This window comes from Patiria miniata, unplaced genomic scaffold, assembly GCF_015706575.1.
Source record: "Patiria miniata isolate m_02_andy unplaced genomic scaffold, ASM1570657v1 HiC_scaffold_5, whole genome shotgun sequence".
NCBI lineage: Eukaryota > Metazoa > Echinodermata > Asteroidea > Valvatida > Asterinidae > Patiria > Patiria miniata.
The window spans coordinates 25226877-25452597 of NW_024037072.1; the positions used below are offsets into that span (position 1 = coordinate 25226877).

The following is a 225721-nucleotide window of genomic DNA, read 5'->3' on the forward strand; positions in this document are numbered from 1 at the left end:
CTAATTCAATCACAATAACCATCACTGCCCTCATAGGTGGGTACTCCCCACTCCTGGGTGGAGAGAAGCAATGAGTGACAAAGTGCCTTGCTCAAGGGCGCACGCACCTTGACCCCGCCAGGACTCGAACCCACGACCTGCAGCTTTACCCACAGACCACGAATCAGTGCCCTTAACCACGAAGCCACAGCACTCCACTTACAAGTGCAAAGAATATCTGGCTGGTAATGTAAGATAAAATAATAATGTGCGGGCATCGGCAGCAATGCGTTTCAGTGTTTCCACTAGCGGTCCCTCCCACTTCTCCCTTTTTAACCGTTGAGGGGGTACTTGTGCATAGAGTATATACATGTAGATGTTGTATACAATGTAGTGTTTTTGTTATTATACTTTCAATTTAAAACCACAATAAGATTGTCTTATATAATTTTTAAAAAATCCTTTTGAAGGAAATTAATACACACTCAATACACAGCATAATTATCATAAATTATTTTACATTGCCAAAGACAAAATTAGTTGAAATGAAAACACAAATGTAAAGATAAGCATTCAGTTTACAGCGTAGAAATACTCATACCCGATAAACCTGTATACGGACAAATAAAAGGCGTTAGTATAATTAAATTCCCAATGAACCTTTTTCAATGCATGTTATTTTTTTGATCAAATGTCCCCACCACCACCACCATGTGCCATCATGTTGATGTAAGTGACAAGCATGGTTTTACAAATGAAATGGTTCAATTATGGGTTGTTATATTTTTTTCATTTTTTTTGTGGTGGCCGGGGGGAGGGTCATTGAAAACAACAAATCGTGGGAGGGGGATGCAAAATTGCTTTGAGATAACACATCAATCTTTTATCCAGCTCACTGATAAAAAAAAAGTGATTTGAATTTGTTATGTATCTTCAACTTGGTGCGCAACAAATCACGTCATGTGTCTCTGTGTCTTTGCTACAAAAACTGTACAGGTGTTTGCCATCTTGCACAAATGTGACCTGGCCTTTGACGGAAAAGGAAAACAGTTGATCAATAACAACATTTTCAATCCACTGGTTAAAAGTCAGACAAACTGATCGATAACATGGGCCTTTGGATAATCTGGTTTAACAGCAAACGAACCCCACAGTTTTTCTCAAATTTTTCTCCTTGGGTTTGACCAACAGCTATAATTTGTCCATTATTTGATTATTTCCCTGTTATTCTAAACCAGAAAAAAAAGGATCAAACTGATGTTGAAATCAAGGCGTGTTTTTGTGAAAATGGTCATGAAATAGCTTGCTAGTGCGAGTGTGTTGTGGGAGTGGCGGTGGGGCAAAAACTGATGACCAGATTGATAAAGGGTGGGGGAGGGGAGGATGGATATTAAGTTTTTTTAAGTTTCAGATGGCTAAAATGAATATCTAAAAAGTCTCTAGAATAAGGTCAAAAGTTACTACTTCAAGGACCCTATAGACATGTATTCAAGGTTTTGAATAAAACGATTGTCCAAGATAAATATCTCCAACTTAACACACACACACACATACACGTTTGTTTATGGTGTAAATCAAGGATTTTTGTGTGTTCCTCTTCCCTTTCTCTTTGTTTGTACTTCTTTTTCGCAAGAGCTCTCATTGGTTTTGTACACGTTTTCAACCCAGGAGTCCTCGATTCGGTTTCTGTCCTCGATTTATCGATGGTGATGCACGTGTGTATCCTGGATTAACACCATAAACAAACGCAAAATACTCAGTTAGTCAGTTCTGATGTTCCAGTCTATTAAAGTGAATGCCGTTTTCACTTTGAAGACCCTAACGTTTGCTCAAACATAAAAAGTCCCTTTTTGTTTAGGGTTTGTTCAGCTTTCTTAGATACACTAATATCTGCTACCGGTATGTCAGTAACTTTGCTATCATTCCCTGTGCTAAAATTATTGGTCCACTTAAAACTGAGTGATATTAAAAATTAATTTAAACACATAAAAAAATTAACATATTTAATCACTATAATTTCAGTTCATGCTTTTCGTGCGTTAACGGGAATACAAATTTACAATGATCACACAGCATTATTTAGTTTTAAACAGAAATCTTAAAGTTGCTCTACTTTTGCTGTTTGTTATCTCAAATGATTTTCTTCTGATGAGTTTTCAATTCGCACGAGAATTATTTACTATTTTGGACATTTTTTAACCCTCTGAAAATTTTACCTTATACCTTATCTAAAGGTATTATTGTTGGTTGCTTTTGCAACCATTACGCAAAAAAAGATGCGCCTAAATAATTGTCGGTCTGCAAATAGTTTGAAAGTTGTAAACTAATTATTCCCTACCTAAACGTTTTGTTTGACGTCTCATTCACAAGTGCATAACTTTTGTATTGCTAAAAAAAATAGCTATTCAAAAAGAAACTCCACTTTAAGGTCTCAAGTGCCAAATTCAGAGTCTCCAGTTCTCCTTGTGAATCCTGACAGAAATGTGGAATTGCTTGGTACGTTTGGATATTTCTTGAAGATTTTTATACTTACAACACTGATCTAAAACTAATACAAAACACGTTCCAACTGAAAATACTGATTGTTAAATTGTTGCAATAATTAATTGGCTTTGCCTTTCAAAAGAAAAGAAAATGTAAAAAAAAAATTATCGAATGTAAAAACAGAACAGAACAAACAGCAAAAACATGTTTGTTATAATTCATTTTAGTTTTTTCCCCCACTTTTACCATCATACAAGTTATCGAGATCCTCCAAGAACATGATGTTTGTAGCCACATGGCTACAACTTCCAACAGGTTAGTTGTTACATGCACCCCACAAAATTTTTGAGAACTTTTGTAGTTTCAAACGGGGGGAAAAGAATTTGCAAAAAGCAGATGATCATATGTACCTTTAACTGAATGATGAAAGTGTTAACTGACCAATTAGATCACGATTTTTGGTTAGGTGACCAGGGTAGTGTAATCAAACCCGGTCATAAAACACCGTAAGAGATGAATACAAACCAAAGGTGGGCGGAGCTTCAAACCAAAGGTGGGCGGGGCTTAAAGCCAAATCCGGAGGAGGTCGTCCGTTCTCGCGATGGGCTGAAGAAGTGTCAAAGTTGGTGGAAGTAGCAAAGCAGCAGTGTGAGCCTTGGATGTGGATGAACAGAGGAGCGAGTTGGAAGATGATGATGATAAGGATGATGATGGTGGTAAAAGTCGAGAGAAGCGTTGTGGTTGTAGAATTGCATTTGCTATAGAGAACCTTTTTACCACTGGCTTCCCCCTATAACTACACTTGGCAAGCTTTACACGCTGTTATCCGCAAGGAGTCCCTACGACAAACAAACCAAATCAAGACCAATTTAAAAAAAAAAAAAAACGCATTGTAAAGAAGGACTACAACAGAAGTCCATTTGTTTCAAATGTGTTGATCCACAAGTGTAATAAAAAGGTGAAAATTACTGGCATTTGATCTCTGTCACAATAAAAACTTGTCCTACATCCCATAAAGCTGATGATAAAAGCTGCTTTTTTGCAGCTTTTTCGAGAACCACTCGCCCAAACAACTTCAAACTTGGCACAAACTTTGACGCGAGTGTGCGTTCAACCTGTGAAAACAACACCATTGAATCGCGTGCGTTGTTTGCACGAGCACTTCTCAAAACATTATGCAAGCATGCAACCAATACCAGCGGCAAAGCAATTTGCGCTTCCCGAACATGCACATTTTAGACGGGCACTGTGCACTAGTTTATAAAATGAGAGCAAATCCAAAATAATTTACCTACCGGTACATACAAGGCTACGGTCATACAGGGTTATTACTTCATAAGGATCTACGGGTCTACGATCATACAGAATTTAGGACTGGTTAGCGTCTCGCAAAACTTTGATTAGGCGACACCAAAAGCACTAAATGTAGGTTAGTAACTACAGAAGTGCACTACTTCTAAGAACTGAGCAAGTCACTCACTGTACAGTGGAAATGCAACGGGACTGCAGCTCAGTACAATATCGTTCTCTCTCCTCACACGTTTATCTTGGCTGCCTAGGACCCTACAACAGGATCACTTCACAATCCAGAGGCACCTGGATTTTAGTCACATTTTATTTAGCTACGTGTATGTCCATACATGCCAGACTAATCCACACACGGATTAACTGTGTGCTCACGAAGCCTCCACTCATGGCTGAGGCATTGTGTTGCTGTTACAAAAGCCACTGTATCATATAACGGCTGCTCTAAATAACAGCTGGCACAATGCATCCGCCATTAATAGGGGCCTCCCTAAGTGATTCTGATTTGCTTCGGTCCACAGGGTGCAATGAGGTCAGATTGTAAACATGAAAATGGGGTGAAATGCTGTCTGAACCCAGTGATAAAATTGTAAAAGTTTGACACAAAACAGTTTTACTTGTCTACTCCACAGGTGGCTGCAACTTATTCTAGAAATTATGAGTGGCACTGTCTGCATCACCGTATGATATCCTATGACAGATGACACAAACCCTAAACTATAAGAGAGTCAGGTCTGCGTATAGCGGTACTTTCCTCGTTGTCCACCGCTGTGACCCTGGTTCGAATCCCGCCTAGGCCAATAGGTGGCTTGGCTTTTCAGTCCCTACCTGATTCCGTGGGTTTTCCCCCCAGAATATTCTTCTAGGGTTTTCCTCTCACATCAAAAACTGTCATTTCTTCTCAGTGTCTTCTCTCTACAGGTTTCTTCTGGCTTGCGAGCTACAGTGCACAGGGCACTTTTGAGGAATCCTTGGTTTCATTACCAGAAATTATTAATAATAACAAGTTGTTTATGGGTAGTTTTCACGTCCAATGCCACAGGTTGGGAGTTTTACATGGCTTACGGACTTTTGTTATAATAAATACACGTCTGGTTCTGTTTTGTAGATTTTGTTTAAAAGAAGATTACTTTACACAATATTGTAGCTTAGGTTCAATTTTTAAACGTCTTTTTTAAACCCCTATCTCAACTCCCACTGATTTAAGTGTATAATATGACCGACGAAAAATGGCCGATATAGATATAAATAAAGATAAAGGTATCATGATTAAAAATCCTTAACCATCTTGAAATCACAGTGTACACAGATCGATTCTAGTCTCACTTCAAAGTCTGTGCAAAATATTACTGAACAACTACTAATATAGGTGTCGAATGTACTTTAATCCAACATTTGGGGGGCTCATAATGCAGTGCTCTGTATCAAAGCTTCTGTCTCAAAGCAGCCACTTCTTCATGGTCCATTCCCTGCATATATTGTCCTGAAGTTGATCACGTATCATTTTATTATTTGGGTGTGGTACAACAGAAAGACAAACGTCTTTAATGGTGCACATGCTTTAAGAGTAAAAGCTTTTAAGTGTTTTTGCTTTTGTGCCAAGTACAACAGAATTTGCATCTCTAACTCAGGCTCGTACTGTACAGTGAATCTCTCAAATATTGAACGCCTTAACTATCCACAATATACCGGTATTTACACTTTTTCCAAACTTTCGATTGCACGATTGCCCCCCAACATTGTCCAAACGCGCTGAAAAAAGAATGGATCCGCTGCTGCCCTTGAGAGACAACAAGGCCAGACCTGTTCTGTCAAAAGCAGACGCTTCTGGGCAGAGGTTGAAATTAAGATAGGGCCAAAAAAACGCAGTGGGGGTGATTTTTTTCAATTTTCTAATGTTTGCATATTTGTAATCCTGAACATGTCTAAAATATACTATAAAAGTTTGAAACCCTAATTTGAACTCTAAATATAGTATTTTTGATGATTTGTTAAGGTATATCAGTTAAAGAAATTACTGTTTTGTGACGTTTGTGGCCATTTTCTCCGTTTTCTACTTTTCGACACAATGAACTTAAAAATAGTATGACTCTGCCCAGGAATGACCAATTTCCAAAAATTAAACCACCTATTATTATTAAATAAGGAAAAAAACATATTTTAACAGCTATGCAACGATATCATTTTTGACCTTATGCCCAGAAAAGTCTGATTTGGACAGAACGGGTCACAGTTGTGGTTGCAACTTACTGCATGAATTCTTTGATACCATTCAAAACAAAACTGACTGTGATTCTGGTTTGTATGAATGTCATAGGCAGGGTGTTCCCCCAAAAAGCATCCTCCTTTTTTTTTAAAATACATCACAAATATTGATGCATATTTAAAAAGTTTAGTTAAGCTTTTCAGCAACGAAAAGGTCTTTCTAATCAGAAAAATGATAATGGCCAATTAATATTTGAGAAGAAAATGCTGCTTTTTCATTTTGTCCACAGTCTTAATTGTCCCTCATTAGGAATGCAATGCTTCTCCTTTTTAATTATGCAACAAGGGTCATTTCTCTGTTTAGAAGAAGTTGCAGTATCGAAAAGGGCAGTTTTGCTTAAGTTCTTAAATGTTTACTGTTCTGTTCTGCCCTCTACTGGCTACCTCTCTCACAGATGCAAGTTTCAAATATCAGTCGCCGTGGGCAAAATGAGAAAGTGGAGCTTGTTTTCGATTGGCCATAACTCAACGATATTTTTTTTCAACTGGAAAGATGTTTTCGTTTTTGTAAAGCTCATGAACTGTGCTTGTCAAATATGTATTGACATTTGCGATGTAATTTTAGAGTGCTTCGACACTCCCCTAACTGCCATACGTGGGACAATCACCTTCGGAATCCCATGATGGCCACTCCCCAATGTGTGAATGTAATTGACATGGGGTAAAACCATAATGCAGATATTGGATGCTGCTATGGAAAGGTACTAGGGAAATATAATGAGGTATATACATGTATTCTGAAACAAGCCATGGGAAAAATCTCATGGTGAAAATTCCATGAGAAAAATCCCATGTGATACATGGGGTTAATTCCATGGGAAAAGTCCCATGGGAAAAATCCCATGGGTACATGGGGTCCAAAACCCTATGTACCACATGGGAAATCACCATGGGAAATCGCCATGGCGATCCCATGGGAAATCGCCATGGGACATTTTTGTAAGGGACATGACTGGTACAGGTAGGGGTAAAGACAACTTAGCTAGTATCTATCGTATATGCAGTAGAATAGCTAAATCCCGTTAAAGTTTTGTTCATGATAAAACTGATCACTATATTTTACAACTCTGTAAATTGTGGACTCTTTCGCTACATTGGACTACAAAGGGAAATAGAGAAAACAATAAACACCCTTCCACCAGAGCTTAAAATGATTCTGGGGTATTTACTCCTTTTTCTGCTGTTTCGACGCTCATGGCCGCATCGTAGGATGGAGGCTCCTCCCCATTGGCCATCCTCGTCGCTGGTGCAGAGGGAATTGTAGTCATCATCTGCTGCTCTGGCACGTCTTCATCAAAGTACCCTGCTACCTGATGCGCCTGCACTTTGGCAGTGGTCAGGTAGTTCCAACGCTATAGAGACAATGGCCAAAGAAAAAGAGCTTTTGAAGTCAGCAGCTACAAGATAAAAATTACACTTGGCTTATATTCAATGGCTCTGCCAACCACGAAACGCTGCACTTACAATAAGCCAGTTGGGTATCTCGATGAAGTAGTCCAGGTCAAAGGTTACGTGACATGATGTTACGCAAGGTTACGCGAATGCCCTTTCTGCTCGTAATTAACACGCGAGCAAAGTGCACTCGTCTCCTTGCTCGTTCATGCACCTTTGATGAGCGTTCGATTACCCTGAATGACTCGTGACCCATATCACTGTGCGCATGCGCAGTTGAAATACTAAACTGGCTTATTACCATTACATGTATAAAAGCGTCAACTAAAACAAATTCAACACTTTTCTTGCAAGCACAGAACCTGTTTTGGGCAGCACAGTGAATAAAGGGTTATATCGTCCCAAACCGCCTGATATATGGATCCATCACAAGTAAATACAGGGAGGTAGTGCAATGTAGCACAAGTGCAACTCCGAATCCGAACCGAAACCGATCCGAACTTCCTAAAACCAATCCGACCCGACCCGACCTGACCCAACCCGACAAAAATTCAAGAACAACCAACCCGAACCAACCCGACGTCGAACCGACCTTACAAACCGAATATCTGGCTTGGGCAATTGTGTTCGCTTTTTGTGCCTGGACTTAGCCGCGTCACATAAAAATCCTCGTCTCTCAGTAACTGAATCATAGTATGGCAGTAACAATATGACCCACTGGTGGGCCTAAACTGTTATAAACCGTGCATGATAGACCGCAAATCATTTAATGGTCATATACCTGGCACTGTGACTCTGCCATAAATATTAGACCGTGTGAGTTCCTAACTGTTTCGCTTTTTGGGGGGGTTTATTTCGGGTTTTCCCAATAATGGCTTAACCGACACGATCCGACCGGAAAATCGCAAACACAAAATCGAAACCAAACCGACCCGACTGAAATGACGGACAAACTGACCCAACCCGGATCGGTTTTGGTTTCGGGCTGGGTTTGCACAACACTACTGGGTTAAAGGAATTCTCATTTGTTTTTTACACAACCACAAGTCAATCACAGTAAAGACTGGACAAGCCCCCCCCCCCCCCCTCCCTCAAGGGATATCCAAGGTCATGTTCCTACCTCCCGGAGTGATCCTTTACTTGTCAGCATCTTATAGATGAAGAAGATGGGGATTTGCACCATGGAGGCAGTAGCCATTATCCAACCCAATGCCTGGCCCCATGGTGGATACTGGTAATCGTTGTAGACCAAAGGTTTATAGCTCACACAGCTGAAGATGAAAACTCCCTGCACATGACAAGACACGGCAATTTTAAAGGTAATATACAACATTTGCAAGACAAAACTACTGAACTAATCATGAAATACCTTACTTGGCTTTAAGTGAATAATATATAGTCTCAGCATCCTGCAGAAATCGCATGGCACCGAGTGTGCTGTCATTTTCAAGAAAATTGGAAATTTTTGTATCAATTTCCAACAATGGTCGGCCGACCTTTTTTTTCAAATATTGCCCCCAATTAACCAAATTTAGTTAGTTCGCAGTTTTATTTGCAATCGGTCAACACATCCGTGAACAGGGTGCAAGCAAGCTTGTCTGGTTCCCTGACTATTAATGGCAATTCCCCGATCTGGTCAGGCAACCAGACTACAAGAAAACCACGTTTTTCTTGGATTTCCAGCATCTATGAACCAAAAATTTAAAGGTATAGTCCATCATTTGATATTTGTGCATTTTGTTCGTTTGAAGCAACAAAAGTGCTCAAAATCTAAAGCAGGGTGCTGAACAACTAACCTGATGAAGTTTCAGCTCAGCTTCAGCTGTATATTTCGAGAAAAACAACATTCTAGGATCTCGATTTCAAATCAAAAGTTGCTGAATCATGTTTTGAATTGGGCCTGAATTCAGCGTCAGAGACACGGTCTTACTAGCCGATTACAGCTACGCGATGTCGCGCACCGATCCGATGAATTATAGCAACTGCGCGTGCGCGTGCATCGTGCCAACGCTTGCGCGCGCTTCGCCGAATAAAAAACCGAACTACTAACAGAAATTTCCAACGGTGCTTCTTAAGACGCACCGTTGGAAAGGCCTTCTTTCGTTGATTTCTTCAAAAAGACAGCTTGCTAGAAAGAATAATTTCACAGGGAGTTTAGTCCCCTTACTATCTTTCAACCAAGTATGTTTTTCAACAATAATTATGCCAGTTACTTTTTGGATAGCTGCAAATGATGGACTATAGCTTTAAACAGGTCAGTATAACAATATTTGCTATAAAACACTAATCCCCAAATCCATTCATTTTTGAAAATTACAGCAAAAGTAAATGTTGTACATTACTTTTACAGTTAAATTGTAGACACATCAATGCTGAGATGTACAGTTAAAGTTTACAGTATTTTATAGGTTTTTTTTCAACGATTAATCCTTTAGACAACAGCTGGTCCGGCCTAAGACTAGGTTTACACTATGTTCCCGGCGGTCACGGCAGCCCCATTTGCCCGAAACGTAGTGCGGCGTGGGATTTTGGCAATTTTTTTTTCTCCGTAGTCAAGTTTTTTTAGGTCCTGCTAAGTTTTCCCACGGTCTATCACGGTATCTGTGATGGGCCGTGGGGGGAAAGAGGCTGCTGAGTCCCGGAGGCTCATAGGCGCACTACGGTTCGGCCCGCGGTCTACCACGAATGCCAGTACGTTCCCTCCCGGCCTGTCACGTTCTGATGGGTCCCTCTGGGGTCCCTCACGTTCTAATCAAAGTCTGACACGTTTTTCGCATTCTGTCAAGGCTTTCTATGGATGAAACGTGTACGCCGGGCAGCTTCGGAGCAAGTTTATGCCCACGGTATGAAAAGAAAGCCTCCCAAGCAACTCCCTCCCAGACCGCTCGCCGTATCAGACCGTAGTAGAACGCAACTCGCCGCATCGCACCTGGCCTATAAACCGTGACACATCTGGACACGCCGTGATTGAACGCGACAAAGCGGCTACCGTACACCCTAGCTTGCCGTGAGCAACGAAGCAAAACGCGACAAAACGCGCAGCAACCGTGACAAAACGCCCGCTAAACGCGGCAGAACGTGACAAAACTTGACAAAACTTGAAAGGACCGGTAAGATGCCGGGGAATGCACATGCAAATTTTTTGACAGTTTAAAAATCTGTCCACGGTGGCCAGAAACGTGATTGCCGTGGCCGCCTGGAACATAGTGTAAACCTAGCCTTAGTTTGTAACCAAGTTCAGTTTTTAATTGGGAATATTTTTATTGTTTCTTGTTCTATTGTTAAACGCTTTGAGGAATCTTTGATTCATATTGCACTATATAAATGCTGTTTTATTCGCTGTTTCAGTGTACACAGAAACAGCTCTTGTTTTCGTTAAGATTTCTTTCTTTCTTTTTCTTTTTTTTCTCTACTCCTTTTCAGATTTTTTTCTCCATAGGTTTTGTACACGTTTCTTCTACCAGTCCACTTTGGCACTTTGGTAAATCGATGGGTTTCAAGGACTAAAAAGTTTATATTTTTGCCTCCCCAAAATTCTGAAGTGGGGCACATGGGAACACAAGTCTTGCGGAAGGGGGGGGGGAAGTTGCATATTAAGATTTTTAATTTTTAATTTTTTTTTCCTTCTCCTAAATTCCAGACTTTTTCTCCATAGGTTTTGTACACGTTTCTTCTACCAGTTTTCAAAGACTTAACAAGTTTGTATTTTTGCCTCCCCAAAATTCTGAGCTGGGGCACATGGGGAACACAAGTCTTGCGGAAGGGGGCGGGGGGAAGGACTTGCATGTGCTCCCTGATGGGGGCTCTTGAAGGCACAAGATGAACTGGGTATGGCAAGACAGGGGATAGCACATTGGATGGGCAACATGAAAAAATGAATGACTTCTCTCACCAAGGTGAATAGTGGAGTGAGGAACATCCAGCAGACTTTCAGGTAAGGATTCGGACGAAAATTCAGCATCTTGTTGAAATCATTGTAATAATTGTCGGCCCCTTTACACAGACAAAGAGAGAGAGAGATCAGACAAAGATTTCTTATCAAACTTTGTGCCCTATTTAGTACAACTGGATCTAATACTTTTTTTTAAAGTTTACTGCACTGCTGTCCGTTTTTGACTTTTTAAATTTTTCTTCATACAGCAAAGTCTGTCATGTGCCAATGTGGCCCATCAGGCCGGTGTTTATCTCCAGGTTCAGTGGCATGAAACGACTGAGAATATTTCTATTCCCCCTGGATGGGATGCCATTGCAGGTTTCTCCCCAGCTAATGCCAGTACCCATGCTCCAAGGTGGAGAGAGGCAAGTGGGGTGAAGTGGCTAGCCCAAGGACACAATGGGTAGCAGCAGGATTCAAACCCCAGACCCTCTGATCATGAGATGTGAATCCCAGCCACTAGGCCACACTCCAGACTTCCTTCATATACTGTTGGATTAAAAGGTGATTATGAGGGTAGCGACCAGCAGTTGAGGATTTTTGGGTTGGAATAAAATAAAATAATAAAATTGCATTTATTATGCGCATATACCATAAAATGTTCAAATGCGCATTACAAAATCTGAACAGTAGCTAAAATATTAAAAGTACAAATTCGAATTAAACATTAGCCTTAAATGTAAAAAAAAACACTAGATATTTTAGAAAACAATGTCAAAACCATGAAACTTAAAATTACAAAAACAAGACATACATTTAAAATAGATAATAGTAAAACCTTATACGAATGCCTTTGTAAAAAGAAAAGTCTTACGCTTAGTCTTAAAAACTGTTAGAGACTGAACAGACTGAATTTCAGGCGGTGGCTGGTTCCATAAGCTGGGAGCGGCTTGTGCAAATGCACGATCCCCCATAGCCTTTTGCATTCTCCCAGATGGATAATCTAAAAGCAAGCGCCCATTGGATCGCAGGGGATAGTTGGAATGGACCTTCACTTTCAACATATATGTATCTGGGAGCAAGATCATGAAGAGCCTGGAAGGTCAACAGAAGGATTTTAAAGTGTATACGAGATTGTATAGGCAACCAATGTAACTGATCAAGTAGAGGAGTAACATGGTTCCACGATGGTTTGCCACAAACAAGCAACATACAAGTTGAAAAAAACAAATACTGAATTTGTTGAAGAGTACTTGTTTGATCCTTACCGTATACCCAGCCTATGACCACCGCCTCAAAGAAAGCTACCCACAGAAGTGCAAAACCGCTTGCTGCATAGGCGTCAAACAACTGGAATACGTACATACCACCCTAAGTGTAGAGGAAATACAAAGAGAGGAAGAAAAAGGTCAAAATATGCAGTGAAAGGGGTGGAGGCAGTGTTGTAGGACTAGGACTCAAGTCCAGGACTCAGACTTTGAGTCTGTCTCAAGTTGCAATATCAGTGACTTGGAGTTGACTTGAGTCACAAGGGCAGAAGTCAAACTCATAGACTTGAACCAAATGACTCATGACTTCGACTTGGCCTCGGACTTGAACCAAATGACTCACGACTTGGACTCGGACTTGAACCAAATGACTCACGACTTAATTAGACTTGGACATGAACCAAATGATTCACGACTTGGACTCGGAGTTGGACTTGAACCAAATTGCCCAATGACTCATACAGGCTCGGACTCAGACTTGAACCAAATGACTCACGACTTAATTGGACTTGGACTTGAACCAAATGACTCTTGACTTGGATTTGAACCAAATGACTCATACAGACTCCAACTCGGATTTGAACCAAATGACTCACGACTTAATATTGGACTCGGACTTGAACCAAATGACTCACGACTTGAACTTGAACCAAATGACTCATACAGGCTTGGACTCAGACTTGAACCAAATGACTCACAACTTAATTGGACTTGGACTTGAACCAAATGACTCACGACTTGAACTTGAACCAAATGACTCATACAGGCTCGAACTCGGACTTGAACCAAATGACTCGCGACTTAATTGGACTTAGACTTGAACCAAATGACTCACGACTTGAACTTGAACCAAATGACTCATACAGGCTCGGACTCGGACTTGAACCAAATGACTCACGACTTGGACTTGAACCAAATGACTCATACAGGCTTGGACTCAGACTTGAACCAAATGACTCACAACTTAATTGGACTTGGACTTGAACCAAATGACTCACGACTTGAACTTGAACCAAATGACTCATACAGGCTCGAACTCGGACTTGAACCAAATGACTCGCGACTTAATTGGACTTAGACTTGAACCAAATGACTCACGACTTGAACTTGAACCAAATGACTCATACAGGCTCGGACTCGGACTTGAACCAAATGACTCACGACTTGGACTTGAACCAAATGACTCATACAGACTCCAACTCCAATTTGAACCAAATGACTCACGACTTAATATTGGACTCGGACTTGATCCAAATGACTCACGACTTGAACTTGAACCAAATGACTCATACAGGCTTGGACTCAGACTTGAACCAAATGACTCACGACTTAATTGGACTTGGACTTGAACCAAATGACTCATACAGGCTCGGACTCGGACTTGATCCAAATGACTCACGACTTGAACTTGAACCAAATGACTCATACAGGCTTGGACTCAGACTTGAACCAAATGACTCACGACTTAATTGGACTTGGACTTGAACCAAATGACTCACAACTTGAACTTGAACCAAATGACTCATACAGGCTCGAACTCGGACTTGAACCAAACGACTCACGACTTAATTTGACTTGGACTTGAACCAAATGACTCACGACTTGAACTTGAACCAAATAACTCATACAGGCTCGAACTCGGACTTGAACCAAATGACTCACGACTTGGACTTGAACCAAATGACTCATACAGACTCGGACTTGGACTTAAACCAAATGACGCCGACTTGAGACTCGGACTGTAATTGACAGCACTCGGTGCAAGGTGAAGAAAATTAACTTCTTTTATGGGAACCGAGGAAATCCAGCACTCTATCCTGAAGAATGGTGGTAAGAAGTGACATTGGAAAGGAATCTTACATAACAAGTCATCGGGATGCCAGCCAGGAACAGCACACAGCACAGGGCCAATACAAACAGCGGACGTCGCTTGCCCTTACGAAGACTTGGGAAGGAGTCCACTATGGCAGTCACCAAGCCCTCAACACCAACAAACTGCATTTCGGCAAAGACAGATCCATAACATTTTAGCATGGCAAATTGAACAATTTTGTTACCGGGTAAAACAGTTCTGGTACTGCATAGCTCTCAAAGGGTGGAGGAAGGCATAGAGATCAAATTGGCCAGTATTGACAAAATATCACAAGCGTGGCCAACATTTGCCCATTCTCACTCAGTTTTGAAAGCTATGTTGTTACAGGACTGCTGGCTTCATACTCTTTTTAGATTAACATACGACAACCCCTACTTGAGACTTGCTTGTTACATCAGACAGAGTTGGGTAGCAACATCATAAAAGTTCATTCATGAATAGATCGTTTGCACTCAGCAGCCATCTTGGAGGTAAATTTGGTTATAAATGTCTTTTCAATTGGCAACGAATTGCACAAGAGGTCTATTCATGCGCATCCCTGTTACACAAAAGTACACCTTCAAGATGGCGGCAGTGCAAGCCATCTACAGAGGATGGTTGATCACACCTTTTCCAGCTCCTGCATTAGTTAGAAATTGTGCTGAATGCTGATTCTGCTTGACCCCGCTGCTGGACCTCGATCCCCCTCCCCCCCCTCCCCCACCCCAACATACTTGATCAAGCTCCCTAAATATTTCTCAAGTGAACGACCAATTAAACAAGAAAATATTGTAATTACACTATTTTCTTAATCTCATTCAATATAAGTACCTAACACTTTCAAAATTTTTGTAACATTTTTGCTCCTTTGAATACACAAAACTATCCAACAAAATTTAAAAAAAAAAAACAATAATTGTTGAACACCCCAGCCCCCAGAAATAAAATCTCAAACAGATAGTTATTAGCAGATCCACTTCATTCACGTTAACTTTTCAAAGCTAATGTATATCTGAACTTTCTCCCACTTCTGTCTGATGCTAACACAGCACGTCATTAAAAATTGGGGGCAAAAAACTTAAGCCTCACATTTTGGGGTTTTACATTCAAGACCTCTTGGCCAAGTAGACTTGTGGGGGGAAAATGGTACGGGACATAAATGAGAATTAACAGAAATGACATTTTTATCAGCCTAACAGCATGGTTATTTGTCATCATCCCTGAAGGGTTACAGTTAGATTATTAAAAGAGTGTTCTATATGCAGTAACATTTTATTTATACTTAAGAATTCATATATGATGACTGAGAATTTAAGAACCAACTTCATTATAAAAAAATCATGTTATTTGTCTGTACTTACCTGTTAAAAAAAACATTATATTTATTCGTGATTAAGACAGTTTGCTTGAGTGAAAAATTCCCGAGTTAATTTATTGATTGCAGATGAATCTGATCACATGACCACCGTCATGTGACACTGCTTTCCCACAACTAAGCTGGTTCCAGGTGGAGGGCGACATACGTGACTCCATCACCACTTCCTAGACAACAATGGGAGGCAACTCAATTAAATATTCATGAGGTGGGAGGGGCTTGGAGTTTAGTAATAATCATATCAGTTAATGCTGGAACAGATTATGCCAAGTTAGTGGTCAGGGGATTAGGGTGTTTCTCGTGCTTTAGGCTAAACTGCAATCTGTCACTAGATGTGGGAAAATCTGGATGCAAAAAAAAAAAAATGAAATAAAAAACGGGACTCAGCTCCGTCTGTGTGATCAAGTCGATCGTTTGGGTCGAATGATGTGATGGCTGCCCCACGCTAACTTCTGAAAATGCGAAAGCGTGAGGTATATAAAAGATCTTTCCGTTAAATTTGTTCAGTTCAGGATGGCCTGGCACGTCTCATTTCAGGACCTGCAAATTCACCAGGTACCTGTCGGCTAAGATTAGAGCGACACTCAAGTGTCACATGGAAAAAAAAAAAATTAAGTGATGTTGCGTTACATATGGTTATTACACCAACATAATGATAAAATTCAAACCCAACACTTCCAAAACCATCAACATTCATAGTTTAAACTGTAACAAAACCGAACACCTTACTCAAGCATCTGTATATGCTCAAATGAACCCAAGTGCAAAGAAAATGTACAAATCATATCATCAGCCATGCAAACTTTACAAATGAAATGTATCGGACAGAATTCTCGTTAACACTGTGGGTTTTATAGACCTTTCTTTTGTTTGTAAACATTGACGCCATTTTATATGGACTGCCACAAGGCACATAAATTGAAGCCGGGGTTGGCCTTATTTTTCCAGAAAATGTCCGCATTACGCTTTCAATACATAGTCAAAAGGCATGTGTAGTTATGATGGTGTATGTTTGTAGACAATGTTATATTTCCAACAATCAAATAATGTTTTAGTTTTCTTTAATACCGGTAACTCTTCTTCATTTTTGTAGTGTTGGACCTTCCATAGTTTTGCAACCCATGGTTGGCAAAAATGTAGTTTGCCAACCGAGCTTAGAAAGGTCTATAGTGCTCCTTTGGCAACGACTGAAACAGAAATAAAAGTCTTCAGTGTCAGACTTAGAACTGAGATTTCGTCTCGTTTGCTAATTGTTGAGTTGTCAATCCTACGTTAGATATATATTTACTTGAAATGCATTTATAAACTAATGCTAAGAAATATGAAATATAGTTTACTTGAAATTCATTTATAAAGTAATGCTGAGAAATAGGATAGGTCTTTCCATTATACAAGCACCAGGATTAAGCTAAAAACAAACAAACACTTATGGGACAATGGCTCTGGCCATATTTGTATCCCGGACCAAGTAAACTGTAATCAATCCAGATAAGAATTATCACTTTATAGCCACTGATAAGGCTCCGCTCATATTGCACAAGGTAAAGTAGGCCTACATGCACATGCACTTGACATTTGCCATATAACTCGTACACAGATCACCATTGCCCAGTTTGTCTGAGATACAAGCCAGTGATGCTTTGTGCTGAAACTATCAAATTTTCTTGTCAAAGTTATGCATCAGGAAACAAATAACAAAAAATCTCTTTTGGTTGAAGCCTCCCGCCACTAATTAGGTTTAAAGCTCTTAACCCATTAGCACCTCAACTACATTGTATTACATTGTGTTTACTCACTGAAGAATACATTTTCCATAGAGGACTCCGGGTTCTGGACGCTATATACAGTGAGTGATAGGCGTGGCGGTTTCGGGTGCAATTAACAGTGACTAAAGGCTTAATTACTCATTTTGTTATTGGTTTTTCTGCTCAATTAAAGATTTCGAAGAAATTTCAGGAAGGTTCTCAGCGGTTGATCAAGCAAAAGCAATCTGTGTACGAGTTGCAACAGCATTTCCTTTTTTGAATCTGACCATCTCTGCACACTGTTGCGCATCTGAGCTCAAGTAAAAGCACAGTAAGTAAAAAAAAAAAAATGATTCAGCGAAACGCTTTAAAATTTCTGAAATTTTACTGGTATACACTTCCTGCCACTTAAAGGGAATATACATCATTTGCTTTTGCTGTAATGGTGCAGTGCGGGATATGCACGTCACAATGCTGTTTTTTTTTTGCCAGTCATGACTGCTCATGCACAGCTGGCATGCTCGCAAGCAGGCTATGTGCACACTGAGTCATGCAAAGCATCATTTTAAAAATAATGCACGTATGTATGGGTTCAAACCTTCTATAGCATCCATGCATGCAGGCCTGATGTAGTTTAGTCTTTTTTTTGTGAGCGGGGGTTGGGTTGGGGGGGGGGGGGTTGGTAGGGTTACTAAGGGAAGCAAAGATGTTGCCCTCACGCATGCTGGGTGCTACATGTATTTTATGGAGACGATCATCTAGCCACACTACAGGATGTTTAATGACAAAACAACAACAAAACAAAAGCACTAAGCAAAACTACTGCCTGAAATATGATACTACATGTATTAGCCTTATTGGTTGCCCCCATTAGGTTCAATAATCAAAAGGTCAGGGTTCGCGACCGTTGACCTTTGTTGAGATGACAGGTTAAACCGATTCTTGTGTATGAGCACCACATCTGAGACCTTTGGTTGGAAACAAATTAAATAAGAGGTATTCAAACGAATACATCATATCAAATCGAACTCTCCATGTTTGAAATGTTCCCGGCAGGACCACAGATGTTTCTAGTTCCAACCCTGTGCAGTTTCTTGTTTGGGTAATTTGCTTGGCGAGACCTCGTCCTGAATTCTTGTCGGCGAAAAACACTACACACGCTATGTCTCCTTGAGCTTTGACTTCTCCCCCTTCATCAGGTTGCCCTAATGAGCTCTAAAATGTCCATTTCGCAAGGGCATGACTTTGGGGCAGGACTACCAACTGATTTTCACCGGCGCACCGTTGGCATTCCGGATCCCTCGACAATCAGGACTGGATAAATACCGAGTTATCTCTGTTGTTGTTGTCATGGTAATTCCCAGCGGGTAGTTTGGAAGTCCGGACCGCAAACAAATCTGCTTCTGACCTTCAGAACTTCTGAACCCGACCTATATCTTATAACTCCACTCCTGGGCAGCTTTCCAAAAGCAACTGTGTGAACCTCGCATCCAAACATTACACACAACACTTCAATTGCCTCTGTATGTGTAGTTGATTCAACATGTCCGAGACGGGCGACGTGTACTCTCTTCAAGCTTGTCACAGTGGTGGCATTTTGACGACAAACAATCCGACATCTGCCACTAATATTGATCAGACTACGCTGAATACGAACAGATATAAAATATAAATAGCTCAGAAAATGGAACTGAAAAAAACATAGTTAATTAAAACAAAAGGTGCAAAACTCAAAACATGATTCAGAGAAACGAAAATGAGTTTAAAAGTAAGAGGATTAAACAAGAATGAATTGCAAAAAGTCCTCCATCAAGTCTTTGAATTTTCAATTCATCTTCAATAAGAAATGGGGCCTGCAGCTTCTTGTTGATATGCTGAAGGAGATTTGGAGTGAATTTCTTCTTTTCTTTTCCTGTTGATTTTGAGAGGGGGTTGGTCTTTCGTCATGAACTTGAAACACAATAAAGGAAGTGGTTTCCATAATCCGAGTGGCGCTCCAACAAAGCAGATCCGAGCTGACTTTTGACACCCAAACTGAGAGCAAATCTTGTAGTGAGATGATCACAAAACAAAGGCCGACTGCTAAGTGGTGTGAATACCCTGTCGCCATGCATCCAGAAAATGATATTTAACGTCCGCAATGAATTCTTTTGAGTTGGGCTGAGAACTGATGTCGCAACTGTTTACAGGAGTTTGAATTGCTGCCAATGAAATGAACACCCAGGGTCACAGCAACATTGTTGAAAGCTGGCCACACTGACAACAAATTCAGGCAAAAAGTGCTACTTCCTTGGAAATGACAGATGACAAAAGCAGGCATTTGTCTTCTGTCTATTACTGCCATCCGCTTACAACCAGGCAAGATTTGAAAGCACCCTTGACGCACCAAGGGGGAAAAAAAAAACAGTTGAAGTCCTCGCTGGTTTTATTTGATGATGAAGTTAGAATTTGGGGCAGCCATGAATGTAGCTGGCAGCCCGAGCCTCAATGCAAACCAGTCATCATGATGAGGTTGAATTGGACAGTCTCTACAATGACAATGAAGTAAAACGTGGCCTAAGGGGGCTTCGAGAAATACAATTTATGGTGCATGGACTGAATTCAGCACTCTGTCAATTGAAATGATTGTGCATATCCATCAGGATGAACCAAACTAACCCAACAAAAAGGTCTAAAGAAAAGATTTAAAAGAAAGGGGGGGTGAGAGTTGCGGCGTGGTGAATATTTTTCATTTCTGTGAATATTTTGGGTCATGATGCAAGCCAATTAAAAAAAGCTAACAGCAAAAGAAAACCAACGGATGACAATAATTTTTTTTAAATGATCCACAAATAAGACAAAAACAGCAATGGCCTGCCACAGTCTAGTCTAAAAAAAGGAAGAAGCAGCAGCTAATTAAACAGGTGTTTAATTTGAGTCATTTTCTTTGTCTTTGTTTTATTGAACCAAGTTGATTAAACAAGATGCCACTTGGAAGATACACTGGGAGAACCTCTTCAATTGAAGGTGTTTGTGAATATTGCTGTTATAGCTTTGTGTTGACAACAAGGCTGCCCACAGAAGCATAACATGAAGCACTGATTTTTATGATGTGAGTAAATATATAAACAAAAAACCAATAGATATATATGAACCACACTTATGCCTGCAAATAAACAAGCATGGTACAAAAGCAAAAAGGGGAAGTGTAGAAATTACCGTTAAGCAAATATGACACTTAACTTGCAGAAGGCACCTGGGCTATTCGCCTTGAAAATATGGTTCTGGATCCCCCCTTAATATCCTGATTGCCCACCTCGCCGCCCCCCTTCCCCCTCTCCATAGCTAAGCCGACTAGTTCACGTTGGATGAGGTGTATACACGCAAAGGTTTTGCGGTATTCGGAACGGATGACGGATAAACACGCGCGAGGCCGGAAATATCTGTCTGCGACCCGCTTGCAACAAGCGAGGCCGGAAATATCAGGGTGTGCTACACGCGGATGACGGCCTGAACCCGTCTGCCATCGAGGTTCGTGAAAAAAACAATCCCGCGCCTGGGTTCCGGTCAATGTCAAAATAATCCCGGCGCGAAGTGGTTAAAGTTCAGTGAAATAAGGCCGATCCATGCAGGTGGATGAAAATGCAGAAAATAAATTTTAAAATTAAAGTTGCAGCCTCTCAATTCCCATTATTTGCCACAAATTCATCCACCTGGGCTCTCTTGAATTATGCAAGCAGTCCCTCATAACTGAGGCACCTTTTAAAACAGAGAGTCACAAAATTGATTATGTTAATTACTGCCTAGTTTTAATGGCCCTTGTCTGGTTTCAAAAGAAGCAGTCTCTGCCTAGAAATGTATAGCCACAGCTGGCTGAAAATATGCGTGGAAAATATGGAGGTGACACATTCAAACACAGAGCTATAATATTGAATTACCAGAGCAAACATGAAGCGTAATTTCCCTCATGCACAATGCTTTTGAATAGATGTCAAGAGCATTTTAGGCATTTTTCATCCATGTGCGTGTTTTTGCAGAACAATCGGATATTCAATTCTACTAAAAGCTGATATATTAGATGGGATGGTATTTTGAATGCAGTGCACAAACGTAAAAGGAAAATATGCGTGCAAAATTTATCCACTGTGCACATGTGTGAACATGTGGGTTATATGTGTAAAGCAAAATAAAATGCTTTTCTTTTTCTATTATCTTTTATATTAATAATGAAATTTTTGTGAAAATCCTGAGACTTGCCAGTCATACTGCATGCCCTGAAAGTGCCAAATTCACCATAATAAAATATAGGCCTAGTCAACGAGACAGCTGCTAACTTACTTAAAACCAGGAAGGTACATGGTTAAACATTCCCATACTCAATTAATGTACTTAGAAACATATGCGTGGGATGAAAGGGAAATGACCTCAGTCCATCGATCAGCTGAACCAAGGACAAAAAAACCCACCAAACCTGCCATTTGTGTTGCTTGCTTAAGCCACACAAAAAAAAGGCTCTGGTTTCTGGTATGCTCGCACGTCACCTTAGCCATGCGCATCGGCAAAATTTAAAAAGTTTTTTTTTTCCAATGTAAGATACGTCTCAAAACCGCCAAACCCACTGGTTTGACTGGAATCCTGCTGCTGCACAATTTTAAAATTTTTTTAGATGGGGATACGATCGAGTAGCTTTATGTGGCCTCTTGGCTCCCATATATTTTGCACTAAATTTAGTCGGGCACCATTTGCAGACGGTGTTGTAATTTTGTAAATGTGCGTTTGGCAGCCAGACTGAGGGAGCGATGCTCGTGTATCTGGAACATGTAAACGCTTTTTAATTAGCGCAATATGTAAGTGAGCAGACTAATGACCAGCCTGGCAGCTCATGCACGATGTCGATGGCACTGTAGTGTTTTCTCTGATTTTTGTCTTGACTATCCAAATTTCCCAAATAATGTTCGTGTCGGTCGAGATCGTAAGTGGGTGCAGAATTCTCAAGCCTTATGGGCTTACTGAGGTCACCTCAAGCTCCACTCTGAAGGATATTTTTGAGAGTTTTAAGGGTATCGAAGCGTCACCTGCAACATCGTAGTCTGCTGATATTGGAAGAAAAAAAAATTAAGGAAAAAAAATAAAATAAGGAAAACAAAAAACCCGTGCCACCGTACCACTTTTGAGGCAAGCTCCATACCAGAAACCGGAGACTTTTTTTTGGGGGGGGGGGGGGCCTTAGTTTAAAGCTGACAACATCAAATTATGCTCTTTCGGATACTTCAAGTACCAAATGGGATTACAAATTTCATTGAAACAACACTTATCTCCAATTTGGAGAAGCTGACTATTAAAACACAGCTTACATGGACACAGAGAACTGCAACTGTTTGAAATAAAACAATGGCCATTCACATGCAAGAGCAATATTGGACTGAATTAGCCTACTGTTAGGCCTGGAGATAGCAACATTATAGATCTTGCGTGGATACTGCCAAGTCATTCTGAAGTATACTCGTCTCTTACATGTAATTAATTAATCCCACCAGATAAGTGTCCCTTGTTGGAATAGCAATATTCGTTGCACAGGCGGGTCGTGTCAAAAGAAAGGAGTAAACCTCATGCTGATGAGCTAACCACAGAATAAACATGTTTCTCTTTTCTTTTATCGCTTTTGGAGAATGTGCCAAGGTTTTTATCAAGTGAGTGATTCACGCCACTGACAGGTTGCAGGCCTTTTCCGGTTTGGGGCAGCAACTGTCACTTACCAGAAAAAGAAATTAAGCCTTTGCCGGTCCTTGCTCTAGGCTTAAATGATACTAAATGCCAGACTTCCTGAGGGGTTGTTTCTGTCGGATTTCAATCCCTCTGGGAGTCATAAATAACTATGCCATTTAACTTTAATTCCGATAAACCAGTTTAGTTTCAACTTAAATGCATGTTTTGAAGGGGGCATACACGTAATTATTGATTATCAAAGGCAGCTTAGATCTTGAGAGGAAAACTAGAGAGGATATCAAGCTATAGATACTATGTTTAGGGCTGTGCAGTGTATACCGAATACTCAAATAATTCATCATCAACCAAATATCCGAAACAACCATTCGAAACGTGGAGGTGATATTTTAATCATATAAGTTTGTCAAATGCCACACTTGTGTTGAAAGCCACTTTCGCGAATGATTTGAGAGCTTCCATGAAGAACATTAACTCAGATTTCTTCGTTAAAAATCGGTTACAAATCGGTCGAATATCGGGAACTCCGCCCCCTGTTCTTTATATTTTAATAAGCTCTTTGTCGGTCGCATGCAAATCCCAATAGGTGGCCAGTTGCGGTCTGCCCATGTCTAACTTGATCAGTGCATTTCAAAATTGAAGTTTTAAACACCATTATGTGATCAGCTGTCCAAGTTGGAATAACCGAATACTAAATTATTCGAAAATGCACGGCCTCAACTAGGCTTTCGTTACTGTTATTGTAAACAAGTATCTCAGGGTTTTATGGATATGATTTTGGAATGTTTAATCCAGCACACGATTGAAACTTAACACAAGCTACCATGATTACCAAGTTATTGTGTGAATACGAAAGCATTGTTTGTCGCCAAGTTTACTGAAGACTGAAGGAGCATGTAACACGCATACTCGAAAACAGTGTTGTACACAACTTACATGTAGGTTGAAGTTAACTGAATGGATCATTCCGGTAGGAGAACAAGTAATAGTTAAATAGAGGAATGTATCTTGTTATAAGAAGTTTGGCTGAGGCTGAATCCAGAACTTGTTTTAAGGCGAGTGCTTTGTTGAGACGAAAACTACTTCTTGGTGCGAAAGAGTTATCATAGGCTGAATCTAAATTACTTGGCTTGGCTGCAACAATAATTACGCCAGTTACTTTTCGGATAGCTGCAAATGATGGACTATAGCTTTAACAACTCCTTTCCTGATCTGGTGACAGACAAATGGCGAGTGTGTAGGGTAGGGTAGTCGACGTCCATCATTGTAAAAAAAATAGGTTAAAGGCATGGCACAGGGGGCAATTTATGTGGGCGGGAAGGGGGCAAACCTTCCCAAGCTATGTGATGACATATTGATGTGATGACGAGTGGCCGTTCTTAGCTAATACTTCTTAAGCATATAGCCATTCCACAAATTGTGCAACACCGCAAAATCTGAGTAATTGGACAAAGCAAGCGAGTATTGAATGCTCTGAAAAAAGCTGGTCGCGCTCAGTGGAAAACTAGGTTAAAATAGAACACCCGTTCAGTCCCCACCAAAAGCAAACATTATTTTTGAAGTAATGACAGAAATATACAAAAGCTGTGTCATAACATTTATGGGATTTGGAAGCCTAAATTAAAACATCCGGACGTTCATACGTGTACACCTCGATCTTGGATGATTGCCAACAGGCAAGCTGGATCGGCGTTGGCCACAGGAATATGAGTTGCAGTATAAAAACAAAGGGGCACTACGGCAATGGCATCAACGGCAACAATGCGTTAGTGACATTTCTGCCCTGAAAGTTTCTTATGATACAGATTCGCGTAATTGCCAGCATTCCCCTTGTTGCACGAACTTTGGTTCAGAATTCTGCTTCATTTTTCTGTGCTGACCGACAAATCCTGCGCCCCCTGGTGTTTGGAAAGGTATCGATTAATTAGACTCCGTGGTGGGTGAATGGGCGGTTAAAAACTAAGCAATCTTGGCATGCAATGACCGCGATGGTGTTTTGGTGGATGGACACGTGTGAAGCATTCAGTGCGACTGTCTGCTCCTGGCTCCAGCGGCCGGTACTGTCAGAAATCTCATCGGATGGGATGGAGCTTGCAGCCCGCTGAGCGGGGAAAAAACAAAAATTAAATAAAATGACCAGTGGACTCCCGATGATAACGGTACAGGCTGAGGTTGCCTAGGTAGTGTAGCATCATCTCTCAATCACCAAAGACTCTTTTCTCAAGCTATCTACATTTTATAATGTGCTCCAACACGCTCCGTCCAATACAGTCGTCAGGACAATCCAAACAGCTCAACACCTCAGCTCCAGCCCTTTGAAATTAAAATAAAGAAATAATGACCCAAAAAACAAAAACAAAAAAATCCCGGAACTTCTCAGCCTCCTCAGAAACGGTGTCAGAAGTGGGATTCTCCAGAAGCCGGTCTGAAGGAGTGCATTCGGTTGGTTGTTTTGTTGGTCACCAGAGTAAAGGAGTCTACTTGCCTTCATCTGGACGGATCTGCCCTTTTATAACCAACATCCAGCCTAGATTACTCCGTTGTGAATGTTGGTTTCAGACTGGTTCCGGCTGTCTAGCTCCCAAAGCTAGACCACCTCTTAAAACCTGCCACCAAGGAGGTTACAGAGAGAAAAAAGAGACCGGTAAAATATGGAAACTGAAAACACGCTAAAAAAAAAATGAAAGAGAAAGAGAGAGACAGAAGAAAAAAGCAATGTTAGACATTTTACTGGCTTTTAACAAACACACTTTTTCAACCAACTGTTTGCAATTTCATCAATTGATTAATCAATGCTGAGGAGAAATAGGAATAAGTGCAAGTTATCATACAGTGAATATTCTTTCCTAAATAAACACACATTCGTTCCTAAGGAAAATATGTAATAAGGTAGAACTGTGCAGTTCTCAGCAGTTAGTAATTATATACCACAGCTAATTCTAGCTAAAATGTTAATAGACAACAAAGCCCGTTTTAGTACATAACTCCTCCTTCGGCATATTTTTACCAAGAAAGACATGTACATGTATACAATAGAACACCGTGGAGATATAGCTCCATGAGTACACGTACAGTTTAGAAATGTTTTAACAGATGGTCAAGGCAATTTCTATTTCTATGAATTTGCACACAAACCTACGTGTACTTATGCTGCAGTGACATTTTATGTGGCTTACATACAGTGTGTATTCGATGGTATTTTTCAGAGAAAGATGGCAATAGAAAACACATGGTATATGTATGTTTTAAGAATTTTAAACAAAAGTTCAAGACCAATACCAACATTTGTGCCTTCTACCGTACGTTGATATGAAAAAAAAACACAAATCGCTGTAAGTTAGGGCTTACCGGTATGTGGGGTACTTGTATATCTTAAATATAATGCACAGGGAATCAAAAGAAAAGAATATGTAATCACTGAAACCTTTTTTTTTTCAGCTACATGTACGGTACATGGTCATGTAAGGATAACAAAAGCAAAACCTTCTTTACTGCCTCCACATTTTGAGGTTTTATCAAAGCCTTGCTGTTAATCTGTCTGCCCCTGAGATTTCATCATACTTTTGAGAACAGAATGGAATTATTACGCTATAATTGAACTGAACATTAATTCCTTGATTTCTTCAAAGAATTTTCAAATAAGCCACCTTGTTTGTGGTTCATTTCAAAATTCTTTTATTTCATTACCAAAAAAAAAACCACGTATACTTTCCCCCCCTTTTTTTCTACACGTTAATTAAGATTGCATATACACCTGGAAAAATAAGGTCTACAACAACAACCTTGGAGATTTAGGTTTTTTTATCTCATTTTGTTTGTTGTCTTGTTTGACGTTTAAACCGATATGATCAAAACACAACTGCCCAACAACTATCAGTTACCCTTCAAAATGTCCTTGTTTAATAAATAAAAACAGGATTACCTACTCAACCGGTTATTACGGCAACTTTGAAGTCCTTCATGAGGGTTGGGGACATGCTTTTTGTGCCATTGTTGGTCTTTCATATTTAACTTCAAACACGAATTCGGGACTGCAGCAAAAAGTGGGAGGGTCTTTTATTAGTCAATATTGGAGCTTCAGTGTCTCAAAGGTACTATGGGGTCCTTTATTTTCAATTCTGTTGACATGTCTAGGACTCAATATTTCATCTGTATATTTAAATAAGGGGAGGGCAGGGGGTTATGGACTCCCGATCCTGCTTTTCTAATACTCATTCCAATACCCTGCCCAAATTTGTTCAAGGACAGATTTTCAGCTTAACAACAAATTATAATAAGAACAGAAAGGAAAAAAACAGCGAAGGACTAAATTCAGTGTTCGGCCTTTGGGGCATGTACAATGTAAGTGTGTTGGTGCGTAAATATTGAGTATTTAGTACGTTACTATTGAATAACAGTACTTTAAAGGTATATATAGTCCATCATCTGTAATTTGTGCATTTTGTTCGTTTGAAGCAACAAAAGTGCTCAAAATCTAAAGAAGGGAGCTGAATAACTAATATTATGAAGTTTCAGCTCAGCTTTAGCTGTACATTTCGAGAAAAATACATTCTGTAGGATCTCGATTTCAAATCAAAAGTTGGTGAATCATGTTTTGAATTGGGCCTGAATTCAGCGTCCGAGACACGTTCTCAATGAGCCGATTGCAGCTACACGATGTCGCGCACTGATCTGACGAATTATAGCAGCTGCGCGCGTGTGCGTCCTGCCAATGCTTGCGCGCGTTTCGCCAAATAAAACGAACTACTTATTTGAATTTCCTACGGTGCTTCTTAAGGAAGGGCCTTAATGCTTTTGTTGATTTCTTCAAAATGACAGCCTGCCAGAAAGAATAATTTCATAGGGAGTTTAGTCCTCTTACTATCTTTCAACCAAGTATTTTTTTCAACAATAATTACGCCAGTTACTTTTTGGATAGCTGCAAATGATGGACTCTGGCTTTAAGCATGGGAGTTGTGCCTGTCGCAAGCTTTAACAAGTGAACCATGAAATCAAAAAATTGCCTTTTCACTATATTTCCGCGACGATCAGAGCAGATATTTGCAGCTCTTATAAAACTCATCAGAATCTGTTTAACAGGGAAGAAATATTTCAGCTCACTCAATGCATTCCATTCCATGAAGGTACCAGTATTTTAACAATGTCCTATTCATACAGTTCAAATGGTAAAGTTGTTAAAAAGGTCTGTTTGGTTTCAACTTTTAAGCATGACTTAACTGCCAATGCATTGAAACAGGATAAAAAGATACAAAGATATTTCCATACTGTCAGCCCTTTTTACTCAGAGAGTAAGACAAAACAGTGCATTTATTTTTCATCCTGAAATTGAAAAATATAACGGGGTGCATGTTTTGCCAACTTCTTATCTGACATTGTCTTCCAGAGCCACATTGCTATAATCAGATTACTACATATTGGAGGATTACTTGCCATTTCATTTCATAAAGCTGTACTGACATTATATTTGGAAACTGTGTGAGCCGCTGTAACATTGAGTGCATAAAGTATAGCACCGTCACGGTGTTACATGTAGATAAGGGATATTATATCAGCTACAGGTCAGCCATTTGACCTTTGGCGTCAAACAAACTCAACTCTACAAGTGGAAAGCCGCAAGCGAAATCCTCATAAATTTGTTTGTATACAAAGCAAGTACTATGATCGATAGTGATCATCATTTTGGTAAATTTCCACTGGCGGAAATATAAAAAACATGCATTCAAAGAGGTTTCTGAAACTAAAAAGTGGTTTCCTTTTGCCGTTTTCGTACATGTACATGTTGCATTTCATGGATTTTCAAATCATACCGGTATATACATGTACTGATGTTTATGAACATTCTACATTATGTACTGGTATGTGCATAAGGGCATAGTCACATGAAAAAATTGAATTGCCCGGGAAGGTAGCTTTTCCCGGGCAATCTGCCAAGGAGAAAATGACAGACAAAAGTTCATTCCTGATAATGTTTTTATACTTCTTCATATTATGAGGAATTGTCTAGAAACTGTTGGGGGGGGGGGGGGGGAATGTACTCGTTCTGCTGGTGTGTTCATGCAGATTGCAGTACATGTATACATTGTACATATTAATTCACATGACTTGGCACGAGCATGGAGAAATAAAACACATGTGTGTTTTATATTTCTCCATGGCACGAGAGAGTGCCATTCGTCATGTGAATACTGTGCTTCTGTAATCACACGCTCAATTTGAGGGTATCAAATGACTTTTTAAAATAATTTTTCTGATATGTGTTTGGCAATGGGAATAAGTAAATGATCAGCCTGCCTCGTATACAGTACACTAAGCCTCTCAGTTCACCGCACCTATACATTTGTATGCACTTTGACTAATGCTGGTAATATTGTAGTTTGACCCCACGTGTCCTGACTAGTGATACACACCATACCAATATGGATTTATGGTAATGCAAAAGGGGGAAAATATTCTGAAAGAGAAATGAATTGTGGACTTAACAATCACTGACTGCTGTGATGTGGGAAATGCTGTTTTTAACACCCAAGGGGCGCTTAAGCACTCGGGTTTGCTATTGCACTCCTCGGATGTTAAAAACAGCATATCCCACATCGCAGGCTATGCGCCCCTTGGGTGTTAAAAGCAGCATATCTCACGTCACAGCAGTCAACAATTGTTTTGTTATATCGTGCCAATATAAGTCAAAATGATAAATTGTTGTAACGTACTAGTTTTTTACACAAGAAATAAATTCCACTAGTGCAATGTAACCTTTGATAACTGCAGGCCAAACATAAGACTGAGCGGTGATTGCATGCAGTTCTCAGACGAATTGCGCGCGCAGGTTCTACATGCGCACGCGCAATGCGCAACGTACTTGTATACGAGGTTAACCATGCACTTTTACAGACTAGACACGTGGCCGTTCGCGACAAATGAAACAGTATCCATGCACACGATAGAACAATAACATTTATTCACGTAATGCCACACATTACGCTTTTACACCGCTGTATTTTCTGAGTTTTAGGATGGGTGGGTTTGTGAGATTTAGTTTATTTAACAGGGCAAAAGACGTCATGAAGAAAGTTAAATGGGTTCTCCTCTTGCATTTCTGTTCTTTTCTTGTTTAATAATAGTTTTTATTCAAGTGCTTAACACATGGGCAATTCCACACCAAAGTGGACATGACACCAAAAAATTCAAATGCATGTGACTTTCACTTTGTTCATTTCACATAGTTACACATTTCAGCAATTTGTTTCACTTGTTTAATTAGTGTAAATTCACATTTTGTTCATGCTATAATTGAGTAAACCTTTTGTCCTTCCGTTACCGTCCTTCCGTAACCAAATTACAATCCACTTTGTTGGATTGTAATTATATACGTTGTAATTATATTATCGAAAGACTAAAATTCAAATGAAAGGTGGCATAGTATAGTTAAAGCTTCAGGGATTCCATTTCCTACCTTTAAAATATAATTGCCCCATAAAATTCACAGAGTTTATGCAAAACACATAAAGTTGGAAAGCCCTTGTCCGTTTTACTGTCCTTCCATTACCGACCTCATTATTAATATTCATAATTCATGAACGAGAGGTATTCATGCCCCCCAAAAGTGTGGAAATTGAAGGTAGCATTACAGCAATACAATTGTGCCATTTGTTTGCTGTAACTATAACTGTGTGTGTGTGATACACACATTTGAAATTTTGTATAATGAGTGAAAACGTCCTTCCGTTACCGTGGAATTGCCCACATTGTAAAATGAAAATGTGTTACAGTGTGAATGTATGTAGATGCTGAAAACACAGACTTCAGTTGAAATATTGATTTTATGCATGTTGTATGTGACAGAACTGTTTTAATTTACAATGAAATTTAAAACAGTTCCGTCTCTCGAAATGTATCTCGAACCAAGGAAAAGCTTTAACATGAATTCTGTTTGCACGCTGGCTGGAATTCAAAATTGTGCTGTAGTAAGATCCCCAAATCCATAGCCTCTGCTCTGTGCTGGTGAAATCAAACGTTAGGAGTCCTTAAGAGAACTCTTTGTTCGCCTATGTACATGTATGTTGTCTAGGTTTTTGTTGAAGTTCAAGGCTGAGAAGCAGAAGGTCCCTGGTCTGCATCTTGTCACGGAATAGCACACAGACAGACTACCGGTAGCTTGAATCGCACATGGAAACCACACACAGACAATTAAGCCTAGGAATTACACAGCATGCCCTAAAGTACGGGAGGAAACCTTGTAATTATATGACTCAATTACAGCAATGTCGCCTGCCACTTGCTTGCAACATTTATGTTGACCCCCAAAAAAGTACAAACTCATGTTTATACAATGAAGCCTCTTGCATACAGGCGTCGCGTGTCTAAATGAGTTAGTGAGTAATGGTAAGACTAGTTAAATTTTAACCGATAATCGCAGGGCAGCATAACATCCAAAATTGGAAAGATGATTACGATGACGTCCCAAGGTTTCATATGAAGATGTGCGTGCATGGTGCATTGAGATCATTTTCAGCGCAGACAAAAATCGATAGGATCTATACTCCCAGTGGAAGAACTCCCCTCGTAATGTCACTACTCTCATGGGACTGACTTGATGTTGATGCCAGATCGTAAAGAATGGAATAAATAGGTATTAAAAACAAAAAATTAATATATACCGGTACCACTCTGTGGAACAGAGAGAATTCAAGTCTGAATGAAAATATCTTCTTCTGTTTTAGATGACTAAGATTCTGCTTTAAGCACTAGAATTTAGCTAACTGTATTTTGTGACTTTTCTTACATTTTGATTTAAAATCCACATTTTTTAGAGTGTGTGTTGTTTCTTTAGCTTCAAACAGCTATTTTTTATTCGGTACATGTACATGTACCGGATAAAATGAAAGAAGCAGGACCAAACACCAAATTATTCTGGAAACAGAAAGGGAAAGTTGAGTATAAAAGGGAGAAGGAATGTTTCAGTTTTTTTTATCACTTGCTCATTGGCTAGGGCACTGGTCTGTATGGACATTTTTTTCAGCTCAATCGGGACTACACATTATTTAAATACATCAAAATTTATTTACTATCGGCTGACGTTTTTCTGACGCCTGCGTGGGAGGACAAAAAAAATTCCAGAGTTACTGGATAAAATCCAAAAAAAAAAATTATAATTGTAAAACCTGAATCCTCCATAATGGAACAAGCCACATGTAGGGATATGATATGCCACTTTCATTGCCCCTCGTAATGGACCAAACATATTTCTTCTGTAGCTGGAGGCTTTAAACATGCATTTGCCTTGCCAACCTTAAGCTGACCATTTTAAATCACCTTGTTAGGCACATGTGTCATTAATACCCATCACAGCAGGTACATGTAATGCAACAAATTGTAATTTGAAAACTTCAGTACTTTTCAAATCAATACCATCTGGGCACGTGAAGTTTTTTTTTTAACTGGGAAGAAACTTAAAACCACTCAACTATTTTGATGAGATCTTTAAAAAAAACAAAGGAGAGGCTTCATTTTTGTGTGTTTGTGGCTTAGTGCATTTTGTAATGTACGTAGATTTTTTTTTTAAAGCTATGGTCCATCATTTGTAGCTATCCAAAAAGTGACTGACGTAATTATTGTTGAAAAACATACTTGGTTGAAATATAGCAAGGGGACTAAACTCTCTGTGAAATTATTCTTTCTGGCAAGCTGTCATTTTGAAGAAACAACGAAAGAAGGCTTTTCCAACGGTGCTTCTTAAGACGCACCGTTGGAAATTTTTGTTTTTTTATTCAGCGAAACGCGCGCAAGCGTTGACACGACGCACACGCGGTTGCTATAATTTGTCGGATCAGTGCGCGACATCGCGTAAGCTGCATTCGGCTCAGTAAGAACGTGTCTCAGACGCTGAATTCAGGCCCAATTCAAAACATGATTCAGCAACTTTTGATTTGAAATCGAGATCCTAGAATGTTGTTTTTCTCAAAATACCGTATACAGCTGAAGCTGAAAGTTCATCAGGTTACTTGTTCAGAACCCTACTTTAGATTTTGAGCACTTTTGTTGCTTCAAACGAACAAAATGCACAAGTTACAAATGATGGACTATACCTTTAAGTGCAAGGTCACTGGCCACCGGATATAATAATTCCTCCTTAAAGACTCTTGTGGTTGACTGCAAGTTCTGCTACAAACTGCCCATACGCGCTGCCAAGCAACCCACACATTTCTTAGAAAGTGTATGACCTTATTCTGAGGGAATCAGGATTTCAAACAAAAAAGGGGGGGCCCCACAAAATTTACACATTTGTTTATTGCATGTTCTGAGAAGATAGCAACGATTTAAAGTGTCACAAAGTTAGTTGGGTGTCATAATCGTCTTTCTTTAACATAATGAAAGGTTTGCGGAAACACCATGTGCGAATAATTTCTCAACTAAGAGAATGGTTCTGAAAAGAACCAGAGGTATACACTCGACGTTCCGGTCGGTATGCTCTGACCGTCTTCAGGAGAATGCCTAAACTCTAAGAAGGTAAACACTTATGTAGCAGAAGCGAAAGCGATGAAGTGTAAAGTTGCATCCTGTGTGGATGCCAAGTAGCTGGGATCCTAGAGCAAGCTTACTGCCCACTGAAGTGGCCCAGTAGTTGCAGTCTCAGTAGAGGGTGGACCTAGGGTATAGGAGCCTGAGACCCATCAGTCTCAGGTGAAAAACTTGATGTGATTGTTAATCACATTCCCAATTTACCGGGGAGTTCGACAGCGCACCTGTCAGCTAGCTATCAAATTATCCATGACATTGCAAAAAGGGTAAATCAGCTAATCAGTCTACACGAATTGGTTCAAAAAGTGAGATTTAGTAACATTTTCATTACTAGGGGCCAATTTACTGCCACTACTTTAGTGCTAGTAGTGGAAAGTTGATAACTGTTTGTCGGTTCGTTTGTTTGTTTGTTGTTTTTAACCCTTGTTTTATTGTTTTTTGTCTTGTCTGTTTCCTTTCAGAGGTTGTGTTTTTCTGTCTGTGGAGTCATTTGTCTCTTGTTGGATTGTCTCATTGGAGTCTGTTTTTGGTTTTTTTTTTGTCAAGTTGCACATCTTATGTTTGTCGGGTGGGGGTCTGTTTGTCGGTCGTTCGATTTTTTGTCTGTCTTCCATGGTCTGTCTTCCACGTTGGAAAAATTTCACAACGTGGATGCACAGGATGCATACTACTGACGTTTGTTGAAAACGGTCCCCGAATGTATGTGTGTGATTAATTAGTCAATGTGTTGTATTATTAAAGCGACAAAGAAAAACACAGTGCCTCACCCTGCAACGTAATGGAAAAGTTTTACCAAGTCAACCGAGACGAGCACGCGCTGCATGTATGACATTCATTGGCTGTTATGAGTACGCCACACAGCATCATGTACCGTACCATTCCCGCATTTGATCAACGCAGCTACCGGTATCTAATTATCCATGACACCGCAAAAAGGGCAAATCAGCGATCAACAAAATCTCTACAGACTTTGGTTCAAAAAGTGAGATTTGATATCATATTCATTACTAGGGGCCAATTTACTGCCACTATTTAGTGTTAGCAGGGAAGTTGGTAACTAAAGCAGAGACATTTTGGAAAAATTTCACACATGGATGCACTGATGCATACCAGTGACGTTTGTTGAGAACGGTCCCCGAATGTGTGTGTGTGATTAGTCAATGAGAGAGTGTATATTTCTAAAGCAACAAAGGAAAACACAGTGCCTCACCCTGCGACGTAATGGAAAAGTTTTACCGAGTCAACCGAGACGAGCACGCGCTGCATGTATGACATTCATTGGCTGATATGAATACGCCACACCGCATCACCTACATGTACATAAGTATGCATGTACCGTACCATTCCCGCATTTGATCAACAGCTATCTAATTATTCATGACATCGCAAAAAGGGCAAATCAGCGATCAACAAAATCTCTACGGGCTTTGGTTCAAAAAGTGAGATTTGATAACACATTCATTACTAGGGGCCAATTTACTGCCACTATACTTTAGTTTTAGCAGGAAAGTTGGTAACTAAAGCAAAGACATTTTGGAAAAATTTCACAACGTAAATGCACTGATGCATACCACTGATGTTTGTTGAGAACGGTCCCCAAATGTATGTGTGTGTTACTCAATGAGAGAGTGTTATATAAAAGCAACAAAGGAAAACACAGTGCCTCACCCTGCGACGTAATGGAAAAGTTTTACCAAGTCAACCGGGACGAGCACGCGCTGCATGTATGACATTCATTTTACCGCCACACAGCATCATCTATGGGCTTTGGTTCAAAAACTGAGATTTGATAACATTTTCATTACTAGGGGCCAATTTACTGCCACTATTTGGTGTTAGCAGGAAAGTTGGTAACTAAAGCAGAGACATTCGGAAAAATTTCACAACGTGGATGCACACCAATGGCGTTTGTTGAGAACGGTCCCTGATTATACACGTGTGTGTGTGTGTGATTAGTCTGTGAGAGAATGTTTATTATTAAAGCAATCAAAGGAAAACACAGTCCCTCACCCTGCGACATAATGGAAAAGTTTTACCAAGTCAACTGAGACGAGCACGCGCTGCTTGTATGACATTCATTGGCTGATATGAATACGCCACACAGCATCATCTACATACATGTACATGCATGTACCGTACCATTCCCGCAATCGATCAACAGCTACCGTATCTAATTATTCATGACATCGCAAAAAGGGCAAATCAGCGATCAACAAAATCTCTACGGGCTTTGGTTCAAAAAGTGAGATTTGATAACATATTCATTACAAGGGGCCAATTTACTGCCACTATACTTTAGTTTTAGCAGGAGAGTTGGTAACTAAAGCAAAGACATTTTGAAAAAATTTCACAACGTGGATGCACTGATGCATACCACTGACGTTTGTTGAGAACGGTCCCCGAATGTATGTGTATGATTAGTCTACTATTGAGAGAGTGTTATATTATTAAAGCAACAAAGGAAAACACAGTGCCTCACCCTGAGACGTAATGGAAAAGTTTTACCAAGTCAACCGGGACGAGCACGCGCTGCTTGTATGACCTATATTTTCTGTTACAAGTGCCACACAGCATTATCTACACTGTCCATGTACCGTACAGTTCCCACAATTGGTCGACAAAAAAAGTGCCGACATGGATTTCTGCATGTTCGGTTTCTATTGCATATAACTATATACCTGTAAGTGCTCCCAACATCACACTAATACACAAACTCTAAATCAAGCGCATTTACACATTTTCTAATACTACTTTACAGAACCATTACCTTTATACCAGTATGTAGTCAATAAGCTTGACATTCAGGTTTGACTTAAAGTCTGTGCAAAAGCCATAATCCAATCCCTTTGTCGGAATTTATACAAAACCAAAACCACTACATACGAAATCTACCTTTGTTCTTTAAATTAATTAAGAACACCTTTAAAATAGACAAAAATTGTGGACTTACCATCCGCGTTCTGCGACTTACTGGCAGAATGAATACCACCGATGCCTTGCACCAGCCCTCCAGTGGAACATTTAAAGCAAACCCAGAGGTCCTAAATAGTCTGTAATAAATGTACATATTCGGGTTTGTCATGTGCGGGGGGAAAAAAGTATGGTTGGTAGCTTACCTGGCTGTCAATTCCAAGGAGGAGAAGCATGAAGAAGAACAGAATGGCCCAGAGTGTGGGGAGGGGCATCTGAACCACGGCTTCTGGATACGCAATGAATGCCAGGCCAGGACCTGTGGAAATAAGGAGGGAAACGAATCTAGATAAATAAATCTGAAATCGGACAGTGGGGCTCTCCATTAGCTCCGATCATTTGGCGAATTGACAAAAATCAATTGTTGTCTCAGTATACATTTTGATCAGGGCCTGTCTCAATTCATATCTGGGACGAGTTTCGGACAAGTTGCGGACACTGTATTGGGTATAAGTTGCAGGATTCTGAACAACTTGCCCCCAATCTTCCCGCAATAAACTTATCAGTATTGGTGAGTCAAGCAGTGGCTAATGAAAATTTTCCCGGAACATGTCCAGAGCTAATTCTTCCGGACATAGCGAATGATTCTACCCGCAAACTTGTCCGGAAGTCATCCTGGATATGAATTTGAGACCTAAGATGTATTGGAAGCCAATTTTTGAACATGAAGGTTCTCTTTTCAGAGGCACAATCAGGCATGTAGTCGAGTCCATCACAAGTCCAGTCACAAGTGGTTTTCTTTTAGTCAAACTGTGAATGGGATTATGTAAGTTCAAGAGAAAAAAAAAATGGTCTGACTGTGTCAAATTTTTGTTTTTGTTCTTGTGATTCCGTTGTAAGGCCAAGAAAAAAAAAACATTTCTGCTTCCGATTACCCGGTACATGGCATTTGAAAATAGGGTAGGTACATGTAGGTAGGGAATTTTTTTTTTTTTGCCAATTTTTTTTGTGTACGATCATATGGAGGTGTCTGCATGTAGTCAAGGGTAAAAGGTAGAAATAGATGGTTTGGGGTGTTTTTTCTCTCATTTTTCCCTTAAAAAAATTAGGGTAGAAACCGGAAGCAGAACTATTATTTTTTAAGCCTAATGTGTCCAGGCTGTTTCACAGGCTTATGAGAACAGCCTTTTACCGGTACTCTCCTATTTTACTCTTTTTTATTACCCTTTTTATTAACCTTACTTTAATTAGTTAGCTCCCACGTATTATTTTGTTACTGGTGGTACTAATTACCTTCATGTTTTTCCTTTACTTAAATATCACTGTATTGTACTTATATTATCCAACTTTGTATTGGTTAATTGCAGAGTTTAAAATAAATGTCTACTGAATTGAATTGAAAAGTCAGATCATATTTCAAGCATAGAACAAGGAACAGAAGCAAGCAAAGTGACTAGTCATATTCAGTCAACAGACGAAAGCAGGCAAGTTGTACGCACAGTTGTCTTATCAATCACCTACAGTGAAAGCATAGTTGTATCAAGTTACTGAACCGGTACCTGTACATAAACAGTCACAGCCAGTCAGTTCTGCTTTTCGAAGGATGTTAAAAACAGTCACTTTATTGATTTTGACTGAAAGGACAATTCTGTACAGAACACAGCTGCTCGCATAGTTACTCTAGAACTAGTTGTAAAACTCACATAACGCCAGTTCTGCGTTCCCTCCATTGGCTGCCTGTACAGTTTCGAATAGTTTTAAAATTACTTTTGCTTGTTTTTCATTGCTTACATGGTTCTGCCCCTGGATATTATTCTGATTTGCTCATTTCTTACAAGTTACAACCCTGCTAGGTACCTTAGGTCTGCAAATTCGTCCCTGCTTGTTGTGCCTAAAACTATTAAATCTTGGGGGGACCGTTCATTTTCTCACCTATGTTATGGAACAAACGTCCTCAAAATATTCGTGATAGTGCTACCTCCCATGAGTTTAAATGTGCTCTGAAGACCCACCTATTCAAGGCAGCATTTCATTAATCGTCCAGTTTTTGATTTCACTCTCGTGTGTACTGTTTCATATTCATGTATTTTCATTTTTGCGTACTTTTGCTCCCTACTGTTTTTGCTGTTCATGTTTATTTGATTGTTTTTCTGCGCCTTGAGTATCTAATCAAGATGGATTTGGCGCATTATAAATGCTCTTTATTATTATTATAGGAGGGTTAATGAATACAAATTGCAAAATACACTTCTAAGATGGCTGGTGATTGCAATCAATCTATTGGACATATCATCCATACTACAACTAGCCTAGAAGCTGTCTGTGCAATGGAATCACAAAGGATAGGATAACAAAATTCACTTAATAAGATGTCTACAGAAAAAGAAAAAAAGGAAATAGGTCATGCACGTATCAGCCTCAGGTACCGGTAAATGTGGGGTCTGTGAAAAGGGAAAAACATTTCCTGAAAGATGAGTGGATTGTTTCTTGACATATTGATGGCATTAGTGAAGGGAAACTTCTGACAAAAGCAATTTTCTTTCTTTCCTATTTATTTAAAGATTGGCTCGTAAATATCTCAGATTAAAGTGGCCAGACCAGGCCCGTAGGAAGCTCAAAAACACTGGTCCAGCTCATCTCAGAGGCAGGGAGCTTGATCGGAAAGTAATGCGAGCGCGTAGCGCGAAGCCCAAACGACGTGGGGTACGGGGCCCGCTTTATAAGGGACCCGAAAAATTCTGAATTCTAGATGCTCTATGGTGCGATCTCAGGCAATTTCTGACCACTTTGACCATTTTTTTTTTAGCTATCATCATTTAAACATCATTTTCGAGTTTGGAGTCAATTATTTTGTTAATATTTTTCTTAGCGTGAGAACTCCCATGTTGGCATGAGAACAACCTGAAATGTGCGAGTCTTATATGCTCAATGCGTGAGAGTTGGCAGGTCTGCAGAGGCGGATCCAGGATTTGACCCAATCCCTCCCAAATTAAACGTAACCAAAAGCCGATAATTATCGTCGTAGTATGTAGTCTTGTGTGTACAATAAACAAACACTGCGCCGGCCTTTATCAAATGGTTTAATGACTATATCTTGTCTTTTCTTTAGGCCGATCAAAGCGATACGTTCTGCTTTTGTTATGTTAGATTTGACTTTTTTTATTTCCAATCTGGTTAAATAGTACTTCAATATATGATTCTAGATTTAAGTTGAAGGTAGGTTGGGGATTCCAGAAGGAGGGCAGTTTGAATGGATGCGAATTTGAAGGTCTCTCCCTGCCATTTTCAAACGTACTCTAATTTTTCTGTAGAATGATTTGGAATGGCGAAGGATAGTCGACCTTTTGGTTTTCTAGGGGTGGGAATACAATTCAGCCTTTGCCCAGAGCCATCAGTTTAATGTTTGAGAGCTGATTGTCCAATAGATTTTTTTTTTACATAAGGCAAACTTTTTCAGCTTTCAGCTCAAGAGTAATCGTCTTCGACCATTTTTTTTTTGCTTTTAGCTAATTTGATGGGATTGGCTGCTTTAGTTTTGTTATTAGCTGTTTCGGAGTACATGCTCCAAAATAGCTCTTGTTGTCGTTAGAATAATATTAGATGGAAATAAACTGATTGGTTTTTTTTTCATTTCACTCATTTATTCATTTAGTATCCTATACAAAATTAACTTTATACTCTGCCAAAAATTACATGTTAAAAAAAAAGGAAACAAAAGGCCTATTATTGGTACGGCTATAGCCGTGCCTGTCATACCGCTTCCTACGGCCTTGGCCAGACGTAACGTTAATTACGATTTCCCCTTGATCATCTACATGTACATGTAGACAGTCACAAATTCTGTTCAATTCACTGAAGCTTATAGCAGTTATCCAATTAATCAGTGGTTTCTAGCATGGAGGAATATAGCCGAGTTTGCATTGGACTTATTTCGGTTAAACTAACGGAGACTGTTGTCGACTTAACCAAATAAAATCCACTGTGGACAGCCGGCAAACTTCCCAAATTGTAAAGCGTCGACTGTCGGTTGTAAGTTTTACGGTCCACACTAGCCAGTACATTTTAAAGGGTCACGGGAAAATGTCATTGTTTTATCATAGAGATACCGGTAGGAATGTCCTTTCTCTCTGGTTTCATGTAACGAAGGACTTTCCATTGGCCAAAATTAACCAAAGTGCAGCCACATGGTAGAATAACCACAATGGAATGTTAACATAATCCCTCACAGTAACCTTTTTACCAAATGAAGTAAAATGCGAATGTGGCTTAAGGATGGCAATTCCATCTAAGTTCAAGGTTGTAAAGATTAAGGAAGCCATGTGCATGTACTGGCAATGGGATAGGAGCATACAAGTGCAAGTTCAAAACATCCATCTCAACGAAATATACATGTACACATACACACAGTGTTATTCGGTTGTCACAATACACACTACACAGTATACATACATGTACCTTTCTTTCGTTTGTAAACAGTGACCCCAATTTTGTATGGGCTGACAAAAGGGCATAAATGTAGGCCATGGTTGGCAACAGATTTCGATTTTTGGAAAAGGCAAAATATAGCAGCCAACTTTTGATTTACAGACAAACACCACTAATTCTGATTCGCAAGAGTCATGTCAACAGTATTTGTATGATATTTCTTACAGCAGCCTCATATTTTTCGACACTCTGGGGTGTTCAACACTCACTCCGCCTCGGACTTCTCGGACTTTGTGCGTGGGATGTGTACAAAACAAATGGAGGATTAGCGTGTTTAGACGTCATCCGGAAGGGAGTCGAGGCATGCTTGACGTTTTTAACCCGTCAGCCATGCCTGGGTATAAGAACGACAGATAGTGATATTTTCAAGTTTTTACCTGCCCCCCACAGAGTAGATTTGTAAGTTGCAATTATTCTAGCAATACGCAAGTTGTTCATGAGACATTGGGCCAAAAAATCCTTGCATGTTTAGTTATATGCAATAATTAATAATGTTGCCAAAGCAACACAAAATAAAAGCATATTTTCAGAGGGCTAAACACGTCCAAAATACCCCCTGCCCACTCCTGATCCCCCCCCCCAAATTTTTTTTCCAAACTTCAGTAGAAGAAACAAATTGAATGCATAAACGTGCATGTTGAATAGAGTATGCTATAAACTTTCAAGTACCGCAAGGACTGCAAAATGCTTTCAGAAAAAAACGGACCCAATTTCATTCCATTGTTATTTTTTTACTGATTTAATTTTTCTTATCGCCATGATCACCGTATGTTTATCTATAAACATAGACCCCCTGGAGTAGAAACTGCCACAGTTCATGGATAACGGATCATAAACTCACCCAAATTATTAGTAACGCGGTAAAACGAGAAAGGGCTTTCTTACTGAAAGGACAACAGAGAAACCATTTTTCAAGGTACATGTACATACATATGCCCTATTACGCATCATAAAATGAAGCTCAAGTTCAACACTCAGTCCGCCTCGGACTTCTCGGACTTTGTGCGTTTGTTCAAAACAAATGGAGGATTAGTGTGTTTAGACATCATTCGGAAGCGAGTCGAGGCGCAGTTGACGTTTTAACCCGTCAGCCATGCCTGGGTCCAAGGCACTCGCTTCCAAATGATGTCTAAAAGGCCCTGGGTACAAGAACGCCAGATCGTGTTAACACGTCATCCGACATGAACTGGCTAACATCCTCCAAAGAGGCATATTAATTGACTCTTTAAGAACTTTTGTTGGTCATTTTGTATTTTCAACAATCTAATGATACCGGTACATGTATGTTTGGAAACATGAATAACTATTCTTTACTTTAGTAACGTTGACTTAATTGCCAACCCGTGCTTGGGTTAAATCCAGGTCTATTTGGATACAATGTACCAGAACATTTACATGTAGGTACTTGCTGTTCATTGAAAAATGTACTAAATTGTTTTTATAATGCTTTGTACATCTTTATGAGTTATCCAAAACCCATGAAATTTAACACAAATTAAGTAATTCCCCACATATCTGGTAAACTCTGTATATTCTTCACCATTTTGGTGACAAATGAAAAGGAGAATTTTTTTTTCTTTTTTTTGTGAATATATGACTGTCTGCTCTTAAAAAAAGCAGTTAAAAGCTAAAAAGAGATAACAGTGATTTAAATCAAACAACTGTAGTCACAGTTATTGTATTGGAGAATAAACAGATTTTGAACTTTGTTTTGACGAAGTGCAAGTGTCAATAGTTTCTACATGTTAGTTAGTGTTGCTACCACTATAAAGATTAATTCTATAACAGGCACATCTTTTACTGCTTAACTTTGCTCTCCCAGTGATATTTTCAAGTTTTTACCCCCATAAATTAGATTTGTAATTTGCAAATACTAGCAATACATACGGTACATGCAAGTTACTCATGAGACATTGGGCCAAAAAATCCTCGCATGTTTAGTTATAAATGCAATAATTACTTTACGAATTTTGAGCTATTTGCGCCAGACATTAATTCAGGCGTATCTTTTGTGCGCTGTGCATGAGTGCCAAAGCAACACAAAACAAAAACATATTTTCAGAGGGCTAAAAACATCAAAAATACACCCCCCCCCCCCCCATTTTTTTTCAAACTTCAGTAGAAGAAACAAATTGAATGCATAAACGTGCATGTTGAATAGAGTATGATATAAACTTTCAAGTACCGCAAGGGACTGCAAAATGCTTTCAGAAAAAAACGGATCCAATTTCATTCCATTGTTATGTTTTTACTGATTTGACTTTCCTTATCGCCATGATCACCGTATGTTTTTCTGTAAACATAGACCCCCTGGAGTAGAAAATGGTATAGTTCATGGTTAACGGATCATGAACTCACCCAAATCATTAGTAACGCGGTAAAGTGAAAAAAGGGCTTTCTTAATGAAACGACAACAAAGAAACCATTTTTCAAGGTACATACATGCCCTATTGCGCATTATGAAATGAATCAACGCATTTTTTTCTCAGTGCAGCCTGACAGTCCAATGTTTCTTTGCATATTTAATCTCTCATAGATGTTCATTCACAAGGCACGTACTACCTGGGTGGGTTGGAAAGCCAATGTCGTACAAGAGAACTGCAGGTGTTCTGGCAGAATCAGACACAGCTGGGCAGAGGTCAAAATGAGGCTTTGCGGATATTAGGAAAGGGAATAAAATCATTCTGAGAATACTGTTTGTTGCACTTCAATCGATCATTCTGTTGACAAGTTATGGCTGTTTACAGTGTGCACTTACATGTACATGTATAGACATGTTTTAAAGTTAAATACTGAGAAGGCCCTTAAAGGGAATATACAACATTTGCTTTTGCTGCAATTTTCAGAAATAAATGGATTTGGAGGATTATTATGTTATAAAATATTGTTAAACTGACTTGTTTCATGTTTTGGGCTTGTAGATGCTGGAAAAACCAAAAAAACCTATCATGTTCTTGTAGTCTGATTCCCTGACCCCACTTAAGATACAATAAAACGAAGCAATTAATACACTTTGGGGAATTGTAAGGTCAGAGAATCAGTCTAGCAGGCTTGTACCCCTACACAGGTGTGTGATCAATTGCAAAGAAAAGTCAGAATAACTAACTATGAAAAATTAAGAACAGTTTTTGAAAAAAAAGCCAGTTTTCTCCAACGCTGGTCGGCCGACCAGCGTTGGAAAAATACAGTTTTTCTTGACAATGTCAGCCCACCAGGAGCCACGATTTTAAAGGATGCTTTAGACTTTCAGTCCCTAACAATTCAGTAAGGTATTTCGTGGTAATTTGATCATTTCATTTTTTGATGTTTGCAAATGTTGTATTTTCCCTTTAAAGTTATGTTTTGTAGTCAGGCAAAGGAAAGGTGCCAATTGGTTTTCCTTAAAAACACTTTTATTCCACGATTTTTACACTATTCCTTTTACAAAATGTGTAGTTGAGACATACACATCGTACAATGTAGGTTATAAATAGGCCTATAGTACATGTATTAAAGGGAAGATACAACATTTGCATACATCAAAAAACGAAATGATCAAATTATCATGAAAAACCTTATTGGATTGTTAAGGAATGACAGTCTAAAGCATCCTGTAAAATTGTGGCTCCTGGTGTGCTGACATTTTCAAGAAAAATTGTATTTTTCCAACGCTGGTCGGCCGACCAGCGTTGGAGAAAACTGGCTCATTTTCAAAAACTGCTCCTAAGTTTTCATATTTAGTTATTCCGCATTTTCTTTGCAATTGATTACACACATGTGAGGAGGTACAAGCCTGCCAGACTGATTCTCTGACCTTACAATTCCCCAAAGTCTATAAATTGCTCTGTTTCATCTTAAGTGGGGTCAGGGAACCAGACTACAAGAACATGATTGGTTTTCCAGCATCTACGAGTTCAAAACGTGAAACAAATCAGTTTAACATAATTTCCTATAACATTCTAATTCTCCAAATCAATTTATTTCTGAAAATTGCAGCAAAAGCAAATGTTGTACATTCCCTTTAAAATGAATCTAAAAATAAAAAAATTAAAAACATTCGGTTTTGTGTGTGCTTTTTTCTCCACTATGGCCTTTGCCCAGTTCCGTCTCATTTTGCCAGAACGCCTTACATTTAATTATGTTTGAAGGTAGTATAAAATGTACGCGAAATTCCATACTCAGACAATATTCATATTCCATTATCATAAAATATTTCAATTTTCCGACATACCTGTACACGTACATGCATGTAATTCAACAATCTCAAAAGACTGTACCGGGGTACTTGTATCTATTTTCAATTCTAGAATATCTGGGACAGACGGAGTTCTTTTTCAATTTTACTTGACATTAGTACCATAAATGTCAATTTCTAAGTGATTTTGGTTTTACATATTTGGACAGTATTGATGTACATGCACATTCACTCAGAATACACACAACTATAAATTTGGATTTTTGTCACAATTGTGTAAATGTACAAACCCCAATTAGTAACTTTGCCCTCAGAAATTCATGAAATTATCGATGTGTAAATAACCACTGCTTCCTGATCAGATCACACACAAAATATATACACAGCCTCAAGCTTTTCTTTGGTAAATTTGTCATCCATAATGTCACTCGCAAATCAATCGTTAAAAAAAAAAAAAATCACAAAAGACCCATGCCTTAGACCTGCGGCAATTCCTTGCTCGTGATGTCAGGACAGTCGGGAAGACAGATTTTAAGGAGTTATATTGCCCTCTGCTGACGTGAGTATTATCCGCGCTGTATGCTAAGTGATTCGGCCGCTTAAGCATTCAGGGTTCAGAAAAACCACGCGGGGACATGGGGGAATGCCCAAGCTGTGTAGGGGATGGATGTGCACTGCGACGGTTCGCCGATAGCATAAGAGGGCTTTAACTGCTTCATCGGAAATGCATGATTGGACTCTCTGGGAATGCAGACACAGCCCCGGCCCTGCGCCTCTAGATCGGGGGAACGGAGACCAATAGACTTGTAAATTCCCTGTCTTGACAAATACGTAAGCTCATTTTAACATTGAGCTGAAATTGAACATGAAGGCTATATTTTGTGGGGGATTACATACCGGAGCTTCATGATAGTAGGCTTAATGGCATGTTAAAGATTGAGTTTCTTGCAACGATAATCATGTATAATAAAATACAGCACGTGCATTTTAAATGTACATGTACCGTATGTGTACGCAATTTAGTGTTTTCTTTATCTTGCCTAAAAATTACATTCGGATGACTTTGTACAGATTCATGACAGTGAACTTAATGGGATGAAAAGTGATCTTTATGGAATTATAAAAGATTGATTTTCTTGAAACGATTTGCACATAACACAGTATGTACAATATGTGCACGTTCCGGTACATGTATGTAGCATGTCGATGTTTAAATGTTCTTGTGCACAACCGTGATACATTAAAGTGACACGTGTTTTTCAAATGAGGAAACTGCAACAACAAATTAAACCCGGGATTCCTTAAACGCACACAAGATTGAAAATACATACGAAAATGTAGTACTATGAATGTAGTACTATTGCCAATGGACAACATGTTGTTCAAGAATTCTGAAATTAATATTAAAAAGCTTTCAGACCGCGCTGCAAATAATAAACTGTTTCACATATATATGCCGGTATGATGTTTTGTTGTTGGGTGGGTTAATAAAAATGACTGAAATCACCAAACATCTGTCTTTAGAGAGACCTTCGGACTTTGAATAATTTGGCATACATGTAAAATATTAATGCTTTCTGTGAATTTATTCAGACAGAATGACATGCATGGTAATAAACAATAACTCTCTTTACAATCCAGTGTAAGTACTACTACATGTGCAATTGTGTGTAGCTGATAATTTTATTGATTATTTGGGGGAATTTGGGGAGAATTATTGTGCTAATTTGGGCGGTTCTTTTGCAGCAGGAACTGAAATCAAGAATCTCAGTACAAAGGAGATGTTCAAATGTACAGGTGGATGTCTTGTTTTATTCTCAAAAACATCCAAAAGTATTGCCATTTGGAGAAAAAATTGCTTGATATCTCGTAATAAAATATGGTCAAATTTGTTAATTTTATGGACAAATTTCGTGTTACCCTTTTTAAGTTTTGCAGTGAGTACTGCACATTGTAGAAACGCTTTGAAGACTGCTTAACAGCATTTTGGATAGACTTAGGAAATTGTTGGGAAAATGTCTGTCCTGACTATAAGTGTCTCAAATAATATTCTTCAAATAAATTGTTAAATACAGGTGGCTTTTGAAGGTTTAATATCTACTGTTCTGACACAATTGTTTTGATGACATCTTATTCCTTGACAAACATGTCAAAAAGTGAAAAACAATTTCTTTTTTTAATATTCTATAAATGCATATATTAGGTTTGTCTCACAAAAAAAGTAAAAACTTAATGAGCGTTTTGAAAACAGAAACATTCATGCTTCTACACACAGTCCCCAGCTTTTAATGATCATTCTGTAAGTGAAATCACACAGCTCTTGATCTTTTTTCCTACTGAAATGAAAGTTGTGCCAGCTAAGGCCAAAAAAAAAAAGTCTCCGGTTTCTGGTATGGAGCTTGCCCAAAAAGTGGTGCGGCGACGCGGCTTATTTTTTTTTTTTGACCTGATTTTTTGGCTTCAAATGTCGGCTGATGACTGCAAATGGTGCCCGACTAAACTTAGTGCAAATATATGGGAGTCCAGAGAGGCCACATAAAGCTTATTCTCGACCATAACCCAATCTAAAAACACGTTAAAATTGTGCAGCAGCAGGATTCCAGTCAAACCAGTGAGTTTGGCGGTTTTGAGACATCATCTTTCATTGAAAAAAAAACTTTTTCATTTTGCCGACGCGCGCGCATACCAGAAACCGGAGATTTTTTTTTTTGGCCTAACGTGAATGAAAATATTGGCTTTTTGCAGTTGATGGAGCTTGACTGCAAGAGCTTTTGTGGCCACACATGAACAAAAAGGAGTGCTATATATGGCCATCGAGTCTAGACACATTTTATATCCACCAGCGTGCCCTCAATGAATGAAACTTTGATAAACCCTTTATATTATCACTTTTCTAAGAGCTGATCCAAGCGACTGCTTTTGTCTGTTTTCTTTTGACGCATGTGTGAGCCAAAGGATATGATGGATACTGGTATTTACACATGAAACGAAAACGAAAGCGTACGCAATTTTTTAGTCAGTTGAAGGTCACTTAATATTCTTGCTACATACGTGTGTAGTTGCTATTTTCCAGACTCAGGTCAATTGATACAAATTATGCGTAGAGAGTCTCTTTTGCTTTCAAGGGACGGTCTGTGCAGTGCGATTAGGCACTTGTAATATATCAAAAATAAGAAAGTTGGGGGAGGGACAGAGCAAAAGCGGAATGTAAACTCCAAGCACAAGTTTGAAGTGCTCACTGAATCTCTAAAACCACAGATTAGCATCCCGGTTGGGGGTGGCTGGGGCTGGGTTAAAAAGGAACATATGCTGTATCAACATTTCACTTACTGAAATTATTTATGAGTATATTATTTTGAGCGAGAAACAATTTTTTTTTTATATATTTCTGGGAGAATACATGTTTTGCTGAAAATTGGGGGGAAATCTCAGAAAGCACCATGGCGACACCAAAATTGATAAGTTTGGGTGGGGGGGGGGGGGGTGTATGTACATACTTGAACATGTACGTCTTTATTCTTCTAGACCCCTGTGGATCAAGGACTCTGAGCAACATCGGCCTAGATATGCGACATATGACATCAAGTGGTTAAAGCACATGTACGGTACAATTGTAATCCTGAAATTGCAGGATGGACCGTTTTAATGGATACCACCGCCATATGTGTTAATCTCGGGGGAAATTGAAGTGAAAATACGTCCCATCATGCCATTGTAACCTAATGATTGGGGTTGAGATTGGGGGCAACACGAAAAAAAAAAATGATTGGCAGACGGTTTTGGAGCCGCTATAAGGGTTTATATACATGTAACTGACATACATGTATATCCCTGTCATTTGATTGGTGGAACTCACATCACATGACATTTGTTATTACTCCCATTCACGCCAGGTCTCAAAAAGTACTATCCGCCCATGGGGAATGGGAAATACTATTGAACAGTTAGGATCATTCTTGTTCCAAGACGCAGTATTTGTGTGCAAACTGCAAAGGCACGCTGGTGTGCGCGTTCAGTGTTGCGCGTAGCGCGTACTGTTCCAAAGAACCAGCGCTACGGAGTGGGGTTCAAACATTTTCGTGAAGGGGTGGTTGAAAGAGAGAAATACATTTCCCATCAATTTTGTAGTGAAATAAAAGTTCTAATATATCAAATGACAAGGAGCAATATGTCAGTTATATAAAACAAATATTGAGTGGATTTAAATTGTGAAATGGGAGGAATATTATCGCTCGGTGAAATCTGGACTTTTCCAGTTCATTAACTCGGCTTCGCCTCGTGAAATGAAAAAGTCCAGATTTTACCTTGCAATAATATTCCTCCCATTTCACTCTAAGCCACTCAATATTTGTATACTATGATCTGCCTAAAGGCAGCCATTAAAATACTCATTACTTTTGTTCTATATATCTATAGACCTTCACAGGTACAGACACCTTTATGGTAAAATCTCACAAATTCCAGATTTCAAAATGAATTTTTTTTTTTTAACTCCTGAATTCAGAAACAAATCTTGACAAATCTCAACCCTGCCTGTGATGTGAGTGATGAGATAACCATGTAACCACAGAAATGGCTGTATTTTATCCTGAAACGGTCTGCGGATTGGATGCATCCTAATAAAGTAAGGCACTTCCGACTGCTTTTACAACTTTTTGATTCTGGGGATCGATGAGGCTCTCTATGGAACCAATGTATGGTTATTATCCAACAAAAAAACATACGTAACGTGTATGAACTTTGGCAGCAGTGCCCCCACAATGGTTACAAAAGGAAAGTTGGAGGAGACCACTGAAAAGGACATAGAACGCATGCTGACACCGCGTGACGCTCACGTGAACATGCCATGGGCTTTGTGCACATTCAGAAACAAACAAGTTGTGCATGTCACACCACATGAGCGCGAACCAGTACAAATAGGGAGTGTATACCTCCCACTGAGGCTTTCAAATTTGATCAGAGTGTACCATTTTAGCTCAAATTAGGTTTTTTCCCTTCACCGACGTTTAAGCACTGTATACTCAGTGTGTTACCTCCCGAGTGAAAGCTGGAAAAAATCACTCGGGTGGGACTCGAACCCACGACCTCCTGCTTTCTAGTGCAGATGTCTTACCACTCGACCACCGAGCTAACAGGATCGGTTGGCTGGTTCGAATCTGATGTACATAGCAGCGGATACCGCATAAACTATTATAAGATGGAATCTTGCGTCGGGGTGATATAAATCAAATTAGGTTTTTCCCCTTCACCGACGTTTAAACACTGTATACTCAGTGTAGGTTACCTTCCGAGTGAAAGTTGGACAAAAAAGTTGGAAAAAATCACTCAGGTGGGACTCGAACCCACGACCTCCTGCTTTCTAGTGCAGATGTCTTACCACTCGACCACCGAGCTAACGGGATCGGTTGGCTGGTTCGAATCTGATGTACGTAGCAGCGGGTACCGAATAAACTATTATAAGATGGAATTTAGCGTCGGGGTGATATAAATTAGCTGTTTGTGCACGGAGTCCCATAATGCATGGGACCAACTTCATGAGGCTGCTAGTGGAAAGACAAATTTGCTTCAAGGCACATGCCATCAGCTGAGGTTTGGGACTCACCGGATTTGACTACCTTAGACACGTCAACGCTCTGTTTGCCCGCCATGAACCCCAGCACGGAGAAAATGACGACTCCTGAGTAAATACTCGTGAAGCTGTTGACGACTGCGAAGATGATGCCATCCCTGTCAATAGGGCAAATAAAACGACAAACGGCAAACAATCAGACGACTTTCCCCTCATCCTGTTACATTTCAACTGTAGAGTGGGGTATACATGTATGTATGTATCTGGCAATCAAACTGAGGCAAATGTTCAAACCAAACTGCTGATTAAATCTCCATCTGCAAAGGAGCTAGGTCCAGCTGCCCCCTCCCTCCCCCCCACCCCAACTGGGCTTATCATAGACAACCCATTTCCACAAAATGCATATATATGGGCACTCTCGCAGTTAGTTTCGTTACATTTTAAGCAATGTAGCACTGCTCTTTGGGCTCTTATAATAATACAAGGTGCCAAAATGCACGACTATACCGGTACCACAAATCCACGATTTTACAGGTTTTTGGACAAAAAGACACACTTAAAGGTACAGTCCATCATTTGTTATTTGTGCATTTTGTTCATTTGAAGCAACAAACATGCTCAAAATCTAAAGAAGGGTTCTGAACAACTAACCTTATGAACTTTCAGCTCAGTTTTTGCTGTATATTTCGAGAAAAACATTCTAGGATTTCAATTTCAAATCAAAAGTTGCTGAATCATGTTTTGAATTGGGCCTGAATTCAGTGTCCGAGACACATTCTCACTGAGCCGATTGCAGCTACACAATGTCTCGCACTGATCCGACAAATTAAAGCAACCGTGCACGTGCGTGCGTTGTGTCAACGCTTGTGTGTGCTTCGCCGAATAAAAAAAAAAAACTACTAACGGAATTTCCCAACGATGCGTCTTTAGACCCATCATTGGAACGATGCGTCTTTAGACCCATTGATATTGGAAAGGCCTTCTTTCGTTGATTTCTTCAAAATGACAGCTTGCCAGAAAGAATAATTTCACAGGGAATTTAGTCCCCTTAGGCCTACTATCTTTCAACCAAGTATGTTTTTCAACGCTAATTACGTCAGTAATTTTTTATAGCAAATGATGGACTGTACTTTTTAAGTTCTATCCCACTGGCACATCACTCAAATGAAAGGTCCTGTTGTCCCTTTTAACTTGATACCGCATTTGTTGTGCTACTAGCTCTGAAGATATAATCAATTTTCATTTTTCAACTCAGTCTATGCACTTCACCATGCAATTGCCCAAATACATGACCTTCATATTTGATCACCTTCAGTCAAATAGTCTGTGGTATATGAACATGTTTAGTGTTTGTTAGTTGACCTTTAACTTCAGAAGAATTTAAATGTACAGATGGAAAAACTAACAACTACATGTATTACACATGGGCATTACAAGTGTTCAAGCTGGGTCTCAGAATAGGCCAAAATTCCGCATAAAACACAAACTTCTCAAGAAAACAGAATAAGGAGGATATTTTTTTTTTAAATTGTGAACAGGAAAGCTTGCAGAATTCACATTTGGAACAAGATACAATGTATGTTCCCCGGAGTTTGTTTTTCAACAATTGATAGTTTGAATGGTAACCCAAGTACTCTGACATTTCCTCAGAATTCAGAATGTTCAGCATTCATGAAATACCGGTACCCGGTAGTTCCACATACTGGTTTCACATCTGTGTTTTATTAAAGCATGATAAATTTGAACTAGTAACACACGTGTATGTACACGGTATAATATATCTCAAAAACATATTTGTACCCATTGGCTTAAAGCTATAGTCCATCATTTGCAGCCATCCGAAAAAGTCACTGGCGTATTATTGTTGAAAAACATACTTGGTTGAAAGATAGTAAGTGGACTAAACTCCCTGTGAAATTAATCTTTCTGGCAAGCTATCATGTTGAAGTAATCAACGAAAGAAGGCCTTTCCAACGGTGCGTCTTAAGACGCACCGTAGGAAAATTTAAATTAGTAGTTTGTTTTGTTATTCGGCGCAGTGCGCGCAAACATTGGCACGACGCACAGGCATGCGCGGTTGCTATAATTCGTCGGATCTCTGCGCGACATCGCATATGGCTGCAATTCAAAACAATTCAAAACATGATTCAGCAACTTTTGATTTGAAATTGAGATCCTAGAATGCTGTTTTTCTCGGAATATACAGCTGAAGCTGAGCTGAAACTTCATCAGGTTAGTTTTTCAGTATCCTTCATTAGATTTTGAGCACTTCTGTTGCTTCAAACGAACAAAATGCACAAATTACATTACAAAATGATGGACTATATCTTTAATTTTGTCCAAAATGTCCAAACCATAAACATAAAGAGTCTATTTATAATCCTCAAGTTGCATTAGAATATTCTCCAGAATGCAAAAGAACTCATCAATGTCAATTTTTTCGGGGGGGGGGGGGGGTTAGCATGGTAACATCTTTAGTGGCATGCATTTACGGATAGAACAGGAACCATTGAAATAAAACACTGGTACCCAGGTACCATAATAGAAACCCAACCTCAAAATTAAAATCCCAGAAGTTGTCTAAAGAGCTTTAGCTTGACAGTGTCAACTGCAACTTTCGCAAGCGTCATCTGTCATGTGTTAGAATGCATTGAATATTATTATTACTATTATTTATTCGGCCAACAAATGAACAAAAGTACAATGACAAAGCAAAGATATATCAAAAAGTAAACAAAATTGGAAATTGCAAAAGTATGACCAGACAAGACTGAAGGATAATAATAATAATAATAATAATAACGGAGTCTTATATAGCGCACGTATCTACCAACAATTAGGTAGTGAAGGCGCTGGAAATTATGTCAATTATTAAAGAAAGGTAAATAAAGTTTATGAGAAGGAATGGGTCGAGGGGGGAGGGAAGGGAGGGTGGACAGTTTGACAGGGGAGAGGAGATAGAGGGACAGGAAACAAAGACAATATAACATTCCAAACCGGCCAGGGTAAACAAAAGTGTACTTAAACACTGTAGCCCTTCGTTCTGAGGATGACTAGTGAAACTAGTTGAAACGTAAACGAAACTACGTAAGTAATTGGCTGTGTTTATAGAAAATTCATTTACTAAGTTGTAGCCCTAAGGCCTGCCTACCCATGCTCGAAATGTCTACACAAAAATTAAATAGATCTTAAACAAAATGTATGCAATATAAATAAAAATATGTGAACAGGAAATACATGTATGTTTTGGTTATCCTGGTTTTCATTTTGAAGTTTTCCCACAGATGGCATTCAAACATTTTGTCAAATCTTTCTTTTCCTTGTCCGAGAAGTTATAAGTAATGTTTGTCATGGGTATCTGAAACCGGTTCCTGACATCAGTCCAACCAGCGGTCGGGTAATCGGATACCTGGTTGCAATGCACACCACTGAATCCCTTTGGCAAGTTATATATTAAATTCAGTTTCCCGTAAACCCGGATATCGCTGTTTACAATGAATTAATTGTCCCACGAGGCCCAATTTCTATTTTTAATATCAATTTGTAATGATTAATAGGTATTCAGAGTCCGTCTGTCATAAGTATGGTTATGCTAATTGTCACCACTAACTATAAAACCCAATTCTTTAGGTGATGACCATGGTCAAAATAAAACATAAAGTACAAAGAAAGAACTGACAACGAGATTGGCCAAAGAAGGAAATAATTTACGAATTAGTGATATCCACCAAATCAGACTATTTACAATATTTACAAAAATCTGGGAACTTGCACCAAATTACTCATAATGAATCCTATTTAGGAGTTTCACATATTACTCCAGTAATTCTATGTCCACAAATTTAATTTACGAAGCTCCATTAGAAAATTCACAAGTCTCTGTAAGCGCAAAACAATCCAAAAGTAAATCCAACAAATCTCTTTATAGCAAATGGATCTCAAACTCAACCGCAAATTTCAGTTCAATATTCAATTCATTCGGAAATTACAAATGTTGTTCTCTGTTGACTGGTTAAATCAAATTAAACTAAATCAACCTTTCAAACTGCAATTACAATTTTATTCACTCTAATTACTCCATCGCTAGTCCAGATTTGATTAAATCAAAATAAATACATCAGATATTTTGTGGTAAGAATTCTCTTAAATCAGCTTAAATTCATAAAAAAATAACTTACTGTACCGGTACCTTTCCACATTTTAAGTTTATTTATTTATTTATTTATTTATTTATTTATTTATTTCTGATCTTTTACCAGGGTAGCCCGTTCACAAAATAATGTGGTCTTCCACGGGGCCCTGAGCATATAATCTAACAATTTATAAAAACAAAAACTAACAATTTAAAGGATTAAATGGGTATAAAATTATCAAAACAGATAGACTTATTAGTTTAAGCCAATATTGTTAAGTTTAAACCAATATTGAGGCACTTTCCTTTACTGTGTTTCGTCTCCGTGGCAGTTCTAGCTGACTAAACAAAGTGAATTGGAATGGAACGGACTACTGTCAGACATCGTGGTCTATTTACAGTCGTTACAAATACATGAACCAAACTTGTACTTTGAGTTTTCATTCCGAGACTTGGAAGGCTTTGTGCCGCTATCGTGCATGGTCTACTGGACTGGGAAGGTGTTTTTTGCATTATCGAGAAAACATTTTGGCACTGAATTTGCCACACGGGTGGATCAGGCACGATCGGTTGCAAATCTCACTGATTTGCCGCCAAAGACTGCTGTATCAGGCATCCTCCATGCAAGTTGAGACCGGTCTCTGTCACACTTAGCTCGCTCACTCAACCTATAATTTGTGTGTTTCTTTCTTGATTAGAGAAAGCTCTCATTAGAAGACGTGTACACACAACCTTTCTTGACTACTATCAGTGCTAGCATTCTTTCACACAATGTTCACATTAACAGAAACAAACGGACATCAATAACCGTGCATGATGACCATATACAGACAATAAATTTACGTATTAATGTGATGCATGGCGTTTTGGCAGGTTGACCGCAACCAACGCCCTAATTTTGAGTGGCTGGAAAAGAAACTAGTGGGAAATCTATGTAGGCGATTAGCGAAAAAACATTTGGCCTGTTCTAATTTTAAATACGGGGGCGCAAATACGGAGGCGTGATTACCGTAGCGTGCATAATGAATACAGCTCTACATAACAGGAAACAAAAAAAATTGGACAACTGTGACAGTACTCAGTGACGCAATAAATCGTGTAATCCTTGATCAACACCATAGTTGGTATTCACTCACCTGAAGAAGTTATGGTTGTATGCATTGTAGCTTCCCAAGGCAGCCATGTTGCCCAATCCCAGCGAGTAGGAAAAGAAAATTTGCGTGGCAGCGTCCAGCCATGTCTGCAAGGGGGGGGGGGGGTAAAAACAAGCCAAAAAACAAATTAAACCACTTGTGGGGTGATCGGTGTCCTACATGTACATGTACGGTATATGTGAGTTACATTTAAACTGGAAAAAAACCCACAATTGAACTACATGTAATTGTTCAATTTTAACACATTTTAGCCTTGGATCCTCCTACACATAACTGATGCCACTGCATATTTGGAAAGCACCTGATTAAGGGCAAGATTCTTACACATTTAAATATGTCCACACTTGCAGGGTCGCTGCCAGACTAATATTAATCGGGTGTTTAGTGACAATAATTTGCCGACAGGCCACCCGTGCTGCAAGGTAGCTTGAAATTTTGTTTCCGGTCACCCAGCCGTAGAAGAATCAAAAAGTGGGGTTGTGGAGAGGGGGGTGGGTGGGGTTGGACACCGTTTGTCCTTTAGAGGTGCTGTTCAAAGCGGATGATCATGAACACTATCAGTCAATAGGTGGCACTATTTGTCGTGACATATTTGCCGAAAAACACATGATTTTGCTGACCAGACGCAGATTTTGCCAACAAAAACTATTAATGGGGGTTGTCACACCCCCGACATCCCCCTTCCCCCTCCCCCTAGTGACACCCGTGCACATGCACAGTATTGTGACATTTTCTTTTGCATTCATACCAAACATGAAAAGTGAAAATGGAACCAAATGTACTTCCTTTTTACTTGTCTCATGTGAGACTGCCACGGCAATGGATATTGTCACTGCAACCAGTTTATCAAATGAGACTTTAATCCCGTCGAATCAAGAACTATGGTTTACTATACGGTAGGTCAACTGTGCTGCATCAAACACATGCCAGTCAACGTTGGTTGGACTAGCTATGTGTTGTTGGCAATTTGGAAACAGTCTCTTGGACATTTTGGTCACATGGCTTGAGGGTATCATAAGGGAGCAAAACCCTTCAGGTACCAGTACTGTGATAGTGTTTGCATTAGTCAAGAGATTATTTGATCAATGGTTCATGATCACAACTTGTTCTCCTTTGGGGGGGAGAGGGGGGCAGGGCAAAAGGAGAAAGCACCAAGTGACTCACTTCACCATCTGCGAGTCGTGCCAGATCCGGCTTCACGTAATACAGCAATCCCTCTGCTGCGTTTGGCAGTGTCACTGCCCTGATGAGGAGAATGGTGATCAAGATGTAAGGAAACGTAGCTGTGAAATACACCACCTGTGAGGCAAAAGACAAAGGAAGAATACAGGGCGAGTCAAAAAAAGCAGAACCCAAAACCCCAAAATTATATTTCATACTTAAAAAATATGTAGCACCAAAAATAATAATAATGACTGGAAAGCCAATTTCATAAGCTACGCTTAGCTGAAAAAATACTAAAATTGGTCAATCCGTTCAAGGAATATCACCATTTAAACACAATGACCCTAAAACCTGTCTCGTCCAAAAAAAAGGCGATTTCAACAATCGTCGTCACAATTGTCTTCAAACACCGCCAGCGATGAAATCTTAGTTGAAACGTTAACAATATGCAACAAAGTCCTTGTGAAGGCCCGTCTTCTAAAAAAGTAGATTTTATAAATCATATTGTTTGCCTAACCAGGGTTATTGATCAAAATATTGTGCTCTACAGTTGGTGACAGTTGTTGAAACAAATATTCTGTTGCATTTCCTTTGTTGTTCCAAACAGTCAAAACACACAATAAATTGCTTTATTTTGGACGAAAGAGGTTTTAGTTTCATTGCGTTTAAATGGTGATAATCTTTGAACGGATTGAGCAATTTCAGTACTTTTTTCATCTAAAAGTAGCTTTTGAAATTGGCTTTCCAGTCATTATTATTTTCAGTGATAAATATTTTTTTAAATATAAAATATATTTTGGGGGTTTGGGTTCCGCATCTGTGCTTCTGTGCGTGCTTCAACCACCACAGTAGGCCAGCAAGAAAAGTTGAGTTTAAGTAAAAGATGCTACGAAGAATGCAGCTTTTGTACACCCATGAACTAAAACCTTGGTGTGAGGGAAAGTTTATTCAGCAATAATTTTTTATTGGTTTTTTTTATTGATTTTTTATTTATTGATTTAGGGGGGGGGGGGGGGGGGGGGTGGCGGCTGTTATATTCTTTTCTAAGTGGATCACTCCCCCCCCCCCGATCCATCATAAAAATTGTCCTGATGCAAATTCAGTGGCTGAATGATAATATTTTATTCATGGATATTACTGGTCTTGGTTGAATTATCAACAACACAATTGTAACAATACTCGAAACCGGCAGACTGTGTCCACTGTATAAAAGGTAAAAATAACTATGTATACCCATATCACAATCAACTGCAGCCTGTTGGGGTAGTTGAGTTTGTACGGAATATCTGGAAATTTGGTTTCAAATGTAGTAAACTTTGCACAGCCAAAAAATACACTCCTGGGAAAAAAACAAAGCGGACATGGGAAATCCAAAGTCAAGTCACTTATATATGTGGCCAACAAAATAAATGTTGTGTTGCCCTCACCCTCAAAATAATTGTTGTGTTGCCCTCACCCTCACCCGACCGACCCAAAAATCTGGAAATCTCCGGTCGGTTTTACCTTGCCGCTACTGTTTCTTTGTAATGCCATAATTTTGCATTTCGATACAAAACATACATATATGGTAGTACAGTTCAAATTTACCGTATTTTGTACTAAGGCCAAGGCCTGGAGCATGTGATGTGATGTACTGCATGCATCATATACATGTGTACATTGCATGACACACAGCAGTGACCTTTCCCCTTCATTAAATAAGTGCACACCATGCATTACTGCCGATAACGGCGCCATTGCAATTTTAAAGATTAACTCTAAACAATCATGGAAAATTCCATGTACTTTTCCAAGGACGGGCTGAACGTGAAGCCCCGGTACAAACATACGATACATAGATTTGCTCGCATACAATCAAACATTAAAAATGTGCTTGGGCCAGCAAAAAAAAAAAATAGTTCTGCTTCCGATTACGTGGCATTTGATAATAAGGTACCGGTAGGTACATGTAGGTAGGTAGGGAAAGTTTTTGTTTAAGGCAATTTTTTTGTTAACAATCATATGGAGGTGTCTGCGTGTTGTCAAGGGTAAAAGGTAGTAATTGATGGTTTTGGGGTTTTTTTTCTCATTCCCCCCCCCCCCAAAAAAAAAAATTAGGGTAGGGGCTGTCAAAATAGGGTAGGTAGGGTAACCGGAAGCAGAACTATTTTTTTGTGTTGCCTTAACAGTATACGCACAACAGGAAATAGTCATTTGAGTAGAAACACCAGCAGAGCCACAATTTTTTTTTTCAAATGTGGAAGATTTAATGGGGATTGTTTTGAACTACGGTACAATGTATATTGGTACATGTACAGAGTGAGTCAGAAAGATGGGTACACGATTTCAACAAAATATTTTAAATATTTTTTAAAGACAGGGGTTACAAATAGTACATCATTGGAAACCCCTGTTAGTAAGCTGTCATCTGATGAAATGGGCAAGACGATACGACGACGTTTCTGAAAGTTACAATGTTTCACAAAATATAAGGGGAAAACAAAGTTGTCCATGGAATATACCCAATCTGCAAAAAAACTTGTCCGTTTTACTACAGGCTAGAAAAGAATGACACACGCACATAAATGGAATCCTTAATCATTCTCAGTCACGTAAAAGGAATTTAACAAAATGAGACAGAAATGGTTTCAGAAAACTGTATTCATGTCAACTGTTTGTTATCTATCAGCTCTGCAATTATCAGACGCACTGTTGAATAAACAATACGATAAGTAAAAAAACAAATGCTGACACGTTTTAGGTTCGAAGTGCACGGGTGTGTTTTAGCCTGATTCAACGATCCGTGGACAAAATAGATTTTCATAAATTTTGAGGGAAAACTCTGTACAGTATCTCCCGAACCACAAAAGCAAAATTGATGAAACAAAAATTAGGTGATTGCTAAAATCCTTGTCGTTTGTGTTTCTTTCTGTCAATACTTGTTTTTAAGTCTACGGGGGAAAAATTTCCTTTTTACAGGGTACCCATCTTTCTGACTCACCATATGTTATGACGAGTCTGTTACTCTAGGGCAACTGATTGAAAGATTTTCATTAACTGAATCTGAAAAGATTTGTGGGATTTGAAATGCTGCGGTTTGTGCCCAGGTATTAAAATTGATTTTTGCCCATAACTGATGAAATGTTAAGATGACTGATCAGCACTTTCTCACCCATACAAGTAAGTTCACAGTGAGTTAGGTACGAATTTCAGTGTGAAGCGAATTTGTTTTGGGTAAAGACAAACGCCACGTGCAATGAAACAAGACAACAAAAAGAAAATTTGGTAAGGCTTTGAAGTTATGTATAGCTGCATATTTGTGCTGCCAACAGACATACAAATGTACTTGCAACAAATGGTAACAAGAGCTACCGTACATGTAGGGGAAATTTGTTGGGAAAGAAAAGAATCAGTACAAGTGTTTAGGAATAAACTGTATACTTAGAGACTCTACTACAGAGTGTGCAAAAAAAAAGTGCAACATCCAGAAATTAATTAAAACCATTGAATGTTTTTTTTTCTTCTTCAATGAAAGTATGCATTACATTAACCCTTACCCTACTAGACCCTCCAACGCATGCCAATGTGTGCCTCAAGAAAATCTCCTATGTTTTTTGCATGGCCCTCCAATATCTGCCATGTCATGTCAAGGGTAACTGGACAGGCACTCCAATACATGCCACAGAGAACAATGAGAGTCCTCTGATAACAAAGTGAGTGCCCCCAGCTGGTCAGTATCAGGCACCCTCCAGGGCCTCCAACTCCTGCCAATTGGAGCCTTCACTGTCAAGATAGTTTATCTGCCAAAAAACTGCAGCTGGAGGGCATTGGCATAACCAACTGACATGCAGTAAACTACCCTCAGAGAGTAAGGGTTAAAGCCTGACTATTTCTCATTCCACTCCTTTTTACCCCATTCCATTTGGGTCCCTAGATCCAGAAATACAATCAATTAAAGGGAATATACAACATTTGCAAACAACGAAAAATAAAACTATCAAGTTTTTGCGAAATACCTTAACAGGATGTTGGTAAATGACAGTCTAAAGCATCCTGTAAAATTATGGCACCTGGTATACTGTCATTTTCAAGAAAAGTGGTATTTTTGTATCAATTTCCAACGCTGATCGGCCGATCAGCGTTGGAAACAACTGGCTTTTTATCAAATACTGGCCCCAATTGACCATTGCACTAGTTTGCAATCGATTACAAACCTATAAACGGGTACGAGCCAGCTAGACTGGTTCCCTGACCTTACAATTCCCCCAATGTATGTAAACTGCTCTGTTTCTTCTTATATGGAGTCAGGGAACCAGACTACAGGAAAATGATCGTTTTTCTTGGTTTTTATAGCATTTTCGAACCCAAAACCTCCAAAAAGTTAGTGTAACTATATTTGCTTTATATTTCCGACCCCCCAATTCCACCCATTTCTGAAAATTACAGCAAAATAAGCAAATGATGTATATTCCCTTTAAGTGAAAGGGTGTAAATTTTACTTGGGTCACTCTCGCCTGGACATGCTGAATCTGGGTTAAGCATTGAATAGGCATTGAAGTTGGTGACATCACAGGTGAGAGTGGCCCAAGTAGAATTTACACCCTTTCACTTCATTAATTGTATTTTCTGGATCTAGGGACCCAAATGGAATGGTGTAAAAAGGAGTGCATTGAGAAATAGTCAGGCTTTAATGTAATATATAATTTCATTGAAGAAAAAAACATAAAAAAGTTTTATTTATTTGTTTACTGAATGTTGCACTTTTTTTTTTTAGCACACTCTGTATATGAGACCCTCCAGCACAAAACCAGCTTGGACCAACTTTGGAAAGTGAGATTTTGGGCTAATTGGAAATGACATTGAATAATATTTCCAAAAGATTATATAGGTCTCGTTCAAATGACGTCATTTCCTACAGACCATCCACGTGCATCGGCATTTTGAGATTCAACTTGCATAACGCGCATCGGCTGCATCATATTTCGAACACATTTCAAGCAACAAGCGCGCGTGTTTGGAACATTTTCAACACTGCGCAATGCGTGCTTGATTGTGTAAAATACGCAGATTCTGCAGCTCTCCTACAGAAATGGCCGTCACTGAGCGAATATGGGAATCTGACAAAATCTGACGGAGTTACAGGTATTTTTAGTTCCCAATTTTCAAGTCTGAGATAGTTTAACGAACTCCTTAGGAAATGTACAAATTAACTTTATTGAAAGTGAAATACGTTCATTTTCTAGCCTCTCACACCTAAATCTGAATTTTGTTAATTTTTGCCTACAGGTGGTACAAAGTACCTTGTAGGGGGAGTTTTTTATTAAGTGCAACTTCCAAACTTCTTTGTTGGAGGGTCACACTTAAGAGAGAATAGTAAGACTAATTTAGAGATGCAGCTTCAAACTGTTTTCTCTAGTTGGGTACCAAGGTGGATACAATGGTACAAGCATCCTAGGGAGAGTTTGTTAAGACTTTGGTCACGTATCATACATGTGAATATTTAAATGGACAATACTATTGTATTTGGGGAAGGGTCACTTTAAGAGGGAGGGGGTCACTGGAAATTTAGGGGTGGGTACATCCTTCAAACTCCCCCATAGCACTAGCTTGCACATATAGATAGCTTCCGAGGGGGGGGGGGGGGGGTTGGAGGCAGAGTTGTAATGACTTGAGTCAATGACTCGACTTCGGTCCAATTTGAGTCACAATTTCTAGTAACTCGAGTCGACTCGAGTCCCTGTGGGTAAATGACTTGACCCGACTCGAGTCACTGCAAGCAAATAATTCGGGTCCCTCATCAGAATACTCCACTTGACTAATAAGACTAATAATAATAATAATAAGGCTAATAAGACTCGAGTCCCAAAAATAAAAGCAAAACTTTGGGAAAACTATTGGCAATGACTAACAGTGCAAAGTTTATGTTCACGTCACTTTTTTAATACAGTACGGTACAGCGGCCGCTTGTCATGCATAAACATACAACGTGTCACAGACTTCCACCTTATGGTTCTGGAACGCACAATTTTGAATACTCTCCAGGAACCGGATTTTAAACACATTTTCCAATTCGTTGTTTCATCATTGGCTTTGGGTGATTTCTTATAAAGCTCTTGGATTCAAACGCTAAATTTATGCCCTCCTTTTAAAAATTAAATAGATACATGCCCACTTTTGAATAATCAGAAACAGTTTTGCATAATGCAATTAGGGTAGATTTTGATGTTGTCAGCGATCAGCAACAAAAAATTCTAGACACGAAGCCAAACCAGATAGTGTTTACATAAGATTGAAGTTTCACTTCTTGTTGACAGTATATTAGTGATACAAATGACTTTCTCTCTTGTCTTTATCATAGTGTTCAAATATTTGTGACTTGAATTGACTCGAGCTAAATATCTGACTCAACTCGACTCGACTCGACCCTCTTGACCTAATGACTCGACTCAACTCGAGTCACTTCTTTAATGACTCGACTCAACTGAGTCACAAAAATCAGTGACTCATTACAACCCTGGTTGGAGGACAGGAGGTAAAACCTCATGACCTAAGTAAGAAACAATCTACACCAATTGATGAGTAAATGGAGCATGTGCAATGAATATTGTACCAAATGAAACACAGTTGAGTAAGGGTGGCAACCAATAACAATGAAAGAAAGAATCTGACTCTCTTTTCACTAACAGTTTCAGCTTACCTTTCCAGAGCTTTTCACACCTTTGAAAACGCACAAGTACACCAGTGCCCAGGCCAGGAGGAGGCTCAGTGTCAACTGCCAATTGGGGGCTCCGATATCTTCGAGCCCTTCGGAAAGATGTATCTGAAGGATCTTGCGCCTGAAAGATACAAACCGACCGTTAGGCTATAACAGACCTCATACTTTAATATCTCAGCTTCCATCTCTGTGACCCCTGGTTTGTCTCACATCCAGGCCAAGAACACATGCAGAGTATTACCATGGGCGTAATTGAAGAACTTTTTTTTGGGGGGGGGGAGGTAGGGGGGTCCTCCCACCTCCAAAACCAAAACAGTATTCACTGTCTTCTCCCCCAAGATTTCTCCTGGCTTGTGACCTGCTGTGATATTTAAAGCTATAGTCCATCATTTGCAGCCATCCGAAAAAGTAACTATACATACTTGGTTGAAAGATAGTAAGTGGACTAAACTCCCTGTGAAATTAATCTTTCTGGCAAGCTATCATTTTGAAGTAATCAACGAAAGAAGGCCTTTCCAACGGTGCGTCTTAAGACGCACCGTAGGAAAATTTAAATTAGTAGTTCGTTTTGTTATTCGGCGCAGCGCGCGCAAGCATTGGCACGACGCACGCAGTTGCTATAATTCGTCGGATCAGTGCGCGACATCGCATATAGCTGCAATTCAAAACAATTCAAAACATGATTCAGCAACTTTTGATTTGAAATTGAGATCCTAGAATGTTGTTTTTCTCGGAATATACAGCTGAAGCTGAGCTGAAACTTCATCAGGTTAGTTGTTCAGTATCCTTCATTAGATTTTGAACACTTTTGTTGCTTCAAACGAACAAAATGCACAAATTACAAATGATGGACTATATCTTTAAGTACTTTTGTGGTATCCTTTGTTTCAGCTGAGATTTGAATGTTTGCATGGTGAAAGGGTAATAATAAGATGAGTTGTTGTGGTAGCACCATGTGGCAAAATCTCTTTTGTGAGTATGTGTGGTTCTGAAAAGAACCGGAGGGTCCTCAACGTTTCGGACAGTATGCTCTGCCCGTCCTCAGGAGACTGAGGGATTCCAACGGTGAAGTGGCTTATTATATCCTTTGTTTCATTACCGTACATGCAAGTAACAACATGCAAATAAAAACCTTTGGTCATTATAACAATTCCTTTCCCTTTACTTTATCTCCATCTCAAGGCACAACAAAATAAACACCATATATTCAAGCATAGTCTGAACAGTCACAGGCAGTCAAAATATCAATCACCTTCCCCTGCAATGCCTTTTACACAGGTACGTCACCAACAGTCAGATAATATTTCAGGCAAGCACTGTGACTAGTCAAATTCAGTCAACAGACAAAAACAGGCAAGAGGTAGGCACAGCTGGCTTATCATTCACCTACAGTACATATGCACAGTCACAACACAGCTGAATAAAAATGCACAGACAGTCACAGCCAGTCAAAATCCTGCTTTATGTAGGCCGGGAGCTCTTAACTGTTGATTGATTTTGACTGAAAGGGCAACTTTGCACAGAATGTATGTTTGCATCTCATAGGGGGGGGGGGGTTAAAGGAATAAAAAAAATCTAACAATGCCACTGGGCATTCTGTCACTCTTTAAAATGCTTGTCATTTCTTTGGCCACTTTGTCTGATATGTCCTCCATGCAGGCTTTATTGCCTTCAGCATGTCCTTGCTTATTGTCTGGCAAGGCCAATACTCTTCCTTTGGTTAAAAAACCCTTTTACAAGCACAGAACGTGTTGTCAATGTCACGAGGACATCTGCAGCAGTACAACGGGAGGTAGGCCAGGTCATTCCTTTTCGGTCTTTATCCTCATTTTCCACTGCAAGGACTTTTCAGGCGCCGATTGGCCTACAAGCTATCAGAAAGCTGTAAACATTCATTGCCCCGCTTATAGGCTGCTATGAAGTAGGTATTTTGTTTCCAGCAAGCCATGCATACAGCCAACTTTACATACATAGGAAGTAAAAAAGTAAGTAAAGTCTGTCCCGAGCCAATGTGGCTCATCAGGCCGGCGTTTATCTCTGGTTTCAGTAGCATGAAATATATTTCTACTCCCCCTGGATGGGATGCTAGTCCATCGCAGGTTACTCCCCAGCTAATGCCGGTACCAATTTATACTCCTGGGTGGAGAGGGGCAAGTGGGGGTGAAGTGCCTTGCCCAAGGACACAATATATGACCAGCGGCTGGATTCGAACCCCGGACCCTCTGATCACGAGTCACGAACCCTAACCACTAGGCCACACACTCCCCCACATACATAGGAAACACCTCCTTAAAGACACAAAAACATGTAAAAAAAACTACATGTGCCTGCACACATACATGTGTATGCCAAGTACAAAGTTTAGACAACGAAAAAGAAAGGCTTCACAACATTTTTCCAAGTAATTTTTTTTTTAATGGCGAAGTACATCAGCATCAGGGAAGCTACACTCTTGAAGAACAAGAAGTGATAGAGTCTTTTCACTTTTATGGCTTTCTTAAATTCTACAAAATGTATTAAAAGAGAAGCTTTATTTCACACAAAACTTAAGAAAATGTCAACACACACACACAAGTAGTGAGTACAGTTATTCTTTGCTCAATATGTGATGAAATATTTCAAGCTTTGTCCCAAATATTCCTTTAGTGCAATACTTACTCCCAAAACTCGGTGACTGAACTTGTTCGGTTGATGCCCTCCAGATCCGTGCAGTTGTCCAAGGCCTCCGTGATGTTCACCAAGGTGTCGGGTACTGGCGGGATGGTCTTGTTCAACCAGAAGTGGTCGCATACCCAAAACGTGGAACCGGGGACCCCCAGCAAAGTCGGGTCCCTGCAGGTGGCGGTGTTGAAGATGTTGTTGCAGTGGGACCAGGGGAGGACGGAGGTGAAGGACATGAACATGTAATACAGCGACCAGGCCAGGATGACTATGTAGTAGATATCCAACAGCACCAGTATAACCACGCTACCGAGACCAATACCTAGACAGGGCGAAATCAGGAACAAGAGAGTGCAGTTGGAAGATACAAATCTACACAGACTTCACTTAACCTTCCTGGACCCTTTGAACTCCACAGAGAGAGTGTGGACTGAAAGATTTGGCAGGACCGAGGAAGGAAGGCACGTAGAACCATGGAGCACTGACCCCTGAAAACAATCCAGCCTTAATTATCACACTGGGCTTGAAGCTGTTTTAAAGTTAAAAATAATGTTTCACTGGGACGTTTCTGGCATTTTGGTAGATTTTGTAGGACTCGGGAAGTTTTCAAGCAAAATGCAATGCAGTTTTGGGGAAACAAATCCTAACCGCTCTCTCAAAATTCGACTGTGGCAGTTCACAACTTCCAGAATTCAAACAGGTTACACTATGAAAATGTACACGGTTAAAAATGCAGTTTGACGGTTAAAAATGGAAACCACACATTTTAACCGTGCCGGCACACGATTGAAACACGGTTAAATAATGGGACCAAAAAGTACACGGTTAAAACAGGTGTCTTTTCGGGACTTGGCTTCCAGAGTTGCTCATTAACTCTGCGGTCAGTTTCGCGGATTTAATCCCTCACATCCAGTCTTGCTTCTCGGTTAAAATGGGGTCGTTTTCGGGCGCTTTGCCTTTGCGGTTTTTAATCCCGCACGGTCAGGCTAAGTGCTTTGTGTAATGTGATAATCCTGTAATAAATAGGTGGCTAATGGCTCATCAAGTAATGGTGCATAACGGTTTGTGATTGACAAGTTTGTTGCCTTAGTCGGCTGCAAGTGATGTGGCGCAAGCTAGCAACAGGCACATTGATTCCCGCATTCATTTCCGATATAAACGGCTCATCCCCCTCCAATCGAGGTCGGACGCAGAGTATAGATTGGCGGCAGCCGTCAGCATGCTGTAGTCGTCCGTACGACGGAACAGTTTTATTACTATTAGGCCCACCCTATTTATTTAAGCCGCTACCCTAAACATTGTTTCGGCAAGTTAAAAAAAATAATACTAATAAATGAACGAATAAATTAAAAAAATTATGTTGTCTTTTCTGTCTTCACAAAACATGTGTCAAAATGGTGGTATTAATTTGTTCGCCTACTTACTAACTTGTTTTCAGCCTAACCTCCGTTATTTTCGGTTCGCTTTGCATTAGGCCTAACGGTACGAGTTCGCAATTCGATGTCGCGGTGACGATAAGAACACGTGCGATGACCGTGTTCCCGCCGCACCGCCGGGCCAAGGAAGGCATGATGAAAATGCGGTAACCAGTTTATGCACGCTATGCCAGCCGCGCGGTGTATTGCAGGTACGGCGGACTGAAATGCCAAGAAAACACGGAATTGTTTGCAAGTTAATTCACGGAACTTGATCAATCTTGTCTTTGTATGTATTCTCCGTGTTCGTGAATTTATTTCGAGGTCGTACTGGTCGTATATTTGTCATGACAGTGTTGGCCAGTTTCCCGTACTTGACTTGCGGGGTGTATCATGGTGTGCACATGTGTTTTATTTCTCCATGGTGTGCACAACCTGATTTTTCCATTATTTTTTTAGAAATTATCGAACGTAAATACTTTAAGGTAAGCTTTAATCACTAGCGTCAAGTTTCGTGACATTTGACGCATCGGTTCTCATTTTAGGTCAAAAAAGCAAAATTTCAATATTATGCTTTGGCGATGTGTCCAATGCCCTCATTCATCATTTTTGCACATAAAATTTTATTTTTTCAAACAAGGACCTTTTTCTTAATATATGTTGTTTGGGAGGTGGTTGCGATATTAAGCGTCAAGTTTCGTGACATTTGACGCATCGGTTCTCATTTAAGGTCAAAAAAGCAAAATTTCAATATTATGCTTTGGCGATGTGTCCAATGCCCTCATTCATCATTTTTGCACATTTTTGCATATTTATTCAAACAAGGACCTTTTTCTTAATATATGTTGTTTGGGAGGTGGTTGCGACATCTAGCGTCAAGTTTCATGACATATGACGCATCGGTTCTCATTTTAGGTCCAAAAAGCAAAATTTCAATATTATGCTTTGGCGATGGGTCCAATGCCCTCATTTATCATTTTTGCACATACAATTTTATTTTTTCAAACAAGGACCTTTTTCTTAATACATGTATATGTTGTTTGGGAGGTCGTTACGACATCAAGCGTCAAGTTTCGTGACATTTGACGCATCGGTTCTCATTTTAGGTCAAAAAAGCAAAATTTCTATAATATGCTTTGGCGATGGGTCCAATGCCCTCATTTATCATTTTTGCACATAAAATTTTATTTTTTCAAACAAGGACCTTTTTCTTAATATATGTTGTTTGGGAGGTGGTTACGACATCAAGCGTCAAGTTTCGTGACATTTGACGCATCGGTTCTCATTTTAGGTCAAAAAAGCAAAATTTCAATATTATGCTGTGGCGATGGGTCCAATGCCCTTATTTATCATTTTGCACATAAAATTTTATTTTTTTAAACAAGGACCTTTTTCTTAATATATGTTGTTTGAGAGGTGGTTGCGACATCAAGCGTCAAGTTTCGTGACATTTGACGCATCGGTTCTCATTTTAGGTCAAAAAAGCAAAATTTCAATATTATGCTGTGGCGATGGGTCCAATGCCCTTATTTATCATTTTTGCACATAAAATTTTATTTTTTCAAACAAGGACCTTTTTCTTAATATATGTTGTTTGGGAGGTGGTTGCGACATCTAGCGTCAAGTTTCGTGACATTTGACGCATCGGTTCTCATTTTAGGTCCAAAAAGCAAAATTTCAATATTATGCTTTGGCGATGGGTCCAATGCCCTCATTTATCATTTTTGCACATAAAATTTTATTTTTTTAAACAAGGACCTTTTTCTTAATATATGTTGTTTGGGAGGTGGTTGCGACATCTAGCGTCAAGTTTCGTGACATTTGACGCATCGGTTCTCATTTTAGGTCAAAAAAGCAAAATTTCAATATTATGCTGTGGCGATGGGTCCAATGCCCTCATTTATCATTTTTGCACATAAGTAGAAATAGTAACTGTTAAAATATATACATGTATGTATTACTGACAGTTTTCAAACACTCCCTGACCATGCACAAAAACATGTACAGGCATCAAACAACACACGAATATTATGCAGAACTATACCAGTATACACACTTGTTGTTGATACACCCATGAGTACACCTCAGTGACTTTTTTGAAATCACAGCACAATAGGATTTCTTCAGACTGGCTTTATGTTATGTGTGCGGTTAAGCCAGGGATTAACCCATCATAAACTGGATGACTAGATACATGTACTGTGCAACCCATGGGCAGATGATAATGGGCCTCATTAGCTATGCAAATCCTCTAGCATGTCAGGATAATAAACTGGTAAATTCTGAGGGTAAAGGGACAAAGGACTTATTAAAGGCAGTGACCAGTACTCTTCATTATCACATGTGGATAGTCAACAACTGCACATTCCCACTGACCGGGGAAAACATTTGGTCAAAGAGTCTCTATTAAGAATGATGTTCTAACTTCAATGAGATTTAACAGTTAAATTGTGACATCCTGGTTTATGTCGAGGGAATTTCATTTTAAACACGCTCTTGTTTAGTGCTGCATCAAGGAAAAGCGTTTGATATCAACAAAAACTCTATATAGAAACAATTCCCCCAAAATTTGCAAACCGGTCTTGGCATAATGATGTAAATACTATGACTAGTCTAGGCCTACAGACAACTGACCAAATGTCATGCATGTACCCAACCTTCCAACAATGTTTACCGCTTAGCACCAGTAATACAGAACTGTTAGTGTGCTGCGCTTATCTGCTAATGCGCCAGCCTCAGAACCATGGACCATGGTGAACAAAACACAGTACACGTAGGCCTACATCGCCGGTGTTGCACTGCAACAGTGCATGCAATACATGCATGTACACCATTCATCGCGATCGGCATCGTGATGGACACCACGATCCCAATAAAATTAGATTCTGAAATCTTACACAACTATCCCGACGTGTAACCATGTACTTATTTTTTTTCTTTCCATAAACTCTCTAACACCATGCTAAAACTATATCGATAAGTACTAAACGTAGCCAAATCGACCGACTCCGTTTCCAAAGTCTCTAAAAAAGGAGCTTTAGCCATATCGCCTGGAGCCTGAACTTAAGTCCCTACTATGATATGCCATGGAACAAAAGGAACCACACTACTTTGCATGTGGGCTTTTCGACTAGCTCCCAGTCCATCCGGCAGGGTTTTTTTTCGCTAGTGCGCACAAGGTTCTCGGACTTTATTTTCCCATCCCTTGTCATTTTAAATACAAGTCAGACTATGACGAAACTTCTAGCAAAACAAGCTTTAGTTTTCAAAGATTGCTTCAGTTATTAATCGGATAGAAATACACTTAAAAGGTAAAAGAGAGAAAATACAATAGGAGTTTATTCTGAATTAACAAAAGGAGCTTATCGCCCGCGAACTTCACAAATACTTCAACAAAAACTTCTTGGCAAAACATCATGGCAGAACAAAAGCAAACAGTTTCTTTAACGAATACTGGGGGCGAATATGACAATATAATGAATTAAGTCAGTGTAAATCTTTTTTTCAAATGGAAGCTAAACAAATTTGAATTAATTAATCAAGTTTCCAAAACGATTTTTTTTCTTTAAAATGTCACAATTATTTATCATCGATATGAACTTTTTGCAATAACAAACGTAATTTCTTTTACAAATGATTGGGTGCGAATATAAATATATCATTAATAAATTTCAGTTTAAATCTTTGAAAAAGTTCCCAAACGAATTTCTAAATTAACGTTATTAAAGGGAAAATACAACATTTGCAAACATCAAAAAATAAAACTACCAAATCATTTTGAAATACCTTGCTGGACTGTTAGTGAATGACAGTGTAAAGCATCCTGTAAAATCTTGGCACCTGGTATACTGTCATTTTCAAGAAAAGTGGTATTTTTGTATCAATTTCCAACGCTGATCGGCCGATCAGCGTTGGAAACAACTGGCTTTTTTTTCTCAAATACTGGCCCCAATTGACCATCGCACTTGTTTGCAATCGATTACAAACCTATGAACGGGTACGAGCCAGCTAGACTGGTTCCCTGACCTTACAATTCCCCAATGTATGTAAACTGTTCTGTTTCTTCTTATATGGAGTCAGGGAACCAGACTACAGGAAAATGATCGTTTTTCTTGGTTTTTATAGCATTTTCGAACCCAAAACCTTAAAAAAGTCAGTGTAACTATATTTGCTATATATTTCTAACCCCCCAATTCCATTCATTTCTGAAAATTACAGCAAAAGCAAATGATGTATATTCCCTTTAATATCTGCAAACATCTTCATATGCCACTTGTCCTTGCCAAATCCTAGATGCATGACAAATAAAACAGCAACTCCCAATCACTGGATGTCCGATGAGAAATTATTCGTACGTACAATTAATGCGAACAGCGAACCGCACGTGCCGCCCAACCAGTGCACGTACGGACAGCTTGACCGGCCGGCCTCTAAACGCAGAGGCCCGGCGCGGGAGGCTCACTACGCTGTCGTGTCGTCGCCTTCCTTGCTCTATGCCCAAACGCACTCACAGTCTGAACCTCTACCTCTGACTTTTATAAAGTATTTCTAACCCAAACTTTTATAAAAAAGAAGAAGCTAGTTTCTTGTATTTGTGCCGGTGTCATGTGAAAATCCGACTGCTGTGAAAATCGGAACCCTATTATTGGTTAATCCTTCACACGTGACAGGTCACTCTCTCTTCTCAAACAAGGACCTTTTTTCTTAATAAAGAGTCCACATTTCATGGAGTCGGATATTCACGCTACACCGGGAGTCCTTCCAAATGTAGTCTGAAAATATTGGCTACCTGCGGAATCTCGCAAAAAAACTTGGAGTTCGCAAAACTTGCGTAGGCCTACGGTTGTAACGAAAAGTTCACGTCAAAAGATTTCCAATGCTTGCAAAAAAATAATAAAATAGTGTTCTCTGGGATATCGTGTCATTGAACCACAGATGTACATAAAAAAAAACACGTGCACATACCTTATATGGGAATATTTTGCAAAAAAACCCACATAGTACCACTTGCGCCGACGAAAGGTCTAGTCGCGATCATGACGTGCGGAAGGCGCCTGGGGTGCATGAATTGAAGACCGCTGCACGCCGCCGCAACGCGGAGATACACGAGAGCCGGAGTAGCACGATCGGAACGATATACAGTGTAGTTCCAGAACGACCAAAATAATGCCCACAAGTTTTCCATCTGTGATCCTGAGTGGAAACGTAGAGAGACTTCAAACAATGTGCGTACTCCTGTCACAAAATCGTAAACCCTGCGACTATTGAGTCGTCGGTTGGCATGACATTTTATTTAATTTTTTTTCTCGGGAGCCAATACATGTATGTTTAATTGGTCCATAATCTATGTATTTTGAGATGAGTTTGGAGACAGGTTTTATCGTAAGACGTTCGGAAGTTCATCAACCACGGAGCAAGGGACAATTTTCAACCACTGTCGTGCCGACGTTCTCTAGACTACGCTTGCGCTTCTCCATGGTTCGTCAGGTTGGACTCTTGCGGCGATATCAATTGAAAAATCGTCGTCAACTTAGGCCAAAAAAAGTCTCCGGTTTCTGGTATGGAGCTTGCCCAAAAAGTGGTACGGCGACGGGGCTTTTTTTTCTTCTTTTTTTTACCTGATTTGTTTGCTTCAAATGTCGGCTGATGACTGCAAATGGTGCCCGACTAAACTTAGTGCAAAAATATGGGAGTCCAGAGAGGCCACATAAAGCTTATTCTCGATCATAACCCTATCTAAAAACACGTTAGAATTGTGCAGCAGCAGGATTCCAGTCAAACCAGTGAGTTTGGCGGTTTGGGACATCATTTTTCATTGAAAAAAAAAACTTTTTGATTTTGCCGACGCGCATGGCCGGCCACGGCAACGCGCGCGCATACCAGAAACCGGAGACTTTTTGGGGGGGGGGGGCCTGATGGATTTTCACAAAGAATTCCTTGAATGTCATTTTAAGATTCCACTGAAAGAAATTTCCTTTTTTTTTTTTTTTTGGAAAATGTTCACATTCTCCGATGTGTAGAGCAAATATTGCAGTCTTGCGTGCACGTGCACGAGAGCCGTATACGTACGCCGCAGTGAAGTCCTAACCACGTGGCCATTGTAGAATGATATAGCATAACGAATTTTTCTATTGGCTAACGCGATGTCAACAAAGACTTGCTTTCAGCAACCTGAAAGCGTTTAGTTTTTAAAAAAATGATCTTTAGGACACTTTGTTTCCATGATTTCTTCCACAATTTCAAACAACAATTTCATCGAAAATCGGTTTCCATGATGCATGACGTCCCTAGGCTCGAAAGTCTGTGCGGCCGTGTAACTCGCGGTCAACCAATAGAATTGCTTGTATAGGCACGGACATTTCCGTGGGAATTTCCCCTATCACGCAATACCTCACTGCTGTACAGCTAGCTAGCTCAGAACTTCGCTCCGGCGTAACCCCCGCCCTGCATGGCGCACGCACAGGAACATGAGACATACACACGACCAGACTTTTGGGACTGCATTGACGAAGTTAATTTTTGAAGTACATGCAAACTATAACACGATGTTTTCTTTTGGATAATAAGACAGAAAACAAATTCACTTGCTGATAATGACTATAAATCATTTTGGCGGTCGGCGATTTTGACCAATTTTGATCGGAAGTCGATATAGTAATGGTTTTGTTCTCCAATAAACCAATACAATTGTGTGGGGTCGCATTTATCGCTTTCAAAAATGGGGTCGGTCGGGTGGTTTTTTTTTTGGCCTAAAGGATCGCCGTATGCCAGTGCGGCCCATTGGCGCAACAATTCGCGTCTGTTTAAAAAAAACAAACATGCCATTCAATCATTCATAAATTACAACTAAGCCTTTCTAAGATAATCTGGCCATCTACTTACCCCTGGACGCGCGGTTTAGTAGCGGTCTCATACCCTTCAAATTATGTGGACCATCAACACAGTCGTTGTTCAAGACCAACAATTGCAACAAAAGACCGTTTAGCACGTAGCGAACACGCAGACTTTACCAGGTGATTGACATAATTACAATTGACACGCTTTAATTGGATATAATAAAGGCGTCAAGAAGTCTTACCTAACGGTACGTTGCGGTTGACAGAGCATGGTTTTACACACGGTTAAAATGAGTGACCCTTTGCTTGGCCAGAGCGCGGGCGGCGAGAGGATTAGTACTGCATAACAATGAAGTGGTATGGGTGTGAGGGATCGGTGGAAACACGGTTAAAATGGGGTTAAGGATTAAGACTCAATGCACACGGTTAAATTGTGGTTGAAACGCGGTGGTTTGCTTTTTAACCGTCAAACTGCATTTTTAACCGTGTACATTTTCATAGTGTTAGGGTCTCAAAACTGATCACTCACCTCTAAACAGCGGAGAAATTTTCCAGACACCGATGCCTCCCTGGGCCATATACTGGCCCAGTCCTAGCTCCAGCAGCAGGAGTGGTACCCCGCCTACCACCAGGCAGATCAGGTAGGGGATGAGAAAGGCACCTGGTGGGTTCAATTACGAGAAGAAATGAAATTTCATGTGTACATTAATTTAACCCTCCTGCTGTTTGAACAGTCACAGACAGTAAAAAAACAAACAAACAAACAAAACAATCCGCTTCCCCGCCCATGCCTTTTACACAGGCTAGTCACCATCAGTCAGATAATATTTCAAGCAAGCACTGTGACTAGTCAAATTCAGTCAACAGACAAAAGCAGGCAAGAAGTAGGCACTGCTTATCAATTATCACCTGCAGTCAAATCATAGCTGTATCAAGTTACATTATAAACAGTCACAGCCAAACAATCCTGCTTTATTTGGGCTGGGAGTGGGAGCTCTTAACTGTTGAAAAGAGTCACTTGATTGATTTTTACTGAAAGAGTTTTGGTACATATGTGCTCCCTAGTCCAAAACTTTGAATTCCATTTAAAAAAAAAAATTAGGCCCATCTTAATGTTTATTTACCGTTAATCATACCATCATATGAAACTCAAATGATGAAGAGTATACTGCCAGGTTGCAGTGTAGAAACACTTGAATTTGTAGCGTTCTTAGATAATCATAGTCTTAATTCATCCTTAGTCAATTGGCATTCTGTAAACATCAGTGTTACTTTTTTAGTTATTTAGCATTGACAGTTCCTGCATATTTGTATTTTAATCCTGCTAATTGTTCAACCGTGCTAGAATGCATTTTACATGTACGTGTAGATGTATTCTTTTTCCATACGCATGTGTACCAGGGTACATACAAACACCCTGTCATTGATGAGAGGTGGTTCCCCCCCCCCCCCCCCCCCCCCGAAACAGAAATCAGTTGGGAAGACCGAAGAAGACAATAGCAGGGAAGAGGCTCGTATTAGTACAAATCTAGTAATTATGCAGAAAGTTGGGGGGGGGGTTCAACCCCCTCAGCCCCCCCCCCCAACATTCCATTCAAACTAGCCTAGGATAAACTAATTAGTCTGATAAGTTTATTTATTTATAAAATAACGTGAAGCACATGTGAAGAATGTTTCTCTGAAGTAGGTTTACAGTTGTGGGTTTAAAGTACATGCATGATTGTCATTTCAGTGGTAGCCGTAAGTACACTGTAATAAGGGAATAACAGTGTGAGGAGCCGGTCTTCACTGCGTGATAATGACCGGGTGTGGGGGTGACCGCTGTTAATGGACCGAGACGAAGTTGGGTTGTGTTGTACAAAGTCTATGGAGAGTCAAGAACATTTTCAAAGCATTTCCTAACAAAATTGGAGTGTTTCTCAGTCCCAGATTCATGTCTTTTCAACATTTTTGCAATATGCGATGAAAAAAGTGCTGTCAGGATGCAACCTAGTAGTAAGTCTGTCACTTTTTGTGCTTGGAATCACCTAAATAGTTTGCTAAGCTTAGATACCATTAGTGACCATGTTGAATATTATCAGCTAGCTTAATTGTGGAAAGAGGGCAGCGGTTTTACGCTCCACTCAGTAGAGCTAAGGCCTACCCTAATTTTTTAATTTTTTATTAATTACTAGGCCATTATTAATTATCTCCGCTAATTAGACAAACTTGGCTCAGTTTATTATCATCTCCGCTAACAAGACAAACTTGGCTTTATGATCATATTTTTACATTAAATTCTATACCATCTGAAGATAAAGAGCTAGACAATTCAACCACAAATGCCCAGACCTACCTCCTCCATTTTTGAAGCAGAGATACGGGAACCGCCACACGTTTCCAAGCCCGACCGAGAAGCCAATCAGTGCCAGCAGGAAGTCCAACTTGCTGCCCCACTGCTCTCTTGCCTCCGGCACCTTCTTCTCGGTACCATCCCCCTCCAGATCGCCCAAATCCTTGGTCGTCATTTTGCGATCGGCCTGGCTCACCAACTCCAAGCCATTTTCGTGCTTGTGGTTCAAACCTGCTTCTGATGCGTCGCCCATTTTGGATTTTTTTTCCGCTTCAAGTTCAACGTCAATACGTACGTTTGAACCTGTGCTATGCACGTGCACTTGTACTTGTACGATGTCCACCGGCGGCACCGCGCGTTATGTGTACGGCCGTGTGTGATGTGATGTGATACGTGCGCGCGAGATGAAAAGCATGATGGCTCGAAGTCATGAATTATGTAGTACTGCTCACGCGTCACGTCGCCACGTGACTAGGGGGCTGAGCTAACCATAGAAGCACCGCCCCCATGAACCCGTACCGTACAACCACTAGATGGGAGGATCAGGTCATTCGATTCCAACTTCGCCATGCCGCGCGGAGAGCTGTCGCCGAAAAAAGGGGCGGGGGGGGAGTCCCGTGCATGTGCCGAGAGACGCAAAAAATAAGTTTTATTGTTTTTGAAAGGGACCCATCTCATATGCTTAGCAAGCGGGGGGGGGGGGGGGGGAGGGGGGGGGGTAGGGGGGGGGGTATTTACTCCCCCCCCCTCCAATATTTTGTGAGGACTGCCCTTTTCCATTCAAATGCCCTTTTTTTCACCAGCGCTTACCCCCCCCCCCCATATATTTGTAAAGAGTGCCCTTCTATTGTTAACAAGTGCACTTTTTATCTGGACAAGTGCCCTTTTTTAAATAAAAGATGTGCCCTTTGATGCCATCGGCCGTTCGGGTGCCTTTTTTGAATTTCGCGAATGTATCGCCCTGAAAAGCACCATATATTGCCCGCTACAGTGTGCAAGTATAATCGTCGGTTTTGAACAGCCCGGCGCACCAGCCCCCCCCCCCCCCCCCCCGGCCCCCAACCCCAACACACACACACACACACCTTCACTATTGGATTTTACGGAGGCGGGAGGCCAAGTGTCCGGAGAAAAAAAATGTCTACATTTCAGCGCAGCAGTGCCCTTTTCAAGAACCCCCCCCCCCCCCCCCATAAAAAAATACCTTAGCTACGCCCCTGCATGATCTAGGACCTCCCTTCAGAAAATTAGACCGGAATCTAATAGATAATTGAACGTTATGCCTTATGCCCACTCCTGTTGGTGGGTTGACGCTCCCAGATCAATTCAAAACGGCGAATCACAGAAGTCTTTTCTTCGTGTATTATGCGTGATCTATGTACCCTGTACGTGCACAATGGGCCGGATTAGCCACTATTCATTGGTGTTTATGTCTAATCCGGTAATCAGGATAAGCAGTGAGCGCTGTCCGGCTCACGAGTTGCTGTGATTGTAAGGTACAAAGGGGACTGTAGACTGGCCCTCTCTGATCAGCAAACAGCCTAAAACTGTTTTTAAAAGAAAAGATAAAATAATACCACTCTACCACTCCGATCCCCCATATCTCTCTCTTTCACGTAATGGTCTATCATTTGTTTGTGTCTTAAATGATAGACCTTGAAGATAGACATTGGCCTTGAAGTTCAAGCGTTTCCAAGTATAGCCATCGATCAACTTACGAAGAGCCTTCAAATTTAGATGCAAACATGCCTAGATTGATCATAAAAATGTACATTGTAGGAGTAATCATTAATTTTATTGATAGTTTTAAGTCTTGATATGATCAGGGCGTTTGCCTCAACAAAAACAATAATCCCTAAAACTTGAAAAAACAACCCAAGTCTTTCAGGTGATAAAACTTGCATCAATCACAGAACAAGTTTTGTTGGACCACCCCAGTTGTAATAACTCGACTCAAGTCAATACAGGCAAATGCATCGACTTGACTCGAGTCGAGGACATTTTCAAAGCACTTTTCCTATTACAAAATTGGAAATGTTTCTCAGTCCCAGATTCATGTCTTTTCAACATTTCTGCAATGACTGACCTCCATTGAGATGATATACGAAGAAGAAAAAAAGTGACGTCACTACCAGTAAATAAGAGGAATGAAGCTGATCAGGACTTTCGATGGAGAAAAGCACGCACCTCCTTCCTCCCCCCCCCCCCCCCAAAATGAATAAAATTTCAGCAAAGGGCTTAATGACTCGATTGACCTACCTGGCAATACACAACAACAACAAACAATAGACGGCCTAACGTTTCGACTCCTGCAGAATATTTGTCAAGGGAAAACTCCCGGGATGCAGAAACAGCAAGCAAGGGCACGTAATTAAATACGCATGGCAGGAAAATAAACACCAAGGGATTGGATTACAGGTAGACAATAAAGGAAGTCAACAACAAAGGGAATAGGGTAGGGCGCGATGCCAGGGATTTTAGGTAGGAGAAAGGAACAAAGGAGTAGCAGCGGGTCAAAAAAAGAAGGAAATTGCAGGGCCCAATTCACAAATTTTATTTCTTATTCAAAAGCAATTAACTACGAAAGCCCATTAGCGCCACTGCAAGTATATATGTTACAGATTATGTAATTCGTTATAACGGATTACTTATTCGTTATTACGGATTATTAATTCGTTATTACGGATTACTAATTCGTTATTACGGATTATTTAATTCGTTATTACGGATTATTAATTCGTTATTACGAATTAAGTCTGATGTTCTCACACGTGGAGAGCACGTGACCAGGGTCCTATGTATATAGCGCCGCTAGGCGGCGCTATCTTTGCATACAACGTTTACCACTCCTGTGCCATACTTGCCGAGTAATGACTCAGAACGTATGAGTAATTCGTAATAACGAGTTAATAATCCGTAATAACGAATTAAATAATCCGTAATAACGAATTAATAATCCGTAATAACGAATTAAATAATCCGTAATAACGAATTAATAATCCGTAATAACGAATTAAATAATCCGTTATAACGAATTAGTAATCCGTAATAACGAATTAAATAATCTGTAATAACGAATTAATAATCCGTAATAACGAATTAAATAATCCGTTATAACGAATTAGTAATCCGTAATAACGAATTAAATAATCCGTAATAACGAATTAATAATCCGTTATAACGAATTAGTAATCCGTAATAACGAATTAATAATCCGTAATAACGAATGAAATAATCCGGTATAACGAATTAGTAATCCGTAATAACGAATTAAATAATCCGTAATAACGAATTAATAATCCGTTATAACGAATTAGTAATCCGTAATAACGAATTAATAATCCGTAATAACGAATTAAATAATCCGCAACATATATACTTGCAGTGGCGCTAATGGGCTTTCGTAATTAACCAGACCGGTTACACTTGACTCAATTTAGTGAACTCTGTAGCCAGAGGTATTATACTGTAGGCTACTCAACCACTCATGTCATGTACAGGCGAATCTAAAAGAAAGTTACCCAGTGTGGAGAGCAAAAATATTAAAAAGATATGTGGCTCGCTCCATTTAATAATTAAAAAAATAGGAATAAAGTACATGTTATTGACTTGTAACTGTAAAATTCACGTCATTTGCCGCATACTCCATTCATAACTTATCTCTATTTTAAAAGGAAAAAAACCCGAAAAATTCAGCTGTCCACCACTGATCAATAATTTTTTACTGATACGCATAATTTGTGAATACCCTTTTAATCAAATACAATGAACGAAAACTTGCAAAGGAAAACAGACAAAATCACCATTCTCGTTTTGTTCCTGGTGTAGAAAAAACAAATCTGACAGTAAAAACAAAGTTTAAGTGTCTTGGTTCATATCAAATCTTATTTGACTGTCTGTGCGTAATCTCTGGTTCTCACACAGCTAAATGACTTTGAATCATTTCGCATTGCATGGACAGCTGTAAAATTGGGTTCTTTCAGTAAAACATGCATAACCTCTGATAGCAAGGATAAATTTCAGTAATTCTTTTTTTTTTCCGGACGAGTGGAAGAACATGCTCGTTTTATACGTGCTTCATTGGTGTATCAAATTTAATTGGTTTTAAGGGAAACAAAATAATTAATCCCTGTCACTTTTTTTTTTACTTGCCCTGTATATATAGCGCTTGCTTAGTTAATGGGCAGGCAACTGGAAAGTCACACACAAAATAATTCATTACAGACCCTGCTGCAGTGCTTTTTTATTGCATACAAGTTAAACAAAAAGCGTGTGTTGCCTTTTTCTGCGGTCGATCCCTATGTTTTGTGTTCTTAAAATAAGTCAAATTTTGTGCATTTTGAAACGACCTCAAATGACCCCTATATGACCAATGAACCCCAACCCAAGGATCACTCCGTGCAAGTTACATTAAAATCCATCAAATTCTGTACACAAAGAAACATTCGAAGCGTATTTAAACAATGACCTCTAATGACCCCTACATGACCTTTGACCTCAGTAATCTGATGAAGAATTGTGTCTTCCCACTCAGGGGTCACTGCATCCAACTTTCGTCAAAATCTATGAAAGCATGCAGAAGTTATACATTGTTTTCTAAACTACGGGTCAAACTGGTTAGTGTCTCCCAAAATTTAGTGTCTCCAAAAACTGTTTAGGCCACACAATTAAAAAAGGAAATCAGCTGATACAAGGAAGGGGTGCATTTTTTAAGAGGGGTGGGGAGGGGAGACGCCCTTTTTAAACACTGCTGTAGCAATATGAGATCTCATCACCATTAATGATGTGCATCGGGTCAGGTTGACCAGGCCAAACCGGCCCGAAACATTACAGATATAAACCGAATCCGAACCGAAACCGATCTTAACTCCCTCAAACCGACCCGACCCGACCCGACAAAAAATAAGGTAAAACCGACCCGACCTGACCTGAAAAAAAAAAAAAAAAAACCCTGAATACCTGGCTTGGACAAAGTGATCACTTTTTTGTGCCTGCCCTTACTCAAGTGGCATGAATTCTTTTGCAAAACCATCGTCTTTTGCGCGCTCTGTCATACTCAGTGGGTTGATCGAGAGTAACTCGGCTTATTGAACAAACGCATGGTCACCACGCGGTATCATGAAAACTCAAGTTACAATCTATCTATTTCACCGTCAGTCCCGATCCCACTGGAGAAATTAATACCTTTGGAACTTGATAGTACGCTCAGTGGCCACACCGCAATGGGCTGCGGTCACAGTGACTGTCAATAATATTGCACCACCTGAATTTCTCAACTGTTTCGGTTTATTTTGGTTTATTTCGATTTATTTCGTTTTTTTCAAAAGATGGCTAAACCGACCCGAAAATGAAAATGCGAAACCGAAACCGAAACCGACCCGACCCGACTGAAAAGATGGACTAACCGACCCGACCCGACCCAAAGTCGGTTTCGGGTCGGGTCGGTTTCTGTTCTGGTTTGCACATCATTAATCACCATATCTATTGAACACATTCGAGTGAGGGATTGGGATATATTGAATTCACTGGCCAATGGAAATTTAAAACCATTTTTGTATTCTTGACATGTTTCAAATTACCATTCTAATGCTTCTGTAAACCTCATCATGAATACTCACTTGCCTTATTGAGTTTCACCACTAAATAAGCAAAACCGTGCACGATGGCGGTTTCAGATTTCACAGCAGTTATAAAGCGTTTTATTTTTACCATGTCAAGTTGGTGCATTTCTGGTCACTTATATCAAAGCTAACCAGTCCTTGAAGAATGTAGTTACAAACACCAATAAAAAGTTGAATTTAAAAAAACCCATTCCACATTGAAGTAAGCAAATCACCTTATGGCCAAAAAAAGTCTCCGGTTTCTGGCATGGAGCTTGCCCAAAAAGTGGTGCAGCGACGCGGCTTTTTTTTTTTTTACCTGTTTTTTTTTTTTGCTTCAAATGTCGGCGGATGACTGCAAAATGGTGCCCGACTAAACTTAGTGCAAATATATGGGAGTCCAGAGAGGCCACATAAAGCTTATTCTCGATCATAACCCCAACTAAAAACACGTTAAAATTGTGCAGAAGCAGGATTCCAGTCAAACCAGTGAGTTTGGTGGTTTTGAGACATCATCTTTCATTGAAAAAAAACTTTTTCATTTTGCCGACGCGCATGGCTACGGCGACGCGCGCGCATACCAGAAAACCGGAGACTTTTTTTTTTTGGCCTATTGTAAAGCAATTCCCAAAATCAATACCTAATGTACCCTCTGGTGTCAGTGAAAATAGTGAATAGTTTCACGGCCAGTGAGAATACAGGTAGTTATAAATAGTTAAAATTTCAATTTAAAATAGTTTACAATTATATTCATAGGCCAAAAAAAGGCCCCGGTTTCTGGTATGGCGCTTGCCCCAAAAGTGGTGCGGCAAAGCGGCTTTTTTTTTTTTTTTTTCCCTTCAAATGTCAGCTGATGACTGCAAATAGTGCCCAACTAAATTTAGTGCAAAATGTATTGGAGCCCAGAGAGGCCACATAAAGCTTATACTCGATTGTAACCTCATCTTAAAACACGTTAAAATTGTGCAGCAGCAGGATTCCAGTCAAACCAGTGAGTTTGGAGGTTTTGAGACATCATCTTACATTGAAAAAAAAAACCTTTTTAATTTTGCCGACGCGCATGGCTACGGCGACGCGCGCGCATACCAGAAACCGGAGACTTTTTTTTTGGCCATAGATATAAAACTATCAATTTTAAATAGTTTCAATATATTTTTAGAGATACAGATATTTACTCGTACTCCAGTTGTAAAGCAGATTATTATTTCGTGTAGTGCCCCTCACGCCACCACAAAAAAAAGGAGGGAGTTGCAAAAACCAATGGCAAATGAAGTAGCTAGTCCTTTGAAGTTAAGTTTGAGTTAGGCGTTGCCAAAAAGCTTCTGAACCGTGCAAAAAAACTGAGAATCAGATGATAAACCATTGTGTGCTGCCTTTTGAGAAGTCCTTTTCCCAACCGAAAATACAAAAATAATTAAATGTACACTTTTGGGCAATGAAACAAGTTTGCAAACTTCTGCATATACCCTTTGGCATTTATCACTCGGATCTGTCTCATATACTTGTGGGTAAACCATCATCTAAGGCCAAGTTCGGGCAAGGACCATTAGTCGACTAGTGGTTGATTTGTGACGTACCTTACGCCTGCGCACTGATAGCATCGTGCGAACGTCTCTAGTCAAACGCTGGTCAAAATGTCATCGCAAAACTTCTGGATCCTGGCTCTCTGCTTGCGTTATGAATGCGCGCGGCTATTGGTTACCAGCGAAGCAACCAACCCCAGTAGGCTGGTTCCAAATAGTCGACTAGCGTAGTCAACCACCGACGACTAGACAGAGTTCGGGCAAACGTTAGTTAACCATTGGTCAACTATAGTCCATGCGCGAACTTGGCCCAAATTGCTTGTCTAGAGCCATTGTCTAGGTCTCTTCACCCATTCTGTGGGAAAATGCTGCTAACAGACGTGACCATAGCTCTGGAAGACTGTTCTGGTCACAGCCTAAGATTTCTAGCTGATTCCAGATTCCGATGTTGTTATGTGAACGTCTGGTACCCCTTTTCCATTGTGTGGCCGTAACATTATACAAATATAACATGGTTTGAGGGTGGATAGTCAATATTAGCTCCCCGAGGCATTGGAAGTTAATCTAGTTTGTCAAATTCCAAAACCGAGGGGAGCTAATATTGACTATTCACCCGAAATGAAATAAACCATATTATATATGTTTTACCATCCCTTATACAGATTCAGTTGCCAAATTTTCCCTTTGCAGTACACACCACGGCGCAAAAGTTGTCCAGCTGACAAGAAGAATATTGCTCAACCTCAGAAAAGTTTTAGTAAAGGAGGCATCATTGTTGTCCATGATATTGTCCAGTTCGGCATCACTGAGCTTGGGAGAACGCTGATTAACATTTACGTGAGCCACTTTCTTTGCATGTGTAGCTTGGACAAGGGCGGATCCAGAACACAATTTTTGGGGGGGGCCAAAAAAAAAATTTGGTCCCCCAAAAAAGTGGGTGAAACAAATTACGGCGTGGGGTTCGGGGCCCCGAAAAATTTTTGGATTCTAGATGCTCTGTGGTGCGAGGCAATTTCTAACCACTTTAACCAATGTTTTTTTTTAGGAAAAGATGGTGGTGTACTCATTGCCTGCCTTTATTGCGATGTCACATAAAAAAAAAAAGAGCTTGAGCTTGGACGATGTGTAGCTTGGATGATGTGCGTACAACACCTGTGCAATTGTTCCACGATTGCTTCATCAAGCTCATGAGTAGTGGACCATCGCACAGGTAACCCGTTCGATAGTCCACTACATATGCGTATTTACACTGAACACATTCGCCCTTGGTAAATGGACCAGTGGTGAATGGACCAGTGAGAATTCGCCCGTCGATCATATGTATGAGGTATAGTATAAATCATCAGCTTTCGCTCGGTACCCGTTTCTTTATCCAGTCTGTGAGCATATGGAGCTCTTTGGCATTCATCTCATGGTAAAGTTCTGGGAAGGTGTGAAATTCACACCCTACCCCGCAGTCAGAGAGCTGCTTGACCGTCTCTTTGCTCCAGTCGCTCAAAACCAATGGGTCCCTCAGGCCCTGGCAGGCAAACAGAGGTGGCAGGCTCGGCTTGGAGCTCACAACCTGCACAACGAACAGCAAGAGGGAGAATGCAATATTTAACAGGCAGTAACTCAATGTTTACCTTAGGGGAATTACAAGGTTTACACAAGGTTTAACAGGGTACCTTGGGGTTCAACATATGGATTCCTTTGAGGAACTAACCCAACGGGCAGGTTTTTTATGTGCAACCTCTATGAGAGAACACGGCAAAAACAGGCCTTTTTTCGCATCTATCGCCGCCACTTCATTATTCGACAGAGTATACCTTAGTTCTTACTACAGTATGACCCTAACAATATATAGTTTCAGAAAGTGAAAGAAAAACTGAATAAAACACTGATTTTCCCTCGCCAAAATTATGTTGAACACTGCATTTTTAGTCAAAAATCTCCCAGTTTTGTGTGTAAACCATGCGTTCAGCCAAGAACTGGTCCATTTATATCATCACAACGTTCAATAGCGCCACCTGGGAGCTTAGTTCTCTCGAGCCATTTTTCTTCGTCTCGTCAGCTTTCTTACAATATAACCCTTATTGTGATTGGTTGAGGTTAAGGCTCGCCCGTATTCATTTACAAAAGAATTGTTCATCTAAACTCCAATAAAATTTGCCGTTGCTCATGGCTGTGTGCGTAGGGTCTGTTTATTGTACACGTGCATGCATGTACACAGAGCCCGGGAGCTGTTATCTCTATGTCCAAGGTCATCTGGCTGTGCGCTTTCGGCCGGACATGGGGTCCTTTTGACCACAAAGGATTTGATATGGCTCCAGTTATTGCTCATTTATTTGCGCATTCTTCTTTATACAACACCTGAATAAATCCCCATCATCTGATTGGTCGATCGTTGATCACATGTCTTGAATTATTCGTACCAATGCACGGCGCGCGTGGCGCGCAGCGCACAGTGCAATGGAAGTACTATTGCACTGTGATTAGAAGTACCATTGCACTGTCACTGCACATGTTGCCGAAGGTGGCGCTGTGGTGGTTAAATTGGCAATAAAAGTTATGGACTTATTAAACTGTTTAAGTTCTAAACTTATGGAAAAGTTTTACATTGAGAAAATTGAATATGACAGTTCTCAACCTGTTGGAACAGTTTGCATAAATTAAATATGATAACTCTGAACTTGTCAAACTTGTAAACATTTTTTAACTTGAATGAATTAGCTATTAAAAGTCAACCAATCAGATGACGAGGATTTATTCAGGCGTTATATAAAACAAATATTGAATGTTTCACGTTCGTGTAATAGAAAGAATAATTTCATTCGGTGACAGATGAAATGTTCCATTCCACTCGGCTTCGCCTCGTGGAATGGAACATTTCATCTGTCACTTCATGAAATTATTCTTACCATTGCACTCACAAACATTCATTATTTGTATACTAACAGATTCCATCCAATACTTCACAAAGGAAAACTGACTTGGCTCACTTTTAAAGGTAATAATAATACAACATTTGCTTTTGCTGTAATTTTTAGGAACACTTTCTTGCTATCAACTCATACTAAAAACGTTTAGCATGTAAACATGTTTACAAGCTGAAAGCAAGAAAGTGTTTAGAATTGTGTTTACTCGCTCAACACATTCTTTTTGTAGGCCAGGCAATTATCCACACAGAGGCAATTAGGCTACCGTTGTCCGAACGGCTAAAATTGAAAACTTGGTCCCATGGTCAATTGGACCTCTCTTGGAAAATTACTCATAACTAACTCTGTCAAAAGTTTCGCATTTGAACATTTGATGTCTCATTTAAAGTAAAAGGGTGCATTTCTCAAACCATACCTATAATTATGTATGTTGGTTACACATTCGACATCTGGCAATGTTCCGTTATATTTTGTACGATGTTTCGACCACAGAAGAGTCTTTTAGACGGGGGAAGAAATGAATTCTTTTACTCACTTTGTAAACAACAGAGTCCTGGTTGAGAAAACTGGATAGAGCAAACACACCCGCCACATCATGATGGAAGCGGTAGGCTAAATGCATGGCCATCCCTCCACCCATGGAAAAGCCCCCTATACAACAGAAAAGTGTATCATTGTAAATTGTAGGATTGGTGACTGCTCTATGTTCCGACACCCCTATGTTCCGACAACCTAGATTGTGTTACTCCCGGTTAGGGTTAGGGTTAGGGTTAGGGTTAGGGTTAGGGTTAGGAATAGGAATATGTGCAGTCGGAACATAGGGGTGTCGGAACATAGAGGTGTAACCGTAGGATTGCAAGCAAACATTGTGTCACCAAAACTTTCAATTTTTTTTTTAGGGGGGGGGGGGGGTTGGGGGGGGGGGGGAATGGGGGTGGTGGGAGGGGTAGTCTGAGTATCACCTGTTATCTACGGAGCCAAGCCTCCTGTATAACGTCTGATATGTCAAAGCATGCAGATTTATGGGATCTCGCGCCTCAGCCAATGGGAGTCAACTTTACTAAACCGTGACATCATTTCTTTCCCAAATCAGGACTAAATGGTTTGATTGGTCAATTCGAATGCAGTGTTTCGTCATACAACAGCCGGGCGCATATCGTGTAAAATGATACAGAGCACGTGACACAGGTTTATTTTTAATCCATTGTCTATGACATGCAATGGGTGAATGACCGAAGACCCGATACAGAAAGTGCTCGCTGATTGGGCAAAATGTAGAGGTCAAGAGGTGTTTGTCTTGCATAAATAATCAGCAAATCTGCTCACATATCACTGTAGACCATAGCATTCACCAAAGTCTATTACATGGGCGGGGAAAGGGGGGGGGGAAAGAACCCACTTGTCAGGCAAAAAGAACAATACAACATTGACTTTACCTTTTTTTCTATTTTCCTTTTGTTTATTTTTTTTTGGCTTGCACCTCTTTCAGACACCATGAACGCAAATAAGACGAATACTGCCCCCCAAAATACATTCAGGTAAAATAACTTGCTCATTCACATGTGAACCTTTTATTTTTAAACAACATCATTAAGCCGGAAACACAAGTTATTTAAGTTTTACAAGTTCCTCAGTATCACATTCCCTTTCTTACTATTTGGTTCCTCCACAAATTGTCTACTTCAATTTCTTTCAACTACAAAAAATTTGATTAAATACATTTATTTGCAAGCTGATATATCCACTTGCTATATATCCAGCAGGCACAGTTATGAGTCGATATTCTCCATAACAATTAACGCCCTCCTGAATTGAACAAGATATACTCGACAGCCAGCAAGTTGTTGAACCCTGTTGATTGGGGAAGAAAAATAAGACTCTGTTGGATGATGCAGTTTGCTATTGTTGGTATTCCTTGGACTGAGCAGATCCTGTTCATAGCTGAGTGCCCCCTCCCCCCTAGTCTATGTAATAGACCATTGCAAAAGCCATGGTCTATAACATTTGAGCAGATTCGCTGATTAATTATGCAGGACAACAGCATCTTGACCTCTAGATTTTGACCAATCAGCGGGTGCTTTCTATAACGGGTCTTCGATCATTCACCCGTTGTCACGTCATATACATGAATTTAAAAAAAAAGATTTGAGGCTTTGCATGGTGGAGATACTAAATAATGAAAGGTTTGCGGAAACACCATGTGCGAATAATTTCTCAACTAAGAGAATGGTTCTGAAAAGAACCAGAGGTATAAACTCGACGTTCCGGTCAGTATGCTCTGACCGCGATTTAGTAAAGTCGACTCTGATTGGCTGAAGCACGAGATCACATAAATCTGCATGCTTTGACATATCAGATGTTATACAGGAGACCTGGCTCCGTGGATAACAGGCGATACTCCGACTACCTCCCCCCACCCCCACCCCCACCCCAAATGAGGATCCCCTATCATGCACTCCCTTGCATAATAAAACCTTAGTTTACACCTCTGCACAAATTCTGACCTACCAATGACGATTCGATTTTTTGGGATTCCCCTGGCCACTTCATCGTCTATCAGTCGTCCCAACTGCTCGCAGACAGGATCGATGGTCTCCAACAGCTCAGGGACGTTTGGGGCGATCCGCGTTCTGTCATACCATACGGTACTCAGCGCACCCCCGGCTGGCGTGTAGCGCCTGTCAGAATGCAAACATAGAAACGGCTTTTTAAAATCTCACAATCATCCTCTCAAATCTGCCCAAAATCTAACACCTCAGTTTCCTTGATTTTGATGGATGTTGAATAACATTAAGACCAGTTCGTACTTCATGCCCAAGTTAAGGCGAAGCAGATTTCTTGACGTCAACAGTGATAGCTTCACTGTAATATTCACTGTTTTCCAAACGAATTTGCTTCACACTACAATTTGTGAGGTATAATTATAGAGTATGGACCGGCATTTACTTTGCATGGAACCTTGCTAGTCTAATACGTTCTAATTACATTGTGTACTTTTATTTTTTTTTATCACTCAGACTGAAAACAAAATAGAAAATACAGCCTCAACATAAATGCAATTTGGAACTCCAAGAATAAATATTTCTTTTCTTTAGAGATCTGTAAACTGTCACACTGAATGTTTGTATACACCGAAGAGTGTCGGCAACATTTTTCGTCCCGGCAAAAAAATAAATAGATCTTGTGAAATTAAGTCAATGGTTTTATAAAGATACATTGTACAGCAAATGTCAACAATGACCATTTTTTTATTTTGCCTGAAACACAATCCTGATGTCACCGGGCCATGTTTTTTTTTTTTCAAACGAGATCGGACAATATCAAAAGAGCTGGCACTCTCACTGCTTATGCATATTCATGATTGTTCAGGGCTTTAGAGAATAAGTTACATGTATATACCAAGGAATAATAGTGTTTAAAATCACCGACGATTGGCAGCTGATTCGTGGACTGGTTGGAAGTAGTCCTGACTTCTAAGCAGGTCAACCGCATTCGAATCTCAGTGAGCATTTTTCACTTCTACTCATTTTACCTTTTAAATAACTAAAGCGAGGAAGAAACATTTCTCACAAGACGCTAAGCCTATCTTGGGTTTGTGTTTTGGAGAACAAGGCATTAGATATGCATGCAATGGACCAATCAGAAGATGGGAAACGGATGTCGTTTTGGGGAAAAAAGATTTGCAACCAGGCCACCCGAAAGAACTTAATTACTGCATCTGACACTTTCAGAAGAAATAGCTGCCGGACAAAGATGAATAAAGTAAATTGAATACATATGGGTGTAAGAGTAGAACGTATACATGTATGTAGGCATGTACAGTTTGCAATTTCACCATAATAAGAGACTGATACATCAGCATAAATGTGATAATGTGACAAATTAACCCCTTCATAATTAAATTTATGTTTTAAGAAGTTAAAATACATAAATGTTTCCAATTTCACGGTGATCGAAATTGTAGTGTTGGTCCAATACGATTTGAATGGAGTTCCCCACGACACACAGATGTTCTCTAGCAACAAAGTTACATCAGCAGCAGAGAGCTTAAAGCTATAGTTCATCATTTGCAGCTCTCCGAAAAGTACCTGGCTATTATTGTTGAAAAACATGCTTGGTTGAAAGATAGTAAGGGGACTAAACTCCCTGTGAAATTATTCTCTCTGACAAGCTGTCATTTTGAAGTAATCAATGAAAGAAGACCTTTCCAACGGTGCTTCTTAAGACGCACCGTAGGAAATTTGAATGAGTAGTTCGTTTTGTTATTCGGCGAAGCGTGCGCAAGCATTGGCATGACGCCAACGCGGTTGCTATAATTCGTTGGATCAGTGCATGACATCGCGTAGCTCAGAACGTGTCTCGGACGCTGAATTCAGGCCCAATTCAAAACATGATTCAGCAACTTTTGATTTGAAATTGAGATCCTAGAATGCTGTTTTTCTCGGAATATACAGCTGAAGCTGAGCTGAAACTTCATCAGGTTAGTTGTTCAGTACCCTTCTTCAGATTCTGAGCACTTTTGTTGCTTCAAACAAACAAAATGCACAAATTACAAATGGAGACAACAAGACAAATAAGAATAGTTTAATGGATTTCAGTATCAGTATGGTTCCGCGCATCTAAACAGACAGTGGTGGCAGGAGGAGTGCAAAAAACTCTATTCGGAGGTTGACACGAACCTCTGGCAACTGCGTTTGTGACTGATGCGGCCAATGTTCGAGCCACGCATGCGATCACAGAAACCGAAAGTAAGCCTATAGTTTCTTAAAGATGGAGCATCAGATGCCTTCTGCCTTTGCCTCTTCTTCATCTGAATGGCGGTAGGCCTACAGTGGCACCATTCAGACAAAGATTCTTTCGGATTTGATTTGATCTAAAATGCGCTAATACAGTCAGAGTGCAACTGATATACCTCGCACCTTGCTGGAGCAGTAGGGAAGATGGTTTTAACGTGCGGGATCCTGAAGTCGTCTTGAACCAGCGACCTGATCCATCCCAGCACACCCTCGGCTGTATCTCCTGAAGCCAAGAAAAAGAAGAGAGCACCAAATAAATGACACACCATGACAGTACGGCAGTTTCACACGGTGTCGGGCATACATTTAGGACAAGTTAACAGTGTGCATAATAAAAGTCATAATCATAAAGTGGATTTAATTCCGATATTCAATTAGTACAATGATTTTCAAAAAAGCAATTATTCATCCAACTATTTTGCTGAAGTAGAAATCGGCTAGGAAGACCATGGTGTCGGAGGTACCAATAAAAATTGATTTTTTTTTGAGGGATTATTAGTGTATTTTTCAGCTGGTTCCAAGGTTTTTTTGTTCATTATGCATCTGGTCTACACAATTGGCGTATAGTCGTGTTCCCTAACGTGGCGCACTTCGAAGCTTACCCAACTTTCCTCGTGTAGTGTTGCCAAACCTCTTTGTTGACAAACCTCAAATTCATGCGGTGAAATACTGGTACTTTTACCTTATTAATGCTTGCTATTTAACCTCCGTGAACAATTTCGGTTTCATAAAATTTAAGCCGAAATTAAAAAAAAGGTGGTGTCTGGAAATTGGGCACAAATTGGCAGAGTGTTCCCCAACGTGGCGCACTTAAATAAATCTCGGAAAATTCCAAATTAACATTTAAGAATTTCTGTAAACTTGACAAATTCTGATAAATCATTATTATTTCTACTTACATACCCAGCCAGATGTTTGTCAGAAAATTATTTTCTTATTTTTCGGGGCATTTTCAAAGGTTTCACTTTGCACTTGAAAATAAAATCGGAAAATCACGCCAAAATAATTTTTTCTTTTAACTTTGTAGGCCTAGCGGGTAAATAAACTCGCAATTTATGAACGGGAGTGTTTAGAACTTGATGAAATTTTTATTTCTGTGAAATTTCAGTTAAAACTTTTGCTCTAGCTAGGCGCTACAGGCGAAAAATCAAAGTGCGCCACGTTAGGGGCCGCGCCACGTTAGGGTACATCAACAATATATCACTGCCCAGCCGGCTCACAACTAACACTACAGTCAAGTCTGTCAGTCAGTCAATGAGATAGGCCTAGGTACAACATGTGTACAAAGAGGACAAAAACAATGTGCATTGCCATTGACAAGTGTTATCCCTGACAAGATGACGTCAAATGTGACGTCATCATATGCCAAATCCGAAGTGACGTAAACATGACGCCATCAACTAATTTTTTATTTTTATTTTATATATGTTGGTTATACAAGCTCAATATAGGCCCTATCACTTTTTAGGCAGTGTATATTTTGCCGGAGACGGCAAACCTTTAGTAAACGTTAGTTTGCCGGATATGCACTGAACATGCGCAGTTACTGTTTTTTTGTACTAAAACATTTTCCGGTGACAAGTTTTAGTCTGGCTCCATGCCAAAATTATCGTTGTTACCTCGTATTCACAAGATGGGATTCAGACCATTTTATAATTTCAGACTTTATTTCCCTTTTAAAAAAAATCCTCCATCCAGAGCCACAAATCTGAAAAAGAAAATGTAATACTCTGCAAAAAATGTTTGAGACATGTTAAAATAATAAAAGAAGAATATTCTTATTTATTTGGGGATGAGAAAAAAAACCTTTAAAATGTGGTGCGGTCGGAATCGAACGCGAGTCATCATCATCATCACTTGGTACACGGCAACAGAACTAAAAGTTCCATGACGCCGGAACTAAAAGTTCCATGACGCAATTTAATACATCCCGCCTACTAGAGCCTTGGCTTAACCATTACACCAAACGTGCTACAACTTTTGGTGGGAATTTAATACATCTTATAATTCAGCCCTATTTTAAAGAGTACAGCGCCCTCTGTTGATATGGATTGCCGCCGGCAAACCTTTAGTAATCGTTAGTTTGCCGTCATTACCTCCGGCAAAATATCCACTATCCACTTTTTATGGACTTTGAACACAAACATGACATTGACAAAATATAATTTACATTTTTAATAATATATTAATACTAGGCCTACTGCACATTGGCAAAAAAATAGGCTAAGCGGAAAAGCCCTATCCGTTGCGCTATAAATGCATAGATAGGTTTCTGTATATGCTGCATACCTGAACCGTGGAGAAAAATTACACTTGCACTGTGCCTCCGTAAAGGGTTAAGTATTACAGTTTTCAAATTTGCCGCAGTCGCTACCGCCATTTCTTGTGCAAATTCTCGACATCAGTGGATGTGAGCGATCAGACAATCGCGCCAAGTTAACACGTGAAATATTGTTGATGTACCCTAACGTGGCGCGCCCCCTAACGTGGCGCACTTTGATTTTTCGCCTGTAGCGCCTAGCTAGAGCAAAAGTTTTAACTGAAATTTCACAGAAAGTGAAATTTCATCAAGTTATAAACACTCCCGTTCATAAATCGCGAATTTATTTACCCGCTACAAAGTTAAAAGAAAAACTTATTTTGGCGTGATTTTCCGATTTTATTTTCAAGTGCAAAGTGAACCCTTTGAAAATGCCCCGAAAAATAAGAAAATAATTTTGTGACAAACATCTGGCTGGGTATGTAAGTAGAGATAATAATGATTTATCAGAATTTATCAAGTTTTCAGAAATTCTTAAATGTTAATTTGGAATTTCCCGAGATTTATTTAAGTGCGCCACGTTAGGGAACACTCCGCCAAATTGTGCCCAATTTCCGGACGCCACCGTTTTTTAATTTCGGCTTAAATTTTATGAAACCGAAATTGTTCACAGAGGTTAAACAGCAAGCATTAATAAGGTAAAAGTACCAGTATTTCACTGCATGAATTTGAGGTTTGTCAACAAAGAGGTTTGGCAACACTACACGAGGAAATTTGGGTATGCTTCGAAGTGCGCCACGTTAGGGTACACCACCATAGTCTAAGCAAGCATCGCTAGATCGCGCGCCGCCGCGCCAGACATCAACACCTGGCAGAGTTTGCGCCATCTATCAATCGCGCAGCCAATGAATGGATTAGCGCGATTGATTGATCGCGCAGATTCACTGATCGCGCCCAACCTCGCAATATTGAGGGCGCTGTGCATGTTCGCGCTCGTACGACGATCATCCAAAATTACTTGTCAATAAAAAAAAGGTCACACTGATGAGCCTCTAGGGATATGGAGGAAGGTTTGTGTTTCTTCCTCCATGCTCAAGGCTTGTAAATGATTTTAAAAAAACACATTAAAACCTGAACGATCAAATAAAAAAATCCGCGGGCCATAAATATAAAGGCCCCTTGACTTGGCTGAATTATGTCGCTGGCCACTGCAGCAGCCTCGGTTGAGAGCCGTCTTTTGGTATCAAGCTGTTATGTCCCGAGACGCTCGCCTTGTGCAAAGCTCAGTTCCTGTCCATTCTTTGATGTTGTCAAACGATGACAAAACCGTCGTTTCTTTTAACGACCCCAGCTCCTTTTTGTTCCCTCTGCCATTTCTTGTATGAGCTGGAGAGTCAATAAACCGTCCGCTGCCTCTGATGATTATGACCGAAGCGGTACGGTGAGGAGCTGAATCCCCGGTCATGCTGGTGAGTTTCCTTTTCACAAGTAGCTGCACACCACTCGTAGTTCCTGCATGTATTCTGCTTGCCCCTTCTCTTTCCATTTGATGCCAAGCGTTCTCAAAATCCACATTTTAGCAACCATCACCCGGTTTTCATCCGCTCTTGTCAGAGTCCACCCCTCATAACAAGACCATACAGAAAACACTCCACACAAGTGTTAGTGACAGTTGTTGTCAAACTCCGATCATTCCATATTCCCTGGAAGTATATCGTCCTTCCCTTGGCCATTGCAATCTTACTTTGGTGGCAGCTGTACAGGATGTTGTGGAGGTTTTCGTGGAGCCAAGATTACTTGAGATGGTTGACTGCTTCACCGTCTACATTGTATTCTGATGTTCTTCTGCCTTTCTGCACTGAGTTTTGTTTTCTTTACATTCAGCCTCAGGTAGATCTCTGGTTCACTTATTGATAATGTCAGCTGTCTATGTCATTTTCAGTGGTTTCAAGGAGAGCCGTGCTTTGGTCATACATAACTTTTGACTTTACAGATATACCAAGCTCTGTATTCCCAGTAAGGTTTGGAACTTCTATGCTGATCCAAGGCTATTTGGGTGTTCTCTTAACTACATGTGTATTCCACGTGTCTGTTCAGCTGTTTCATACAAGATGTGACTCTTGTAAGCCATAAAGATGCTGAACACTCTGTTGGTTTTGTCTTGAGTGACAAACTTTGCCTTGAATCTGTCCTCCGCCTCACATGTAAACCTAGCTTTGATTGCTGGATCCTTTATCAGCTTCACATTCAGTTTACCTGTTCTCCGTTTAGGTGTTACATGGGGTTTTGCCCGTATCTTTGCTGCCACTATAGTATGTGGTCCTGCTCACTGTCGGCGCCAGGCAGGGTGTGACTTTGCATCTACAATGCTTGACTTCCATCTTTTGTTGATCATGATGTCTGGTTTCTGTAACAGTTTCCAGGAGATTTCCATGTATATCTCTTTGCGTGTCCCCGCTCTCATTTCTGTCTCCGACGCCTTGAACTCTCTCCAGTCTTGGCATTATGTAATGCCAAGACTGGAGAAGGCATGCAGAACACCAAGTTTTGAATGGGAGAGTTTGCGAAGGGGATCGCCCATGACCACACATTGATACATGTATCTCCTTTCTTGATGTTATCTATGACTGCTTGCATTTGATCATGGAATTCTTCTGTGACTACATTGTCTTGCATGGTAGTGGGGTCAATACACCTGCAAAATACTTATTGGTCTGGGCTTGGCAAGCAATCTCATATAGAAGCGGTCTGAGATAGCTGCTGAGTGCCTTCTGAGCAGCTCCTTTCAGTATTATGGCCACTCCATTTTCTCTCTTTCGGCCAGTTTCTTTGCCCAAGTATAGGATCGTTGTGCTTGTGTTTGGCTTGTAAGACCCCTCTCCTTTCCATATAGTTTCGCAGAGGCCAAGTAAATCCAGCCTCTGCATGTCCTTTTTTTTTCGAGTCAAAGCTCCAACATTCCAGTTTTATGATAGTTTTCACGTATATTCCTAGTTCGAAACATATCCCCGGGCCTAATTCACATCAAGTTAACGTGAGTCGGGTTGGTGGTACGGTACTGCCATCAAACCGGTATCCTTTCCGACCAGGAGTTTGGGGTATTGTCATCCCTGATATCCTTGCAGACTCCGCCTCCTCTTCCTCAGTAGCATCTCGAATGGGTGCCCTGAGGGTCCAAGCAGGTCATCTTAGGTATTCTCGGCAAAAAGTTCAAGGCAGTGGGTTACCGTTACCTTCTGCCTCAGTGCTATTTCGCTCATTTGGGATGCCTGGGGTTAGTTGGTAGAGAGCAAGTCATCCAGGTAAGGCAACATGGCACTGTCAGGCGTGACTGATGGCCGTCGTTGGCTCTTATTCCTCCATGGTAGAACCGACGCCCTTCAAGTATATTTTCATTCTAATGTCCGAGTGACCCTCCTCACCAGTACATGGGTTTTCCGGCTTAGTGGCTGGAGGCTCGACCTAGTGAACGGGTTGCACTGGATTAACAAGATCAGTGACAGATCTCCTGATGTGACCTGTCCACAATAATCAGCAGCAATACTTTCGTTTGTAGAGGGTGACTACATATTATATCATAGGGTTGAGTCGATTAATTCCATTGTTTTAATTCAAAATCAATTCCATTCGAAAGCGTTCTTTTTATTTTTTTAAATAAAAAATACAAAAAGCATTTACCCGTTTTTGGAAGAAAGTACTCATTTTTTCTTCCAAGTTTTGTTTAATTTATTTATCAGGTTCGTATCTGTTCGAATGCAGTTCTATAGTTTCTTATAGAATGGGGGGGGGGGGTTTCTCAGTATTTTTTTTCGGGGAAAATGTGCTTAAGTATGGTCGGGTTTGATTTTTTAAGTGAGGGTGAAAATTATGAATTGCGGATGCGGCATTACGTTAAAAAATTGTAATAACAAGATTACGCCTTATTTTTTTTGAAAAACCCACACCATCCCGAAACCACATAGGCCCGTCGAAAATATGGCGTTTTCTTCCATTTAGGCCAAAAAAAACAGCAACAAAAACAACCTCTATCATTTGTAAAAATTCAGGAAAGTTGGAAAAAAATTTGACTTCAAGAATTGAACTTCTTCTAAAAAGCCTTATGCAAAGAATAACCCCATTATATTGCGGGGGGGGGGGGGGGGGCGGAGGTACGGTGGCCCACAACTGTCACGGCAAAAGCAAAAGCGCCACGGCAAGCGCAAAAGCGCCGCGGCAAGTGTAACAGCGCCGCGGCAAGCGCAAAAGCGTCACGGCAAGCGCAAAAGCGCCACGGCAAGCGCAAAAGCGCCACGGCGAAAGCAAAAGCGCCACGGCGAAAGCAAAAGCGCCACGGGTTTATTGGGAAGGGGCGTAATCAAACATGCCGCTACTACATCAAAAATAAAATGGGAAGGAGAATGGCCGCCACCAGGAATTCTTATTAAGCACAGAATTTAATTCTTTAAGAAGTGATTTTATGGCTGAGAAAATAGCAAGGCCAAGGAAAACCGGTCAGGAAATAAATCGTCGATATTAATTTGTTGTAGGATAATTATTATTCCAAGAGAGTTGCTGCCGTGAATCAGAGTTTATAAAGGAGTGGGACTCACTATCAGCACCATCAGGGCCGTTCCTCATTTCTTTACATTTCGTGGGATGCAAACAATTACGAGGACGGGAGGTTCTGTGAGCTGATGCATTGTTTTGAAGAGTTTTTTTTCCTTCCGACTAGCATGCAGAGAAGAGTTCCGTTAATTTGAGACTTAGTTCACCCATGGGCGTCGCGAGGGGGGCAAGGGGGCGCTCCCCCCCCGAATAGCACACAAAAAAGGAAGGGGAAAAAAAGAGAAAAAAAGAAAAGAAAAAGAGGCGCGAAGTCATAGTGGTGTAAATTGAATGAGTTGGGGGGGAGCAAAATGTCCCTGCCCCCGTCTAAAACTGAGAAATCGAGAATTTGTTCAGAAATACAACAATTTTTTGGGGAAAATATGTTTTGCCCCCTCTAGAAAAAAATCCTGGCGACGCCCATGAGTTCACCGGTGTGTATACCAGTGTAGGCACACAATTGAGCTGCCCAGAGTTTGGATATAGAATAAGAAAGAAAGAAATTAACTCAGAACCTAGAACTCATTGGCCCACCCACCCCCGGCTCAAGAAACCAACAAGCCGAGCAAGACCTCATGATGCTTTAGCGATAGCGATGATGAGTTGCCCTGTGGACAGTCTTCCACATCCTCGCAGAATCAGCCTGCAGGGCAGAAAGAGGGCTTGTTTCCGGCATCAAAGAGTTCCGTATTCACTCGAAACAAAGCAAACGGCTCTTTTCAGAGCCACCAAATTTTCATAGAAGAGCTTAGAACTGTGCATCTCAACGATAACACTTCTCCTTTGTTTAGTGTCTCTCCCTTACCCCCCCCCCCTTTTTAAGTTAATTTATTTCTTTCTTATTCTATATCCAAAGTCTTCGCCTGTGTTACGTTCCTTACATGAAATCCACGACCTAACCTCCTCTGTCGAAAGCGTTGCAACTGTCTAATAGAACGATCCATTTCTCGATTTGTGAGTTATCTTCAACTCAGTCATGTTTATTGGGAAGGGGCGTAATCATACATGCCGCCACTACATCTAAAATTAAATGGAAAGGAGTATGGCCGCCACCATGAATTGAGAAGTGATTTTATGGCTGAGAAAATAGCAAGGAAAACCGGTCAGTGCAAGCAACGTTCAGCGAAGAGTTTTGAAATTCCCGCTCTCTGGGAATTTCTAACCTAATGGGCCCGCGGGCGAGTTACGTGTTGACAAGCCTTACCCACCCACTGCCGCAGCCCTGCAGGAGAGCTTTAATCGACTTCCTAGATGTGTATGATATACTGAAAAAGAAAAAAAATTAACTCATACACTCTGGGCAGCTCACTTGCGTGCCTACACTGGTATACACACCTGTGAAAAAAAGGCTTAAATTAACGGAACTCTTCTCTGCATGCTAGTTGGAAGGGGAAAAAAATGTCTTCAAAAATGCATCAGCTCATAGAGCCTCCCGTCCTCGTAATTGTTTGCATCCCACGAAATGTAAAGAAATGAGGAACGGCTCTGATGGTGCTGATATAGCGAGTCCTACTTTCCCTCTCCTTTATAAACTCTGATTCACGGCAGGAACTCTCTTGGAATAATCTTGGAATCATCCTACAACACGACGATTTATCAGTCCCTGAACGTTGCTTCACTGACCGGTTTTCCTTGCTATTTTCTCAGCCATAAAATCACTTCTCAAAGAATTAAATTCTGTGCTTAATAAGAATTCCTGGTGGCGGCCATTCTCCTTCCCATTTTATTTTTGGTGTAGTAGCGGCATGTATGATTACGCCCCTTCCCAATAAACCCGTGGCGCTAGTTTGCTTTCGCCGTGGCGCTTTTGCTTTCGCCGTGGCGCTTTTGCTTTCGCCGTGGCGCTTTTGCGCTTGCCGTGGCGCTTTTGCGCTTGCCGTGACGCTTTTGCGCTTGCCGCGGCGCTTTTTGTTTTGCCGTTGCGCTTTTTCTTTTGCCGCGGCGCTTTTTGTTTTGCCGTGGCGCTTTTTCTTTTGCCGTGGCGCTTTTGCGCTTGCCGTGGCGCTGTTGCGCTTGCCGCGGCGCTGTTGCGCTTGCCGCGGCGCTTTTGCGCTTGCCGTGGCGCTTTTGCTTTTGCCGTGACAGTTGTGGGCCACCGTACGGAGGACAGTAGGCTTTCATTGAAGAGGACGTCGATCGCATATCGCCGCGAGCGCGCGAGTTCGAGACCGCCTTTTGCTTTTGACCCATTGAACTTACTTGTCATCGACGTTGTGCGCATGCCCACAGCGTTAGAATTGTCCTGACAACGTTCAACCGGGTGTCGGACGCTTCGCCCCATTTCCACGTCGCCCCATGTCACTTCGCCCCTAACCACTTCGCCCAATCCCCACTTCGCCCCATCCCCACATCGCCCCATCTCCGCTTCGCCCCATCCCCACTTCGCCCCATTCCCGCTTCGCCCCATCCCCACTTCGCCCCATCCCCACTTCGCCCCATGTAGTATGAAAAAGGGGTGCAGACCAAATAACTGCCAAAGACCCCAGATAATAAATGCTCCCAATTCTAGAAACTTAAGAAAAAAAAAAAAACTCTTTGATGAGGTGCTCGAGACACAGATGAGAGAAATGATGGCTCTATCCCATTCAGTGACACCTCTCCTATTGGCTTGTGAATAAAATCATCAGCCGCTGGATTCAAAAGAATCCGTAGGTATGGGCCAGTGAGTTAAAAGGAACTCACTGCCTTGACAAAAATGTTCCGTCAAAATTTGTCTGATATGTGACACTTACAACTTCATTTAGATGAGATTGGTTCCTCCAACAGTGAAATTAGGATGTCAAAGGTATTGTCGTTCTCAGATAAGTGGGAGGCGGGTTGGTATAGCCGGGTTGGGAACAAAGTTGGATCTTTTACAAAGCTTTTTACTCGGTAGGGGAGAGCCTAGCTTGAGAGGTTGGTTATGCATTGTCCATTTGGTGATGGGCTAATTCTTTCCATTGGTTGGCAATTAGTGAATCTGTTGAAATTGTTTTTTTTTAAGCCAAAAAAATAGATGAGATTTTTTTTTTTGCATGTAACGGCTGGGGCGAAGTGGGGATGGGGCGAAGTGGGGATGGGGCGAAGTGGGAATGGGGCGAAGTGGGGATGGGGCGAAGGGGGGATGGGGCGATGTGAAAATGGGGCGAAGTGGGGATGGGGGCGAAGTGGTTAGGGGCGAAGTGACATGGGGCGACGTGGAAATGGGGCGAAGTGTCCGACATTCGTTCAACCGATGGAAGCCAGTGAGTGAAGGAATGCGACCAGAAATCGTGTGTTTTTAACCACAACATCGTTTTCTTTTGGTAATTGTTTGATATTTCGAATTTAGTTTATATTGAGTGCAACTTCACTTCATTTTAACTGATTTTATCTACACATAAATGTAAAAAGGCAACAGAAACGGGAAGGTGGAAGTTACCTCTCCTCAGTTTTAATCAAACCGTGTTGACTTGCCTTAACCAGTTGCGGTATGGCCCTTGTAAGCGACGTTGCACTTCTCCATCAGTTTTAGTGTTTGCAACATATTGATACAGGTAGAGCTGAAATCATGGGTACAAACACAGTATCAGCATTCCACTGTTTTGAGTATAACCTCATTCATATTTTTTTTGTTTGATTGTCACTCACTGAATTTCATGGAATTTGAGATTGATTGAAAAATAACTTGAAAAATAATAATACACCAGCACTGCAGCCGATTTCACAAAAAGTGCGTAAATTACGCCATGCGTAAGACTTACGAAAAACATTTGTTGCGCAGCTGCGCAATAAACATAGGCCTACCATTGATTTCACGAAACTTGGCGTAGCTGCTCAACCATTGTCAACGTTTAAACATAATTTAAACATCTTGGAAGAGGATATTAACAGCAATTACGACGGCTGTTTGTGTGTGAATTTTTTCTTTTGCAAAACAGTCGTTGGATCACCTCAGCCCGCCATTTTGAAAATTATTTTGTCTGACTTTCTTCGAAATTGTTCGGCAACTCTAAAAATTATGTTACGATTAAGATAGAAATTCATTTACTACCAAACAAAGTTGTGACTGCCTTGTAATTGTATCAACCTTGATATAGTTGTGCAATATCGGCTCCACTACAGTCCCGATTTGCTGGTAAAATGTGTCATTTTCAGTTGCTACACCACAACTTATGCCACCTAAAATGATTGCGCAAGTTATGCCATGTAACTATGTCTTCATAAAATGAGTGTGACGAAATAGAACGATCCTGTTTTGTGTAGCTCTGCTTGACTTAGTTACAAAATGTCCAAAGTTATAAATCTGGATTCCCTCACAATCTCTGCCTGTAGCATTTGACCATGGCCTCCAGTGTAACCGATGATGATTACGATTCCGATGATTCATGTGGAAGCAGTGACACAGGAGCCATCAATGACTCCGACACGGACAGCGGCAATTCTTCAGATGCAGACACCCGAACCACTGAGGCCACAGATCAGTCATCAGATGTCGGGAGTGAGGAGGAAGATGACGAAGAAGAGACAGAGTAAGTGAACTCCCAACATCCTCCTCCCACCCCCTCCCCTCTCCCTCCCCCCCATATATTTTTTTTCCAATATCATAAGCCACTCAATATTTTTCCTACCAAGCTTTCATGACGAAAGACTGATGTCTTGTCGATGTTTTGACAGTAATTTCACTAGTTCGCAAATAAGCTGCCCTCAGGGCAACCTTGCGAAACCTTTTCAAATTCTTTGGGATGGGCTGAACATGTTGATTACTGTGTGAAAAAGGCTCAGCAGCGGTTGTATTTTCTTTGCCGTTTGAGAAGTTTTCGTGTAAGCACTGCCACTGATGTTCTTATTATGTTTTATCGTGCTGTCATCGAGAGTGTTTTCACTCTCTCTATCACTGTTTGGTACGGGAACATTACTGTTGACTGCAAAAGGAAAAAAAGTTGTGTAGTTGATACAGTGTCGCAGATTATTGGTGTTCAAATGACTTCGACTGAGGAGATCTACCAACAGCGAACTTTGACATGACCTCGTTCAATAACTGCAGATGAATCTCATCCTGCTATTAAATGGGCTCTTCCAGATGATGAGACACAAAAACAGATCTCTCGAGGGATGGACAAAGTGATCAAATCGCCCTTTTTACAATATTGCAGTTAGATACTTAAATGGGAATTTTAAATGACTGTAATTTCCACCTTGTTTTTAACTCAAGTTATATAATGTTGTAACTTGTAAACGATGTTTGTAGTGCTATTTTTTTAAAAACAATTTTTCTTTGAGATTTTAAATGTTTTTACATGTGAAATTGGTGTATATTTAATATTCATAAATACCTCAGACAGTTTAGCTATTCCAATTGGTCGAGAGCCCGTCACGTGGCCGGTCTTAAACGGATGATAAAGACATGGCTAGCTGGTCTTAAACACTTTTCCAGTGTCACAATAAAATGTGGACTCCTAAAAATCCGGTGCCTCTTACCGTTTTATTGGTTGAACGTTCACAATCCTCACGTAGGCATGCGCAACACTACCAGCGAGTCAGAATTTTATAGTTCTAAATTCAACACGCAACGCCCCAGGTGCGTTCTGCGCGACATCGCGCAGAACATGCTACGCGGGCGTCAATCTCCATAAAAGGGTTGTTTACATCTTACTCGCCAGCTGAACACTCCATTATTTTGCTAGAGGGATGTTTCAAAAAGCATGAAGTGAACTTGTTGAACAAAATCGGGATTTTTTGAACGAATTATTTGATATTTTTTTACGGATTAGGTATTTATGAATGGGAATAAATATGGGCTCGGGATAAAAACCTCCGGAGCACACATTTATTCCCTTAATAATTTTATGTTTAATTCTTAATTCGTCGTACGTTTTTAGCGAGCAATCAAGTGAATTTCTACTACATGTATCAGGGGTGTGAAATCTCAGCTTTAAAGCTGATTTCAGCTTTTTTTGTTTTGGATTTCAGCTTTTTTCCCTCACTTGCTGTGTACAAAAGTATAGGAGATTTCCAAAGTTCAGCTTTTTTTACACATTTTTTAGCTGTTTTCAGCTATTTTTATCAGTGGTCACTCACACCCCTGATGTATGTTGTATTTTTGTATGTAGCAGCAAATCCATCAATCAAGCAATCAGTCGTATCTGATACAGAAAAATGGCTTTTAAGCTTTAACTCCAGTAAAGAGTTGTGAGGCAAGCTACCATGAATAACTGGTGGCGTACCTTACAGGGATTTATATCATGTGACTGTGATAAAAAAAAGCCTTTATTTTTTCCTGGGCGGAAATATGTTATCTTAATAGTTTATGTTGGTTGCTATTTTACCAACTGATTAGATGAGTTATGCACCAACAAATACCTACAGGTTGTATCAATACAGTGTACAGTATATCATCATGCAGCGATTTTCACATCAGTGGTTTGTTATTTTTCACTGCACATACATGTGCATGACATAGAAATGTGGTATGGTATTTTGAGACCTGATATTTTTATTGCTTTAACTGTTAAGTTTTGATTGTGTTTTGTATGGTTTAATTATTGTATTTCTGCAATTCATAATTCTCTTGTCAACATTGCTGTACATCAAATTTTGATATCAGTGACAAAAATTCCCACATCAAATTTGTGGCTGAAATTTCTGTGTGCATTGCCACCATTACAATCAGACTTTCAATTTTTTTGTTTATTTTTAAAATGTGATTTTGTTGCAGTGATCAGATAAACATTGTGTGGAGCGGTGTGCGCAAAAACATCCCTATTGTGATTTTTCGGCCGGAAAGCATCTACACTAAAGTCAGGAGACTGTATGCGACAGGAGGTAAGTTATTTATAAATAAGTTGCAGCTTTCTCTTTTACCCTAACCATACTAAATCCAGCAATATACCCCTGTTTTGGAGTATTTCAGCGGATTCAGGATACCTCTATTTTGAAAACGGGGGTATTTTGATGGATTGAGGATTGTAAGCCTAGCGGTACTGCAGGATTTTGATGGATTCAGGATACCTCCATACTGAGCAGTCACCAACACCAACATTTTTGTGTATGACACAATAGGTGGATTTTGGCAGATTCGGGATACTTTCTAGTAAAAGTGCTCAAGTGGTTAGGGTTAATTGAGCCCAAAACTTTTGAAGAATTAAGGATTTTGTTTTTGTGTCAGGTCTGAACATCTATTTGATACATGTATTAACACGAAATCCAAGACATTGTCTTTAAAAAGTAGTGCAATTTTGTGACGTACACAAATGTATGTATGTTAGATAAGTTGTCATTATTCTTATTGGCACATCGGCAACAAGGCTGTTTTTATGCCCCGCGGCGAAGCCGAAGGGGCATACTGTTTCCGCCTTGTCCTTCCGTGGGTGGGTGTGTGGGTGGGTGTGTGGGTGGGTGTGTGGGTGGGTGTGTGGGTGGGTGAGTTTGTCTTACATACGCAGTGTGGACTTCCGAACAAAAGACGTCCACATAATGTAGGTAGCACCGACGTTGTGTGGACTTACCCCACGTCCACACAGTGTTTCCCCATTTCTGGAAAACAGGTTTAGAGGCATTTTTGGGTTAGGTTTATCTGTAGCAGAATGAAGAGAAACACTAAAGGGAATCATAGAAAAAAAATTGGGTTGAAAGAGTTTTCACAGTTTGAGAAAAATGAGTTTTTTCACTGGTTTTTCTTAACTACACGAAAGCAATGGAAAGTCCACACTAGTCATGTGAAACAAGTATGGGTGGGTGGGTGTGTGTGTGTGTCCGGATAAATCTTGTCAGCGCGATAACTTGAGAAATACTTAACATATGAACTTCAAATTTGGTTTGTGGATTGTTCTTGGTAATCCTAAGAAGCCTTTTGCATTTGGGGCCAAAAGGCCAAAGGTCAAGTTCACAGTGGCTAAAACAATAGAAATCTTGTCAGCGCGATAACTTGAGAAATAATTAACATATGAACTTCAAATTTGGTTTGTGGATTGTTCTTGGTAATCCTAAGAAGCCTTTTGCATTTGGGGCCAAAAGGCCAAAGGTCAAGTTCACAGTGGCTAAAACAATGGAAATCTTGTCAGCGTGATAACTTGAGAAATACTTTACATGTGAACTTCAAATTTGGTTTGTGGATTGTTTTTGGCAATCCTAAGAAGCCTTTTGCATTTGGGGCCAAAAGGCCAAAGGTCAAGTTCACAGTGGCTAAAACAATGGAAATCTTGTCAGCATGATAACTTGAGAAATACTTTACATGTGAACTTCAAATTTGGTTTGTGGATTGCTCTTGGCAATCCTAAGAAGCCTATTGCATTTGGGGCCAAAAGGTCAAGGGTCAAGTTCACAGTGGCTAAAACAATAGAAATCTTGTCAGCGCGATAACTTGAGAAATACTTAACATATGAACTTCAAATTTGGTTTGTGGATTGTTCTTGGTAATCCTAAGAAGCCTATTGAATTTGGGGCCAAAAGGTCAATGGTCAAGTTCACAGTGGCTAAAACAATAGAAATCATGTATTTATTCTGAGATTATAGGGATTAGGGATTAATTCATATAACACCTACAGAAGACACTAATGCTGTCAATGAATGTTCCATGTGACCAAGGTACATGTAAGTTGATGTTAAAAGAGTGGTGTTATGTCATGGGAACTGTCACGGTTGCGGGGCATTTGTGTTTGTAAACACACCTGACTTGTTTCCATTTATGTCAAACCTTCAATCCCTTTTGGTGCTAGTAATAGGTGTGAATGATTATTCAAATCACTGTTGTCTTTTCAAGTAACTTGAGCTTTTCTCATATTTTTGCAGAAAAATATCACTTAGCTTACAAGATGGTGCGGACAGAATGCAAAGTGGTCCATCAGATTCTCCGCAAACATGGATTCCATGATGTGAGTAACTGTGTGATGGTCAATACATGTACTTCTCATTTCGGTGTTATAGATGCATTATTTTTCTGACTCCCAAGCAGGAACAGGAGAAAGTCTGTTTGAGTCCAAAACTTGAAAAAAAATCCTATGTTCAGACTAAGTTTGATTCTGGGTCCAAAATTTCATTGGGAGCTGCATATCACAGCAATTCGCTAGGCAGAAAATTCACTTCTATCAGCCAAACTTTTGTGCAATTTAGCATTGCTTATGACCGTTTCTAAGCTGATCAATACTTACCATATCAATTTGCTAAGCAATGTTTCCTACTTGGGAAATGCTCTGGACCAAATTTCATGGCACTACTTATCAGTTCGCAGAAACGTTGTGCTGACTGTAGCAGAAAATTGTGCCAACCTTAAGCAGTATTTCATGGCGTGGATGTGCATACGGTTGCACGCACATCGACACTGTTTTCACTGAGGTTAGCTTGCCTATTGCTGTGCTTACAGCTTACGGTCTCCATGAAATAGACAGAGGTTCTGTTAGCAGAAAATCGTGTACTTACCAGTGCTATGAAATTAAGACCTTATGTATACTGTGTTTGACTGTGGACTCCTAGTAGTTGGAGTCACATATGGACAAGGCCAGTTTCAGACATAATTCAACCCCAGCTCTTTCCCTACCCCGTACCCTTTCCCTCCCCTTTCCCAACCCTCCCCTTTCCCCCACACCTCCCCACCCCCTTCCCAAACCCTCTCCTCTTCCCCCGACCCCTGCCCTTTCCCCCATCCTCTTCCCTCACCCCCTCCCCTACCCCTCCTTTTTCCCCCAAATTGTTTTTATTTTACTTGAAGTACGCAAACCTTGCTTTTCATTTTAAAAGGTTCACCCCAATAGTTCCGATTTCAACCTAATGTGGACTGGATCCCACGTCAAGCCATACACGCTGCGGACCTTTACGGAATTCCAGAAGATTAACCATTTCCCAAGGTGACAAGCTTTCTCAAATTGAAACCAATTAAATTCATGGAAAATAGGGATTTTAATGTAACATGAGCTGTCTGTTGCAGTGGTGGTTAAGGCTGATGATTTTGTGGCTCATTGGAAACAGACAGAATTGATAGAATTCAGCTTTTGATGTAAACACAGGTAATGTGTCGTAAAAAGATTCAAAACATTTTGAATTTTAAATCGAAATATTTGAACCAAAAACCTCTATTTAATGACGGTTTGAAATTCTGATGCAAGTTGGGTTGATGGTGAATCTGTTAAGCATTTTTTTAACTTTACAACTAATCTGTAATATACATGATGTTCAAAACAAGAAACAGAATTTGTGACCCTGAATTGGTGGGTGAAATTTTGGATTATCTCATGAAATGTAGACATAAATTTAGAAAATAGGTCTGAGGTATTTAAACATAATTTTGCTGTGAAGTCTCCTTTGTGGGGTTGATTAAAAAAAAGAGTGAAGTCTTACACATGTTTTCACAATTTTCCATTATTTTGAGTTGACCTTTTGTCATGTTTGTCTTCCAATACAAATTGCAGATTGTGGTTTCTAGAGTCCCCCAAAACATTTGATTTGGATCATGAATTTAAAGTGAAGAAGTTGAACATGAAATAACTATGGAAATGGGAAATTGTCGGTGCAGCCCTTGCAATGGTCACTTTGAAGATGTATCATTCAAGTCTGTTTGCATCACACTAGGTCCTATGAAATCACACGGAAGGACAGACTTTACAAGAACTTTCAGCGGATGCAGCAGTCCAAGGTGAGTTTTGTTGAAAGTATTTTAGTGTGTTATTCTGATAACACTGATTCTTTACATGGGGCGCTGTGGTCCAATGGTTACGGTGTTCGACTCGTGTGCCGTGGTCCATGGGTTCGAATCCTGACCGTGGGAACCGTGGGGCTTGTGCTCTTGAGCAAGGCACTTTACCATTATTGCTTCGTCCTTCGGATGGGACGTAAAGCCGTAGGTCCCGTGTGTTGTGTAATGCATGTTATAGACCCAGTAACACTTGTCCCTAAGAGAAGGGGTTTTGCCCCGGTGTTTCTGGCAGCGGCAGCAATATGTAGCAAAAAGGTACATGTAGCAAAAAGGTGCTACATAACGGGTCTCATATTATGTTCATATACTTCATTTACCTGTCTTTGGTTGCATTCTCCCCCAGTGCTTTGTATCCTTTGGAAAAGGCGCTATATAAATACGGTTATTATTATTATTATTATTTATTATAAAGAAAAATTGAAAGTTTATTTTTTTCCACTGATGAGTTCCTTTCTTTAGTGTGATAGCCGGTCACAATTCCACAAATGGGGAAACTACTAGGCCTCTTATAAAAATTTAACCTGTTCAACCCTTTAGTCACTGCAGTGCCCGAAACTGCCCTGCCTATTATTCAATATTAGGTTTTGCCCTTCACCGACGTATGAACGCTGTATACTCAGTGTGAAACCTCCCGAGTGAAAGTTGGAAAAAATCACTCGGGTGGGACTCGAACCCACGACCTCCTGCTTTCTAGTGCAGATGTCTTACCACTCGACCACCGAGCTTGCTGGGATCGGTTGGCTGATTCGAATCTGATGTAGCAGCGGGTACCGCAATGAAACTATTCATAAGAATTTGCATCGGGGTGATATAAATTCAATATAAGGTTTTGCCCTTCATCGACTATAAACACTGTATACTCAGTGTGTAACCTCATTGTAGCACCTGAAACTACATGAGCACATACATTGTTTTATTGATTTTTTGTGAATAAACACAATGTAATACAATGAAGTCCAGGGCCCAATTTCACAGCGCTGCTAAGCACATGATTTTATGCTAACAGAGCCTCCGTCTATTTCATGGAGACTGTAAGCATAAGCACAGCAAAAGGCACGCTTACTTTAGAGGAAAAAAATTGCTTAACTTAGTGACGTAACAATAGAAATCTCCGTGCACGCGCGACCGTTAGCACGTCCACGCCGTGAAATAGTGCTGTGGGTTAGCAAATTTTTCTGCTATGCTAAACACACCTTTTCTGCTAAGTTCTGTTAAGCAGCGCCGTGAAATTGGGCCCAGGTGTTAATGGGTTAATAAACTGTACTTGAGGAAAATTTGTAACGCTTTGGAAAAATATGTTTCTAAAATTTTTCTTAAAAGTTTCCCATCATTAAAAAAATGCATGTGAGTAAAAAAATTTTTCCCATTTTTAGGTATAGAACTACACTGGTTGATGTTGCATGTAAAACAGTCTTGAGTGATGTGTACATGTATTGTATCTTGACTCAGCTGAGCTTTCTATTAAACAAAATTGTGAACACGTCAATGATTGTGTATTTTGTGCCATTGTCACATCGCACAGCGTGACCAAGGAAGAGTAAATTTCACACCTGTGTTCTGCATTCTCGAGGGGTTACTTCTGGTTTTGAAGCAAATATTATCAGAGGGTCCATATTGCGTTCTGGTGGGATAAGAGTCTTTAGAAGTCAAATGGAAATTCTGGACAAAATGTACCAGCTTGTCTTGGTTTCTGTAGTCATTTTCTTCAGCAGAATTTTTTGACAGCAAAATCTGGGTACATTATGACACCCAATTAAAAATATAAAAGTAAGATAATGGGTTATATGTATAAAAACTAGCAAATATAAAAAGCTTATATTTTGCATACTAGTAGTTGCTTAGATCTCCCTTTTCAAGGTTGCCCCAACCAGCCTTGAAAAGTGTCTAGTAAATATTCCCAATCTGAAGCATTCCTTTTTATTCATACCATTCCAATGCTAATACCGGTAGTCTAGCAAAAACTACAAAAGTAAAAAGTAACTAATTTTAGTTTATAGCAAATGCTTTCCAGTAAAAGTATTTGCTTCATATTTATTCATACCATGGAGGAAGGAATGCAAGTACATTGTGCATGTAATGCTGAAAAATTGGTAGTAAAAGCAAAAGCTAGTTTTCATATACGACCGAATGTTGTGGAAGTGTTCTGGTTTGAAATGGAATTTACAAATAGGATTATCTGAGACAGAAGATTGACGCCCTTGAAATGCAAACATCATTGACACTAAGAGTCCATACCCAATTCTGTAATTGTATTGTGTATGATTCCAATAAGGTCTAGACATGCCAGCATACCTACATGTAGTAGCCTTCCAAACGATAATCAGATTAATAGATTAGATTGCGATTAATCTGGATAGTAGCTTTTCCAAAATTCCTCTCAAGGACAGACCATGGACAGACATATAAGGCCAAAAAAATAAATAATTCTGCTTCCGGTTTCCCTACCTACCGTACTCTGACAGCCCCTACCCAGATTTTTTCATTGGAAAAATGAGAAAATAACACCCAAAACCATCAATTTCTACCTTTTACCATTGACTACACGCAGAAGCCTCCATATGATTGTACACACAAAAAAAAATTTGCAAAAAAAATGAGGAAGTTCCCTACCTACCTTTCATTTTTAAATAAAGGTTAAGTTATCTTAATATATTTATTTGTTGGGTTAAACTAAGGAGATGCATACTTATCTTGGCCTGCGTCATAGATAGACTTTTCTGAAAAGTTTCCTAATTACTGAATTTTTTGATGAATTTAATGATGTTCTGAGGATTTTGATTCACTTCTTTTGTTTTTTCTCACAGGCGTAGAAATTCATTGTAGATCGTAATATGTGACCTGTCATGTCTTAAAAAGTCTGACTTCAAGCTCATTTTACCATAGTACCATAATTCGTATTTGTTTTCTGTACTGCAGGGTACCCGACATTTTGATTTCCTTCCCCAGACGTTTGTAACGCCAGCAGAGTATGAGGATCTAACAAGTAAGTAGTATCTTAATATTTAAAAGTAAACAGTTTCTCCTTCAGAGGTATTTGGTCAGTAAAAGGGAGAGATTTCTCAAGCCAACCTACAGTCCTCTTTGTAGGCCTACCTGACTGACTGACTGACAGAAAGTGCTGCCTTTTTCAGATGTCTAATTTTCGTGAAATTTCATGTTGAAATTTTGATACGCAAACGTGTGCAAACGATTCTGGAAATTTCACAAAAACAAGACATCTGAAAAAGGCAGCACTTTCTGATTAGCCTATAAAGAGGGTGACTATGCTTCTAAAGCAAAAATAAACTACAAACTACCGGTAAGCCTAAATGTGAAAATCAAAAATCGACAAAGTTAGACATGTTTTTGTACATGGTGGAAGTGTGGCCTTTATTTACGGAAATAGTTAAGTAAATTGGCCACATTTATGGGGCTACACTAGTTCATACCACCACCATGCAAAGTTTCAAATTTTACTCATGTATATCTTGTAAAGAATTTGAGTGGTTAGCATTTAAAATAAAGGTCTTCTCCATGAAACCCACATGAACCACTAGGCCCTTACTACTGTAAAGCAGTTTTGCACACACAGTTGTTTGCCTGTACCAGATCATAACCACACGAACCTCCCTAGTTTTACATGTAAATATTTACCAAGAAATCATTGCACTTAGTAATGTACACCATGCCCTATGTTTGCTATTGGCACAGGCAAGGTGTGTATTGCCTTGTAGTTGATAGAAACTTGAGTAGGAGGATGCCTGGTTACCAGGCAGAGTCTCTGTTGTGTGTGTGCTTCGACAGCAAACAAATTACCCTGATGTACTTCATGTTGACATGACAGTGTATGGAGTGTTTTCTTTCTATTTTACCTTATCGTCTGGGTCATTGTTATTGGCCATTTACATGTTGAGCATGGCTACAAAAGTGCATGGCATTTTCCCCTGATAGACATTTATGTTTAGTGTGCTTATTGGCCCCAGTTTTTGGCCCCAGTAGTATAGTTGTAATATGTGTGTGTGTTTTTTGTTTTAATTATACAAGAAATTTGGCCATTTTTCAAACTTCGGGCTTAACTTTTAGCTTTGGCTTCAGGCTCCAGGTTTATGCATTTTGTAGGTTGGAACCACAGGATATTCCGGTTCAATATTTGTCACTCTGCTCAAATGGGAGCATTAAATCCCTTAGTACATGTATTTAACTGACATACAGATCCTTGTCATTTCATTGGTGGAACTCACGTCACGTGACATTTAGTATTCCTCCCATTCACGCCGGGGCTCAAAAAGTCCCATTCGCCCATGGTGAATGAGATTTACTATTCAACAGTTACGATTATCCTTGTTCCGTGGCGTGGTATTTGTGTGAAAATGCATGCTGGTGTGCGTGTTGAGCATTGCGCGTAGCGCGTATTGTTCCCCAGAGCCAGCGCTACAGAGTTGGGTTTAACCATTTCATGAAGGAGTGATTTGGAAGAGAGAGATACATTTTCCACTAATTTTGTATTGAAATAGAAGTTCATTTTAACTGTATTTAGATTTAAATAATTTTGATAGATTAAACTAAGCAGAATCTGCTGGTGAGGTGTTATAAAACAATTAATGGCCCTAACAGTCCTGAATCCTCCAATTTCAATATGATTTTGCACACCCCCTAGGGAGTTGGGGTGAAATGCTTTATCTCATGGTGTAGTAAAATGATTTGAAATCGTTTAAAATGTATTTAAAAATAAATTAAATGACAAGGATCTTATGTCAATTACGTGTATATAAAACAATTGAGTGGCTTTAAATTGTGAAATGGGAGGGACATGATCACTTGGTAGAGTCTGGACTTTTCCATTTCACTCGGCTTCGCCTTGTGAAATGGAAAAGTCCAGATTTTACCTTGCGATAATATTCCTCCCATTTCACTCTGAGCCACTCAGTATTTGTATAATATAAGGCATGGCCCGGTAGGACATTTGCATTTATCCCAAAATGAAATACAGAATTATTATCAAAAATCTTACTTGGAATTAAAGATTGTTCTGACACTAAACACTGCATGAAATTATTCCGTCTGGCTTGCTATCATTTTATAGAAGAAATCAAGAAATGTAGGTGATTTCCAACAATCAGTCAACTGACTGATTGTTGGAAATAAAGAGTTCTGTTGACTAAATTGTGCTTTGTGATCAAAGGTTGTGCGTGGCTTTTCACCGTTTTCTCAAAAAGTGTAATATCCAATGAGCTGAAACTCCAACAGGTTAGATTGTTAATATTCTTCTTTGGAATGTAAGTGGTGTTATTGGAAACAAGCCAAATGCACAAAAAGCAAATGATCCTATATGCCTTTAAAGCAATTTTTCGAAGTCTTTCCATTTAGTTGAATGGTATCAAATGTCCACAAATTGTTTGACGGGCTATAGAACAAGCCGAACCTGAAGACAGAACCATGGTTTGATAAATGGCCTGATTATTCCAATACTGAATGTGTTTTTTTCTTTGACATCTTCTGCTTTGTAGCTGCTCATATGAAGGAGAGAGGTACATGGATAGTCAAACCAGTCGCCTCATCAAGAGGAAGAGGCATCTCTCTCATTAATAATGTAAGCCTTTCTCAGGGAAAAAAATAGGCAGATGTATTCAGAGTCCAAAACATAGGATTTGAGTGTCTCAAAAACTTAACATTGACATGTTGTCGTTGGAGTTGGTCTTTAAATGTTTGTATTGTATTCTGTGTCTATGTGTGTTCTCACCTGAGAAATAATAACTGAAATTTACTAAAGACAGAGTGCATTGAGTGCTCTCACTGTTAAACTTGGCTGATACTGAGGACCTCAGTTTAAAACAAAAAAAACCACCAATGTTCATTAAAAAAAATGAGGACAGTTGATCTGATTTTCTTGTGCATTTTTTCCTGCACTTGAAAGTGGAAAGAGCACAACCACAAAGGCACCTTTGAAAGTAGCAACAGGGATGAGGGTACATACTTCCCCTCCTTCATTTAGGCTCCGCCCCCCCCCCCCAAAATGAGAAAAAAAATTGTCAGTTTTGAATTTGGTTGATGTTCAAATTCCATAGTTCAACAAGTTGTCAAAAGGGGTATGGTTTTTGTGCCCTCTTCATCAGAAGTGTTGTGATGTATGAGAATAATTGCATAAATAGTATAGTAGATGTGAATTCAATTTGACACTATATCATATTTTTCATTTTTGTCCCCCAGCCTCAGCATGTACCTATGGATGGTAACCATGTGGTGTCACGGTACATCAGTAACCCACTACTAATAGATGGTATGTACCAAAGAATACAAATTGAGCAGCCCAAATAAGACAACAACAGAAAGATGCCTGTCTCATTCAGTGACCCAGAGAATCAATGAAACACTAAACCCAAAACACAAAACACAAAAAAAAATTCAAAAAAAATTCCATCTTATGAATAGTAAATGCGGTACCCGCTGCTATGTACATCAGATTCGAACCAGCCAACCGATCTGGTTAGCTCGGTGGTCGAGTGGTAAGACATCTGCACTAGAAAGCAGGAGGTCGTGGGTTCAAGTCCCACCCGAGTGATTTCTTCCAACTTTCACTCAGAAGGTAACACACTGAGTATACAGTGTTTATACGTCGGTGAAGGGCAAAACCTAATTTGATTTATATCACCTCAACGCAAAAATTCCATCTTATAAACACTAAAAATGTTGCATTTTAAATACATATTTCAAAACCACTAAGGAAAACATGCTTCTGCTACAAATTCCAAGTTCCTGCAAATACTGCCTGAAATGATTCTTAATGTCAGCTTTTCCTTGCTTTCATTTGTGCTGAGTATCAACTTTCCTTCACAGTTAGTCTTGGCCCAGACTGAGTATTGGATTTTATTTCCCTATTTAGCACGATGAAGCTGCCACAGTGATAACGTTAGCTGTCAACAAAATGAGTCAAATCCAGTTTTGGAAACTTTGGCAGCACTACCCAGGAAACTCTGAGCATTCTTCACGCGCGTGCATTAGCTTCAAGACAGTACGCGTGATGTATGCTCAGAATAGTGAGCATATTCCTCAGAGTTCCCCAGAGTGCCGAAGTTTCCCAGAGTGGATTTGATTCATCTTGTGGATAGCGACCTCTATCACTGCAGCGGCTTCACGTCAGGGACCGGCTGTTTAATGGGGATAAAACCAAATCAAATTTTGGACAACTTGAGAGAATATTTTATTGAGTAACAGGAAACCGATATTGATATTCAAACATGCAAATCCGCTAATGACCAATCACTGTAAGTAATTGAACCAAGGATCAAAATGATATTATTTTTTCTCAATTATTTTTGAAGTTGAACACAGCAATTGACTGGAGCAGGTTTTGAACCCCGAAACTCCAGAACACCGTACCAGTGATCTACTAACTGAGCTATCCAGTTTGTCACTATCTTTGTTGGTTTCTCTCTGTGGTTGATTTGATGATTCTCAATTATTTGACAGGTTTCAAGTTTGACTGCAGATTGTACGTAGCTGTGACCTCATTCGATCCACTCAGGGCATACTTGTATGAAGAGGGACTAGCGAGGTATACCGAAAACACTGTCGATTTTCATGACTGTTTTCCTCTGCTTAAAGTTTCAAAGTAGATTTCAGAGGATGAAAGTGTAAGCTATTTCTTGCCATTGAAGCATACAGTGTAAGGAGTAAATAAGAGAAGAACGCAAAACTAAACAAGCAGTAACTTGAGGTTGAACCTGAAGGTAACCTGTAAGACCCTTTATAAATTTGTAAAACGTTGAGGTATACATCAGGTTACTGCCTGATTAATTACCTAAAATTATGGTAACTATTATCATTGTAAAGTACTTACCCACTTGTTTTCTCTAAATCAATTTCTTAAACCCCCCCCCCCCAAAGTACTTAAACATTATCTTGAGATACGCACTACTTGAAATTTGTTTGGTGTTGGAGATTACAATATTTTCTGTTGTTACTATTTGCATAATTTTTGTCAGCATTTGGAGGGATTTAAATTATGTTTTTTTTTTTAAATTTAAATGGTCATTTGTAAGAGTAGCAAGTAGACTGTGAGTAAACTAATCCTGGTGCTTATTCTAATTTATAGATTTATCTTAAAGAAACATACTTTGCTTTTTTCTGCCATTGTCGTGCCCCAAGATGTTGTCTTATTGTATCCACAGATTTGCAACAGTCCAGTACAACCATACCAACAAGACAATCAAGAACGTCATGATGCATCTCACAAACTACAGTCTCAACAAGCGGAGCAATGATTACGTCAGGTGATGAAAAGTCCCCTGGTCTAAATATTAGAATTAAGCTACCACTACGTTGTAACTTTTGCTCAATTTTGTGAAATAATTTTTACAATTCAGTTGCTTTTAATACTTCAGTAGCCACTGCTTTGAACAATCCATTGGGTAAGAAATTTAAAGGCATATAGGATCATTTGCTTTTCATGCATTTTGTTCGTTCCAATAATAACACCACTCAAAATTCAAAGAAGAACGTTCAAAACCTAACCTTTTGGAGGTTCGGCTCAGAAGACATTACATTTGTTATAAAGAAAACAGTAAAAACCATGCACAACATTTTGCTTACGAAACACGATTTCGTCTATATCGCTCTTTATTTCCAAAAATCAGTCAATTGACTGATCGTTAGAAATCAGCTTTGAAATTGATTTCTTCTAAATGACAGCAAGCCAGACAGAATAATTTCACCCGGGGTGTTTAGTACCGGTTCGATCTTTACTCCAAGTAAGCCATTAGATGATAATTTGGTAGGTTACTTTTGGGATAAATGCAAATGATCCTATATGACTTTAAAGGTGGGACTCTTTTGAAAGTATCAGCATGCATTTTGCATTTTTGTGATGTTGGAATTGGCCTTCAGAGGAATTTGGCACTTTGTGGGGATGATTCAAACTTGATTGGACTGGTTCATTTGGTCGAAGCATTTGTTGTGTCTGGCACTTTGTGGGGATGCTTGAAACTTGATTGGACTGATTCATTTGGTCGAAGCATTTGTTGTGTCTTGTTTTTTCCCCCACAAACGTTTGAAACCTCAGAGCTTTACACCTTACAGGTTTGAAATTTGAAATTTTTCCTTAATCAGTGCCATTTGACATTCTTTTCATTTGCTGAAATGTGTCATAATTTATTTGCTTTCTTGTACCTATTCCACACTGATTGAAAAGGTTGTTGAACATCTCTTTGAAAACATAAAGGTTCTGAATGTAAAGTAAAACTTGCCACATTTTATGAAATTTCAACATATTTTGTTACAGGTGCAACGATCTGAACATTGAAGACTACGGCAATAAGTGGAGCTTTGGTGCTATGGTCAGATACCTCCAAAAGAAAGGGAAGGATGTCAAAGGTAACTAAACCTTCCCAATTCCTCAAAAATCCTCTTTGCGTAATGGAAGATTGATGGCCTTTGAAAAGAATCAAAGCCCTGGTTGATTTTGCAGAATTTAGGGCATAATAGGATTTTGCCTCTGGAGGACAATGGAGGATCAAGATTAGCAGACTGAGGCTGGATGAAATTGGAAGATTGAGGCTGTAGCTGGTTTTGCAAAATAAAAAAAACAAGTTTAGAGGATTCAGGCTGTTACTTGTTTTATGCATGTATACTTGAGCAGGCATCCAGCATATACCACTGTTTATTGTATAACCTCTTTACACCAGTTATTTAGGGCCTTGGCATTGCCAATCCACAATACAGGATAACAATGGAGGATTTCAATAAGTTACTCAGCATTGAAATCCGATTATGTGATATCATGCCAGCAAACCCAGTAGAGGATTTTGAAGAATCCAGGCAGAGGCCTCTAAGCGACAAAAAGTGGATGACTTTGAAGGATTCAGGTGCTTAGAGTTTTTATCTCTGTGCCATTGGAGGATATTGGAGAAATCAGGCTGCTTCTGGGCAAGAGAACTTACTGGAGTTAGAGTTAATGGCAATGTGGATCACTGTGAAATCCTTGATTCAACTGTAAATCCAACCGTATGGTGAAATTAAGCAATTTTGAAAAAGGAGAAGCTAACATTTTGCTGGGAACCTGTTTTTTCCTTGGGGGAGAGCTTTAAGAAATGCTGGCTCTTATTCCATCACGGAAAATAATGCTATTGTCCTTGGGCAAGTCACTTTAACATGTTCATCTCCCCTACGCAGTTGGTTATCGTGTGAATTTGAACCCTAATGGCACTTTTTCTGTAGTGACAAATGCTCGAATCCCAAATCCTACCTGACACCAGATTGTTTCTCCCCCGGATCTTCTGTTTGCAGGTATGCTGGGTCGTATTGAGGACGTCATCAATAAGACGTTACTGTGTGCTGAGCTGCCGGTAGCCACGGCCTGTAAGATGTTTATGCCGCACCGTGGAAACTGCTTTGGTAAATTTTTCCATTCACCTCTGTGATTTGATAAGAGTGTTGTAAAAAATGTGACCTGTCACCGCAACATGAGCTTAAAGTCAGAAACTGTCATTTTGCAGTACAGTGGGGCAAAGCAAAGATTCAAATGGGTGGTTGATTTTTTTTCAGGTGAATCTAAAATCTCTACGTCCTGTTTCACCTTTCTCCAGCTTGTTGTTCTATCAAACTTCTTACAAAAACCTATTTTCGTCCCATTTTATTAGATGACTGTTCATTCCCTGTAAAGCCCTCCGCACACCTTTCTGATTTTACCGGTTCACCTGATCACTGAATCACCAGTACATGTTTTTCACCGTTGCAGTCAGACCTCAACGTTACACGCACACATTTCCGATTCCGTTCTATAGGCCTAATCAGTCACATGAAGATCAGTCACAGAGTGACCAGTCACATGATGACAAAATGGCAGCCGTCAATTTTGAATCATTGCGACTTCCTTTGTGAATCTGATTGGTTAACATAAATATCGTGTCTGGTGAAATCGGGGTGCTACCCGCACACCTTTCCAGTGATATCTGATCCGGTAATATCGGATGCTAAAATATCAGATATGTTCGATTTCATCTGGGCGCCTAGTATACGCCTAGTATACTAGTCTGATCTGTCCGAATTTTAAGCGTACACCTTTGTACAATGGCCTGAAGAACCGGTAAAGTCGAAAAGGTGTGGCCAGGCTTTACGCAAAAGCAGGATTTTTATTAAAAGGCAGTTTTCTCAAATTTTGGTTTTACAACTTCAATGATTAAAGTTGGTGGTCTCTATTTCGGTTACTAAACTCAGTGCCCCTAAATGTTATTGACCATTTAAAAGCTACTTTTCTGCAGAATTCAGATTTATCAATTCTTAAAAAAGTCTGACTTCATGCTAATTTTGTGATGACAGGTCACAAATCTAGCATGAAGTCAGACTTTTTAAGAATTGATAAATTTTGACAATAATGATATCTGTCAGGTCTACAGACAACTGATATAAAACAATATATAAATCTGGTCCTCACAATTCACTTACATACTGATGATACTTACATAATGATACTTACATAATAAGTAGTGTGTTAAATTATATAATCTGAATTGCTTGATTTGGCTCAACTCGTACTTGTCTGAGGACAATATTTTGTTTGTTTTTTGTTTTGAAACATAATGCATCCTTTCAGAATAAAAGTCATCGTCGTCTTGTACTCACATTTGATTTTACCTCTGTCTACACTGTACAGAGATGGATCATTTTCGATTTTATCGGTAAACTGAATTTTGGACTTTTCCAAGGAAATTTCCATTTTTTTACGGTTTGTCCAACAAAATTAGATTTTTGAAAGATTTTTTCCACAATATGTGATATTTATTTAAATTATAATTTCGAAGAAAAGTTGATGAAAAAGTCGCTGAAAACGGCTGTAAAAATTATCACAAGCGTAGTTTTAATCTATTTCTCCGGTAGTAAACGGAGTGTTTCTATGGTAGAAACACATAGGCTAAGGCCAAAAAAAAAAAGTCTCCGGTTTCTGGTATGGAGCTTGCCCAAAAAGTGGTGCGGCGACGCGGCTTTGTTTTTTTTTTACCTGATTTTTTTGCTTCAAATGTCGGCTGATGACTGCAAATGGTGCCCGACTAAACATAGTGCAAATATATGGGAGTCCAGAGAGGCCACATAAAGTTTATTCTCGACCATATACCAATCTAAAAACACGTTAAAATTGTGCAGCAGCAGGATTCCAGTCAAACCAGTGAGTTTGGCGGTTTTGAGACATCATCTTTCATTGAAAAAAAAACTTTTTTATTTTGCCGACGCGCATGGCTACGGCGACGCGCACGCATACCAGAAACCGGAGACTTTTTTTTGGGGGCCTAACACTGATTGGACCTTTTTCCGGCTGGATTAAAGGTTAAACATTGACCAGTGACATGGAAAAATCATTGTGTAACATGTAATACATTGTGTGGTGCATGCGTGCACAGCACGTGATATCATCTGACTGTGATATATGATTTCATCTCTGACTGTAAGCCAGAAGTCATAGCTGCATCAAAATAATGTGTGAACATAAATAGCATGAATACTAATGAAATCTTAGAATTAAACAGTGCCTGAGATACCTCTAGCTACAATGCATAGCATGCATGTCATTATTGTGGACATCCTTGTGACGTTGTTGGCACTGTCTGTGTTTTTTCTTTCCCATTTCTCTCCACCGTCCAGAGTTGTATGGCTTTGATATTCTAATTGATGAGAACTTGAAACCCTGGGTGCTTGAGGTCAACCTCTCTCCTTCCCTCGCTTGGTGAGTCTTCCCCCTAGATTTGTAGGCAAGGTACTTGTGATGGGTCACAAGTCATCACAAGTCCATCACAGTCCATCTGAATTCATCATGAGTCTTCACAAGTCCATCACAAGTCATCATAAGTCCATCACAAGTCATCATAAGTCCATCACAGGTCCATCACAGTCCGTTTGAATTCATCATAAGTTCATCACAGTCCATCTGAATTCATCATAAGTTCATCACAAGTCAATTACAAGTCATCATAAGTCCATCACAAGTCATTATAAGTCCATCACAGGTCCATCACAGTCCGTTTGAATTCATCATAAGTTCATCACAGTCCATCTGGATTCATCATAAATTCATCACAAGTCAATTACAAGTCATCATAAGTCCATCACAAGTCCATCACAGTCCATCACAGGTCATCACAAGTCATTCACAAGTCATCATAAATCCGTTCACAAGTCAATCACAGGTCATAATAAGTCCATCACAAGTCATCATAAGTCCATCACAAGTCAATCACAGGTCATCATAAGTCCATCACAAGTCAAGAACAAGTCATCGTAAGTCCATCACAAGTCTCCATAAGTCCTCATAAGTCTATCACAGGGCAATCACAGGTCATCATAAGTCCATCACAAGTCAAGAACAAGTCATCATTAGTCCATCACAAGTCATCATAAGTCGTCATTAGTCCATCACAGGATAATCACAAGTCATCATAAGTCCATCGCAAGTCAATCACAGGTCATCATAAGTCCATCACAACTCAATTACAATATTGCTACTTTGACCTTTTTTTTTTAAGCGGAACAAATATGCTGAACAATATTGTTTGCGTACATTTTTTGCGTTGTAGCTTTAAAGGGAATATACATCATTTGCTTTTGCTGTAATTTTCAGAAATGGATGGAATTGGGGGTTGGAAATATATAGCAAATATAGTTACACTGACTTTATTGAGGTTTTGGGTTCGAAAATGCTACAAAAACCAAGAAAAACAATCATTTTCCTGTAGTCTGGTTCCCTGACTCCATTTAAGAAGAAACAGAGCAGTTTACATATATTGGGGAATTGTAAGGTCAGGGAACCAGTCTAGCTGGCTTGTACCCGTTCATAGGTGTGTAATCGATTGCAAACAAGTGCGATGGTCAACTGGGGCCAGTATTTGAAAAAAATCCAGTTTTTTCCAACGCTGATCGGCCGATCAGCGTTGGAAATTGATACAAAAATACCACTTTTCTTGAAAATGACAGTATACCAGGTGCCATGATTTTACAGGATGCTTTACACTGTCATTCACTAACAGTCCAGCAAGGTATTTCAAAATGATTTGGTAGTTTTATTTTTTGATGTTTGCAAATGTTGTATTTTCCCTTTAAGGAATTGGTCCCTGGTTTTGGAAAAACCTTTATGACTAGCATTTCACACGTGTGTGGGTTTTACAAATATTTAAATATCAATTTCTGCAAATGCTGAACATGTTTTTGTTTACCTTGTTCCGTTGTAGCAACTGCATGCACACACATGTATTTACATCGCACGAATACATATTTATCAGATACGCTTAGGATCTCAGTGAATAACATAAATGAGTAAAATAGTGATTGTTTGTTTCTTTTCTCATTGGATTCTTGTTCAGTGATGCTCCCATTGACTTGAAGATCAAATCCAACATGGTGTCGGATATCTTCAGTCTCATTGGTAAGTGCAACCTTCATATACCTGTTATGATAACAGGCCTCTCTCAATGACGGCCATCTCTGTAGGAGAACTGCAGCTGCATATTTTACGCAATTAAGCACGCATTGGGCAGTGTTGAAAATGTTCCAAACACGCGCTTGTTGCTCAAGATGTGTTCGAAATACGACGCAGCCGATGCGCGTTATGCAAGTTGACGCTCAAAATGTGGATGCACGTGGCTGGTCTGTAGGAAATGGTGTCATTTGAGAGAGACCTTTATATTTCCAGTACCAGAGGTTTTTTTTAGAGTTTTTTTCTATCACAAGTCAATCACGAGTCAAATCCTGAGTCAATTTACAGTCAGGCCACAAGTAATAATGACGATGACAAAGGAGTGTCTCGGTCACATCTCATTTGAATAGCTTGTGACTTGACTCGAGACGGGATGACTTATGGTGGCTTGTGAATAGAAAGTAAAGTAAAGTCTGTCATGAACCAATGTGGCCCATCAGGCCGGCGTTTATCTCCATTTTCCCTTCGCATTAAACGACTGAGAATATGTCTATTCCCGGCCTGGATGGGATGCCAGCCCATCACAGGTTACTCTTTAGCTAATGCCAGTACCCAATTATACTCCTGAGTAGAGAGAGACAAGTGGGGGTAAAGTGGCTTGCCCAAGGACACCACATGTGACCAGCAGCTGGATTTGAACCCCTGACCCTCTGATCATGAGTCAAAAACATTAAACATTAGGCCAAGCTCCCCCTATGTCTATCTAGAGCAAGTTAACATTTCCTTCCAACTGATTATTTTTAAGTTGGGGGAGGGTGTGGGGGACGGGGGGGGGGGGGGGGGGGGGGGGGGGGGGGGGGGGGGGGGGTGGGTAGCAGAAAACGTTCAATCAGCAGCACTAAATCCTGCTTTATCCACAGTTCATTATGGGAGAGGTTGATATAAGGGTCATTCTATGAGATTATTTTTTATCTTCTACTAGGTTTCATAGCTCAGGATCCCATGATGCGCAGGGTAACTCAGAGCAAACGCAACCAGGAACTAGCTGCCAGCAGTGTGCTTCGACAACAAGTAAGTCTCGTTTGCCTCTCTGTAATTCATCAATAAGAACATCCATCGACATACGCTCATAATTCAGCATCTATGCTTTCCATGGTCCTTCACCATTCTGAGTCCCTTAGTCACCATTGTTGTCGAAAGCAGTCAGAAATGAAATCTCTGTATACAATACTGGAGTCTTATATAGCGCACGTATCTACCAACAATTAGGTACTCAAGGCGCTGGGAATTATGTCTATTATTAGAGACAGATGAATGAAGTACATGAGAAATATGAGACTCTTTATGTAGCACCTTTATAATGGTTTACAAGGTGCTGCGGCGCATATTGCAGCTACTGCAAGAAACATCAGGGCAAACCCCTTCTCTAAGCGATAAGTGTTACTGGGTTCTTTAACAAGCATTACACAACACACGGGACCTACGGCTTTACGTCCCATCCGAAGGACGGATCAATCTTGGTAAAGTGCCTTGCTCAAGAGCACAAGCACCATGTTCCCACGGTCAGGATTCGAACCCCCGTACCACGACACACAAGTCGAACGCCGTAACCATTGGACCACAACACCCCATGTATGGCCATGAATCGCCAGCATTTCCAATGTTTTCAACATTTCATGCGTGTCGTTTTTGCACAATATTCCAACTTCAACAGTCACAGAATGTTGCATGTGGACAATGTCTTTGCCATACATCTTTGAACACTGAGAAAAATGTGGGTTTACTGCTGTGTGTTTATTGATCTATTTTTTTCGTCCACGTTCCACTGTCTCATTCTTCTTCACGTCATCTCATCTGCTGTGCTGTGCACATCCCCTCCACCATCTATCACCATGTGTGTCACTCCTTCTTTGCTCCACTGTGTGCCGTTTATTCACTGTGGGGTGCCATGTGCAGAAGGCTCGCATTGGCTCACAGTTCTTGGTAAGTTGTGTGAGGACAAGTTTGTATGGTCATCATTTTCGATCACATATTCAATTCATGTATACAATATGTGTTCTTTGCCTCATGATGTCAGTGAAATAGTATACAAATATTGAGTGGCTCTGAGTGGAATGGGAGGAATATCCAGGGGTGTGAAATCTCAGCTTTAAAGCTGATTTCAGCTTTTTTGTTTTGGATTTCAGCTTTTTTCCTCTCTTGCTGTGTACAAAAGTAAAGAGATTTCCAAAGTTCAGCTTTTTTACACCTTTTTCAGCTGTTTTTAGCTATTTTTATCAGTGGTCACTCACACCCCTGAATATCGCAAGGTAAAGTCTGGACTTTTGTATCTCACGAGGTGAAGTCGGATGAAATGGAAAAGTCCAGATTTTACTGAGCGATAATATTCCTCCCATTTCACAATTTAAAGCCACTCAATATTTGTTTTATATAACTGACATCTAGATCCTTGCCATTTGATTTACATGTACAGTTAAAATGAACTTCTGTTTCAATACAAAATTGGTGGAAAATGTAGTTCCTCTCTTCCAAACCACCCCTTCACGAAATGTTTGAACCCAACTCTGTAGCTACTGGCTCTTGGGAACAATACGTGCTAGCGCAATGCGCACACCAGCATGCGTTTGCACATAAATACCGCGTCATGGACCAAGGATGCTCCTAACTGTTGAAGAGTGAATCCCATTCACCCATATGCAAATGGGACTTTTTGAGCCCCGGCGTGAATGGGAGCAATAATGAATGTCACGTGATTTGAGTTCCACCAATCAAATGACAAAGATCTGTATGTCCGTTGTATAATTGTGAATGCCCGTAAGCACCACCAGGCATGCAACTTTTCCTCGGATCAGCTGATTTCCTCTTTTTTTATTCCCATTTCATCCATTCAAAATAGAAAAACACTGTACAAAGTCTTCTGAATTTTGGAATTTCCTCTTTTTGTGAATGTACAGTTTCATGCCTGACCACCCACTTCACATGGGGGAAGCGACAAAATGTCTGCACACTGCAAGTTTGAGTGGCATGTAGCTTGTGGCAATGCGTGCAAGTCACACTTTTGGCAGACATTTGGTTAAACAGTTATGGCTGTGATTGGCAGAGGAAACTCATGGGATAGGGCTTAAAGAGGTTGTGGAATGCTCGAAGACATTTCCGTCATTTTTCGGGTATATGTAGCCTAAGGTGTGATGAAATAAAAACGACTATTGTGTCTGTCATGAAATGAGTACAAAAGGTACTTTTGCGAGCTGTTTTTCAGGTCCTGTTTCGACCCGACCTCGCAATTTGTGTAAAAGTCGTCGTTGGGGGCAGCAAACAAAACATAGTAAATCGTGACGTAATAAACAGGACTCTTTTATACTACGCTGCATTGGGAGTCCTGTTTATTACGTCACGATTTACTATGTTTTGTTTGCTGCCCCCAACGACGACTTTTACACAAATTGCACGTTCGGGTCGAAACAGGACCTGAAAAACAGCACTCAAAAGTACCTTTTGTACTCATTTCATGACAGACACAATAGTCGTTTTTATTTCATCACACCTTAGGCTACATGTACATAAACCCGAAAAATGACGGAAATGTCTTTGAGCATTCCACAACCTCTTTAATGAATAACTTGCTCTACCCACGGTTGTAATATAGAGATGGGGGTGAGTTGGAAGGGGTGGGTGTCATTGCAGAGGCAGGTTCTTGTCCACAAGAAATAGCAACCTGAAATTTGTCATCTCTATTCCTCTTCTTGATTAATCATTAAAAATTTTTTAAAAATTAACAAAGAAATTTATTGGAGCGGGGTTGGAACCTGCAACCTCTGGATTGCCGTTCCGGTGCTTTACCAACTAAGCTATCCAGTCCTATGTTGATGGTTCCCCATTTTTTCAATGTCTTTATAAGGGGTGCTAGCCAGAAGCCAGATACTTGTTCATGGCATATACTTGGCAGGATGTCAAAAATGTGCATCCTTGTTTTTACCGCCCATGTTGCTTCCAGAATGACTCAAATTTGTATTCCTTTTTGGGTTTGCATGGAGCTCGACAGATCGATACAGTCTTGATACACTGCCATAAATGAATAAATATGGAATGAATGATTTTTTTTTTGTAATTTGGCTTTCTTTTGGGTATTTTTTACAGCGCCAGAGACCCTACTCTGCCGGGGCCTCCAGCCGGCCTGCCTCTGCCAAGAAATCCAAGGACGTCGGGAGTCAGGGAGAAAAGGGGCTCACTGCAGAGGAGAGGAGGGTGGTAACCGAGAGCAAAGACGAGTACCAGCGGCGTGGAGGATGGCTCAGGATCTTTCCCTCGCCGCTGAGTTGGGACAAGTACAAGTAAGTGATATTTGAATTCTTTCTAGGAATAGACTGGAGCATTGAATTCGTGGTCTGCTGGTAATTTTTGCAGGTTGTTTCCAGCCTGGGGTTATGGTGCGTGTGCCCTTGGGCAAGGCACTTTGTCACTCATTGCTTCTCCCCACCCAGGAGTAAATGGGTACCTGTGAGGGCACAGATGGTTATTGTTGTTGATTTTAGCTGCTTTGTGCTGAAATGGGTTATTTCATTAAACCATTTTTTTTCACATTTGTGTGATTGTGTTGTGACTTTTTTTTTCTGTGAATGCAGGAATTTCTTGGAGAGTCGTACCAACCTAAACCAAGTGGTGCACAGTCGTCTGTATCCAGACAAGTAAGTCAGTTTGCTGTGCAATTAGAAACATCTGAATTATTCAACGAGCTTAACTGCAATAGCATCAATGCATGTGTGTGTGTGTGTGTGTGAATACCGTCACTCACAACTGACAAGATTTTATGCCATTAACAGTTGAATTTGAACGAGGGGTAACTTTATTGAAATGGGACCAATTGCCGTTCGAACACCTTGAACCCCTTGACGCCGGTATTGTTAGGCCACGGACAGCTGCACTTTGGGTGGAATGTGTACATGCAGGCATTCGGCCATTGTCTATGAATGGATGTGCTGTGCATTAGGAATGTGGCAATAGCAGTCCCCCAGCTTATCGGCTTTTGTCGAGTTGCGTCTATCACCGTCAACCGGCATTAAGACGTTAACAAACTTTGTCAAAAATATTTCAAAACGATTTTATTTACCATTTCTGCTGTTGCACCAATTCCAGCTATTATATTTCCTGTTACCAACCCTTCTGCAACACTTTTCAGGGCTGCCATGCGACTATATTTATTAAGCATGGAAAAAGAAATAATTTTCCCCCCATTTTTTCAAAGTGTGTTATAAAATCACATCCTTTGCCTATCCCCTCACATCCTCCATTTTCACAGTTTCATAGTCTGGAGCAGTGCTAACGTTTGCCAACGTTGGCAGTGTTTGCGCAAGTGGGACCGACTGCTTGTCATTTTGAACATGCACACATTGGCTTAAGCACAACGTAAACATGACGAAAAGGACCGCGACTGGTGTGTTTGCTGCCACCAAGCATCTCAAAAGTCTCCCATTTGGAAGCAGAGATACATGTATTTTTTTATTTTTTTGTATAAAAAACTAATAAAAATCTCTCTTTGAGTTTGGTCAAGCCTACTCTACACTCTCATTAGTGACTGAGATAATACGACATACATTTCATTGCCTCTGCTACCAGTAGCAGAGTAATTTAGTTTTTAATAACTGTCTATATATTTGTTTCTGGATCATTCTATAAATTTAGGGTCCAAAGTGTGACATTTTTTTGGTCCCTGTTACCTTGGTTCTTGGAGTTTGCCATTCAAGTGTCATTGAATGACTTCAAACAATTGTTTGTTTGTTAGGTAGGTAGGTGGAGGACGACAGCTTTAAGGAGTACATCGGAATTATAAAATCATAGATGTCAGATGTAACAGGGACAGGAAATAAAAGAAGACCCTAAATGTATAGAAAGACGCTTTTGTGAATTTGCCATGCAAAGTTTCCATCAACATTCATGTATTTGCTACATTTGAGTGAACATGTCTCATGTTTATGCATGGTTGTAAGATTTCAGTAGCTTCATATGTGAATTAAAGAGGTTGTGGAATGCTCGAAGACATTTCCGTCATTCTTCGGGTATATGTAGCCTAAGGTGTGATGAAATAAAAAAGACTATTGTTTCTGTCATAAAATGAGTACAAAAGGTACTTTTGAGAGCTGTTTTTCAAGTCCTGTCATGCCTGTTTCGACCCGAACGTGCAATTTGTGTAAAAGTCGTCGTTGCAGGCAGCAAACAAAACACAGTAAATCGTGACGTAATAAACAGGACTCCCGATGCAGAGTTGCATAAACGAGTCCTGTTTATTACGTCACGATTTACTGTGTTTTGTTTGCTGCCCGCAACGACGACTTTTACACAAATTGCACGTTCGGGTCGAAACAGGACCTGAAAAATAGCTCTCAAAAGTACCTTTTGTACTCATTTCATGACAGAAACAATAGTCATTTTTATTTCATCACACCTTAGGCTACATATACCCAAAAAATGACGGAAATGTTTTCGAGCATTCCACAACCTCTTTAAATGGTGCTGCACGTTTTGATTCATCAGAGCATAAAGTGTTTTGACACAGAGCATAAAATTCCACGCTAAAAGTGCTTCATGACATTTTCTCTGCGTTTTGTCAGCTTGAATCATGCAGTGATGCTCCATTGTGGTTTGCTGGGGTTGTACAGGCCTGATGTTCCAATCAAGATTGCCTCTCGAGTCTCAGGCTATTTATTCCTCACCCTCCCTCCTTGATCCTTCAAAATCCCTGAGGATATAATTTCGAGGATTTTGAGCATTGAGGAAGGCAGAGTCCAACCACTGTTACTTTTCTGTAGGCTTGCATGCTCCTTGCCGGTTTCAGGATTAAAGAGCATACATTACGGTTCTTACATGTACATAGTGGTTGGTTATTGGGCACTTTAGAAAGGTTCCTAGTACGCATCATTTTGAAGAAAAAAAGTTTGTTGATCAATTGCTGTTTTTCTAGCAGCGCAAAAGGTTTCCACTTTTGAATGAGACATCAGATGAAAAAAGTTCACCTTTAAAATTTTAGTTATGGAATATTTACTTTACAAATTTCGAATTATTTGAGGCCCAACAATAATTCAGACAAATCTTTTTTGTGCATTATGGGCGCAAAACCAACCCGAAATAAAGCGAATTTCCAGAGGGTTGAAAACATGCAAACTACAAAAAAAATGAAAGAAGTTTAAATAAAACATACATATTGACAATTGGAGAAAAAAATCAAGCATGTGGAAGAGCATGGGTAGAGAAACTGCAAGGTCATAAATTAATTTTAGTTTCCATTATAAGGGTAATCCAAGGTTTACTCGAGATTCAGTTGATTTTTCTCTGTACCTAAATTCACCCGGAACCAATTTACTAGCATGCTTATTTACATGTTTTAGAAATGATATTCACCGTTTTACTTACCCTCAGAGGAGTTCGGGGCCAGAATCTGTCGGCGACTCTGTGGAGACGACAATTTTAAGGCATTCAATATTTGATTTTGCCCTTCATGATGTTTTTTTTTTATTAACACTGTATGCTCAGTGTTCCGAGTGATTGTGAAAACAATATTACTCGGGTGGGACTCGATCCCAAGACCTCCTGCTTAGTAGTGCAGACGTCTTACCACTCGACCATCGAGCTTGCGGGGGTTGGCTGGCTGGTTCGAATCTGATAAAGCAGCAGGTACTGCAACCAAACTATTCATAAGATGGATTTTTTTGGCATAAGGGTGATGTAAATCAGTGTTATCCCGAGTAAATTTTAAGGCATGTACTGGTACTGCCCTCTGTGTAAAGCCTAGGCAATCTTTGAAGCTGTGTAATGTGTTTTAGTTTTTAGTAGAACAGCAAAATCGTATTCACCAGCGTATCATGCGTGAATCCTCAACTTAGAAATGAAATCGTCTTTTTGGGTACTATTTTGAATTTTGTTCTTGAATATTGAATTACATATATATGAAGATTCAACGCATTGACGCTACAACGTCTCCTTTTTTCCCAGATAGTTATCAGTACAGCTGTCAATATCGATATGCAGTGCACATCGGAAGAAAATGAAAAATGGTGTCAACCAACATAAAGTTTCATAAAACTAAAAACAAATCATAAATTGAAATCAGTTTTTAGTCCTGTCACCTTTGTAACATGCTTTCAGAATCGTAATGTTAGTAACGTTTTCCGTAATGTTAGTCACAGCAACCATAGTTGTGAGGCGTTCTGGCAAAATGAGACAGAACTGTGCAGAGGTTGAAATGAGGGTTTGCGGGTAATAGGAAAGAGAATCAAATTCTCCCTACAATACTGTTTGTTGCACTTCAATCGGACATTCCGTTGACAAGTTATGGCTGTTTAAAGTTTGCATTTATCGACATGCCAAAAAAGTAAGGTACTGAGAGAAAGGCCTTTAAAGTTTCGAGTTTTGTAGAATGAAAGAAGCCAATTGTTTTTCCTTAAAAACACTTTTATTCCAAGTTTTTTTCTATTATTTCTTTAGAATATGTGTAGTAGACTTCAAAATTACAAATATCAATAAATCTGAAAAACAAATAAGAAAATCACCCCCATGTGGTTTTTTGCTTTTTTCTTTGCTACGGGCATGTGCCCAGTTCCGTCTCATTTTGCTGGAATGCCTCACATTTGTTTGCGACCCACTGTACATTTTCAGAGGTCATTTTCATCATTGCAATTCTGTAAATCATATGAAGTTTATCATTTTTGTGTTCCCAAAGCTTAGTTGTAGAGTGCAGGCTACCCAGTAGAGCAAAGGGTAGTGAAGAAAATTGTGTGCGATCGAAAAAATGTGCTCATTGCCATTATGAAGCTGTAGAGAGAACGTGAACATTACATTCCGGGCAGTTTGTTCAAAATGATCCACACAACACTGACTATGATGGTATTGATAAAACTCTCTTTGCAGCGTGTTTGATTTGTCGTCAGGCACTGGCCTATTCACTAGGGCAAAGTAAGTTACAAAACACTAACCTTTTTTATTTCATTTTAAGTCTGCATGCAATTAATACATACATGAATCTGGGTTTTTTTTAACATTGCATGTACTTAATGTAACACTATTCAGATTATTTAACACTGCATGTGATACCCTTAAAACTGCATGAGATATTTTTAGTAGATTTTTTTTTATTTCAATCTTTTGAGAGTGTAGTTTTTTGAAAGACTCTTCTATTCAACTTTTGAAACTTTTGATGTGTCTCAACATGTTGGGGTAAATGTTATGTCAAGTTTTGTATGTTCTTCCTACCTGGTGGGTAGATGTTAAATCTTGTCCCATGATCAGTGCATGTGCACCTGTATATTTTTGAGATGCCTACATTTCTCCTTAGTCGTGTTAGTACATGTGCATCGAGTTTCAAGTTGACCACTTGGCTACAGCTTGAAATTGCACACGGGTCTATGAGAAGTGGCTGCAGCCGCTGCCGTAGGCATGTGCGTAATATCAAGCCGTAGGCAAGTATTACAGACATGGCCTTACATTGTTAAGTTTTTTGGGTACCCATCCAAAAAAAGAGAGAATATTTGAAAAAAAATTTAAGGGACTAGTTTGTGCTAAATTTTTGAAACATGTACATTTACTTCAATCTTTTGGTTTATGAATCAAGCCTATTGATTTTGTTGCTAATGGGTTATATGTTGCGGTCAAAGCGGCAAAAAGGGAAAAGAAATCTGTGAGCTTGACACTTTGTCATCTTGCCACCCCTAAAATCACAAGGTGGTATTTTGTTTTGTTTTGCTCTCTCTTGGGAAGAATTCAAGTTCTGTTCATCATTGTACATCTATGTTGCTTTTTCAGAGTTGATTCGTGATATTAACACTGCATGCCTTACCTCTGGCTTTTTTCCTCTTTATTCACTTCCAACTTGTCTTGACTCGTAAAATGATAAATTTCTCGTCACGGTTGAGAAAATTCTGAGGTAATTTGCTGATCCACATTTTACCCATTACTGTATGTTGTTTTGGTCATAAAACCAATATCCATTGCTTCAACTGATTCGTATTTATGGATCAGATCAGGTTTATTGAGTTTATGGGATCGGAAGAGTGTTCTTTTTATTGTGAAATCAAGGAATTCTTTATAAAAGAAACACACTGTTTTAAAGTTGTAACCTTAAACAACCTATCGAGAGAAGAAAATGGAGGAATGTTTGGTTGAGTAGTGGGAGAAAAAACCAAGTCAGGAAATGGGTAGGGACTGAAACCCAAGTTAACATGCATGCCTCGGAAGAATGCAAACCTGGGTCATACAGGTTGAATGTGAGAAAAATACCACTATGCCAACGTCCAAACCTGGCTCAAGAAAAAAAAACCAATTATCAAAACGTCCAAATAAAAATAAATTAAAACAGTACTCAGCCTCTCAGAATATCAAAATGTAGAATAAATTATCTTGCCCCCCCCCCTTCCCCCCCCCCCAAATTCTCAATCTGATAACTTAGCACTTCGGACCTTTACCTATTGACAGGAAAGTGACGGGTGCCGTTTTGCAGGAGTTAGCGGACCGTGAGCTACAGGAGCATCTCTGCCAGTTCATGCGCAAGCTGGTCACCTCGGAAAACGTGACAGGCCGCAAGCAAGTACGCAATAAAATACGCCAGCGCTACCCGACTATCAAGAGGATGTTTAGTGGTGAGTTTTGGTGATGACTTTGATAATTTGCCTCAATGGGTTCAGTTGCCTGAAGCACATGGGAACTAGTAATTTTATTTTGCGGGACCTCTAGCTACATTATAACGGTTAACCACAGCCCAAAGAATGGCGATGAAAAAGGCTGCTGGTTACAACAGATAACAAATGAATGGTTGATGTGAGAAGCGCGTCAAAGAGCACACTGACTATAAAAGTTGCTGAAATTGATAATGGTGATGTAGCAAATGGAAATTTTGATTCAGAAGTACGTGTTAGCACATCCAAGACTTTGAAGCACGTTTCTAATGTAACTGGAGAAACTTGGCTCATAAGTGTTGTTTGACTCTATGAAATGGCTCCTGGATATACAGTGAACAGTTTTGTAATTTGTGTGATTTTTCCTTTTTAACTCCTCAATGAAACTAATATCTGTAGCTGGTGTGATGCGCAGTGCTGTCAAAAGTGACCGGCAAGACAGGGAGCCGCTAGTCCAAGGCAAGCTGGAGGATGCACAATCTAGCGCCCAGGCTTCCAAAAATGAACAAACAAGTCAGAAACAGGGCTCCTCCTCTGTCACCTCCAGCCAGAGCTCCCTGGCAAGTGGGAAGGCCCAGCCGGACGGTGGCAGAAGTGGGATAAACCAGGATGGTGGCAGAAGTGGGATACAACAGGACGGTGGCAGAAGCGGGATTCAACAGGATGGTGGCAGGAGTGGGAGCAATCCCTCAGGGAAGCCTCCTGTGGCCCCGGCTGCCGGCAGCAAGGACAACAAGGGAGCCAGGATGGTGTTGGAGGTCCCAAAACAGCCCTCAGCCAAAGAGATCAGGGAGAGCATCAACGTGCCTGAGATCATGAGTAGCGGGGGAGACATCACGTATGTTGTGCTCAACATGAAACTAAGTTTAATGTTTTCTCACTCATTTCTGGATGATTTGCTTAGCCTACCTTACATCAGGGAAAACAGATTTTAGATTTCATCTAAGCGCATTGAACAGATGTTGTTATAGAGTAGAAATGTCTGGTTGTGTGGGGAAAAATATTTTGCATTCCCCCCCCCCCCATTTGCACCAGAAATGTATGAAGACTATTACTGTGCTCTTGATATGTTAACTGTAAGGGTTAACCCTTACTCTCATGTATATTCAAAACTCCCTGGAACCACAGTAAACCTTTTTGATGGTAGCTTTTTGCATTGAAATACCATTTTTTTTGTGTGTTTGAATACCATGTTACTATCACTGAAATCTGAAACTACAGAACATTGGAACCACCACCATACTTTGTTATATTGCTACAACAATAATGTGTTTAAGGGTCCTTACAATTAAACAAATGTCTGGAGTAATGTGGTGTGTATTTGTTTACAGTGCGAGTTTGACATACAAAACAGTCTGATGTTGTGGGGTAACTAAAATGGATTTGGGTTAAAATTATATCGGTTATATTTTTATTTTGGATAATGATACATGTAATTTGCATTTTTGTTCCAGGAAGCTGCAAGCGAGGCTAGCATTTGCCACTTACCTCCTTCGGGTGCAACAGAGATTACTGGAGGAAACAAACAAACCGCCAGAGGTCCTTGAGGAGTCTGCCCAGAATGATGAACAAATGGTGAGAGTTGAGAAGAGTTTACAAAGTTGTATGTACCCCTAATCCCAAGTGCCAGATTTGTAGTTTTTTGCAGTCCTCGCAAGTCCATCGCAAGTCCATCACAAGTCCTCACAAGTCCTCACAAGTCCTCGCAAGTCCTCGCAAGTCCTCACAAGTTGTCACAAGACCTCATAAGTCCTCGCAAGTCCTTGCATGACCTCACAAGTCCTCGCAAGTCCTGTAAGTCCCCGCAAGTCCTCACAAGTCATCACAAGCAGGCCTCGAAATAGTACTAGCCCGGCGTACAAATTCTAGCGAAAAATGCTCCGGGCTACCTAAACTTGGTTTCTTGGTTGCCCAGTGGGCTAGTGAAAAATTCAGTATTAAACCTACCTGTTAAAATTTTGATCAAACTATATAATGCTTTCGGTGATAATAAATACACGATCGCAAAAACTGAGTCGTTGTGGATGTTTTTATTTGTGTTTTCAAAACGTGATACTCGCGCGATAGGGCGATATAAGCGACCGGACCGCGAATGCCACGAACAGAGTAGACTGGTGGGTTGTAATATATAGCATAGCACACGGTACGGCGCGGTACCGCACGTGCACACTTTTCTCGTTCACATCGTTTATCAAGTTTTCTAACCTTGACTGGCCACAGCTAGCTGTACTGGGCGTTGCAGGAGTCCTTGAAAGCGTTTGATACGAAGTCTACACAAAGCCGCGTGCAAACAGCGCCCTCTGTGATCGGAAAAAGTTTTTTCTCGTCCACCGCGCACATTCGGAGGTCCAAAAGCAAGCAAAATGTGGCGATTTTTGCCAAACGTAAGTACCGGTAACCCAATGAGGGGAAAGACAGAGCAAAGAGAGCGTATGATCAATCATATATGACAAAAATAAAAGGCGACGAGTTTACAGGCAGGAGTGGGAACGGCAATTTCAGTGGCTGGAATAGGCCTAGAGTGAAAAGGAAAAAGTGATGTTCTGCAAGATCTGTCGCGAATCGGGAACCGGGCCGGGATCGGGAAGAAAACTCAACTTATTTATACGGGCTAGTAAAACTCTAAACGGGCTAGTAAAATATCCAGTTAACTAGCCCAGTGGGCTAGCCAGGAAAAAAAGGTAGCACAAGGCCTGACAAGTCATCACAAGTCAATCACAAATCCATTACAAGTCCATTACAAGTCAATCAAAAATGAAACCCAGTGATTCTAATTTTGCCTTGTACTGATGTCCCAGCCTTGTAAGCTAAAAATACACAAAACGTGCCTTTGAGTGACACAGCAGTGGATTTTGGAGGATTCAGAAAGATTCTAAGGTAAACAATTATCAAGGGATTAAGGTTAGACATTGTTGTTCTCTGATTTTTTTTTTTCTTGTCAGGACCTGGTTTTACGATTCCTGAAGAGGGCCGCCAGTAACCTGCAGCAACCGTTCAAAGTCATTGTGCCCAGCCGCAAGCTGCCGGCCCACGACAGGAGAAGGATCCTGGCCAAACAGCTGGTGGACTTTGTCCAAATTTATAACAAGGTACATGTCTGTTGCTCTGAAACACTGCATTGCAAAATGGCTGGTTGTTTTTTTTGGTTGGTTTGGTCCCTTTATATAAGTTTAAGTATTAACCTGTGACATGTCTGAAACTACCAGAGCTTCAAAGCTGTTGTAGGTGGAGTTCATCTGCAGTAATATCCATGTGTTGCATGATTTTCGGAGGTTTCAGATTTAAGTTGTACAAAATCCAAGCTTTCAAATGATGATGATGATCTTGAGGATGGGGAAAAGAGCATAAAAGATAAATTTCACTAATGGTTGTTGGAAGAAAGAGACAATAGTGCCAATTTGTTTTCACGTATGTTAGTGGAGTTGTTTGGTTGAATGGTGCTCTTGTCTTGTCAAGTAAGAAATGAACTTCTTTGTTGACGAGTTAGTTACTATAAACTTAGTTCAGGATTTATCATTTTATGCAAACATTGAATATTTTTCACATTGTACAATTGTGTTTGGATCTAGAAAACAGGAGGCAGTGTCCGGAAATTGGGCATGATGTTTATTATACATACATACGTGATCTGCTACACTGTGCCCTCTGGAGACGTGTGTACAATAGGGAACAAAAGATTGTATACGTCTCCACAGGACAATTTCTATAGATGAATACAACTCCACAAGATTTTCACGAAATAGATATATGGATTTTACTCAAAAACTAGGAATTTCCATGGTGGGTTAATCCGTCGCAAATGGAAGAGTTTTAGAAAAGGGATATTAAGTCCAAATTTTAGCCAGGGAAATTAATTCTGGTTAAAATAAGAGCATTGTGAAACTTCACTTCCAATCTCGAAAAGTTTACTACACGAGAACAAAGAAATGTCTCCACAATGATACAAATTTCAGTATGTGTGTACCTGTACATCTGTAACTGCTGCGCGGCCCAGATGACTGACACAGATTTTTGTTGGGCCTATTTTCCGAGTTTTTTTTTCAATAGGCCAGTTACAGTGTACAGTGTTCACTATCTCCATGTTTTATCTCGGCTATTAAAGTTGTGTGACTTAAGATCTGCACAAGGTGCAGTTTCGTTTTTACAGCATGGTGCTAGTTCCAAGGATCCAAAACAAACGTGCCCTAGGTTGAACTTGAGAGCATGATTGAAACCATCGGTACCCGATTGTTTTGGATATTTTCTAGGAGACTGACCAGATGGACCTACGTAGGAAGATGGACCAGAAGCTGGGAATCCCTCCAAGGACAAAGAGGATGACCTGAATCAGGACCGCTTTGGCCAGTTCACCACCATCGCTACGTAAGCACTGGTCATTGTTTAAAGAGGTGGTGGAATGCGCGAAGACATTTCCGTCATTTTTCGGGTATATGTAGCCTAAGGTGTGATGAAATAAAAACGACTATTGTGTCTGTCATGAAATGAGTACAAAAGGTACTTTAGAGAGCTGTGTTTCAGGTCCTGTTTCGACACGAATGTGCAATTTGTGTAAAAGTCGTCGTTGGGGGCAGCAAACAAAACGTAGTAAATCGTGACGTAATAAACAGGACTCCCGTTGCAGCGTAGTATAAACGAGTCCTGTTTATTACGTCACGATTTACTGTGTTTTGTTTGCTGCTCCCAACGACGACTTTTACACAAATTGCACGTTCGTGTCGAAACAGGACCTGAAAAACAGCTCTTCAAAGTACCTTTTGTACTCATTTCATGACAGACACAATAGTCGTTTTTATTTCATCACACCTAATAGGCTACATATACCCCAAAAATGACGGAAATGTATTTGAGCATTCCACAACCTCTTTAATACTTTCAAAACCTGTCCTTTAGCTCAGTGTCTGTCCTGATCCAATTTCATGAGGCCATTAATTTAAAACTATTGCTAAAATAGCAAAAATCACCTGTGAGAACCAGCATAAACAAGTCGCTCTTAATAACATTTTCGCCCAGTAACCCCTTTTTTTGGCCAATAAAGTGAATATTTCCTGTTTGAGAGTTCACCGTGAAATAGCACACAGGTCTATTCTACAATGCAGTGTTTAATATGGGGAAAGATGTCATGATGAAGTTTTGTGGTTTACAGAATTTTTTTTTTTTGGGTCTAAGCAGTTTTTGCTGGTCTCAGAGGGGCCAGCCTTTATTCCTGACTCCATCGACTCAATGAGTGAGTGGCTGCCGCAAATTAGACATGCATGAGTCTTGCCTTGGCCCAAAAATGTGACTTTGCAGGTCTCAGAGGGCCATCTACAATCCTCTCTGTACGTATCTCATGGACTGATTGACTGACTGACTGACTGACTGTTACTTGTGAATTAGACTTCCATAAGTCTCATCTTTGCCCAAAAAAATGACTCAAATAACCACCTAGTCTCCTTGGACCAAATTTGGTCAGGGACTAGCTTTTCCCAGCTTGCCTAGTCTGGTTGTAATAATCTTGCTCTGTGTTACCGATCACAGAGAGAGTGAGCTAGAGGAACTGCTGACCAGCTACACCAAACAGAACAAATCCGCCAGCATCTTCCTAGGCACCAGCAGTCCGGCCAACTACAAGAACCTGAGCGACATCACGGCCCGGCCTGTGTCCTCTGCCGTTCACCCTGAGGGTTCCACAGCGGTAGTGGCGAGCCGAAGCGCAAGCAGCACCAGCCTGCATCACCACCACCATCATCATCGGCACAATACCGGTGAGGAGAACGTGGGCACGCATGACAGCGAGAGTAGGGACAAAGATGCAGGTAGGCATGTTTTAAAGACTTGATCTTGTTGCCAATGATGCACTATGGACTCCTTGCAAAAGTACCCCCTCAACGGTTACAAAAGGAGAGTTTGGGGAGACCACTGGGATGACATTCAAACTCACTGCCCACAGCACAAGTAGATTCGGTGGGTTTGCAATAATACATAGCTGCCAACTGTTACGAATTTTTCGTAATTATTACGAATTGTTTGTTAAATTACGAAAATACGATTTGCCACTAAAACATTACAAATTTCCCATTTTCTACATAACGAAAAAAAAAATACTTGTAAAGTATCGTTTTTGACCGAAAACTTCTGGCGAAATGTCGCGATAATGGATGGACTGGTGACAAGTCTAATAAGAATGCAGTCAAGCACCTGATAGACATCAATGCAGTGTGCGCAGTGGAGTACTTGAGGACCAGACTAAAACTAGTTTTCAATGGTGTGTCATTTGTGTGCATCTCGTGGATGTGTGGTTGTGTGTACTGTATGTGAGTACTTTTCAGTGAGGATCGTGAGCACATTTGGTCGCTTATTGCCGGGATGAGACCCATCAGTGCGAGATTTTAATCATGGAATTTAATAAGAGTATGGTTGGAATAATTGGTAATAGAGTTTGAGTTTGTCACAACGTTCAGAAAAGATAAATCAGCATGCGTTTGCAAGGTATGTTGGCGGGATATTTCTATTGCCTACGGTGGCCCTAAATCATTGTGTGTAAAAACATTGATATGAACTCGAAACTCCACATCGATAGCATGCATCTCAAAAAAAATATGCGCACATGTTATTATTGTTATCATTTATTTGACTTCAACAAACAAATACAGACATTAAAACACAATTAATTAAAAAAAAAAAATATTAATTTTTTTTTTTAATTTTTTTAATTTTTTTTATTATCTTTTGGCCTACAGTACATTATTATTCACAACAAGAAGGGTATGCACATGTATGTGTACATGTAAACCATGTACCTGTACTCGATGTTGGTAAAGCTTTTGCTAAAACGAGCAGTTGAAAATGACCGCGCGGGTTGATTACTAATTGGGATTTTGAAAAGTTGGCAGCTATGATAATAATTAATTACAGAGAATTTATAAGGCGCACAGTATCTGGAGGACCATTCAAAGGCTCTGGTCACTGGTACATCACTGTGGTTCAAATGAAAGATTGAAAAGATGAGTCTTAAGATGACGTTTTAATGATGACAGATCAGTTGTGTCCCTTAACTCGTCTGGCAAGGAGTTCCAGAGACACAGTGCACAGCTGGAAAAGGCCTGGTCCCTGTAACTTGCCAGGCGAGTTTTGGGAACAGAAAGTATCGGTGATGAAGAAGATCTGAAGCCTGGTCGCATGTTGCGAAGTTGTTACAGGTCTCGTATGTAGGATGGAGCTAATCCATGAAGGGCTTGGAATGTAAGGAGCAGGATTTCAAATTGTATTCTGTATTTAACAGGAAGCCAATGAGGATTGTATAATATAGGCGTTATATGCTCGGATGATCTCGTTCTGGTGAGTAAGCTGGCAGATGCATTTTGGACATTCTAAAAGCGTTTTAATGGGTTTGTGTACATACCATTACAAATGTGTACGTGTCCTCCACTTTGATATGGTCACAAAGCCCCATCTAATGTTCGCGCAGGGAGTCCGTATTGAACAATTGCTTCACCTTCAGTACATCATGGAAGTGCTCAATATTTGGTTTGCACTACAGGGTGGTGCAAAAAGAAGGAAACCCACTTTGGACAGGAATTTTTATCTACTTGTTTAACTCATTTGAACTTTTTTTTTATAATGTACGATAATGAAGTATAGCTCTTCAACCAAATATGGTAAAACAAAATCTTTTTAAAAATCAAAAGAATAGTGTTATTATGCCAATTTGAATGCAAGTCACCAAAATCACGGTTGTCCACGTGTAAGTCTAGTGTAGTGTTTTTTTGTCTTTAAATCAAGCTCCGGAGCTCAGTCAAGTGGATGGAATAAAGCCGTCCGTGGACAATCAGGTTTGGCACATGAAATTTTTAAACTACCGTATCTCAGAGACAAAACATGCATTTGCAATCATTTTTTCATCACTTATGTTTAAAGATCAATATTTTAATAGCATTAAATTGAATTTTTGAAAATACATGCTCAACAAGTAGGTGAAAATTGCTGTCAAAAGAGGGTTTCCTTCTTTTTGCACCACCCTGTAGTAGACAAGTTATGGGTGATTCAGGGGTAATAGACCGTTCCAGATTGGGCCATAACCCTCACCACCCAGGTTTGGTTTTCTCACAATACTTGTTACCTAGCTGTTACCTGACTGCAAGTCATTATCTTATCAGTCAGTTTGCACTGTTTGATAGAATGACAGGAATGGTCCATTATAGTAAAATGTTTTAATAATTCAAGTGATTTACAGTACAAAAAAATTGTACTGTTGAAGGTTCAAATCCTGCTTTACCCACAGTGCAATGTTGGCAAATGTTGATATCTGTAATTAGTTTAATATGTTGCTAAACTGTACAATTTGAACTGTATATTCATATTTTTTTTGTATACTTTTATTTAATTGAATGTTCTGGAAATCTGGTAGCATGTCCCACAGGTTATGTACAAACCTTAAAAAAAATGAGATCAATTTGTGCGGCCACTGAAAAGCAATGCATTCACTGCTGATGGTGGCCATTAATCCGGTAATAGATAACGACGTGACGACAACGATGACAACCGACTGACCATCCAACAGATCATCTGGATCTGGGTCTGGATAGATAATTGGCAACACCTCCTCTGGAGTATCATGCCAATGGGGGTATGGGGGTAAGGGTCAGTTCTTAGACGTGCCGACTCATGTGCCTTTGCAGTCTTTCTTTGAAGGATGGTGGAGAAGGTGCTTCGATGACAGCGGGGGGCAGGGCATTCCAGTCGACGATTGTTTTGGGGAAAAATGAGTTCTTGTATATCTCGGTTCTTGAGTTGAGATGCTTGAATCTTGCTGAATGTAAGTGAGTGCTCCTAGTTGGTGTCAATCGCCTGTCTGCCGCAGTAACACATAGCTCAGCATTTGTGAATTTTTATTTGGAGATACAGGCCAACATAGGGCCACTTCATCACATCACTTCATCACATCTCTTGGTGTTCCGACTTCCATAATTATGGTGAGATTGTGCTCTTTTCAAATCTGTAATAAAAACAATTTTGACCAGGGTCGACAAATGACTCGTGTAGCTTGATCGTATCACATTTCTTGTTTTGGAGAGTTTGCCATTTCATTTCATCAAGCATTGATGTCACACTGTTATGCCTACTGTAGACACTGTAAACAAATCTGGCTGCAGAGCGCTGCACTTTTTCATCCATCCAACCCAACCAAATAATGCCAGATTTCGGGGTCTCGCATTTTGGGTCAATCACAACCATACTGATGTAATGGCCCCAGATTTCATGACACAGCATAAAAGACTGTACTACTGTGTACACAATTTTACTGAAGATTTCTCCATAGTTTTAGATTCCTTAAACTTTATTGGTTTATAAGTGTTCATGCCTTTTATGAATCTTCCCCCTCATCCTGCGAAGCAGGCAAGATGGCAAAACTGCCTCATTGTAAATAAGGGGATAAGGCCAAAAAAAAAAATAGTCGGTCTCTGGTCAGACCGAAGTTCCGGAATTGATGTGGGGACGCGTTTTTTTGGTGGCTTTTTTTTTTCAAGCTTGTATTGTACAGACAAGGTGGGTACTATTTTGCTTTTTTGTGTCCTCATTATGCATTGGTGTCCTCCATAATTTGCCTTGGTGCCCTTTATCATTTGCCTTGGTGCAATTTCCCCATTCCTTGGTGCTCCTTGGTACAAAAATTTGAGGAGGCGCGGCAATAGAGGGCACTGTTGTAGCTTCCGTGTTAATTTGAAGAAAATAAAAAGGTTGACGCGCATGATTAAAATCGACATGCGCGCTGACCAGAGACCGAGTATTTTTTTTTTTTTGGGCCTAAATATGAATTTTTTTTCCAAAGTAAAAGCTCTTCAGCCGCAAAAGGTAACCGAGTAAGGTTTTTAAACTATTTCAGCCAGATGAGAAATACATACGGGACGGTAAAGAGAGGAAGTCATCAAAAACCCATCATGTCCATCTGTATGAACGCCACACACAATAGTAATATCATTTGTCAGCAATGCCAGGGGATTCACCCCCCCCCCCCAAATTGACCCACTTCTGCAAACTCTTACAACTTCTGTGGAAGGGTCTCTTTACAGAGACTTCTGGCTTATTACTCAGCCCATCACTAAAATAAAAAATAAAGTCTGTCATGAGCCAATATGGCCTATCACTTATCAGGCTGGCGTTTACATGTACCGGTACCAGTACCTGACTTAAAATATTTCAATTCCCCCTGGATGGGATGCCAGTCCATCAAAGGTTGCTTCCCAGCTAATACCAGTGCCCATTCAATCATGAACTCCTGGGTGGAGAGAGGCAAGTGAGGTGAAGTGGCTTCCTCAAGGACACAACATATGGTCAGCAGCTGGATTCGAACCCCTGACCCTCTGATCATGAGTTTCGAACACTAACCACTGGTCCAAACTCCCCCATCACTGTGGTTTACATCTGAACATCATCTGAAACGTACCCAGTCCTAGATGTACATAGTATGTAATTGCTCAGAAAAAGATCCAATCAATGGAAATCAACTTTTGACATAAACCTGCATCAGTATTTTATAATAAATAATAATAATTTGTACACTTATATTGCGCAAATTCCATAAGAATATGATCAAATGCGCATCACAATTATTATCCCTGTTCATCAGGAATGAGACCCTGCAGCAGCTTGAGTTCAGCGCAATATGGTCTCTACCTTCACAGGTACCCATTTATACTCCTGGGTGGAGAGAGGCAATCATCAAGTGCCTTGCCCAAGTGCACGAGCACTATCTTCCCTGTCAGGGTTTGAACCCATGTACCACGGCACACAAGTCTAACACCGTAACCAGTGTCAGCCTTTTTCTGTTCTTTAGTAGAATAGGTAATTTCATGGTCACAACTTTGTCAATGTCAAGCAATTTTTTTGCAGCCTTTTTCTGTTGCAGTATTACATAGGCCTATACAGGACGTTAAAAAAAGTGTTTTTTTTTCCTGTGCATGAAAGTGTTGCATTGAAGCTAAACATTATTTTTGCCTGTGTGTTTTAAATTACCGGTAGGTATAAAATCTGAAAAGTTGGGAATAGAATATTGAACCCCTGACCAAACAACTTAATCTTGCATTATTTTGAAATGGCACTATTTTTCCATGGTCCATTGTGCATGTAATGGGTGGCCTACACTTCCACTTTAAAAAAAGTTGCTGATGTTGCTACACCATTGCCTCAAAGACATAACATCTCCAAATCCCCATTAAGAAAACCTCATAAAATGGGATCTAAACAGAACACCTGTAACGCCACATTGACAAATTGATGCAAAGCAGAACCTGCAAAGAGCGTCTGCTCTTAAAAGTAAATTGGTCCGCCAGATTTATGTGTCTTCCTAAATGGAAGCACATTTTGAAGATGGACTTCTGAAGAGGCCGATTTCTGGCCTGCCAGATTACTGGGCTTGATTTATGGCCGCACTTAAGAAGATTGTCCAGTTTTGCCAACAAGCCAAGTGCCACAGAAAACCCTTTTTTTTCTAATGTCAATTTTGGAAGTGAAGTAACTGATAAAAAGGTTTCTTCTGGGTAGTTTTTGTCATTGTGGTGATTTGAGGTTGGCATATCTTGTGATATGAGCGATTTCCAAAGTACGTTATTGGTGTGCAAGTTCATGCGCATACAGAGAAGGGTTGTGGGGGGGGGGGTTTCAAGGTTGTCCACTTTTCGTTTACACTTTTTTAAATTAAAAAGTGAGGTATTTTAAGAAAAAAGACTTGATATTTTTTGCAAAATAAATAAACAAATTTATAAATTACCGTTACAAATGAATTTACTGCTCCGTGGTTAGAAATAAAGATGGGACACTATCACTTCCTCCCCAAAATCATTTATCCATCTCTGAATACCGTTACTTATCAGTAGTTTTTCACATGACTGAACTGAAGTACATGTACCTCTCAAACATGCAAGAGGTTTTTTCTTTTCTTCAGGGAACTTTTTGAAAATGGATATCAGAGGAATTGAGTTTTGTTGCCTTGACTTGAGGTTAAGGATTTTTTAAAGGAAAAGTTGGTAATGCAAATATTTATTAGGGAATTTTCATATTTAAGTACCTTCAACTTTAATAGCATCACTTATTGTCAGGTAGTGTCCATGATCGTCCACTTTAGGAAGGTGGTCTCAAGCCTCCCCCCCCCTGCCTCTACTTTGATTTTATGGAGGCAGGGTGAACGGAGCAGGCTGTACCTTGAAGAACTGATGGTCTGTCGCAAAACTGTTTGTCAACACCCCCATTCAGAGCAGTCTAGCAATGCCCCTACCAATGTGCCCTTTTTATGCTACCCTCTCAATCGAAATGACCTTGCTATGTGTCTGTGGTCTATCATGGTGAGAATGGTATACAAATAATGAATGTTTATGAGTACAATGGTGAGAATATTTTCATGAGTTGAAAGATCAAATGTTCCATTCAACGAGAGGAAGCCGAGTTGAATGGGAACATTCCATTTTTCAACGAATGAAAATATTCCCACCATTGCACGAAAAGAAAACATTCATTATTTGTTTTATATAACATCCAAGTAGATCTTTGTCATTCGAGTGGAGGATAAAATTTTAAGAACAAACAAAACTCACAAAATTGTATCATATCCACTACTTTTCAGCTTGTTCAAGGCTAACGAAGGTTTAAAAGTCAAATCATTGACAATAATGAAAATTAACATTGAAAGTTATCAAAGCAATCAATGGAAAAAAAATCATCAAGGCAACTGCATCAACTTTGAAGGCAAGTTTTGTACTGCTAACATGCTACCGGTAATAGCGCAAAGGTACCGGTAGTAGTGCCAGGCCGCTGCGCGTCGTAGCGTGCGCGCGGCGTGCAATAGATCAAAAGGGATGGGACGAAAATGCACGGTGAATGGAACCAAAAATGCACGGTTATGACGTAGGCCGTGCAATGGTTCGATTAATGGATGCTGTGTGACCTACAATCCTCCAATCAAATGACAAGGGTTTACTTTGGTGTTATATAATATACAAATATTGAATGCTTTGAGTGGTGTAGTAAAACTAGCCTCCCGAGGTGATCCATGGACATTCTATTTTCCCGAGGTGAAGCCGAGGGAAAATAGAATGGTCCATGGATCACCGAGGGAGGCTAGTTTTACTTCACCACGAGATAAAGCATTCAATATTTGTTTTATAACACTTCACCCACAGATTCTGCTTGATTTAAATATTTTTAATTATCTAAATCTGAACACAGTTGAAATAAACTTCAATTTCAATACAAAATTTCTTTCAAACTACCCCTTCACGAAATGTTTGAACCCAAGTCTGCGGCGCGCTCTCTTTGGAACAATACGAGCTACGCGCAACGCGCACACCAGCATCCATTTGCACACAAATACTGCGCCGTGGAAATAGTACTTTGGTTGCTAATGGTATAGTACTTTGGTTGCTATGGGTATAGTACTTTTGGCCGTGCACAGAAAGATAGCAAAATTAGAAAGTAACATGTGACTCGCTCTCGGCCAATCAAGACACAGAATCTGTGGGTGAGGTGTTATAATCTATCAGTATCATAGTGCTCTCACCGTGTTATGTTACATGTATGGTACACCTCAGCACTGAATTTTTGAAATCGCCAAAATCTGGGAAACAATTGAATAAAAGAAGCTTTGATGTTAATGTACCGCTCTCAACTTCCACTCAACCTGAGGTTCCTTATCCTCCATGCTTATACCCACCTGCGAGATCTTAACTGAAAACACATGTTATGTTTGTATACACCTACCGCAAATTAACCATGACCAATTGTGTTTTGAGTGTAATGGCTAGCAGGTGTGTGTAGGGACACTGGTGATTGCAACCTGCTGTTGAGAACAAGCTGATACTGTGTAATGATGGCAGTGTTTACATGTTGGGTGAGGTGCAGTTTCCTTTGAAGTTTCAATTTATGAGTCTGTTCGTTTGTAGTTGTTTGCAGACTCCTTTTCAAGTAATCACAGTTTCCGGGTTTTTCTTCCCTTTTTGTTGAGGGTGGGGGGGGGGGGGGGGGGGGGGGGGGGTTGGGGTGGTTATTTACAAGAAGTAACAGACAGGCCAGACTTTGCAAACCAGTGCCCCCAGGTATGATGAAGGATATGGCATTATTAATACCAGAGGGGCGAAAACGCCATTTTTCAATAAGTCAAAAAAAAATAAAGGATTTAACTCACTGTTCAAGAAATAAATTACATCACTTGTAGTTTAACCTTTCAAGTATTTTTTTTTTGCGGTCTGGCCAGGCCATGGGTTGAAGCGAATAATTCAATGTCATGTGATCAATGACCTTCCACACAGATGACGGCGAATTTTCTCAGGCATTGTACATGGATAATGTACTGTATGTTAGCAAATGTTTGAACAAAACGTACGTGTAGGCCTATAGGTAAAAAAACAAAACACAAAAAAACACATACACAGTAAACTAAGAATAAAACTGGTGTTTTTCAGGATTATATGCAGGTTATGACAACAGTTATGACAGTTTCCTTCCTTTTAATTGTGGTTTTTAAAATATTTTTATTATTTTTTTTTAAAAAGGTGATATTTTTTTTCAATGGAGGTCATCTGAGATAAACTTGACTATTATCACAAAGTCCAAATTTTGGACTGGTACCACCACCACATGCCAAATATCAGTGTGCCAGGAAGTGGTGAGAACGGAACCTGCATCAGCATGGGCATAATGTGGTCAGGTATAGTCCCCAGACTCCCCTGGGGATTCCTCAAGCCTCCACCGCCACCCTGTACATACATGTATCTGCATTCAGTAATTGGCACTATTTGCTGGCATGCTCTCGGTGTCGTAAATTTGCCGGCATCTCTGATTGGCCATGACACATTGGTATTTAAATTGTATCGCATGCCAGATTTGATTTCCGACTGTGGGTAAGTCTGGGGCTGCTGGAGGTATCCAGTAATGGGCAGAAATGCACATTTAATTCCTTGTCCGATACTTCATGGATGCATATACATGTACATACATGTACATGTACATGCATAGATTTCCATATTACGAAGTTCACTCAACACCCTGTGTACAAACCCTATGAGATTGGACTGAAAAATTCTAAGTGTTTTCTAAGAAAATGCTTGTATTTTCTCACTGCTTAAATTGACTTTGATGACATGAAATTGCTATCTGGGGGCTTGTTAGTCAATATAGAGGAAAATTAGTGAACTTCGTATATGGAAATCTTTCCACATACATGACATACAACAATACATGTACCGTAGGTTGTTTGAAAGCAAGGTAATTCTAAAAATCTAATCTAAAATCTGCACATTCAGTGGGTGAAAGTAAGAGGACAAGTCGCTAGACAGTTGTGTTTTGTCTGTCAGCGCCCCCAATATTTACTAGCTACTGTAATGGTAATTATCATTTTCTGGCCTCCACATGTATGGACATACATGTAAGCATATTGGGGCCCAGAATGCACAGAGTACCCCCCCCCCCCCCCCCCAATAAGTGCCATACCACACACTACACTATACCCTGGGCGGTGTGCTGTATCAGTCCACACTGGTGAGCTGTGGGCAAACTAAACCCAGCTTCAAATCCATCAAAATCATGCCCAAAAGTACAATGTATAGGCCCCTAGGTGTTGGATTTTGACAGTTTGTGTTTCACTGAAAATCACTCGCTCCGTTGAATTTAGTTAAAAGTATGAGCTTTTCTGTTTTTCCCAAACATGTGCATGCAGGGACTGGGATTTGATTAAGTTGGGTAAATAGAAGTTGTACTGGTAATTTTGTATTACATTCAACAGTTTTCCTGCACTTGTCTGAATTGACTTTTTGACAACAAGTCTGATAAAGGATATGTTGTCTGTAATCAAGATGAACACCATTTCCAAATGTTGGACAGTACATCCTGGTTCATAGTATATGGGTCACATAATTGGGTTAGAATGCCATCATGGAAATCATATGTACATGCACATGTCTGTCTGGAGGTAGCCTTTTCTAACTCGATTTTGTTGAATTATTCATATTTTTTTATGCAAATAAGTACAGTGCTGAAAGGTTAAAGGGAATATACATCATTTGCTTTTGCTGTAATTTTCAGAAATGGATGGAATTGGGGGGTTGGAAATATATAGCAAATATAGTTACACTGACTTTTTTGAGGTTTTGGGTTCGAAAATGCTATAAAAACCAAGAAAAACAATCATTTTCCTGTAGTCTGGTTCCCTGACTCCATTTAAGAAGAAACAGAGCAGTTTACATATATTGGGGAATTGTAAGGCCAGTCTAGCTGGCTTGTACCCGTTCATACGGTAGGTGTGTAATCGATTGCAAACAAGTGCGATGGTCAACTGGGGCCAGTATTTGAAGGAAAAAACAAGTTTTTTCCAACGCTGATCGGCCGATCAGCGTTGGAAATTGATACAAAAATACAACTTTTCTTGAAAATGACAGTATACCAGGTGCCATGATTTTACAGGATGCTTTACACTGTCATTCACTAAAAGTCCAGCAAGGTATGTCAAAACGATTTGGTAGTTTTATTTTTTGATGTTTGCAAATGTTGTATTTTCCCTTTAACCAATCACAACGTGGATTTTGCGTAGTTGCGTCCATTTGTGAAAGAAGGGTGAGTGATGGAAAACGTAAGAGGAAATAACTATAAGTTTAGATAAAAAATACGTTCATACATTTGTACGTACGCAAATAATTTCTTCAAATATTTTTATAAGTAAAAGTAAAATAAGATAATGAAAGAACAATTACGCCGTCACGATCTCGTGGAGAACTAGACTCGCATTTTTTTTGTTTTAAAATGTTGTGCCAGCATCCGGGGCGCGCGTCATGCGCGCCCGCCCGGGTAGTAGGCATGCGCACCTAAATGATTGGTTGGAATTTTGCTACCCTTTTATTGAGATTATAATGAAAACGTACGGAATTCTTGACAAGTTGGAAAAGGCCTCGTGGCTTCGCCACTCGCGTGTGTGGTCTCTCACTCCAGTCGCTTCGCCACTTTGTCTAATGCCAACAAGTTAAGCCACGATGGACTTGGCGAAAGGCTAGTTGGGAGGAGGAGCAAAACCTACAGTTGTTTTTTCAGGGGGGGGGGGGGATGGTACCTCATCAAAAACTTGGCTGTTACTTGTTTATAGTGTTTGTTTATTGCGAACAAGATTTTCACTCCCCACTTATTGGGGAGTAGATGAAGAACGTTAAGAACAAAGATGGCGGACTTAGTCTAGGCCACTAACGCAACTTGTGTTTACTATATGTGCATAAAATTGAAAGCACTCATTCAGTGCGGGAGCTGTGATAATAACAATTATAATTGTCTGTGGTTATAGGGTGGGCTCGTCAGCCTTGTCTTTGCCAATTTTTATGGCTATTCCGGGATTTAAATTATGTCCGTATTATTTTTAAAAAATTGTTCCTTCTTTTCATTCGGCTCTTTAATACAGTGGCTACCATCTTGAATTTTTGCCCAGCTGCACTCCACACGCACTTGGGCGTTCTTAATCAGCAACTTGAGAACGCTGTCCACGGGTCACCCGAGAACGAGTTTTTGAATACCCCTTCTGTGAAGCAAAGTGCCTGGATTTAAAAGCATGCATGGAAAAAACTTTTAAAAGAAATTTATAAAAAAGAAGAATGAATCCACTGATTGAGTGATTTGTTTGTCCTGTCACAGGAGCTGGGGATGCTACCACCACCACCACTCATCGACGGCCCCAGTCCACCCCTAGCGGGGGACTGCGACCATCATCAGCCAGTTTAGCGGCTGTGTCACTGTACGGAGCCCAGAACAACACCAGACAGAGGCCGGTGTCCGCCAAGATAGGCCACAAAGACACAGGTAGGTGGAATTCCACATTGTGATCTGACTGGACAGTGCACTTGCCCATTGCTCTGCGCAAAAAAGTGAAGCTGGTGTGAGTCACTGTTTGGCCTCCCAATATGGCCTCTGCCGTGCTGCATTAAGCTGCAGTATAGACCTTCCTTTGCTCACCCATGGTTGGTGGTACTTTTTTGCCAACAGGCCAATGTTGCAAAAATACACAACATAAATATATCATTGTATTGTTGAAAATACCAAATAACAAACAAACACAACCAAAGACCGCTTTACTACATAGTGAGGGTGTTGACCAGAGCACGTCAGATGAAGTGTTTACAGTCAAAGGTTTTGTGGTATTCAGAACGGATGACGGATAAACATGCAACAAGCGAGGCCGGAAATATCTGTCAGCGACCCGCTCGTAGTCGCAGCGAACGAGGCCGGAAAGGGTGTGCTAACTGCAGATGACGGCATGAACCCATCTGGCATCGAGGTTCATGAAAACAATCCCACGCCTGGGTCCGGTCAATGTCAAAATAATCCCGGTGCGAACTGGTTAATATGGCACTCAATATTTACAAACCAAAGAAAGGTCTTTACAGTACAGTGCGTTAGTCGGATCAGGGTCAAGATTAGACCTACACTTAATATACCGTAGTTTGGTCTCCCAATGTGGCACCTCAGTGGCTTCAGGATCATTGGTCACCATGCTCTATCCACTCAGCACAAGTCAAAATACTGAAAATCCTTCTTTAATTGCAGTATGAGGAAACAAGTTAACGTACTTGTCAAATGCTAATCATCTTACACTTACTCAGTGTTTAAAAAAACTTTTTTTTTGGGGGGGGTCGTGTTTTTAAGTTTGGATAGTTTTCTGTGTATAATTATAAAAGTTGCTTTTACCACAGCTTCTAAATGCAGTTTGTGTTGTAACGGCATAGATGATGAAGGACATTTGAATTAACTATAGGACTATGTCGACTGTTAGCTTGGAGTGATATACCTTACCGTACCAACTCCATCAAAATCCATCCTCCATTTTGGGGGATTTTGGCAGATAAGCCATGTGAACCAAGTCCATCAAAATCCACCAACACCAGTGGTGGATTTCAATGGATTTGGTCCTGAAGCATTATGTGAAGCAGAGTGATCAGTGATGAATTTTGATGGACATGGTCTTCTACTTCCTGAAAGTATAGTCAGGGTTAATAGTGGCGAATGCTTGGTGATACATCACATTTGGAATCCCTTTAATTGCATGCCAGGATGCTGATCATCTGCAAGATTTCCCAGATACATCAGTACCTAGTTTTATGATTTGTTTATTAATTACACAAATGGCCTAGCCTGATGTTGGAAAAGAAAATCATTCAGACACTTCTGGCCAAATTGCGCGCTTATTGACAGTGTTGTAAAGGGCTATAGGATCTGTGCATTATCTGAACGAGGCATAACAATGAGGACAATGGAGCTGAGAATATGTTCCACATAATTTCTGATTTTCTGCTCTTTGGCATAATTGTCAGTGGTAATAGGCCCCCAAAAAGGAAGGCACCTCAATCTCCTACAGGTGCATCATAAATGTCCTCATAAAAAGTCCTGAGGATCCTTGATTCCCACTTAGCAATTTGGCCTGAGAAAAAAAAATTTCTTTCAATAAAAATGGCGCTTCGTATCTTTCAATGATTGCCTGATGAGACTGTCAACCTCTCTGGAATATCCATTCTCAATCCGACCTTGGTCTGACGGGGATGGCTTATTTGAACTTTAAGAGTTTTTGGCCAGACTCTTGAGAAGAAAAAAAAAGAACACTCTCTGAAAATCACTTCAGAAGTTTGTTCCCCTGGCGGAGCTATTTTTTGTCTGCATTGCTCTGGCCCTGGTTCGGCGGTGACCTTGTCTGGGTCTATGGGTCACATGTGGCATTGATGGTCCATCATTCAACCTATCATCAAGGTAACTTGCTGTTTTTATTTGGGCTGCCTCTCTGCTTCATCTTCCCTGTGCAGTGAAATGTCATCCCATGGGCCTCCCTGTTTACCATCACTTTGAGACATTTAAGGTATTAGGCGGCCGTTTTGTTGGATACCATCTCCCATAATTTGCCCCTTTTTGGAAGTGATAGCTTAATATTGTTGCATGAGGTCTATAGACTGGATTTTGTCTGGGATGTGAAAGTGATCCAGGTGACACACACTCAAAGTAGTTACGACCATGAAGCATTGACAGAAACATCACAGCCAGTAAACCTTTTGATGTTTTGCGAGCTGGCAAAAGGATTAAACTGCTTGAAGATTATAAAAATCTAAAAATTAATGTGGCCTGACGTTGCGAACTTAGCAAGTTCTTCTTCAGAGGCTAAAACAGAAATGACAGAGGTACATACATTAACAAGGGGGTGCACACAAACATGTAGGGCTGAAAGAAGAAACACGAAAGGAGGATTACAATGTAGGTGTGAAAGGTGTGGAAAGATGCAGGGGAGGGTGGATGAGAGAACAAAGAAACAAAGGGAGATGGCAAACCGCAAGGGGTCTGGTATAAACAGGGGAGGGACCAGAAAGGGGAAGGATCAAAGGTCACAGGGAGTGGGAACGGACAAAAGAGTGTGAGAGTGAAGGGGGATGATTGGGGGGGGGGGGATAGTATGGAGGTGGAAAGGGATGAAAGATGGGGGAAGATGGGTAAACACAAACAAGGAAGACCAGGTATATGAGATATATGACATTAGAGGTGTTACAAGTGATGTTGCCAATGGTTCTGTGGGTAGTGACAGAAGAGTGGCCAGAAAAGGAGTCAGACTCCTGGATATGAATCTGGCAGACAACACATCTGGAACTGCACTTGAAAGTACCATGCTAGGTGGGAGGGGATGCATCTAAGGATGGGACTTCAGCTCGAACAATCAAGTCCCGTAGATTTCGAGGACGCCTGTAAGCCAATGAAGATTATAAAAACGGACATTACCTGTCCTTGCGGGTGTGCATGACATAGCGGAGTTGGTGATGAGCTCTCACTGCGCCCTTCTCAGACAAGGAGGCTGGCCTGGTTACTTAGCATCATCAAATGTCAACCTTCCTTGAGACTTGATCGAAAGCAAATCTTTGGGAATGTCCTGACTGGCCAAACAGAACTGAGTCAAGTCAGATGGGTACGATGATAGAGTAGGGCTAAGAGCACGCATCCTTCTTCCTTGAGACTGGGTTATCAATTGAATGCGGAATGCTCGTAAGGACATCAGTTATAATGGGTATTGACATCGGTAGTAACAGTTATGGACATTACAAAATGCCAAATATTTAATGTAGTTATACATGTACACTGTACATGTACCCTGGATGTTTTAGCAGTAGTAGTACAAATCATGCATGGAATGTACAATATACACTTAAGGCCAAAAAAAAAAATATTCGGTCTCTGGTCAGACCAAAGTTCTGGAATTGACAAGGCCACGCGGCTTTTTTTTTTTTTTTTTTTTTTTTCTTCAAGCTTGGATTGTACAGACAAGGTGGGTACTATTTTGCTTTTTTGGTGTCCTCATGTACGTTGGTGTCCTCCATAATTTGCCTTGGTGCTTTCCATCATTTGCCTTGGTGCAATTTCCCATTCCTTGGTGCTCTTTGGTAAAAAAAATTGAGGAGGTGCGGAAATAGAGGGTGCTGTTGGAGCTACCGCGGAACATTTTGGAAAAAAAAAAAAGATCGACGCGCATGATTAAAATCGACGCGCGCTGACCAGAGACCGACTTATTTTTTTATTTGGCCTTACCTTTATTGCTCACTGTTCTACTACTTTTTCTTTGATTTTAAGTTGACAAGTGTGTAATCATTTCACTATAAAAGCATAATTTGCCTGGGCGAAATGGGGGACCAAAGGTGGATGCACAACCACTTTTTTTGGGGGGGGGGGGAGGGGAGTGGCCGGCTGGCTATTGCAAATTTGAAAAGGGGGGAAGTGCATCATTTGATGCTAGAGGCTTCAATCTTCCTGTCTATAAATATTTCATTTATTTATAATTTTTAAGAGAGGGGAGTGGCAGGCTGGCTTTTTCAAATTTGAAAAGGGGAAGGGGGGTGTGCGTCATTTGATGCTAGAGGCTCATTCTTAATGTCTATTAATATTTCACAAATCTGTAGCTGTAGGGAAAGAGGATGAATATATTTAGCAATGTTTTAAACAAGTTGTGTTTAATTGTCTTCTGGATTACAAAAAAAAACCCCAACAATAATTGACAGGGGGCATGGCCCCAGGTTCCCCCTTGGGATCTGCCTACCAACACAACAGTGCCATGTACAGTCAAATGGCACTTCCTTTTTCCCCCCATGCTTTTGGGGGGACACAAAATTACTATAGTGCTGCACATGAATTTGTTTTATTCACTCCCTGTCTGTGTTGCATTAAACCATGTTGCCTTATAATAACTTGCAATTAGGTACCACAACTTGTAAGATTTACTCAGTATGGGCCAAGCAGCTGTCTTGTACAGTCACTCATCATTGACACCCTTTGCCCAGGACCATCTCTCCCCACCCCATAGTTTGCTGTCTCAAGGCCAATTTCTCCCCTAATGTGTGAAAATCCAATCTAAGGCAAAGTGGAGCTCCAAATTTGTATTCCCCTGGTGTTAACATGGACAAAATATGCCCTGATTCCTTGCATGGAGGGGGGGAATTGGTCACTTGCCCATAGACTAGGCACACTCACTTTAATACATTCCAGGACAATTTTCAACTCTTGAGGACAAGAAATAATATATATTGTTCTATCTTTGTGTGACTGTCCCTGCATGCCCTGGGAAGTACATGTATACTTGGCTTAAGGATGTATTGTACATGTACTTGTAAATTTCTTGAAAAAATAATAACTCCAGCTCAAAGGGCAGGTCACACAAAACAATTTCAGGGGTGACATTTTTTTTTGTCAGGATTTTCTTAAAGATTTTTCCTGGTTTCGGAATAAAAAAAATCATCCGTTTTTAAATCTGGAATTCCTGAGGTTTTAGTGTAAAGGTGTCTTTTACCTAAATGTATACATTGAGCAAAAGAAATGGGTATTTTGAATAGGGGGTGCCTCTAGGCAAATACAAATATCATAGACCCTATGTTGCTCTGGGGCCCTTGCTACACTCAAACCCTCTGCCTATCATTCCGTGGATTTTTTGTTTTTCCCCAATCCCACCCCAGAATTTACATGTACTTGTTTCAGGCAATCTCAAGAAGGAAACAAGAGGCAAGTTCTAATTTCCTGCAGTGTTCTGAGGAATTTCCAATTATGGACTTTAATCTTCCTGGTTGTCAGTAGCTTGCAAGTTGCTGTACATTTTGTTGCCTCCGTGTTGACTATGAAAATTGTTGAGGTGATCTTTTTTTCAAGGATCTAGGGATGTGTAATGCATTCACTATGCCACCATCCTGATGGCCATGCTGTCACCCTTGGCAATGGCACCACATACCTCATCAGCATTTTATTCAGGATAGGTCTTGAATTTGGCTAAATTGTAATCCATTTTGGGGGGTAAAATTACATGTATGTGCAACTATTTTTATAACTACCCCCTTCCTAAAACTGTTTGTCGGGGCCTGTTTCACCGAGTGTTCACCTTTAATTATACAGTCCATCATTCTTCAAGTGCTGTTGCTGCATCCTTGTGACTTGGTGCTCTCATGTGCTCCTGCTTCTATTAACCCTTGAGGCTGTCCTCACGTAATGATGCTGAAGTGAAAACGCTCTCTGGTGGAAATGTGATTCCCCCTTTTGGCAGATGATACTTCAGGGAGCGAAGTGCTTCTATTTTTTGATTCCTAGAAAGTGTGTAACCTCTGTGTCCAAGAAGGCTGTGTGGTTAGCAATGCCTCAGACTTCTTGTAGCCTGTGCAAAATTGCCTTTTTCAATTAAAGAGAAGATCTGAACAGGTGGGCAGGATACAGGCTATACTGAAAAAACGTTGTAGTATTTCTAGATGCAATAAAGATTAAAACATATGAAAGAACAGATTTGAAATGGAACAAGATAAGAATTATTCCAACTTGGACTTGATCGATATTCAAAAAAATTGAATTGCACCGATCAAGTTTAACATGCTGCAGCCTAAACTCGCTGCTGATCAACTTTAAAGATACAGTCCATTATTTGTAATTTGTGCATTCTGTTCGTTTGAAGCAACAAAAGTGCTCAAAATCTAAAGAAGGGTACTGAACAACTAACCTGATGAAGTTTCAGCTCAGCTTCAGCTGTATATTCCGAGAAAAACAGCATTCTAGGATCTTAATTTCAAATCAAAAGTTGCTGAATCATGTTTTGAATTGGGCCTGAATTCAGCGTCCGAGACACGTTCTCACTGAGCCGATTGCAGCTCCGCGATGTCCCGCACTGATCCGACAAATTATAGCAACCGCTCGTGCGTGCGCGTCGTGCCAATGCTTGCGCGCGCTTCGCCAAATAACAAAACAAAATATCCTACGGTGCATCTTAAGAAGCACCGTTGGAAAGGCCTTCTTTCGTTGATTACTTCAAAATGACAGCTTGCCAGAAAGAATTATCTCACAGGGAGTTTAGTCCTCTTACTATCTTTCAACCAAGTTGTATTTCAACAATAATTACGCCAGTTACTTTTCGGATAGCTGCAAATGATGAACTATAGCTTTAAGGCATGCATGAAAACATAGTGACAAAGGTCCATGCTGCCCTCTATAGTCCACTGACTGACTATCCAAAATGACAATGAAAAAGAAAACAGTCTGGTAAACTGTATCCAGTATCCAATAGTCTTCACTGGACAAATTTCCACATGTTCAACGTCACATTCACAAAATAGCCCTGTGAATATTTTTTTTTATCATTTCACTGAACACAGGGACTTCAGATGTGTGTTCTCTATCAAACTGTGCATAACCGCAACTTTTCAAGGTTTTCTTGCTTAAAAAAAAAAAGTTCAAGACCTGGGATAATATTTTGGGAATGCCATGTGCGTATTGCTTGGTGGTCACCCAAGGTACAACGCATTAAAGAGATTATGGTATTCGGAAGTAGTTTTTCTGTTTTATTGGTACAGACTTGGCAGGAACGCCAATAGTTTCTTCAGCTGTAGACTGTAATTTGTTTGACCATGAAGGAAAGGTCAAAGAGTTTCAATGTTGGAGGTCGAACTGCTTGGTTTTTTTCTTCTGATGCTATCAAAAAGGTTTCTTTAAATTAGAAAGGAAGAAATGAATGTTGCCAGTTCTTGAGAATCTCTCATATGTTAAATGCTGCTTGTAAGCCTTGTATTGAATCAAGTTGTTCTTCTTAAATTATTGCCCTAAATGATTCTTATTTCCAGTCATTACAAAATACTTTACTGCTGTAAGACTCATGAACTACTGGAATTAGATTCTTAAAGAACTGTTCGTGCTCTGCAACAAATTAATTTTTTTGTGCTGGCAAATTTTCATCTTGAATTTTTTTTTTAATGTTAGCTGTCTGCAATGCATTGGAGAAGTTTTTTTTTAATTTTGGCTTACTTTTGTGCTCAAACAGATCCACCCTGTGAGTAGACTGGTTCCCAGACCCTGCATTATGGATTCTTACAAGGGTTGGAAATCAGTCTATCCTGCAAGGGGCCATGAGTGAACATGGGCTAAAAAGTAAACTTACTTTCGTATTGCTTGCAATTGAAAACCAAATGGTTTTTTTGGGGGGGGGGGAGGGACTCCAAAAATGGCACAGACAGTACATCTTCAAACTACCAGAGACCTTTTTTTCTCAAAACATAAGGGTAGTGCTTTGATAAGTCATCTATCTAACAAATTATATTTTAAACTCTAAGCTGGGAGTTTATTTTTCGAGTAGGTGGTGTAACTGCAGTTACACACCAGTAAAGGTATACACATATGTACAAGGCTCTTCTTATTCTGAGAGATGTTGGACATACTGGTAGGGGTGCACTAGGCCTCGACAGAGGGGCATGAGAAAGCTTACTGTGAAATTGTCCTCTATTAAACCCATCTCAGAGACTTTTTCTAAGACATTTCCGGTCCCTGAGGGCTGGGTGGGCATGGTAAGTGCTGATTGATCCGTAAACATGCCCCAGAGATAACATGTGGTCGTCATTTGGTTTAACAAGAGTTGACTTTGCTGATATTTGTTTTATTGTCCCTCAATTTACTTCAAAGTTCAAGGCAATGTTGGTACTGTGGCTGGGCCTTTTTTCCCCTTTTCAACTGGCGAGGCCAACCTCTTTAGCAAAGCGAGCTTTTGGAAATGGCCGGCTTTGAAACTTGTGAAACTAGTGAGGAATGGAATGTTAGATGGGTGGGGAAAAGGGTAGCCAATGTTGCATCGTAATTGGATTTTTTAAGATAATAATAATAAAAACCATTCTTATATAGCGCATATATCACTGTGAGGTCCCTATGCATTCTCATGAATACAACAATTATACCGGTACAAATTGAACAGATATGTTTTGACCCGGGTTTTGAATTGTTCTGATGTTTCGGCCTATTTCAGTTGGTTCAACAAAGATAATAACAAAAAGGGGTTTGGTCTAGAAATATGTCTTTTGTTTGCAGTCCTTCAAACAGTATTGCTTCATTCAGAGTATTTGTGCAGATTTTTTTTTTTTACCATACATTCAAAATTCATATCGTGGACTACATTTGGAAATTTATATCAAAGTGTTCTCATTTGTTTTTTAGGTGGGATGTTCTCTGTAAAAAAAATATGTATTCCTTTGCCTGCCGTCAAAAGTGTACAAATTAGGGTATCAATCTTATATGAAGTTTATAATGCAAGTGGATATGTTTAACATATCTGGCAAGCCTTTTCATTTGAAATTCCATGTATTGTGAAAATGACAGTGCGTCTGCCTGTTTTATTTTTTTATATTTTTTTTTAACCTGATAAGATCAGAACCTACGGTACATGAAGCGCTTGGCACCGTCCCGGCATCTGTGCAAACACTCACGCCAGGCTATATTTGAGATTTCAGAGAAAAACCCATAATATTGACTGGCCCCGATCTTCACGTCCAGACCCCAGATAGTTCCTGTGAGGATTGTCCCTTCCAGTTCCAGACAGAGTTATATTTGGATTCTTTAAGTGCAATATTTTTTTCTCCCCCTGGATCCCTTGCTAATGGCTGCAGGTGTCCAACTCGATCTTTGATACAATCAGTGCTGAGCTCAGACAAGATTTGCTTAGCACGAGTAGGGTACCAGCCTGCCAAAATGTATACACGATGTGTATATTGCTTCTAACTGGTTCCCTGCTGATTTTACTCAGTGTATACACGGTGCTTGCACGATAATACATTCTGCTTACGAATGGCACTTTTTTATAGCAGCTCCACGGAATTTCTGCCCCAGGACGAAATTCCTGTCAGACTGATCATTTTGATTCGTACCGGTCAGGATTCATCTGAAACTATTCAACCAAAGTTTGCTTAGAAGTCTTTCTTCATTTTCAAAAGTTTGATGAAAATCATGTAATTCATTGCATCTGTCATGGAGTCATATTGGAAAAAATAAAAAATCAACAGCAGTATTGCATCACCACTCAAACTTTTACAAGTCCTGCCCAATCTCATGGACTCATTGCACGGACAGAAGATGGTACTTTTTTACCACTTTTAAAAGCTCCCAGGACACACTGCAAATTTGCTTACTATAGTTTGTGCAGAACTTCCCAAGTTAAGAAACCTTGTGACTATGATTTATACTATGTACAAAGTTTGTGTTGCTGGCACTTGAAGGCATTACTGTTGGATTTACTGCACAACGAAGTAAACTGTATACGATTTGAGGCTTTGCATGGTGGAGTATCGGTATAGTTTCGGTTTGCGGTAACACCATGTGGTGATAACTACCGGTACTGCTAAGAAGATCTTTAGTTCTGAAAAGAACTTGTCCTGCTTATTATCAGCTTTCGCTTAGTAGTTTTTGTTCTGATAAGAACAGTCCTGCTTTAAGTTCTAAAAGAACTTGTCTTTGGTCTCAACGTTTGGACTAGCCTGCTCTAGTCATCGTCAGGAGATTGCTTACTGGTTCGCTCACTGGTATGATGTGATGTACGCACTACTTAGTTTATTCTAAGTGTGAACAAACCCATGTGTCTTTGCGTGAGCGTCAGATGCAGACAGTAATGCATTACTTTGAATCTCGCTCCCAGTGGTCTTTCCCAACTCTCCGTTTGCAGCCGTTGTATGTAACTTGAAATAATTTTGTTTCCGGGTAAATTGCATCAATCATAGTTTGATGGGGAATCTTTTTCAGTTGGTTTAAAGGGTTTGTTATTACATTCTTCATGTTCATGTCAATGTTCAAATTTGTGACTATATTTCAAGGTTTCTGTTTTCCCATGAATTTCAGGCTACAGCTGGAAAAATGAGATACATGTACATTGACCTCCTCTCTCTCCCCCCCCCCCCTTAAAAAAACCCACCCAGTAGATGGGCTGGAGGAACTTTTCTTCTGTTCAAATACGCCTTTCTGAAAATCATATCAAATGTTGCCTTGCTGCATGTAAAGTACATTCGCATGCACAGCGACCCCAAGGTCATGGTCACATGACCTGCTTGGTGTCTTTCAACATGGTGAGCCAATAAAGGGGAGTTTTTCCGATTAGGTCACAAGTTATTGTCTCTATTGTTTTGGCAGATTTCACATCTTTGTCATGTTTGTTTGGGGACAATTCGGGAACAAAAAAAAAAGTGCGAAGTTCTCTGGTGTAATCATGTCAACTATTACATGTACATACATGTAGGAAATAGAAATGACATAGCTTTTTGGACTGGTGTTTTTTTTTGGAGCTTGTACAATACATACCCCGGTACATACATCTGCCGAGAGTGGGCAAACTTTTTCAAAAGTGCCATATTGCTTTGCCCATTCACTTTTTATTTTTCGGCTGTCATAACTCGTGAAACAGACAGTTTGAGTCACTAGAACAAGCATTTAGGAAAATTAAGTGTGAAGCATCACGAGCGATCAAGTGAAATGGGCTCCGTGCGCCAACAAAAGAGGGCGCGTTTATACCATTTTTGAGAGCCCCTTGGACGCAACACCGCATGTGCGTACTGTTCTGGTTTGCACGAGAAGTACCCCCGACTATATCCTGAATGTGCACAAAGCTAAGCCATAGTGTCTTCGCTCGTGAGCGTCATGCATCCTCGGCGTGCGAATACCTTTGAATTTAACTTACGATGGTCTCCCAGACTAATCCCCGCCTCCAATAACTTCGGATGATCTTTTGAAGTATGCAGTGGATGGACGGGGAACCAGTCTAGGCCACCTCCAACTCTCCTTTTCTGGCTGTTGAAGGGGTACTTGTGCACGGAGCCATAGCCTATGCCACAGTCATGTTTCTATTTCACTGCTTTTAGTACTTTAATAGGTAGGCCCTACCGGTATGTGTTCATTAATTTGGGTCAAAAGGCATGCAGTGTGCAGAGACCTTTGAATGTCGCTAGTGAGCATGATTGTTCGGATATCTTACCTGTTAAAGGTAATATACACTGTACAACATTTGCAAACATAAAAAAACCGGAAAACTACCAAATTATTGTTAAATACCTTGCTTGACTAGAGTGAATGATTGTCTCAATCATGCTGTGAAATCATGGCACCTGGGGTGCTGTCATTTTCAGGAAAAGTGGAATTTTGTATCAACTTCCAACGATGATCGGCCGCCCATCAGTGTAAAAACAAACTGACTGTGGTTTTTCTCAAATATATGTTTGCAATCAGTTAAACATCCATGAACGGGTGCGAGCAAGCTAGTCTGGTTCCGGGACCTGACAATTCCCTGACGTTTATAAATTGCTCCGTTTCTTCTGAAGTAGGGTCAGGCATAGAGCAAGGAACCAAACTACAAAAACATCATTTTTTTTCTTGGTTTTTCCAGCATCCATAAGCACACAACTTTAAAGAGGTCAGTGTAACACTACATGTTGTATTTGCTATTAAGCACTAAACCCCAAATCCATCCATTTCTGAAGATTACAGCAAAAGCAAAAGTTGCATATTGACCTTTAATTTGAAAAGTAATAGCCAATTGAATAACTCATAATTGCATAAGAGGAGGTACTTTCCCGGGAACCCATTTTAACGTTACACTTCTTTGAACTGTTACGAAAGACCACATCATCAAATAAACATGCTCTGGGGCTGTGCCAAAGAAGGGAGTGACAATCATGACCTAAATATACTGCACGCACTGGAAAATAGGGGACTTTTTGTGGAGTCATCCCGTCCTTATTTCTTTTTTAGTATAGATAATTTTTTTTTCTGTTCTTTTTTTTTTAAATCTCATCTCGTAAAATGTAACAGGCTTTGCAATCTTGCTGACACTTCTTAATAGGGTTGCATCATATAATGCATCACCCCAGGCCGCCAGGCTTAGGAAAGACCCAATCTGTCTCATTCGTTGTTGTTTTTTTCCAGGAAATTTTGCCACCAAAACAAAAAATGAATCAGCGATGGCTGGCTGTTTGATTGTACATGTATGTATGTGACTGAACGTAGCAAATTTGAACCCTGGACAGGCTACAAATTGGCTGCGTGTCAGCTTTATATCCGGGTATGATTCAGTGGCTGATTTCTCTGAATTTGTGTTTCCTTTTCTCTCTCTCTTTGCTCTTGTAAAGAAGTTTTTTGTAGGGGGGGGGTGTTTAGTCTACCTGGATGTTAGCAGATACTAACGTCTGATTGAATAAAGCTCAATTTTGGGTCCATCCGTCCCATGTGTACATAGAATGAGGCATTTTTCCACTCCATTAGACAATATCCCAAGTTATGCTAGTATTGTTTTTTAATTTTTTTTTGTGGTGTTTTTGATTTCACGCTGTGGCAGATTGCTCAAATCTCAGGCAACCCACTGGGAAAAGAAGAATTTCCCAGAACTGAGCCTCGATCAGCCAATTCAGGATTTTTGTGCATTATTGGAAAACCCTGTTAATCTTTGTAGCAACCTATCGGTATCTTTGGTCTGGCTTGCATATTTCCACACAAATAAGAAACTTTGCAAATAAAAGTGGGTGACGGCAACACTACAGGGGCTGTTTATAGGCCTATCAAAAGTTTGACCCCGAAATTCGTTCTCGCAAGAATAACACGAAAACGGACAATTTTTAAAGTATGATTGCGTGGACGTTCATCTTCTACTTTTAAATGCTTCTTCCAACTAATATCATTTTGTTTGAAATGCATTTCGTATCCCAATTGGGCGCATGCCAGGATTCGGTGCTCCCTTTAATTCTGAAAATTGCAGCAAAAGCAAATGTTGTGTATTCCCTTTTACATGTGACATTTTCACTGTTTTCAAAAAATGTTACATATCCACTGACCTTAATTGGAAGATACAACATTTGCGAACATCTCAAAACGAAACGATCAAATTATCACGAAATACCTTACTGGTTTGTTTGGGAATGACAGTCTAAAGCATCCTGCAAAATCGTGGCTCCTGGCGTGCTGTCATTTTCAAGAAAAATGGCACTTCGGCCGACCAGCGTTGGAGAAAACTGGCTTTTTTCAAAAACTGCTCCTATTTTTTCATAATTAGTTACTCTGCATTTTCTTTGCAATTGATTACACACCTGTGAAGGGGTACAAGCCTGCTAGACTGATTCTCTGACCTTACAATTCCCCAAAGTCTATAAATTGCTCCGTTTCATCTTAATTAAGTGGGGTCAGGGAACCAGACTACAAGAACATGATTGGTTTTCTTGGTTTTTCCAGCATCTACAAGCCCAAAACGTGAAACAATTAGTCATTTTAACAATATCTGCTATAACATACTAATCCTCCAAATCCATTTATTTCAGACAATTGCAGCAAAAGCAAATGTTGTACATTCCCTTTAAGGACACTGTTGATGTATGTACGAGTAAGCAGGAGGTCATGGGTTCGAGTCCCACCCGCGTTAGCTTGTAAAGTTTTCCTTATAAACTACGCTGAAATGTATTTGAAATCTTTTTGAACCCTCTTTAGTTTGATTGAAAGAAGAGGCATGACAATTGTACTTTAAAAGGATCGGTTTCTTATTTCTGAAAAAAAAAATTAATTAAGAAAAACAAAAGGGGAAAACCTTGCACATGTGAACTTGAATTTTGTCTTGATGTTGTTTGTTTCAAAAGCAGATAAAGTTTATTTGTTCTGTTGGTGCTCAAAATGACGCATCACATTAAAACCCCATGCACGTGTCTTTAAGGAAAAAGCACTTCAAAATTTACGGGGGAAACTTTTTTCCAGTTAACTCAGCTTGTTTTTCAACAAAAGTGTAAAGGCCTAGGAATTTTCATAGAAATCTTATGAAAAAAAGTGGGTAAGTGTACGTCAACATTTTCGCCGGGTATGGCGCGGGGGATTCACTGTTCTTAACTTTCTTTTGACAACCAGGTATCTACTGGAAGCTTATCATTGATGTATTTGATGATGTTAGGATTTCCTGTTTTTCACCAGGTGAAGTTACACCGAGCCCTGTGCATGTTTATCCAGAAAAAGATTGACGAGTTTCGATTGCCAAATCTAAACTTTCAACAAACAACACTGCATTCTAACTGTGGCAGCTTCTTGCATAATTTATTTAGTTATTTAATTTTTTTTGGGGGGGGGGGGGAAAGGGGCAGTGCACTTTTGTTTCAGTCACTTTTTTTTATTGAGGTAAAAGGTTTATTGAGCTTCGTATATCTTGGAGTGTTAGGCTAGGGTGGATTCTGTCAAGAATTGTGGAAATTTTGAAGGAGACTTAAAAAAAGGCTGGACAATTTTCAAGGGACTAAACCAGGATGCATCAAAATCCCTGAGAGATTTTTATGCCACGTTGTCTGCATTTACATGTACATTAATCATTTCATGCTCAATTTGGCACAGTTGGTTCTCTCAGCAAGCATTTGTAAGCTGGTCCTTGATGCATGCATTTTTTTCCCTCCTATATATTTTGGGCATTACGCAAGGAACATGTTTTTGTTCGACGTTAATGTTGCAGACTCACTAAATCATTTTTGTATGGTTCTTTGCATTTTGTGTGTAGGAATTCTATGAACCCAAAACTTTAAACAGGTCAGTGTAACAATATTTGCTATAAAATGCTAACCCCTAAAATCCATCCATTTCTGAAAATTACAGGACAGCAAAATTACCTTGAAGTTCACTTGATCAGAATGATTGTATGACTGTAATAATATATAGGCTATATAAAGTGTTTTCTAAAAATACATTGGCGAAGGGCCAAACCCAATATCAAAATGTTTACATCTCCCTGATGCAAATTCCCATCTATTGTCCTCCCTGTTTAATAGACTTTGATGCTTAAAGGGAATATACATACTTATGTACATCATTTGCTTTTGCTGTAATTTCAGAAATGGATGGAATTTGGGGGGTTGGAAATATATAGCAAATATAGTTACACTGACTTTTTTGAGGTTTTGGGTTCGAAAATGCTATAAAAACCAAGAAAAACAATCGTTTTCCTGTAGTCTGGTTCCCTGACTCCATATAAGAAGAAACAGAGCAGTTTACATACATTGGGGAATTGTAAGGTCAGGGAACCAGTTTAGCTGGCTTGTACCTGTTCATAGGTGTGTAATCGATTGCAAACAAGTGCGATGGTCAATTTTGGGCCAGTATTTGAAAAAAAGCCAGTTTTTTTCCAACGCTGGTCGGCCGACCAGCGTTTGAAATTGATACAAAAATACCACTTTTCTTGAAAATGACAGTATACCGTACCAGGTGCCATGATTTTACAGGATGCTTTACACTGTCATTCACTAACAGTCCAGCAAGGTATTTCAAAATGATTTGGTAGTTTTTTTTTTTGATGTTTGCAAATGTTGTATTTTCCCTTTAAGTAGGAATCCATTTACCCTTACCCTAAAAATGTACACTGCCAAACCTGATATTTCTGTCCTGTTTGCAACAAATCATGTCATGCTACTCCTATCCTATAATATGTGTACCTTTTCCTGCTGAACTTCTATAGGAGACAATCCACACCAGCTGAATCGGCCAACGTCCGCCTACGTTCACAGAGAACCACCCGGTGGCGAAATAGGTACATGTGTGGAAAACTAACACGTTCAACCCTGTTTACTGTACAGTGTGAAATCACTAATTACTAACCTCATACATATATAATGGGGGGAGGGGGAGGGGTAAAGGGGGGGGGTTTACATGTCTTTTTGATATCTTGGAACTATTTTGAAGGAATGCATATCTGATCATCCAGTGTGGAACTAATTTACAATAATACATTTTTTGTAATTATTTGAATGCTTTACACTTCATGCAAAACAACCCACGGTACCTACCGGTACAGTGTTGCACAATTTTTCCAGCAACTAAACCACATTACAAAGTTTTTTATGGCTTTTGACTTCTGGAGCCAAATGAGCAAAGACATGGAAAAATGGGGAGACTGCCGACATAGGGCTGAATACCTCAGTTGGTAGAATACAGGTATACCTGTTAAATGTTTGGGGGTCTCAGGATTCAGGGGTTCTCTAGATGTCCAGCTCCATTCAAATCTTTTCCCATGCAACTAAATATTGATGGAGTTTTTTTAGTGAGTGGATGTTTCTGTGGGATCTCCCCTACCCGTGTCGAAATCAATACTGGTCCACCGTAAGTGGAGCCAGGTCCCATCGATACACAAGGCTCACCATTCACACTTACACTGGCATGGGCGTCATTCGGTGGGGAATGGGTGGTGGGGGGGGGGGGACAAGTGGGCGATATCATATCATTTGTCCCCCCCCCCACTTTTTTCGCCCCCCTCCAAAAAAATGTAGCCCACATATTATTCTATAGCTCAGAATAGCTGATTCAATTACTCCCAACTTAAAAATGATGTTTAAATTGTGATCTTTTGCTAAAAAAAATGCGTTAAAGTGGTCAGAAATTGCCTCAGATCGCAACACAGAGTGTCTAGAATCCAGGTTTGGAGGTTTTTTTCTCGAGTAATCCACATCTCACTGACAATAACCATCTTAATTGAGAATTTGATGTGAACATTTGTGCTGACAACATTGTCATACTAACTTCTCTCCATCGAGTGATTGTTTTTGTTTGGTGTCTATTAATTAATTAATACATTTGTTTTCTTTTTGTGTGTATGTTTGCTTGTTTTCACATTGTGTAAATCCTGATTTATATATTAATGAGTAAAGTAAGTCGTGCAGCAAGCAAATCACAATTTTTCTTTTCTTTAGAAAAGTCTGAAGGAAAACAACTCTGGCCCTTTAAAATAGATTTCTTTCCTAAATTGCTTTTTTTCCCTAGTACATGTACATGTAATCCAAAAATTATTCACTTTTGAATGAGACTTCAACCAAACAAATTGGCCCACATTTAGTGATTGAATTATTAATGTACAAGGTCAAACTATTCTTGACCTGACTATAATTCCATTCTCGCGGGGTAGGCTGGTTCCCGCCCCAGTTTGAATCAGTAGTAATAATGTATGGACTGAGAGCCAGTCTGCTTGCAAGGCGGATCTCTTTGTGCACAAAATAAAAACCTTTTAGGGTTGTAGATGCCCCCCCCCCCTGAAAAAAGGGCGAAAAAGAAAAGGAGTTTTTTGGGTTGGAATAACATTTATTACAAAGAGAAAAAAAGTTAAATTGGTTTTAAAAGAGATGGGGAAAGTAACTTTAAATCTCTGCTAATGAACAGGCTTGAAATGTCGTCCACCTGAGACAAAAAGCCAGTCAATGGACGGGTTCAACATTAATTGCAAATTGCTTGAATTCTCTCTGTAATTAAGGCAGTTTATTCGGTAAACAAAGAGTTCAATCTTTTACCATGCAAAAGAGGTTGTAATACATGTACTTTAAAAAAGAAAAGAAAAAGAGACTCTCACTTCGAAGTCAATCCAACTTTCAACCAGTGCCTTTGAAGAAAATCTAGTAACCTCCCTTGGGCATGTAACTTGTGAGGCTGGTTCCCCCCCCCCCACCAAAAAAAATTGAACGTGTCTTTAATTTTTTTCATAAGAGCTACAGTGACAGCTGGTAGCTCTCTGGGACATTAAATAAATTCCAACTGTGGCAATTTGTGAATTCGACCCGGGCCTACATAGGAAATGCACTGGACTACTTGTCAATCATATTATATGGTCTTGCAATAACCTGTGATTATTGTGCAAGGGGCTGACGTAGCTGTTCTATTTTTTTCCTCCCGTATTTTATTTTTAGTGAGAATTTATGATTTCGACCATGACATATACGCGATACACTTTGGGAATAATCTGCACATACTTCCTGCGCTTTAAAAGTACCGGTATGGAATCCGTTTATAGTCAGGTGGCATATGGTTGGAATCGTGACCGACTGGTCCAAAGCACCAAATTTGGCAGATAGATTCTTATAGACCTAGAGAAGATATTTAGAAGGGGTGACACCTGAAATTATTTTGGAAAGGGTGCCTAATTTGCATAAATCGTTAATCCCTGCCGTGTAATATATTTTTCCCATATTTGGGTATATTTTTATTTTTTATTTTTTTTGAAAAGTGTATTTTGGTGATTCTACTTGCATATTCTTACTTCAATAACATTTTCTAAAGCATGTAAGTGACTGAATAATTACGAGGACATAGTAAATCACCGAAATTGCTACTATTTACCCTAAAGTTACGCGCATTTACCTTTTCCTCAGATATCATCAACTAGTCTCGCCAAACGTGGGTATTGATGAGCTTCAAATTCACAAAGGTACTTACTGACATAGTTAACCTAACAAAAATAAGTGGGAAATTATGTGAAAATTGATATCATCTTGATGTTTGGCCCAAAAGACCCAAAAAGGGGAGAAAATGTGGTGTCCGTAAATTGGGCTACAACGGGAAGGGTAACGTGGGGACTTGAACAAGTTCAACAAAATCCCCCCAAATAAAAGATTATTGTTGTTTACAATAATTTTGTCTACGCCAAAACGTTTTCTCAACAATAATTTTGGGAATTTCCTTGAACTTGTTCCAGTCTTCCATGTGAGGCAACCCTTCACCTTACTTGTTAGCCCAATTTATGGACACCTCGTTTTTTTCCCCAGTTTTTGTTTTCTGGGCTAAATATCACAATGTTCTCATTGTTCACATGATTTTGCATAAGGTTTCAATAGGGTAACTGTACCAGTAAGCTACGTGGTGAATTTGAAGTTCATCAATGCTGATGTTTGGCAAGACTAATTGATGATATCTGGGGACAAGGTAAATGCGCGCAATTTAGGGCATAATAGTAACCATTTTGGATCGTTACTATGTCCTTATAATTATTCAGTCACTTATATGCTTTGGAAAATGTTATTTTAGTAAAGATATGCAAGTAGAATCCCCAAAATACACTTTTCAAAAAATAAAAAATAAAAATATATACCCAAATATGGGAATAAATATATTACACGGCAGGGATTAACGATTTATGCAAATTAGGCACCCTTCCCAAAAAAATTCCCGGTGTCACCCCTTCTAAATATCTTCTCTAGGTCTATAAGAATCTATTTGCCAAGTTTGGTGCTTTGGACCAGACGGTCACGATCTTGACGAAAATTAGATCTAAGCCACCTGACTATTAAGTTTATCGCTGCTTGAGTGGTTCGTCTGCAGTGTTCACATTTTTCCCGGCTTTTTCTATTATTGTGCAAGTCTATAATGATAATTGTATGTGAGGAATTTGTATGGAGTCCAATGTTTACTGGCAATCAATCTTCTTCTTGTTCGAGGCAGGAGCCCCCAAATTATTCACCAACAATTTGAAAAATTCTCTCTTTTTTTTAACTGAAAAATGTTGCCTAATATACTTAAATATGTACAGTGCGTAATTCCAAGGGCGTCAATCGCCTCCGTAATTCACATATTGTATTACATGCAATGGCTGTCTATATTACCAAATTATAAGGAGAGGTTGGAGTGTTTTAATAGAAGAGGATGCAAAAATTAATTGGTTGAGGTGCAAAAAAAAAGTAATGAAAGCTTACTCTACAAAAAGTATTGAAATTGTTAGCAAATGTAAAAAGTAGGAGCCTATCGAAGTTGTTTAATGGGAGTCAGGTTACTTTCCTCGCCTTCCACCGCTTTGACCCGGGTTCGATTCCTGCCTGGGCCTATATGTGGATTAGGTTTTCAGTCCCTACTTGTTTCTTCGGGTTTTCCTCAGAATATTCTTCTGGGGTTTTCTTCTCACATCTAAAACTGTAATTTCTTCACATTGTCTTCTCTTTACTGGGCCTATTTTAGACCAGTGGATTCCACTGAATGGGCAACCCAGATAAAAAAAATTTCAATATTGCCCGCTTTTGTTTTAGTCAATTTACCCACTTCATACTCCATCATACTTCAGAAAGGCTAATGGTGCAACGTATGAAGTGGTTGAAATATTTCACAGATATTTAAAAGAAGTCACAATCAATACTGCAGATACTAAAGATCCTAAAATTGTACTCCCACTTGAAGATATCAAGGGGCTGCCATCAGTATTCAAAGCTTGCTCCTAATGCAAGTAAATTAATTCTCAGTCAGTCACAAACTCGCATTTTGTATTAATTAATCGCGTTCTGCTTTGTGCACAATTAAGAGCTATAACTGAACAAACATCTTAAAGATACAGTACATCAATTGTAATTTGTGCATTTTGTTCGTTTGAAGCAACAAAAGTGCTCAATATCTGAAGAACGATGCTGAACAACCAATCTGATGAAGTTTCAGCTTAGCTTCAGCTTCCTTTTTTCGAGAAAAACAACATTCTAGGATCTCAATTTCAAATCAAAAGTTGCTGAATCATGTTTTGAATTGGGCCTGAATCCAGCGTCCGAGACACGTTCTCACTAGTCGATTGCAGCTACGCGATGTCGCGCACTGATCTGACGAATGATAGCAACCGTGCGCGCGTGTGCGTCGTACCAATGCTTGCACGCGCTTTGCCGAATAACAAAACGAACTACTAATTTGAATTTCCTATATGGTGCTTCCTAAGACGCACCGTTGGAAAGGCCTTCTTTCGTTGATTTCTTCAAAATGACAGCTTGCCAGAAAGAATAATTTCACAGGGAGTTTAGTCCCTTACAATCTTTCAACCAAGTATGTTTTTCAACAATAATTACGCCAGTTACTTTTTGGATAGCTGCAAATGATGGACTCTGGTTTTAAGTTTCACAAATCTGTTGCTCTTGTGTCAGCGCGCAATGATGTCTGCGGTTTCTAGGGGGAGGGAGGAAGGTTACCGACCCAACTTACCGAACTTCCTGTTTCCTAGAGAGTTGACGTCATTTGTCTTTTCTTCCCTAGTCTTCAGTCATCCCCTCCCCTTGGATGCCTGCCCTGGATTAACCCCTAGAGCCTTGATGATGTTTGATCGCTCAGGTCTTAATGTAGTGACAGTTTCCCGCCAAATCAGGCCCTGCAGCTAGACACATACATGCAGGCTCGTGTTGTAATGTAACCAAAGGAACATTGTGTATGCTGTGCACATGTACATGTACTTCCCATTGCACATTGATCCTGTGCACTGCTTGAAAAAAATACTCTGATTTCTCTGAACAAGGTGTTTACCTTTACACTTTCTGTTGCATTTTTTTTTGAGGAGGAGTGGGTTGGTGGGGTGTTAACTAATGCCTTGGGGTGAGTTTTCCTTCCAAGATGATCACCTGTAAAAGTATTCGTGAAACCAAGCATCATTTTGAAAAATGACTCCTCTTATCACTGCTGGAAAGGAGAGACTTTCTGGTCCAATTTCATCCCACATGTCTTAGAATGTAGAAATACCGGCTCAAAAATTGGTTTAGACCTTGAACCCTTGGTACAAACCCACAGGCCGTAACTCTCCATTTAATAAAATGGCATAGAAATCATGAGTTTGTATCTGTATGCAATCTTGTGCCCAATTATTGGCCCACAACCTTAAGGCATACATGATGCATCATGGGATATTTATGGGTTAAGAATCCTATGGACACCAGCAACCCAAAAAATAACAAGAAGTGTGTCTTTATTTATTGATGAAATCAGGTCTCCAGACTTGGTACCAAAAAAGGGCAACAGTTTTGAGGAGGCTTAATAACTCAGTGTAAAAGTCACCTTAACACTGGTGATGCAGTCCCTTTAAAAAAAAAATTAAAACAGTTTTGGAGTTCAGTTTCTTGGTAAGCTCGACACATACACCACATTACTAAAACCACACACATAAAATGTTGTAAAAATTGGAGAAACAAACTCAGGAGTCCTGTTAAATCGCTTAAACATTTCCACCTCAGGTCTGAGTCCCAATAGCCCCTTTTTAAGAACTCTCTCTGGAGGTCCCCATTTGCTACACACAATTCTCTTGAGGGAGTATTTCACTTGTTGATCTGAAAAAAAAAATGGGGGGACAAATGAAATCGAAGGAATTTATTGGTTGGTTGCGTGCTAAGACTAAATTTGGAGGTATTCGGGAACCTGAGTGGAATGGAGATGGTAGGAAATGGGTAGGGACGGGTTGTTAATCATTGTGGTGAGAAAACCTGTTGCCACAGCCTGCGGACAGCAAAATGAGGAAACCATTCCACGAGTGTATTTCTTGGAGTTTTGGGCCCATAGGAGCCTTTGTTTTAAAGTAGAAAGTCCACAACTGCATACAAGCTCAAGCACACACAAAAATCCTGTGGTCAAGAAAAAAGGCAACATTTGCAAGCCAAGTAAAGCTTGTCCCACTTTATTTAATAGCTTCAGAATGGCTAAAAAGTTTGTAGAATACGCTATAGTGGTTATTATCATCATCGTCATCATCAGCCTTTATTGTCCCACTGCTGGGCAAAGGCCTCTCCCATATCACGCCATTTCTCTTCGTCCGCGGTACGTCTCTTCCAGGCTGTTGTCCCTGTTTCCACCACCAGTTCGTCTCTCCATCTAGACCAAAGTCTCCCTCTTTTCCCTTTGCCATGTAGTGCTTGCCATTCTGTAAGTTGTCTCCATCTTTCATCCTCTTTTCTTGCCAGGTATCCTGCCCATCTCCATTTATTCCTCTTTGCTGTTACCATCACATCATTTCCTTTTGTCAGGTCTCTGATCCACCCATTTGTTGTCCTACTGTAACCAATCGTAAGTGGTTATTACAATGTACGTGATGGAAATGTGGGGGGGGGGGATTTTTCTCCACTGTGGCATGTGCCCAGTTCCATCTCATTTTTCCAGAATGCCTCACATATTGCCTGATAAGCTGGGGGGGGGAGCAACCTACATTTATCTCTGTAACGCCACATTTCCTCATGAGCATTTTGAACAATTCTACAGTTTTGTGTAAACTATGGCCTTGTAAAATTCAGAGTGAACTTTCCATGTGGTAAGATGGCAAGCATTTCCACATACCGGTAAGACCAGCGTACTGTTATTCCATTTACCAATGTGGTTCTCAGATCTTCTGAACTGCAAAGTGATAAGGCAGTAATTGCCCAGCACTTCACCACAGTGAGATACTATTACTAGACCAGGTGAGATACTAGACCAGTTATCTCGTCTCCAGCTCTACAGCCAATTCCAACTTGGCCTCCCTACTTCCAATTCCCCATGTCAATTATCCCTGGAGATGCCCCCCAAAAATCTTAAAGAGGCAGGTTGTAAAAGTCATTTGGAGTAATAACCTTGTCCAGCAAATGACTCGAGTGCGTCAGCTGCGATTCCGGTACATTATCTCCATGCTTATTCTACCCTCATCATCGACACACATGCACACAGGGCCCAAAAGGAAAGAATTCCACTCCGCACCGTAAATTCACGATGATGATGTCGTTTCCAGACAAGACGGTTGCCCCAATGTCAAAGCCTTGGCTTGGCATTTCCACAAAGGTGAAAAGGAAAAAAAATTGGAAAGGGAAGAAGAAGTTGACCGATGACGATGGTGTCTCAACGAGGTACACCTCCATTGCTTCTTGATCTGGGGGAGAAATTGAGACGTCTGGGCCAGTCAGGGATCGAGTCCATCACCTTTCACCCAGCCAGATGCAGTGGGACTGAGGCTCTGGGCAATTCGTAGATCGCCCTGCCATCTGGGAACATCAGCTGGGAATTCCTCCTCGTCATCGGTTGGGTCCTAGACTTGGAAACACACCAAAAAAGTGCCAGAGAGTGGAAAAATAAGGCCAGTTTTGGTTCACTGTTGCCACACACGTATTTTGACCTCAACAGGGTGGGAAGATTCACACGTTAGTTTGGCAGCTCTCATTCCATTTGTAAACATTAAAAGTATTTTTTTTTTTTTACATCGATAAATGCATAATAAGCAAATTTGGTGTCCAATGGTTCCAAAAATTCAGCAATGCCTGAGAAGTCATCGACCATGTTAACAGATGGAGGCCATTTTTATGTCCGTCAGATCTTGCAAACTGTTGATTTTTAACCTTCCACGGGGAGACCTTTGGTCTAAAGAAAAAAAAAATCAGTAAGTTTGTTTTGAGTCAGAAATCTTACTGTAATCACAAATGGTGTGAGGAGTATTTAAAACGTTCTTGTTGGAGCCAAGTTCAGAACAAGCTGAGGGAATTATTGCAAATTTCATGTACGCTCTTTGCCTCAAATTTGAGCTCAAACCTACATGTAAATGCGTATTGAAAGGTTAATTTTTTATTTCAGAGGCCCATAAAGAACTCAAGTGCATATTATTACACAGCATCTATGTCATATCTATAATTCCATTTATATGCATCATTGCTTTTAAGATATTGATGAAAGAAAGTGGAAAAAGGTCCACTTTTGATATAAATTCTTCCATTTCAATTCGTTCAATTGTATTTCCAAATGGAAAATGATGCTGGAGAAGTAATTGACAGTGGATGCAGGTATTTCTTTGTGTCTGACTTTGCATCTACTGAAACATGTCTTTCAGCAGGAAGGGAAAGTTAACCAAGTGCGTTTATCCGCTCGAAATGCCAGTTAAAATATCAGACTTTCTTTTGTAGACAGTGTCAGTGGTGTATTTATATCACTTTTTTTGTTTCTTCAGTTTTACTCTTCCAGGGTTTTTGCATTTTTGATGGCCAAGCGCCACGACAGCAGGATTTCCCCCCTGAAATGTGGCATTCCTGCCCCACCTTGTGTCACCCCTCCTCCAGTTAAGTCTTTTTGGGTGAGACAGTCAAACGGTTTGGCAATGCCATACCCATCAATTCGCCCATCCGGTGAACCATAGCGTCACTTGTGACGTCATTTGGGGAGCCCAGAGTCCAGACGCGGCTTTTCCACGTCATTCGGCTCTTGTAGCGGAACTCCCAGAAGCTGGGACGCGCTGGCTTTGCAGACATACACCCTGTACCCACAACCCTTATCCTTCCTGAATCACTCCATCTAGGGAACAATTGACCTTAAAACATTGGGGTGGGTGAATCACCGATCTGCCGATAAACGGTACCGACATCGGTGGAGACCTTTATCTCGACAAGTCTGATCAAGATCATGACAGGACTTTGATCCAAGATTTAAAAGATCTACAAAGTTTAGTTCAATTCAGATGTGTATAACTGGGGAGAAAGCAAAGTATGAGAGGGATATTATCTCGGCAGACGAAAGACATGAATATTCTTGGACATACAGAAACTCAGATAAGAAGTAAGGAGTGGACGATTGCTACTTACTGATGTACGCTTTTTGTGGCATTGTTTTTTGTAAGTTGCGTTTTTGTGTTGTGCCTAAAATGTACCATAAATTGCTCTGGTATCCAGCTGGCTGCTTTCAGGATGGTGCTGTGGACAGTGCTTCCAATACACTGCTGTGGTGCTTAGAGGCTTGGGGTTCCAATCTCTGTTTTGACTTACAGCTAAAACCTGTTTGAACTTCAGTGAAATGAACATTGTTAAAAAAAAAAAAATTCAGCAACTCTGCCAATAAGAAATTTCGTGACAAAAGAGCATGGGGTTTGTTTTTGTAAATTTTCTAATATACCCCTGAAATTAATATGAGTAATTTCTAATTAATAGGTTTAGTCCAGTCGTAACACATGTGCCAAATTCACAGATTGACTACCCATAGACTTGTGTGTTACTGCCAGTCATAGTTACAAGTAATTCGGATGCAGCTTTAACCACAAAGGAAAACTGACTCAGTTCCATATTATTGAATACAAGGTTGAACAAACAAATTGACTGGAGCATGAATTTGAACCTCGCGACCTTCTGGAAAATTATTGGATAATTGTCGGAGGAACACAGAAGCACCTTACCCAAGCTACGGTGCTCCCAGATTTGTTCTGTAGCTTTTGCCCCCGTCCTTCCATTAGATAGAAATTACACCTGCTTCCAGCCCAAAAACCCACCCACTCTTTGGCCCTCACTACCCCTCTCCATCTCGTGGGCTCAATTTGGTCCATTTACACACAAAGTACATTACCCCTTTTTGTCCAGTCCGTGTCCAGTCCATATTTTGACCGCAATATATTTCAGTAATTTTGACAACTAGTAGCCAAGGTCTTTAGGCAGAGATCATAAATTTCCCTTGTTTGGACTTCAGCTCAAGATATTTGGTCCTGTTTCAACCGCCCCCCCCCCCCTTCCTCTAGAATCTCTTTTCTGTATCCTTGTACTTCATATTAGGAAGTTGAAGAATTGGTCCTGTTTCTGTTGGGAGGAGAGACTATTCTTCATGGTTTTGTGGTTGTTTCTGGCCCATTTTGGTTTGATTTGCAGTTTCCTGATGGTTTACTACTGTAGTGTCCCCAGATGGTCTCGTTCTTGGATTTGTCCCATCTGTACTTGAGGGAGCAAAACCTGTCATTGTTTTTGTTGGCAGAGTATTTTGCTGGGAATAAATACATACATTTTGTGCAGGGTGTGAGCAAAGAGCCCTTTCAAAAATATTTTAAAAAAATATGTGGGGTTGATTCAAAATACATTTTACAAAATTTTGCAATTCTGAATACAGAAACTGCTGTAATCATTTTACTTCCTGTATAACTACGGTCTCAGTAGTGACATGATAGACACTTCAGTGTGTCCCTGCATGGAAAGATGCTACAGAGTACGTGCATACGCAGTTTAAAAAATTGGCCACAGACACTAAGTGCCACTCACATACTCTTGTTTTACTATACTCTCGAGGACAATGCTTTGTGTTTCCCTTTGTCCCTGTAATACTAATTTAACACTCTCCCATGGACTAAGCACGCAAACTTACTACAGAGGGCCGTCTCCAACAAAAGACCCAACTCCTGAGGACTGAAAGGATCTGTTGTTCTCCCTTTGTGTTTTGGTCCTTGAGGGGTTATGTAGAACACGTACACACAAACGTGTGTTCACCGTCGATCGCGGACGTCCTTCTTTTGTCCCTCTTTTGTTTGTACTCTTTTTAGTAACTTTTTAGGAAGACTCCCATAGGTTTTGTACACGACTTCAATCGTGGCCGTACTGGTATGCTGGGAATCGTGGACGATAATGTTCTTTTTTGTTCTCTGGTATTTTTCGTCCACTGTTTGAAAAGATGAACACGTACACATGTGCAAACGATGTGAACATGTATAACATACATCCTGAAGACAGCAAGACAAAGAAAGTGTTCCTGGGGTGTAAAATGTATCAGGATTAGAAGATGTGCCAATCAGCAGCTTCATTTACTCAAACACCAATGGGCCACCATATGCAACAACTTGTCATACAATATTGTGATGATACATGTGTTTGAGCTGAAACCGTGTTCCATCCATAATTTGGAATCATTCATAACTGGGGACAAATCTTTTTCAATAGCAGGCCCCAAACTATGGAACACTATTCCCATCAACATCAGGGATGCCCCATCTCTCAGTCTCTCACCATTTTCAAGAAACGTCTTAAAAGTTACTTATTCATAACATCCTAGTCCTCTCTTGTACAGCGCTGTGATCTATCTTGTAAAAGCGCTGTGTAAATACTTTATTATTATTATTATTATTATTATTATTAACTGTGTTGCATGCTTGTGTGGCCCCTACATGTTTGATTCTGTACCACTGTCGTCTGCCTTTGAAAAAGGTCTTGCTTAAGTCCGAAAGGTTAGGCCAGCTAATATTGATAATTGTTTTCCTGGACCACTTGACTGCTACAAACAAACCTGCTAGTGATAGCCTTGATTTTGTTTAGCATACGTTTCCTAATTGTGCAAGGTTTCATTATCTGGCCTCTGTGATGTAAAACACTTTCCTTTCCCCTTTGAAATAAGGAAATGATCGAAAGCGTTGCATCATCGTCGTCATCGTGACAGTCGGTACTTGCCAAGGACAGTCTGGTCATCACATGCCCATGACGTCATTGTCTCTTCTTTTGTTTTGGCTCCAGAATAACACTGACTCATCAGTGTCACCCATTCAACGCCGATATGATTTTAGAGTATCTCTTGGCTTGCCACATGCACTGACTCATTTGGTGACAATAACGTGGAAGGAAACTTTCCACATTGTGGTCATTTGCAGACTTGTGTAAAAGTTTTATGAACATTTTTTTTTTTTTTTTTTCAAAAGTGATCCGAACTTCCTGGAAACGATTGATTTTATCAGCCTTCTGTGCACACAAAGCACACCGATCAAATTGTGTAAAAGTACCACAGAAATATAAAACAAAGCAAAATAGAACAAACAAAAAGCATTGCCGGGATTTTTTCTTGCAAATGGGAAATGTTGAAGAAGAGAAAATAAGGGAGACGTGTGTTCCTTTGACTTACAAAAATGCTGGAGCTAAAAAACAGGAGTTCCCAAAAATGCCTTACATGTTGATACCACCCCCTCCTCCAAGATTATTTCGCATTGACATGATTGCAACTAATGAGGAAATAAGTGTGTGCTTGGGAGGATTTAAACACCCTATTTAAGACCGGTTGGAGTCTGGATGCTGATATTTACCCCAGCCGAAGGAATCGGTAAACTGCCTTAGGTATTTATGAATACATCAGTGGAACAAAGTCATATTTATTTGTCCTTCTGGATACTGCCTTGACAGACCTTGACTGCCTGGAAACCCAACATTTTCACCCCAACGTCTCCTGCTGACATGTTTTCAGTAATATGAAGTGACTTACAATGGCATTGTTCCTTTAGGTTGGCAATTTTCATTTAAAGGGAATATACATCATTTGCTTTTGCTGTAATTTTCAGAAATGGATGGAATTGGGGGGTTGGAAATATATAGCAAATATAGTTACACTGACTTTTTTGAGGTTTTGGGTTCAAAAATGCTATAAAAACCAAGAAAAACAATCATTTTCCTGTGGTCTGGTTCCCTGACTCCATTTAAGAAGAAACAGAGCAGTTTACATACATTGGGGAATTGTAAGGTCAGGGAACCAGTCTAGCTGGCTTGTACCCGTTCATAGGTGTGTAATCGATTGCAAACAAGTGCGATGGTCAATTGGGGCCAGTATTTGAAAAAAACCCAGTTTTTTCCAATGCTGATCGGCCGATCAGCGTTGGAAATTGATACAAAAATACCACTTTTCTTGAAAATGACAGTATACCAGATGCCATGATTTTACAGGATGCTTTACACTTGTCATTCACTAACAGTCCAGCAAGGTATTTTAAAATGATTTGGTAGTTTTATTTTTTGATGTTTGCAAATGTTGTATTTTCCCTTTAAAACAGAGAAAAAGTTGTGGTTATTGTTTGAACTCCTCTCTAGGAGGTGATTGAGGACTGCCTTGAGTGACTACACGTTCACATCTGCTACAGCTGTTCCAAAAAATACCCCTATGCTTAAATGAATTACTTACAACTAATCCCCATAAACCCTTTCTCAAAGTGCACAAGTCACATCAAATTGTTGCACTGTCATTTGAAAAACAATAAATTACAAGGTGATTGTTATACAGGGACCCGTTCAAATCCGCATGAGTAAAGTCCATTATCACCAAGCGGATACATTCCGATGGGAGTCACACGCACCACAAACAGCCCGTCAGCCATGCCACTGGTCAGGACCAATCCTACACTCCATCATTCACGACAATTCCCTGGGAGATTTTGAGCAGGTCATGCTGGTCTAAACTCCTCCAAAAAAACACGCTGTTTTAAAGATTTGCTCGTAGACTAAATTAATATCTCTGTCTATATCAATTTTATTGTTAAGATTTCTTTTAGTGGACTGGAAAAAGAGAAAATGGAGCGAGTTTTCAGTATTCTTTCCAAGGTCACTAGTTGATCTTTGGATCGAGGTTGCATAATATCTGGTATTTACCCCCATCTGACCCCGTGCATTTTTTTCAAACTGAAAATAGCTGTTTTATTTATATTACATTGTACTTTATTAATGCTGCATGTAGTTTGTTGTTCCTGGGACTGATATTTCCTGAAATGGCATCATTGGTTCTGGAGCCAGTAATGTCATAGTTTGTATTTATTTGGGTTTTTTTTACAGCGGCAAGGCTCTTCTCCGAGAGCAGCCAGCAAGCCATCCAAGAAGCCCTTCAGCGTCTTGCCCGCCGCCAGGCCGTCAGGCAGTACTCGGCTTCCAGCAGTCAAAATCAGAACGTAGTTACCCAACAATACCTGCAGCATTACAATAGCGGTGGCAGCGGTGGGATCAGCCCAACCCCTGCTGGTCCTCACCACCAAGCAAGCGTAAATCTCACCAGCGCGGCCAGGGCTGCTCACGGGTCGAGGAGTGCCAGCAGCCTGACCAACCCTCACCAGCCTCACCATCACAGCAGGGGGAATACATGGGATGGTCTTAAAAGCCAGAGCAACAGTGTCTTGGACAGCAACGCTGGGGGATCCAGGACCCCCAGCCAGTCTTCTCTTAGCCAATCAGCCAGTGCCATCCAACTAAGACATCAGCTCAGTGGCCAAGACCTCCCTTTGAACACTAGCGCAGACCCCATAGGGGCCGACGAACTCAGGAATGGGGGCAGCGAAACCTTATGGAGAAGGGATTCCACCAGTGCCCATCAAGCTCCATCACAACAGAAGCCATACCATCCTGCGGGAAGCCAGCATTTTCAGAGCATTCTTCAACAGAATGGGCTGAGGTCTCCGTCCAATCAGAGTAGCGATGAGGGAGGCAGGGCTGCCCAGAAGCAACCGCTGAGCCTTCAGGAGAAGAAGCAGATATCTCACGACATGACCCAGCAAAGCAAGGCTAAACACCAAGAAAAGGCAAGTAGTAACGTTCTTTTGATTAGTTTGTTGAAATAATCTTGCAATTTATGTAGGACCATTTTCAGCTTTCGACATAAACTTTCAGTAAATTTTGGCCCAGTTTCACCTTTTCCTAGAAAAGCCTAGTAGTTTCAACAGTGCATCTTTCATAAATTTACAGTACCAATTTGCACAAATTTTGAAAGAGAAAACTTTAAAAGACCATGTTTACACACCCTCTGAGGCCTTGATTTTTTTTAAAAACTTTTCTTGGGATTGACCTTGACTTCAAACAGCTCTTTTCAGCCTGGATAAAATCTTACTGGCACCATAACTATAGAGCACTGTTGTGGAGTATACACATTTCTTAGCATGTTGCACTGCGCGTCATGTTTCACACTGCACTAAAAGTCCTGACCGTGAAAAGATCTTTAACACAGAGCCATACATGTACAAATAAATCCCGGAATTTAAAATAAACTAATACCCCTCCCAACCAAAAAAAGTCTTGGAACATTCCAAATCCCCCCCCCCCAAGCTATGTGCTATTGTATGACGCAACCCTCCCAATTTAGTTCATCCCGTGGGTAGGTGAATACGATTTTAAGCACCACCGGTTGTCATCAGTACATTAACAACAATCGCCCAAAGCCTTTGCCAAGTATCAATGGAGTCAGCAGGTGTCGGTATTCTGACCCGATTACCGGGGGAACAAATCGCGGGGATTTGCGAAACAATTCTGGACACAAATAGAGGGAAAAAAAATGAAAGGCCCTATCCAGGGGATAAGCCGAGGGATCCGGTGACATTGTGGAGCGTTGTATAAACTGGAATCGCAGGATTACCAGTTACACGCTCATTGGAATTGGCAGACTTTCGGTGACTACCAGTTTTTGCGACCTATGATATCTGTTTGTTGAAAAGTGCCATAAGGATGCGAGAGATGCATGCAATTTAAAGGGAATGTACATGTACAACATTTGCTTTTGCTGCAATTTTCAGAAATAAATGGATTTGGAGGGTTAGTATACAGCAAATATTGTTGAACTGACTTGTTTCATGTTTTTGGCTTGTAGATGCTGGAAAAACCAAGAAAACCAATCTGTTCTTGTAGTCTGGTTCCCTGACCTCACTTAAGATGAAACAGAGAAATTTATAGACTTTGGGGAATTGTAAGGTCAGAGAATCAGTCTAGCAGGCTTGTACTCCTTCACAGGTGTGTGATCAATTGCAAAGAAAATGCGGAATAACTAATTATGAAAAATTAGGAGCAGTTTTTGAAAAAAGCCAGTTTTCTCCAACGCTGGTCGGCCGACCAGCGTTGGAAAAATGCAATTTTTCTTGAAAATGTCAGCACACCAGGAGCCATGATTTTCAGGATGCTTTAGACTGTCATTCCCTAACAATCCAGTAATAGTATGGTATTTTGTGATCATTTGATCATTTCGTTTTGTGATGTTTGCAAATGTTGTATCTTCTCTTTAAACATCAAACATGCAGATCACATTCACATGTAATTTACATCGTCAAAATCTCTCCTAATTTAAAATTGTGTTCACAAAAGTAGTACACGTACTTTTTCAATACCCGGATTTTTGTCGCTGACCTTAGCCAGCCCTTACCTTGTTTGTTTGTTCACTTTGAAGTTGCCAATAAAAAAAACTGCACCGTATGGTAAGCTAATCAAAGAACTCCAGACTGCCAGTCACTGTAGTAAATCTCCTTCAGCCCTGCCTTGCCCCTAGGTCCCCCAAGCCCCCTCAAGTCCCCTGTAGTCCTGGAGTATTGTCTGAATACCCGATCATCATTGGGGCATTAAAAGAAAAGTCATTAAAGCAAGAACGGTACAAGCAGTTGTTATGAGCTGATGGATAAAGGTCTGCACCACTTAGGGTTGATCATAATCACATCACGGAAATTGGCCCTAAAAGTGCCAGATTTTTTTCTTCTTCAGGTCTTATTGAAGTGGCTTGATGAAAACCTTGAGGTGTAAAATTACCATCCAAAGTGTTTGGGATTATGTTTTGCTCGACCGCAATGTCAGGTGTGAGTTAAGCCAGCAACATGATGCAAGGGGAATGGTTACTGCCTGACATTAGATTCAAAGTGAAGTTCACTAGATTTCTCCAAGTGTGAAAACATTGGCGTCGTTTCATACCAAGTCTGAGACATGGATTTTCTGGACAAATCTCGACAAACTACTTGTTAAGGCCACTTTATATTTTCTGTCTGTATTTTCCCTGTCTTTGTCTCAAGGTTGTCAAGCCTCATCATAGAGCAACAGAGCAGATTGTGCTGCTATTTTATCAACAGGGCAAACAAAATGTAATAGCCATATATCAGTCAGGAGGAATATTGAGTGGCTCAGAGTAAAATGGGAAGACTATTATCGCAAGGTAAAATCTGGACTTTTTTATTTCACGAGACGAAGCCAGGTGAAATAGAAAAGTCCAGATTTTACCGAGCGATTATTATTATATGCTTCCCATTTCACAATTTAAAGCCACTCAATATTTGTTTTTTATAACTGACATGTAGATCCTTGTCATTTGATTTACAGTTAAAACGAACGTCTATTTTCAATACAAAACTGGTGGGAAATGTATTTCTCTCTTCCAAACCACCCCTTCACGAAATGTTTGAACCCAACTCTGTAGCCTACTGGCTCTTTTGAACAATACGCGCAACGCTCAACGCTCACACCAGCATGCATTTGGACACTGTTCCGTTATATTGGCCATGGAAAGAGGATGATCCTAACTGTTGAAAAGTAAATCCTATTCACCATGGGACTTTTTGAGCCCTGGCATGAATGGGAGCAATAATGAATGTCTTGTGATGTGCATTCCACCAATCAAATGACAAGGAACTGCATGTCAGTTATAAATATAAAATACATTATATTTTGGCTGGTGAAATTTTTTGGCTGAAATTATTTTTAAAATACACTGAATTTTGTCTGTGCTCAGAAGATCTCAGACCTGGCTCCTAAACCTTGAGTAAGTTTCAATTGTAGTTTGAGTCTTGAGTCACAAGTGTCATTATCCCAGTAAAACGAAATTCAACAATATCAAGTGATACCGCATCACTTCTAGTAAATTCAACTTTAAAAGATTACTTATTGTGATGAAAAAGTAAGATTGAAACAAAAACAAAATATTACAGGCAAATTGATCAAGGTGCAAAGTCTGGAAAGCACTTGGGAAAAAAAAGAAAGATTGCACATTCATTCATTGGTCACTTGCCTGCCAAAATGTCATTGCAGCCATCCGAAGGCGCTAGTCAAATCTTCTAAAGGCCAGCCCTCATCAAAGGCTGTGAGGGCATTGGTTCACTGACCTCTTGCTGGGGGGCACACACCGAAGATAAAATAAGATTACTTCACTTTTGCAAAAGACCTATTACACAGAGTCGGACATGTCAAAACACTCATAGTATTCTTTGTCCTGGTGACTTCTCACTTAATCCTACAAGGCAGGTACTTGTTACACCAAGTACTGCCTGCAGGCACCCAGATAAGTCCTTGTGTTATACCTGCTCATTTTTAGCTGGGCTGGAGACTATTTTGGAAAGTGATCCCCACTGCCAATTATCAACAGCTCATTCTGGGAGTGCTTGATATTGTGAAGCTAGGGCTATAATATAGGATAGTTAGACTGGTGGGACATTGATAGGGGTGGGCTGGTTGCTCCAGGGGGGGTTAGCTCCTCGGAGAGTCTGTGTCAGTTTTGGAATGATAAGTGAGAAGTTCCAGTTTTGGAGCCAATGCACTTGTGAGATTTGTGAAGCTGTGGTCTGCGTAAATCTCCATGGCGTAATCCACCATTCTATCATCCTTGCCCTTCAAGGCAGTAGGAGTGTTTGCAATTGCCGGCAATTGCTCGGAAATGTATACCAGACAATTTAATGAGAAAATCCTTGCTCAAGTCAAGTTAGGATTGGCATTCGCAAGAAAACAATAATTGAAGGCGGTTTAAAGCTATAGTCCATCATTTGTAATTAGTGCATTTTGTTGGTTTGAAGCAACAAAAGTGTTCAAAATCTAATGAAGGATACTGAACAACTTACTTGATGAAGTTTCAGCCCAGCTTCAGCTTCATATTCCGAGAAAAACAGCATTCTAGGATCTCAATTTAAAATCAAAAGTTGCTAAATCATGTTTCGAATTGTTTTGAATTGCAGCTATACGCGATGTTGCGCACTGATCCAACGAATTACAGCAACCGCGCGCGCCTGTGCGTCGTTCGAATGCTTGTGCGCGCTGCGCCGAATAACAAAACGAACAGCTAATTTAAATTTTCCTACGGTGCTTCTTAAGAAGCACCGTTGGAAATGCCTTCTTTCGTTGATTTCTTCAAAATGAGAGCTTGCCAGAAAGGATAATTTTACAGGGAGTTTAGTCCCCTTACTATCTTTCAACCAGTTTGTTTTTCAACAATAATTACGCCGGTTACTTTTTTGGATAGCTGCAAATGATGGACTCGGGCTTTAAGAAAATGTGCACACGGGCCCAATTTTCTGACATGTGCATTGGCAACGGAATCCAGTTACGACACCCCAAAACTGTATAGTATCCACTGAGCTGAATATTTTTGTTGTTTTGTTGTTATGCACCCTTCTTAAAGTTTTTGAGCAATTTTGTTGCTTCAAACGAAAGAAAAAATTCACAGAAAGCTAACGATCCTGAGTCGTGCATGTGCATTGTCATTATACTGTACTCTAGACCCGAAAAACAAGAACACAAAAACTCAAAATTTTCAGGAAACACGGAAATCCGACAAAAACCTTCGCCTTCTTGGTGGACAAGCATTCAGAATGTGTGAATCATTTCTTCAAACTTTAGTATGAGAAGCAAACTCCAACAAATTTGCAATGACGATTTTTCTTGCAAGTTATGAACACACTTCACCAAGATCACGTGCTTCTTGTATCAGACCATTACACGTACTTCGGAAGGAATAATCAGTTTTTATGACAATTCTACAAGACTTACATAAACAGATTGTATTGATATAAATGTACTTTCTCAATGCCAGTGAAAATATCGAGTGTATTTAATCCTATTTTAATAAATATTTCATCGTAAGAAATCCAAGCCTCTTGCTTTTCATTTGATTTTGTAAACATTCAACATTTCTCTCCCCCCCCCCCACTTCACCCTACTGAATGTACCGGGACTATCAATCTTGCCAGCTGTAAAGTTGGTTTGTGTAAACCAAAGTTGTTGGCCTGCATGATGCCGGAAACAAAAATATTTTTAAGTGTGCTGACATAAACAACAGGAACGTTGCACAATTCCGAAACCCAGACACTTCCATGCGCATAAATCAGTGGCAGTGTACTAATTGGCAGGCTTGACAGAAATATTGGCACAGACTTCTTGTTCTCCAAAAGTGGGAGGGGGGTAGCTCTACCACCCCCCTCCCACAACAACAGGTGGAACAATGTACTTGAATTAAAGGGGACAACTTCAGGAAGATGCAATTTTTTTCCCCATTTTCTAAATTTGTCGGGTAATAACCAGATATTTGAGCCTAAACCACAAAGTCTGGAGACAAAGTAATTCTGGTTCCAGCGTACCGTGGGCATGATTATTTCCCTAACCGAGCATTGATTATCAAATGTCCATTGACTGGTTCAAATTTCTCAAGCGGTAGGGGCCGTAAATTAGGTTGCCCGGATCAATTTCATTGTGTTGTCAGTATTGATAATGTTGAAGGGCACTAGGGTGTTGTTTTATTGTATGTGGTACACCTTATGGGTATTCATGTACTGTATAAAAAGTACTTTCTACATTTTTTTTTGGGGGGGGGGAACTATATTTAGGCAATTCTTGTCAGAAACAAAAACAGTAGGGCAATTCCATGCAACAGTGGACATGGCTGAAAAGTGGACAATTTATGAATCTTCAAAACTACAAGCACCACAACCTCAAATGTGGTATCAAATTAAAGGATACAACAAGACCTTTCATTTGAGTCATGTGTCAGTGAGATTAAATATGTTAAGTGTATTGCTTTTGTAAAAAAAATGTATTTTGGCTAAAATTATGGATTTTAGACCTCATTTTGGCATCTTGTTTTCACATGCAAAATGCAAGTTTATTGTGAGTTTTTGTTTTTAATAAAGAGAAAAATATTGTATTTTTAAAGCATATTTAAATTTTACGCCAAAGAGTTTTTTTATTTGATTATTAGTTTCTTATGTGTTTTAAAGAGGTTGTGTGTGGAATGCTTGAAGACATTTCCGTCATTTTTCGGGTATACATGTATGTAGCCTAAGGTGTGATGAAATAAAAACGACTATTGTGTCTGTCATGAAATGAGTACAAAAGGTACTTTAGAGAGCTGTTTTTCAGGTCCTGTTTCGACCCGAACGTGCAATGTGTGTAAAAGTCATCGTTGGGGGCAGCAAACAAAACATAGTAAATCGTGACTTAATAAACAGGACTCCCGATGCAGCGTAGTATAAACGAGTCCTGTTTATTACGTCACGATTTAGCAAACAAAACATAGTAAATCGTGACTTAATAAACAGGACTCCCGATGCAGCGTAGTATAAACGAGTCCTGTTTATTACGTCACGATTTACTATGTTTTGTTTGCTGCCCCCAACGACGACTTTTACACAAATTGCACGTTTGGGTCGAAACAGGACCTGAAAAACAGCTCTCAAAAGTACCTTTTGTACTCATTTTTATGACAGACACAATAGTCGTTTTTATTTCATCACACCTTAGGCTACATATACCCGAAAAAAGACGGAAATGTCTTCGAGCATTTCACAACCTCTTTAACTTGTACAGTTTGCATTCCAATTTACCAGACTTTCCTCTTTATGCATGTGTGCTGTATGCTCAAGTTGCATGTTCAGTACACCATTGTGATGCTTTTGTGGTGCTGCTCATGCAGTGGTCTTCAAAGTTGCATTTTAGACTGAATGGGAATGGCGTCCGGTGCCTCAATGTAATGACAGGCAGTGGCGCAGGTGGGGGGGGGGGGGGGGTGGGGGGAGCTTGATTTGACCTTGGTGATATGTATGTGGCCTATTTTCGAGTAGTACAGTATTTGGGTGTAAGTGGCGCCACCAATGTCAAAATAGTCCTCCCCCCCCCCCCCCCCACCAAAAAAACAAAAAAACACGTTATTTTTGTTTGCGGGCAAAAATTGTGGGCACAATTTTAACTTCTCACAATTTTTGGAAAAAAAACCAAAACTTGTGAGCCTCTCCCAAAGCCAAATCCTGGGTGCGCCACTAATGACTTGCCCTGCCAGTGTTTTGTAAAAAGGCTCATAAGATGCCGTAACAGGATAGGAATTGGTCGTGGAGAGCCAAAAGTTTATGTTGGAAAAGTCATGCTCTGTAGCTCCAGTTTGTTGGCCTAATAAATCATAACAGCCTCCCAACAAATTGTTTTTCCATGAAGTTATGCCTAATCAACTCGTTACGGTTCCCTGCATGGCATCACTCTGCTGTTAAACAGTTGCCCCCACTTCAGAAATGTAAGGTTGAAGTAATCACAATTCGATGATTGATTCATGGAATTGTACACATACATGTACATGTACAATATATTATTATCTCTTGCCTGCTGTTGAGAAGGGACACTTTTTTAGGTAACCCTTTTTTGAACCTATGACACCAAAGAGGACAATATTAAAAGTAAACTTGAAATATTTGTCGTTCTGTTTGTTGTTTGTTTTATGATTTTCATTTTCATTTTTTTTAGCAGTTTGTTTTACTACTTGGCACTGTACTCGTACACATGTACTGTTTAAAAAAAATATTGTACTCCATACTTTGCGAATAGACTTTATTCACAAGATGGCCATATTAAATTAAAAGCGAGGTAAAATCTTCATTTTTGGAACTTGCGAATAAAAATGAAATTAATGAAATAAAGTTAGTTACAAAGTTGAGGCTTGGAACACAAATAGTCTGGCACCAACCAATAGAACAGTTTACAATTGATAAAATACATTCAGGGAACATGATCAAAAATGGCTTCATCCTGAATAAGGTGTATGTCTGATTTGAACGTGCAGTTTCCAAGGTTTCTGTGACGAATTCTTTGATTGTTTAGAATTGTCAACAAAGAAAGAAACAAAGAAATTTACCCGGAGTGGGATTTGAACCTCTGACCATCAGAACACCGTATCAGTGCTCTACCAACTCAGCTACTGCTACCTGTGGTAGCCCTTTGTTGATGGTCGTTAAATTTTTCAGTGCCTTAATAAATAGGGTTATGATTTTGTTATATACATCAAACATAAGAACTAGAATTTTTGCAACATTACACTTCTTTAAAGGCAGGCCAGTAGGAGCATTGGTAAATACCTAGAAAAGCACCGACTGATTCAATGAGAAAAAAAGCTTGCTCAAAGTAAAGATGAGGATGATACCAAATACTCTGTGAAATTTTTCCAACAGAAATGGTTTTGATTGAAGGAAAACAACCGTAGATGGTGGTTTTTTAAAAAAAGTGTGCACGTGGGCACACTTTTTTACATGCGTCAGCAACAGAATCCAGTTACGAGACCTCAACAAATTGTGCATTTTTTTCCTGTCATAATGTGAAACAGCCACTGAGATTAAACTTCAATGTGGTAGTTCTGTGATTTTAAGCAAATTTGTCACTTCTAATGAAAAAATACACCAAGAATATAATGATCCTATAGATGTACATGTACCTTTAGCCCATAAATGATTTTTGTGGTTTTTGATATCTCAACAGATTGCCCAAGCTCACTCCAACGCCTCGGCCCTGCGTGAGGCTCTCCAGCGCAGTGTGGCCTCCAGCGGTCATCCCGCCGGTCAGCCCACTGGCCATAACCACATCAAGCCCAGGCCTCCGGTCAAGTCCTCCAATGCCCGCAAGCCTATTAGTGTCCAGCGAATGGCCAGGTGAGCTCAGAACATGAATCAGACCTCTGTAAATTCAGAACTTTCTTGAAATTTTCTTACCGTACCCCCTCATTGGCAAGACGGGGAGAGTTGGAGGAGACCATCGGGAGAGATATTCGAATGTATCGCAGATGCCGCCTGACGTTCACGCGAAGACGGCATGGCTTTGTGCACATTCAAAATAAAACAAGTCTTGCATACTTCGCCCTATATTCGCGAGCCAGTACATGCGCGCGGTTAAAAAAACCGCCCTCTCTTGTTGGCGCACGGAGCCCATTGACTTTTGCATTGTTCCTTTAACTTATTTAAATGGAAAATCTTTAAGCGATATGATGTTTGGGGTTGGTATACTACTCCCCCCCCCCTTCCAAAACAAAATCCAATTAGGAATTGAAATGCATGAAATCTTAGCAGAATTCCAATGAGCCGTCACATGAAATGTGGCTTTTAAAGGTGTAATGCTACTGTGGGGTGCTGTGGTCTAATGGTTACGGTGTTCGACTCGTGTGCCTAACGGGGGAACATGGTGCTTGTGCTCTTGGGCAAGGCACTTTACTACGATTGCCTTTCTCCGCCCAGGAGTATAAATGGGTACCTGTGAAGGTCTTGAGCTGCTGCAGAAAAATTGGTCTCGTTCCTGATGAACAGGGATAATAATTGTGATGCGCATTTGATCATATTCATATTTGCGCAATAGAAATGTATAAATGAATAAATTATTATTGTTAATCCAAGACCTTTATCTTCAAGTGAAAGAAATACTGTGAAATGTGCTTTTTATCTCCCCCATTGACATTTGTCATGTCATCATATTATGTTAATTTTCAAAAAATTCTCCTTAGTAAAGTGCAATCTTACTTGCTTAAAGTAGTTGCGTCTTTCTTTTGAATTTAAGATCAGAGTTTGCAATTTAACGGCATGAACTGGCTATGGAAATATTCCTGAACGACCCTTTAAGATCTCCCCACTCACACATTCTACGGTTCCAAAAACTGATCCTATCTTAAACTGGCAATTCCGTCAGACTGTGAAGTCATCATCATACCATGGATTGCAATTGCCTGGACCAGACATTTCTCCTGCTGCAAGTTTAGCATTCCATCTTGCCAGCTTTCCATCTTTTCATATTTGCCCTCTGCGAAATCCCCTCATTAGTCCCTGGTTGTAGTGTCAGGGAAGACACGCGTGCATCTGGTCGTGAGGCACAAAAGGGTTCTTGCTACCTGGGGAGTTTGCGGTCTTTTACATGTAGTTTATTTTATCTACATTTTCACTAGGTTTTGTTGAGGGTACAGAATTAAAAAAAATAATAATAATAATTACAGTATTTTTTTTGGGGGGGGGGGTGTTAGTGAGAAAGTATTTATAGGTTTTCTCGGCCAATTTCCTAAAATGTTCATTCGCTTCTGAATATTGGTCATTCTTTTCCGTCTGAAATTGAATGCACGTCTTTAAGCCCATTTCAATTAAACTAAAGTTCAGTGGTTTTCATTGTCCATGCATTCGGTTTTGAGAAACAGATGGCCAATTACGTTACCTGCGCATTCATTTACGCAAGCATGCCTTTTCTAAATTGACTTCAGGTACAGTTAATGAAAAAGAGACCCCTTATTGTGGCTTATCTGGTGCCGATGGCATTAAAGTAAAAGTGAAATAGAATGATGAATGTTCAAAATCACCTTCTAAAAGGGAAAGAGAAGTCTGGTAAGCGAATCTGAATGGACATTAACGAAAGGTGCTGCTCAATCACTCATTTGATTGAACTAAAATGGAATCGAACGCTCTGGTAGCAAAAATGAAACGCGTGTTCAGAGCGATTCTCAAATTCAGACGAAAATGAATGACCGATTTTTAGAAGTGAATGAACATTTTAGGAAATTGGCCGGGAAAACCTATATTAAAAAAGTATTTATTAAAAGAAGTTTTAAACATTCAATACATATTATCAAATTACCATATTGTCCAGGACAATTGTACTTTTCCAGTGTAATGCCTAAAGGCCAGTTCATACTTCATGCGAATGCCAGTGCGATGCTGATTTGACGTCACGAAGCACTCTCATTCTCGAAGCATTCGCCGGAGTTGAAATGTGTTTAACTTTTGCGAATTTGCACAGCAAAAACTTGCCCTGACATCACAAATTCGCGTTCGCGTTCGCGCCGAGTATGAACCTGCTTTTAGACTCATATGTTGGCGGTTCCTTCATACTGTTCGTCCATTTAGATTAAACACGCTTGGGACTTGCAGCGAAGCTGCCTCCCGCGTTAAAATATTTGCAAAGAAGCATCACATTTCAGTATTCACATTTCAATTTGTGGATTTCCCTTTGAATCGGTTAATCGCATGGAGGGAAGGAAATTTCAGACACCACATGTTAATATCACAAGAAGCTAATGTACATGGCTGGACTGGACTCCCACGTCTGGAATTTGTGAGCAGATTGAGGTTGAATTGTTTCACAGCTTTAACAAAGATGTGCTGTGGTGGTACATTTTTTTTTTCAAGGCGCTGCCACCGGCATGCTTATGATTGGCTAATTGGTTGATACCTGAGTGGGATTGGATGACAGTTTGCTGACAGTGTCATGTCATGACGAATAACATGGTACTGTAAAACGTCGCTTTAGAATAGACCATTCAAAACCTCCAGCACTCTGGGTTTGTGCATAAGAGTCTGAGCTGCGTTCTGGTATATTTAGCTCTGGCTGGATGCCTATCAATCCAATCATATGTGGGTCATTCTATAAATTCAGGCAGTGTTTCCCCTGTCTAATGAAATGAGCGAGGTGGTAAAAATTCAGATCGATGATTGAAACAAAATTGATGCAGTTTGCAAACTCAAAAGGATGCTGCCCTTACAAAAATGCGAGATGATTCCATTTACACATCCATATTGTAATTTGTGAGTTCTTAATACATACCTGGTAGAGGTCAGGGAAAACGCTCAAAAATTACACAAAATGAAATATTTTTCAATTAGTATTCCTTTATTCAGCAAATCTTCACAGCAAGGTGGTGATATTGGCAAAAATTGAGCGAGGTGGTCACTGAAAGTAGTGAGGTGGGCCGCCTCACATTTGAATGGGCAGGGGAAACACTGAATTCAGGATCTAAAGTGTGACTGTTTTCCCTGTCCTGCCTTGATACTTTTTAAGTTCAAATTTAAGTATATTTAAGAATGACTTAAAGGAATATACAACATTTGCTTTTGCTGTAATTTTCAGAAATGGATGGATTTGGGGGTTAGTATTTTATAGCAAATATTGTTTCACTGACTTGTTGGAAGGTTTGTGTTTGTAGATGCTGGAAAAACCAAGAAAAACAGTCATGTTCCTGTAGTCTGGTTCCCTGATCCCACTAAAGATGAAACAGAGTAAATTAGAGGCGTCGGGAATTGTAAGGTCAAGGAACCAGTCTAGCTGGCTTGTACCCATTCATAGGTGTGTATGTGTAATTGATTGCAAACAAAATGTGGACTAACTAAATATGGTAAATTGGAGGAAGTATTTGAGAAAAGCAAGTTGTTTTTCCAACGCTGGTCGGCCGACCAGCGTTGGAAATTGATACAACTTTTCCTGAAAATGACAGCACACCAGGTGCCACGATTTTACAGGATGCTTTAGACTGTCATTCACTACAAGTCCAGTAAGATATTTCATAATAATTTGGTAGTTTTGTTTTTTGATGTTTGCAAATGTTGTATATTCCCTTTAATGAGTGTGAAGAAATTGCTTGATCTTAAAAAAAAAAACCCACTGTAACGTTTGCATACCTTATAGGAAAGGCTCTGTAAATAGGCTGCAATTTTCACAACTTACTGCTTTTTCCCTGGTATTTAAGTAGCGTGTTGCTGCATTAAAAAAATATTGCTGTTAACGCTTTTCTATTTGTCACAGAATGTGGTTCGGCATTCCATAAAGTACTAGAATTTTGAAAATTTTCCATAATGTTATCGCCTGAGAGAACTTGTAATAATAATTTGATCAGTATCTGAGAAATCATTCTTGGAATTTACCATTGGCATTTGTGTGTGTGTCCCACCCTCATTTTAGGTAAGGGAACTTTCTGACTGCGGATTGCCGATAGCCTCTTAATTTTTCTGTAGAAGGAAGTGGAATTAAAGGGGAAGGTGGTTTATTTCGAGCTACCCAAAAATAAGCAGTATATATAAGGAAAAATGGTTATAAAATTATAACCAGACGTTATTGGCAAACAACCCTTGCATTGTGCATGTATCAATTGTTTTCTTCCAAATGTTGTTTTGAGAAATCCAAGCCCCTTGTTGAAGTTGTCCGGAAACACTGCAAATTCGACCTCATAGTTTGCACTTCCCAGGCAGTATCATGATGGGTTTGGTCAGGCTCTGAACTCGGCGTCAAAACAGATCAATTTCTGTCAGCCGAGAGTTCAACAAGTTGGGGAGTATCTGTGGGTTGATCCATTTGTTTTGATTCATTTGATTTCATTTTCTGGTTGTGTTCCACTGTGATACCCCTCTGCAGGACCACCCAGTTGGATGAGCCCTCCCCTGCACCCTCCTCTCAATCCTCATCGACCTTCTACTCGGGCCTGAAGTACAACAATATGACAGGCACTACTAAAGTTCCGTCCTCGGGCATCAGCAATATCTACAACTCTGGTAGGCAAGCTTGTAATGTTCTCGCTGTAGATATCTAGACTTTGATTTCAGACTGTCAAATCATATTAAGCTACAGACCTAGTAGCTCAAACAATTTACTGAAAGGGAATTTTTTTTTAAAAGAATTTCACCAAATTAAAACAATTACGATAGACACAAATGCATTACGAGTTATAAAAAAATAAATTGTATATCCATCTCCAACTACATTTCTATGTACACGTGAAGTCCTGTTTGAAAATGAGATGAACCATCTTCTATGCCTTATAGGTTCTGTGTCCAGAAGTATAACCCCTTTTAAAGGTAGACTTTGCGTGTGAAGTTACTGGGAAAACTTTTTTCCACAGTCTCCGGTCCCCCTTTAGTGACTTCATAAATGAGTTATACACATTGCTGTTAAGCAATCATTTCTGTGGCATCCAGACCTACAACTACGTGTTTCGTGCACATTGCGACTTCGACAATCGGCACCGGTGTATCCAATGATACGCCCAATTGATGTTTAAGCAGAACCATATGGGCAAGGGGGTCAAGATCAGAACATGGGCAGGCCGGCAGCAGCCCGTGTGACCGGGTTCATTCTGGCTCAGTGACTGCACCGTATCCTTGGCCTGTTTCCCAGACAGACTCTTCCAACCCAAATTTCAACCCTCTAATTCAGTTTTGTAACAAAATAATGGATACTCCTTATTTTTATTTTTTTTTTTTTTTTTTTTTTTGGTGATCATTTATAATTCCCTGATGTTGATCAGTGGTGAGGGATTGAAAATTGGGACCATTTTAGTGGCAGCCGCAAATCCCAGAGCTGTGCTGCAAAAGGAACACAAAAAAGCCACACCGCAGTATCCGGTACTTTTTTTAGCAGCCTGGGATAAAAAAAAATGGATGAAAAAGATTGGGCCACCCGGTACTTTGCAATTGTCTCCCCATTGTGCAATAATTGCAGGTAATAACGCAAACCTATCCACCCAGGTAGCAGATCGGTCAGATGGTGAGGTGACATTTCAATCATAAAGTCATTCATGTGACTTCACTCTTAATAAATGCAACGTGTTTTAAAGACCTTTTGTGCTTCTTCTTCTTCTTCTTCTTACGGAAACTGGGTGTTGCCACCCACTGTGCCTGCCCACGTAATCGCTCCGCCAAAAAAACACAGACGACATTTGAGTTCCCTCCTTGAGCCCTTTTTCTCTTTGTCGGTGGCAGCAGCGCCGGTCAACAAATGTGTTTGCAATTAAGTCCCAAAAAAGAATCAGTCGTAGGGAAAAGCCGTTTGTTTGGGTGCATCCTGGAAAAGGTTAAGACCGTTGCCAAGAAGAAATAGAGGACAGGAAAAAAGATTATCTGCCGATTTCACATCTGGCAGATCCAGATCAGGTTTTGACCTTAGTTTCTTAGCGTTAATTTGAAACAACAGTTGCTATAAAGCCATGTGTCGGTGGAGTTGCTGCTGTTGTGTGTGGTATCACTGATGCATTATGCAGCCCTATAACAACATCTGTTATTCAGGGTGGTTGGTTTCAAACCAACAGTAATCTTCACTTCAGGAAAGTTAACCAACATTGAAATTTAATTCATAAATACCTAAGACAGTTAACCCATTCCTATTGGTCCTTCGGCTCAGGTCATTATCAGCGTCCAGACTCCAAACCGGTCTTAGACATCTTGTTTAAAACTGGCCAAACACACATTTATTCCCTTAATAACATTTTAACTCTGTGAGATATTCTGTGGTAAATACTTTTCTTTTGTTCTGTTGACCTTAATTTGGGTTTTTTATTAGTAGAAAGTATTGTGACCAATGTCTTGTTTGAAAAACCATTTATTTGACAAGATTAAAACCAAAAAGAATTGAACAATTCTGGTCGGTTTTTTTTTTAAATAAAAGATTTGCTGTGTCTTGGCCTACCAAGTCTTAACAAATCACTGATTGTGACCTTCATACCGTTTGAGGTAATTACGTGAGTGGAAGTCCTTCATGAATATAAAGCAGGGACAGAGATACCTCTCTCCTCATAATGAAAACAAAATTGATTTACCAACAAAAAAAAAGAATCATTACTGGAGCATTTTCTTGTCGTTTAAAGAGCCTTGGACAGTAACTTCATGAATATTTGACATTTGAAGGCTTGATGTAATGACTGGTTCATGCTTCACACAGATGTGTTCCTCTTGAATTCATTAGGATAATGCTGAACTTCACACAACAGTAAAACTTCATGAGTGGACGCCATGAAATTTGCTTCGTATTTCGCATGAATAAAGAGGGTGTTCTTTATGTTTTTTAATTTAGTTACAATAAATGCACAAAAGGGTTACTCACGCCTACCCAGGTGCTACAAAACCATTGCCCTCTAACTCCACCGTAACGCATCAGGTCTATTATCGGCCTAAAATTTGCCAATTACCAATATTTTACAACAGGACCTTAACAATCCATCTTTGATGTTTCGGTTGTTTCAGGTTATCAGTCAGCTGTGGTAAAACACTGATGAGAGGTCTACCTACATATGTCTCACATTTCCTGCACACATGTACATGTCCTTCTCGATGGAGTCAATGCAAAAGTACCTTCCAGCATCGACGAAGAGAGGGAACCGACAGTGTACTCTTGAACGACATTGTCACCGCTACCGGCTTGTGCACATTCAGGATACCTTTGCCACAATCTCGCAGCGTGTCGCATCATGGTCCGTGGTCGCATCCAGAGCTCTCTTGATTGGTCAGGAGGCACCCTCCACCGGTACTGTCCCTCCTACTTGGAGTCCATACTTGTCACGTGAGCCAGTTTTGGAAGGAGGATGATCACTTTCACTTCAGCAAGAAAAGACCTTTTTTTAATAGAATGAATTCCAACATTTGTATTAATTTGTTTTAGTTTAAATATAAAACAGATGGTTTCTCAGAGAATTGTGACCTGGTAATGATTATACATAGAGCTGGGACCAAAACGTTTGGAGTAAGTGTGGATTGTTTTTGTTAGTGGGGCGGCAGAACCTTTTCCTTCCCCACCCTCCCCCCCCCCCCACCCAACCCCCCTCTCCGTTTCACTATATTTCACCTTCCAGTGAAGAGCTCAACTTTTCTTTTGAAGATCAAGTTCTGAACTACATCCCATTTTTCTTCTTCTCAGTTTTCATCAAAATCACGCTGGGGTCAGATGACCCTTTCCCCTCAAAATGGATATAAGATCGTAGAAAGCTGTCATCAAGGTCAAGTCCTACATGTAACTGGCTATAATGTTACCAAGCCTAGTCTGCCAATAGCTCCCTGGTCGGGTGCAGAGTTTTTGATCCAGTGTTTCTCATCTGTTCAATCAACCTCTTTGACAAATTTCAGATAATTCTGCAGACTCAACCATTGATTCAAATTCTGAGAAAGTGTGCCGGCAGTAATTGTCAATAATCCGAGAAGCAAAAACACGTCTCGAGTTTCGATGTCTGCATACTCATTCCCTTCACAGCTAGTAGTGGGTCCGCCTTCGGCCCGTGTTTATGAGTTAATGTTCTCGCAGGTCACATATGAAGCCCTCTGAAATTTCATATCAGAGCAGCTTTAAAGGGAATGTACATCATGGCTTTCGCTGTAATTTTCAGAAATGAACTATTTGAGGGGTTAGTATGATAGATCAAATATTGTTACACTGAGATTTTTAAGTTTTGTGTCCGAAAATGCTTGAAAAACCAAGAAAAACAAAAATGTTCAAGTAGTCCGGTTCCCTGACTCCACTAAAAATGAAATGGATCAATTTATAGATGCCGGAAAATTGTGAGGTAAGGGAACAAGTCTAGCTGGCCTGCACCCGTTCATGAACATGTAACCAATAGCAAACAAAATTTGGACTGAAACAAATGGTAAATATGGAGCAGTAGTTGAAAAATAGTTAGGTTTTTCCAACGGTGGTCGGCCGATCGACCACCGTTGGAAATGCATACAAAAATACCATTTTCTTGAAAATGACTTCACACCGGGTGCCATAATTTTACAGAATGCTTCAGACTGTCATTTACCAACATCCTAGTAAGGTATTTTGTAAAAACTTGGTAGTTTTATTTTTCGATGTTTGCAAATGTTGTATTGTCCCTTTAACAGCCTGCTCACTGTGGGCCTTTTGTTTTCTTGTCAGATTACTCTAAAAATAACATGAATGTACTCTACATGAACCCAGTTAAGAAGGTTAAAGGAGTAAGCGCCGGCAGACATTACACACTGTAACTGAACCCCTATAGGTTCAAATCATGTTTTGAGGAGAGGATGGGGCAAAAAATAAAAACCCTGCGGTGAGGTGTTGTCGGTATGTTGTGTGATCTGGGCAAGCTGGGCTGTGGTGTAAGGCAACACCCGGGGACGATTAGGAAAGCTCCAGGGGTGTAATCATCAGTCCTGACAGTTAAAGGGAAGATACAACGTTTGCAAAAATCACCAAAAAAACTGAAATGATCAAATTATCACGAAATGTCTTGCCGGATTGTTAGGGAATGACATTCTAAAGCACCCTGTAAAATCATGGCTTCTGGTGTGCTGTCATTTTCAAGAAAACCGGCCGACCAGCGTAGGAAAAAAATGGCTTTTTTCAAAAACTGCTCTTAATTTTTCATAATTAGTTTTTCCGCATTTTCTTTGCAATTGATTACACGCCTGTGAAGGGGTACAAGCCTGCTAGACTGATTCTCTGACCTTACAATTCCCCAAAGTCGACAAACTGCTCCGTTTCATCCTAAGTGGGGTCAGGGAACCAGACTAGAAGAATATGATGTTTTTCTTGGTTCTTCCAGCATCTTCAAGCCCAAAACGTAAAATAAGTCAGTTCAACAATACTTGCTTATCCCCCAAATCCACTTACTACTGAACATTGCAGCAAAAGCAAATGTACATTCCCTTTAACTGTATGGTCTGCCATCGTGGGCCTGGCCAGTGTTTCCCCGTTGTTGTCCGAGGCCGACAGTGAATTGGCTGAGAGAGAGATATACAGCCAGGAGTGAAAATTGCATCCTGGCCACCTTCACACTCGCTGGTATGGACAACTGGTATCAGTGACCAGTTCATCATAAGGACACAATTTGGTTTCATTTAAAAGTTTCTAAACAGCTGTGATCACAATGAGTATAATGGTGTTTTAGAATAAGCTCCTTATGTCTTTTCCTTTTCGAGTGCAGAATGTAGTTCACACTGTCCAAGTGAGCTTGATATGGCATCATGGTCTCTCCCTGCCCCTTCCCAAGTCCCTCCCCTTCCCAAGCCCCACCCCTTCCCAAACCCCGCCCATTCCCAAACCCCGCCCATTCCCAAAACCCTGTCCCTTCCCAAGCCCTGTCCCTTCCGAAGCCCCTCCCCTTCCCAAAGCCCCACCCCTTCCCAAAGCCCCGCCCCTTCCCAAGCACCTTCCCACCCACTCCATGCCCACCAACCCCAATCACCCCATCCGGTACAAATTCTTACTTAATTTACAACGTCTGTCCTTCCGCACACAATATTGTTCTTCAGAACCCCTGATTTATGTAATTGTACCTTCCAACATATCCGGAATATGCACAACACTGAAATCCGAGCACTAACATATGGTATGTGGTTTGCCTTTAAAACCAAATCCTCCAAGTGAAAATAATTCTGGTAAATTTTACAAAAAAAAACAAGAGATGGCAAGCCTAGTAAAGCTGGTCCCAGAGTGCACAAATTTGTTTCACTTGGTTCAGAATGGCTATTCACTGGAAAGTCTCATCATGCTTCTGGTCTTCACAATGGGCCGGATTTAGCCCATTCATTGGTGCTCTATACAGGGTGATCTTACACAATAGAAACGCCCAGCTCACAAGTGACAGTCAGTCAGTCAGTCAGATAGGACTAGGCCTGGGCGAGCAGTGGATTGTTCTACTCGAGTACTCACAAAGAAATTACTCACAAGTAGTCGAGTACTCGCGAGTAGTTAACCAAATTCCCATAAAAACAAAAATGAGATATACTGTACGTTAGTGTGACGTCAAGTAACTTACAAGCAAAAAGTGTGCAAGTCACACCACATTCTTCAGCACTGAGATATCCTTACTGTGCGACATTTTGGGTCATTTACTGGAATTTGTTATTTCTTTGTGGACGAATGGAATCCCAGGGAGGGAGACATGGAGGGAGTGATTCCCTGTTTGCAGGGGACATATTAAAGGGACACACTGGGTCCTGGAACAGCCCAATTGGGCTACAAAACGCGCTTTGAACGAGATGATGTTGATCGGAAACAACATTTAAAAGTAGGATATAAACATCCACACATCTATCCTTTCAAAATTGGACGTTTTTGTGTTATTCCTGTATTATGCGTGCGAGAACGAATTTCAGGGTCCACTTTTGTGACCCCATAAATTTGAGCTGTTTGGATGCTAGTTGTGATTTCATTCGTAAAGTGTTCGCCTTTTGCGGACGTTGAAGAAACCACTGTTTTTGCATTGGTGATTGGTCACCGCTGTTCCCGAGACACACAACGTGTATATTGTACACTGAGAACGACACGAAAAAGTATCGTGTCGGATGTAAACAAGCGGGTTTTTTTTCATCTTTTCTCTGGAAAGGTAAGACATTAGGTTGGTTTCCTTTCAACCAGATGTTTGAAATAGGCTAAGTGAATAATCCAAAACATGAAATTTTCGGGGATTTCAGGACCTAGTGCCCCTTTAAGCAGTGAACTCTAACTAAATTGCTACTAGCGAGTACATGCTTGTACTCGCGCCAGGACGAGTACTCGAGTAGATGGAAAACCAGGTTATAACAACGAGTAGCATAAACTACTCGCAAGTACTCGAGTAATCGAGTTACTCGCCCAGCGGTAGGTAGGACTATAGACTGGTCCTGTATGACGAGCAAAAAGGCTACTTTACTCTCAAAAGGGGTCACTGTCCTGAATTTTATCAAATAAACATCAAAACCAAAAGTTGTGATTGAAACCATTGTCTTGTTTATTGTACGGTCTGCAGCTGGCCAGACGGCAATGCGATAAGTGAAAAACCCATTTTTAGCCCAGACGGTAAAAGCCCAGACCAAAATACACCACTTCAACATTCTTTCTCCCATTGTTGACCCGTTGCCGTGGTTACCCAAATGATCTGGGTGGGGATGTCGAGGACTTGCAGGAAACAATAGATCCATCAGGCAGGACGTCTGCTTGATATGAGCGGAGGGACACACTCGGTGGTGTGTGGTCTGTGCAACATGCACGCATTGCTTCCGGTGAGATGATGATGATAATATCATATCGTGCCGACACCGGATACCAGGGCACTTTATTTTGATGGGAAAATAGGAAGTAAACACATTGGGGTAGGTTACCAACCAAACATAGGCATGAGTGATGATGCGCAAACGTTTGTCTTTTCAATGAGCTTAGGCTAAAATCTACTGTCGACTGTAGTTACAGATTCAGTTACAACAAAATTCTGGTTATAATGGACATGAATCTTCAATCTTTAACCGTGAATTTTTTGGCGGAAAAAATGGGACTGGCACCAAATTTCAAACAAAGATTCCGATTTACAATCACTTTGGCTTGGTTTGGCTCATGAAGCCAGTTCGAAACTGCAACGTACTTTGTGCATAGAGTTTTAACTTCATGTTGTTGTCGTGTGCGGTTTGTATTTCCTAATGTTTGATTTCATGAAACATCGCAGCTTTCAGATTTATTATCATCCCCGACAGACTTGTGTGTCTTAATTTATCTGATGTTTGTGTTTCTGGGTCTTTCTATAAATTTAGGGTCCAATGTGTGACATTTTCATCCGTCCATGTTACCTTGGTATTTGTAGTTTGTCATTTAAGAATGACTTCAACTTGAGTTGTATTTGTTAGGTAGGTAGTTTGCTATTCATAATCACTCTTGGAGGATTACTGCATTAAGGAGTGCATCAGAATTATAAAATCATAGATGTCAGATGTAACAGGAACGGGGGGAAAAGTGGACCCTAAATGTGTAGAATGACCCGTGGTCATCTTGAAATCATAATGTGCACATGGAAATAAGTTTAGGCTATATTGAAAACAATAATGGAATGGCAAAATTATCCCACTCTGAATTCATTTATTCCAAATAATTCTAAGCCTCGTACCCTCTGTCTTTCACCTGTTCACTTTATGTCATTCAACCTTAACCTTATTGTACAAGTAGGCTTAAACACCAGGCAGATATTTTGAAGGTTTTTTTCGCGAAGGGTGTTTTGACTCTGTACTGCATCCACAATATATAACCCGGCCAACCTCTTTTATACCAAAACTATCAGTATATAGACCTTTTGGCCTTAGTGAATACCGAAACAAATTTCAATGATTACTAATCTCATTTATCACCATAATCCCAGTGCTTACGACGATTAGTTACTGTGTCATAAATAATTATCATTTGACTCGAATACTGTAAACATTTTGAATCAAAAAAATGGTAAAGAACTTGTTTTCCGTAGTGAATAAGCAGGGTTGGCAAAAACAGTGTTCAGTTGGTATTTGTTCTTTCTTTTTGGTTGTGTGTGACTCTTACATCCGTATTGCTGTTTCTTTATTGTGTCACTAGGTAAATATGGTCTCAGGAATACCACCTTATATGTTGTGGTGCAAATATAGATGTTTACAGACTGCATTCCGCATTTACAGTGCCTTTGATTGTGTGTACATTCTCAAGTGTATTTTTACTTTGTTAATACAGCGAGTTGTAAATTATAACACGGACGTTTGAGATCATTTGTTGAAAGTTTGAATTATTTGTGATGGGAATGGAATTTTGCCAACATGTAATTCTCGAATTCACAGTTACAAAGGGAACAGGACTTCGCATTCGGTGTACACCCTGATTTAAAAGGTCATCACCCTGCAGCCCATCGGACCCTTCAACCCCCTTTAGGCCACAGAAAAAGTCACATGAACAACCACTGTCATGTTATAGGTCCATCACCAGTCATTCAAAATTTTCCCAAGTCAAGAGCTTTGTCATCGTTTTGCTGTTAACGTGTGACCCGACTCTCGGCCTGACTTGTTTGAGATGGACGAATGTCATTGTCAAGTTGGCACACAGAGACTCAGCTTGCCTGCCCCATTGGCGTTGGGAACCTTTTCTTCTTAAAATCATTGCCACGGAGTTTTAAATTCGTCTTTTGACTTGATTGAAATTCTCAATCGCACTTAGCTATTCGATTCAACTCACCTCAATTCCCCTTAAATACCCTCATCGTACCCGTCCCCCTCCCCGTCCCCCTTCACTTCGAACCTCCTCATCACGCGGCAATCACTTCCTGCCCCTAGTCTTTATCAAATCGGCTAGTTTCAGTAAACCTCTGGACTGATGACGTCACACTTTGTTTACTTGCGCGCTTTTCTATTGGGCACTGAAACCTTCGTCCCCACCAGGCTCCCATAGGAAAGCACACGTGTAAACAAAATGTGACGTCATCAGTACAGAGGCTTATTTCGATTTCCCAAAGCTTTATCAAACCAAGCAATAATGTACTCTTTTGTTACTGTTTAAAATGTTTCCGTAACTTTAAGCACACGTGTGTACATTGTATAGATATGTTGACACGAGAATAAAATGTCAGATTTTATAACTTGTAATGCTCTCTCCCAGCGTTTCAGTTCTTTATTTGCTTTGTGTGAAAGATCATAGATTACTGTTGGTCCACTTTGTGGGGAGAGATCCGGTTTTCAGATACTCGAAATGTGCCAAAGGTTAGAACTCTTAAAATAAAAATAGATGGATGAAGAACGGATGTCATTTGGTATCTGAAATCAAATCCCATCTTCCGGCCGAAAATGTGTTATTATAGTGGGTTCGTATTGTTAAAGTATAGCTTACATATGGCATAGAGGATGTAGTTTACCTCCATATGGAAGTGCTGAGCATTAGACGTTGCACAGCGAAGAACATAGTTTTTGCTTCAACATAGGAACAATAAACAAGGTTGGCCGTCACAGTGCCAGATGAAATGATTAGCTTTTAGTTGATTTACACCCGCACGCAGCTTTGAAGCGATATTTCATGACGCGCTTCTCCCTCGACCGAAACCTGATCCGAACTCAATCCAACCATACAGAGCAAGCCCATTCATGCAGTTAATATCTTCATCTTAAAAAAAAAACGTTTCAGATTGTCCCTTCGATTGTGTATTTTTAACTTGTGCAATAATATACCCCCCAAAACGCTATTTGAAAAACATCTTCTAACGGAAATCGCTGCAAAACTGTAAACATCGCTAAATTTGTACGTTGTGGTTTATCCATGGAAAATACTCCATCAAGAGATTCAAACAAACAATAAAAACAAACAAATAGTACAAGACGACTACTGTATAGATACCACTCCAGAATGTATAGAGATACCAGTCGTTTGAGAAATATTGCATTTAAAAGTGAATAATTTATTGAGCACATCTTCACCGAATAGAATGCAGAAATCTTAAAAATGTTACCAACGATCATGATTTGGTGATACGTTGGTGACAAGTCACCCCATCACAAGAGACTTCTATCATCGTATTGAATATACCATGTTCCCTGGGACGTCCTGCCGACAGGCAACCAATAGGTAACCCAAACATTTAAGTAATATTAAAATATGTCAACACTTTTAAACCAATCATATTTCATGAGATACGTATTCAGTGCAGAAGAGAACCGTTTGCTAAAAGTTGGCATCAAGTGAGTATACAACATCCAATTTGCAAACAAATGCCACATACTAATAGTTGCAAATATTTGTTTTCTGCACTGTGGCAATTTACTACTAAAAGTAGCGCCCTTTCATTGTCGTTTGCTCAAGTGAAGTTCAGATGTAACTTAACTCGAAGACAATATCTGTCCTTATGAGGCCGTATTTGTGTTTTCTCTCGATTTAAATGGGGAAAAATTATGTGATTTGCGAAATGAGGAAGAAGCAAATAAGGAAGAAGCAAAGTGCAAAGGGAATTAACGATAATTCGTGAATAGCCCCGCCCTAACGGGGGCACGTGTGGTCTAGCGGTAGGGCACAGGATTCATGATCGTGAGATTGTGGGTTAGAGCCCCGACGTGGCCATGCGTGTTGTGCCCTTGAGTAAGGCGCTTTACCTCAATTAATCCTCTACCCAGATGTTAAATGGGTACCGGCATTATCCAACGCTGGGAAGGTAACAGACTCGCTGTTGAGGAGGTGTGGCGATTCTCCCCCCCCCCCCACATCAGCATTTCATGGACTCGAGTCTGGCCAAATCGCTTCGAAAGACGTTCCTGTGAACACAGGTTCGTCCCCCTTTACCTTTACTTCTTTCTTTTTTTACGAAAAGACGTACTCGTGATTTGTTTATACTAATGTACAATCGGCAGCAATAGCCGTATCTCGGCAGCCGGTATTATAACGGTGATCCCTCGATCTGTTTTCAGACTTTCTTTGAGGGATTTCTATGGAGCTAATATATATCGCGAGAAAGCGGAGGCCATTTAAAAGACACTCAATATTTTCGTTTGGTAAATAATACCAAGTTGTGACTCTTTTGTTACTGGGCACGTGCCTCATATAATGAAGATTTCTATGTTTGCGAGTGCACTAGATGTTTGTTGGCGATTCCTACCTGGCACAGCGAAATAAAGTTCCGAGAAATGTCAAGAAAAAAAGCTGCAAATCAGCTGTTTTGAGCCCGTTAGCTGGGTATTCATCTCCCAATGATGCCCAGCCTTTCTAGCAGTGATAAGAAAAATCAGAAACGCGCCTTCCAGAAACAATTATATACATATAAAACGCCACAGATGTTTTATTGAACTTGTAAATATTGATTGTTATTAACATTATCATATCTCCCGTATGTCGACAAAGTAAATCTTTCCATGTCTGCCACCATCTTGGTCCGGTTCCTGAAAGTTTTTACGGGGATCACCGTAGGTTTGAGTCAGCAGCTCGTCGGCACCAGACTTACTTGAGCACTCGCACTCTATTTTATATAAACTTTGAAGCGATAAATATACCGAATATTTATACCGTTAAACCGTTTACAGTCTGAATATTTCTGAGCCATCAAAGACGAGCCTTCATTCATTACCGCATTCACTTTAAGCAGCAGAGGGCAAACTTTTTTTAATCACTCCCAATGTGTTTCAAAAGAGTTTGCTTCGATTCACTGATTCCTGTTGCATTAATATTAAGTTGCATATAACTTCCTTTGTTCAAGTCAATTCCCAAGCTGCGCCTGTGGCTCCCGAAAGCAGATTACGCACCTTCATTCCCAAGGAGGAATACATCGTTTTGCACACTTCTTTTCCTTATTCAAGAGTATACATTGATATTTTCTGACTTTATTAGAATCCAGTCCAGCCTCAGCCATCTTCTCATTGTCCATAGCTCTCTTTGGTATCTCATTCATAACTTAACTCTGCCATAAATTAAGGCTTAAATATACTGTTTTAGTCTGTCCCCAATAATTTAGTAAGACACTGTAAAACAGCCCGAGTACTTTCAAAAAATTGAATAACAAATAACAGTAATTAAGCTAAACAAAAAGCTACGTGATATATACTGAGTTTACAAAAATATCGCGGTACTTCGTACCTTTTAGTTTACAGCAGTTTTTTTTTTAAATAGCCCGGAGGTCTATCTACCGCCCTCCGCGCGTAAGACATCTCCATCAACTGTTTTTGCAGAGCGGTCATCGACAAGACGTTCAGTTTTACCGGTTAGACCAAAAATGACCGAGTGGTTACCGCCAGTGTTATTAAATTATGGACTCTTGTAAAATCCAGTGTGTTAGACCTAAGGACGTTCTCGTTGCTGTGAGACATGCGCGGTGCGTTTGAGAAACCCGTTTTTAGGAAGTCAAAATTTTCATTACACATTTTTCACTCAAACAAATGTATTTTAACAAATAGTTGTCGTTATGATGGAGACGTCAATTTTTTTTTAATAGCGATTGTATCGCTGCAAAATATATACATACTCTATCTCAGTATTTCCTTGATATAACACTTGTCGAACCCTGCATCGTGATCAACCTCATTCATTTAATTATCGAGTTTTTTCATTTTTCTTAACTCGAAATGTTTCTCAGTCACAACCGTGTGCATTTTATGACATACTATTGAACAGCCACATCGTATCAAGTTCACCTGATATATCGCGAACAAAGCAAGCATGCACGCGGTTCAGGGTGTATAGGAGAGAAAATTAATTCGGATTTTTCCCCCCAGTAGAAAAGAACTCTGCGTGTGCATACATGCGAAATTCTATCATGAGGGTTCTGCAGAGATCACTTTGAAGTCAACTCCACTTGAGATGATCATGTTCGAAGCCGTACCTAGGCCAATTCCACTATCACCAATGATTAGCAGGTTCGAGCGCAAGATGGTTGATCATAGTTTGACTAGCCTGTCTCGATCGGAACGCAGTGGTGGTTGAGACCAGACAATTGATGTTTGCATTACTGGTTCCTAATAACCTTATTTCGTAATTAAGTACAAAGGGAACCATCGGTGTGCAAAACAATGGTGCAAGAGAGGGCCCGGTAGCTACAATGTGGAACGGAACACCAATTTGCTTCAAAATAACCCATCAGCTTCACGACTGCATGTGGACAAATGCTTTATCCAACTGGACAAAAAGTTGTTAGCTTTCTTTCCAAAGTTATTCCTATGCTTGGGGCATCGAGGCGTAACATCACATCTGTGCGGTGTCTTCGGAGATGACACTCCGTTTAAGTTGGTGTTTGAGGAAGAAAACTGGTGATACTTGACTGTGCCCATCAAAAAGTTTAAGCCACGATGCCGTTTCAGTGCAAATCCGATGCATTATTCTCAACTTGAGTACACAGCTAAAGCTACGTTAAAAGCCGATGCTTTCCGTACTAGCTGCACTGACACGATGTCACAATGGCGTTCGGCAGTTCTCTAAACAAAGGCCTGCCCTTATCGTAAAACAATATATGAAGTGGTTTAAAACTCCGAGGCGAACAGCAAGGCGAGGGCGAAGCGTCTGGGTTCAGTCGCCGGTACGTATCCAGCACCGAGCCGTGGTGAGTTTGTGCGTTCCATACGCTGCCGTTGACGTACGAGCAGGAACCGGCGCAGTAGTTTGGGTAGTAACCCTTAGGCTGACGTATCCAGCCCCAGCCCAAGTGGCGTTTAAAGTTGACATAGAACTGCCGCAGGCAACAGCTGGGCTGCGTCTGGTCCGAGCAGGTGTTCTGACCGTAGGTGGAGGTACTCCGTCGACTGCGGTGACCGGTGCCGCTGTTGGAGCCTATGGTGTCGTTGGCCGGGGCCAGCACGATCAGTCGTGGGTGCTGTTCCCGTGGGGACATGTCTGCCATCTGCTGGTCGCCTCGTGTCGGCATTTTAACACTGGGCATAGTTCCCTTTGGATCTGACAAAAGTATAGGGTATACCTGAGCGTTAAAATGACTTAAATACTTTATGAAAACTTGCATTTTGCTGAAGCGCATGATGTTCAGTTGTTAACTCCTATTACTCAAACATCTCTTGCTCAGTTAATAGAGCACTGGACTCAGGCAATTCGGAGGTCGCAGGTTCAAGCTCCGCTCCTGTCAATTTCTTTGTTCAATTTTAAAATAATTATCAAATAATTTTCAAGTAAAATGTGTTCACACGAAGAGTTTAGATCCCTATATAAGAGTCTATATTTTATTTTAGACAAATTCCGCACCCCTTTTTTTCAAGTGTAAGTGCTTGACATTGTTGTTTCTGTAAAATGGATACTTACGAGCAAAAAGCACGTGGATTGTGTCATCACAGGGGGTCGTTACCTCAATGCCAAGATTTGAACCTGTGTCCAAGAAAATGACAAGAAATGTATCATGGTACATGTATAAGAGCCAATGTGGTGAACTTTAAAATGATATGGCTATTTGTTGCATGCTGTGGTTGGCGTTGGTGTTGTGGAGACTTGACTTCGACTCAACTTCCCACTTCCGTGATTTGACTTTTGGGTCTACTTGAGTTCAACAGTTTATGTTATCTTGAACTTGATTTCGACTTACAACTCGGCCTGCATGTCCAAGCTTACAAAATTGACCCTTAATTAGCAATTATTTGTCAAGATTATGAAGTTAAAAATGCCATTTTTATTGGCTGGATCTCAGCTGTGCAGCAAATCGATTGGCTGTTGTAGCATTGGATAGCATAATTTATTACTATATCATTTTAATAAATTAGCATCACTAGTTCCACACTACCATGTGTTACACACCTGGTATGCTGACCCACTCTCGGACGGCTTGAGTGACGTCTATCTTGATCCAGCCCTCCGTCGTGGTATCCAGCACCGTGCTGAAGACGTGCTTCCTCCCGGGGTTGCCGTTGCTAGGAGACGGTATTAGCTGGTACACGTCGATGTGCTGCTCCTCTTCCTTCATAGCGTTGGGCAGTTGGTAGAGTCTGAGCTCCGCCTCGAATACCTCGTCCGAGTTAACGTCAGCGGTGTAGGAGCTCAGATCAAAACGGAAAAACTTGGACTGTTTGAGCTTCATTGTCTGGTAGTTGTCGATGTCTGGGTTCACTGCACGCAAACAAGAATACAAACCAATATCAGTCTTATAATATTTAATAATTAGATTCCTCAATTTTGTTAAAGGGAATATACAACATTTGCAAACATCGAAAAATAAAACTACCAAGTTTTTACGAAATACTTTACTAGGATGTTGGTAAATGACAGTCTCAAGCATCCTGTAAAATTATGGCAACTGGTGTGAAGTCATTTTCAAGAAAATAGTATTTTTGTAGACATTTCCAACGGTGGTCGGCCGACCAGCGTTGGAAAAACCTAACTATTTTTCAACTACTGCTCCAAATTTAACATTTTTTCAGCCCAAATTTTGTTTGCTATTGGTTACATGTTCATGAACGGGTGCAGGCCAGCTACACTGGTTCCCTTGCCTTACAATTTTCCATCATCTATAAATTGATCCATTTTATCTTCTGTGGAGTCAGGGAACCAGACTACTTGAACATTTTTGTTTTTCTTGGTTTTTCCAACCTTTTCGAACACAAAACTTCAAAAATGTCAGTGTAACAATATTTGATCTATTATACTAACCCCTCAAATAGTTCATTTCTGAAAATTACAGCAAAAGCCAATGATGTACATTCCCTTTAACTAAAGGAAAAAAGCAAAGAGGATTTATCAGGCCGGTCAATTTCGTATTCAGGAAAATCGAGTACAACATAATTGCAGTATTTTTTCCGGCTTAGGAATTATGAACGGAAAAAATACTGTTTTTAATATAATTTCTTTAACAAACAGTGGAATTTGAGAAATCCTTTCCTGTTTTCTGTATAGAAATTTAAATGAGCATTGATATTTTTGATCATTTTAATCCCACTCGCTGTACAGAATGCAGTAGGCCTACATTGATGTAGGCCTATGCAGCTAAATATATTTTGAGATTTCGTGCAGACCAGCCTTTGTGGGGTTTTTTTTTTGGGGGGGGGGGTGAGGTGGGGTGATGAATTGGGGATTTTGAATGAATACAACTGTTTTTGCACAAGTTGCCCATTGCAACACAGTAGAATGAGACGTTATGTTTTCCCTTCTATCCACATTTACAGTTGTCTTATGAAAATGACGGTAACACAGCGCTGCAATGAGTATCAACCCTGAGTGCAGTGATGTGAAAAAGTAAAATCTGCTATATACCAGCGTGCACAAGATGATTTTATTTAGAAAACTAAAACTGCATTCACCCCATATCGAGAGTTGAATTTCTAGGCATAAGGTCTTCCAAGAGAGCCTTACGAATGGAAGCCGTGCACCTAGATACGCAACTCCGTGTAGGGACATAAGAAATGTCAGCATTCCGCCCAGTCTATTTTCAGAGGCCTCTCATACCACAGACCTAGGCTGTTCTGTCAGTCGTTGTCCTCTCAGTGATGGTGCGACTTAGTTCGCCCACTCGGAAATACCTTCCCGGCCCCCATAAAACCTTCAGTCCATGTCTTAAACAACTGCATGAAAGGGTATTCCACGGAGAAAGGACACTGTGCCTGATTAAATAGCCGTGTCGACACGATTGCGACTTTCTTCGCCCGTGTCTCAAGTTCATCCTTGCTGCAGGCTATGCTCAAAATTCTAAGTAATGGCGCCGCCTTTCTAGCCCCTCCGGTATTTTCTTCGAATATCTGTTCTTTTAAAAACAATGTTCTACCTCGTAAAATTAATATATGACGCGTTCATCGTAACAATATTTGTTTAACCTTAATAATATCCGATTGGGTTAAAAGTTATGACGAAGAAAATTAGCGGACTATGCGCCTATTACAATGGCGTTAATGATGACGTAATTGGTCTCAAGCTATATGACCTCACCGTGAATATTTTAATATGGCAGTTTTGGGGGCTTCATTGTCTTTTACAGGATAGGCTTTGGCCTGTTGGGGCAGCCGCATGAGCACTTCTCTAGGCCTACAGAAAACTCGCATCTTTTCAAGATTTTCCAATACAATTAGAAGTTAAAAGTAAATTTAAGGAAGTACTTATAAGACTAATTTCCAAAATAGTTGTGTGCAACGTGCACATAATGTTGTCCTAACCTACTCCCTGTACCTCTTAATAGACGAACATGGATATCCTCATTACACTGTGTATAATGTAAGGAGACTAAGTGCAATTATTATATAGAAATGATATCACAGACAAGATTCCAGTCATAACTCCCTAATGGCAATGCACTAAGCCGTTTCCCCAGCACCTGTAACTTCGCATAATTTATTGTATCTGTTGGTTCTTTCAGATCAATCACTAGCCACAGCAGTTTTTCCTATGATCGGCACTGATTTCATCTCCAGGCCCTATGCGAGAACCAATTGAGGCCAAGGTTAAAAAATCCCAGACAACACTCAAAATCCCATCCAGTTTCGTCGTGTACCAACAGCCGAAGATTCAATCACCGTGCCCGGGCGATATTTCGAGCTGTGTGAGTTCGTGGACGTCAATGTCGTCTTGGGTCGTCTTTAACACATGCGGGGCAAATAGCCTGTATGTGATTGGCATAATGTAGGTTGGAGACGTGACCAGTTTGACCTTGAAAATGTACCGTGCATCACATGTACATGTACACGTATAATCTCCTTAATTTGTTTGAGAGGACACCCAAAAAATAAGGAGCAAATAAAAGCTCAAGTACGGGTTGATTTTCGGAATAATATGTGAAAATATGAACTTAAACAAAAACATGTAAATAACTCCATTAAGATGGTGGGATTCATTTTTGGAGTGGAGGAATTGTGTATACGATTTTGGATGGAATTTCCTTACCACAATTATCTCCCTCCAAGAAAAATTACCTTTATAGTATAATACAATCTATACCGTCTGATATATCAACTCTGTGTTTTCATGATATTTGGAAAACTAATACTTTGCCAAAACCCCTGCCACCACTGCCGATGCCCTCCAGGAAAAATAAAAGGGTACATTGATATTTTTTTTTAATATATAAATGAAAGGTCACTTTCGATACTCATAGAAAATTAACTTTTGATAATTACACAGGAACCTTTCTTTCCCCATAACACACAGAATTCCAAGGATTTCGACCTATTAATCCAACAAAAAAATGCGGTTTTCTTTATCCTCATTTTGTACAGATGAAGTGCCCTACTTTCATTTAAGACGTCTGATACCATCTTGATGACTTTCATTTTTTCTTCTCCTAAAGCCCCAAAAGGAAAAACCTATCCCACAACCTCCGTTGCACTTCGTGCCACAGGCCACAAGGCCATCAGCCGTACACCATTGATCATGTAATTTATGATTGCCCTTGCGATAAGCTTGTGTTATGATGATTACAATATCAACTGTTCACTTGTCCAAATGACCGCTGGCACGAGGCATAAAAAAGAAACATTGCATATAAAAAGAAAGTTGCCTCCACGTAAATTTACTTTTCAGGACAATTGAACAAGCTGTTGACAATTGTTGCGGTGAAAAGTCAACTTCCAAACTGCCAATTCCTGTTATTTATCCGAATATATTAAGATTAGGGATTTTTTATCCAAACTTTCTGTATTGATCTGTTTTTCAGTTCAGAATGTTTTGTGTTCACGTTATAATGTATAAACATGGTGGAATGACCTCCAAACTTTTGGTAGTCCATATTGATCCTGATGGACGTTTTGTTGAGGACGGAGACGATTCTCTATAGAATACTCGGATTTCAGCGTGAAGTACGAAAACAACATGCAGTAATTTTGGCCAATGCAGCCAATTTTAGTGGTAGACGGCGATAACACAATTTTTCCGATTGCGAAATAAAAGCCGCTGATATTGGAACAGAAACCATACAAGACATCGAAACAGTACCCTGGGAATGTGATCTCTGCCAATCTCAAACTCATTAGTCAATTACGACAGGAGCTCCTTCTGAGACCGCCTCAGGGCGACGCCAGGAACAGAGACTAACAACGCCGCAGTAGGACAACTTACAGCCAATCAATGACCTGCTCATTAACCTTGTAGTCTCTGACTCGTAACGTTTCCTATTGCCTGGCGGTTGGGGTGTTTCGTCTTGGACGTTATTCGACTTGACAACGTCATTTTGGCCGGGGTCTCCCGTTCTGGTCCCTGGAGTCCACGGACAAGACGCGCTCGCGGCAACGTGGTCTAATTTCCCCTCACTCAGAGGACTGGTGGAGTATCATGTACATTGTATTTCTTTGCGTCAGTACTCAGAACTTAACCGACCGTCACTAAATAGGTTTTTGTACTATGGTACGGGAGCGGCTTCGTTCATTCTTGTGCTTTTTGCAGACCTGCCGTGCCCAGCAGGCGGTCCTATTGTGAGGCAGGTTTACTTTGGGGATTTCTCTAAATACGAAGGTTACAACTTGCATGCTCGCTATTCGAAAGCCGCCTGTAGTAAGCCCTATGGGATGTTTTGAAACTATGTTACGCTAGATTTATCAGGTTGAACCTTACCTAACCTCATTTTCTTTGTTAAAAATGGCTGTGCCGTTTTATACTTAAGGTTATATTGAAACGGGATTCTTTATGGAAAAAACATCGATTCATTTAATAAACTCAGTAGGTCGTCAATATCTTTACTATATTTATGCCATTCACCGGTCTACTTATTGGTCGTTAAACCTCGACCATATTTTTGATGGTAAAAGTGCACAGTGCAGATAATTTTCATTAACTGATTAATATAGTGTGCATGAATACCGGGCTATCTTTCGTGTCTGGCATGCCCGACCCGCTACTCTTGTTAAGGAAACCACGGTGTTCCTCAGCGTGAGATAGGGCTGCCGTGTTTATTTTGATTTTCGGTTGGCGTGATTGAGTCATCCGGATTTTAGTTTCAATGCTGGCGAACTTTGCGATATAAACACCGTACGGCAAACTGTAAACAATGCCAGACTGCGTCAATGTCATACGTGATTTACAGTGGCAATCATAAAATTCGTACCATGGACAGATGTAGTTGCGGACAGTCAAACCATTTTTTTTTTAATCTCCAAAAAATGAACACGCTACATGGGCATTAAACTTCAGTATGGTCACAATTGTAGAAACATTTGCATTTTGTTTTGAGAAGAAAAAAAAGACTTTGAATAAAAGGAAAATTTTTTTTTGCAGGGATACATGCCATGACCGAATGTTCACTGTACTAAATGGCACATTGCATATTACACCGTCATAGATATCACATCTTGATTATCTATACTGCGCGATAAGCCTAGCTGCAGCGGCAGCTACTGGCGGCGTAGTTTACGCAACTGTATAATATTTATATAATTTGATTGATAGTAGCCTACTTAGTAGATAGAAATGATAATGAATTGGATTTACTATATAAAACTTTACCAGTTCTTCACGAATATCAAAATCATCGAAGACGAAAACCAACCATTGAACTAGGATAACTATCTTTTCGAATGCTGGTGTTTTAAAAACCGGCCTAACCCCCTAGAGTGTGTGGAAAATCATATTAAAATGGGAGGATTCGGGACTAGGGTTGAAATCTTACCTTTCTTGTCCAACGGGTAAACCTTGGGCACCTTAGCGAAGTACTCCTCCGATTGAGCTTGCTGGCAGACCGACTCCATCATCTCTCTCCGCTCCTCAAGGATCCTGACCGTCTCGTTGTACATGGCTATAACATCCTCTGGCACCTCCTCCGGCCCAATGTCCGTGGGAGGCGCCGTCAGGCCCAGCTTGCTCAAGATCTGAGCCTGGATGGCCGAGCGACGGCGATTCTGATACTCCTGGAAGTTGAGCTTACACTGGCCCGAGCCACCGGTAGCTGCCTGGAGCAGCGCCCACAGCGCCAGGCACATCACGGTGAGATGCAGGGACGTCATCCGTGGTGGGACCAACGTGCCCATCTTCTGCCAGCGGCAGGTCAGCGGCCGACGTACAATAATATCCCTGACTGCCCGCCTTCTTGTTGTCGGTAACCAAATGGTGCAGCCAGTTCCTATCACCACCATGTGATTATCTGTCGGAAAGGGAAAACCAGCCCGCCGAACAAACCACAGATTTTCCTGAGTAAAATTATGTATCGCTGCAAAGACCTTTGTATGCGTGTCTGCAGTTCACTCACACACGCATTGATACTGCACTGGTACTACACACAACACACGCCGCTGAACGATACCGTGCAAATTGGCTGTTTCATTTTTCTCTTGGTGTACCTCACGTTGACTTGGTTCAGTCAATAGTATCTACACATTCTCCATACCGTCACCTTATATAGGGGTACATCACCGACAGCGGTAGTCCCAATGCGACGCGTGCACGGCTGACTCTCGATCACGGACGTCCGGGATTGGTCCATCAACTCGGTGATACTAACCTTTATCCAACCGATAAGGGAACAAGTTTACCAAAACAGTTGTGTTGTGAGACGCAACACACACGCAGTGTTTTGGTGTATGACGAAGATGTCAAGCTATTTCTGGCCCGCACCAGTCTAGACAATACCACCTCTCGACAATCTATTAACGGAAAAGTGGATGGATGGGACGGGATGATGTGGGGGCGTAAGGGTTTATCCGGTGTGGCTTATCATAGAACCGTACATGATGCGCAAATATAGAGCTCATTACTTCATGACAAAATGAAGCATTGATAAGAGATGGCAATTGGCGTTATGCTGCCAGAATGCGTGTTCGGGAATTGCTGTCGCCGATAAATTATGATGATGGTGACATAATGGCAAGGACGACAATGACAAAGATGATTATTCATTCGCTTCTTTTGGTTCTTTTAGTTTTTTGTTGTTGTTGTAAATAAAAGGATGACTGTTTTGGTGTAGTTAAAAAGTTTCAGTGGACACGAACTGGGTATTCGAAGTACTGAAGGACCAGTTTGCCGTATCGCTTCCTTTTAATGGGACACTATACACTCACCTAGTTGCGAAATTGAGCTTCATACTGTACCCTGTACAGTGGTCCCACAGATAAAACTCTTAACTCTCTTAATCAGCTTACGTTGATTCTCTCATTCGCTATTCATACAACAGATAGGTCTACTTTAAACCCTGTGGGCTGTGGTCTGGATTAAGAGTTGTTAGCGGACTGCCACTGTCAGGTTGTCCTTGAATTATGGAGCACTTTGAATGAGAGGACAATTCCATCCCCAAACTCCATCACGGGTCAAAGTATTTCGGAAGTGGTCATTCCTCACAAGGACTATATTAAAGCTTTGATGGGAACAATTAGCCGAAGTGAGTGACCGTAACAATCGGAACTTATATGTCTATCAACAATTGGAACTTATCCAATCTGTAAGATGACCCCCCCCCCCTCCCACTCATCGGCCCATGGCAGTAGGCTCCTCCGTCTACTAGAATGTCCTCTGATTAAAAAAGAAAATGCCCCCTGGATTTCCAAAGTGGCTGGAATACGTGTCCTTAAATCGTCTCGGGTTGTCCCAAGACATGAACGTTACCGCTTTGCCGTGTGGAATCGCAGATGCTTTCAGACTGGTAGAGACAATCGGTTCTGTTTGCGATAGTTGTGTCGTAGAAACAACTACACTGGTTATCGAGTGCCTAATTCTAATTGAGTGACGAATGTTTACCACTTATTGTCAAGTGCACTGTGAATCTTGGTGCGCGTTACAGGCAGTAAGAAATTGTTACCTGGGACGGAAGTTGGAGACTTCGTATATTGGGGATTGTTTTCACGCGAGTCCCTCGAAATTCGGGCAGGTTGTTGTGGGTAGCCTAAACAGCATTCTTGGGTGCTGAAATAAGTTCTATTTTTAGAGTTAGTTTGTTGAGATAGATCGGTGGTCTTTTGGTGAAAACATGACTGAGACTGAGATTAAAGTGAACTTTAGCTCCCATTTCGTCTGAGGGGGACTTTCAAGCGTAAAAAAAAGTGTTCATTTTGTAGCTTTTTAATACATAATTGGTTGAAAGAGGAAACGCCGAAGTTGTACGCTTCGAAACAAAAGTTGTTCAAAGAGGGCGCTATACCCAGAAACATGTAGAGGAAAGTTGCTCTGTGTTATGTCATTGTCCCGGGCGGCAAGGACTAATATAGCCTATACTTACTTCCTTTGGACGGTTGTACATATCAAGGGAACAATTTTGGGATGATTGGGCCAAGTTCAAGAAAATCTTCCTCCAATTAAAATTGTTTTCCCGCGTGCAATTTTAAAGTTTCACCCTGAAAATAGATTTTGTTTTTGAATTGCTATTTTGTCTTGCAATTCAAAAGATATTCACTTTTGAATGAGACATCGACAAGGCACGTTTAGTGTTATGGAATATTGACTAAATTCCGAGTTATTTGTGCTACGACAATAATTCAAGCGTGTCTTTTATGGTAGTAAAAAGCAGCCCAAAATAAGGGGGTATTTTCTGAGTTGTAAATCGAGTCTATCAAAAGTTAATCATTAAATGGTCACAAGTCAAATCACAAGTCTGTCACAAGACTGTCACAAGTCTGTGCCAAGTCAATCACAAGTCGGTCACAAGACAGTCACAAGTCTGTAACAAGTCAAATCACAAGTCTGTCACAAGACTGTCACAAGTGTCAAATCACAAGGCTGTCACAAGTCAAATCACTTTTTTTTTCAAAGCTACGTTTCGCCCGAGGAACACACAAATCACGCGTGGTTCAATATAAATGTAATGTGCCTACACATTATCGTCAATGATTTTAGCAACAATTTTACTGAGAAAACCTCAGGAAACCTAGACCGAGTCTTTGTTTCCTTTGGTTCATGAAGCTACATGCATGTACATGGTTTTAAACCGAGGGAATTTTCTGGGAACTTGTGTTTGGCTCCCAAAGTCATGGGGACTTACAGGCGCGTTGGCTTCCTGGCCGTGGGAGGTGAGTCGACCATGATATCTGTCATGCCTTCGGCCTGAAATGACGTATTTCTCATTGAGGTATTCCCCCGTCTGATAATCCTGACTCATCACCTGGCCGTCTATACACCGCCTCGCCGACCACACGGGTGCAGGTTGCTTTACCCGGCGGCGAGAGTAGTGGATTATGGAGTTGGCCCTTCTCCAAACATTCTCATTTCACCCCCACGCACACGTCCAACCCTATAGGATCTAGCCGTGTAATTCTGGGGAGATTTGCGTGAATCACATCTGACTTTCAACTGCATTGTCGTGTAGTCCTACCATGGCTCAAAGTCCATAACCACAGACAACTGAAACCTTTAATTCAAAACGAGGAGAATCTAGGCCCACTCATGCAATAATATTGAGGACTTCACATTTTCAATGAAAAGGGAACTCCTACATATTGTTTGCTTCCGATCAACAAAAGCTGTCTCTTCACTCGCTGACTCACGGCTGCGGTGTTATGATTATTTTGTCCCCCAGATTGGTTGCGGTGCTGTCACGATGACACAACTTGAGATTGAGAATGAGGAAGGTTCAACAGTCTTCCATAAATTTGATAAAGTGAAAGTTGTTGGGGAAAAAAGACCCACCCCGGAATAATAAATAAATATAGGAAACCATTCTGAATGTCAGGCCTATATCATCCAAGTTTGGGAAAGTTTTTTTTATGTATGGGACGTCACTTCCCCTCTCCTTCTCTGACGTTCTTTGTCGACATGGTGAGCTTAATTTTGTTTTAATGTTTTTGCTTTTCTTGTTTTTTTAAGAGAAAGATTATTAAAGGTGAAATGTGAAAAGATGCATCGATAATATTTTTTTCTCTGCTCTATTCCGTTCTGAAGTTTTGTTGATGGTATTTCTTTCAATTTAATATGTAATTCTACAGAGTGAAGTAAGAGCGATGTTTTCCCCCAAATATTTAAGACGTCTTCCCCGACACATAATTAATGAGAGGAAAAGCCTCCCAATTTAAGGGAAAACACCCTCACGAGTAAAATATTTCGTTAATTGGCAAAGAATAATGGGTCGTGAAACTTACGGGCACCGACCCTACATCGAAATGGCCGGAACCGTATTTACGCGGTCAAAACACCTACTGTTACATTGAGCCCGTTTCAATTGTTCTCATTGTTATAACACCTACAACCATTTGTCATTCTGGTTTTGTCCCTTTATTCTCATCGCAATTTTGTCTGACACTTCAAAAAAAGTCCATTATTCTGACAGAAAACAGCACACAGGTTGGTCGGCGTCTGCGGTGCCTTATTACTTTTCGCAGAGCCACCGAAATATGTTGTCATTGTCCACTTGTCAATAACAGGTTTTTCACTTTGTGAGAATTAAAGCTTTGACATATTATTTATTGCATATTAGGCACTGCGTACAGAAATTGTGTCCATTCTGGTTTTGTGTTTGTTTGTTTGCAAGCAGATTCAACTGATCCGTCTCTGTCCTCCCACAACATTTGATATTTGATTAAAATAAGTGACCTTTAGTACCCTGTTCACAAAGTTTTATTGATGTGTATTCATTGATTGTGACACATTCTTTTGTGTGTGCGAAATGAAATCATTAATCGCGAAATTAATGCACCCACTGTAGAATAATTACCTGCCGTTTCTATTCGTCGAAATAGAGATTTTGTCATGAAATCAATAATGAGCATTAATTTTCCTCCAAAAGTGGAACTCGTGATGAAACAGGTTTCTTCTTATGTTGTTGTTGGTAGGAATAAAGGTTGAGACTGACCAAGTAAATGCGCTTTGTTTTATTCTGAATAATTTTCCTGACTATTAAAACTCGAGGGAACCAATATTGACATTGAAAAGCAGCATTTCCCTCAACCAAAACGCAGAGCTATCCCACCCAAAATATAAGCAAGTAATGATGTTGGTGGCTTATCCAGGATTTTGCTCTGAGTAGGGCTGCAGAATTGATATTTGAAAAATGTATGCAAGGTGGGTTGGATGCAGTGTTTTAGCCGGGTGATGATAACGCTTTCTTGAAATAATACCAACAAAATGCACCGCCGTAAACGTCACTGTCACCGTGGTCTAATGGTTACGGTGTTCGAGTATGTGCGGAGGTACGTGGGTTCGTACCCTGCATGACGGGGAACATGATGTTTGTGTTCTTGGGCAATACACTTTACTACACTTGCTTCTCTCCATCCAGGAGTATAAATGGGTACCTGTTAAGGTAGAGACCGGATTACATTGATCTCGAGCTGCTGCAGACAAAAACACATTAACGGTCTTTAGTGCCTGACGAACAGGTGTCATTCTATTGTGAAGCACTTTTAGACCTTTGGTATAAAGCGCTATCAGCACAACATTATTATTAAGCTACTGCATCATGAAACCACAAGCTTGATTAAAACGCGGGCGTCAGAGCATAGTATTCTTTGTCTGGAAAATGTCTGGGTAGGCATATATAGGTTGAAAGCCCTTCAGGGTATTTACGGAAAACTTCATCACTGTCAGTAAATTGTGAATAAGCCAGATTACCCTGTCAAAACATCTCGTTTGATGATTCATCTATCATCTGTGCTCATTTGTTCTTTTGTTGTCACTGTGACGCTAAAGACTGAACTCGTATATGCAAAGGAAGAGATCAGGTCACTCGATCAATGACCCAAGAGTTGGAGAAGAAAGACATCGGGATTTATGCCGTGTATAAAACTTCATGGAAAGTCGAGGAAGTATGCGAAGCACGCAGAGTGTAATCGTAGAATGGCAGATATAAGTGGAAAGCATTGCTTACCGGGTTGGCCAGCCCCTGAAGGACGGATGTCCGAAAATTTGAGCATTACCGGTACTTTATCCGGTAAGTTCTTTACTACATTTATCTATCATTCTACTTATACAGTTCGGCTGCTTAGAGACACTTTGTCGAAAGTTGATCCTGTCCTGTATGTCTGTTTTTCTGAGAGACTACACAATACGCTCGGTTTTTATTCAAAATAAAAGTCATTCAGTCATCTATTGTCAGAATTCACCCGACAAACCTAATTTTAGAATGATTACGTGCCACTATTATGTTGTAAAGATATCTGCCGTTTCGAAGGAGTGTAGTCTGTGAATTGTGCATACTATTGCCAGCCAGTTGGCAAGAGAAGCAATATTACGTTCTGACTTAAATTTCCTGGGGCGAGTTAAATTTAGGTTTGACATTAATTCAATCTTATCAATTAATCTTTTGGATCATTCGGGTTTCTCTTAACCATTAACAATTTTTCGAAGGTCATGCACCGTGTGTGATATTTGACATGACATTATTATGGGGCATTCAGCATTCCATTTATAGAATTCATAGAGAACTAAACGCAATCAGTTAACTCTCGACAGGTGAAAGAAATTCGAAATCAACGTCAACGCTTACCACAAAAACGTAGCCAGAATCCCGGGTTCTGCTGTCTTTGTTGTGACTTCTTAATTCCCCTTTTACAAACTGATCGCCTTTTAAATTCCCGTTACTGTACTTGGCGGATTATCGTTGCGGGTAACCAAACTATCGATATCGGAAGTCATTTATAACATGTCTAACGCTCCATGGTAAGCCACAACCCTCCCATCAAGCTGTTCATGAAGTGAAAAGCCAGGTAAACATATCAACCAACCGCAGGATATTACCGTACGTACCAGTCACCTGTCAACCCGTTATTTTGATGGAATTGTATCACCACCTGGGTGGTGCAAATCTTGTTTAAAATTCTCGCTTTACCGTGTGGTTCAGTGACGGTTCTACCGGGGGGGGGGGATTCAGCCCCCCCCCCCCAAATGTTGTCTAGCCCCCCCCCCAAAAAAAGATTCCATTTCAGCACTCCTCCCTGAAAAAAATTCTGGATCCACCTTGCTAGCCCCCCCCCAAAAAAATATTGGTTCTTGTGACGGTATAACTTCATGGGGGGATGCGGCGAAACCAAAGTACGGATCTTTCAAAAGAGGTAAGTGGCTCAAATAGGTCTGATTTGTAGGGGACCCGTGGGATTTTCTGGACGGGGCGCGCACTGAGTCAATCGGTTGGGTGATGGTTTCATTCATCTCTCCCTGGTTTCAAGAACGAGCCGTTCGAGCGGGGGATAGGCCGACACGGGGGAGGAGGGGTGGGGGAGGGGAGGGGCTAGGGGTTATTAGTGAGGGAAACTAGACTCAGGGAGGGGGTGTTAGCCACATGCCCCCTCAGTTGCTGAACCTGCATGCCGATTATCGGCTGTCTCTTTCAGAGGCGCAACGTCCGAGGACATTAATTTCGCGGGGAATTACGGGGTCTCAACTCCAATTTTGTCTTCACAATGGATGCGAACACCACGACCGGCATGCATGCATTAATGATACCCAATTCCCGTCAATGGCAGATCTAGGATTTTCCAAGGGGGGGGGGGGTTATACCTGGTGTGGTCCAAGATTT

General features: G+C 40.2%; 4 protein-coding genes across 4 annotated transcripts; 1 reads left to right on the forward strand and 3 right to left on the reverse strand.

Moving 5' to 3' along the window:
* Positions 1-356: 356 nt before the first annotated feature.
* On the reverse strand, positions 357-77702 carry LOC119740213 (sodium- and chloride-dependent taurine transporter-like). Its single transcript, XM_038215428.1, has 14 exons — positions 77287-77702; positions 75481-75612; positions 66698-67022; positions 64022-64160; positions 57346-57480; positions 56164-56267; positions 50929-51053; positions 36874-36986; positions 14428-14562; positions 12568-12670; positions 11318-11418; positions 8546-8713; positions 7203-7385; positions 357-3302 (listed from the first exon to the last, which is right to left on the reverse strand). Exons 1-14 carry the CDS (start codon positions 77534-77536, stop codon positions 3276-3278), a joined length of 2040 nt encoding a protein of 679 aa, XP_038071356.1. The 5' UTR covers positions 77537-77702; the 3' UTR covers positions 357-3275.
* A 7739-nt stretch (positions 77703-85441) lies between these two features.
* On the reverse strand, positions 85442-94520 carry LOC119742043 (lysophospholipase-like protein 1). The gene is made up of 5 exons (XM_038218060.1): positions 94410-94520; positions 92244-92343; positions 89833-90002; positions 87860-87975; positions 85442-85970 (listed from the first exon to the last, which is right to left on the reverse strand). Exons 1-5 carry the CDS (start codon positions 94498-94500, stop codon positions 85749-85751), a joined length of 699 nt encoding a protein of 232 aa, XP_038073988.1. The 5' UTR covers positions 94501-94520; the 3' UTR covers positions 85442-85748.
* Positions 94521-102158: 7638 nt separating this feature from the next.
* LOC119740622 (tubulin polyglutamylase TTLL5-like) lies at positions 102159-200605 on the forward strand. The gene is given in 32 exon segments (XM_038215983.1): positions 102159-102248; positions 103258-103454; positions 105641-105747; positions 107713-107795; positions 108658-108764; positions 109486-109549; positions 112526-112592; positions 115096-115178; positions 115796-115865; positions 117056-117140; positions 117757-117858; positions 118866-118957; positions 119870-119977; positions 122219-122300; positions 123931-123992; positions 124966-125054; positions 128121-128314; positions 128606-128668; positions 132882-132926; positions 134442-134605; positions 135041-135479; positions 136096-136216; positions 137584-137730; positions 138889-138931; positions 138934-139003; positions 140159-140436; positions 152276-152440; positions 168384-168455; positions 182734-183470; positions 192187-192356; positions 196858-196994; positions 199458-200605. Coding segments are annotated over 31 exon segments (4263 nt in total). The 5' UTR covers positions 102159-102248; positions 103258-103266; the 3' UTR covers positions 199487-200605.
* An 8115-nt stretch (positions 200606-208720) lies between these two features.
* Positions 208721-219167, reverse strand: LOC119741605 (transforming growth factor beta-2 proprotein-like). The gene is made up of 4 exons (XM_038217420.1): positions 217964-219167; positions 212185-212493; positions 211699-211761; positions 208721-211341 (listed from the first exon to the last, which is right to left on the reverse strand). The coding sequence occupies exons 1-4, from the start codon at positions 218424-218426 to the stop codon at positions 210824-210826; spliced, it is 1353 nt and encodes a 450-aa protein (XP_038073348.1). The 5' UTR covers positions 218427-219167; the 3' UTR covers positions 208721-210823.
* Between the last annotated feature and the right edge of the window lie 6554 nt (positions 219168-225721).

Bases quoted from the DNA above. Each gene is read 5' to 3' on its own strand.
- LOC119740213 (XM_038215428.1), bottom strand. From the start codon at position 77,536: ATGGGCGACGCATCAGAAGCAGGTTTGAACCACAAGCACGAAAATGGC. The intron at 67,023-75,480 runs GTGAGTGATCAG...CGCCCTGTCTAG, and splicing joins AATTTCTCCGCTGTTTAGAG to GTATTGGTCTCGGTAGCGTG. The intron at 51,054-56,163 runs GTGAGTGAATAC...CCCTATTGACAG, and splicing joins TACAACCATAACTTCTTCAG to GGATGGCATCATCTTCGCAG.
- LOC119742043 (XM_038218060.1), bottom strand. From the start codon at position 94,500: ATGGCGGTAGCGACTGCGGCAAATTTGAAAACTGTAATACTTAACCCT. The intron at 92,344-94,409 runs GTATGCAGCATA...TCTTGGCTTCAG, and splicing joins AATTTTTCTCCACGGTTCAG to GAGATACAGCCGAGGGTGTG. The intron at 87,976-89,832 runs GTAGGTCAGAAT...TCTGTTGTATAG, and splicing joins AAAAAATCGAATCGTCATTG to GGGGCTTTTCCATGGGTGGA.
- LOC119741605 (XM_038217420.1), bottom strand. From the start codon at position 218,426: ATGGTGGTGATAGGAACTGGCTGCACCATTTGGTTACCGACAACAAGA. The intron at 212,494-217,963 runs GTAAGATTTCAA...GTTTGCGTGCAG, and splicing joins TTACCCGTTGGACAAGAAAG to TGAACCCAGACATCGACAAC. The intron at 211,342-211,698 runs GTAAGTATCCAT...TACTTTTGTCAG, and splicing joins AATCCACGTGCTTTTTGCTC to ATCCAAAGGGAACTATGCCC.